At 40.0% G+C, this 248,236-nt stretch overlaps 11 protein-coding genes and 1 pseudogene across 21 annotated transcripts; 4 read left to right on the forward strand and 8 right to left on the reverse strand.

Annotated features, from left to right (window-relative positions):
• Positions 1-14,536: 14,536 nt before the first annotated feature.
• ppp4r3a (protein phosphatase 4 regulatory subunit 3A) lies at positions 14,537-33,715 on the reverse strand. Of its 5 annotated transcripts, none has more exons than XM_088325031.1 (15): positions 32,777-33,715; positions 31,476-31,531; positions 31,289-31,387; positions 29,607-30,224; positions 28,229-28,306; positions 28,036-28,152; positions 27,681-27,797; positions 26,627-26,758; positions 25,352-25,454; positions 25,124-25,282; positions 24,892-25,061; positions 21,341-21,480; positions 19,097-19,287; positions 17,647-17,858; positions 14,537-15,472 (listed from the first exon to the last, which is right to left on the reverse strand). In XM_088325031.1, exons 1-15 carry the CDS (start codon positions 32,916-32,918, stop codon positions 15,344-15,346), a joined length of 2,463 nt encoding a protein of 820 aa, XP_088181157.1. In that variant the 5' UTR covers positions 32,919-33,715; the 3' UTR covers positions 14,537-15,343. The 5 variants fall into 5 exon arrangements, with proteins under 5 accessions (XP_088181157.1, XP_088181158.1, XP_088181156.1 ...); XM_088325032.1 differs by having other exon boundaries at positions 14,537-15,469; positions 21,341-21,483; XM_088325030.1 differs by having other exon boundaries at positions 21,341-21,483.
• Positions 33,716-35,740: 2,025 nt separating this feature from the next.
• On the reverse strand, positions 35,741-37,957 carry LOC148345990 (enhancer of rudimentary homolog). Its single transcript, XM_088324894.1, has 4 exons — positions 37,821-37,957; positions 37,535-37,622; positions 36,254-36,374; positions 35,741-36,177 (listed from the first exon to the last, which is right to left on the reverse strand). The coding sequence occupies exons 1-4, from the start codon at positions 37,821-37,823 to the stop codon at positions 36,075-36,077; spliced, it is 315 nt and encodes a 104-aa protein (XP_088181020.1). The 5' UTR covers positions 37,824-37,957; the 3' UTR covers positions 35,741-36,074.
• A 1,351-nt stretch (positions 37,958-39,308) lies between these two features.
• paplnb (papilin b, proteoglycan-like sulfated glycoprotein) lies at positions 39,309-52,306 on the reverse strand. Its single transcript, XM_088325263.1, has 13 exons — positions 52,251-52,306; positions 50,375-50,446; positions 50,098-50,207; positions 49,967-50,027; positions 47,493-47,595; positions 47,300-47,427; positions 46,456-46,764; positions 46,215-46,391; positions 42,922-43,072; positions 42,764-42,844; positions 41,090-41,240; positions 39,640-39,718; positions 39,309-39,577 (listed from the first exon to the last, which is right to left on the reverse strand). The coding sequence occupies exons 2-13, from the start codon at positions 50,429-50,431 to the stop codon at positions 39,362-39,364; spliced, it is 1,623 nt and encodes a 540-aa protein (XP_088181389.1). The 5' UTR covers positions 50,432-50,446; positions 52,251-52,306; the 3' UTR covers positions 39,309-39,361.
• On the reverse strand, positions 45,003-45,162 carry LOC148345992 (U2 spliceosomal RNA; annotated as a pseudogene).
• Positions 52,307-53,009: 703 nt separating the features above from the next.
• On the reverse strand, positions 53,010-102,287 carry LOC148345993 (uncharacterized). Of its 2 annotated transcripts, none has more exons than XM_088325027.1 (3): positions 102,171-102,287; positions 57,649-57,762; positions 53,010-54,329 (listed from the first exon to the last, which is right to left on the reverse strand). In XM_088325027.1, exon 3 carries the CDS (start codon positions 54,302-54,304, stop codon positions 53,924-53,926), a length of 381 nt encoding a protein of 126 aa, XP_088181153.1. In that variant the 5' UTR covers positions 54,305-54,329; positions 57,649-57,762; positions 102,171-102,287; the 3' UTR covers positions 53,010-53,923. The 2 variants fall into 2 exon arrangements, with proteins under 2 accessions (XP_088181153.1, XP_088181152.1); XM_088325026.1 differs by lacking the exon at positions 102,171-102,287 and adding an exon at positions 58,550-58,661.
• Positions 60,065-146,904, forward strand: LOC148345994 (pleckstrin homology domain-containing family G member 1). Of its 4 annotated transcripts, XM_088325025.1 has the most exons (18): positions 60,065-60,144; positions 81,911-81,999; positions 119,645-120,186; positions 125,409-125,509; positions 127,035-127,104; positions 135,557-135,603; positions 137,284-137,434; positions 137,540-137,671; positions 138,994-139,176; positions 139,251-139,346; positions 140,782-140,868; positions 142,234-142,267; positions 142,351-142,443; positions 142,503-142,564; positions 142,628-142,819; positions 142,909-143,028; positions 143,101-144,784; positions 144,858-146,904. In XM_088325025.1, exons 3-18 carry the CDS (start codon positions 119,788-119,790, stop codon positions 145,712-145,714), a joined length of 4,308 nt encoding a protein of 1,435 aa, XP_088181151.1. In that variant the 5' UTR covers positions 60,065-60,144; positions 81,911-81,999; positions 119,645-119,787; the 3' UTR covers positions 145,715-146,904. The 4 variants fall into 4 exon arrangements, with proteins under 4 accessions (XP_088181151.1, XP_088181150.1, XP_088181149.1 ...); XM_088325024.1 differs by lacking the exons at positions 60,065-60,144; positions 81,911-81,999 and adding an exon at positions 89,777-89,848; XM_088325023.1 differs by lacking the exons at positions 60,065-60,144; positions 81,911-81,999 and adding an exon at positions 94,183-94,375.
• Positions 146,905-147,990: 1,086 nt separating this feature from the next.
• tcp1 (t-complex 1) lies at positions 147,991-156,527 on the forward strand. The gene is made up of 12 exons (XM_088324848.1): positions 147,991-148,159; positions 149,973-150,058; positions 150,129-150,257; positions 151,415-151,512; positions 151,577-151,687; positions 151,760-151,941; positions 152,156-152,282; positions 154,009-154,184; positions 154,275-154,398; positions 155,687-155,879; positions 155,945-156,108; positions 156,194-156,527. Exons 1-12 carry the CDS (start codon positions 148,087-148,089, stop codon positions 156,405-156,407), a joined length of 1,677 nt encoding a protein of 558 aa, XP_088180974.1. The 5' UTR covers positions 147,991-148,086; the 3' UTR covers positions 156,408-156,527.
• An 830-nt stretch (positions 156,528-157,357) lies between these two features.
• acat2 (acetyl-CoA acetyltransferase 2) lies at positions 157,358-166,152 on the reverse strand. Its single transcript, XM_088324849.1, has 8 exons — positions 165,878-166,152; positions 163,732-163,866; positions 163,469-163,650; positions 161,877-161,994; positions 161,669-161,812; positions 159,745-159,867; positions 157,946-158,100; positions 157,358-157,752 (listed from the first exon to the last, which is right to left on the reverse strand). Exons 1-8 carry the CDS (start codon positions 165,924-165,926, stop codon positions 157,471-157,473), a joined length of 1,188 nt encoding a protein of 395 aa, XP_088180975.1. The 5' UTR covers positions 165,927-166,152; the 3' UTR covers positions 157,358-157,470.
• A 1,327-nt stretch (positions 166,153-167,479) lies between these two features.
• wtap (WT1 associated protein) lies at positions 167,480-177,377 on the reverse strand. Of its 2 annotated transcripts, none has more exons than XM_088324850.1 (8): positions 177,267-177,377; positions 174,759-174,796; positions 174,608-174,663; positions 173,658-173,716; positions 173,463-173,581; positions 172,464-172,642; positions 170,888-171,042; positions 167,480-169,414 (listed from the first exon to the last, which is right to left on the reverse strand). In XM_088324850.1, the coding sequence occupies exons 1-8, from the start codon at positions 177,280-177,282 to the stop codon at positions 168,870-168,872; spliced, it is 1,167 nt and encodes a 388-aa protein (XP_088180976.1). In that variant the 5' UTR covers positions 177,283-177,377; the 3' UTR covers positions 167,480-168,869. The 2 variants fall into 2 exon arrangements, with proteins under 2 accessions (XP_088180976.1, XP_088180977.1); XM_088324851.1 differs by lacking the exon at positions 177,267-177,377 and adding an exon at positions 175,208-175,392.
• Positions 177,378-177,766: 389 nt separating this feature from the next.
• sod2 (superoxide dismutase 2, mitochondrial) lies at positions 177,767-181,717 on the forward strand. Its single transcript, XM_088324852.1, has 5 exons — positions 177,767-177,933; positions 179,489-179,685; positions 179,745-179,861; positions 181,104-181,283; positions 181,346-181,717. The coding sequence occupies exons 1-5, from the start codon at positions 177,905-177,907 to the stop codon at positions 181,489-181,491; spliced, it is 669 nt and encodes a 222-aa protein (XP_088180978.1). The 5' UTR covers positions 177,767-177,904; the 3' UTR covers positions 181,492-181,717.
• A 689-nt stretch (positions 181,718-182,406) lies between these two features.
• Positions 182,407-193,562, reverse strand: LOC148345999 (mitochondrial basic amino acids transporter-like). The gene is made up of 4 exons (XM_088325465.1): positions 193,215-193,562; positions 187,114-187,157; positions 186,923-187,006; positions 182,407-185,802 (listed from the first exon to the last, which is right to left on the reverse strand). Exons 1-4 carry the CDS (start codon positions 193,240-193,242, stop codon positions 185,035-185,037), a joined length of 924 nt encoding a protein of 307 aa, XP_088181591.1. The 5' UTR covers positions 193,243-193,562; the 3' UTR covers positions 182,407-185,034.
• Positions 193,563-198,368: 4,806 nt separating this feature from the next.
• slc25a47a (solute carrier family 25 member 47a) lies at positions 198,369-204,415 on the forward strand. Of its 2 annotated transcripts, none has more exons than XM_088325424.1 (5): positions 198,369-198,515; positions 199,849-199,939; positions 200,037-200,108; positions 200,180-200,615; positions 201,755-204,415. In XM_088325424.1, exons 2-5 carry the CDS (start codon positions 199,907-199,909, stop codon positions 202,069-202,071), a joined length of 858 nt encoding a protein of 285 aa, XP_088181550.1. In that variant the 5' UTR covers positions 198,369-198,515; positions 199,849-199,906; the 3' UTR covers positions 202,072-204,415. The 2 variants fall into 2 exon arrangements, with proteins under 2 accessions (XP_088181550.1, XP_088181549.1); XM_088325423.1 differs by having other exon boundaries at positions 199,896-199,939.
• The last annotated feature ends 43,821 nt before the right edge of the window (positions 204,416-248,236 follow it).

Consider the following 248,236-nt stretch of genomic DNA (forward strand, 5'->3'; position numbering starts at 1 on the left):
TTGAAAGTAATCCAGTTAAAGTAACCCTACCCAACCCTGGTCGCGAGGCTTGCAGTGATGCTAAAGGGAGAAGCAAAAACATGCTAACCATGTAAATGAATCTTGCGTTTACGAATAAAATATGAAAATGTTATTTGATATTAGTCCCAAGCCTTACAGAGGTGATAAAGGTAAAAGCAAAACGTGATAATTATGGAAACTACCTATGAAAAACACTTTTTTTTCACATGTCCAAAAACCAAGTTTACTAAGCTTTATACGTCTCTAAGATGCAAGTCTGTTATTGATTGCCCTCTTGTAAAATGCTGGTCTGCAATTGGTTTGCGTCACAGCATGCGGAAATGCAAATATGCTATTTGGCTGAACTATCTCCCACAATACCTCCCTTTCCTTTTGTTAAGTTCAGAATGTTGTATGCTTTGTCAAGACTTTGCTACACAAAACCGTATTTTGTGCGATGTATTAGCCCTTACAGGGATGTTAAAACAAAAAGCAAAAACATGATAACCATGGAAAAGAAGCTGGTGATTATTAAGGAATACTATAGGCATGACAATCCTAGAAGTAGAAATTTTCAAATTAGTGTTGCATGTAGGCATGATAAAGTGAGAAAGAAAAAAAACATGATAACCATAAAAACAATCAGGGATTTGGAACACATTAGCTCGTTAGCTAGGTTTCTATTCCACGCTGTATGGCAATTTCACTTTACGATACCAGATATTATTTCTGTGTTTTTTATAACCTCTTTGTTTTTCCCTTCACCAGAGTCTTCGTGTTTTTCCTCATAGTTTCACCATTCGATATTTTCTGTCCACCTAACGGAGCTAGCCACTTTTCTTTTTCAGTTCTTGTCCAATCACACATCTAGATCTTGGCGGTTCCACTTCAAATGAATGCTTCATGCAGCTCCAGGGAAGACATAAAACCATAAATCTTTGCGCACGGTGTAGATTTATGGCAGGCCCCCCATGAATGGGCCGTACTTCCGACCCATTGGTGGGAAGGTTCAGTCTTTACCGCAGTGACATTTCCATTTCACGTGCTCACACCCGTGTTTCCTGCGCTCAGTCAAAATCACAATCTTGCTTGCACCAGGTCTCGATAACAAGTCCGGATCTGAACCCGCCTTTAGTGTTTTGGTCAGTTAGAACCAGTTTCTATTCAGACATATCCTCATCATGCAAATTGCAAAAAGAAAGGCACATGACGTAGCTTTCAAGCTAAAAGCAAACGAGCAGTCCGATAAAGAAGGAAACAGAGCGACTGCACGTAAACTTCACTTTGCGAGCGTGTTGCTAGCGTGTTTTTGAATAAGGGAGCGTGGGACGACGTTTATATGACAAAATCTCTTTCCCATACTGGGGAAGATGACTTTGATGACGTCAGTTATAAGGAGGAAGATGAGGACGGTTTACCGTGGTTTCTACAAGTACGGTATGTTTTTTTTATCAGAGCCGTTCACTGTGTTGTGAGCGTGTTGCTAGTAGCGTTTTGCTACCCTTCACAGGCACGGTTTGGGATGAAAGTTATAATATTATAATTAAAGCTTTGAAAACTCTCCCGGTGTACCGTCTTTCTTTGTAAATATGTGTAACCGATGTATAATATGTATTTGCACCTGTATATTTTTGTAATGTATTTATTTGAGACACTTATTCTGATATGTTTTGCGAATTAAAAAAGAGGGGCGGAGCAAACGCGGGCTGATGGGAAGTGGGGTAAAGGTGAGTGAAACCTTTTGTCGCGGCGGACAATAGTGGATATATATTTTTCCCACCCTTACCTTTGGAAATATAGACTTTTTTTCCTTGGATTAGTTTCAACGGGTACCCGGACGTTGCAGGTCTGCATCAAACCTTAAGTACCGGTATAATTTTCTGTTCATTTTGCCGGTTGTGGTTTTTGGACTGTGTACTTTATATACAGTTACAATCGCGGGACTCAAAGCCGAGTTTAAGCTAATATTGTGATTGTGTTACATGTTTTAATGTGGGCGCATGCGGCTTATATACAGGCTTGTGTAAGTACAAAATCGGTTTTCCTCCTAAAATGTGGTGGGTGCGGCTGATAATCAGGTGCGCTCTATAGTCCGGAATTTACGGTAGTTAGTACAGAGATCCCCTGGTTTCGGAGGTTAATAGGGGACCAAAAGAGAAAATCCACTAAGTACTGTGACACCATCTTTTTTTTAATATTTCTTTGCCCAATTTGTATTTAAAATGTTTTTTTTTTATCAGAGGAGTAAACCAGCTATAACTGACGTGCGAAGTAGCAAGGGGTCTCAGTATTCCAACATGTGATGTGTTGTCTTTCTTTTACGCTCTGTTCATTTAGATAAAGTTAGTGTTTCTCTTTCTTTTCACATTTTGTTTGGCTAGAACTACTTAGTCTCCCGACAAATCCCAAGTTGTCTTTCATTTTTGTTTTGTTCAACGAGAACTAGCTACTATGACAACATACCCCGCATCATCCCGACTTTAAAGTTTTGTACATTTTATCGTAGAGTTTCAACAGTATGTCGCGGGGATGTGTAATAAAGCCTGTATTAGCTTGGATTTCTTCGAATTGTGGAGATTCTAGTACTTTCTTGTTCTGTTTATGCAAACTATCTAATATTGATTCCTTTTCTGTGAATACTTCACACACAATTCAAGGGACCAGGTCCCAATTTGCTGAGGTCTCTCTAATCCATAGATCAAAAATGGGACCAGGTACCAATTTTGGGAAATTCCTATATTCCAGAGTTGATTCAAGGGACCAAGTCCCAGTTTGGAAGGTCTCTCTCCAGTTTCTTCTACTCCAGAGCCATTTCAAGGGACAGGGTTCCAGTCTTGCAGGTCCCTCCCCTCATTGGCTAATTCATAGGGCCAAATCCCTGTTTTGGAGGTTAAGTAACTCCCTGTTTTGGAGAGTCCTCTACTCCACAGCTAATTCAATAAACCAGGTCCCAGTTTTTTGGAGGTTCCTTTACTCCCCAGCTGATTTAAGGGATCAGGTCCCAGTTTATGGAGGTTACTCTCCTCAACAACTCATTTAAGGGACCAGGCTCAGGTTTTGGAGGTTTCTTTACACCACAGCCAAGTCAATGGGCCAGGTCACAGTTTTGGAAGGTCTCTCTGCTCATCAAGTCCTGGTTTTTGGCGGTCCGCCTTCTCCACAGCTGATTCAAGGGACCAGATACCAGTGTTTGTGGTTCCTTTAGTCCATACCTTATTTTAGGGACAAGATTCCAGGTTTTTAGAGGTGTTTTAATCAACTGTGATGGAGGAGAACACTTTAAGAACTGTGAGATTCTTCAATACGTGGTTTATGAAATAATACTTAGGGTTGAAGTCGGCAACTTAAGTTGAGAAATGGCTTTTACTTCTGTTGGTGTTCTCACCTCGTCCGTAATGTACACCAGATGGGACGAATGATGACTTTTTTCCTGCATTTTCACGGATGTCTTTGCGAACTCGAGGTCTCGGCCGCCGCGGGGTCCCTCTTCGGACATAGATTGATCACGCGACGGGGCTTGAAGCCCGAGGAACTCGGGCGGACACAGAGAAGACTTTGTGCTGGGGAAAAACTGGTCTTTGTCGGCCGTCGGGGTGGGCTGGTGTTGACATAACCTCAGACGGAATTCCGTAGCTTGTCCTTTATTTCCAATGCTAGCGGATTGCTAGCTAGCTAATTAAATTTGCTGTTGATTATTACTTATGCTGTAGCCATTAAATTTCTACTTCTAGCACTTTAATAACGATGTAACTATTGTCTCATCTCATTAGCCGTACCGCTTATCCTCATTAGGGTCGCGGGGGGGCTGGAGCCCATCCCAGCCATCTTCGGGCAGTGGGCAGGGGACACCCTGAACTGGTTGCCAGCCAATCGCAGGGCACACGGGGACAGACAACTCATTCGCTCATTCACACCTAGGGACAATTTGGACCGGCCAATTCACCTGAAATGCATGTTTTTGGAATGTGGGAGGAAACCGGAGTGCCCGGAGGAAACCCACGCAAGCACGGGGAGAACATACAAACTCCGCACAGAAAGTCTGGAGCTGGATTTGAACCCACGACAGGTTCCCATGACATGAACTGTGCCGCACAAGCGCTAAGTATTTTTAATGGTTTACAATTTTACCTTGCTAACTATGTTCATCGCATCCTCATTCTTTCATGTTTTGTTCGGGTAGTATGTGTTTCAACATTTTTTGCAGCGCTGTCATCTTTTATTCATTCAAATCCCTTTTTATCTTTCATATTTTGTTCAAGGGAGTGAGCGTCCCAACATATCCTGCTTTTCTTTATTTCTCTCTTTTTTAAAGTAAACGTGCGCAACACTGTTGGTATATAACTTGTGTCTGGTTTTTAATCATGATGTTAGCATTGATACATTCTTGCCTTTTTTTCTTACAAATATCCTTCCAGTCTGATGCCACGGCTGCTATGGATCCAAAACAAGTGTCAGATTTTCTTTTCACCGACCCAGTGTGGCGCAAAGGAAGCGCCACGTCTCTGCTGGCGACACCGCCGACTGGCAGACAGACAGTCGGGTGTCAGACCGGGACCGGGACTGGCAGACAGTCAGCCGGGTCGGATCGGGACTGGCAGACAGTCCGGCCGGGTCGTACCGGGACGGCTAGTCGCTTCTTGGCAAAGGCGGCGGCGAGGGAGAAGATCACACGATGGCAGCGGCCGAGGGAGCCTCTTTTGTCTCGTGACAACTAAAGGCATATGTGTGACATCTGAGCAATTTTAATTCATAAGATCTGGTGGAAGGCCATGATGCATTCGGGCGTAAATTGCTTTTTATAATGTAAAATAGACCAGGGTTTTTCAACCAGTATGCCGCAAGAAATTTACCCATTTTATTTTAAAAAAGCATTTAGTATTCAGTATCTTTGCAGAGTAAAAGTAACATTAATCCCGACCAGTAGGTGGTGAAAGAGAACCTTTTATTTTATCTGCTCTTCTCCCTGAGATTTGATCTGCAACCTCAGTGGAACTGTTTATATCTAGGCTTAAAACACATTTCTTTTCTAGAGCATATGAATAACCTAGATTTTATGTTGACAATATCTGTGTATTATTTGTTATTGCAACATCCATTGCAGCCCGGTCAACCTGTAAGGAGGATTACCTCACGTACGGTCCTTCGTTTTCCTCATGTTGAGGTTTTTGAGTTTTTCCTTGCCCTTGTGTAGGTTTTAGATGAGGGGATGGTGTCATAATGGTCTACGGTTTGCAATAATCTGGTCTGTGCAGCCCTTTGAGACTCTTTGCGATTAACGGCTATACAAATAAACATGACTTGACTTGTATATACTAAGTATCTGCTCATGAGGTAGTACGGTAGTTTTGTTTGATGAAGCTGGTTAAGATCACTGCAAAAAAATAAAAGTAAATATTGTACAAGTAATTTGACTGATTACAGTTTTAGTTTTATTTTACAGAAGAAAAAAACAAGGTTAAAAACGGGAACTGATTACTATCCATCCATCCATTTGCTGCACCGCTTATCCTCAGTAGGGTCGCGGGGGTGCCGGAGCCCATCCCAGCTATCTTCGGGCAGTGGGCAGGTGACACCCTGAACTGGTTGCCAGCCAGTCGCAGGGCACACAGAGGCAGACACTCGCTCATTAACACATAGGGACAATTCGAACCGGCCTATTAAGCAGGCATGTTTCTGGAATGTGGGAGGAAACCGGGGTGCCCAGAGGAAACCCACAAAATCACGGGGAGAACATGCAAACTCCACACAGGAGGTTCGATCTCATGACCTCAGAACTGTGCCGCACACACGCCGCCGTGCTGCCCAACTGATTACCAATTGTTTTTATTTTTATATGCCTGTACTAATTATCTCAGCCGGTATATACTGTAGATGGGTGCCGCCGGGCTGTACTCGCCCAAGACACACCACAGAAGTGGTCCCTCGACCACCCTGGCGGTTAAGGGGTCGGTGAACAGTGAACTAGCTATCTGCTCATGAGGTAGAACCGTATATTTAATAACTAAACTGCAAAAAAAGACTAAATCAAATAAAGTGAAAAATCTTACGGCTAATTTGGCTCATTCGAATTAATGGTTAAAGTTAGAACCGAGGGGAAAATGTTGTAAAAATAGAGGAAAAGAATGTATGAAATGCTATAATAGAACAAGACTTAAATGATCATATGATCAAACATTTTTTCTTATGTTACTAAAATGTTCCCAATTTCTTAAGTTTGAGCAGGTGAAACTTAAGGATAAAATTTGTTAGAATATGATCCTTCAATTTAAATTTTGCAAAATAAGAACAAGACAATAAGACCCTGTGTTTCCATTTATTATTGTATTATTTATTGTATTGTTCTCGTTTTTATTAGTTGGAACGGTTTAAACTGAGAGGGGGGAGTTAGGGAAAATAGGAAAAACCAGTTGACATTTTAGCAAAAACAAAATACTTAAAAGGGACACTGTGTAATATTTGACGACCAGATGTTTCAACCGAAAACATGAGCACCATTTATCTTTCAGTACTTTTTGCCCAGCTTATCACAATGTTTCTGTTATTTGGGGGTATTCTTAGCACAAATAAGGCAGATAATCGTGTGAGCTATAGGTGAGCGTGTATTACTTCATTCACAAAGAAAAAAATGTTTTTTTTCTTTGTGAATCAAGTTCTTTTTACCACTAGGAGGCCTTTCGTCATACACTATATCATTCTTCTCATTTGTCTATGCCGTTCTCAGTTAATTGCGTTTGTGCACTGTCGCTTTAAGAATTCTCTTTTCTCTCTGAAGTCAAAATGAGCACATTTGATCAAAAGCTGCAGCAGATTCGAAAGCACGCATTCCTATAGACAATTTAAATGACCCGTGAAAAAGGTTCTCTCGCAGGACAAGTCTGCCATCTAGCGGACAAGAGGCAAACTGCAGGGGGTTAGGATTCCGAGGAACCTATCTACACGTTTCTTGGGTTGTTGTGTTTTTACTACTTTAATACTTTTACGTCCTGTGAAAAACAACAATTAAGGAATTCAAACTTGAAAACTACAGGAGAGAGTGGAGCAGTGACTGTAGCATAGGGAAAAATAACTTTTAAAATGTGATCGTCTTACCTTTTGAATGACAGCAAGGATAAGGTCCTCCTTGTTTTTTTTTTTTCGTCTTTTAATTAGCATCTTATGCTTTAATCTAAAGTCCACTTTGTAAAACCTCTTCAATTTTGGGGATTAAATCCTCTTTTTTTAGATAAAACTTAAAACGCGTGACAAATTCTTCCAAATGGTTGTGCCCGAATTGTAGTTAGCTTGTCAATAATTACTTCTATTGATTGGCCCCGAAATCAAACTTACAAGTCTTGGGCTCACTAGTCAAGTCAAGTCAAGTGATTTTTATTTGTATAGCCCTAAATCACCAAGAGTCTCAAAGGGCTTCACAGATTATTACACAGACTATTTTTCAGCCGACGAGAAGAGTAGGTTATTCATATGCTATGGAGTAGAAGTGAGTTTTAAGTTTAGATTTAAACATTTCCACTGAGGTTGCAGATCAGATCTCAGGGGGAAGAGCATTCCACAGCACCGGTGCCCGGATGGAGAACGCTCTCGAACCAGCAGAACACTTCTTTGCTCTTGGGATCACCAGAAGACCGGCACCCTCAGATCGTGGGCTTCGGACCGGGACATAGGGGCAAATCAGATCCGAAAGATAAGAGGGAGCAAGTCCATGTATGATTTTGTATAATACTAAGAGAACCTAGAAATCACATCTAAGGCTAACTGGGAGCCAATGCAGGTTAGCCAAAATCGGTGTTATGTGATCATACTTTTACACATCTACCTGCACGGCAACCACGCTTCTGTTTTCTGTCTTTACGGCGCCGTTGTCGTCGTTTATTAGGAGGAATAGCTGTCCACAAGGATGCCGGATCTCTTTGAAGTTCGCTCGGTATATCACAGGCGGTATAAAAAGTGCCCGAAAAGTCGAAATTTAGACGCCCACCCAACCGAATAAGTTCGTCCCTGCTGTAAGTATTTTTGGCCACACATGTGTCCAAAAGTGAAAGCAAAAAAGACCAGAGAACCGCAATAAATAGAAGATTAGCTGGAGAGCAACTAGCCGCAGCATCCATGCGCGCCGCCATGTTATTCTACTACCGCCCCCTGTGTCGATAGATTCTCGGCGGTCTTAGTATTTGAATAGCAAATGTGAAATTTGAGCAATTTTGAAAAAGAAAATCGAAATATTATGGAAAAAAAAATAAAAACTTTAACACTAAATAAATATAAATGTAATATACTTTCAAATGTATATTCCCATGATGATCTGAAAACTTAACCACGGAGGATGAAATAAACTACAACGACACGTTAGGATTTAAAGATTTATACATTTTCTTGGCTTTACATTTTTAGTGTACCGGTAATTATTTGGTGCCCAGGAAAATCTCAGGAGAATTGTCATCTGAAATCGTCAAGTCTATTTGTGTAAGCCCTTAATCAAGTCTCAAGGGGCTGTAAGGAACACATACTATTATTACACCACCCCCTGATCTAAAACCTACATGAGGGCAAGGAAAAACTCAAAGCCTCAACCTTGAAAAGGGGACGCACATGAGGTAATCCCCCTTCCAGGATGACCAGGCCTCAATGGATGCTGCAACAAACAATAAACATACATCATCAACAAGAAATATAGGTTATTTATAAGCCATAGAATAGAAGTGTGTTTTAAGCCTATCCCCCTCGGATGGGTCTGGCCTTGATGCGGCGAGGGGGCTTGCGTGTTCCAGTGACCCTGGAGAGCGATACCGTCGGGAGCTTGCTCCTGGTAGGGTCACCCATGGCGGGCCGGTCTCCGGGGTAGGTTCCAGACAAACAAAGACCCCAGCGTGTCGGTACGCTGTGAGGTGGCAGCCCCACCAACCGACTATCCTGCGGAGGGCTAACAACTCACCCAGGAGAAACACACTTTGTTACGAAACTGACCAGAGAAAGAAGCCGGACTGACCAACACGGTAACGGACCCCAGCCTGCCCCCGACCAACGAGTACGGATCGATCTTCGTCATAAGACCCGTGTCGCCACCTGGAATGTCCAGACACTCCTTCGCCCCGGAGCTGCCACCCTGCTGTCCCGAGAGCTCTGTCGCTATAACATCACCATGGCAGGGCTCTGTGAAGTACGATGGCAAGGCAATGGTGAAACAACAGCTGGCAACCATTGCTACATCTGGAGTGGCCCCGAGAGTCGGACCGGCCTTTACGGTGTGGCTCTTGCCATTCCAAAAGCCCTCCGGAGGTCCCTCATCAGCTGGACACCAATAAGTGACAGACTACTGTCTGCTCGATTCCTCCACCATCACGGCAAGATGACAGTGATCGTCGCCTACGCCCCCACCGATGTCGCTGATGAGGATGCGAAGGACGCGTTCTTTGACCAACTCCACCAGGCTGTCAACCAAGCCCCACCACACGACGTCACCATCATCCTCACTGATGCCAACGCCACTCTATCCAGCATTGATCGGTCCCCCGGCTCACCTGTCGGCACCACCTTCGTTGACAGCACAACAAACGACAATGGCAACCGCCTCCTCCTCCTCTGCCACCAAAACAACCTTTGTGTTGCTGACACCTGGTTTCCCCGGAAATGCATCCATCACTGGACGTGGTACAGCCCAGATGGCAGAACCAGGAAGGGATTGGACCACATCCTGATATCACGACGCTGGAAGTCGTTTGTAACCAACTGCCGGGTGTTCAGAGGAGCACAGCTTGGCAACACAGACCATCGTCTGCTGGTGGCCCAGCTCAAGCTAAAGCTCCGAGCCAACCAGCACAAGACTCTGCCTCGCCCCGACTCCTCCCGACTCAGCGACCCCAACATCGCCAGAGACTTCAGTTGCTCCATCCGCCGCTCTCTTGATACCCTGGCTCCTGACAAGCTGACAGACTGGGCGGCCTTCAAGGAAAGTGTCCTCCAGTCTGCTCACAATGTCCTCGGACGCCCGCGATCCTCCCCGAGAAAGCCCTGGATATCAGAGAGGACACTAAACATCATAGACCAGCGGCGTGAGGCCCGACTCCGAGGCGACCTCACAGAGTATCGGAGACTGAATCGCCTGCGCAATGTGGCCATTGCTGAAGATAGGGAGAGGTTTTGGCAGGCAGAAGCCCAACAGCTTGAGTCCGCGGCCAACAACAACAACATGAGCCGCGTATTCAGTCTACTACGCCAAGCCCGTAGCGGCCCACACATAAAGACAGCCCTGGTAAAGGACTCAGACGGCAACCTCATCATGACAGAAGCCAACTGCCTCGAGCGCTGGAAGGAGCACTTTAGCCTCCTCTTGCAGCACAGCACCATCCCGGCTGATCCCACCCTCCTACGGGCTGCGAGCACAGCACCTCCTAACGACACCTGCTGCACAGACCCCGTAACACCCGAGGAAGTGAGAGCTGCTCTGAAGAAGCTGAACACCAAGAAAGCCCCCGGCATCTGTGCCATTACCGGCGAGATGCTCAAGGCCGGCGGTGATGGCATGGTGGAGTGGCTAACCCGCCTATTCAACCAGGTGTGGGAATCGGAGCAGCTGCCCACCGACTGGACCAGAGGAGTCATCTTGCCCTTCTGGAAATGCAAGGGCGACAGGCTTGTCTGTGGAAACCACAGAGGCATAACCTTACTCTCCATCCCGGGCAAGGTCTTTACCAGGATCTTGCTCAGCCGTGCCCTTCCAGCAATCAGAAGCTGCCGCCGTCCCCAGCAGGCTGGCTTTATGCCCAACCGCTCCACAACGGACCACATCTCTGCCGTCCGTTTGCTGATAGAAAAGACCCGTGAATTCCGTAAAGATCGCCATCTATATATCGGATTCATTGATCTGAAGGCCGCCTTTGACACCGTCTGCCACTCTTCACTGTGGAACATCCTCCAAGCTCTCAGAGCACCACCCAAGATCATAGCCCTGTTCAAGCTGCTCTACAGCAACACAGAGAGCTGTGTCCGTATCAACGGCATTGACTCCGACTGGTTTGCTATCTCCAGCGGCGTTCGCCAAGGCTGTGTGGCTGCTCCCGACCTTTTTAATTGCATCATCGACCATCTGATGTTCAGGGTTAGTGAGCGCATCCCCGGAGTGTCTTTCGGCAACTACCACCTGACTGACCTGGAGTATGCTGACGACACCATCATTCTCAGCACTTCCTACAGCCAGCTGAGAGACGCTCTGGGCATTTACAGCGAAGAGGCAGCGCGGCTTGGCCTGCAAGTGAGTTGGACGAAAACCAAGTTCATGTATGTCGGTGATGGACCAGATCCACCTCCCATCCAAATTGGTAGCGACATCGTAGAGCCTGTCAAGAGCTTTGTATATCTGGGGTCCATGGTGACAGACAATGGGGACCTAAAACCAGAGATTCTCCGCAGAAGAGCCCTGGCAGCATCTGCTCTGCAGTCTCTCTGGAAACCACTCTGGCGGCACCAGACCATCGCACGCAAGACGAAGCTCCGCATTTACAACCTCGCCGTACTCCCTATCCTGCTTTATGGCTCAGAAACATGGCCCCTGAACGACACCCTGGCCACAAGAATCGATGGTTTTGATAGCAGGGCTCTCAGAACCATCGAGAACATCAGGTGGCCCCAGCGAGTCTCCAATAAAGAGCTCAGAGCCCGCACGTGCCAGCCCCAAGCATCTTCCTTGGTCGCACAACGCCGCACCCGCTGGTTTGGCCATGTCCTTCGTCTACCACCAGACCATCCGACACGAGCCATTCTCCAGTTTGACCCAAAGGCCGCAGGCTGGAGACGACCACGAGGGAAACCCCGCACTCGATGGCTCGACGTCGTTGCGGGCGACCTCCAACAACACGGAGTTGCCGTAGAGGATGCAGAACAGCTGGCACAAGACCGCCAGCATTGGAAAAACCTGGTTCATCTGGTCGGCTCAACGCACAGGGACGGGACCCCCCGACCTTCGCTGGAGCAATAAGTAAGTAAGTAAGTTTAAGCCTATATTTATACAGTTCCGCTAATGTTGCAGATCGGATCTCAGAATGCAGAGCATTCGCTCTCAAACCTACGAATTTCTTCTTGGCTCTTGGGATCACTAGTAGACCATTATTTTCCGAGCGAAGGCTCCGAGCAGGGACATAGGGGGAAATTAAATCTGAAAGATATGAGGGGGCAAGTCCATGCTTAATTGTGTGTAATACCAACAAAACCTCTTGCCTCATTAGCGATGCTGCGGTGTCAAAGAGGATTTTGGGGGTATATTTATGCGCAGCCATGTCCTTAGTCTGAGAAATATTGTGTATTAGCAAAGTGAAGGGCTGCTTTATCGCACCAGGTCCAACAAGAAAACCCAAAGATTGGTACGGCGCCATAGAAGTGCTGCAGAATCCAGGACATTAACCTTCACCACGAAAAAGAGACACTGGAGGTTATAGGATTCTCTGGGTAGTGAAATGCAACAGTTTAACAGTTGGAAAATATTTTTGCATGATTCTTGTTGTGTTTAGATTAACAATTTTGTGTCTTGTGAAAAATAAAATGGATCCTGATCTTAAAACAAAGAGACACATGAGGCTGGCTACAAGACAATTTTTGGAGTGGACTCCAAGAGGCTAGGATTTGGAGATGTTTGTATTTTTTTAACGGTGGCATCCACTACATGCGGATGGATGCAACTGTTGCGTCCACTGTATATGGATGGATATAACTTTGATAGTCACTATAACTGGGTAAAAACTGTGGCATCCACTATATATAGTTTAATACAATTGCGGACCTACACTATATGTGGATGGATACAAGTGTTGCATCCATTATATATAGACTGTAGCAATTTCAACACTGAGGACTAGAGGTTATAGGACACCCTAAGGCCCCAATTTATAAAATTTGACCACTAGATGGCACTGTGTTGTTTGGTGCAAGCAAGGGCCAGTGCCTTAGAGCGCATCGTGGCGGAATCTTGCTGGACAAACATGGCGGGGACCTAAGTAGGGATTCAACTGTGTAAGAGAAGTAGACATTTCTCGACTTTTTTTAAAATAAAAGTTAACATTGGTATGATAGTTCATGTATTTTTGCCTAGTATTCAAATCAGTGTTTTGTTTTAACTAAAAAGCTGTTTGTACCACTAGGAGGCACTAAATATTACACACTGTCCCTCAAAGGAGTGAAATGTAACACACGTTTTTTTGTTTTTCATTTCAAGGTTCAAACGAGGGAACCTAATCTGAAAATTTTACCACAACAAGGAGACACTGGAGGTTACAGGACCCCTTAATGAATGAAATGCAATTTTGGAGAACATATTTGCACGTGTCTTGGCTAGTCTTTTTCAGTTAAATATCTTCTCGTGATCTGTGAAAAATAACTAAGGAGATATTCTGGTTTGAAAACTTAACAAGGAGACTCTGGAGGTGGTGTGACACAATGAGGCGTAAACTTCACTTTTGCAAAACATTTGCATGTTCCTTGGTTTGTCGTGTTAACTTTAATACATTAGTGTCCTTTAGAGCACAACAAAGATGAATCCTGATCTGAAACCTTAACACGGTGACACTGGAGGTTATAAGACCCCTTGAGAAATGCAACTTTGGAAATTATATTTGCATTTTTCTTGGCTTGTCATTCTTAGTTTGATACTTTATGGGTGTCCTGTGAAATATAACAAAGGGAACCGAATCTGAAAACCTCACGACAATGAAACATTGGAGGTTACAGGACCCCTTAAGAAGTGAATAGCATGTTTTAATTGTTAGTTCCAATTCTTTTTCATGTCCAATGAAAAACAAGTAGGAGAACCAGATCTGAAAAGTTCATGACAATGAACCACTGGAGGTTACAGGATCCCTTAAGAATTAAAATGCAACCCTTGCAGAGAAAATTTGCATGTGCCATCTTCAATTAATACTTACGTTTCTAGCGAAAAACAACAAATGGGATTGCTGTTCTGAAAACTTAACAAGGAGACACTGGAAGTTACAGGACCCTTTAAAAGGAACGAATTATTCGGAGAACATATTTCTTTCCTCATATTTTTTAGTTTTATACTTTTGTGTCCTGTAAAAACAAACAACAAAGGAGAATCTAAAAACTAAACAAGGAGACACTGGAGGTGACAGGACCCTTTAAGGAATGAATTATTTGGAGAACATATTTAATTTTTTCTTTCGTCTTTTGTAGTTTTATAATTTTGTTTCCTGTAAAAACAAACAACAAAGGTGAATCTAAACTCTAAACAAGGAGACACTGGAGGTTGCAGGACCCTTTAAGGAATGAAGTATTTGGAAAACATATTTGAATATTTCTTGGTTCGTCTCTTAGTTTTATACTTTTGTGTCCTGTAAAAACAAACAAAGGTGAATCCCGATCTAAAAACTAAACAAGGAGACACTGGAGGTTACAGGACCCTATAAGGAATGACATTTTTTGGAGAACATATTTGAATGTTTCCTGGCTTGCCTTTTTTAGTTTAATACTTTAGTGTCCTGTAAGAACAAACAAAGGTGAATCCCGATCTAAAAACTAAACAAGGAGACACTGGAGGTTACAGGACACCTTACAGAAAAGGTCATTTTAATGGTCCCAAGTATTCCGAACAACTAAGTGTACACTCATGTAAAAGGAAACAAAAAGAAGGAGCAGATATGACCCAAAAACTCCATCACATCTCCAAATCCACTCACTCTTTAATCAAGACGGGATTACAAATTTTTCTCCAAAAAATCTGCAGTTTCAAAGGGCAAAAATGGTAAAACTAGTTCGACCTACTGAGGTCTTTAAAAACCCGTTCAAGTGCCGCCGGGAACATCCTGAACGTTTAAAGGCAGGTCTCTTTTTTTTGTCGTCGAAAGAGTGGGATGCCGAGACGAGGAGGTGAAACGATCAAAGAATAAAACACCAATGACATCATCAAACTACGAGAAATACAGCTCGGGTCCTAGACGCTAAAAAAATAAAAATAAAGGACGAGGAGAGGAAGAACAGAACGAGAAAAGGAGGATTCTGGAGGGAGGCGGCGGCGGGGGTCTGAATTGGCTGAACCATTTGGCCAAATGTTGTCCTTCCCTGAGTGGGTGGTGGTGGGGGGGGGGTGTTCATCCAAGTGCCGCTCGCTCTTGGGGGGCTTCAGTCTATAAGTACATCGTTTTTTTTCCAATTTCATTTAAATGTGGTCATTTCCTCCGTAAGCCCCGCCCATCCATTTTCTCCTGATTGGCACTTGTATGGATCGGGCTGGTCGGAGGAAAAAAAGTATCCGTCCGTCTCCTCCCGGTGCCCACCGATGGAGCAGAGGGCGTGGCTTTTAAGTGGATCCTCGGCGTGGGTTGAAAACGTCCCGAGACTCGAGTCTTTAGGAGTTCAGTTTGGACTTTTTGGAGGGCGGCAGAGGCTCGTCTTTGCTCTCCCCTTCGTCCTCCTCCTCTTCGTCCTCGTCTTCGTCGTCATCCGGATAATCCACAAGTCCCACTAATCCTCCCTGCTGGAGGAAAAAGAAAGACCTGTTTAAAAGATTTGACTTTTGTGTCCAACTGTAGATTCACACTATTAATTGATGGATACAATTGTGGAATCAACTATATACCGATGAGTATGACTGAGAGTTTGGAACATTTATGAATGGATACAACTGTGGCGTTCGTTATACTCAGATAGTAAAGGTAAGATCTTAAGCCCGAACCCTGACACGACCTGAAATTGGGGACGGGCCTGAAATGTCAATCATCAGTTTAGGCTTCAAAAAAAATTTTTTTTTTTTTTAAAATTAATCCACGGGCTCCTCACTCGCTGTTTTTTTTCCCCACCGCGCTGCTCTCTCTCTTAATTGCGAGCCTTTTTCAAAATCCACCTCTCCACCCGATCTTCCCTCTAATGGATAGATACTGTTGCATTTATTACAAATGGATAGAGAAAACCATGGTATCCACTATATATGGATGGGTACATTGCGGATTTACACTATATTTGGATGGACACAACTCTGGACTTACACTATATATTGATGGGTAGAAATTTACACATACTATATATGGATAGATACAACTCTGGACATACACTATATACAGATGGATACAAATGTTGCATCCACTATTTATGAATTGATACAACTGTGGATTTACACAATATAAGGATACAGTAGTGGCATCCACTATATATGGCTGGATACAAAGGTGGCATCTACTATATATGGATGTATAAAACTGAAACACTCCCATATTCCAAAGACATGTATTTCAGGTGAATTGGCCGGTCCAAATTGTCCCTAGGTGTGACTGAGCGAGTGAGTTGTCTGTCCCCGTGTGCCCTGCGATTAGCTGGCAACCAGTTCAGGGTGTCCCCTGCCCACTGCCCGATGACTGCTGGGATGGGCTCCAGCACCCCCGCGACCCTACTGAGGATAAGCGGTGCAGCTAATGAGATGAGATGAGATGAGAAAACTGAAACATTCAGTATACATGGGTAGAGAGAACTGTGGCATTTACTATACACTACCTTTTAAAGCTTGGGGTCGCTTAGAAATTTCCATTGTTTGAGGAAAGCAACTTATGATGGAAAAAGCTTTTTTTCTTTCTCAATGTCTCGGATATACTTGAAACTCGTTTGATTAGTAAAAACAAATGTTATTTTTCATTTAAAACGCAAATAAGTTGGTGACTCAAAACTTGTCAACATTAGTCCATATGGATACATACAACTGTGGACTTACACTCTATACAGATAGATAAAACTGTTGCAACACATATATATGGTTGGATACAACTGCGGATATACACTATACTCGAAAATATTTAACTGTGTCATCCACTATATAGGGATGAATATAATTGTGGACCTACACTATATATGTTGGATACAAGAGTTGCATCCATTATATATATATAGACTAGCAATTTCAACACTGAGGCAGAAAATAAAATGGGAACGTCTTAGAGGAATCAACTAATACACATGGGGCTTTTAAAACAAGCATCATTCTTTCCTGTACAACAGGTCCCACAGTGTTTTGCAGCATCAAAATATATCATATACTGCATAAACAGATTGGATTATGCTATAATGTACATATAGTTCCTACTTTTGCGAAAATTCATTTATAACGGGTGGTTATGGAATGAATTAATTGAAACTTGAGGGATGGGCAAAACAGGGAAAGAAAAAAACATCTATTAATCAACTCTCCCTCCTAGGGCTTCATGATTAACCGAAATCTAATTGATATTGCGATGTGAGTGCGATTGTGTAATCACAAGACACTGCGTTTTTTTAATAAGGATTTATAGTCCCATGTCTGCAGTTTTTCTCTCTTTATTATTCGAGTGATGGAGTGTTTGGCCAACTAGAATTGTTACAGTTTGGGTTTTAACGTTAGAGGCAAGTCTTAGCAGAACGAGCCAACAAAGGTGAGGCAGCGTGAGCAAAACAGCACGCTATGCCACACACCCACCATGTCAGCAGACAGCAACCCTAACAAAGCTCCCCAGACGAGGGCAATGTTTCTTAAGGTTAAAGCATGTCACAAAGATTAAGTACTCACACAAAACTAAACCAGCACCGAAAAAGTGATTTACTTTTAAAATCTGAAATTGCAATACTGGTCTGAATAATCATTGTTAGGTCGTTTTTTCAAAAATCGTGCAGCCCAACCCCCCCTCCTACCTTTGTGGTTACAGCCGATGCGGCGCCCGGGCTTCTGGTACCCGAGCTCGGCGATTCGGGTGAGCCGGGAGAACCGGGGTTGAGCGAGGGGGACGGGGGAGGGCTGGACAAGCCGCTTTTCGTCGAGCCGGAGAAGGAAAGTTTGAAGCTGGGGCTCTGCCGGCCCGACAAACTCGACTTCGCCAGGACTTCCTTGTCATCGGAATCTTTCACTGTGGGAGGAGATGGCCACATTTTAATGGTAGCTTTTGGCAATAATTGCACGAAAAATAGTTGTATACAAGACAACAGAGGTGTGAAAAGCAAGCGCTAGTAACTATAGGTTCCCATCACCCGCTATACCAGAGGTTGGCAAATTACGGCCCATCAGGCTTTTTCAACCGGCCTGCCAAACGAAAATACTCAAATATGCTCATGACTTATAGTAAGGAAAGTACTACTAATGTTTTTTGTGCCAACTTTGTCCCTATTGTCTGTGTGTCTACATGAAAAATACTTAAACAGAAATACTACAAAAATGGGACAAAATGACTAAAAAACGTAATTTAAGATTTAATTCCTAAACACAGTGACCTACTGTAGTATTTTTCTTTCAAGTAATACTATATAAAAATTAAATTAAAAAAATAATACAGAAATATTACAAAAATATTAAACACATTCTTAAAATACTACTATGTAAATACTACATTCTACAGAAATACTACGAAATTTTACGACAGAATACTACAAAAATATGACAAAATTTCTAAGAAACGTAATGTAAGATTTAATTCCTTAAAACAGTGACCTACTGTAGTAATTTTCTTTCAAGAAATACTTTAGAAATACTTAAAATTGAAAAAAATATACTACTACAGTATTACTATAAAAATACTACAGAATTATAAAAATACTAAAGACATTCTTAAAATAATACTATGTAAATACTACATACTACAGAAATACTACGAAATTTTACGACAGAAAAACTACAAAAACACCAGAAAAATGTTACAAATATACTGTAACAATTCATCCATGGAAATACTACAAATATACTACAAAAATACTGTGTAGGAATACAACAAAATACGAACTGCAAAAATACTACAGAAATATAACTACAGTAATACTACAAAAATATAGCCTACTTCAAAAATATGACTGCGGAAATACGACAAAAATACCAAAAAATACAACTGCGGAAAAACTACAAAACAAAAACTATACAAAAACAAATCTAAAGCAATAGAACACATAGATGACTGCATGTGTATTTATTCATGAATGAAAAGATTGAGGATAGGTCTCAAGGATGGGCCCTTTGCCCCCTTTTTTTAACACAATACGGCCAGCGACTCTATATAGATGCACATCACTGCGCTAGAACTGTACTATCCCTTTGCGGTTCCCACAACAGGACAGATTCGTATACCGGGAGTTCTAATGTATGTGAAAATGAACTTGCATTTCTTCCTCTCCATAAACTTGCTTATGGGTTCCATGAGGTCCTCCTCGCTCTTCATCTTCTCCGAGGGACGCACCACGGCCTCGCCGTCCTCGATGTCCTCCTCGTCCGTGTTGAACCACATCTCCTCCTCGTCCTCTAGGGTGCGGGCGTCCCGGCGGAAGCGGTGGTTCCTCAGGATGGAGCGCATGCTAACAAAGGAGGATTTTACATGTTAAAAGTAAAATTGATGAATACTTCGAATGAACCCGCATTTCTTCCTTTCCAATATTCATAGATTTAACAGTACGGATATATAAATATATAAATATAATATGTGTATTTTCTTTTATCACACACTCAGAGTGAGTGATAGGCATAAGTTATGTGTGAATGTTGGGAAGAGTAAAGTGATGATGCGTTCACGTGATGGAGTGGGCATGGCGTTAGAAATAAGGTTGCATGGACAGGTGCTGGAAGAAGTTGAAAGCTTTAGGTACTTGAGTTGTAATATGGCTGCAGTTGGCATACCTGCCAACTTTTGAAAGTGAAAAAGCCTAGTCGCTCGGGTCCAGGTCCGGGGGGGTGCTGTTCATCTTAGAAATTCCCCATTTCACTTAACTGACTTCAGCACATATTTAAGCAATAAACAAACTAAAGCCTAAATCTCAATATATCATGCAAACAATTTCACTGGCACATTTCTAAGTGTCACTGCTCCAATGAATCAATCACTTCTCAAAGTGAAGCAAGGGACACCAGAGTCAATTGAACATGCGAGGCCAAAAGATTTTTATTCTCTGAAAAGCAGATAATAAGGGACTGAAAAGCCATAAACATGCGTGGGTTGATTACCTTTAGCAAAATTAATGATATCCAAATGTTCTACATGTTATGCAAGCTACAGCCTAATCATTAATTGTTCTCTATTGTGCATTGTTTTGATTTTTTCAACTGTTCTTTCGAATGGGTCACACTGTGGCACTTGTATCCAGATGATGTCATCATCATTTTCCAAGTCATCAGGCTGCCAAGCCCTTTGGTCGATAGACTTGCCCGGATACGCACACAGACTGGCAGTGCTGATATAGCCGTTGTTTGAAATGGTACTTTGTCTCCATCTTGCGGTGGAATGTTTTTAGGATTTTATTTTTTTTAAGAGAAAACCGTAGTTTCTGTGATGGCACCGTATCACTGTAGTGGGTTAAAGAAAACCGTACTCATTACGGCAAAACCGTAGTACTTGGCAGATATGAGTTGGTGGAATGGAGTGCGAGGTATTGCAGTGAATCGAGGAAGCAAGGTTTTGGATGCTCTGAGGAGAGTGATGAGCAACAAAAGTATGAGTATGGATGTTAAGAGGGGACCGTATGAGAGTGTGATTGTGTGTTGTATGGTGCAGAGACTTGGAGCCTGAATGCAGATTTGAGAAGGAAATTAAATGTTTTTGGGAAGAAGTGTTTGAGGAGTATGTTAGGAGTGACAAGATTGAATAGATTGAGAAATGAAATTGTGAGAGATAGAACTGGAGTAGTAGTGGGACAGAGCAAGGGTGTGGATAAGAGAGTACTCGGTTGGTTTGGAAACATGGAGAGAATTGATGAGGAGCGAATGTTGAAGAGGATCTACAGAGCAGAAGTAAACGGAAGGAGACCAAGAGGAAGGCCGCGATTGACATGAATGGATGGTGTTATGAGTGCACTGCAGGAAAGAGGTCTAAATATAGTGGAAGCTAGAGCTCTTGTTGGCGATAGGAATGAGTGGAGAGGTGTTGTGAAAAGATAGTGGGATGTTTAGACGTGTTCTAAGGGATGGGCAGGGCACCCGTATGATGCAGCAGGGGTAAACCAGTGAAAGCTGTCGGGCCCTACTGTTGAACAAGAGTGTGTTGTGTCACCCTGACCCGAGTGACATGGCCGCTTTCTGGTGTCCCGCTTCATCTGGAGGGACGAAAGCGTGACCAACTTGGGTGCCGAGGTGCTTAACTTGTTTGGGTGCTTGGGCATTTGGGTTGGCCATGGTCCAAATATTTTTGTGTGTTTTTTGCTGCTTTTTCCCTTGTTTTATTGTCTTTGTTTTTGTATGCGTTTGTCTTGCCGTCGAGGGATATGACCAGGGAGGATAGATAGATTTTATTTTGAAAGAGTTTCAAATCACAGCCGCAACTCGCATCATTGAACATCTCCAAGGTCGTTCTAAGAAAAAACAGTACATATTTCTCATCTTTGTATTTTTGATTTAACACAAAACGAGAAATTGTCCTACCTGTCTAGCTTGGGGTTGTCCTGCCGCTCGCGCTGCTGTTCATAGCGCAGCTTCAGTCCCTTGAACGTCTGGACGTAATCCACGTCCTCCAGGGCTTTCCAATAATTCTCAATTATGTGAGCGGTGAGCGACTTCACGTCCTCCTAGGAGCAATGGAAAGAGAGAAGAGGGGGAAGGGGATACAAACCAATTGGGAGGAAAGGGAGGGGAAGGGGGAACACCATACAAATTAGTTTGCGATTAAATTATTGCTATCGTAGAACCCTGGGATATAGCGACCACTTAACGACATTTCTACTCTACAGTGTGGCCTGTCTTCACAGCATTTTCCCTGTTTTACAATATCAACAACAAATTATTTTGAGTGCCTGAAAACTAATAAAACCAACTCTGGGATGTGCGTGCATATGACGAGTGCTGTCGCTAAGAAGCCTGTCTGTTATTGGTCAAAGTCAGATCATTCCGGTCCGCTATAAGTTTGCGCCACAGCATCATGAGAATGCAGATATGCTATCAGTCAAACTCACTCCCACAATGCCTTTTGCCCTCTTTGTTCCGTTCAGATGAAGTCGGTAAAACAATAATGTTGGTTTCCTACTGTATTCATTCGCTATGATGCCAAAGGGACAGGCAAAAACATGACAACCAAGGTAAGTGAGCTTGCCAGTATCAAAACACACAAAGAGGGCACACAAATTGCTGCACTAAGTTGCATGGACAGAACCAATCGATGATCGGGTCTATTATTAAAATAAAGTGGCGATTAAGGCAAAGAAATATTCCAAGGGCATGAGAACACTCGTAAGACCAGTTTTATTTCCAATTCCCCTTGGCCCTCCCTTTTTCCTTTATGCTTCCACCACGGAACTCTACTCGACCGGCTTAAGTCACGTCACACCAAAGCTAAATAAACTTTAATTTTTCCTTTACATGTATTTTTAATGTTATATGATCACAGGCACATTATTACATATATGTAGTCAGTGTCTGAAATATCGTCTTCCCGGATGCCCGGGGTGTGCATCTTTTACGTCGGGCGTACAACTTACACAATGTCTCTGCCCGGGTGGCAGACAACTTTTTCAAGAAAAAAAAAAATCTTTATTTTTTTCAAATCAAACGTTTGCTTTATTCCAATTCGTTAGGCAGTTTGCATACTCAGCAGCCAATCAGAAGCCTGCATCGGATAACTTGGTGCTTCCGGACTTTCTCGAGCGTTATAAAGTCGTGCATTTGCATATCATTTTCCAAAGTAGGTGCACAGAGAACACAAGAAAAACAGATAAGTGGTTAGGAATAAAGCCAAAACCTCAGCCCCAGAAGAAAAGTTCAAAAGAAGCTAATAAAACGTAAACGTACATTAAAAGCATCGTGGAAAGAGGAGTTCACGTGGCTTGCAGCAGCCGACGCAACGAAAAACATTGCATGAATGAAGATGAGTAAATACAGGTACATACTAATGGCAGATGGAAAACAGCGATGTCATATACATGCAATGAATGTTATAATTAGATCTATAATAAACTTAATTTTAAAGTGTTGTTCTGTTATATATTCTGATTATCAATCCTTAACACTTTGCAACAATGTTTTTTTTTTTTTTTTAAGATTAGTCGTCTTATTGCGTTTCAAGTTGTGAAAAATGGGGCAGGCAACTTTATGGCTTGGGCAGGCAACTTTTCAGAGTTGTCTGCCCTGGTGTCCGGTAACTTTTTGTCATGAGTTTCAGACACTGATGTAGTACTTACTATACAGGACTGTCTCAGAAAATTAGAATATTGTGATAAAGTTCTTTATTTTCTGTAATGCAATTAAAAAAACAAAAATGTCATACATTCTGGATTCATTACACATCAACTGAACTATTTCAAGCCTTTTATTATTTTAATATTGCTGAATTTGGCTTAGAGCTTAAGAAAACTCAAAAATCCTATCTCAAAATATTAGAATATCATGAAAAAGTATACAAGTAGGCTATTCAACTAATCACCTGAATCATCTAATTAACTCGAAACACCTTGCGAGGGTTTCCTGAGCCTTAAAAACACTCAGCTTGGTTCAGTAAACTAAATCACAAGTATGGCGAAGACTGCTGATCTGACTGCTGTCCAGAGGACCATCATTGATACCCTCCTGATGGAGGGTAAGACACAAAAAGAAATGTCTCAAAGAGCAGGCTGTTCACAGAGTGCAGTTTCAAAGCATATCCACAAAAAGTCTGTTGGCAGGGAAAAATGTGGCCGGAAACGCTGCACAACCAAGAGAGATGACCGCAGCCTTAACAAAATTGTGAAGAAGAGCCGCTTCCAGAATTTGGGGGAGCTTCAAAGACAGTGGGCTGAAGCTGGAGTCCAGGTATCAAAAGCCACAGTTCACAGACGTGTCCGGGAAATGGGCTACAATAGCCGTATTCCCATGGTCAAGCCACTTCTGAACTCAAGACAACGGAAGAAGCGTCTGACTTGGGCTATGGAGAAGAAGCACTGGACAGATGCAGAGTGGTCCAAAGTCCTCTTTTCAGACGAAAGCAAGTTTTGCATTTCATTTGGAAGTCAAGGCGCCAGAGTCTGGAGAAAGGCTGGAGAGGAGCAAAATCCAAGTTGCTTGAAATCCAGTGTGAAGTTCCCACAGTCAGCAATGGTTTGGGGAGCCATGTCAGCTGCTGGTGTTGGTCCACTGTGTTTCATCAAGTCCAGAGTAAATGCAACTGTGTACCAAGAGATTTTAGAGCACTACATGCTTCCATCTGCTGAAAAGCTCTATGGAGATGAGGATTTCATTTTCCAGCATGATCTGGCACCTGCCCACAGTGCCAAAACCACCAGTAACTGGTGCACTGACCATGGCATCACTGTCCTTGATTGGCCTGCTAATTCCCCTGTCCTGAACCCCATCGAGAATTTGTGGGGTATAGTTAAGAAGAAGATGAAAGACACCAGACCTACAAATGCAAATGAGCTGAAGGCCGCTATCGAAGCATCCTGGGCATCAATAACACCTCAGCAATGCCACAGGCTGATTGCCTCCATGCCACGCCGGATTGATGCAGTAATCCGTGCAAAAGGATTCCCAACCAAGTACTGAGTGCATCAATGGACATTTTCAAATGTTTGATTTAGTTTTGCTGTTATAAAATTATTTTTTTACTTGGTCTGAGGAAGTATTCTAATATTTTGAGATAAGATTTTTAAAATTTTTTCAGCTGTAAGCCAAAATCAGCAATATTCAAATAATAAAAGGCTTGAAATACTGTAGTTCAGTTGATGTGTAATGAATCCAGAATGTATGACATTTTTGTTTTTTTAATTGCATTACAGAAAATAAAGAACTTTATCACAATATTCTAATTTTCTGAGACAGTCCTGTATACTTTGGTAGTATTTTAATGTTCTTATCTGAGCTACCATGGGTTCGAAGTCAATTACCATCGGAGGTTTCTATCCCCCGCGGTACGTCAATTTCAATTAGCGATCGAACCTCAGAACCAAGTCGCATCCCGGGTGTGTACTGTACACCTCATTAAGGATCGCGATAAGAAACGAAACACTCACCACACGGACGTACTCAAACATCTCGATGATGGCCGAGTTCATGAGGTTATAGCGCGAGCCGTTCTTGAGGAAAGCCTTGACCACGGGCTCGAAAAGGAAATTCCTCATGATGTAGCGGTTGTAGAATTCATCTTTCAGGCCAATGATTCTCCGCATGAAGCGCAGGGCACCTGGCCGAGACGGAAAGGAATTCAGAGGCCGTCGAGGGCTAGGATTTAACGCGGGGACTCACATAGTGCCAAGAAAGCGTGCTGGGAGGCGGTGAGGACCAGAACCCTCCTGAGGATGTCCTTGTTGATGATGTAGTTCTTGATGTGGTAGGTGTGGTGCTCCACGCAGAACGTTAGCAGTTCTAGAATGAGGGCTAAGAGCTGCGACGTTTGGAAGTCGTCTGAGAGCAAAAGAAGATTGGTTGATGCGTTGTGAATTAGGCCCTCGCTCACACAAACATCCGACGTACCTTTACTCGGCTTCTCCTCGGTGGTGTTGGCCAGTAGGGGCGCTGACAGGACGTGCATACAGTGTTTGTAGAAAAAGCTCAGGAACTCCGTCTTTTCCGTTTTCTGCATCAGAATACATATTAGGTTATATTCAGGGATGCACTGAATTTTCGGCCGAAAACTAACCCAAAATCAAATTTTGGGTTCCGGTTGAAAGAAATCATGAAACGGGAGAAAAAAAAAAGAATGCTTTTAAAATTTGAGGTTGATATGACCTCAAGGTGAAGCGAGCTGTTCGCAGCTGGTTTTCATTCGCGGGTTGAGTTTGTACACGACGCTGCTCCTTTGTTTTGTGTTTTTTTCATTTTGGACACGAAAAGGAAGGAGAAGGAAGCTTTAACCAACAACACATTGTCTCACAAGCTCGTGTGACCATTTGCCTCCACGTTTATGTTAGCCACTGGCAAACTTTAGCTAATGTTTACATGCTAAAGCTAGAGAGAAAACTTGTTACAGTGGAGTAGTTCAAATTCGTAAACACGTACTCTGTGTATGACATTCCGTCTATTTATTCTTGGCTGGCACAAACTGTTTTCATTCACAGATAGTCGTACCTTCGCTAAAGTGTACAAGCTAACACTAAAAATCTAACTTAGTACAGTTCAGCAGTTTGACGTTTTAAATATGTACTTCGTGTGTGACATTCAGTTAGTTCTTCTTCTAAGCGGATTGGGCAGCGCAAAGCTATATCTGGCGAGAAAGTGTCTTTTTTTTAACTTTAGCTTATATGCAAGTTGGATTCATTTGGTGTATCATCATCATCAGTGCCCTCCTACTCCAGTTTTCTTGTCACTATTCACTCAGTCTGTTAAAAACTATAATGCCCAAAAATATGTTTTAGAAATAGGTACTGTAACAAGTCATTTATTTTTCAGGTATGACTTTAAAGTAGAATTAACTTGATCGTGTTTTGTTGCATTTTAGATCTGGAAGCAGTTTTACTTTCTTCTGTTGCCTGAAATAATTTATTTTAAAATACTTTTTTAAGTAGTTATACAAGGATGTAATAAATAAAATAATTAGCATCTACTAATGTGGACGCCATTTTCTGTTTTTTTTAGCTAGTCATTGCAAAAAAAGTATTATCAGAGGCCCCATTTTAGCTTTGGGGCCAAAATTTTCCATTCAGAGGCAACCCTATTGTATTATACATGACCCCTGGATTTAAAACCAGTTTTGTTAAACTTTTGCTGGGGTACGATGTCAAAACAGACAAAAATAAGAAATTAACTCACATTAGCGGTAGCCAGCATGTTTTCTGGGTCCACCAGAGTTCGGAGCAGACCCATCAGCTGCACGGCCCCTCCTAACTCGGGGTCGGTGTCACAGATCATGTGTTCTATGATGAGGTTTATCAGTAGGATGTCCTGGAAGATAGTAACAACACATTTGTTATTGGTTTGAATTGTATTACTTTGTTCTTCAAAGTAAAAACAATGATTTTATCACGATTTCATTTAAAGATGATTTTTCACTTTTTTTTTAATTTTTTTATTTTAAGTATAACATAATATTAAAAGCTGTTTTTTTTAAAAAAAAGTTCTAATATAAAGATTTTTTGTTAAAACAAGCATGGGATGAGACAAATTCAATAGGGATTAAATAAATGAACCGAGTCAAGTCATGTTTATTTGTGACGTTCTTATTTACAATGAGTCTCAAATGGCTGCACACCTACTACAGACCATTATGACACCATCCCCCAATCTAAAGCCTACATGAGGGCAAGGAAAAACTCAACCTCAAGATGAGGTAAATGAAGAAACCTTGAGAAAGGACTGCACGAGGTCATCCCCTTCCAAGATGACCAAGCTCCAAATAATACACAGATATTGTCAACGTGGAAAAATAGGTCATTCATAAGCTATAGAATAGAAATGTGTTTTCAGCCTAGATTTAAAAAGTTCCACTGAGGCTGCATATCGGACAGCCAAAATAAATGTACCAGTTCTTTTTTTAAATGAAGAAAACACATTTTGTCAAATGGACAATCTACAAATGCTGAAGTCCAGACCTATCCAGTCATTAAATAAGTCTTCAGATGTGTCCTATTTTGCTTTCCAGAGCCAATGAAATTACATGTTATGAATCCATAAGCCCAAAAACATGTTTGTCTTGATAATTCAAAATCAACTGCGTCTTCTTTTGCAATCATTAAAAATGTTTCTCTAATGCTAGCTGCTGCATTAGCCGCTAACAACAGTATCAATGTTAGGACAAATCAGCGTTGAATACCAGAAAGAATCAAGTGATAACTGATGTATTTTGCATTAGTCGGAGAAAACTCACGTCGTCGTTCTGCTGCGACTCCTGCATGACGAATTCCCGTACCATGGAGGGGTTGTACTCCACCAGGTAGGAGAAGATATCGGTGGCCGCCCCCCGCACCTGGACGTCATCCAATCCCTGCGTGACAAGCAAACGTTGCGTTGGCTTCATTAGTAAGAGGTCGACAAGAGCAATTCTGCTTCTTTGAACTGCTTCTACAAAATAATAAAAACCAAGTGGCTGCAGCTTCTTTTACAGTGGACAACCAGGATACAGCATCCCCACCATACAACAATTACACTTCACGGTGTGGAATACAATGTTTTTTTTTTGGCCCCTTCTTTACAGCTATTAGGAATTGAGTTTCACATCTCACCAGTATGACCTCCAGTGCGGGAAGAATCCCCATATTGGACAGCGTCTTGAAGAAGGCATCTCTGTTTTGAGGTTGTAATGTTTGTGAGAACGCGCAGAACTCTTTCAAGAAGTTCACCTGAACGGGAAAAATATATTTATACGTTGACCCGATCGTCTGCTCGCTGTGTACTCAAAACTAAATTCTATCCTACCAGTTCGTGTCTTTTGTCGTCGTCTGTAGCTTCGTCTGTCAGCTGTGCAAAGAGATCAGTCAGGAACTTCTCGTCGTCCTGTCGTAGAACAAAATCAAGTGGTGACTGTCGACAAAGAATTCATAAGAATCTATGGAAATGTGTTCAGTTTCAAAAAGTGGCTCAAATATGGATATACAAGAAATCTTACATACATATTTCCTAGATATAATTTTGTAAACTGACCTATTCATTTTGTGCAAAATGTTACCCTTTAAAAAGGTACGCTGTGTAATATTTGACAAATAGATGGCATGGTAATGTCTCATGCGCGCAAAAATGAGTGCCAAATGAGCACAGCTTAGCAGCAAGATGCAAGACAAATAAGTCGGCAATTACTAAGTTACTATGGATTGGAGTGTGAAAGAACTAGGACGATTTATAAAAACTAACAACAGTATAATGGTTCATGTATTTCTGCTTAACATTCAAATCAATGTTTTTTTACTGAAATAAGTTCCACTAAGAAGCACTAAATTTTACACACAGTCCCTATAAATTACAAGAAATTAATTGCATATTTGCATTCTCGTACCTGATTTGAGGAATACAAGGCCACAAGAGGGCAGCAACGACCCTCGTTTTTTATAATTGGCACTTAAAATGACCATTGCTTAAAATAATCATTTTAAAACAAAATAATGCAAAAATAAAAGACCTCGTTCGATGATTTACTCAGCAAAATTGTGTCATTGGTGCATTCTCCTGGTGCAAAGGTCACCAACGTGGTGCCTGCGGGAAACAGGTAGCCTCCTAAGAACACCCGAGTAGCCCACGTAAATTTTGGAAAATAGCTCACCAGACATTGTAATGTTCTAGGAAATTTGATTTAAAAATTACATGATGTTTAAATGGTTGACTAAGCCTATTTTAACCCTGTGTCCAATAATGACAGCCTGTGATAGCATAGTCATTTGAAAAAAAATTACCAAAATAGTAGCAATTTACACTAATCACCAACAAAAAGAATTGCTCACAGCTTCAAAAAGCTTGATGACCCTTGTTCTAGTGCGCTAGTGTCTTAACTTGCTTGTCCTTTAAGACTACCACACCACTAAAATAATCAACTTGTCCTGAACTTCACCCGGGGCAACAACGTTCAACTCGCAGTTTTTTTTTAAATCGCAAGTTTACACAACACTTCTCGGTCTCTATGGAGACAACCACTCACACTTTACACACAAAGTCACGTGGTGAGGAAAGAAAGACCAAACAACAGGAAAACGATTAGCAGACGATTGCCGTTTTCAAAAAATACACTGTAATCAATTAAAGTTTGTATGGATTTAAGAATGTATAGATGAATCCATTCCATAAATGAGCCCTAATCCGAGCTCACCTGAAGCATTCCCACAATCTCCACCTTGTTGAAGAAGATGAAGGAGTGCAAGGTGGACAGCATGTTCTCCTCAAAGACGGAGGGCGTGGGCAGAACCATGTCCTGGATGTACTGTACCCGGTACGTCTGATGAATCTTCTGCCGCAGTTCAGGGTCCGAAATGGGGATGACTTCCTTGAAACGAGCGGTCTTGGTGAGGAACTCGCGGTGCCTCCGAGGCTGTTGGAGCGCCGGGTCGTACTCCAGGCAGCCAATGACGTCCATGATGCACTCGTCCGAGAACATGACCTCGAAGAGCGCCGTGCGGTTGAGGAGGAAAATGCCTTTGATGATTTCGTACAGGTGGTGCAGTCCTTCGCGGTTCTCCAGGTCCTCGCACACGCGGAACACTTCCAGGAGCTTTCGAATGTAGCCCTCGTTCTCCACCGCCAGGGCCAGTTTCTCGCGCCGCAGCGCCGAAGGCAGCGAGGACGCCACCAGCTCGGCCAAGTCTTCCAGGCGGTTTAGCTCACAAGGTGGCAGCTCCAGGCCCGGCGACGACATGTCGTCAAAGCGCTCTTCTTCCAACTCGTCCACCACATCTTGGGTGATGTCCACAGATGGGTCCTTCCCTTGCACCTTAGATTACCAAAATAGAAATATATTGCCAAACCAAAACATGTAAAAAAGCCAAATCACATGCTAATGCAGCCTGAAAAGCAGTTAAAAATTGAATACAGTAGACACCTGGCATACGACGACCACGATGTACATAGGTTTCACTTTACGGTGTGGGGTAGGATCATTTTGAGGCCTCTCTTTACGGCCTTTTCTAATTAATCGACATCAACAGAAAATTATTTTGCATGCCCTAATCAAACTTAGCGGTCTTTATGCCTATGACGAGTTACGTCTGCAACATGGTCGTCTGTTTTGGTTCGAAATCATCCAAGATGCTGATATGTTATTGGTTTTTGTCACCACCGGCTGAACTACTTCCAAGAGTGCCTTTCACTTAATTCAGTTGTGGCTCTTGTGCGTTTCATAAAGACTTTGCTCATTCGAGATACAAACCTGTATTTTATTGTACTGAATTTATTTGCTACGAGTCCCAAGGCATGCATTGATACCCAGGGGAGAAGCAAAATCATGATAACCATCCGGACAAAGCTTGTGATTACCAAGAAGTACTAAGGCACATGCAGTGTTAAGATTCATGGCCGTAACCAATCGTTGATATGGACAATTATATACAATAAAAAGTTATTAAACAAGACCTTCTAACCCTAAGGGCATGACAAACCTAACAAGTGGATGTTTTGAAATCGGTTTCATCTTTTATCTGCCGTCAAGTCTCCCCTCTGCATCCACCTGCTACTCAACTTGACCACCTCAAATCACACCAAAGGTATATAATAATATTTATATATTTTGTTTTTTTTCCTTTACATATATTATACTATGTATATCCATGTTATTGGATCATATACACATATAACATATACAAGGGTTTTATTCTTATTTTTTTATCTAGGGTAGTAGAGTTTGGAATAGATTAGCTAAATACCATAGGTTCGCTTTACAATCCCCACCTAAGAACAGATTCATGCCGGATCCTGGGGGTCTACTGCATATACAAAGACATAATTGAAATAACAGCCAAATAAAGAAAGGTGGCAAACAAAAAGAGGAGTTTAGCAAACCTGGCAGATTTTCTCCCAGATCTCATCACAGCCGGCTTTCTCCTGGAAACTCAGAGCTAAATCGTAGTTTTCAGCCTCCGACCAAACGATAAGCGTGTCCTGACAAAAGAGGAAGGCAAAGCCTGCGTGTCAACATGAAAATAAAAATAGTTGCACAGCACTCGAGCTTCCCCAAAAATACACCAACCTGCTGTTTCTGGTACGCTGTGTTTGTGTTTATTTTGGACTCCAGCAGTAGAGAACCTTGAGGACGACAGCCAAAACAAATCAGAATCGCGTTGGCGGGAGGTACATAGTAACTAGAGCAAACTACTTTTTCATTTTTAACTGTAACATATCTAATGATGCTGCTTTCCTGGTAAAAATAGAATAAAGTTATAAGCAGTGACAGCCAACCTGATTGCCTTGAATGTTCTGGTAATTTTGAAATATGGATAAACTAAATTAAATGCGTGGGACAAAAAAAAACACTTGAAACACTTGAAAACATAACTTTCAGGTTACAGCATGCTAACATTTTAAATTGATACACAACTCTAAACATTAAATAAATGCATTACTTTCAGTTTGACTATTTTCTCAATGTAGAAATTGTATGTACTTGATGGCTGATATTGGCCAGTTGTCAATATTGGATTGTGACACCGTGACATTCAGGAGCCTGTATTCATATTTCTACTGTATATTTAAAACAAAGACTAACAGACTTTGTGACAGTCTCAGCCCTAAAGCTATCCCCATCCTAAACAACCCACAAAATTATATTGACAATATGTATAAAAAAATGTAGATTCATATTTTATTTATTCATTCTTATTCATGCAAAAAAATGCTGCTAATGTCATTGTACTATTTTTAGATACAACTTAAGCCAGTCTACAAAGCCTTTTAAATACTGACTATATTTCCTGAATTTGTATTTTACATACTCCAATATATATATTCTAACAATTTTGTGTACTTGACGGCTCTGGGGATTTCTGTGATTGCATAGTTCTCCTTAGACACAAGTCAACACCTATTTAAGTATTTCCTGTGACTACGCTTTGCAGAGTTGCAATAGCTGTCAAGGTGTGCACATGCATGCATACAAAAAGTTATTCACTGTTGCACGACCTTGTAAATATTGTATTTCTTCCACAAAGTTCCCTTTTATGTATTTCTTTGAAGTCGTACATGTGTATTCTTAAGTGTCACGTCAAATCTCGTTGAAAACAATGCACACTACGTTGTAATGTTTGTGAATGAAGACCATTCTATTTTGTTCTGGATGTAGGACAATTGTATATAGTATTTCACGACAATTTTGATAGGGAGCGGAAAGTATACTTACTCCAATATACATTTTGTGTACTTGGTGGCTCATGGGGAGTGTGGTGTAGGGTTAACTGTTATTGTATGACACGAGTCAGCATCTACTCAAGTAGTTCATGTAAATACTTCTTGCAGCGTTGCAACGGCATGCAACCAAAAAAATAAAAATCTCACCATCACTCTCAGCTCGCACCAGAAGAGACGTGCCTTTCAGTCGATCCACATAACTGGACGAGACATGCCCGGTACCGCGATCGTCCCATTGTCTGTCCTCGTTGAGGGTATAAACTTTGACACGTCGCCGAGTGTCCGTCATCCTGACAGGTGGTCGTTAAGTGGTCTCCCCCCTCCAACCCTTACTGGGCTGTTCCAGGGTAACCTTTTTCACCTTAGTGACGCCACAACGTCCCAGTCCACCTTTCGGAACCGGCCCAAACAATCGATCGCCACAGCGTTACTATATTAACACCGTATTTTAATGAACATATCATAAGCCACCACCAAAGAGTGGCGATCACAAGAAATGATAAATGCACATAGCGAAGGGGGTGATAGTTTGCGCAACACCGCGAATTATTAATATTAATCACATGTCAGTAGATGTGAGAACAAAAAAAAAGGCATCAATTTCCTCACTTAACACTTCGCCGTTGTTGTGCACACAAACGTTAGCAAACACCAAAGCTAACCAGTTCGCTCGCTTCCATATAATCCAAATTCGTTTCGTATCGTAACCGCGTACACGGTATAACAACCCGAAAGCATTATTATCATGACAATTGCATGACGAATATCGAATGAATTCCCATCGGGGATGATGTTTGTAAATACGACTCGAAATGCGCCAGCCGGCTAATGCTAGCTGCTATTCCTTCCCAAAGTGTTCCGCCATGTTCTGGCTCGGGGCCGCGGAGAGAAAACTCTCTCCTTCTTGGAGCGTGTACATCACCGAAAGGAGATTCGAATTAATAAATCGTGAGCGTTAAAGTATCCCGAAAGTTTGACTGCACACCGTGTTGCTATTTGTCATTCATTCCCGACGTATTGCACGGATATTTGCTAACAGTCCTCCGTAAGTATTCCGCCATCTTGGGCCCTAACAGGCTGTACGGGGTTTCCAGCACAGCAACAACAGGGCAGCCCGCCACATTTAAAGAGACAGTATATGACGGGAATTATTTTCTCGTGATTACGAATTGTCAAGGAATTACTCACTATTTTTGAGTAAGAATATTTAAAAATGAATGCTATAATTAGATTTTTGTAGAGGTTGGCGTCTTTTGGCAACTTCAGTCGAAGTGTTTGTTTGTTTTTTGGGATAGAGCCGTGATTGGGTGTTACCTGGGCAAATGTGGCAAAATGGCAGCGCCCTGAGGTGGATTTTATGGTGAGGTTTTCTTAAAGTGACAGTGTGTTTTATTTGACCACTTGATGTCACCGTGTGTCTCAGTGCAACTGAATACAAGTGCTAAAAAGTACAAGGAAGAATGCAAACTATGGAGACTGAAACAGTGACCAAAACGCATCATTATACAAATCGTTTTTGGTTACACATATTATAATGACGGCTACTTTTTAGGGGAGGCTCATGTTGTTTATGTCTTGGACTATAATTTAAAAGAAACATTTATGTGATGGTTCTTGTGTATTATTCCCCACACTCCATCATAATCGTCTATAAAGGATTTAAATAAGCAATTAGTTTTATATTATTCCATATTTGATCTATTAGCGTGTATATAGAGTGACCATGATATAGAACTAGTCTCACTAGAAAAAGACATTTCTCAATGTTTTGGGTCATTAGGACAATAAAGAGGAGGTATGTCTTTTTCACTTGACAGTGACTTTCTGTATCGTGATGATAAAAGTGCTCTTATTACACATGATATAGATACGATTAATTGATTATTAAGACCAGTGTTTTCTTCAAGCTGCACGCGTGCGCACTGCTCGCACATTCTCAGCGCACAAGAAAATCTAGCCAGCGCACAAAAATGAGGGCTCAAAATTACTAAGAAGCGACTTAAGTCAAAGTTACAGTGCATGAAGGTAAAAATACACGGGTTCCCCTGACGTTGTGTCCTAAATGCCGTATTTTGAAGTCTAGTCAAAGTAGAACGAAGTTAAGTAAAGTTAGTAGAGTTTGTCGAGAACCGGCTTCTTCGGCTCGGCTCACTAAAAGGATCCGGCTCTTTCGGGTCCTAAATGGCTCTTCAGGTTGTTTTTGCTTCTTTAATCCCAACATGACCAAATATTATGTAAAATTATGCATAAAATGACTTAAAGGAAGGGGGGAATAGAACAAAAAAGAAAAAAATGAAAAAGTAGTGAAAAGCTGAGAAAAAAGAAACAAAAGAGGAAAAAAGAAGGAAAAAAGCCAGAAAAAAATAAAAAGAAATTAGGAAAAAAGTAAATAGAAAACTAAAAGAAAACAGTAACAGCTAGGAAAAAAAAAACAAAATGAGTTTTTTTTAAAGGAATTAAAAAAAAGGGAAAAAGAAGAAAAAGTTTGTGTTGCATTCAAATAATTTCCAATTGTATCAAGTGAATCTTGTTGCCAACATTGCACTTCCACTAAAAAATGTGACTAAGTACAGTTCTGTATTTTACAACAGACTAAATAAGCCCCCAAAAATGTTAATATCATGCGACAAAATATATCAGGAAATAAAAAGAAATGGATATCTTGTGAAAGAATTGTAAGAACAAACGACATTTGTAGGCCGTACAACCTTGCAATAGTACATTAGTCAATTCATTCAAAAGAGAAATATTATTTTGCATTGCCGGAAACTCAACAAAATGTAACTTGATGTCAATTTTGGACATGTTTGATAATTAATTATCTTGCCACACTTGGGATTATGGTGGCTCACTGTTGTTTCAAGCGTTGCTCACCGACTTTGTGTGAACGCTCAGACCCGGGAAAATTAGAGGGAACATTGATTAAGACACTAGTAGGAAAACCCAAAAACGTGTAAGAGTGTGAAAAATGAGTTTGAACTTTCATTTTTATTACAACACGCAATTATTTTTCTGTTTTAACCATTGCTGTACTGTACTTGAAAGCAAAATTACTTAATAAATGTGGCGGGTAAGAATAATCGCAAATTTTAAAATGACCAAACATAAGAAAAGAATTAATAAATTTTAATCAAGAACAGATCAATACAAGAATGTTTACAACACGATTAGTGAACGAAGCAGGCGATTGTTTCTTTTTGAATTAAAAGTAGAATGGGTAAAAAAAAAAGATTAACAGCAACAACAAACAGTTAATATTTCATTAAAGTAACAGAGGAGCAAACTTGAATTTGCTCAGCTGTGGGTCCCAAATCTTGCAGCGATGCTAAAGGGAGAAGCAAATAAGACTTCAACAAAGAGGTCACAAAATATATGTCCTGAAGTAATCGAGACATCCTCTCGTGAATCGCCACTGATCTCCAAAAAGATTTGGAAGTCCGCTCTCTTATTTCCCTGCTTGGTGCGCTTGGCGTCTCAACAGGACGTAAATCTTCTCCTTGATCCAGTCTTTGTTGTTCGGCTGGTACGTTTGCGTGTCTGTTCTGTAACTTCACAAGTGAACGATACATTTATACTTATGTGTAGGGTGGAATAAAACACCCAGAAATTTATTATTAGACTTACACGAGACAGCTGAGGTCTGCCAACTCGTCTATGAAGTCAAAGAGCTGGCTGATGTCGTATGTGATAGACGGGCTGTTTGGATTCATTCTCTTGAGATGTTCTTCATACATTTTGCACACACCTGGAAGAATTTTGCAAGACACTCTTAAACAGTACACCCCGGGATACAGCAACTTTGCCGTACAACATTTTCATTCCACGGTGTGGAATACAATGCTTTTTTGGACCCTCGTCATGGTATTTTTTTCCCACCAACAAAAGATTATTTTGTGGTGTTGACAAATATAATAATAATAATAATAATAATTTCCTTTGTATTGTCATTCTTTGTAACAATGTACACAGAACGAAATGTCGATACACCTGACCCGTTGTAGCGAGTCGATGCAGCCGCAGCCAACAGAGGGCGCCGCCATTATACCAATTAGGTATGTCTCGGCCGAGGCGCGAACCAGCGACCTCCCAGTCTCAAAGCGGGCACACTACCATCTAGGCTACTGAGCTGGTAATATGACATATTAAGTCTGTTTACTGTTAGTTGACATCACATAAAATGCTGTTCTGCTATTGGTTTGCGTCACGTCATCATGAAAACGTCGATTTGCCATTAACTGAACTATCTCCCACAATGTCTCGCGTGCCTTGTGAAAACTTTGAGACAGGTGATACAATACTTTATTCTTTATCCTGTATTTATTCACTTTGGGTCCAAGGCTTGTAGCAATGCTAGACAGGGAAGCAAGAAACTTGATAACCATGGAAACAAAGCTTGCGATGATCAAGAAGTAAAAAGAAAGCACAGTGATCTCTATCATCTATAAGTGGCATGGCCGTAAACATTCAACGATCAGGACTGTTGATAAAAGGGGCGATTAGAGCGAGGAAATCTTTTTTTAAGGGCATGACAAGGGTAATTCGCCATCCCTTCACCCCTCTGCATCCACCCACTACCTCATTGTACCAGCTCAAGTCACATTACACCCCAGTTGATTTAGCCTTCTCGTGTATATCCATTTACAATGCTATTCCAACATATGCATGAACGTTACATATAGGTAGTACACCCTACAAACTATTTTGTTATTTTGATGTTTTTATAGAGGGCAAAATACCTTAACTACCATATACGGCATTTTCACTTTAAGATCCCCACCCATGGACGGATTCAAGACATATTTCAGGGAGCTATCACAATCCAAGTAAAAAAATTAATGATCGTCGATTGCAATTCTGCAGCAAGTTTGTTTCTTCCTACCAAGCAAGTTAAGAAAAGGTCCAAACCTTCCATGCATTCGTTCACCGACTCGAAATCGGCATAAGTCCGACCTTCGGGTCTCTTGGTGGGCTGAACCAAAAGAATAGTGTGCGACTGCGAAATAGAGCAAAGTCAATCACAGAGAGATGAATAACATAACGAAATAATTTTTACGAATTCTTTTCATGTTTACACAGCGTGTTGAACTAGGTTAGCTAGCTTGTTAGCTTAAAATAGCTAGCTTGTTAGCTTAGCACCGTACAGACTTCAATAAGTTTATGTGCTTGAAATATCAACGACGTATTTACTCACCATTTTCTCTATGAATATAAATTATTAAATTTTAAAGAAAAATCTGGTATTAGGCACAAGTATTTGCTTTACGAATTATTTTTGCTGTGATACCGTTTGAGCTAGAAAGGAAGTGATTTCCGGCGTAGATAACAAAATAAGAGTGTCCTCATAGGTTTTAACAATGCCGTAAAATACAAATACTTGTATTTGAATATTTTTGTGCAACTATTTATAAACTCACCATTTGTTTTAAAGTATCACTTATTAAGTTATGGGACAATTGCTTTACAAATGAATATCCTTTATACTGTTTACGCTAAAAAAGTGAGAGGAAGTGACTTTAAGATAATATTTCCGGTTGAAATTGAACGTGTCCGTGTCAAAATAAGAGTGTCAATCTACTGCGTTGTAACAAAAGTACGTATTTTAATGACCTTTTTGCAACTACTTATGTGCTTATCATATTATTTCCGGCCTAAATTATCTAATATATCAAAAATCTTGAATTAAACAGAAGTAATTGATTTGCAAACGCTGTTGTCTTTCTGTTTTCATTGAAATAGTGAAAAGAAGCGGTTTTGGTACATTTCCCGTGACAACAGAAAGTTTGGGTAACAAAATAAGAGTATGATGCTCATACGTTCTAGCAATAAAATCTACATAACTTGAAGTCAAGTCATGTTTATTTGTATAACCCTTAACCCTTGGGGGCGGCAGTAGCTCAGGAGGTAGAGCGATCAATTTAGGATTAAGGGATCCCAGTTCGAATCCCAGGTTGTTCATGTTACATGCCGAAGTGTCCTTGGGTAAGACACTGAACCCCCAATACCCCCAATAAGCAGGTTAGCGCCTTACATGGCTGCACAGATCACGGCCGCTATTGGGAAATGTGAAGCACAATGTGAAGCGCTTTGGGAAGTCATTGACTTGAAAAGCGCCATATAAATGCAGATCATTTCATTTCATTTCATTTCAATCAATAGGAGTCTCAAAAGGCTGCACAGACAACATATTATTGCAAACTGCAGACTGTTATTACACCATCCCCTGATCTAAAACATACATGAGTGCAAGGAAAAACTCGAAACCATAACATGAAGTAAATGTAGAAACTTTGAGAAGGGACCACACATGAGGTAATCCCCCTTTCGGGATGACCAGGCTACAATTTATGTTGCAATAACAAATAATACACAGATATTGTCAACATGAAATATAGGTCATTCATAAGCTATAGAATAGAAGTGTGTTTTAGGCCAAGATTTACAATTAAGTAACAGTATTTTTATCTTTAAAAGCTTGACTTGAACATAAAGGGATGACTTATGAGTAATTAAAATGGTAAAAACCCATGTGAGAAAGAATTACCACAGACGTTTCTTGTAGTCTTTTAATCCGAATAAACATGCTGCTTTATTATTTTTCTGTAACACAATTGACCAGCATGAACCACATATAGAACAACATCAAATTAAAAAAAGAAATGGAATAAAATTCGCCCTAAAGCCCTAAACAGCGCATGTACACACTGTCATGCATATTTTGCAAAATTTGCATGATTAATAAGTCGTCCCCGAGACTTCACATGTTCTCTGACACTCCCCAAGAGTAACATAGTTGTTAGAGTTGCCCTGGCAACCGCCAAACCAGAACTCAGTGCATCTCCTGGTGCCTTCGTTGTAATAGAAACGCCTGGACCAGGAATCGCAAGACCCCTCATCCCGAGGGAGGGAGCAGGAGCTCTGGGGAACCGGGGGAGTTGGATCTCTTGAGTGCTGCGTTAGAATCGATGGTTAGAATGAAGCGAATAGAAGCAAAAATGAAGGATCGTTCTTACCGATGTGGTTTGGTAATCAGAACATCCGGCTCTACCGAACCCAGTTGCCGCGGTTACCCCATCCAGACAGCATCCGTATCTTGAAATAGAAGGGATGTCTAGTAAGGATATTTGAGTACAGCAGACCCTCGGGATATGGAGACCCCGCCTTAGGATATTTTCACGTTACGATATGGAATCTGATGTTTTTTCAGCCCCCTCACTGTGGTATTTACCCCACCATACAGTATTAAATTTCTATCATTTTGTGTATCTAAAAACTTAAAAAAATACAACTTTGCGGTATTTGTGTGTATGACTGTAGAGTCTCCAAGACATATGTGTCAAATTCAGGGCTTGCAGGCCAAATGTGGTCCACCGCATCATTTCATGTGGCCCACGAGAGAACCACATGTGAAAAGCGTCAAACAATGACTTCCAGTCTTAAATATGTCCAATGAATGTTACCAAAGCCATTCGCCACTCGCAAAGCACCCACTGTAGCAGTAAAAAAAAACTTCAAAATATAATGTAGCCATTAATAACCCAACTCCTGGCAACAAAAGTGAGTACACCGCAAAAGCACTACACCCATATCTGTCCAAACAAAACACTGCTTGTGATTTTACCTCCAAAATACTATGTGACTTATGACTCTTACCAAGTCTCAGGTATGAATAAGGAGCAGGTGTGCCCAATTTGAAGTACACTCTGTCATACTAGTATCTGAAACTCCCAATATGGCACACCATGGCAAGGAACTCTCTGGGGACCTAAAAAATAATTGTGGCAATACATAAGGTTGCCCAAGGCTACATAATGATTGCCAACACCCTGAAGTTAAACTGCAGTACAGTGGCCAAGATTTGCCAGTGTTTTAAAAAATCAGGATGCACTCCCAACAGGGCTTGTTTTGGATGTCCAAAGAAGTCGAGTGAACGTGCTCGGCATCACATCCAAATTCTATCCAAGGTAGATAAGGCCAGGAGTGCTGTCAGCATTGCTGCAGAGATTGAAGAGGTTGAGGGGTCAGCCTGGAACTACTAAGACACTTTAGGATATTTCACTTTAGATTGTACTCACTTTTGTTGCAATGGGGTTTAGTTATTGACTGGTATATTTAGAGGTTTTTTTATGGTTAAAGTAAATATACACTGCTATAATATCTTTACACAGACTACCTTTTATTGTGTCAAAGCTATGTTTCTTAAGTGTTGTTCTACTAAACACTATAATGAAATCCCTGCAGAAATGTGAGGGGTGTACTCACTTTTGTGACATACTGCATGACTCGGCCAGGGATCTAACCTCTGGCCTTCCAGTCTCAGGGCGGACGCTCAACCGTTAGAGTTTTTCCTCAGCACAGGTTCCCAACCCCGGCTGTACATCAATCTCCCTTTGCGATCCCAACCTCAGAACTGATTCATGCCAGATCCCGGGGGTCTACTGTACTCGTGTTATTATAATGTACCTTGTGTTCACACAGTTATGCTGAGGGCAGCCTTCATGTCCCACCCCCGTGGCGGCAGTCCGGCCGTCGGGACAGCATCCATAGGAGGACCGGGCGCATTCGGGGTTATTTACTCTGGCCGTGTGATGGCTGTCGGTGCTCGGTCTGGGGGCTTGAAAAGAGAACGCAGACGTAGATATTTATCAGAGATGTGTGATAATATTTTATGATATGGGAAATAACAGGCAAATGGTGTCCGCCTCAATGTCGGCGGGATTTCAAATGAGTATTCCTTTCCAGGATCGTTACACATTCCACTGGCTGGGGTCTGACTGGATTTTTTTCTATTTTAAGTTCCTTGGATAAATGTGGACTTCGCAGAATCATCTACAAGAGCATTTACTTTCACAGCAGTACTAGAACTGGCTTCTCTTTCCTAGGTGCTGATTAGTGCAATTGGAATGAATCATAGATTTACGCTATATATGGATGTCTACAACTGTGCCGTTTCCGCAGAAAATACAACGGAAATGTCTTGGAGAAATCAACCAACTCAGTGAGTAAGCTGGAGTTTGCGCGAATCGTTTGTCTCTGTATTACACTTCCCACAGTGCTTTGCGGCACATAAATATCGAAGATGAGGAAAATTGTGCTCACAGAAGTACACGGATTAATTGTGTTACACTATTTTATATTTATTTATATACAGTCTTACCCTTGATCATTTTCAAAATTTTTCTTTACAAACCATTAATTAGTGGATTTTTTTTATGTAAACCTGTCGTATAGCATACAAACAACATGTTATTTGAGAAGTAAAATATAGTTTATAAGATTTATAAAAAAAATGTGCTATAATTTGACAAGAGTAAGTAGATATTGAAACTTGCCTTTTTTTCATTCTTCCCCTAAATCACATGTGCCAAAATAATGGCTTGCAGGCCAAATGTGGCACGCTACACAAGTTTATGTCCAGGAATAAATGGCTCAATACTGCCTTGACCAAAAACTACATCTCCCACAATGCCCGTCGATTCCAGCGATACTGACGACTCGGCGCCACTGCAATGTTTTCTTATAATTGCCAAGAGTGGAATTGAGAAATGATCTCAGAAGATTTAGTTACATTTACTTGATAACATGTAAGTGTAGCTAAATATTTTCTGGAATAACTGAGTAATGAATCCAGGAACATTTTAGATTAAGGAGTAATTACATTTATAAGTATGTTAAATACCCTTTCTTAAAACTAGGTATGTAAGTTACCAGTGTACCCCTAAAAATAGCCTTTATATATCAATACTACATGCATTAAATTAAATAAAACCACAAGGGTGTCTAAATTTGTATATATAAAGCTCACTTAAAGGGACAGTGTGACATATTTAGTGCGTTCTAGTGGTAAAAAAATAGAAATAAAAAAATAACATTGATGTGAATTATAGGCAAAAATTCACAAACTATCGTGTTATTTTCTATAAATGACCAGGAGTCACTGCCATGCTTGTTTAGCATCTTGCTGTTACGCTGTGCTCATCTGGCAGTGGTTTTCGTTCGCATAAGAAAATACAGTGCCATCTAGTGGTCGAATATTACATAATGTATCTTTAATACACGTGGCTATAGGACGGATTGACCGTGAAAGTGGACGAAATACTGCAATATATGGCAAGAAATAAAATAAAAACTACGCACTTGACGGAGCTGCAGGAACATAGCGTACAAAACCAGTCACGGAGCTGTCATACGTCCCTGGATTCTGTCGACTCGGGACCCCTGGATGAAAAAAAATATATATTTATGAGTATCTATATCAGCCTGGAAACAAAACAACAAACGGAAACTCTTCTGACTTTGAGGTTCGTGGCATGGCTGAGTGTTGCATCCCTCGATGGTGGCCGGCCTCCTGGAGACCCCGCATCGGACCACCGGGAAAGGTCTCATGTTCTCGTCATAACAGCCCACCTGTCTGTCCCGAACGCCTCCCCCGCAGCTTCGACTGCACTGAAGACACAACGGAAACTTTGTTGCACGGAATATGGAGCGACAAATGCCGGGGTGATAAAAAGTTAGATTTATATATGGGGAAAAAAGCCAGAATATAAAAAACAAAACAAAATTAAATGTAATTAAAAATCAAATAAAAAAGTCACTGTTATCTTGTAAAAACGTTAATAATAATTGACGAGTCAATACAAATTAATCTTAGTTAAGGAAACACACTGTACATGTGAACTGTACATAATAAGACCATTCTCTAATTTTGTCATGGCGACCAATTTCCGAGTTTTCCAGTTTTTGTCCCGTCTAGTTTGTCCTGTTTAATTTTGATATCCTGTTTCAATATCAATCCTGTCTGTCCCGTCCTGTCTGGTATCGACCCCATCTGTCCGATATCTGCTCGGGCAATTAGTATCGATATCGTCGGTCTCTGGCTTCCTGTCTTTCCACGCCAGACCGTTGCCTAACGTGCATGACTCCCCATTTCCCGTAAAATAAAAGCTTGTGTGAGAAACCTCACGCATTTGGGTCCTGATCCTGTTCCGGTTCTTGACAAATTTTAATAGTACATTCTTGTAATTCACTTATTGGAAAGCTGAGTGTTTAGCGAATCGGACCCATGGTGCAAAGGTTGAGTGTTCACGTCCCTCTACCGGCCTCCCCCTGTGCGGAGTTTGCATGTTCTCCCTGTGCCTGCGTGGGTTTCCTCCCACATTCCAAAAACGTGCATGGCAGTTTGATCAATGACTCCAAATTGTCATGAGGTGTAATTGAGCGTGTGAATTTTTGTTTGTACCCTGCAACTGATTTGGAACCAGTTCAGGGCATCCCCTGCCCACTGACTGTAGTCGGCTGGGGTGGGCTAGAGCGCCCCTCGCAACCCTGGTGAGGATAAGCGGTGCAGAGAGTGGGTGGATGGATTGTTTGTATTCATGATGAAATCGACTTTTACTTTTTATGTGATTTATAGTTTTTGATATATTCATTGGCGGTTTTGGTTTTCCATAGACTACCAAGAGTGCAAAATAATAACAAAAATATCCATCCATCCATCCATCCATCCATCTTTATAATATACTGCACATTGACAGTAAATGATATTAGGTGTCCTCCTGTTTCCAAGGTGAGAGACAGGACACGCCCAAGCCTTCATGGGGCCCTAAGCAAAATTAGAAATGGGGCCCCTTAATACTTGATCATTCCTATACCTACTAGAAGTCATTCCATGTTCTACTCCAGGGGTGGGAAACTGCTTTGAGTCAGGGGCCGCATGAGACATGTTATACTTATTTTTAAGAAGATTAGTGTCATCAAATTGGGTTTGAAACAACGATAATTAGAGCAAAATACTATATTAGGTCCCGGTTTGAAGCTCTATTTGTTATTTAGTTTTGAAGTATTACTGTAGGTTTTTTTAGTATTTCTGAAGTCAGATTTTTATTGAAGTTCTGTAGTTTTTTGTAGTGTTGCTGTAGTTTTATTTGTTTTACTATTTTGTCGTAATTCTAAGGTAATTTTCCAAAGTAGTATTTTTTTAGTATTTCTGTAGTACTTTTGTTGTATTTCGAAAGTAGTTTTTGTTGTATATTTTCATGGTATTTTTGTATTATTACAGAAGTTTTATGATTATAGTATTTTTGTAGTATTATTATTGTTTTTTGTAGTTTCGTACTATCTCTGTTGTATTTTGTAGTATTTCCATATAAGAATGTTTGTTGTTTATCTTTGATCTTTATCATTAGTATTTCCGTAGAAGTATTATTGATGGGGGGTTTTGGGGTTTTTAAGGGTTATTGATCTATCTTCGTTATTCATTATCCATTATCCGTTATCGGTCAGTTCATAATACGCTACAAAGCCTAGGAGCCGGGACACTTACTCTCAGCCAAAAGGCCAAGCTAAGGTCCTAGCCCTAAAGCCTTGCTGCGATCATTGCGAATGCACCGTTCCCGGAGGTACTGCAATACCGGGCCGATGCGTGGAGTGGACAGAGCAAGCTCATATTCCATCTCCGAAATGCAAAAATCAAAGAGGCCAAGCTAAGGACCTAGCATCAAAAGGCCAAGCAAGGCCAAGAAGGCCAAGCTAAGGACCTAGCATCAATTTTCAAAGCAGTATTTTGGTAGTATTTTTGTAGTGTTTCCGTAGTAGTAATTTTGGAGGAAATCATTCTGTCGTAGTGTTTTGTATTATGGTATTACTGTCGTAATACTTTTGTATACTATCTTTTTATTTTCAGAATGAAAGCAAGTCAAGTCATGTTTATTTGTGACACCCTTAATCACAAGGAGTCTCAAAGGGCTGCACAAACCACAGATTAGTGCAAACTACAGACTATTATGATACCATCCCCTGATATAAACCCTACATGAGGGCAAATAACTGGTCATCCTGAAAGGTGGAATACCACTTGTGGAGTTCCTTCTCAAGGTTTCTCTTTTTCCTCACGCTGAGGTTTTGAATTGTTCCTTGTCCGCATGTTGGTTTAAGATCAGGTAATTGTGTAATCGTAATACTGTGCAGTCCTTTGAGACATTTTTGTGATTAAAGGCTATATAAATAAATGTGACTCGACTTGACTATTATCACACCATCCCCTGATCTTAAACCTACATCAGGGCAGGGAAAAACTCAAAAACCTCAACGTGAGGAAAATGAAGAAACCTTGAGATTAAGTTCGCGTATGCCTTGAGCTCCAGTGAGAGATTCCTAAAATACTGAGCTGACTGTGAAAGTGTTGTTCTTTATTTCATCTCATTAGCTGCACCGCTTATCCTCAGTAGGGTCGCGGGGGTGCCGGAGCCCATCCCAGCAATCATCGGGCAGTGGGCAGGGGACACCCTGAACTGGTTGCCAGCCAATCGCAGGGCACACAGGGACAGACAACTCGCTCGCTCATTCACACCTAGGGACAATTTGGACCGGCCAATCCACCTGAAATGCATGTCTTTGGAATGTGGGAGGTAACCGGAATGCCTGGAGGAAACCCACGCAAGCACGGGGAGAACATACAAACTCGGCACAGGAAGTCCGGTAGGTGGATTCGAACCCACACAGGAGGTTCCCAAGACCTTAGAACTGTGCCGCACACGAACTAACCACTGTGCTGTTGTGCTTTATATATATCTAAAATTCTGATATCTACCAATCCGAAGGCCGTCACATGCCAGCTGACTTGGACCCGACAGGCCGGTCTCCTGCAGGCTTGGACGGAAGAAGGTCTGGCGAGGCCGGCGCAGGCGTGGTCGGCCAGACGCTCGCCGGCCGCCCCCTCGCAAAAGACCTCCCTGGTCTGCTGGCCTCCGCCGCACGTCACCGAGCACTGCGATACAAGACGGCGATATCAACGCACGGTATCTTTGTGGCTCATGGTAAACCGTACCGACCTGAGAGAAGGCGGTGACTCTATAACTGGCTTGGCAGGAGTGGGTGTTGCACGCCTGCTGGTGTTGGGGTCTCGGCAGCTGCTGCTCGATGCAAAAGTTTTCGTCCACCCAGCGGGGGTTCATAGGGTCCTGGTCCCAACACTCCACGGTGCGATATTGCATCCCCCCTCCGCAGGTCACGGAGCAGGCCCCGTAAGGGTGCACTTTGTATTCATAGGTTTGGGTTGGCCTCGGGGTAGTGACCATTTGAGTAGTGTAGTCAGGGTAGGTTGTGTCTTCCTGGCCCAAAATCATCCCTTGGCTTATTGCCTGGAAAATAAATCATACATTCATAAATCATTTTTGTTGTTTTTCTTTCTTTTATAAATAAATATGCTATCATCAGAGTTGGGTAGGGTTACTTTAACTGGATTACTTTCAATTACTTTTGGATTACTCCAATTCCAAATATGCTAATCAAAGACAAAAGAAACTAAATATGAATAAAATGACTAAATTTTGTGCAGGCTCGGGGAGTAACGGAATACATGGAACGGCAAAAATGATGTTGGCAAGCTGTTTGGATTTATTTTCATTTTGTTTCTGTCGCGTTTTATGTTAGTTTTGCCGGAGATCAAAGAGATCAAAGCCAGGAGAGAAAGCTTACCACGCGTTGTGAGTCATGATTTTATTCATATTTAGTTTCTTTTGTCTTTAATTAGCATATTTGGTATTGGAGTAATCCAAAAGTAATTGAAAGTAATCCAGTTAAAGTAACCCCACTCAACCCTGGCTATCATGTATGCACAATATAGTATGATTTTTAATTTGAGGAAAAAAAGTAAAAACAAATATAACTCCTTACCTTGCACTGGCCGTCCACACAGATGTCGCTTCTGCCCACGTGGCAAGGGGTCCCGTCCGCCACTTTGGGTCGATGGCGGTACACGGTGTTTTCTTCCCGGGTAACGCAGTTCAGCTCACACGGATTAGCTAAAGAAGAATATTTCCGTCATTCCGCGTGGGTGGCCATGTTATATATTTTGTATGTCTGGTACCTCCGTAGTATGGTACCCAAGTGTGATGTTTGCCCTGAACCACGATTCGGTCAAACTGGGAACACTGCTCCTCTCGGAAGTCTCGAGAGCCAACCGGGCAGTCCTAGGACAGAAGAAGTCAAGTATTTCAGTATTTGGAGATATTGTCACTTTAACTGTTGATTTAAAGCTGTAAATATGTTTTAAATCTTGATTTAAATCTTAAAATCTGGATTAATTAAAAAAAAGCCTTCGATCTGCATTCATTTTTGAGTTAAAGCTTTAAAGCTACTGTCGCTTTTGAGTTAAAGCATTAAATCTGCTATAACTCCTAATATAAAACTTTAAACCTGCTGTAACTTAAAAGAAAAGCCTCAGAGCTGCTTTCCCCTTGAGTTAAAGCTTTAAAACTGATATAATTCGTCGTATAAAGCTTACAATTTGTTATAAAATCCCCAGAGCTGTTTCACTCAAGTGTAAAGCTTTAAAGTTGATTTTACTATTGAGTTAAAACTTTAAATCTGCTGTAACTTAAAATAAAAGCATTAGAGCTGCATTCACTTTTGAGTTAAAGCTTTAAAGCTACTGTAACTTTTGAGTTTAAGCTTTAAATATGCTATAACTCCTGATTTGAAGCTTTAAATCTGCTATACCTTAAAAGAAAAGCTTTCGAGCTGCTTTACCCCTTGAGTTAAAGCTTTAAAACTTGTTTAATGCGTGGTATAAAGCTTTCAGTTTGCTATAAGATCCTTAGAGCTGTTTCACTCGAGAGCTAAAGCTTTCACTATGGAGTTAAAGCTTTAAATCTCCTCTTACTTAAGAGAAAAGCCTTAGAGCTGCTTTCCTTCTCGAGTTAAAGCTTTAAAACTGATTTAACTCGTGGTATAAAGCTTTCAATATGCTATAAAATCCTTAAAGCTGGTTCACTCTTGAGGTAAAGCGTTAAAGTTGCTTTTACTATTGAGTTAAAACTTCAAATATGCTTTCACAAAAAATTGAAAAACTAAAAACTGCATTTACTCTTGAGTTGGAAATATAACCGTGCTATAACTTAAAATAAAGGCCTTAAAAAGACTTGAAACTATTTAAGTTGTCATTCACACAACATTCGCTTAAACTCTTGTGTTAAAGCTTTAAAGCTTTTTTTAAACTAATGACTTAAAACTTTAATGGTGTTTCACTCTTTGACCAAGGCAGGTTTAAAGAATTACTCAGATTCAAGGCTTTAAAAATAGCAATTCGTATAATTGAGGCAAAGCTTTAAAGTGACTTAAACTTTGAATCTTGAGTTAAAGATTAAAAGCTCCTATTCTTGATTGAAGCCTTGAAGTGTCCTGAATTATCAAATTAATGCTCTATCGGCTCGTTACAACGGGTCAGGTGTATCGACATTTCGTTCTGTGTACATTGTTACAAAGAATGACAATACAAAGGAAATTATTATTATTATTATTATTAGAATTTTTTGTCCAAGCACATTTAAAACTAAACCTTTAAATCAAGTTAAACCTTTAAAGATTACTAAAATATTAAGTTAAAGCTTTAACTTTTCTTCCATAGCAAAACTAACCAGTTAAATAAAGTATTGAAGAGTCCTTAATTAATAAGTTAAAGTTTTACATGTGTCACATTATAAAAGTTAAAGCTTTAAGTCAATAAGTAAAGATTTGACTCAATAACATTGAAAAAGTAATGGCAGTTTTAGAAACTTAAACTCAAGAAATAAAGCAGCTTTGACCCAAAATATGAAGCTTGAGTTAACGTTTTAAAGGTTCCTTAATCGTCGAGTTAAAGATTTAACTTTTAAAATAAATAAAACGATGTATAGTTTGCAGCTTTTGCCATTTTGTCATGATTTTTAGTATTACATTTTTCAAAGGTTTATAGCTTTGTCACTGAGTTAACTCAGGGTTAAAGCTTTAACTTTTTTTGCCTTTGCAGATTTAAATCTTTAAAACATATCATAATTCAAACCAGAATTTATGTCTTGGATTTGCTTATTTTTATTTCCTAAATGTATTTTATTTATAAGTTAAAAAAAAAATCCATGATTAATTTTTTAAAGTTAATAAAAAGATTTATAGTTTGCTGCTTTGCCCAATTTGTCATGATTTTTATCATTCCATTTTTAAAAGGTTTGTAGCTTTGTCACTGAGTTAACTCATGGTTAAAGCTTTAACTTTTTTTCCCTTTGCTGTTTTAAATCTTTAAAACATATATTAACCTAAACCAGAATCACTATCTTGGATTTGCTTATCTTTATTTCCTAAATATATTTTATTTATAAGTTGTTGTTTTTTTAAAATTAATTTCTATGATTAATTTCAAAAAATAAATAAAAAGATTTATATTTTGCAGCTGTTGCCATTTTGTCATGATTTTTATTATTACATTTTTGAAAAGTTTATAGCTTTGTCACTGAGTTAACTCAGGGTTAAAGCTTTAACTTTTGACAACACTACCATATACATATAACCATTAAAATGAATATTTACATGCATGTTACAGATCTGGAAGGACTTTGATGACCCCTCGCAGTTGTGCCCCCCATCCGTCCTAAAAAATAGCACAAAACCAAATTAAGAAAAATATTCGGAAATTCTTCTTCTTTTGACCTTCATCCTACCTCAAGGTTATACATTTCCTAGTCCTCATCGCAACGCCGGTGCCGCACGAGCGGCTGCAGGGGCCGAAGGGGCCAAACTCCCCCCATCGGTCTTGAAGCGACTGCGGTTGCTTTAAGTGCAAACAGACAAGGAAAATATCAACGTATATGACCACATTCTGCTCCCAATATAACTCAAAGCACATAGTACACTTTCGCTGGCACGTCGGCTGTATATTTATTTTTCCGGGACATACTGTTCTGAAATATGTCAAACAATACCAGATGTGAGACCTACTGTATAGGCTGAGACCGCCAGGAGAAGGAGGAGCGCCAAAGACCTCAGTTTGGCCATTTTTTGCCAACGATGCTGCAAAAAATAGTTGATGTCAAAGAGAAATCATTGAAAAGGAAAGCCTTTGAGTTAAAGCTTTGAATTTGCTCAAACAAAAACCTTACAGCTGCTTCACCCATGATATTAAGGTTTACACCTGCTATAACTTAAAACACTAGGGGGATTTCACTCTTGAGTTAAAGCTTTAAAGCCTTAATCGTGCTATAACTCAAAACCCAATCCTCAAAGCTGGTTTCACTCTTGAGTTAAAGCTTTAAAGTTGCTTTTACTCTTGATTTATTGCTTTAAATCCACTATGCCGAAAAAGAAAAGCCCTACAGCTGCTTAAAGTCTTAGTTTAAAGCTTTAAATCTGAAGAAAAGCCATCGAGGTGTTTTCTATCTTGAGTTAAAGCTTTAAAGTTGTTTTGATTCTTGATTTAATGCTTTAAATCTTCTATAACTAAAATAAAAACCTTCTAGCTTTTTTTCAAACCAAAGTTAAAGCTTTACATTTGCTAAAAGGAAAGCCTTACAGCCTCTTCACCCATAATATTAAGCTTTTTACTTAAAATACTCGAGGAACTTTTCACTCTTGAGTTGAAGCTGTAATTCTTTAATTGTACTGTAACTCAAAAGAAAATCCTCTTTGCTCTTGAGTTAAAGTATTAAAGCTGTTTTAACCCTTAATTTAAAGCTTTAAATCTGCTATATCTTGAAAGAAATGCTTTCTACCTATTTTTGCTCTTGAGTTAAAGCTCTAAATCTGCTATTATCTTGAAAGAAAATGCTTTCTACTTATTTTTGCTCTTGAGTTAAAGCTGTAAATCTGCTTTAACTCTTTGTTTAAAGCTTTCAATTTTCTATTTTTTCAAAGAAAAAACATATTGGTGCTTTCCCTCAAGTTAAAGCTTCGAATCTGTTATCATTAAAATAAAATCAGTTTAGATACTTTCGTGCTTGAGTTAAAGCTTTAAAGCTGCTTTAACTCTCTATTTGAAGCTTTAAGACTGTTATAACAAAAAAAAAACCTTTAGAGGTGGTCTCGCAGTTGATTTAAAGCTTTAAAGCTGTTTTTACATTTGAGGTAAACGTTTAACTTTGCTTTACCATAAAATAGATGCTGATCACGGCATTAACTCTTGAGTTACAGCATTAACTCTACTATGACTTAAGAAAGCCTCAATACTGCTTTCATTCTTGAGTTAAAACTTTAAAGCTGCTTTAACTCTTTATTTGAATCTGCTTCTACTCTTGCTTTGAAGCTTTGGATTTAATTTAACATTTAAGTGAAACGCAAAATGCGGCATTAACTCTTGAGTTAAAGCTTTAACTCTGCTCTTACTAAAAAAAAGCCTTCAAGCAGCCTTCACTCATGACTTAAGGCTTTAAAGCTGATTTTACGTTTGAGTATAATATCTATACGCACATCATGCATGATTGGTGTTTTTGGTAGCTCAAAGTGGAATCAGTAATACCAAAAAGCAGCCATAGATCAGGGGTCACCAACATGGTGCCTGCGGGCACCAGGGTGCCCCTTTAATACAGCGGAGGTGCTCACGGACATGTTCTGAAAATTACTCACCAGTGCTGGGTCATTTTGATTTTATAGCAAAATTATTTTTAGTGGGTACTTGAGCCTTTGTTACCCTAACTCCAACAGCTGGTAATAACATAGTAATAACATTGTAATAACATCATAAGTTGTTATTTCAGAAATGCATATCAAATTGGGAACGTTGATTGTAACATAAAGTATCTCCCGGATTGAAAAAGTTTGGAGACCCCCGCCGCGAATGAATTGTCCCAATACTTTTGTCATCATAACGTCCTTATCTTACCTTCCTGGTAGAGAAAGCGAAAATTCTGGAGAACTGGTAGGCCTGCAGTCCAGATGTGTCCCAGGTCTTTCAGAAGCAGCGATGAGCATACTCAGCTTTTCTATACTCTGAAACCCCCCCACCCACAACATCCCCCCCATCCCAGCACTACACTACAGCCAATGAAATGTCAGAGTTCAAGCATACCTCTTTAAACCGCATCCAAGAGGATTTTATTGCAATGTGAGAAGACGAGTAGGTGGTTATTTGGATATTGTAAACGCCCTGGGTACGATGTGATTCCCTTCTGAGGGGAAAATTGCGACATGGCACTGATAGAAATTTATGGTATTTAGCTCCGAACCACTGGTACCAAAGATTAAAAACGTAAAAATAAATCATACAGTATATTAAGTACAACTTATGTAATGTATCTACATTTTATTAAATAACTTAAAAAACATACAATTTTTTAAAAAGTCATTTTATTTACCTTTTGTGTGACATCACTTGAACTGGTAGTGTGGAGTGGCGGGTGGATGCAGAGGATGGGAGACGGTGGATTAAAAATGAATCTGTAAGTCATTATTGAACCCAGTAAACTGTTTAATAATTACCAAAAATAGGACAAAAATAAATACATTTCTGTTGAACCTTACAAAAGGGCAGGGGCAGATGCTCAAGCAACACATGGTGTTTGTCTGTGCACGCTCGAAGTTCAATGGGATGATTGATGTATTTTAGTGCCCAAACCATGATATTTATTTTTTGTTTTTGTTGTGGGTTTTTTTTTACTACATGTTGCCGTAAGAGACTCTTTCTATCAAGACTTGGCACAACACCCTCCCCCAGAAGGGCGCCAACCAGGTGTGGAGCAAGACACACCTGAGCCCAGTCCCCACACACCTGTCCCTATTCACTCCAAGACTTTCTATTGGCTGCTCAGACGGTACACTAAGTCGGGTTAGAGCATTTCCGTTTCCGGTTCGACCTTTTTTCCGGATTTGGATAATGTCAGGTTTGATTTTGTTTGGACATGTCAATAGGTCTGTCACTGTGACACCTTTTCTTTTGTTTGTTACTTTGTTCCTTGAATATCTGTTCTGGTTTGGACGTTGACAGGTTTGATTTTGTTTGGATATTTCATTTGTTTTATGACCCCTTGTTTGTTTGTTACTTTGTTCCTTGAATATCTGCTCTGGTTTGGACGTTGACAGGTTTGATTTTGTTTGGACATTTTATTTGTTTTATGACCCCTTGTTTGTTTGTTACTTTGTTCCCTGTCTTGTTCATGATTAGGATCCATATTTCGACCACCCGGCTCAGTTCCAGCTCCCCTCTCTTGGATTTCAGTCACATTGATTGCTAAAGATGTCGAAGATACATTTTAAACCATCAGGCAATAAATGCATTAATTCATATTTAAATATATATAATACAGTACTGTACAACAGGGGTCTCAAACTCTTGGCCCATGGGCCGATTGTGGTCGAAGGGATGATTGTTGGAGGCCCTCGCCTTAATATAAAAATATGTAAATTATGGATTTGCTTATTACTGATTTATTAATTTTCATATAACTTCTTGTTTTCTTCATTTTAGATGCTATTTTGAGTAGAAAGAGTTTTAAAGCATAAATATCTTCACAGAAGCCCTCAGTCTTCATCCCCGAAATCCCCTAGCGTCCTTCAAAACTACTCCTTCATCTTGTCCAAGTCCTTCTCCGAGGTTTCAAAGGAGCTCTTGGTGAAGGTCAGGTTATCCATGGCCTCCATCATCTCCTGCATGTCGGCGGCGAGCCCCTTGTAGCTCTCCCTGAGCTCGTCCTGCTGCCGTTGGAGCTCCTCGGCCGCTTCCATAAGCTCCTGGGCCTGCTCGGCGACCTCGCTTCTCATACGCTCCACGTCCGACAACATTGTCTCCAAACTCTTGATGAACTCCTTCAAACTGGCCCCCGTCACCGTCAAGGTCTCCGGGAAGTCCTCCGCCAGGGAGTTGTCGGCCTCCCCTATGGGGAACTCGTACGAATTGGACGAGGTCCCCTCCACCACATCTGATTCAGAGTTTTTATCCATGGTTCTTGAACCTTGGGTTGAGTCGCTGAAAGAGAAAGATATTATTTAAAAGTCCGTGGGGATCCATCCTCAAACTACGGCACGCGGGTCGGATACGGCCTCCAGATTTGGTCCGGCCCCTGAACAATACCAGACAGCATTTTGACGTTGAGAACGCCAAAGTTACAACCAGTTCTATAGAAGATATATCAAAAGGCATTGGGTGTTATCTTGTTATCACATCATTTTTCGTCACTGTACCAGAGAGAAATGTTACACTGACAATAAATGTGTCATATACAATGCTTAGAATAGAATAGAATAGAATAGAATAGAATAGAATAGAATAGAATAGAATAGAATAGAATAGGAGAATTACTCTCCACTGTATTGGGCACACCCTGTTAGTCTCGGGTTAGACCCCCTTTTGTCTTCAGAACTACCTCAATTCTTCTTGGCACGGATTCAACAAGGTACCCGAAGTATTCCTAAGAGAATTTGGTCCATATTGACATGATCACACTGTTGGCGCACATTTGTGGGCTGCAAATCCATGATGCCAATCTACCGTTCCACCACATCCCAAAGATGCTCTAAGGGATTGAGATCTGGTGACTGTGGAAGCTATTTGAGTACAGTGAACTCATTGTCAAGTTCAAGAAACTAGTCTGAGATGATTCCAGCTTTATGAAAGTAGCCAGCAGAAGTTGGGTACATTGTGTGTCACGTCTGGCGCGGTTGCCATGGCGCCCAGTCGGTCCCAGCCGGGTGGCGCCGGATTCTGGCGCGGTTGCCGGGGCGCCCAACTGGCCTCGCCCATGGCTGAGACGCGTTGACTGATTGCTTCTTGGAGTACTTAAACGCGTTCCTTTGAGCTGTGCTTTGCCTGAGCGTTGGTTAAACTTGTTAAACCCTGTGAGAGTTTTGTGAACCTTCTGTGAGATTTCTGCAAGTTCTGTTTAACTCTGAGAAATGCCTAGTCTGTAAATTTGCCTGCGTTTGATCCTGTTTTGTTTTTGGTCTGATCCGTTTTTGGACAACTTTTCTCATCTCATCAGCTACACCGCTTATCCTCAGTAGGGTCGCGGCGGTGCTGAAGCCCATCCCAGCAATCATCCGGCAGTGGGCAGGGGACACCCTGAATTGGTTGCCAGCCAATCGCAGGGCACACGGGGACAGACGACTCACTCGCTCATTCACACCTAGGGACAATTTGGACTGGCCAATCCACCTGAAATGCATGTCTTTGGAATGTGGGAGGAAACCGGAGTGCCCGGAGGAAACCCACGCAAGCACGGGGAGAACATATAAACTCCGCACAGGAAGTCTGGAGCTGGCTTTGAACCCATGCCGGAGGTTCCCAAGACATGAACTGTGCCACACATGCGCTAACCACTGCGCCGCAGTGCTGCCGACAACTTTTCTTTTCCCAATAAATTGTTAGTACGTCTACGCGAATGGGCCCTTTTTTCCTGTTTCCCGCTCCGCCCTGTGACATTGTGGCCATTAAAGGTTGGACATGGTCAGCAACAATACTCAGGTAGGTTGTGACATTACAACGATGCTCAATTGTGACTAAGGGGCCGAAAAAGTGCCAAGAAAATATTCCCCATACCATAACACCACCGCCACCAGCCTAAACCGTTGATACAAATCAGGATGGATCCATGCCTTCATGTTCACGCCAAATTCTGACCCTATCATCCGAATGTCGCAGCAGAAATCGAGACTCGTTAGAAGAGGTAATGTTTTTCGAATTTTCTATCGTCAAACTTTGATGAGCTTGTGCAAATTGTAGCCTCAGTTTTCTGTTCTTAGCTGAAAGAAGCAGAAACCGACACGGTCATCTTCTGATGTCGCCCATCTTCCTCAAATCTGGATGTACTGTGCGATCAGAGATGATCTCCTGCCTACCTTGGTTGTAACAAGTGGTTATTTGAGTCACTGTTGCCTATCTATAAGCTCAAAACAGTCTGGCCATTCTCCTCTGACCTCCAGCATCAACAAGGCATTTCTGCCCACAGAACTGCCACTCACTGGATACTTTTTCTTTTTCAGACCATTCTCCTAAAATCCTAGAGATGGTTGTACAAGAAAATCCCAGTAGAACAGAAGATACTGAGATACTCAGACCAGCCCTTCTGGCACCAACAATCATGCCACGTTCCTACTCACTCAAATCATTTTTCTTCTCTATACTGATGCTCGGTTTGAACGCAGGCGATTGTCTTGACCATGTCCACACACCTAAATACACTGAGTTGCCGCCATGTGATTGGCTTTTTAGAAAATAAATGTAGTTGGTCAAGTAGTTGGAAAGTGTAATTTATGGTCATTTCAACATGTAAAACACAACAAAATTAACATTCATCTCTGGTACTGTGACTGAAAATAGTGTAATAATGAGATACAAATCTACTGCCTATTCGCTAGTCATCTATATTTCCGGTGGTCCAGTGCTCTGACAACTAAGCTGATCTTGGACCTGTTAAGATTGTGCACGGGACAACAGAAAGTTTATGTTCCATGGAAGAACCCACAGGGTGTTATTTGGTTTTTTATTTATTTTTTTAAATGGCGTTATTATTTATTTTCTGTTCTGTGAAGAATCAAGAGGCGTTATTTGATTCTGGCTTTCTGGAGAACAATACATTTTTACATTTTGGCACTCATTAAGTTGTCACACTTTTTATGTTATAAACTGAGAAGGGAAAAATGAAATGGCCCTTGCAGGAGATGTTTGGGGAAACCTGTCCTTCAAAGTGAAAATGATACTCTGGACTAATCTGCTATGTCAAGGTGTCCACTTCAAGACAGTTTAGCAACCACACAAAGCCAGTTTTACCCTTTTCCTCCTGAATATTTAAAACCCCAGTGTGTAAAAATACTTCATTTGTTTAAATGAAACTTTATGGATTTGTTTAATGAGCAATAATAATAATAATAATAATTTCCTTGTATTGTCATTCTGTGTAACAATGTACACAGAACGAAATGTCGATTGCACCTGACCCGTTGTAGCGAGCCGATGCAGCCGCAGCCAACAGAGGGCGCCGCCGACCACTTTTTAAGTCTTAGGAATGACTCGGCCGGGGCGCGAACCACCGACCTCCCAGTCTCAAAGCGGGCGCCTTACCATCTAGGCTACTGAGCTGGTACATGTGATGTCGATTTTTTTCCACAGTTTCCTTCTCTAGTCAATCATGTCCCACTCTCATAAACAATATTCATATATTAACTTTCCAAATATACATAATAGTATCTTTTCTTGTGTTTATTTATTTATTTATTTGGTTGTTTGTTTGTTTTTTTTTGCAAATTTGAGAAAAAAACAAAAATGAAATTAGTACTGCAAGGATACCTACCTTGTCAATGTCAAAAGAGATAAGGACTTCTGACTGGACTGGAAGTTTCTTATCTGGGCGAGACAACTTGAACGGTGAGATGACAGCCAAGGTCCTCAAAAATACGGCAAAAATCTGCAAGAAAACATTTCTGTATTCATCACAATACTTTGTCTTAAAATAAAAAAGAAATTAAAAAAGGAAGGGGCCAAAAATGCCCCAGAAAAAAAAAATAATAAAAAAATGGATTCAAGTCAAGTCCCATTTGTGTAGCCCTTACTCACAAAATGTCTCAAATAAAAATAACAATCAAAGTAAATATACATATAAATAACAAATTATATATATATATATATATAAACGGGTAAATACATTAAATGCAATACATTTAAAAAAATTGAATAATTCATATTTTTTTGCTGTGCATAATTAAAATGTTCATTTTTATGACGTGCACGTGATGAACTAACATATTTTTGAAATCAATCCATTGCTTCATTTTGCTGCAAAAAGAATCAAAACAATAACGAAATACCAATTACTTCTACTACTACTAGTAGTAATAACAATAAGAGTAATAACAACAATAATAATAATGGTGATAGTAATAATAATAAAGGAGCAATGATGCTAAAATAAATGATCATAGATCAGAAAGGCAGAGCTTGTACTTGAAAAAAAAATAGAAAACTAAAATAAAATGAATCAAAAATATAAAAAATTAAACAATATAAAATAAAAATAGATATTTTTAAAAAACGATGACATCATACATATTAAAAATAAAAAAATAATAACAAAAAATAAAAACGACACCACATTGCCTAACAATCGAGTAGAAAACAACTCATCAGTGCAGTAGGGAGCAGTACATAAAGCATCATGCGATAAAATAACTCAAATAAGGGAAAAAAAACATTACCTGTTCTGCTATGTGTGCGTTCCGACCACATTTCAGCATGTGGACTGAAGATAAGTGGATCCTTTTACAAGATACACACTTGAAATCTTTGCACCCACGCCCGTGCACAAACACTACACAAATGTGTCAATGTATACATACATTATATCTATATATTTGTATATAATTTGTGATATTTTAGTGCATTACTTAAATATGTATATCTTTTTCCAAAATATGTGCCACTATTTGATTACAGTTGGATTGTAAACTTGATAAGGTGTTTATTTTAATTATGATGATATTTTTAGATCCGTTGTATTTATTTTTTTACCTATACGTTTTGGCTTTCTGTATTTTTATTCTAAGACCCCCCAAAATATTTATAGGCCTCTTACCTTGTGGTTAGGCAAAAAGATGCTATACAGAGTAAGAAGCTTTCTCTCTTTCGTTTTTGTTTTCACACGAGAAAACCCAAAACAAAATCAAAACAAGTTTAGACGAATAGAATCATAACACTAAAAACGATTTTTAGCATTGGTGTTCTCCTTTGTTGTGAAATTTCTTATTCTTTTTAGACAAATATAAAACCCTTTCTATCGTAAGGAGAAAGCCCTCTTACCACACAACAGATACTGTATTCAACACGTTAAATAGAGCTTTCCCTTTCCTTGAAAATAAATAGATAAATGAATAAAGAGATAAATAGAGAAATAGAGAAATAGATGAATAGATGAATAGATGAATAGATGAATAGATGAATAGATGAATTGATAAATAGATAAATAGATGAATAAATAAATAGATAAATAAATAAATAAACAAATAAAATCCAAGACCTAAAATTATAAAAGAAAATTCTTACAAAAAAATCATATACATCTTTTTTTTTAGTTTGAAGAAAATATTGCAGTAGAGAAACGTATTTAGCGGCCATTTTGTAACTACCTCCATTTTCCACACGAGAGCAGTGTTGTAAAACTATCGTTAAATCCTTTTTGGTTTCCTTTTATTTAGTTTTTTTTACTATTCAGTTGACTGTTTTCGTCATAGTTACGAAACGCAGACTTGATATTCTTTGAAAGTTTGTTTTTTATCTTATGTTGTCGTTTGTATATTTGCGAACATTTTTATAATAATAATTTTTAATTTAATTTGGTTTTCTTTTTTAATAGACGGAATAGGTTTTTATTTCGAAATTTCCTTTTTTCTAAAATATTATTTTTGTATCATGATGTTTTAAGGAACAATGACTCCTGTCAATCAAACCACAGGAGTCGGAACGACAGGACCGAACGTCGTTTTTCAGCGAAAATTTGTTAAATAAATCAATGAAATTAAATATTTTTCTTAAAGCATTGATTTTAACATTTCCAATAGATTCTATACAACTGTTACTACTGTACATGTTTCCTATAACATGCATTTCCAAATATTGCCCATTACTTGACAACATGTTTTAATTCCAAAAGGGTCTTTTTATTGATTGCATTTTGGCCCAATTGGCTTTCCATACATATCAGCAGTATGGATTATTTTCTATTGAGGAAGGCCGGTCAAGCATGAGGAACAGGGGAGAAAAGCATCATTGTTGTGGATCCTGAAGAGTGTAATAGGTAAATATATACTTACTCATTTTGTTTTTGCTACTTTTATATTCAAGGAACAAAACTGACATCAAAATAAAACTACTTTCACAAAGAAACACTGAAAGTTAAGCTAAATTAAACTACCGTATTATGGGCTAACTTTTAAACTCATTCAAGCTAGGCTAATTAAAGTGAGATATAGATAACCAAAAATGTTGAATGTCGCTTCAAAATACTGGTAACTAGGGCTTAGTGCAATTTTAAGGTACAAAAACTGTTTAAAATTGTTTCATCTCATCAGCTACACCGCTTATCCTCAGCAGGGTCGCGGGGGGGCTGGAGCCCAGCCATCTCCGGGCAGTGGGCAGGGGACACCCTGAACAGGTTGCCAGCCAATCGCAGGGCACACGGGGACAGACAACTCACTTGCTCAATCACACCTAGGGACAATTTGGACCGGCCAAATCACCTGAAATGCATGTTTTTGTGGGAGGAGACCGGAGTGCCTAGAGGAAACCCACGCAAGCACGGGGAGAACATAAAACTCCGCACAGGAAGTCTGGAGCTGGATTTGAACCCACGCAGGAGGTTCCCAAGACTTGAACTGTGCCGCACATGCGCTAACCACTGCGCCGCCGTGCTGCCTTGTTTAAAATTGTTTTATTTGTTATTAACAATATATTAACATATGCTATCACGTTTAAATATTTTTTGGGGGTACATGTTTCTATTAGTATGAGGCTGTTTTAATGCAGTTCTACGGGGTCGGCTTACACACGCTGTATATGTGAGTTTATACAAGAGTTTTTGGGACAAGTCAAGTCATGTTTATTTGTATAGCCCTTTCATCACAAGGAGTCTCAAAGGGCTGCACAGATCACAGATTATTGCAAACTGCAGACTACACCATCCCCTGACTCAAAACCTACATGAGGGCAAGGAAAAACTCAAAAACCTTAACATGAGCAGTGTTCATTTTACCTCTGAAAAATAAACTCGCATGCTCAAAAATCTATGGGTCCCAACAGAGATCTATGGGTCCCCAAAATTTAGTGTGCTCCATGCCCTTACAAACTGTCGTATTTTCCCTTACAAAATACAAAAAAAATCTTCTTTTTTTTTCAAACATGTTTATTTATGTAGTTTAACATGTTATATTGTACATGTGTTTCCTTATACCATATATATTGTTAAAAAGCCGGTTCTCTGAAAAGAGACGGACTTTCACTACAGAACTCGAACTTGAGATCGGCGTGCAGACGAAAACTAACCGTGAGATCAAAACAACAATGGCGGATCTGCCTGACGTAAAGTTTGGAGTGCGGTAAATCTTTGTTAAAAAATGATAATGACAATTTCGTGTCAAAAAAGTTGCGTCCCGGGGACGCACGTTGATTTGACACAATGCGTCCCTAGCAAAAATAATGCGTCTAGGACTCAGGGACGCGGGCAAACGAGAATACTGCATGAGGTGAATGAAGAAACCTTGAGAAGGGACCGCACATGTAAGGCGTCCATTTCTCAAAATCCTGCACAACTTACCTTGTTATACTTTCAACTTCTCTTTGACCAATGTCAACATCTACAGTGAAGAGGAAATTCAAAGATGCTGGCCTTGATGGCAGCGTGGCAAAGAATAAGCCTCATTCTAGACTGTTCAACAAAAGCAAGAGATAAATATTGGGAAAAGAACACAGACTTTGGACAACTCATTTGATAAATAAAAGTGTGACTACTGCATGGAAAACAAGAATTTGGCGGGATGACCTCAAACTTTTGAACGGCAGTGTACATGTGAGTTTTTAATCAACATATTTTAAAGAGGGGCTTTTAGAAAGGCATACAACAGTTCCACAAGTGCTAACCAGAAAATAGATTTTTTTTTTAAATTAGATGTCAGATGAAGAGATATTTTGTGATCTCTGGAAGGGACAAGTGAAAGAACTTGATTAACTCGAACTCGATTATTATTATCTATGGTGATTATGTTTTTGCTTTAACCTTAAGCATCACTGAGAGCCTTGGACCCATCGCAAATAAATTCAGTTTCTGTGATTAACATGTTTTTGCTTTTCCCTTTAGCATCATTGTAAGCCTTGGACCCAGGGTGAATTAATACCATATATAAAATAAAGGTTTCTTTCAATTATCTTTTGTTCCTTTGGAACGTAATCCCCGCGGTTAAACCACTCTAGATCCATTTTTTTTTTGGTAGTTTTGAGCGCCAAACAACTCCTTTTATACCAGGATCACTTTCCTTCTGGTAAACTGGGTGGGATTCCGGCTCCCGTCCCTCGAGGGGACGAGTACAAATGCATGAATGGAAACAAAAGGACCTCCCTCGCTTCCAAGAATTTGTTTCTTTTCTTTGCACGCCGCCGCTGAAATAAACGATGACGTCTTAGTCGGAATCGTTAAGATTTGAATTAGTGTGACGAGAAACTTGGACGTCAATAAAGACTCATGAATCCGTCCAGGGCATATCAGGAACTGAAGGACTAGAGGTCAAATGTTAAAGCGGGGTAACGTATATTTTGTTGGAAATTACAAGGTCGTGAACATAACTTAAAGCATGGGATGAGTTTTGAATGAGAACAGATGTGCTACTGCCATAAACAAGGGAACACTCAATGTTGACCCTGTTTACTTCGTCTTGCTCAGGGTTGTCAAACTCATTTGAGTTTGGGGGCCACATGGCGGAGAAAAATCTCTCAAAGGTGCCGTTCTTGTATATTAAAGAGGAAGAGAGATTGAGAGAGAAGGGGGATGGGGAAGAGAGCAGGAGAGAGGACAAGAAAGAGAGGGAGAAAAAGAAAGACAGAGAGGGGGGAGCAGGGTAGAGGAAAAGAAAGAGGGGGAGAAAAAAGAAAGACAGAGAGCACGAAAAATAGAGAAAATAGAAAGAGGGAGAAAAGAGAGAGAAAGAGAAACAGAGAATGACAGAAAGAAAGAAAGTAACAGGGTAAGAAATATACACAAAGAAAAAGAGGGAGAAAAGGGCAAAAGAAATGGATATTGATAACAAAAAGAGAAAGAAGAGAAAATGACAAAGAGAAATAGAGTAGTAAAAGAGAGAGGAAGAAAGAGAGAGGCAGAGATATACCAAAAAACACAGAAAGGGAGAGATAAAGAGAAAGTGAGAGAAGAAAGAGAATAAATATAGTGAGAAAGAGAGAATAACTAGAGCAAGAGAAAGAAAGACTGAGAGAGAAAGGGACAGAGAGAGAGGGTAAGAAAGAGAAACAAAAATAGAGAGGGAGAAAGAAGGCGATGGAGAGAGAGAAAAAGCGAAGAGAGAAAGACTAAGAGAAAGCGAGAAAAAGGAGAGAATGAGAATGAGAAAGAAGAAAAAGAGGTAAAGAATGAAAGGAGAGAGAGAGAAAGAGAGAGAGAAATACATCTCCAGTTGCTTTGTGAATTGCTTTGGTAACATGCAGTGGACATATTTAAAACTGCAAGTCATTTTTTTATTGTGCTTTCCTCAGAGTTCTCTGGTGGGCCTGATCTGGCCCATGGGCTGCATCTTTGACACCCGGTCTTTCTCCTATTAGAGAATCCGGGTTGCCTTGTTTTGCTTTTTCTGTAATTTTCCCGTCCCAATTTCATTTTAAAGGACTGTTCAGGAGGTTTCCAGATGCCATGGGAAATCTTCGAGTCTCGTAGCTCATTAGTTGGCAGACTAATTGTGCGCTAACTTTAGCGACGCGCTAGCCTAATTCCATCTGTCTTCTGTCAGTCTGTTAGCTATGTGGCTAGAATGGAAACTTGGCATATTACTTTTATGGCAACGTTTTTCAAAGTAGAAGGTACAGTATTTGCGTATCACTACGCTAGTAAGCTTAAAAAGCAGTACAGATACTGTGTTTGCGACTGAGAACTAGCTAGTTTGTGTCAAAATGAGAGAACCTATTTGAGTTGATTTAATCGTATGGTATTTTTTAGCTATATTTATTTAAGATTAAGTAAATCTCAATTGAAGTTCAATTAGTTTTATTGAAACAAACCATAAGCTAGTTTAAGTTTCACTGATCAAATCAGCTAACTATAACACAGGGGTCTCCAACTTTTTTCAAGCTGAGAGCTACTAAAAGGCACCAATTTTATTTGCATTTCTAAAATAACAACTTACTTCTCACTATGTTGTTACTATGGTATTCCCAGGTAATTTATTGGAATTAGAAATAGAGAAAAAGAAAGAGAGAAAGAATGAAAAAGAGAAAGAGAAAGCGTGAGAAAAAACAGAAAAAGAAAAAGAGTATAAGAGAGAATCAGAATTAAGAAAAAAAGAAAGAGTGAAAGAAAGAGAGGGTAGTAACGAGAGAAAAAAAGAAAGAGTGAATTACAAAAGGGAGAATAAGAGAGAGATAAAGAAAAAAGACCAAAAAGGGAGAAAGAAAGGGAGAGAGAAAGAACAAGACAGAGAGAAAGATAAAGATGAAAAGAGAAAGGAGGAGATAAAGAAAGAAAGAAAAAGAAAAGGGAGAATGAGAGAGAAAAAAAAAGAAAAAGTAAGGGAGTGAGAAAGAACAAGACAGAGAGAAAGAGAGGGAGGAAATGAGGAAGGAGGATGAAAAAAGAAACAAAGAAAACAAGAGATAAAGAGAGCCAGAGAGAAAAAAGAACATAGAGTTAAATTGACTTAGTCGACCACTCAATAAATAATTTTACTAGAAAATCACAATGACCCAGCACTGGTGAGCTATTTTCAGAACAGTTTTCCGGGCACCTCAGCTATCCTCAAGGGGCACCACGTTGGAGACCCCTCCTATAACAGAAACTGTTGGTTTTGCTAATCTTATTTTCAAGAAACTTTGAAATAAAAATGTAACTATTCTCAAAAAGAAACACTGAATGTGAAGCTAAATTGAGATACCTGAGGCTAACTTTTCAACTAAATCAAGGTAGGTTAATTCAAGCTAACTATACCCAAAGCTAACTATGGTTAAAGCTGCCGGTTTTGCTGGTCCATTTTCTAGGAAGAAAATTGAAATTAAAGCTAAAGTATCTTCACAAAGAAACACTAAAAGTGAACCTAAGTTGAGCTACTAGAGCCTAACTTTTCAACTAAATCAAGGTAGTTTAATTTGAGCTAACTATACCCAAAGCTAACTATGGTTAAAGCTGCTGGTTTTGCTGGTCCATTTTCTAAGAAGAAAATTGAAATTAAAGCTAAGGTATCTTCACAAAGAAACACTTTAAGTGAAGCTAAGTTGAGCTACTAGAGGCTAACTTTTCAACTAAATCAAGGTAAATTAATTTAAGCTACTGTACCCAAAGCTAACTATAGTTAAAGCTGCTGGTTTTGCTGGTCCATTTTCTAGGTACAAAATTGAAATTAAAGCTAAAGTATCTTCACAAAGAAACACTTTAAGTGAAGCTAAGTTTAGCTACTAGAGGCTAACTTTTCAACTAAATCAAGGTAAGTTAATTTGAGCTAACAATACCCAAATCTAACTATGGTCAAAGTTTCTGGTTTTGCTGGTCCATTTTCTATGAACCAAATTGAAATTAAAGCTAAAGTATCTTCACAAAGAAACACTTTAAGTGAAGCTAAGTTGAGCTACTAGAGGTTAACTTTTCAACTAAATCAAGGTAGGTTAATTTAAGCTAACTATACCCAAAGCTAACTATGGTCAAAGCTGCTGGTTTTGCTGGTCCAATTTCAAGGAAGAAAATTGAAATTAAAGCTAAGGTATCTTCACAAAGAAACACTTTAAGTGAAGCTAAGTTGAGCTTCTAGAGCCTAACCTTTCAACTAAATCAAGGTAGGTTAATTTGAGCTAACTATACCCAAAGCTAACTATGGTCAAAGTTGCTGGTTTTTTTGGTCCAATTTCGAGGAACAAAATTGAAATTAAAGCTTACGTGTCTTCACAAAGAAACACTGAAAGTGAAGCAAAGTTGAGCTACCAGAGGCTAACTTTTAAAGTAAATCAAGGTAGGTTAATTCGAGCTAACTATACCCAAGCTAACTATGGTTAAAGCTGCTGGTTTTGCTAGTCCATTTTCTAGGAACAAAATTGAAATTAAAGCTAAGGTATCTTCACAAAGAAACACTTTAAGTGAAGCTAAGTTGAGCTTCTAGAGCCTAACCTTTCAACTAAATCAAGGTAGGTTAATTTGAGCTAACTATACCCAAAGCTAACTATGGTCAAAGTTGCTGGTTTTTCTGGTCCAATTTCGAGGAACAAAATTGAAATTAAAGCTTACGTGTCTTCACAAAGAAACACTGAAAGTGAAGCAAAGTTGAGCTACCAGAGGCTAACTTTTAAAGTAAATCAAGGTAGGTTAATTCGAGCTAACTACTCAAAGCTAACTGTGGTCAGAGATGCTGGTTTTGCTGGTCTATTTTCGAGGAACAAAATGGAAATTAAAGTTAAAGTATTTTCACAAAGAAAAACTGAAAGTGACGCGAAATGGAGGCTATCTTTTAAACCAACCTAAGGCGAATTCAAGTTAACTCAACACGTTTACGACCAGAAACGTCAAATCTTGCTCAAAGTACTCAAACTATTAAACTTGCCCGTTCACGTTTGAACTCCGTGAAAACGATTATAACTACCAATAACCCCCTTTCCCTGAAAACCGAGATGCCGACACGCTAACGCTAACAGACAGCTACGGTTTTGTTTTTCGGTACACGTCCTAAGGCAAAATCTTATCGCTGACGGGATTTTTGCCAGTTTCTCTTCACAATGAAGTCATCCCGCTTTGGGAAAACCGATACCGAGGACAAAAAAAAAAAGAAAAATCTTCCGACCCTCGAATCACTAGCGTTATTGTTCCCCGCAAAGTATAGCCGAGTTATAAATCACATTGAAAATTAACAATACCGTCCGGGGAACAAAGGCACGCACACAACTCCTACGACCATTGTGTATGTATCACCTTTTTCTCAGTGGAATAAGATTACGTCCCACGTGGGAAAGAAATATAAAGGGCCAGCGCGTGAATAATAGACGCGTTGCGCAGTTCCCAAGGGTTGCTTCATTATGACCTGTTTTTTTTTTTTTTTTGCATTCATGAAAGGCAAATAAATCGAGCACCTGTGGTTTTGTGTCTCTGTGATCGTCTTTTTATCCTGGCGGTGGTTTAAGTTACTGTTGCGGGGATCTTTGTGTCTTCTAAGATTGATGGTTGTCTCTGGGGGTGATTGCATGTCCTAGAGATCTTTTTTCTTGACTTAATTTATTTGGAGTGTGAGGTATTGCACAGAGTGAATCAAGGAAGCAAGGTTTTGGGTGCTCTGAGGAGAGTGATGAACAACAAGAGTATGAGTATGGATGTTAAGAGGGGACTGTATGAGAGTGTGATTGTGCCGACTGTGTTGTATGGTGCAGAGACTTGGAGCCTGAACGCAGATTTAAGAAGGAAGTTGAATGTTTTTGGGATGAAGTGTTTGAGGACTATGTTAGGAGTGACAAGATTGGATAGACTGAGAAATGAAATTGTGAGAGACAGAACTGGAGTCGTCGTGGAACTGAGCAAGCGTGTGGATAAGAGAGTACTCGGTTGGTTTGGACACATGGAGAGGATGGATGAGGAGCCAATGTTGAAGAGGATCTGCAGAGCAGAAGTCAATGGAAGGAGACCAAGAGGAAGGCCGCGATAGGTGTTATGAGTGCACTGCAGGAAAGAGGTCTAAATATAATGGAAGCTAGAGCTCTTGTTGGTGATAGAAAGGAGTGGAGAGGTGTTGTGAAAGGATAGTGGGATTGTGGATGCGTTCTTAAGGATGGGCTGGGCACCCGTATGATGCGGCAGGGGTAAACCAGTGAAAGCTGTTGGGCCCTGCTGTTGAACAAAAGAGTGTGTTGTGTCACCCTAACCCGAGTGACATGGCCGCTTTCTGGTGTCCCATTTCATCTGGAGGGACAAAAGCATGACCAACTTGGGTGCCAAGGTGCCTAACTTGTTTGGGCAATTGGGTTGGCCATGGTCCAAAAATGTTTGTGTTTTTTTTTTTGTGCTATTTATTTCCCTTTTATTTTCTTTGTTATTGTATGTGTGTTTCTTGCTGTCGGTCAGCCCTCTTGAGGGATATGACCAAGGTAGATAGATAGATAGATAGAATTTATTTGGATTTTACAAGTTTTCAAGGTTTTTATATTCTTTTACCTATTTGTTTCATTTTTGTCTTCTTTCCGCTATGTATTATTTATATTGTTTTTTTAAATATATCTTTTCATTTATAGAGTAATGCATTTTTAAACGAACCTATTTGACTTGTAATCTTTTCAAAATTGTACACATATACTTATGTATATATGTCCATTATCCACCATTATCTGCTCCGCTTATCCTCAGTAGGGTTGCGGGGGTGCTGGAGCCCATCCCAGCTATCTTGGGGCAGTGGGTAGGTTACACCCTGAACTGGTTGCCAGCCTGTGGCAGGGCACGCAGAGACAGACAACTCACTCGCTCATTTACTCCTAGGGACAATTTGGAGCGTCCAATTAACCTAACATGCATGTTTTTGAAATGTGGGAGGAAAGTGGGGTGCCCGCAGGAAACCCACGCAAGCACGGGGAGAACATGCAAACTCCATACAGGAAGGTTTGATCTCACGACCTCAGAACCGTGCTGCACACGCACTAACCACTGCACTGCCATATATATATATATATATATATATATATATATATATACAGGGTTGGGTAGGGTTACTTTAACTTGATTACTTTCAATTACTTTTGGATTACTCCAATACCAAATATGCTAATAAAAGACAAAAGTAAGTAAATATGAATAAAATTTATAAATTTTGTGCAGGCTTGGGGAGTAATTGAACAGATGGAACAGCAAAAATGATGTTGGCAAGCCGTTTGGATTTATTTTCATTTTCTTTCTGTCGCAATTTATGTCAGTTTTGCCGGAGATCAAAGAGATCAAAGCCAGGAGAGAAAGCTTACCACGTGTTGTGAGTCATCATTTTATCCATATTTAGTTTCTTTTGTCTTTTATTAGCATATTTGGTATTAGAGTAATCCAAAAGTAATTGAAAGTAATCAAGGTAAAGTAACCCTACCCAACCCTGTATATATATATATATATATATATATATATATATATATATATATATAAAATGTATATATATAAAATGTATATATATATATATATGTATGTATATACATACATACAGTGGAACCTCGGTTCTTGACCATAATCTGTTCCAGAACACTGTTCGAAAACCGATTTTTACGATCACCAAAATAGTTTTTTCCCATTAAAAGTAATGTAAAATCGTTTTAATCCGTTCCAACACCCTGAATGTTTACCTTGAACGTAAACATGAAGCTGACCCAGGCTAATCGTACGTTAGCGTAATCTTCTGTACGAAAGATTACGCTAACATGAGCGTGTAAAAATACAAAAATCTGGTCGTTTACACGTCATTTAGCACCCGGGTCCCCACAAAAAGTGACTAGCGCTTCATTGGAAAGGGAGCTCCATTCAAACACCCTGACTGTTTTACGTAAACAAAACTAACTGAGGCTAATCGTACGTTAGCGTTATCGTAATCTTCCGTACGAAAGATTACGCTAACATGAACGTGTAAAAATTAAAAAAAGGATTATGAATAGTATTTCTTACCTTTGTGGTGGACTTCGGGGAGAGAAAAATCATCAAAAGTTTTCCAACCTCTTCCAAAACTTGCGGCAGTTGCTTGCTTATAGCGCTAATTTCCTTAGCCGCATCACTCGATTTCACAGCCTCCTTATTCTTTACTATCGTACTGTTAATAGATTTAGCCATGCTGTATTCACTAGCAAGATCGGATATTCGTACACCTCTTTCATATTTAGCTATTATGTCATTCTTAAAGGCAATAGTTGTGCGAACAACTTGTCTTTTTTCACCTGTCCTGCTTGCACCGACCTTCTTAGGGGGCATAATTAGGGGCTAAAACACCCGTACTCCGCTCAGCATCACACCCTAGCGTACCGGCGTTCTAACTCCTATTTTTTGAACACAATTTTTTGAACAGCGAAGCAAGAATTTCTCAAAATTTTTGGTCGAACACCGATTTGTCCGAACTGAGAGGCGTTCGAAAACCGAGGTTCCACTGTATATATATATATATATATATATATATATATATATATATATATCCCATTCTTCTCCAGGCTTTGGGTAGGGTTCTGCTCCCCCACATGAAACAGATAGTACTGGTTCTCATGTTTACCTTTAGCAGACGAAGCCTCCCGATCTTTCTCAGATACAGCACCTTCATCATCTGGTCGCCGTTGTTTTTCGTCGTGAAGCGCTCTAAGCTTTGATGAATTGCTTTTATGGACATGCAAAAAACTAATGCAAAAACTTGCAAAGATGGCATCAATCTCAAGCACCTCTAAACATGTGTTTTAGGGTCTGGTGCACCTCAGGCCACCAGAGGGCGCCTATTCAGTTTGTAATTGGGACAGGTGTGTCAAATCATCCCATGTCTGTCCCTAATTAGCCTCATCCTTATAAGGAAATTTAGACAGGTGATTTTCATTTCCACCTTTGTTTTTCTCCATTACATTCCCCCAGTTCATCCCGCTTTATAGGGTTTGTTTTATGTTTTGTTTTTTTTCATAATCATACAATTTGTCTGTTGTTTTTGACTGTTTGTTATTTATACAATCATTTTTTGGTGCTTATTTTTATTGTACCATTTTTATTGTAGGATTTTGTTACATGTATTTACATATATATGCAGCATAGCTTTTCAATGTAACTATGTTTGTGATTTGAAGTTATACATTTAAAGTTTGTTTTACACCAGGTAGTTATTTATTAGACGTACCAGCCGATGACATTTAGTTACATTTACAAATGACATCAGGCCCTTTGAGGACAGCCGTCACGCTGATGTGGCCCTCGGTAAAAAGGAGTTGGACCCCCCCTGTTCTAGATTTTTAGACTTGCAAAAATGGTCTATTAAGTGTCGGCAGTACGGTCACCAGGTTCAAGCAGTGAATACAATTCCTAACTGTACTGTACGTCCTTTGTGCCGTTATCTGCCTTTAAGCTAAATGCCCGCTTCGCTAACCGGATTGGGTTTCAGATGAAGTGTGCTGTTTAAATAGGCCATCAGCCCGGACCCAAAACCTCCAAGACCCGTCCCTGCGGACCTGTAACAGAAGCCAGAATCTAGGACGCCCGCCCGGGAGAGACACCGGCTCGGAATACGATCCATGAAAAGAGTCATGAGCAGAAATTTTTAGGCATTTTGGTCAACATGTTTACCGGGTAAATTCGTATTAGCCCATGTGGCCTCCCTCTAGGAATGTGTTTGATGGAGCCTTGCGTTCCACAATTGTTCCCCGGTGTCCTTATTATTCAATTCAGAGTTTTCAAGCTTCGTTGCCCTCAGGGGATTTGACGGATGACGTGGACCCGGGCCTGTTGTTCTTTAGGGTGACCCAAATTCGAGGGCAGCCAGTCGGACGCCTCGATTGAAATCATCTAAGAGATGTTTACGTGCCTCAGTAGGTGCTGCTGTTATGGTTAGCGATCATGCTAATTGGTTTCGTCATCTTTTGTGGTTTTCGGGGTTCCCGGTTGGCCTGGTATACAAAATACTACTGTATTTTCCGGACTATAAGGCACGCTTAAAAAGCCCAAATTGGCCAGAAATTTGTAAGTATATACTGTGGAAATGTTAGAATTTCGAATGAATTCCAGTTTATGGGCTTCATTGACAAAACATATATCAATTAAGAGAATAGAGTGAGAATCTATTGGGCAGCACAGCGGCGCAGTTCTGAGGTCATAGGATCGAACCTTCCTGTGTGGAGTTTGCATGTTCTTCCCGTGCTCGTGTGGGTTTCCTCCAGGCACTCCGGTTTCCTCCCAAAAACATGCATGTCAGGTTAATTAGCCGGTCCAAATTGTCCCTAGGTGTGAATGAGCCAGTGAGTTGTCTGTCTCTGTGTACCCTGCAACCAGTTCAGGTTGTCCCCTGCCCACTGCCCGAAGACAGCTGGGATGGGCTCCGGCCCCCCCGCGACCCGACTGAGGATAAGCGGTGCAGATAATAAATGGATGCATGGAGAATCTATTCATGTATTTAACACATTTATTTATTTGTCTTCTGTTGATTTATGTTACAGGAAATACAAAGAACTAAATTCCAATTCATAGGTTTTATAACGAGAAGGAGCAAAGATGTGCAGTTTTTTTAGCTAGCTATCTGGCTATCTTATAAGATTCTAGCTAGCTTTCTACCCGTTTAGCTATTTAACTATCTTTTTACATTTAGCTAATACCTTAACTTTTTGCTAGATAACATGCTAAATTTTGGCCTACTCTCGAGTTAGCTATCTAGTTTTCAGTTATTTTGTTGGCTTTCTACTCTTTTAACTTGCTATTTAACCCCCTTTTAGTTTTTTTTAAACTCATTCAACTTTCCAGCCAACTATCAAGCTACTTTTTTAGCTATTTAGCAAACCATCTAGCTGCTATTTTAGAAATTCCTATTAAACTGGGTGCCCTTTCAGCTAATTCGTAGCAAAAAGTAGCTCACACTGGAAACAGGTTGGAGACCCTTGGTTTATATCACAATAACACAGTTTTTACTCACAGTGCCAGAAACGAATGTTAGAGAATGGAAAAAACAGTTGTCCCGAAAGGTACAAATCAGGGGTGCCAAACTCATTTAGCTTGAGGGCCTCATGGTAGAAAAAACATTTTCTTGGGGGCAGGACTTAAATAACTTAATTAATGACATAAAACTTGCCTTAGCTGGAGGAATGGGGGTCTTTTTGGAGGCGAACAATTCAATTATGATTCAGGGATGTAAGATTTAATTGATATCAATATTTGTGTTTAAATCAGTTATAGAAAGGAACTAAAACTTCTATAAACTTCTGCACATACACTTTAAATTTAACATTTTTGGAATGTCCCGTCTGTCCTGTCCTGTCCGGTATCCCACTCGTGTATCCAGTATCCGGTATCGATCCCATCTGTCCCGTCCTGTCCGGTATCTTACCCGTGCATCCTGTATCCGTTATCGATCCTGTCCGTCTGGTATCCTGCTCGTGTATCCATTATCCGGTATTAATCCCTTCTGTCCCGTCCTGTCCGGTATATTGATCGTGCACCCTGTATCCGGTATGGATCCTGTCTGTCCCATCCTGTCCGGTATCTTACTCGTGCATCCTGTATCAGTTATCGATCCCGTCTGTCAGGTATCCTGCTCGTGTACTCAGTATCCGGTATCGATCCTGTCTGTCCCGTCCTGTCCGGTATCTTGCTCGTGCATCCTGTATCAGATGTCTGTCCCGGCCTGTCCGGTATCTGCTTGTGTATCCTGTATCTGGTATTGATACGGTCTGTCCTGTCCGGTTTCGATCTTGTCTGCCCCTGGCTTCCTGTTTTCCCAAGCCTGACTTCTCTGTCTCACTTCTTCTGCCCAGCGATCGCCGGATCGCTGGCGTTTGTGTTCCCGTGCATGATTGCCCCGTTTCCATAAAATAAAGCTTGGTGTGAAAACGTTACGCGTTTGGGTCCACCGTCTGTTCGGGTTTCGACATGTCAGCTCTCTCTAGGTGAGGATCATCTTATGTCAAATAAATATTGTAATAATTTATCAACAGCCAAGTACTCTAAAAAAATGTATATGATCGGGAAAATATTTTTGCTTATTTTTTAAATAATGTTTAAAAAAAAAAAAAATTAACCACCAGGATAATATTAATAGTGCACATAGTCCTTTTAAAACTGCAAGTCATTGTCTTAGAGGCCACATATAATAATGTGGCAGGCCACATTTTGTCCGCCGGCCATGAGTTAGACTCGTGCGATGTAGTCAATGCCTTTATCTACCTCATGGTAACCTGCATTGATATTGTGCTGTTGATTCTGTTAGCAATGGAGAACAAATGTGATACCAATTAAAAACACGGACGTTTATTTCTGGAAATGTTTAAATGAAAATCCCAACAATCTGAACAACTTTCAAATCCGTTGCGAAATAAAACAGGAACGTGCACACAATTTGCAGTACAACTCCAATCATGCAGACATAAGGGGCTATTTATAACCCACTTCCTTTTATTTACCCGGCTCATTGTTCGGACCACATCTGTGGAGGGCCCAGGGCACAATGGCCAGTCCCGAGCTGACCACACACGCAAACCGCTGCAAATAACACAAAAAGACTCCGACAGGAGCCAGACACAAGCCGGCGTTTCAAAATATTTGCAGCTTTTGTCCAACCGCCCAGTGGCAAACTCCAAAAGCCCAAACCACCTGTTAGACATTCTTTCACTATGTCAGTTTAACAAGCTTGACACTTTCATAGCTGGAGGCTAACCTAGCAAGACTGTTGTTGACCTCTACATTCGAAACTAGAGCAAGACCAAAAAGTGACAGCAAGGCACCGTCACCAGGGGAAAATATTTCCCAATTCTGTAGACCCACCGGGATACAACAGTGTTCCCGTTTGCCTGCGTCCTAGACGCATCATTTTTGCTGGGGACGCATAGTCTCAAATCAACGTGCGTCCCTGGGACGCAACTTTTTGCCACAAAATTATCATTATGACCCGATTACTTTTTTTACTGCACTCCAAACTTTTCGTCAGGCATTTTCGTTTTGGTCTCGCGGTTCGAGTTTTTGCCTGCATGCCGGTCTCGGCCAACGAGATCTCGTTGTGCAGTGAAAGGAAGTCCGTCTTTTTTTAGAGAACCGGCTTTTTTTGCTCAACTCATTAAAAGGAGCCGGTTCTCAAACGGCTCACTTGCTTTGATGATTGATATTACAAATTATGTTGTATAAAGAAGTTAAGAAAAAAAGGAAGTATAAAATTAGAAAATAAAAAAAAGACAGGTTTGTGGTTATCCCATTAATCGGCATATTACCAACTATAATTTGATGCAGAAATTAATTAATAATTTGATGATTAAAACTGAATTAACATATAGATTTATATTATATATTTGTCGCCGATTTACGATTTCAACCTCGATAATACAAAATTTGAAGACCCATAGATCTCTGTTGGGACCCATAGATTTTTGAGCATGCGAGTCCCCGGGACCCATCACTTTTCAGAGGAAAAATGAACACTGATACAACATGAATCCATTCGGCGTAAAGTGAAATCGCCGTATAGCGAGGGATAGGAACCTATGGTAATGCGGATCTAATGCTTTCCGAAGTCCCGATAAATTGGGCAAAAACTTTAAAATAACACATTAGTTAGTACATAGAATATAGAATATACTTTTATTGTCATTGTTACAACATGGGTTGAACATGTTGTGACAACGAAATTGGGCGTGGCACTCCAGCGTCACATTTTACAGTTAGGATAAAAGAAAACAAAGAAGATAAAGGAACAAAGAAGATAAGGTTATAATTTACACAATATAAAGGGACAAAGAAGATAAGGTTATAATCTACAGAATATTTACACAAGAAATGTAGGCATGTAGGATGTTACATACAGTTTTGGGATCGTACTAGTGCAATATGCGTTTAGTGCAAAAATAGTCAACATTGTGCAAAAAATAGTCAACATTGTGCAAAGTGAGCATAGGCATGAATACAATTTTACATCTGTATGAGGTAGTGTGTTTGCAAGAGTTTCAGTTTTTGTGCGGTGTGTGTTAAGGGGCTCTGAGGAAGAAACTGTCTCTGAGTCTGTTTGTTTTTGTTTTGTGTGACCTGTAGCGCTTGCCAGAAGGCAGCAGGTCAAAGAGGTGGTGGCCGGGGTGAGAAAACTCCTTGATGATGTTTTCTGTTTTGCTGAGGTAGAGAGAAACCAACGATTCTCTGGGCTGTGGTGATGACCCTCTGAAGCGTGAGCTTTACCTATGTGTAATATACATGTATATCAGGGGTGTCAAACTTGTTTTCAACGAGGGCTACACCAGCAAAATGGCTGTCCTCAAAGGGCCTGATGTAACTCATGCATGGTACATTAAATCAGTGTATCTACTCCTGAATTTGAAATAACTGAATTTGTTAGGTATTCAGTCATAAGCATTACAGTTGAGCTAAAATTGTTTTCGTTACACACACATGTGTTGTAAACTAAATATAACGATATAATAAAACATTTTTAGGATAGTATTTTAAAATTCCACTATGGAAAACCTGCCATATCGCGGGTATCATTTTCAAAATGCATTGTGGGAAATGTAGTTCTAGGTCAAAGCACTCTTTTGTCCCATGCATTTTTGGACACCCAGACATTTTAAGCTCTCGCGGGCTACATAAATGCAGGCCACATTTGGCCCTAGGGCCATGGGTTTGACAGATCTGGTGAATATGATTAAACAACATTATCAATAATAATAATAATAATACATTTTATTTAAAAGGGCCTTTTAGGACACCCAAGATGACTGTACACAGAATATCAAACAACAATAAAACAAGAATAAAACAAACTAGACAGTTCCCGCGGCAATTGTAAGAGTTGTGATTGATCTGGAAGATGATCCCAGCATGTATATATAACCCCGGTTGTTAGCATTATGAGTTAGCATAAACTTTATAACTCAGAGAGATGTTTCTGTCATTTTTTACTTGGTTCTGTGGGGGGACCCCGCTACTCGATTTGCTAGCGGCGCACATAGCTGTTAGCATCCTCTCGCTAGCATGCACTCTTTGGAATTCACCATTTACCCATGGTTAAAGGTAATGTGGGTCGGGCCCCCTCAAGCCACCCTGGACAGTCCCTGATTACTATGACTACCCTCTGGAAAAGCCTTCGTTTCCATGACTACCCATAGAAATTAATGGGCCTATGTATTCCCGATGGGAGAATCTCAAAATACATTAGTCCGGATGGAGACTTTTTTTGTCTCTGGGGCCCCTCGGAGACTTGTATCGCTTATCCATATTGTCGCGCAGAACTCCCTGTTGGGCTGGAATTTTTGGTATATGAATCGTTGGGCTACTCCAAAAGCTCTGGGAGAAGTTTCCCGTCAAACTTCTTTGTCAGAAGATAGATATAATAATAAGATCTCGGGGGATTATATTAGTTGTGCTTGCTTCGCTTACAGCACTTGGCAATGTAGTCCTGCCTTGCTGAAGCAATCACAACTAATGAGCAATAATGAGAAATCCAAAACAAAGTACAGTTAAAAATAATATTACCTGTAATAGAAGAGTGACATGTGATTTATCTTTGGGGTGACTTGACTTAAGCTGGTCGAGTGCAGTAGCGGGTGGATGCAAAGGTGAGAAAGAGGCGACGACTTCAGATTAAAAATGTAAACGATTTTAAAACATCCATTTGCAGGGATGGACATTATTGACTTATTTTGCATATTTTTACGGTTGTACAACCTTGCGAGGGTAGCTACATGTGTGCCTTCTTGATATTTGCAAGCTTCATTGTCATGGTTATCATGTTGTTGCTCCTCGGTTAGCGTCACAGCAATCTTTGGCACCCATTGTAAATAAATACAGCACAGAAATACAGTATTGAATCGCAGAGTTGCAAAATTTTTATGAACGTCATTGCACTATTATTATAACTTAGGTCAGTCTCTAAGCACTACGTTAGAAATACTTTTTCCCATTTATCCTGGCAGTCTCTTTTTTCATAGTCCTCTCTAAAATGTATGTTGTGTTATATTTGACTGCTAGATGTCACTGTATTGTCAAATGCGAACAAAAACCATGAACAAATGAGCACTGTGTAGCAGCAAATTACCAACATGGCGGTGACAACACGGTATGGATTCCGCTCTTTTAAAAATGACAAATTTCTCGACCTCATCTCATCTCATTAGTTGTACCGCTTATCCTCATTAGGGTCGCGGGGGGGCTGGAGCCCATCCCAGCCATCTCCGGGCAGTGGGCAGGGGACACCCTGAACTGGTTGCCAGCCAATCGCAGGGCAAACGGGGACAGACAACTCACTCGCTCAGTCACACCTAGGGACAATTTGGACCGGCCAATCAACCTGACATGCATGTTTTTGGAATGTGGGAGGAAACCGGAGTGCCCGGAGGAAACCCACGCAAGCACGGGGAGAACATACAAACTCCGCACAGGAAGTCTGGAGCTGGATTTGAACCCACGACAGGTTCCTATGACATGAACTGTGCCGCACAAGCGCTAACCACTGTGCCGCCGTGCTGCCTCTATGAATATTTTTTTAAAACTTAACATAGGTATGATAGTTCATGCATTTTTGCCTATTCTTCAAATCAATTTAAAATAGTTTTTGTACCATTAAGAGGCACTATTTATTACACACTGTCCCTTTAAAGACTGTATTACATATTTACCCTGGAGTGCCGTGTCTTATCTTGTGGCATACAATGTTTTAACACCTTGTTATCAGTGACAACAAAGACAATTTAATTAAATTTGATTCAAAGCTCATAAGATTCTATGAGTAAAGTCATTGTGGGAGGGAGTTCAACCACTTACATGTGGGCAGTTTCATGTTGATTCAACGCGACCAATAGCAGACAGGATAAGAATATTTGGGAAAGCAAAATCATTTGTTGTGGATGTCATATAGTGGGAAAAAATGCTGTAATGGGGGGTCAAAAACATCCGATTCCAAACCGTATTTGCTGAAACACAAATATTGGTACTAGATCACCTCAGTATTGAGACACCAGGGTTGGGTAGGGTTACTTTAACTGGATTACTTTCAATTACTTTTGGATTATTCCAATACCAAATATGCTAATAAAAGACAAAAGAAACTAAATATGAATAAAATTATGACACTCAACACGTGGTAAGCGTTCTCTCTTGGCTTTGATCTCTTTGATATCCGGCAAAACTAACATAAATGCGACAGAATCAAAATGAAAATAAATCCAAACAGCTTGCCAACATCATTTTTGCCGTTCCATGTATTCCGTTACTCCTCAAGCCTGCACAAAATTTAGTAATTTGTTTCATATTAAGTTTCTTTTGTCTTTTATTAGCATATTTGGTATTGGAGTAATCCAAAAGTAATTGAAAGTAATCAAGTTAAAGTAACCCTACCCAACCTTGTGAGACACACATCACTTTATATTGTAAGTCTTCCTTTTGTGAAGATGTCTTTCAAAGGAACTTGACGCAACCTCAGGCATTAATCATCACGTGGAAAAGCTCTGTGGAGATAACAAGAAAAAATTACAAAATTAAAAATAGGCATTTATTTATACGGCGCCTAATCCCCCATGAAGCGCTTCCCTCTATTTCCGTTTGCGCCGTCGCTTCTATCTGGCCATTTACTCCAAGATATTTCCGATGAGGGAAAAGTGGGCCCGAAGGATAAACATTTCTGATTGTTATCGTCCCTGCATGTCCTCGGGCGAGACGTTGACGTCGGGAAATCGTAATGCAAGCGCAGGAAACCCGTAAGCTGTTTATTTTCACACAGCAACCCGACGGCGTTTAGCATATAACCACTCGGCCACAAATATGGGCCAGGATACGCATTCTTTGAGAAAGGACAGAATCCGGTAACACTAAATCAAGTTTGGCACTTATTGTGGTTTCAGATGAGTTGGGAGCAGGATTTTGAGTTTGATTATTTATGTTGTTTGTGCCTGAAAACAAATAGAGGGGTAGAAAAATGGAGTTTAAAATAAATGAGTGCAATTTTCTTGTTCCACTGGCGAGTGATTTGAAGTATTATTTTTCTTGTTTTACAATTGTTTAAGCAATTATTTGCTCATTTGAAAATTGATTTTCTTTTTTGAAGAATCATCAGACATTTTGAAATAAAATCAGGAAATATACTTCAAATTAAATTTTGCACATTTTTAAATTTTTTTTTACTAGGAAGCAACATAACACGGTAAAATAATTCTTTATCACATTTCTCCCCAGGAAAATAAGAAACTAAAAAAATGTAGTAAAATAATGATCTACCTAATGCAGTTTATTTTGTTTTTACCAGATTGTATTTTACATGAATGTTAATTAATATAAAAAGTACAATATTATAAAATAATATGTATAAAGTATTATAAACAGCACATAATACAAATACAATCATAACATAAAATCACTCTGAAACAATCATTTTATATCATGATATATATATATATATATATATATATATATATATATATATATATATATATATATATATATATATATTTAATCCCCTTATTCAATTAATTTCCACTACAGTTTATTTAACTCAGGGAAACATCATGCAGACTGGAAAAAATAGCTTACACTAATTTTAATGATTGATTAAATGTTTTAAAAGTCTTTTTTCATTATAATGTTTACCTGAATACGGCAACTTTACTAATAGACTTCATATCTTTTATATCAGGGACCCAAAGCTTATCTATACTTCTGCCGACACACAGTACTATTTTTAATTTAGTATTTTTACCTGCCTTAAACAGTGCATTTTGGACTATTATTTCAAGTAAAACAACATCGAGACACGTTTCGTCAATGTTCTCTGGTTGATTAATGGTAGTCAGCAAATACAGCTGCAGTAGATACTTTGTGTGTGGCGCCCGACAGTGGTGACATCCATTGGACGTATTTAAAACTGCTAGTTGGGTAGCTCACTCTCCTCACATGTGCCCCAAAGGGTGGCAACCTGAGGGAGGGAGTGGTTGGATAGCACCCACCTGTTCCCAATGAGTTTCCTGAGTTTTATTAATAAACACCGTTTTTGGAGTATGCCGGACTAATGTTCCGCAAGCGGCCTCAATGGGTTTGCAGATGTGCAACAAAAATAATTACTGTTTGCAGGCTCAGCACAGCCAGATAAACAGGTGGCTAGAAGTTGTGCCAAAGACTAGTGCTTCCCAAAAGCTCTCTTGGAATCCAACTGCCGCCCTTCATCCGACGCTCACGACCGACCCCCCGTCCGGCAGCAGGCAAGCAGGGGGGGTCCCGGCAAAAAAACGCTACCAAACAATAAAACAAAGGCATCATAGAGCGACTGCAGAGGGGGAAGGAGTGCTGAAAGTGAGAGGAACAGCTGCTGTGTGGGAGATTTGGATAAAAGCAGAGTTGGTGGTGGGGCAGTTAAGCGAAGCTCGGAGGGGGGGGAGATAAATTACTTTCATGTTTGTTGTCGGGGGCAAGCCCCCCCCCCCTGACCAAGCCATACTGACAAGACCACAAAGACGCTAAAGACCAAAGCTGATCTGTTTTCATACGAGACACCTAACTTGCTGGAATTTTGTCATTTTGTTTTTTTACCAGACAAAAAAACGTCTAAAAAAAACAACAGCCACAAAAACTTTATGAGTTTGCGTTAGCCCCCAAAAACCACTTGGGAAGGCTCCAAGCCATGACGGTTAGCCAAATGAGCGTCATCAAATGTTATGGAATAGACATAGCTATGTCCACATTTTGGAAAGGGGAAAAATATATATATATACATATATATAATATATATATATAATATACACATACATGACATAAGCATTGGAATAAATACCGTATTTATTCGTGTGCCTTTAAAATCAAATCAAAATTTATTTGTAAAACAAATTTCAGGCAACATACCAACATTTACTGTACAATAAGAAAAAAAATCCCCTATTTATTCCCCACCTAGCAACCTGGAATGTCAAATACAGACAGACACAATGGTTGAAATAGAATAAAAACTAAATGAATGATAATAAACAAGTTGCTGTCTTGGACTTTTCGGCCAATTTTACATATTACCTTTGTGTTTTTTAATTGATGTTCCCTATTCGTTGTGTATTGTTACCCAATGCGAAATCTATTGCTGCCAGGTGATCCTGGAAGGGAGGATTTACAACATGTGAAGCCCCTTCTCAAGATTGCTTATTTTACTCATGTTGAGATTTTTAGTTTTTCCTTGCCCGTATTTTGGTTTCAGATCCGGGGATGGTGTCAGTGTAACCTGTGCTTGTGTGTGATGAAGGGTTATACGAATAAATGTGGCAATGCACAGACTAACAATGTGAGGTAAGAAACCGTAAGCACTAAAACAATTAAACACAATTTTGAGTAAAGCTTGGCATGGCAAAGTAGGTCAGTTGCCCCCTGGAAGGAATTGAGACAGGCCAGCCGGAGATGAAAGAAGCCCTCACCGACTCAGTCCAAGTGGGCTGTAAAGAGACTTTTCTATCCATCAAAAAAATGTCAAAACCAACTAAAATAAGCTCAAAGTTTGGGTGTGCATTATACAAGAGGTCTATTACCGCATATGTGAAATGATAATGAGTCAAAAAATATCGCTGTCCACAATCGTAAAGGAGATCGATTGTTTTTTTTTGGTTCCCTAAGGTAACTTTTGTAACTTTTTAACTTTTTTTTCCCCCGGACCAAAATAAGAAAAAAAGCCACAAAAACCCACGTTAAGGCTCTAAGCCAGGGGTCTCCAATTTTTTTCAAGCTCCTTTATGTTCGCACAAAGGGGCACCCGGTTTGATAAGAATTTCTAAAATAGCAACTTAGCTAGATGTATTGTTAAAATAGCTAAAAACGTAGCTTGATAGTTAGCTAGAAAATAAACAGGTAAAAAACTACAAGGGAGATAGATAGATAGCTAGCTAAAAGAGTAAACAGACAAAAACTAGCTAGCTAGCTAGAAACAAGGCCAAAATTTAGCTTAATAACTAACAAAAAGATAAAATGTTGGCTGGATAGCTTACAAAAATGTTTAAATTCAGCTAGCTAGATAGCTTGCCAAATAGATAAAAGAGTAGGAAGATAGCTAGCTAAATAGGTAGCCAGATAGCTGGCTATAAAGAATGCACATTTTTTGCTCCTTATAAAACCCTAAAATTGGAAATTTGTTTGTTGTATTTCCTGTAAAATACATCAACAAAAAAGATGAATGAATACTTTGATTTATACACAAATAGCTCACCGGTGATTTCATTATTGTGATTTTCTAGGAGTTTTGATTCCTTTAATTAATTGCTTAAAAATAATTATCTATGTTTGAATAATATGTAGCCAATGACTTGGAATTTATTTATTTGAATTTATAATACATCAACTTTTAATATTATTACTTGGTTTAAAAAAAGGAAAACAAATGGATTAGATGTATCATGCAAATGATACCATGTATCGATATCAAACCTGTCAAGCATCCAAGACATGTATTCCCCTGCATTTTTCGGAGATCATTATTTTGTATCCTTTAGTAACTCAGATATCCAAATCACGACGGTATTTACGAAAATCAGTGCCAACCTCGAAAAGCGGCTGCTCGGCCCACGCAGCCAGCTGCAAGGAAAATCTTAGCCAAAAGTCAACGTTTGCCACCACATTCTCAAAAACATGTATTCGAGCGACTTCAGATGGCCTGCTCTCTAATTTAATGGGGCGGTTAAATAAATTCCCATGTTTCCCCACCGCCTGCTACGCATTGCAGTGTGATTTCAACAAATAGCTAACATCTAATGACTAAATTAGCTTTCAAAACGTTGAAGTGGTGTTAATTCTTTATTCTTTTTTGTCTCTCAGACATGTTTGTATGCATTAGAAAAGAACGATATAATATAGGATATAGAAAAATAGCTAAATACGGTCAGTTTTTAGCTACATTAGCGATAGCTAGGGTGTGATTTCGGCAAATATTCGAGCTCAGATTTCACGATGAAACTAGCTTTAAAGATGTTGAAGTTAACATTTTACCCATTTTGTATTGAAATTAGCTTTTAAGAGTTTAAAGTAAAGTTCATTCTTTAACCTTTTTGTCTCTTAGATATATCTGTAATCATTTAAGTCTTGGTAATGTTAGAATCCACACAGACAGAGGACCCAGATGCGTAACGTTTTCACACAAGCTTTATTTTACGGGAATGGGGCAGTCATGCGCGTGAACACAAACGCCAGGGATGTGACGATCGCTGGGCGGAAGAAGTGAGACAGAGAAGTCAGAGGCAGACGAGATTGAGGCCGGACAGAACAGATGGGATCGATACAGGACACACGGGTCGATACTGGACGGGACAGACGGGATCGATACCGGATACTGGGGCAAGATACGGGATCGATACCAGATACCTAAGACTGGAGCCAGATACCGAACAGGACGAGACCGTCAGGATCAGTACCGGATACTGGAGCAAGATACCGGACAGAACTAGACAGGCGGGATCGATATCGGATAATGGAGACTGGAGCAAGATACCGGACCGGAGGAGACAGACAGGATCAATACTGGTGGCTGGAGCAAGATACCGGACAGGATGAAACCGACGGGGTAGATACCGGAGACTGGTGCAAGATACCTGACAGGACGAGACAGGCGGGATCGAAATTGGGTACTGGAGACTGGAGCAAGATACCTGGGCAGGAGGAGACAAACGAGATCGATATCGGATACTGGAGACTGGAGCAAAATACCGGACAGGAGGAGACAGACGAGATCGATACCGGACAGGAGGAGACGGACGGGATCGATACCGAATACTGGAGTCGAGAGCAAGATACTGGACAGTACAAGACAGACGGGATCGATACACGAGCAGGATACCGGACAGAGTCAAAACACAAGTCTTGCAAGTGCAGAGGTTCGTTGACGGACTGACAAGGAGTGAATGAGAGCACTGAGTTTGAAACAGGAGGGAAGCCAATCAGGCAACGAGCTGCAGCTAGCTGGCCCCAAACAGCCATGTGAGGGCAGTGGGCAACCGTAACAGTTAAAATTTAAAACTAATAAAATCATTTTAATTTTAAGCCCTATTAGCATTACCTAAGAACAAGCAGTTGGCCAACCGGCTTGCCATTCGTTTCTACTCACACGCAGCAATATGATGATAAAATTAGCTTTTAAAAACTGAAATAAGATAATTATTTACTATTTTTGTCTTCCAGGCTTATTTGTATTCATTAAAGGCGTTGTTAAATCTGAAAATAAAAAAAATATATAACATATATATATATATATATATATATATATATATCTTCACTAGCATTAGCTAACAAAACGTTTGCCAATTGGAAATCTTTTAGTTTAAATCGATTGTCAACTTTAATGTTTAATGACATATCTTTTCTCTATATTGGATTTTATATGCAACTTATAGTTGTTTTTCTGTCTTTGTAGTGCATTTTATGAATGGTGCAACTTGTTCGATACTTCCTTTCATGTGTAGTAATTTAAAATGTATCCCTTGAAATAAGTATTGTTACTCAAATTCCAAAACTGGTGTTTATTTACCGGTTCATAGTTCTATAAGTAGGTCGTCTTTATATAGCCTTATATTTCTAGGTCAACTCTTCATATAGGTTTTCTTATCCCCAAGGGATGATCCATATAACCGTTGTCCCATTTGTTTGTATCGCAAACTGGCTGGTGGTGAATATTACTCAGCATTTCAAGGGGAAGTACCTCTCATTGGCAATACAAAAATATAACAAAGCACGTCTGAGCTGGTCTGTGAATTAGTCTGAATTAAAACAGGAAGTCAAGTCAAGTCAAGTCATTTTTATTTGTATAGCCCTAAATCACAAAGAGTCTCAAAGGGCTTCACAGATTGTTACACTATATTACACAAACTATTTTCAACCGACAAGAGGAGTAGGTTATTCGTATGCAATGGAGTAGAAGTGAGTTTTAAGTTTAGATTTAAACATTTCCACTGAGGTTGCAGATCGAATCTCAGGGGGAAGAGCATTCCACAGCACCGGTGCCCGGATGGAGAACGCTCTCGAACCAGCAGAAGACTTCTTTGCTCTCGGGATCATCAGAAGACCGGCACTCTCAGATCGTAGGCTTCGGACCGGGACATAGTGGCAGATCAGATCTAAAAGATAAGAGGGAGCAAGTCCATGTATGATTTTGTACAATACTAAGAGAACTTTGAAGTCACATCTTTGGCTAACTGGGAGCCAATGCAGGTTAGCCAAAATCGGCGTTATGTGATCGTACTTTTTTGTCCTGGTTAAGAGCCTCGCTGCGGCATTTTGTACTAGCTGAAGAGACTTGATTCTGGACTTCGGGAGACCGGAGAGTAGTGCATTGCAGTAATCGAGACGGGAGGTAACAAATGCATGAATTATTGTTTCCGCATCAGACTGAGACAGTATTGAACGGATTTTAGCAATGTTGCGAAGATGGAAGAAGGCAGTTCTAGTAATTTGCTTTACATGCATCTCAAAGGATAGATCAGGGTCAAATATGACACCTAAATTTTTAACTGAGTCACTCTGTGTGATGTGACATTTGTCAATGTTCACAGCAGTTTTTGAGAATAAGTCCCGGCATTTAGAAGGACCAATGACTAACATTTCAGTCTTTTCAGAGTTAAGACGCAAGAAATTGAGTGACATCCACTCTTTTATCTCAGTGAGACAGGCCTCCAAATTTCCACAGTTTAGTGTGGAAGATTCCTCCAACGGAAGATATAGTTGAGTGTCGTCTGCGTAGCAATGGAAGCTGATATTGTACTTGCGAATAATATCACCTAATGGAAGCATGTAAATGTTGAAAAGTAGGGGGCCGAGCACTGAACCCTGCGGAACACCGCAGGTAACATTAAAGGGCTCAGATGTCGTTTCACCATATTTAACACAGTGTGTCCTATCTGAGAGGTAGGATTTGAACCACGAGAGGACAGCTCCTGAGAGACCAATCCATTTTTCCAACCGTTCTAGTAGGATATTGTGGCGCACTGTGTCAAAAGCAGCACTAAGATCCAGCAGCAGCAAAAGTGATGAAGCGCCAGAATCCATTGACATTAGGAGATCATTTGTTACCTTGATCAGAGCTGTCTCAGTAGAGTGGTTAGCCCTGAATCCTGATTGCATGGATTCAAAAAGGTTATTCTCCGATATGAAAGCATTCAGCTGCTGTGCCACTACTCTTTCGAGTACTTTAGAGAGGAAAGGTAGGTTTGACACAGGTCTGTAATTACTTAATATTTCTGGATCAAGGTTGGGTCGTTTCAGTGTGGGTTTAATAACGGCGGACTTAAAAGCTGCTGGAACTACACCTGAGGAGAGTGATGTATTTATAATATTTAGAACTGAAGGCCCAAGGACGCTAAAAAGACTTTTAATAAGTGAACCTGGGAGCGGGTCGAACTGGCAAGTTGTCGGTTTGGCCGCATTCACCACTTGTTTGAGATCATCAAGTGACAGTTCACTAAAACCGGCCATTTTCCCAGGGCAGCCACCCTGTCGTGCATCTGTAAATTTCAGTCCTTTAATAGGTGTGGTACTAACAATATATTTTGCAATTTCTTCCTGTATGCATTGAATCTTCTTAGTGAAGAAGACCATTAAGTCCTGAGCAGAGTGTGTCGAACTGTCTGCGATAGGCTGTTGCCTTGTTTATCTGACAAAATACATCAAATAAATAGGATTATTGAGAAATAACATTTAACAAATAACATGCACCCTCCTAAATAACAAATACTGGAACTGAAATGTTTTTTATGATAATGAATATTATGTGCGAGGGTTACCTTTACACTATAAATTATATAACTGGATTGAAAACTATATAGATGTATTTTTTTGCCACTAGACTGCATTGGTGTGTCATATTGGAAAGGGAAACGGTGTATTTTTCCATTTCTAATTTAAAAACTGTTAATTTAGAAAGAGAAACATTCATTCGTGGACTAAATAGCATTGGTGTTTTGTTATTGGACATTGTTGTTGCATTCAACGCAATTACTTTTGTAACAAAGCAACTTGTGTAAATCAAAACTACTTTTCAGTACACACTAATACAAATAATAATATACAAAATGATGATAAAATTAAAGTTAAGTCGACGCATTGGTGATGAAAGTTGCATTAAACTTACTGATTACATTTTCGCACCTGGAGAGCGGCCCTAGCCACTAAGAGTTTGCGGCTAGCACTATTACACTGGTGACGCAACATTGATTATAAACGGTGTTAGCTTTTAGCTTTTGCTGGTAGCAGTGCTTATCATTTATTACCTGGTATTCACATAAAAAAAATGCACTTTTGTATCCATCCGTTTATAGTGTAAGTCTCCTGGCGGACAATGTAAGAGCACACCTTATAAGTTTTTGTGAAAATAGCTCACCGGTGATTTATCATTTTGATTCGAACTGGTAGACAGACTATTTCAACCTTACTTTTAATCATTACAACCTGGTAATGCCATAATAATACCTGTCCCTTTAATATGTCACAAAGTTTACTTTTGAACAAAAATGTGAAAGCCACAAATTATGCAACGTGTATTGTACAACGTGTTCGGAACAAAATAGCTTTTTCCCAGTGATTTAGGATCTAGTATCACTATTGTTACACATACGCTAGTGCTCGTCAAGGCAGACTCTCTGAAGAGCGGGATGACACTTTTCATGGAAAAACAACGGCGACCAGATGATGAAAGTGCTGTATTTAAGTCAGATCAGGAGGCTTCTCCTGCTACCAGTAACCATGAAAACCAGGCTTTTTCATGTGTGGGTGCAAAGTCCTACCCAAAAGCTTTAAAGTGTGTCTTGGACTGTACCTGCCCAAGACACACCAGAGGAAGTAGTACCTCTACAACTCTGATGGTTAAGGGATCCATGAGACACTTAAAAAAGGAGAGAAGACATCAATGGTTTTTGAACTTGCATGGAGGATAGGCAGGGAAGACAAACTTAAGATCAGAGGTTCCATCCTGATCTAAGGGCCTTCCCCTTGAGTTCTTTCTTATTCAGATCTGCCTAAAAGGGTGCATCCATTAAAGAACAGCAACATGATTTGCCGATAGTGACAATGATCCAAACAGTGCATAATAGTCAAAACAATGAACAATAAGGCGCAATAATAGTCAAAATAATGACGACTATACTATACTATGAAATCTTCTTTGCAGGTACCCAATATCAAAGACAGAATCAACGTAATTTAAAGACATTTGATGCTTATTAATCACCTAGAGATAATCCAGATTTAGCCATTCACACTATTAAAAAAAGTTGGTCTTAGCGGTGTTTGTGCGTCAGACAAACTGACCCTAACCACACCAAAATGCGTTTGCAGACTACTGACGCCGTTCTACCGTTTTTTTTCTGCGCGGTTCCAGACTTTTCGCAGATCCGAGAGATTATCTTCAAGGGTTCTCTTCCTTAAAGCCCGACGCTAAAAACATTTGTCGCGGAAACGGAGCAGAGCGATTTGACAGCTGCAAGATCACCATTCATCATTTGGCGTGCTCTTAAACTGGACTATAATTTGACGTACTATTAGCAAAGCGCCTCTCCCTGTAAGCACTTCTATCTGAGAGAAGAAATCTCACAGAATCTGAGACAAGAGGGCAGGAGATGAAATACTGATAGAGATTGTTGAGTCTTCAGTTATGTTCTGACGAGATTTCGAAAAGGAAAATAAGCATGCTGTAATGTGGGCCAAGAGAAAACATTTTCAACTACACAGCTTTAATTAGCTTTATGACAGAGAATAATCCACACAGCACGGAAAATCATGGAATACTCTCTTCCCAGTCCGGCTCGCAATACAGTAAGCGCCAACTGAGTCATGAAGGGCTATTCTCACCACATCGCTACACTACATATCCCTTAAAAACGAGGACAAACAGGCTCATAGAAAGTTTTGCCCCATGGCCCCCAGCACCCTGAAAAGCACACAACACTGTGAAAATAGAGTAAAAATATATCTTGCGAAAATGTAAAAAAAATGTCAAATAATAATCAATACATACATTTTTTTTGCGACACATAGAGAAGAAATGTATTTTTGCAATGGTTTTTTTGTCCTTGTTTAGGGTGGTGATGGCCCTTGGGAAGAAACCTTATTGGAGCCTGTCTGCCTTTTTGAGGGAGCTGAGGCGTCTCCCAAAAGCCAGCAGTTCAAAGATGTGGTGAGAGCAGTCCTTTATGACGTAAATCCCTCTGTTGCAGTATCACAAGCGAACTATGTCCTTCAGACTAGGCAGAGGGCAGCCCATGATTTTCTGGGCCGTGTTTATAACTGTCATAAAGCTAATCAAAGCTGTTAAAGCTCTAGTAGACGCTAAAGATCCTTTAAATTAAGGGCAGATAGACTCCGATAAAGTTTCTTTTTAAGGGCCATCACCACCCTAAACAAGCACACATGACTGTGAGAAAAAAACAAATATTTCCTAAAGTTTTGAAAAATGTCAAATAAAATTTGAGAAACAAAATATGAATACACATTGTTTAATACATAAGCACCATATAAAAATGTAAGTCTTGTCTGCCATGGAGAATAATCTGAGCCTATTGCTTGTTCACTTAAGGGATCTGAAGTGTCTGCCAGAGGGCAGCAGGTTAAATAGGTAGTAGCCAGGGTGAGAGGAGTCCCTAATAATGTTGCTGGCAATGTCCCCCAGAATGGGCAACAAGCAGCCAATGACTTTCAGGGCAGTGTTGATTACTCTGTAATGTTCTCCTGTATGCTGCCTTGCTCTAAGCATACCATGGTGCTGTATAATTACCTCGTTTCGGGCGATATAATGCTATGTGGTAGGCAAGGACTAGAGGTAAGATCGGGCCCAAAAAAAGCACCCGAGCCCGACGCAGGCCCGAGGGGTATTAAACCCGACCCGGACCGAGCCCGACTAATTAACTGGATTTGCTGGCCCGGCCCGAGGGGGCCCGAAATTACATATTTTATTTATAAGGAGGGGTGATTTATGATAACAAATTAAACTCTGCCTTTTGTTACAACATCTAGGCCTAAGTTAAATAAAACTGTATAAACATTTACATCTTTTATATTTCTGTGTCTGCACTGCAGATGTTACATTAAGCGACAATCTGTCATTGACGGTTTTTTTTTTTTGAGGTAGCGAAAACATTTAAGGGCGTCCGTCATTTTGACGACTTGATCATTGGGCCATAATCCACAGCAGCAGTTAGAGGTAAGATCGGGCCCAAAAAAAGCACCCGAGCCCGACGCAGGCCCGAGGGGTAATAAACCCGACCCGGACCGAGCCCGACTAATTAACTGGATTTGCTGGCCTGGCCCGAGGGGCCCGAAATTACATATTTTATTTATAAGGAGGGGTGATTTATGATAACAAATTAAACTCTGCCTTTTGTTACAACATCTAGGCCTAAGTTAAATAAAACTGTATAAACATTTACATCTTTTATATTTCTGTGTCTGCACTGCAGATGTCACATTAAGCGACAATCTGTCATTGACGGTTTTTTTTTCGAGGTAGCGAAAACATTTAAGGGCGTCCGTCATTTTGACGACTTGATCATTGGGCCATAATCCACAGCAGCAGTAGTAGTACGTCCTTAAGAGTCTTTGGGACGAATGATAATATAGATGTCTGACGTTCATTACTTTTGCCAGGACAGCTTTTTAAATGTCTGATCAGCGTCGAGGTCCCAGTCTTTTTGCTATCGTATGCGAGCAAATTGCCACATTGACACTCAGCGAAGCCAACGCAAGTCTGTGTATCATTTTCTACTATCAATTTGAAATTGCTCCACACTTGACTCTTACCAGAGTGCGTTTTCCTCGTCAGTTCTCCTCTTTTGAGTTTATCCTTAACTTCTTGTTGGTCCGACTCCATATCGGGGATACCAGGCCAAAATCACGCGAATTTGCGGAGGGGAAGATTATTAAGAGGACAGCATTCACGTCACGTCACGTGCACAGAGCATGCTCTGGCTCCGTTAAAAGCAATTACAGCTCCTTCTCCGTTTTATCCAAATTATTTATTTTATAACAAGTATTCCTTGGTCTAGTATCCATACATAGTTTAAGTATATATTTTTAATGAACATTTAACACATTATTAATTAATTTAAAAAAAAAAAAAAAAAAAAAAAAAAAAAAAAAGCAGGACCGAACCCGACCCGACCCGACCGTATGACTGACATTTCAGGCCCGACCCGGCCCGAAATTGCCTCGGGTTCGGGTTCGGGCTCGGGCCATAAATCTTAGCTCTAGCAAGGACTGATTAGAGGATAGAAGAGAGGCAGAGAAAAGGGGTTGGTGATTGAAAGGAAGGGAATTGGGAAAAAAGGGGCAAAACAGGGGGGCGCGTTACGCAGAGACAGACATCCGACGGGGGAGTCGGCGCTCCAGAGAGGAGCCGGTTCCCTTTGCTACTGTAAATAATAGCCCCTGCTTGAGTTGGAAGGCCTTCACGGCTCCTTTTGTGCGCCGTGACATCTTAGGTTCCCCAAAGATGGGAGAGCAGGGCTCAAGCTTGGCATGGGAACTGCCTGGTATTATGAATATGAGGGAAATTAAGCCCAGCTAGGTCAAAGGGAAGCTGCCAAACTTACACTCCTGCCTCTTTATCCCACTAAAACCCACACAGGCGGGAGACCAACTTAGAATTCACATAGCCGTTCTCACCCGTGGCTTTATTGAATTAGATTTCCAACAGGTCTGCCTTCAAACTGGTTCTCAAATCCGTATTATGTACTACAAAAAAACTGGTGGTATTCACAATATCAATGCAGTGGAACCACCAAGGGTGAAGGCAATTTGTTCCAGGACCAGTTCAAGGGTCAAATGATTAACTGCTGCCACGATTTTATTACTTTATCGCAAAGAACTCGTGACTCATGACGGGACACTCAACGGTGACAAGGATCGAACCAGAGAGGTCAACATTTCCTCCGCAGGATATCCGAGATGTCAGACGATACAGTCGACAAAATCAACCTCGGTGATGAGGTAGTCACTTGGTGTGATTCACCTGCCTAATGATTCGGCATCCTGTTTGATAGCTTCATTTGTAAACAACTAAATGACACATTCAGGAAATAGGGTGGAGCGGCCAGTTGATTGTTCTTCCTGTTGTTTTAAGGAACAGTTCGCAGCTTATGATTTGTGTCATTGGACACCCGGAGGACGTGTTGGTTGAAAACAGACCTTTTAGAGAAGGCATGACCAAGCTTTCACAAGATAAGGGGAATAAATTCAAATACAATATCGCTCAATCAGAAATAACTGTTCAACCAAGATAGCATCATTAATAGCCTCTTTTCATACAAAAGGGTAAAGTGGAATGTATAGATAGATAGTAAGGGTCTGTTGAAATATGGACAGTTTTTCATGTTATCAGAGAAAAGCAGCGATATGTTCGGTAGGATGCCAAAATCAGAAGGATCCGTTTTTTTTTTTACCAAGTTTTCGTAATTTTCTGCTTTTTATTTCATTTCAAAGTGTGAGAGGAAGTGGATAAGTACTAATGGTTGCTGATTGTTTTTTAGGTTTTGGTAGAAAAAAACAATAAGATCAATGTGATGCCAAAAATTTGCTCTTCAACCAAGATAGCATCATTTTCCACTTTTTCTTCTATGTAAAAATGTGAAGTGTATAAGTACTAAAGATCTTTTGAGTTGTTAACAGGGTTTCCAGGTTTTGGGAGAAGGTACAAAGGGTCTATGTATGTTTGCAAGTTTTTGCATGGTTTGGGATAACACCCTGCCCGTAACCTGAATCTCGTCTGTTTATGACGGTTACCCCAATTCCAGAATGCCAGAGTCTCTGGACTCTTAACTATGCGCTAAGGGAGTTGTCACTGATGCGTTTAAGAGGTCTTCCAGCAGTCAGGTTAACAAAGGTCAAGGTGTGACACCATCTGTAATTACACAGGGAACATGTGTGCTTTTGTTTATACTCGGGACAAATGTTAGGAGACGCTTTTTCCGGGTCAGCATAGGGGAGGAACCGCAGCTTCAGTTTCGGGGACTTTCCTCTGTCCGGCTCGGTTCACAAGGCAGAACAATGACCAAATGACTCTCCCAAGTAAACTCACTGCGATCACAAGCGTGTAAACACTTGATCCCAGCAGGATGCTCAGGAAACCTTCAAACTGGGTCGACCTGACCTTTCCCCCAAAACCAGTTCCAGTGGCACCATCGGTTTTTCATTGGTTTCTAATTGACCCTTCAGTTTGCAGAACCAGAGACCAGTTCAAAAGATCAGAAATCACTTTGGCAGCACGCCCTCCTTTCTTATCCTCTTCAAAATGACTCGGAGCTGTAAATCTAGATCACCCCCATCGCATTTTAGGTCAGCTGCCCACCCGAGTCTTTGCAGCCATCCCCTTAGGGAGGAGAGTGCGAAGGCCAGTTGGCAAGACGAAGTGAGAGGGGCCAATCTTGCGGCAGTAATTGGTCAGGAAATGGGCTGCTCGGATATGTTAGCTCCTCTCGAACCCCGCCTCTCCCTCCTTCCAGTCAGTGAGCAGTCAGTTTGGTCCCCGATCCATCCGTCCCCCTCCCTTGATTTTTCAGTAACTCGCGGTGTCTTTCTCAATTGGATCTGACCTCATCCAGGTGTCGCATTTTCAAGAATGGTACTCCTTCAAACATGGGATTTACGGGTAAGGGGGTAAAGGGCTCCCGGTGTCCGAATCGAGGCTAGTCCTGGGAGTGTTCACCCGGAGGTAAGTGTGGACTTGTCATTTTCTCTGGGGTTTGATTTCCGTCTTGCAGTACTAAGAGTGGTTTTCTAGTGGAAAATTGTTTCATTTAGTCGAGTCCAAGTCTAAATATAGTTCCTAACGGTATCAAAGCTTCCAAGAATGCAGTGAAGAACGACTTTGTGTAAGAAATTGACACTATAGTAGTCTTCAAGATATATACACAATAGCCTGTGTTGTAATAAAAACCCAGTAAGTTTGTTTTCTACCTCTGCCAGACAGAAGCAGGGTGGATGACTGGTTAGCATGTCACAGTTCAGAGGTTCTGGCTTTGATTACAGCTACTCGCCTCCCTGTGTGGAGTTTGGATGTTCTCTCTATGCACGATTGGGTTTTCTCTCACACTCCAATTCCTTCCTTGGTTATTGGTTGGACCAAATTGTCCCTAAGTATTAGTGAGTGTGTGATTGGTTCTAGGGTGTGACCAATCCAGGTTGTCCCCTTCCTACTTCCAGAAGATCGCTGGTATAGCCTCCAGCACCCCTGCAACCCTAGGAAAGACAAACGGCTTGAAAAAGAATGAAAAAGTAAAACGGAAATTAGAGCAGAGGTAGGCGAACTTCTTGATCATCATCAGGTTAAAAAAATTGGCAGAGGGGCCAGGCTAAGTAAAATATTGGCCTGGGGATGTACCAAATATAGGGTACAGAACTTTGTACGATTTGTTGGCCACTCAGTAGAATCATTAGATTTTTTTGTATCTACAGATACATAAATTTGATCAGATACACCGGCAATACAAAAGAAATAAATATTTTGCCGGCCTATCCAATCCTTATGTCAATAGACCATTTAATCAGGTTTTGAAACACTCAAAATTCAAATGAAGTAATATATTATGTCCCTTTTAAGCATTACATTTGATAGTATGCATTAAATAACTCGAAGAAGGGCTAGCTCAGTTTTTTTCTTGGCATGGAATTTGATATGTATCTTGGTAAATGCAATAAATGAATACATTTCAAGTACAAAAAACTGTAGCCAGCTATTTGACTTTCGGCCTTGAGCGCAGTACTCATGAATGCTTCCTGAACGACAGACTAAGGGACACGTTTTCTTTAATATGACCACCGTATATTAACATTTTCAGTTGGCTCGCAGGATATAAAAGCCTGGCAGGTAGTGGCCCGCTGGCCGTAGTTGGCCCTCCCCAGATTTAGAGTGCACAAGCGTCCCAATTTTAGTAAAGTGGGACATCAAGCAATTGGGACATGCACCAAAGGGGGTTTATTATTGAAAACAGAAGCCGACACCACGGTAGTTACTTTTAACGTAACATTCAAGCACTTTCCGTGGAAGAATTTGTTTTCTGTGATTAAACTTTATACATGGTTACTTTTGAATGCAAAAAAAAAGCCCCTCGCCCTTCTTCCCTGCTGGAATCCTTTTCCTGGAGCAGGACCCTCGTCCTGCATTTCTAATCTCGGGCCAAACACAGTTTCCTCGACGTATCCGCTACTGTATACACTCAATATTGCACACATTTTCCTGCTTTAAGCTACAATATACCCACAGGACCACCCTTGTGAGTTACAATAGCATTCATGTGCTGTTGTGTGCATTTTCCACACGATTGCCGGACATTCCTCTTCGGACTCTCCTTTTAACTGAAAATTCGTGGAGGTGGGCGGCAATACTCCCAAATTCCTGAACTTGTTTCGGCACTGAGAGGAGACCGCCTCAGGGAATACCGTCCGAGAATCTGAGAAAGGGGAAATCAATACTGGACGGGAGCGTTTAATGAATTCCTTAACCGATGAATCATATTAACTCTTCTTCCAAGAGTGGATCAGGTTTTGTTTAGTTCCACAAAGACCGTGAAAGATAGTGTTACGATTAGTGGATGCGAACCCAAGCGCGGACATAACGTACGGAGTTCATGACAAGAGTATATGTTTTTGCCTTTCCCTTTAGCATTACTGATAATCCTCGGATCCATAGTTGATGAATATGGGCAAGGTTGGGTAGGGTAACTTGATTACTTTCAATTACTTTTGGATTACCCCAATACCAAATATGCTAATAAAAGACAAAAGAAACTAAATATGAATAAAATTACTAAATTTTGTGCAGGCTCGGGGAATAACGGAATACATGGAACGGCAAAAATGATGTTGGCAAGCTGTTTGGATTTCTTTTCATTTTGTTTTTGTCGCATTTTATGTTAGAGATCAAAGAGATCAAAGCCAGGAGAGAAAGCTTACCACGTGTTGTGAGCCATAATTGTATTCATATTTAGTTTCTTTTGTCTTTTATTAGCATATTTGGTATTGGAGTAATCCAACAGTAATTGAAAGTAATCAAGTTAAAGTAACCCTACCCAACCCTGAATATGGGACAACAAACATAGGATCGTATTGCTTTCAAAAGCACACACGATGATGAACTGAATGAATAGAGAAAGGCATTGTGGGAGGGAGTACAGCCAATAGTATATCGGGATTGTCAGGATGCCATGACGCAAACTGATGGCAGATAAGCATCCTTACGAGACGAAACAATAGCAGACAGGCATCTAATAGACGTTACTTGCAAGAATACAGCAGAATTAGAAATTTACTTTTTTAGGCATACAAAATACTTTTTGTTTTCATTTAGTAAAATGACGTAAGGAGGGGTCGAAAAAACATCTTATTCATCACCAAAATGTGAAAACGGCGTAAGGCGGAGTCGCCAGTAGGGACCCTTAGCATTTAAATACAGTACAAATAATACTGCATGAACTGACTCAAGAAAAAAGCATTGTGGGAGGTAGTTCAGGTAATAGTTTGTCAGCATTATTTCAATGCTGTGATGCAAACCAATGGCAGAGCAGCATTTCATAGGATATCGACAGATGGCACACAAGCATGTTAGAGACGTATGAGCCACTTTTTGGTCATGTGAAATTATTTTTTTGTTTTTAAGTTTCAGTGAATATCATGTTTTTGCTTCACCCTTTAGCATCTCTGCAAGCCTTGGACCCATAGACCTCAATTACCGTTATAAGCACTAAAACTGGGTCTACACACACACAGTTGGCCCATTCAACTCTTTCTGTAGCGCACACACAGATTATTTATTTTCCAATGGCGTGGTAAACACGAGCCATAAAGCGTCCTCTTAGAAACGATGGGAGTGTGTGACGATACTACACATAAAAGAACGGATGCACAGAGAGCGCTGTGACTAATGACTTGGGATTGTGGGTGGTTGAGGGTCATTCATATACAGTTTCCCCCATTTGGAGACCCCTCACTGTGCTTGTCACAGGCGAGATGGATCATCCTAAGACACTCATCGTTTTGTAGTGTTTGAAACTCACAGGGCTCTTTTGTTGTCTTTAATTAATCAATCTTGTCATTGGGCGGAGTGCAGCCAATGATTATCTGTACTGTTTTGATGACTCTGTAAGGTTCTACTGTCTGCTGCCTTGCATTCAACAATTACAACGTAGTGTTCGTTGTTTACTTAAGATTAGACGTGGTATTCCAGAGTAAACATGTCCTCCAGACTGGGCAAACCAGCTGAGGATTTCCTGGGCTGTGTTGATGACTCTATGTAAGGTTATCTTGTCTGCAGCCATGTACTCAGCAAACTACAACGATTACAACGTAGTTTAAATTGCTTATTAGATAAGATGTGGCACTTCAGGATAAACATGTCCTCTAAACTGGGTAGAGAACTCCCAATGATTTTTCTGGGTTGTGATGTTTTGTCTCTCTGTAAGGTTCTAGTGTCTGCTGCTTTGCACCCAGCATACTGGAATGATTACAGTGTAGTGTACGTCGTTTACAACTTGATTAGACGTGGCATTCCGGGATAAACATGTCCTCCAGGCCAGGCAGAGTGCCGCTGATCATTTTCTGGGCTGTGTTGTTCCCTTTATATAAGGTTCACTGTCTGCTGCTGTGCACAAAGCATACCAGAACTATTACAAAATAGTGTATATATACATATATATATACATATATATACTGTATATATGTGTGTGTGTGTGTAAATGTATGTTTACAAATAGATTTGTCGTGACAAACAAGGATAAACGTCCTGCAGACTGGGCAGAAATCCGCTTATGATTTTCTGGCCTGTGTTGATTATTCTCCATAAGGTTCTCCTGTCTTTTGCCACGCATATAGCATACTACAGCGATTACAACTTAGTGTACATTGTTTACGACGAGACACACGTGGGACTCCAAGATAAACATGTTCTCCAGACTAGGAAAAGAGCTGCCGAGGATTTCCTGGGCCGCGTTGATGACTCTCAGTAAGGATCTTCTTTATGCTGTCGTTCACCCAGAATTACTACAACAATTATAACATAGTGTCCATTGTTTACAAGATTAAACGTGGTACCCCAAGATAAACATGTCCTCCAGACTGAGCAGAAAGCCACTGATGATTTCCTGGGCGGTGTTGAAGACTCTTTGTAAGATTCTTCTGTCTAGCGCCCTCGGCATACCACGTTTGTACATAGTTAAACATGCCCTTCAGACTGGGTAGGGAGCAGCCAATGATTTTTAACCAAAATCCACCCAAACTGTTGTAATACACTGAATGAGTGTTTTATACTTCAAGGTGTTCATCAATTAGACCCCTAATAGATGTTTTAGAACTCCCAGATTTTTACCGGCGGTATCGTTTTTGAACCTTCCACCAATTACTCGACCTTTGTTTACGTATTTAGGACAACATCCTCCAGGGATCGCACACAGGCCATCAGATAAGTGGAGTTTTTGTCAGTTTTCTGTCATCGACCGGTCGCGCTCCACCAAATGGGGGCGTTTGGACTCCGTGTTTACCAAAGTTCCAGTTGCTCATTACGCCTGGGGGGGAAGGCGTTTGGATTTCGCCTATAGCTTTAGGGTCTTCGCGGGTCACTGGACCCTAAGGTCATTCCACCGGGGTCGTGCTTCTTGGGGTCCCAGGAATAGTCGAGAGGGATTGATTTTTGTATCGGTAGGGAGCCGTGGGGGTGACCCCATGCTGCTGGGACTCTCCGTCCTTGTCAACACTTAGGCCTCGGACTTTTCTTCGCCTTAAAGGGACATAAGCTGCTTTTCTTCCTCTTGTTGTCAAGCTAATGCCGCTCGATGCATGATTGCTCGCAGTATGAGCTAGATAGCAGCCTATAATATCTAGATCAGACCAAGTCAAAATGATCTACCAACCTTAGGAAATGGAGATTCAAGAGCAGTCTAGCCTTCAAAATGGTGTCCCAATCTGTGGAATTCAATGTTCACAATATTTCCCAATGCACGCTTGAATATATCAAACATGTTTAATTAAAAATAAAAGATATGCAATACAATAGTCAAATTATAATAAGTGTCGACTCCATGACTCAATTAAAGTCAGGTTTTTTTCGTTGCCAATGTTTTTGTCCGATGATTGTGAGAAATAAGTGACACCGTATCGCTGTAGTGCAGATTGATTAATTGGTACTTAATCTTGGCAAATACAGTACATCCATTGGTGTTAATAATCAAACATACAATTAAATAGCACGATTCAGTTTCCTTTTTTCATACCGTTAAAGTAGTAAATGTAGTCATTTAATAAAAACCTTTTTAGTGCCTAAAATCTGCTGTGTTTATTGTAATTAGGCTAACTCAAGGGGGAAGGGTTCAACTATTCAATGATCATGACCTTTTCATGCAAAAAGTACCAGAGCGGTATCAATTGATACTTCCATGTATTTACCTGGATCGAATCAATAACAAAATTCCCAGTATCCCCCACCCCTAGCTTAAAATTCATAAAAAGATAGGGGTCAGGGGAGGGATTTCTTATGTGAAACCTTTTCCAAACCAACAGCTGCTTTTTGTTACTAACTAGCGCAAAGAGCACCGAGTTTGATAAAAATTTCTGAAATAGCAACTTGCTATTAAGATGGCTTGCTAAACAGCTAAAAATGTAGCATGATAATTGGCTAAAAAGGTTAACATGTCAAAAAACTGAAAGGGGGTTAAATAGCTAGTTAAAAGAGTAAAACTAAGTAGCCAAATAGAAAGCTAAAACGAGACAGCTAGCTAGAAAGGAGGCCCAATTTTCTAGCAAAAGGGTCAAATGTTAGCCAGATTGCATGCAAAAATATAAAAAGCTAGCTAGATAGCTTCCTAAATAGCAAAAAATATAGCAAAGATAGCTAGCTACAAAGCTAGCCAGATAGCTAGCAAGAAAAATGCACATTTTTTACACATTCGCTTTATTAAACCCATAAATTGGAATTCAGTTTGTTATATGTCCTGTAAAATTAATAAATAAAAACATGAATAAATGAATGGGTGTAATACATGAGGCAATTCTGATTCTGTTATAGTAAATGGTCTGCATTTATATAGCGCTTTTCAAGTCAATGAAGACCTCCCAAAGCGCTTTACAATGTGCTTCACACTTACCCATTCACACACACACCCACACACCAATAGGGAGTCAGCAGCCAAGCAAGGCGCCTACCTGTTTAATGGGGGTATTAGGGGTTCAGTGTCTTGCCCAAGGACATATTACACTGAGGAGACGGGAATCAAACCTGCGACCTCTTGATCCCAAGACGAGCGCTCTACCTCGTGAGCTATCAATTGCTTAAAAATAATGAGCAATACTTGGACAAACATTTTTTTATTTGGAATGTATTTACTTGGATTTTTAAAATAACAATTTATTGTGTTATCACTGTTAGTTCCAGGTTAATCATTAAAAATGCGTTAGACTCAGTCAACCAAGAAAAAAATGATTTGACTCAAAATTCACAATGACCCAACACTGCTGAGCTATTTTCAGAACAGGTCTGCGGGCACCCCAACTAACCTTGGGGTACCCTAGTGCCCGCGTGATCAAGGTTGGGGACCCCTGCTCAAGTGGTAGGTAACAGTCTTTACATTGAAATCACACAACACGGAGAGCATTCAATGGGGGGAAAGCGAGAGTTTAAAAATAATTAATATTTAGTGGGGGGGGGCGGACAACGCTCCGCTGTTAGCATCCATGAGTACTTCAGCAAACATAAGCACATTGCGTGTGTCGTCCTCTTCTGGGCATGCAGACAAGTTTTGGCGTTTACACAGGTGACAAAGTCGCATTTAGTAGGAAATGTAAACAATCTCACAAAAACATTGGATTTCACCCAAAAATTGGAACGGATTATTGATCTATGCAGTGTGGACCTAGCCTTAGATCTAATTAAACGGGGTCAGGGGTGGGCCTTAGAACAGGTTGGTATTACTTGTCCGAAGGCTTCTCTCCCTGTCCTCCTAAATAGTTTCAAATCCATTAATGTATTCTCTCCTTATTTTGAGTGTCTACTAAGCTCAAACTTAACACTTGAAGGGAAAAATGACCCATAAATGGGCAGCACAGCGGCGCAGTGGTTAGCGCGTGTGCGGCACAGTTCTAAGGTCTTGGAACCTACTGTGTGGGTTCAAATCCAGCTACCGGACTTCCTGTGCGGGGTTTGTATGTTCTCGCCGTGCTTGCGTGGGTTTCCTCCGGACACTCCGGTTTCTTCCCACATTCCAAAGACATGCATTTCATGTGGTTTCATGTCCAAATTGTCCTTAGGTGTGAATGAGCGAGTGAGTTGTCTGTCCCTGTGTGCCCTGCGATTGGCTGGCAACCAGTTCGAAGTGTCCCCTGCCCACTGCCCAATGATTGCTGGGATGAGCTCCGGCACCCCCGCGACCCTACTGAGGATAAGCGGTGCAGCTAATGAGATGAGAGATGAGATGACCCATAAATCAATTGGTTAATTGAAGACTGATTAGCTCAGGTGTACTCACCTGCTTGGTTAGGAACAAGTGTCCTCTGAGTCGTCGAATGACTCTTTTAACCTCATTTCTGTTCTCCCACACAGAGTTACCGTCGATTTAGGGAACTTGCAGAGAAAAAATGGGGGGGAAAACCTAATGGAGAACTCCTGTTCATTTTGTAGCTCGGTATTGCTGGGAAGGGAGGCGGAGTTTGGGGGAGGGAAAGGAGCAGAGGCCATTCAGAGACACACACCGCAACACTTTTAGACACACTCGTGAGCTCGGCGGCTGAAAAGCCAGGATGACGAGTCGAGCCGGGGCAAGATCCGCAGTAGCTGAGGAACAATGAGGGAATCTATGAAGGAAACTACGTGATGCACTAGGGAAGTCCTTGAGATCGTTCCACCATGCCGACTGGTGAGTAATATCATGCATGCATTTGCAGAACTGTTTCCGAATTTTGGGTTGGGTCTGTTTTTGAGGGTTTTTTTGGGGGGGTACATTGGTCCTCAGTTGACAGTTGTGCTCCACAGCGACGGCTCAAACACACGTTCTTGTGTTTGTTTTCTTAGAGGAGGAGTTGAAAGGAGACTTTTTGCTTTCTAGCAGGTTCAATTCCCCGCTGGGGAGGGCCGTTTTGGGCCTCAGGGAGGGGTTGGATTAATGATTTGATTCACCAGAGTGCAATCATTGCGTGCGGTCGACATTTGGGTTGGAGGATTTGAATTTGAAGGAATTGTTGCATCTGTGGCAAATACTAAAAGGTTACATCCGGAAAATCTGAAAAACTTTTGGAAGGGGTGTGGGAATCCGAAAACCAGAAAAGTAAAGTAAAATAAACTTAAAAAAACTTTTGCTGGGTGACTGTATCAGAAAACTCGGAAAAAGCAGATAAAATGCATTTGTAAAATACAGCAAGACAACAGTAAATTAAAAAAAAAAAAACGGTGGGGGGTGACTGAAATGTATATAAACAAAAAGTATTCAGAAAAAACTAAGTGGAGAAAAACAATATTAAAAAATATGTGAATCGAAAAAATAATCACAAAAGCTATAATACCAAAAAATCAAATATAAATAAAATAAAATATTCTGGCTGGGATGGGCTCCAGCCCCCCCGCGACCCTAATGAGGATAAGCGGTACGGTTAATGAGATGAGATTCTTAAAATAAATGGATGAACATAATCAGCAAAGCAATATAGAAAAATATTTAAATGTTATGAAGAAAAATCTGAAATAAATTGATAAAACAAGGGTAAAAGCACAATTTAAAAAATTCACAATCAAATCAATCAAAATATTACATAAAGTATAAATTACATTATTCTTATTTGTTATTTTGTAATTAGGGATCTAAAGCATACTAAAGAATGTAAAATTAATAATATCGAAATACTATGAAAATATAAAAAAGGATAAAATGACAACCTATTCAGCAAAATTTATAAAAATAAATGAAAAATATTAAAATTATTAGTGGATAAAAAAACTATATGTATAGAGTTGATCAAGAAAAATATTCAGAAATTAATCATGAAAATATTACAAACGCGAGAAAAATGAAAAAGTAATCAGAAAATACATGTAAAAGATTTATATCTTTTTTTCTGTAATTCACGTAACGGCAGCGTACTTCAATTATTTCAAAAATTAGGTTTCCATATATGGAAACAGGAGCAAAGACAAAACAAACAATTAAAATGATTTAAAATCTCTTATCTGCCTAAAATGTTGCTCCCACAATTTCATATTAAGCATGCTCAAAACTCAACAGAAAATTCACCAGACATCGTAATCTACTTAAATATTTCACGACACAATAAAGGTATTAAAAAAATGCTCGTAAACCCCAAAAAAGGACATAAGTAGCACCTAGGTGAAGTGATCTTGGCTCCCACCTATTTTTATACAGTACAGCAACAACGACCTCTAATTTCTACACATGGGGGGGATTAATAACGGAGGGGAAGGGATGGGGGGGCTGCTTTGAAACACATGGAGAGAATAAAAGGTTGAGAATGTTTCTTCTTTTTAAGCGTAGTCCTCAAACGCTTTTATGAGTCCAACGGCTTTCAACTCTGGGAGAGGGCGCTTCCTCTCACTGGGAGTGTTGGGATGCCATTCTGCAGCCTGTGACCCAAATTAGAGCCTATGTGGGGGGCAAAGGGGGTGTACAAATGGCTAAGCAAAAAAACAGGGGTTGTAATTACTGTTTGGGGCAAACTATTTGCTCCTGAGGTGATGGAGACAAAAGCGAGCCCACCCTCAAACTCGCTCTACCACCTATTAATGCTTCACCCACTTAAAGGTATTCCAAAGCAAAATATATATTTTTTCCAATTAGGTACGAAACGTGTAGCGTTCCTATCCAGAGTCATGCAAATATGTTGCAAAATATTTCAAATTGATGTGACCCATCTTGCTTCTTTCTTCTAGAGCAGGGGCGTCAAACTCATTCTAACTGGGAGCCACTTGCCAGAATAAAAATATCACAAGGGCCAGATTATTAGATTAAAGAATAGTTTAAAGAGAAAGGGAAAGAAATAGAGGGAGAAAAAGACGGAACATGGAGAGGGAGAGAGAGAATGAAGGAGAGAGAGTGAAATAGAGATCTCAAAAGAAAAAGTAGGAAAAAGGGAATGAAGGAAATTAGAAATAATCTGAAAAGAGAAAGAAACTACAAAAAGAGTAAAGAAACAGAAAGAGACTGATAGAAGGAGAGCAAGAGAAAGACAGTGAGAAAAAGAAAGACAAATATAGAGAAAACCAAATTGGAAAAAAGGGAAAGAACGAGAGAGAGGGTGAAAAGGAGAGTGATAAAAAAGAGTGGTAGAAAGAAAGACAATGAAAAAGAGCAAAAGGTGATAAAAAGAGTGGGAAAGGAAAAAAATACAGCTCCAATTGCTTTGTGAGTGGTGCATGGCTTTGGTGACATTTAAAACTGAAGCCCTTTTTTTCTCTTGTGCTTCTCAGCGTTGTCTCCCAGGCCAGACTAAAACCCTTGGCGGGCCTGATCCCTGCCTACGGGCCGCATGTTTGACACCTGTTTTCTAAAGCTGTGACGTCATTGAAGGAACGCAATACTTACAAAGTTACGAATCCCATTAACACAACATGCGAGGCCAGCTCCAAAACATTTGTAGTGAACTTAGTTGTAGAACTTGTAGTGTAGTTGCATACCACTTATTTTTGCCTGAAAGTAGGCAATAGGGGCTTTTCGTTTGTGTTTTTCGCCGCTTGAGTTGGCATAATTTTGTCCGGCTAGCTACCCGTTAGCTTCGGGGCTGCCGATGGCTTTTCTGTTTTGTTTGCTGCTGGATGGCGCTCGTTGGCTGCCTACTGTGTGTTGTTTGACCAGTTAGCCTGGCTTGTGTCTGGGTTTGTTTATTCCTGGCCGGTGTTCTGAAAATCCTTCCTCCCCATCGAGATGTCTTACCAATACCCAGCCTCGGCGTGTTTTTGGTCATGCGGCCTCCTCTCGTTGATGGGTTCTGGTTAGCCCCCGTTAGCTGCACATGGTGTTGCCTGACCGGCTAGCGAACTAGCCTGCTGTCTTTTTTGATTAAGTCCCAGACAGGTTCGTGTTTATCTCTTGCTATTTTTGTTCTTGGTTCCCTGTTGGCCTAGCTGTTCTCGGAATCTTTATGCTCGGCAAACTTTGCGTTTTTTGTTGCTCACTCATGGTAAGCCCCCGTTAGCTGTGTGTTATTTTTTCCAGTTAGCCCTGTTTTGTGCAGATCCCCCTTGGTTCTACCATTACTGCATGCTTAGGGTCCTGGTGTTCCTCCGATGACATCACAGACAAGACATGCTTCAAAATGCATTTTCTCAGAAAATAATTGGAATATAACGATAAAATATATAGACATTTTATGCGAAAACCATGAACTATTTCCTCACATTTTGAATGTTTAGGAATTCATGATTACGGTAATCCCTTATTTCTTTGCGGGGGTTGCAATCCAAAAACGTTCTGCGATAGTTAAAACCTGTGAAGTACAAATCTTGAATTATTACTCAAGAACAATTTCAAGTATTTGTTTTACAAATGAAAATAATGTAAGTTTTATTTACAAATAACTTTTGTACTGTCAAATTATGATTTAAAAAATATCCTTCCTGGTTTATTACACAGTTGTAAAGATTAAGGAACCGATCCGTTTTACACGATACTTTGCCTCCATCATGTGGACATGGAAAACTGGATATACCTTGCAGTTGTGTCCTACAGAAACTATATATTCTTTTATCAAACAGGCGCCAGAGAGGCACGAGGGCGCGCCACAAACCCACATGTGGCACCAGAGCATGTTTAGCAGGTGGAGAGGTCCAAGTTTGTTGGCCATAGAACGCATCTCCTCATGAAAATCAGCAAGTAGTGAAACCACCATACAGTAATTGATTTCCTATACCTTGCAGCACCCCTCCCCCGTCACACTACGCCAGACAAGAGCAAACGATCAGCGCAAGGGATCATTTCGGTCCCGACAAAAAAGGCGTGCACAAAAACGTCAGGTGGTACCTGGGACAAAATAAAAAGCGAAAGTCGACGAGCTGATTAGAGAGTTCATGAGTCATTCTTGACCTTTATCATTCGCGGTGAAGGATAAACGAAAACAACGCATGTAGCCGATTAAGGGTAAAAACTTGAAGCAGGTTTTTGGGTCACATGAGTTATTAATTATGGTTTTATTGCGAATAAAAGTTCATTTTTTCCAGATTTAATGAGCTCCAGAAGGGCTCAAAGTGAAAGAATGTGTTTTTGCAAATGGCAGACAGTTAAAAAATATAACATTTAAAAAAAATTCAAAATGAGGGAAAAAAATACCCCAAAATTAGACAAAATTATACACGGTTAACGGATTCTTAACCATGTGGGTCGTAGAGGCTGCATTTCGTGTAGTGTGTCTTGGATAAGTGCAGCCTGGCGTTACCTGTTCCTCTTGAGGCCAGTTTTTTAGGCAGGCGTTTATTCCCCCACATGAAACGGATAGTACCGGTTACCATTAGCAGGAAAAGCTTCCTGATCTGGCTCAGATACAGCACCTTCATCATCCGGTCGCTGTCGATTTTAATGGGATGAGCCTTATCTCCGCATCGACGGGCAGCGACGTAAATTATGATACCGGGGAAAACTATTTTGCTTTGGAATAATGAGTACCACATTGTACATTACACATTGCATTACTTGTTTGTGAGTTTTTCCTTGCCCTCATGTAGGTTTTAGATCAGGGGATGGGGTAATAATAGTCTGTGGTTTGCAATAACCTGTGCAACCCTTTGAGACTCTTTGTGATTAAGGGTGTCACAAATAAAAATGACTTGACTTGTGGCTTTCAAACTTTGACTGATGTCTAAATGTTTCTTTTTAGTTTATCTCTCTCACATTGGATATGCATTTACGATGAAAATTTCAGACCCCTCCATGATCTCTAAGTGGGAGAAATAGCAAAATAGCAGGGAGTTCAAATACTTATTTTCTTCACTAATATATATAGTGAATGCATACACAGAATATAAAAAGGCAATTCGTCTCCCAGTTAGCCGAAAGTAGAAACCGTTTTACAACTCGAAGCGCCAAAATATAACAGCCCCGCCCCCTGCCTTTCAAACCCCGCCTCCTGCCTCCGTCCTGTGAAATCCCAAGTGACAATTTAAGGTCCTTAGCGTCGGTCCGCATCAAGCCTGTGTCTTTATCACAGGACAAGAGGGAGGGGGGTGGGGTTTCTCTCTCGCTTTCTTTGCTTTTTTGCTTTTTTTTTTTCGTTGTTTCTTTTTTGAGTTTTTATTTTTTTGTTGCTTTTTTTTTCCCTTTCTCTATTTCACCCTTTTTCCATCTCTTTCCATGTTTCACTTTCTTTTTCATGTTTTTTCCCTTTTACTTATCCTTTTCATGTTTTCTTTTTATTAGTTTCTTTTTCCCTGGTCTCCCTTTTTTCCCCTTTTTTTCATTGTGTTTCTTTCTCGTTTTTTTGGTGCTTTTTTTCCTTTTGTTAATCCCTTCTTTTTCCATTTCATTCCATTTTTTTACTTTTTTCTTTTTACTTTCTCTTTTCCCGTTTTTTTTTCACTTTTACTTTTTTTTTTTCATGTTTTTCTTCTGTTGGTTTCTTTTTTCCCTTTCCCCTCCTTTTTTATCCAATTTTCTCTCATCCTTTCTGCCCTTGTTTTCCCTTTCCCCTTCTGTAATTTCTTTTTTCAATTTTCATTTACCTTTTTCCCTTCTTTCCTTGTTTCTCTTTTTCTTTATCACCCCCTCTCAACTATTCGTTTCTCCTTTCCTTTTCCTTTTTTTTCTGTAGTGAAATGAAGTGATCTGCATTTATATAGCGCTTTTCAAGTCAAGACTTCCCAAAGCGCTTTACAATGTGCTCCACATTTCCCAATAGCGGCCTTGCAGCCATGTAAGGCGCTAACCTGCTTATTGGGGGTATTAGGGGTTCAGTGTCTTACCCAAGGACACTTCGACATGTAACACGGAGGAGCCTGGAATCGAACCGCGATCACTTGGTCCCAAGATGAGCGCGCTACCTCCTGAGCCACTGCCGCCTCTTTTGTTCTTTCTTTCCTCCTTTTTCATTTTCTCAACTTTTCTTATTCCTTTTTTCCTCCCTTGTTTTCCCTTTTCCTCTTGAAAAATATTACTATGAAAATACTTCAAAAATACTTTCACAGAAATACTACCTTGAAAATATTTCTAGAGAAATATTACAAAAATACTCTTACAGTAATGCAAAATTACTACCACAATTACTACTACAGATATATTACAATATATATTCTACGAAAAGAAAACGACAGCAATACTAAAAAAATACTACTGTGGGAATAATACAAAAATACTTCAAAATAAGACTACAGCAATACTACAAACCCAAAAAATACCACAAAAGTACAACTACAGTAATACTACAAAATACTACTATGGAAATACTGCAGATACAACATGGAAATACTTCAAAAATACCACTATGGAAGAACTTCCAAAATACCTCTACAGTAAGACTATGATACCAAATTAATACTACAGAAATATTACGGCAGATATACTAAAATATAACTACTGTATTACTACACAAAACTACAGAAATACTACAAAAATCTGACTGCAGAAATACCACAAATTTACTTAAACAAATACAACTACGAGTAATACTACCGAAATAATGATAAAGTTTGGTCCTCAAAGCAGGCACCTAATATATTTGCTTCAATACCAATTTATTTAAAAACAAATATAACATGTACATTAAAGATATGTCTAAATCTCCAGGATCGGCCCCATGGCCACATTTTTAACCCAGTTGTATCTGTCCGTGTATAGTGTAAGTCCACTTTTTTTCTATCTTGGGTTATTTTTTTTTTCAGCTGCGTTCAGTACCATACCGTTAAAAGCAACATGCTAGCTTAGCGGTCAGTCGGTTGACAACCGATGTCGATTGCTACATTTCTAACTCGCACTTGCTAGCTCACTCGTGTTCATATGGGCACGCGTGTTTCTCGGTGGTCCTCGGCGTGTGTATTTTTACACAGTAAAGTATACGCTTGGTCCGACCCAGACGGAATGCCGACGGGCATCGCGGTATCGTATATACTTGTGCTAGCCGCAAACTGAGGTGTTACTTTAGCAACAACCTTTTTTTCTTTTTTTTGTGCTATTTTAATAATTTGGCGTGGCCGATTTTTTTTTTTCAGGTGGTAAGATACTCAACACAGATACTAGATACCGATACCACGACTACTTAGTGTAAAATGATTCCAAGAAAGGAATTAAAAAGCCATTTATTATTCTTCTAATTTCAAATCCCCAGTACCTGATTATAGAACAGCCACGAGAGGGTATCCGACTCTTGTATCGGTGGACGATACCATAAGTTAAGGCTTCTATTGCTTGCCAAAATTAAGCAGTTTGCTATTGTTACTCCTGAGAACATTTTATTATAAGCAATTTATTCTGTTATTTCAACTTCCAAGTCACTGATTCTTGACCACTACTAGAGGGAAACATACACTAGTATCGGTAGTCAAACCAAATAACGATACCATAAAAAAGGCTTGTATGGCTGGTGCAATTTTTTTTTTGTTTGTTTTTAAATCTAAGGATGTTTCAATACCTCTTTTTTTCAGATTGATATCAGTACTAGCACTCAAACCTTAGTTACCGATAGCGGGTGCTGATATCACGAGTTAGAAAATGAATTGATTTGAAGTTTTTGATGTTCTATTTCTTCAGATACTTACAAAATAAGAGATAAATAAGTTACTAATATATTTCTAATTAAAAATATTTTCTCAACTCTCTACACTGTTTTTAAAGGTAGATTGTGTAATACATGACCACTAGATGGCACTATTTTGTCTAATGTGAATGAAACACACACATAACATGATATAGAGAGGGATTGGATACATTACTGTATATTGTTTTACTGTTGACTTTTTTTTGTGAGCAAAATATTTCAAGTTTATTTTACAGTGCGATGTTAAACACAGTTTACTCTTTACTTTTGTTGAGTGAAAATACTTGAAGTACACTGGCATATGTCTACTTGAGCAGTTGTCTTTCTAGAGATTTTGATTTCTAACTTAGAGTGAAACTCACTCGATATTGTTTTACAGTTGACTTTTGTAAACAAAATTCGTGAAGTACACAGACATATGTCTACTTGACAAGTTGTCCCAGGTTGTGAGAGTTGGATTTAATTCATCATACTTCCTTTATATTGTTATACTGCTGATTGTTATATTATTATATTTTTTTCTTGATTCTCTTTGCTTTTGCTCCAATACACAAACTCCTGCAAGGAAAGAGTCTCAACTTGCACATTAGGGCCCTGTTTTAAGCACACAAATTGATATTTAATTTTGTAGCACTACTGTAGTTGTATTCATGTTGTATTTTTGTAGTATATCTGCAGTTTGAGTTTGGTAGTGTTTTTGTAGTATTACAGTTTTATATTTGTAGTATTGCTTCAGTAGTAACTTTGTAGTATTTCTGTAGTATTTTTATAGTATTTGCATTACAGAAAACACTTGTGGTTTAGTTTATCCATAAAATTGGTCATAGTGATACTGTTTTATTTTTATAGTATTTCAATCTTAATATTTCTGTAGTAGTATTTTTGTAGTATTAGTCATAGCATTGCTATTGATATATTTTGTATTGCGGTATTACTGTAGTGGCATATTAGTAGTATTTCTCGAATTATTTTTGAACAATGTCCATTGTAGTATTTTTGTTGTATTTTTGCATTACTTCTGTAGCAGTATATATATTTTTTTGTATCACTGCAGAGTACTATTGAAATATTTCTGGATAAATATTTTTTGTAATAGTATTTTTCTACTCTTGTAGTGGTATTTTTGTAATATTTCTGAAGTATTTACATTTTTGTAGTATTTCTATTGTAGTATTTTTGTCGTATTTCTTTGGTAGTTTTGTAATATTACTGCTGTTTTTTGTTGTAATACTTCTGTAGTAGCATGATCTTATTATGGTAAATGGTCTGCATTTATATAACGCTTTTCAAGTCACTAAAGACCTCCAAGGCGCTTTACAATGTGCTTCACACTTACCCATTCACACACACACTCACACACCGATAGCAGAGCCAGCCATGCAAGGCTCCGACCTGCATATCGGGGGCATTAAGGGTTCATTGTCTTGCCCAAGGACACTTCAACATTTTACTCGGGGGAGCCAGGAATCGAACCTGCGATCTCTCGGCCCCAAGCGCTCTCTCTTCTGAGCTACTGTAGTGTTTTTTTCGTCGTATTTTTTTTAATTTTCAGAATGAAAGCAAAGTGATACATGAGGTCCCTGTTTTTAGTTTTGTAGTCATTCTGTCATTTTGTCATTTTTGTAGTATTTTAGATAGAAAGTATTGTTGTTGTAGACACACAAAAGGGCAATGAGGACAAAGTATTATTCATATTTTGATTTCCCCCCCATTTGGCAGGCCAAAATAAATGCACGCTGCATGTGGCCCGCGGGCCATAGTTTGCTCACCTCCGATTTACACAGATCGGGTTAGAAATAATCGCCTGGTGTGTTCGTGCGCCGTTCTCCGGTATGTACACCAGCCAATTCACCAGGGAGACGTGCCGGGCGGGGCCCAAACAGCTAACTGGGAAGGTCGCAAGCAGGAAGAAAACAGAAATCGGCAAAGAGAAAGGCTAATGTAGAGGTGGAAAAACTATGGCTCCTGGGCCACATGCGGTCCGTCAGGCTTTTTCAAAACGCTCGCCGACAAAAATGATCAAAACTGAATCGCACATAGAATTCTGAATGAAGTACTACTCTTAGAAAATAAAGAAACAAATCTTGGTGCCAACATTTTCCCATTTGTCTACAACAAATATTATGATAGAAATACTACTAAGAAATATAACGAAAGTACAACAAAACCACATATCAAATTTAGTGCTTATAAAAAGGGATCCAATATATTGGTTTGCCTTCATTCTGAAAATGAAAAATATAGAAATACAAAAAAATGTAGACATACTAATCAAGTAATACTATCATTGAAAAAATACTACTACAGAAATTTTACAACAGAAATATTTCAAAAATATTACTATGAAAATACGTCTACAGAAATGCTACCATGAAAATACTTCAAAAATACTTCTACAGAAATATTAAAAAAAATACCCCTACTAATACTATGATACAAAATGTCTTATACAGAAATAATACGACAGAAATACTTCTAAAGTACAACTACAGCAATACTAAAACCATACTGTGGTAGTAATACAAAAATACTACAAAATGAAACTACAGCGATACTACAAAATTTAAAATACTGCAATACTACAGAAGTACCAGAAAAGTACAACTCCACAGTAATACTACAATGGAAATACTACAAATGCAACTTAAAAATACTTCTAAAGAAAAACTATCTTACAAAAATACTACTACAGAAATACAACTAAAATAGAACTACTGCATTACTACAAAATTACTGCAGAAATACTACAACAACCTGACTGCAGGAATACCACAAAAACACTTAAAAAAAAAACTAATTGTAATACTATCAAACCAAATAGTGAGCTGATATATTTGCTTTAATAGGGAGTGTTTCAATACCAATTTGATGAAATTAATTTATTTAAAAACAAATATTAAGAATTATAACATGTAGATGTGAATGTATATTTATTCATAAGTAAAAATATATTGCAACGGTCTCCCTTGGCCGCATTTCTAACACAGTTGTATCTATCCATGTATAGCGTAACTCCAGTTTTGTCTATCCTCAAGTCCAAATAATTGCCCACCCCTGGGCTAATGTGAGTGTCATTATGCTTTTTGAGTCAGCGTTATCTCCGTGGTAATAAACTAGAGCACATGCAATAGTTGGAGTGATAAGCTGCAGGTTGTTGTTATTTTTATGAACGGGCAAAGGAAACGGCCGGTTAGCTATTAATATCTCTATTAGGAACAAAGTAGGTCTTTGTGCTTTGTACAATCGTGCAAGACTTCGATAAATGAGAAAAAGATGTTCTGAAACGGTTCCACTTCAGTTGCCGATTGTTAAACTAGCTGACGTCATTTATGGACTTCTTGAAGCACTGATGTAACTGCTTGCCAATAAATGGTATCAGTAAGGCTTTTTAGATTGAAGTATCGATATGAATGATACTAAAGAAAGCATTGGTATTTTGGGGATATCGAGTACAAAGACGAATGATCCAGGCAAACTCCGCCTTGCTTGCTGGAAAAGATTTATTGGTTGATTTATCCAGGATATTTCTATTTTATTTTTTGATTGCAGTTGTACACATCTATATGTAGTGCAAGTCCACAGTTGTATCTATGCTTGTATGTTGTGAGCCCACAGTTGTATCTATGCTTGTATGTTGTGAGCCCACATTTATAGCAATCCATATGGGTGTCACGGTTGTATATACTTATATATAGTGTAAGTCCACAGTTGTATTTATTCATGTATAGTGTAAGTTCACAGTTGTGTGTATATATATCCATGTATAGTGTAAATCCACAGTTCTACATATCCATGTATAGCGCAAGTCCACAGTTGTGTATATATCCATGTATAGCGTTAGCCCACAGTTGTGTATATATCCATGTATAGCGTTAGCCCACAGTTGTGTATATATCAATGTATAGCATGAGTCCACAGTTGTGTATATATATCAATGTATAGCGTGAGTCCACAGTTGTGTATATATATCAATGTATAGCGTGAGTCCACATTTGTGTATATATACTGTTGGAGAAATTGGAGGTCCGATAATCGAGAGAAAAGTCTTCTCATATGTGGATAAGGATGGACAGGAGCCAGCCCCGTTCGGAGGGAGATGTCACTTTATTGATTCGTCAATGGAGATCTCAGAGAGCTGGGAATATGACAATGTATTTAAAGCTGGTAGTGACGATTAGGCTTCGATTGAGTACACCCCAAAAGGCGGTCCTGTATCACGTATCAAGTACAGAGCGTCCCGTCCCTTGCACGCTATCTTCAAGGAAACTTAATGTCTGCCAAGAGTATCTTCAAGGATGTCTACCCGACCTTTTCCCACTACTGTAAGCAAGTCTTTCTAAATTTCTACATGTATGCAAATCTATTCTACATATGCAAGTGTATTTACCACAACAATACATGTATAGCGTGAGTCCGCAGTTGTCGTCGTCGTCGTTGAGTCACTCAAGGCGCCTAAGGTAATCCATAGTAGCGCCAGACTCGCTCGTGGGAGGCTCCGTAGTTCTCCGAGGGAGAGAGGGCTGCGACTGTCCTGTGCCGCCAGGCCTGACTGGGTGCGACCCAAGCAAACCAAGCAGACGAATCCTCTTAAGTCCTTAGTACGTTCGGACAGGCCGGTGCATGATTTATGGAAGCCCCGTAGGCAGGTAATACAGGTGATTGGGGTGTGGTCGCAGCGAATGGTTCGAAAGCACCACTGGCATTTGGACTGGGGGCCAGGGTTGCTCTCGAAGTTGCCCGCCCTAAGAATAACAGAGAGAGGAGAGTAGAAGAGAGAGAAAGAGAGGGACAGATAGAAAGAGAGAAAGACAGACAGAGTAAAATGCAAAAAGGGGGAAAAGAGAGTGAGAGAGGTGGGGAGAGAGTAGGAAAGAGAGGGATAGAGAAAATGAGAGACAAGAGTGTAAAGGGGGAAGAGAGAAAAAGAGACAAAGAAGGAGAGAGGACCAAGAAAGAAAGAGAGCGAGTCTGAGTGGACTGAGTTGGATTCGTAAGGCTCCCCCGGGAGAGAGCCCTTCGCAGGACACCGCGGGAAGGTTCCTAGTCTTTGTCCTGCTCCGCAGTTGTGTATATATATATCCATGTATAGTGTGAGTCCGTGGTCACATTTAAAACATCAGCTCATTTTTCTCTTGCGCTTCTTGCAGTATTGTCTTTCTGGCCGTATTCAAACCCTTGACGCGTCTGACCCGGCCCGCGGGCCGCCTCTTTGACGCCTGCGCTCTAGACTCCCTAATCTCGTAATACTCAGTCTCGATTGGTATGGTCTGGATTGGTAGAATGAGCAGCCAACTCATTGAAAAACCCATCTAGAACATTTAGCCAAGATTCTAAAAATACCCCATACATTTTCCATAGCAACTTTAGTAGGCGATAATATGTCGGCAGTTCGACTATGAGCATATCCCTTGGCGCAGTGCTAGCTTGGGCAGTTGCTGTTATCACTCCAACCCGCGAAACTCTGTAGACCGGACCGACAGGAGAGACTGTTGCCAGCTGTCAGTGTACCAGAGAACCTTCCGTGTTACCTACTAGAAAGGTGGCCGAGCGTTTCTTTTGAGGTTGCGCTTGGTTTGCCGTTTCATGTTTCTTTTTCTTTTTTCTTTTTTAAGGCGAGTGTGTGATCTGGGTGGCTTTGATGTGAGAAGGCCTCAAAGACTCTGCAGGTAGAGGGGAAGTGCAAAGGGCGGAGTGTTAGCGGAATACCGGACTTGCAGGGTTTTAAGTGAGCGTCTGGTGTTCAGAAGGATGGCTGATTTGGTAGTAGTTAGTTTAGTGTAGGTGCTGGTTTTTGTGCTCTCTACTGGAGAGTTTCCCGGTAACTGCTTGGTAGTTATGTCTTTAATGAAAATCCTGTACAGCAGACCCCTGGGTTATGGTAGTCCAGCCTTAGGATGTGGATACGATTTTTTTTTTTTTTTTTTTTTTTTTTAGCCCCACGTTACATCATTTTCCCCACTGTTTCTACATACAATGTGGAATAGGCCATTTTTCGCCTCTTTTCCCACTATACAACATTTGATGTGAAATACAAAATGTTGACGTTCCCTTGTTACAGCATTTTCCCCACTATGCGCCATGTAATGTCAAATACTGTCACGGTTGCCATGGCGCCCAGTTGGTCCCAGCCGGGTTCTGACGCGGTTGCCCACGGCGCCCAATTGGCCCCGCCCATGGACACTGGCTGAGACGCGTTGACTGATTGCTCCTTGGGAGTACTTAAACGCGGTCCTTTGAGCCGTTAGTTGTCCGAGCGTCTGTGAAACTTCTGCAAGACTCCTGTTAAACTCTGTGAAATGCTTAGTTCGGTGAATTTGCCTGCGTTTGATTCAGTTTTATTTTTGGCCTGATTCGTTTGATTTTGAGCACTCTTTTGTTTGGATTTCTTCCTTCGAGCATCGGATCGCGGGTGCTGCCCTTCCTCTTTCTTTCAATGAAATTGTGAGAAAACGTTATGCCATTCGGTCTATTTTGTGTGCTGGTCGCGACATATACATAAGTATATTATATATCGCTTATGTAGGAATGTGTACGATGGTCGCGGAAGAGGATTGAAATCCAAACAAAAGAGTGGTCACAATCAAACAAATCAGGCCAAAAATAAAACAGGTTAAAACTCAGGCAAATTCACCGAACTAGGCATTTCACAGAGTTTAACAGGAGTCTTCCCGAAGTTTCACAGAAGTATCACAGTCGCTCAGACAACTAACGGCTCAAAGGACCGCGTTTAAGTACTCCCAAGGAGCAATCAGTCAACGCGTCTCAGCCAGTGTCCATGGGCGGGGCCAATTTGGCGCCGTGGCCACCGCGACAGAACCTGGCGCCACCCGGCTGGACCAACTGGGCGCCATGGCATCCGTGACAAGTACGACAATATTTAATCCTCTCATTACGGCATTTACCCCACCATACGACATATAATGTGAAAAACATTTTTCCCCCTATAGGACATACCATGTGGAATAAATATTTACGGCCCCTCATTGCAGCATTTTTCCCTTTTTATACAGATATGGCAGTTGATGTTTTTCGGGCCTTATGTTAAGGCATTTTCCGCACTAAACAATATACGATGTGGAAAACAGAAAACGAAATTTGTATGGCGTTTTCCCCACTTTAGGGCATACAATGTGGAATACGCCATTTCCCGTCCCCTCAATACCGCATTTTCCCTATGATACAACATGTATTGTCTATTCTGACGTTATTTCATCCCCTCATTACGGCATTTTCCCCACGATGTTAAATACCTTTTTTGGACCTTTGTCAGGGCATTTTCTGTACTATACAACATGCAATGTGAAAAACTAAATATCTACGGCCCCTCTTTACGGCATTTTACCCACTATATGACATTTGAAACCAAATACAACATTATTTCGTCCCATCGTTAAAGTATTATCCCCACTGTGCTGTCTCATCTCATTAGCTGTACCGCTTATCCTTATTAGGGTCGCAGGGGGGCTGGAGCCCATCCCAGCCATCTCCGGGCAGTGGGCAGGGAACACCCTGAAATGGTTGCCAGCCAATCGCAGGGCCCACTGTACTGTATTATCCCTATTTTCCCTACTATACAGTATACGGTTAAGAGACCAAATCTTCGGCCCCTTGAAACTGCATTTTTTTACCTTGTGGAATACGGCTTTTGTTCGTCCCCTCGTTACAGCCTTGTCCCTGCTTTACGACATCAACAACAAATTATTTTGCGTGCCCTAAAACTTACAAAGTTCAAACTTTGCAGTGTTCGTGCTTGCGACAAGGTGCTTGTCTGCTATTCGTCGACATCATATAAAATGCTGTTCTTCTATTAGTCTGCGCCACGGCATCGCGAAAATTCCGATATTTAATAAGCTAAAGTCCCTGCCCCAGTGCCTTTCTCTTCTCCTTTCTTTCAGTTAGAATCAAAATATGCTTTGTTAAGGCTTTCTGAATCTGCGATAAATCTGTGTTTAATAACTATGGGTCCCAAGACTCAGTGATGCTAAAGGGAGAAGCAAAAACACGATAACCCTTGAAACAGAGCTTGCGATTATCAACAAAGATAAATGCATTGTAACCTCTTGTTAATGAATACGGCCATAACTGATTGTGATTCCTATCGTATGAGAATTCTAGTAATCCCATCTCAATGTCTCCGTCCAGCCGTGCGAGGCTGTGAGTTAATTTGGCACCGTCTCTGTGAAATTGTCTGCCAACACAAACCTGCCTGTCCTTGTAATAAAGGCCCTTGGTTCATAGCCTTGGGGCTGGAGCTTAAATTTCGACTGTATCTACATGCATCTTTGTCCGAAATGCTCTGCATTCCTTTCAATGAATCTATTATCACTCCTGGCATGGTCGGCTGGTCCTGATGGATTCCTTCAGCGGAGTCTCAAGGCAAACGGGAATGGTTATTGCATTTTGTTTGGTGACCGAGGAATCGTGAGCATCTAAAGCAGTGGTCTCAAGCTCACTTGACTTTCCACCGTTTTCAAATATTGTTTAAAATTTCCTACACAAAATAAGGTTAAAAGCATTGAGGATCAAAATCAATCAATTTATTATAAATACAGACATTTAAAGGTACAGTATGTATTGGTGAGTGCATCCTAGTGGTAAAAATTGTCATTTGTTGAAAAAAAAAAACAAACCGCTGATTGCACTCGTACGGCTGCCATCCATAGTCCCCGATGCCATATTGCTGTTAGCTAGGACCAGCAGACGGCACTTTTGTCAGTGGGCTTGCCGTTTTGGCCCACTTCAAACGATATGCATGATGATAGCTGGGATCCATTATCCCCGGTTGACTATTTTCTACAACAGGGTCCCGCAGAGCACATTTTTTTTCCAGTCCAGAGTGTGCAATTGTGGCCTAAAATGAACAAATTTGTGTTGTCTCTGGTGCCTCTTTTTTTCCTTCCTTTCCAGCTAGAATTAACCCTACTGTTTCAGCCCCGATCCGTTATCCCCATCCGATTTTTGCTCCGAGCAAAGGCCTGAGGAGCAGATTTGAGTCATGTTGACTGCTTTTTTTTCCTTTCTTTCTGCCTAAAATTAATAGTACCCGTGCGGCTGCAATCCATTATCCCTGCTTGTTGTTGCTGCTGGCAGAGGCCAGCAGAGTTCAAAATTAGAGGGGCCTCTTGTTGGATTTTCGCATATCGAAGGGGAGGAGGGTTTCTGGTCCCCATTAACAGTGATAAACAAGTTATTAAAAACTTTATTTTTTTTGTGTGTTTTTAAACGCGTCACATTTATAACTGCTTCTTCTTTCGCTTTCCAGACGACTACCACTATCTGCCCGATGCCTTGCCACCTGTACCTGAAGTCCCGGACTCGGTCCTGAGCTCCAGTGACGTCCCCACCCGGTTCCTCCACAACCCGGCCTCCCGTTACGCCTCCTTGCGATACTGCTCTGCCCACAGCATGGACTCTTCTCACGATGGTACCGAAAGGCCCGTCAGCTACAGCTCCACCTCGTCCTCCGCCTCTTCCCGGGACAGTCACTGCTCGCTGGGCAGCCGATCCACCCTTGTCCACACCCCCAACTGTAACCCCTTGAACTCGGACCAGGAATCCGGGGCCATACGTCTTGAGTTGGTTCCTGCCCGGCAGCTGGGATGCGGAGAAGACGACCCTGGAGGGACAGAAACAGGAAGTCACAGGAAGGGCACCGAACAGAGGCCGACAGATCCCTCAGAACCGGACCCTGGTCTAGAGCGGGGTTTACAGGTGCAAGGACCCAGGACGTATGTGGACCGTGTCGTGCAGGAGATACTGGATACAGAGCGAACCTACGTCCAGGATCTCATGAGCATTGTGGAAGTAAGATACATATAACGTTTCTTTTAGTTCGTGTAGAGGGGGAGTCATATCAATCTTAGAACCCGAAGTGTCGATTGTCACCCGACACAAACCAAATAGAAGTACTTTCAGCCTGGTCATCCTGGTAGGGGGATTATTCCATGTGTGGCCCCTGCTCAAGGTTTCTTATTTTTGAATTTTTCCTTGGCCTCATGCAGGTTTCAGATCAGGGGATGTTGTAATTTGCCTGTGCAACCCTTTGAGACTCTGGGATTAAGGACTATACTAATAAACATAACTCGACGTTACCTAATTTCAAGATTTTAGTCAAATCAACTGAGGAGTTTGCAGTACCTAGGCAAAAACACTTGGTTCTTAACAAAAGGGGGGTTGGGCTAAAATTCAAATCCACAACCTTTTCAACTGTTACTCATTTGAACCTCACTCAGGTCAAGGCAGCTTTACTCCAAGGCAACAGCTGTATACGTTTTAGTCTTGTAAGGTGTTTGACTTTGGTCTTCTCATGAGTAAGGGACGGTTGGTCTTTAAAACAGCTGATAACGTCGAGCTTTTGTGTGTCTCGTCACACACGTGACACACAGACACACATACGGTTGTGTGTCAGAAACTCTCAACACAATAGTGTCACCTGTGCCGGCTTCAGGTTCACCTGAGTTACAGGACACCGCCTTCTTTGTGCTGCAGGAACAGTCGCACATTGACGACTCTGTGGTGAATGGGTCTTATTTGAGATTCTAAGAATTTTGTTTGGATAGAATTTTGTTTCTCCTTTTTCTTGCTATCACATGGTTTAGAGCACACGTGATGGATGTTTTTTGTTTCTGGTAACTAGCTTGATGTGATTAAATAGTTAGCCCTTCTACTTCCTTTGATATGTGAATTATCTAGTCTTCCCTGGTTTCAGCCCCTGTTTCTTAAGGAAGATCCCTCAAGATCCCTTAAAACAGAATTGATAGTTACGAATACCGACAGATACTAAACCTGGAATCGACTTTTGTGATACTTGTATGGACCAAAACTGGGACAAAGCAACAAAATGGTCACCAGGGAAACTCGGCTAAAAATTCAAGATTATCTCAGTTAATTTAACATTTTTGAGTAGAGAATAGGTTAGAATATAATAAAATAGACTGATTGAGTGAGCTGCCAATGCCTTCCAGACTGGGCAGAGAGCAGCCAATGATTCTCTGGGCTGTGTTTACAGTGATTAGTCACTGTAAGGTTATAGTGTCAGCTGACGTGCACCTACAGAACCCCAACAATCACATCATAGTGTGCATTGTCCACAACAAGATGAGAAATGGCACTCCAGGATAAAAAAATTCTCGAGACTAGGCAGAGAACAGCCGATAATTTCTTTGGGCTGTGAGTCTCTGTTTCCCCTGTCTACTGCCACCTAGCATAACACAACGTTTACTCCTATTTGTACATTGTTTACAACGAGATTAGATGTGGCACTCCAGGATAGACATGTTTTCCAGACTGGGTGAAGAACAGCTGATGATTTTTATGGGTGTGTTAATGTCTTTGTAAGGTTCTCCTGCCTGCAACCCGGCATACCACAACAATTTCTCTAATATATATTGTCCATAGCGAGATTAGGATAAATGTCCCTCAGACTGGGCAGCAAATATCCGATGATTGCGTTGTCTGTCTCTATGACTCACAGTAAGATTCTACTGTCCTTTGCCATGCACCCGGCATACCACAATGATTACACCGTAACGTACGTCCTCCACAACTAGATTAAACACAGCATTCCAGGATAGGTAAACCATCCAGACTGGGTAGAGAGGAGCCAATGATTTTCTGGGCTGTGTTAATACAAGGTTCTCCTGGGAGTATAATGTAAGATTTAAAACAGAATCCATCTGGATCTTGAATGAGTGTTTCTATACCTCAAAGTCTTGATCAGTTGGACGACTAGTAAATGTTTTACAACAGACTACACAGATAGCTAGGTATCCGACAATGTCTCCCAGACTGGGAACTGAGCAACTGATGATTTCCTCGGCTGTGTCGATGACTCTGTGTAAGCTTTGGGGTCGCATAATTTAAGGATTGAACCATCCATGGGGTTGCAAGATCTCGAATGAGCGTTTCAATACCTAAAAGTCTTGATCAGCAAGACCCCTGACAGATGTTTTACAATAGAGCTAGGTAGCTTGCAATGTCCTTCAGACTGGGCAGAGAATAGGTTATAATTTCCTAGGCTGTGTAGATGAGTCTCAGTAAGAATCTCCTGATTCTCATTCTGACTCTCCAGTTTTATAGACTGTCCAGTAGGTTTCATACTGTCGAAATCCAAACAGGAACCGCTAATTCCCAGGATGATTGAAAGCCTAGATCTCCAGGCCCGACAGTTCTGATTGATGGTCCCATTTCCCCTCGGTCCGTCTTCCTTCCCTTTGGTCCGTTTCAGACGCAGAAGTAGGGAGCGTGGACTGCTCGACAGGAGGCTAGGAAAAGGGATTTAGCTCTGAGATAAGAGCACCAGCGGCAAGTTAAGAAAACACAGAAGCGGGCTTAAGAGCAGTAGTTAATCACCCTGTACCGCCTGCAGACCGCCACCCGTCCTCGTATCGGACCACCCACCCTTGGACTAGAACTTTAAATGGTCGTGATGTAAGGATTATACTCATTCTTTTCTTTTCGGTGACCGTTCCAGTGAGGGCTGATTTATATCAGCGGCTTACAAACCCGACAGTTCACTGGAGCTTGCAATTATTTCGACCCCTCCGCCGTAATCCCCGAGTCCACGCCGCTTCCTGCTAGCAAAGACAGGATGAAGACAAATATTTACCCAGACTCCCACGGGCCTGGCGGTCTCAGCAGGGATTCAAAATCTCTCGTTTGAGTCTGTTGTTGTGTAAAAACAGTGTTTTTATTTTAAAGTTCTCGGTTAGCATATCCTGCTAATGTGCGGGTGCGTCGTTACTTTGTACGTTAAAATGAACTTCAAACGTCTCTGTACATTTTTTTCCTCACATTAAAATAATTACAGTTTAAATCAAAACCTCTTATGATTATCGGCAGCAACAAACAGGTGTGTGCTGTCCAACCACTCCCTCCAGGCTGGCGCCCTCTTGTGGGAGATGGGGTGCCAGATCCTGAAAGTCAACTTCAGGAATTGGTATTTTGATTATTGGCCACAACAAACAACTTTGACAACTAATGAAAAATGAAAACGGCTGCGAGAATTTCCCCCCATTGTTTACTAGCAAACCAAAGTATTCGTTCTCCTAAGGTAATTATTTTTTCAGTCATTTTTGTCCATTGTTTCAGGAAATATAGGGAGTTTTTATTCCCAGCTCGTCAGTTAGCATCTCTTGCTAATGTACTGTAATGTGTGAAACTGGAGTGTCATTCCCAATTTCGTTGTCACAATATGTTAACCCATTTTGTAACAATGACAATAAAGGTATATTCTATTCTATTCTGCTGTGGCACCATTGCTAACTTTTTTGTCCATTGTTTACAAAACTTTGGAGTTTTTATTTCAGGGGCTTCTGTTAGCATCCCTCGCTAATGTACTGTGGAGATGTATTCTTTCTCCTTTTCTATTGTTTTTTTCAGTTTTTTTTGCATTCATTCTGCTTTAACTGGTATATTTTCCAGTTTTTCCTATCATTTGTGTCTGTTTCCAAAAATACGGAAAAAGTTTTTATTTCAAGACCTTTACTTAGCATTTCTTGCTCATGCATTGTAGCGTTCAGCCACTACCACCAGTTTAGCGCCCTCTAGAGATGAATAGCATAACAGATCCTGACAGTGTAATTTAAGACTTGTTATGATGATTATTGGCAACAACTAACTACTTTGACAACTTTTCCTAACGCAAAATAAAAACAGCTGCGGGAAATTTTCCCCATTGTTTACTAGAATAAACCAAAGCATTCTTTCTGCTTTAACTGTCTTTTTTTACCGTTTTTTTTTTTCTTCATTGCTTCCGAAAATACGGAAAGGTTTTAGTCAATGGTTTTCTGTTAGCTAAAAATGAGGTCAAGATTTAGCTTGACAGGGTTGGGTAGGGTTACTTTAACTTGATTACTTTCAATGACTTTTGGATTACTCCAATACCAAATATGCTAACAAAAGAAACTAAATATGAATAAAATGACTACATTTTGTGCAGGCTTGGGGAGTAACGGAATACATGGAACGGCAAAAATAGTGTTCGCAAGCTGTTTGGATTTATTTTCATTTTGTTTCTGTCGCATTTTATGTTCGTTTTGCCGGAGATCAAAGCCAGGAGAGAAAGCTTACCACGTGTTGTGAGTCATAATTATATTCATATTTAGTTTCTTTTGTCTTTTATTAGCATATTTGGTATTGGAGTAATCCAAAAGTAATTGAATGTAATCCAAGTAAAGTAACCCTACCCAACCCTGTAGCTTGATAACTAGCTAAAAAGATCAGATTTTAGCTAGCATGCAAAAAAGTGTAAAAAGCTTGCTAGATGGCTTGCTAAATAGCTAAAAAAAAAGTGGGAAGAGATCTTGCTACAAAGCTAACAACGTAGCCAGATAGCTAGCTAAAAAAAATGCACATTATTTACTAATTCGCTTTATAAAAAAACCTATATGTTGGAATTAAGTTTGTAGTATTTCCTGTAAAATATATCAATAAAAAAAGTACTTTTTTATCAATGAAGCTTATAAACTGGAATTCATTTATTTGAATTTCTTAAATAACTGTCAGATTGTTTTTTTTTATGGATTTTTGTTTTATTGACTTTAAGTTGTGACTATAAAAATGCAACAGCTTCGTCCATCGATTTCCTTTCTAGCTCGACCTTTTACCCAAAACGTGAATTTTGCCATTTTATGGACGTGGCTCACTTTGAAAGTGGGACAAGTGAATGATTAACACCGAAAGTGGCGACTTTTATTGCCCGGAATTACAGATTAGCGATCAGGTGACATTGCATAATTGATTACCCGGCCTTGATTGGTTTCTCATGTTGTCTTAAACCAGTGGTTCTCAAATAATGGGATTGGGCCCCCTGGGGTGGCTCGAGGCTCTGTCAAGGAGGGTGCCTTTGACCTCGAAGGTTTTTTTAACTGTCCTAGAACAAAGTCCAGTTGCACCTTCACAACACTAGGAGGCAGTGGCACTCTCTTAGGGAGAGGTTTTCCTCTTCTTAGGGGGAGCATGTCAGAAAATAATCGAAGCCCTGCCTTAAACTAACCATTTTGAAATAAAATGTCTACGTTTTTTAGGACTACTTGGAGTGCATCACCAACCACGCCAGGTCCGGTTTGAGTTCCGAGGATCAAGGCTCGCTTTTTGGCAACATTCGGGACATCTATCACTTTAACAGGTAAGGTATTACAGCCTGGATGACAATATTTGTATTAAGTAATTAAAAAAAACAATAATAATTAAACATTGATTTACTTAAAGAAGAAACTGAAAGTATAGGCATTGATTATACAAATACAAAAAAAATCAGAAATAACCACTCTAAAAACAAATAAACAATACAAACAAGAAATTCAGTAAGAAATATAGTAATAATGTAAAAGAATGTCTACCTTTTTTATTTTTTAAAAATCGAAAACACAAATAAATGAAATTGACTACAAAATAAAATACAATTTTAAAACAAAATAAACAATAAAAATGAGTGTTATTAAAAACACGAAAAATAGATCTGTGAAAAAATGTTAGAATATTTTTTTAGTGGGCAAAACAAATAACTACAATTGAATAGAAAATAAACAATTCCAAGAGAAAATAGACAATAAAAACAAAAATTAATCGGTTTATAAATGCATAAATAAGAAAATCTAATCTGATTTTGAAATAGTTTACATATATAAATACAGAACACAATTGGAAATAGAGCAATATAATTTGAAAAAAACGACAATGTAAATTAATACATAGATAAATAAACAGCATAATAAATTTAAAAGAATAAAATAATCACAATTTGGTAAAAAGAAAAAAATACTAATTATAAATGTATGAGTAAAGAAAAAAGATTATTTCAAATAAATATTTCCAAACACAAATCTTGAAAAAATTGACAAATAAAAATACATTTCTAAAATTTGAAAACTATAAAAATGAAGAAAAAAAAACACATATATATATATATATATATATATATATATATATATATATATATATATAACATAACAAAGCAAATAAAATAATAATTACAAGATATGTCCGTAAAATGAAAAACATCTGTTTAAGAGTTGAGATTGAAAAAAATAAGTATAAAAAAGAAATTTGGAAATGGGTAAATAAGTAGTCGTAAACAACAACATAAATAAGCAAAATAAACAATACAAATCCAAACTAATAAATGAAAATTAATGGACAAAAATAATCATTGAAAATGGATACACATTAAAAATAAAATGTATCAAAAGAATAGAAAAGGATGTATGAGTAAAAATGAAATATTAAATCAATAAATGAACAAATACAAAATTGATTGAATAAAATTTAAAATAAAGAGATGTCTCTTTAAATATCAATGCTGGTCCAAGCCTAGCCATTGACCATCATGGTGGTCTTCGGACCCAAACCTCTTGTCTCTTCTTTTCCTTGCTGAGCGGTCATTTGTCAGCTGTCCTGCATAAAAAAGAAAAAAAAAAGAAAAATAGGCCGGTAAGCTCCAAAGCATTTAAAAGCCGTGACCTCATGCTTCAGACATGAGACAATGCATCCTGCAGCAGGCCTTTTTTTTTTTTAATTCAAGGAAGTTTTGTGAAAAGCCACTGCCCTTAGTCCCAATTTCTCTTGCTGGGGCTGTGCAGTGTGACGCAATAGTTGGGAAAATGGAGCACAAAGCGGCGTTTTATGATTCCGGAATGTGATATCGTTTGCAGGGATTTACTTCACGAACTGGAAAAGTGCAACGCCGACCCCGTGGCCATCGCCGAATGCTTCGTATCGAAGGTAAAAATGAATGGATACTTTAGTTTATGCAGAAGGATTGTCTAAATAATGCAGGAGGAAGACATTTTAAAGCTCCAATACGTGATTGACCACTAGATGGCACTGTGTTGTCTGGTTCGAGCGAGGGCCAGTGATGCGCGGCACAGGGTGGCGGCAGGATGCCGGAAAAACATGGCGCCGGCAGGGTTTCCATTGTGTAAAAGGAAAAAAAATGTACACTGTTATGTCATTTAATGTAATTTTGGCTGCTATAAAATCAATGTTTTTTTTAACCTGGATGAAAAGTTTTAGTTTTTTTTTATCAATAGGAAGAACTAAATATTACACACTGTCTCTTTAAAGAATGAAAAAAAAACACTCAAACACGTAATTTGATATTGCAGAGGATGAAGAAGACAGAGAACAACGTAAAATATGTGCCGTAAATTCCGGACTATAGAGCGCACCTGATTATAAGCCGCACCCACCACATTTTGAGGAAAATCGATTTTGTACTTACACAAGCCGCACCTGTATATAAGCCGCATGCGCCCATATTAATACATATGACACAATCACAAAATTAGCCCAACTTTGGAAATGTAATTAAATTGTGCTAATTTCCATTTGGATTTCTACAAATTTATAGTTTGTTTATAAATTATTTTGATTTGTTTTTTTTTGTTTTTTTTTTCAATTTTACGCAATATATTAATTATTATTTTTTATTTTATTTTAGATTGTTGGAATTTATTTATATTTTCCTGTTTGATTTTTTTTTCAAATGTGTTTGTGTATTATTAATTTATTTTTGATATATTTATTTTAATTGAAGTTTTGAAATTAATCTGTTTATATTTTCGTTTTTTAACCCTCATGTTGTTTTAGGAATTGTCACCAGTATCGCTTATTAGAAAAACTATCTATCTACCATGGTCATATCCCTCAAGAGGGGTGACCGACAGCAAGACAAACACATACAATAACAAATAAAATAAAATAGAAAATAAAATAAAAAATAGCAAAAAAACACACACAAAATTTTTTGGACCATGGCCAGCCCTATTGCCAAAACACCCCAACAAGTTAGGCACCTCGGCACCCAAGTTAGTCATGCTTTCGTCCCTCCAGATGAAAAGATGAAATTAGAAAAACTAATACTCCAAAAATCCAACTACAGTAATGCAACACAACTAATACTAAAATTCCGACTGCACAAATACTTCAAAATAGTTTTAAAAAAAACACAGTAATTCTACAAAATTAAATACAAATAGATAACAGGGACCTTATTTTTGTTTTAATGGTTTTGAATTAATAAAATATATATTTAAAGAAATTTAACATGAAGGTGTCTGCATGTATATTTCTTCATGGAAAAAAATGGATAGGTTTCCAGGGTTGGCCCCATTTTTGAACCCAATATGGCCCCTCACACCAGAAAATTGCCCACCCCTAGTTCAGTGCAGTTCATTACCTATTATCTCCCCCTCATGCAAACCTTCCTCTGCAAAAGTATGCTGTTAAAAATATCTTGCTTGTCGTGGCTTGTTTTGGCACCTGTGTTTGTCTCACACATGTAAACTTTTGGACAAAAAGCACACAACAGACGATTCAAGTCCATTCTATGGCTACAATTTCACTTGTTAAGCACTTGGGGGGGGTAGTTGTTGGGAATGTGAAGCTGGGTGCAACCCTCCCGTGGTTTAGTCAAGTCAAATCTTGTTTATTTGTATAGCTCTAATCACAAAGATTCTCGAAGGGCTGCACAGACCACAGATTATTGCAGACCAGACTAATATGACACCATCCCCTGATCTAAAACCTACATGAGGGCAAGGGAAAACTCAAAAACCTCAACATGAAGAAACCTTGAGACGGAACTGTACATAAAATAATCCCCCTTCCGGGATGACCAGGCTGCAATGGATGTTGCAATAACAAATAATAAACGGTTATTGTCAACATAAAATATAGGTTATTCATATGCTATAGAATAGAAGTGTGTTTTAAATTTAAATTAAAACATTTCCACTGAGGTTGCAGATCGAATCTCTGGGGGAAGAGCATTCCACAGCACCGGGGCCCGAATGGAGAACGCTCTCGAACCTGTGGATCGCTTCTTGGCTCTTGGGATCACTAGTAGACCGGCGTTTTCAGAGGGAAGGCTCTGGACCAGAACATAGGGGGAAATTAAATATGAGGGAGCAAGTCCATGCATGATTCTGTATACAGTGAGACCTCGGTTAGCGCGGTTAATGGGGACCAAAACCACCGCGATAAGGGAAAATCCACGGAGTAGCGGCGCACCTTAAAAAAACAAAACAACCCCCCCCCCCTTTTTTTTTTTTTACCTTTTTTTTAAATTATTATTTTTTAATAATTATGGGGACCAAAACCATCCGCTAAAAGTGAAAATCTGCGAAGTAGAGACGCCCCTTCCAAAAAAAAAAAAAAAAAAATCTCATCTCATTATCTGCACCGCTTATCCTTATTAGAGTCGCGGGGGGGGCTAGAGCCCATCTTAGCCATCTCCGGTCAGTGGGCAGGGGACACCCTGAACTGGTTGCCAGCCAATCGCAGCTGCAAATCACATTAGTTCTCGCAGCTAGCTGCGTTCTTCATCGACGCGCAAGCCGAGTGATCCACCGATAAGAGTCGTACAGCTGGGCGATTTTACGTCCGCCTGGGACGATAGGAGACAAATTCACGACGGGGTTTATACCTGCGCCGCACCGTGGGTGCCGTTCGGTTGCTCCCGCGAGCGAGCCCCTAACCCGCGGCGCGGGCACTTTCGGGCGCGATACGCACGACACCGCAACAAGCCGAGCTCCGGCCGACGGACGGGCGGCCGCGGGGGAAAGGGGTAGGGGGGACCTGTGGGGTTAGGGGAGGGTGAAGCGGAAGCCGCACCGAAACCGCACGCCGGGAAACGAGAACGGCGCGCCGTGCTAGGGTCGTCCGCCAAGGGGGATTCCCCCGTTACGGGGGTCCCGCGCACCTCCGCCGCCTTTCGCCCGCCGCGCGCGGACGGTCGCCTGTCGTCGCGCCGCGCTACTGGGGTCGGCGGACGAGCGGGCTCCCCCTAGTTGCGGGGGTAGCCCGATCACGCCCTTTTCTCGCGTCGCGCCATGTGACGCCGCGTCCGCCAAACTCGCTCCGTCGCGCGGCCCGGGAGTTCATGTTATCTGTACTCAGAACGCTTCGAATCAAGGTAAAAAAATACTTTGTTGTTTATCGCTAAAGCTAAAAGTTAATAGCGAGGCTTGTTCAAACGTTCCTCAGACGTGCCGTTACAATTACTCGCTTACTTAGCCAGTTCTTTTATTTGTTTATACTTTTATATGACTATGGCAACAGACCAAGTTAAGTTATTGCACCAGTTGTGTTAGCACTAATGCTAGCAACTTAATTTGTTCGTAGTTTTGTTTAAGAACTTTTTGTGTAAAAATTGTGTCAAGTTTATGGTGAGTTTTAGTTTTAACTGTTAATTCATGTTAACTGTACTCTAAACGCTCCGAATAAAGGTAAAATAAATACTTTGTTGTTTATCGCTAGTGCTAAAGCTAAAAGTTAATAGCGAGGCTTGTTCAAACATTCCTCAGACCTGGCGTAGTAATAACTAGCTGACTTAGCCGTTCATTTTATTTGCTCATACTTTTTGACGACTATGGCAACAGACCAAATCACTTCAAATGTTGTGTGTTTGCAGGGTTGCTGTAATAACTTTTTGGGACTACTTTTGTAACTTTATTTTTTTGCTAGTCATTTTTAATCGTACTTTAAAATTTTCTGAATTTGGATTTAACTGAATATTTCATGTCTAGGGTAATTTCTTTTAGCGCAAGTGCTAAAGCTAAGAGTAAGAGTTGTACAAACGTTTCCCAGACATACCATAATATTTACTAGCTTACTTGGCCGTTTCGTTTATTTGCCCATCCTTTTTGATGACTATGGCAACGGCCCAAATGTCTTTCAGTTACTGCACCGCTTGTGTTAGCGCTAATGCTAATGTTGGCGTAGACCAGGGGTAGGCAACCTATGGCTCAGGAGCCATATATGGCTCTTTTCATGAGTACATATGGCTCGGGAGCCATATATGGCTCTTTTCATGAGTACATATGGCTCCGAAATAAAATGTAACTATTGCACATCTCTCTGTGGCGTTCCAAAGTCAAGTGATTTCATCCAGATTTTGGTCCATATAAAGCCGAAGCAACTTAATGCAGAAGTTCGATAAGAAACCATTTAAACTGATAAATAAAAACGCTGGCAAACAACTTTGATTGGGTGAGCAGTAAAGGTGGGCGGATCCCTGCACACAGCGCAAGGCACTTCCTTCTCTCTCCCTCACTCAGTGCAGTCTACACCGAAAGTGAATGACGAAATGCTTATCGTTTACAGTAATTTGTGACATTTTTACAAAAGAACTTTGCATGCACATCGTTTTGAAACCGTTATTAAGCATAAATTTCATGCAAAAAAATTGCCTCAACACTCTTAACTTAAGGTGGAAGACAAATTGTATATGGCATATTTACATTGATTTGGGACACAGGATTTGGGATTACTATCATTTCATACATTTGATTAAATCATTAAATGACAAACAGCGAAAAAACATGTGCTGAAGAATTAGGTATTGTCTAGAGAGCAAGTTTGGCAGTTTTTTCAATTTTGTCTGAAAATATATGATGTGGCTCTTTCAATTTATTTTTAAAACATATTTTGCTTTTATGGCTCTTTGGGCCAAAAAGGTTCCTGACCCCTGGCGTAGACATTCCGTATCTGGCTGCGTGTTAAACTCCAGGGACCAGACCGAGTATTTGGACCAATAAAAAAAATAGAGCAGTTCAGTTGAGGACTTACTTATAGAGTTACCAAATAAGATAAAGCGGAGTGCTTTGGACCAATTGATCAGGAGACCGTTCTCCCACCAAAGGGGCATCGAAAATTGCTGAGCACAGTTTTTGTGGATTTGCAAAATACAACATGAAACTTTGACAGGCAACGAAACTCTCGTCCAAAGGGACCTTTGTTAAAACTGGACGCGGCTGTATTTTTGAATGCGTATGATAAGATAAGGGCTGACTCATTGGAAAACCATTGCTGGGAAAATACTGATATAAAAGGATATATTCAAACATCATATGTGGATAATGAAGAAAGATCGTGAGATTCTGATCTTCGGGTGAGGAGAATGTTGGTAAATTAGGAGGCTGGACATATTAGTTTTACCTGGTTATATCAGTATTATTTTCCCCCCATTTTATTAACACTCGACTTATTGAAACATGAATATTTTGTTTGTTTGTTTGTTTGTACATGATTCAACTGTTTGTTTGTTTGTACATGATTCAAATTGAATCTTTTCTTCCGGCGCCGTCACGAATGGCAGCCACTCCAGCAGCTCCCGTGTTATTTTTGATTGTTCTCGATTGTTCTCAGCTCAGGGATGCTGCTGGAAATGTGAATTTCCCTTCGGGGATGAACAAAGTATCTATCTATCTATCTATCTATCTATTCTGGAGACCACCGCTACACAAGTCATCAATCGAACGATCTTAGCAGTAGTCTGTCTGTCTGACATTTTGAAGCGAAATTCTTATACCTTTTTTGAGTTGTTGTATACGTCAACAGAAAACCGCAACTTCAGTTTTCTGTTACCTTGGTTTTCCGGTTTCTTGACATCAGGCTGAACTTTGTTCTTTTGCTTAAAGTTTCTGACATTAGTTTGAACTTGTAGTTTGCATTGAAAATATGCATTCATAATAAAAGCTTATATACTTCATTTACAATAGGTCTACAATTAACATAAGGTGGATTTATAACAACTGAATTAATAATGTGATTATCAAAGTAATAAGGTGATGATCAAATTATTAACTTATAAAGCTAGAAAACTCATGCAATATTGACAACATACTCGGTGACGTACTTTAGTAATCCAGTATTAGCTGCATGCTAGCATTTGAACTCTATCAGTTTCTGACCATGCTGAGCTGTAAAATTTGAAAGCATGTTTGCGACGTCATTTTATACTGTTGACATTTTTGGCTAACGCATCCCCGGGGGTTTTACAGGACGCTAACCGAGAACAGGAAACGCCGATTAGCATCGAAACAACGTCAACACAACATTTTTATTTTCGTACGTTCTTGTCGGCGACTCGTCGTCATTAACTCGAAGGCCTGGAAGAAGGATCTCCATGGGAAAAGAAACTAAATTGAAGAGCTGAGGTCTCCTCCTCCCCGTCTCCGCTAGTCGGCTACCGCAAACCGGACCGTAAACGCAACCAGATGTGTCCTCCCTGCAACTTTTTAAAAAAACATTTTTTAATGCTACGTGCACCCACGCAATCCTAATACTCTAGCTAAACTTGAGTATGTTGACCGCAGGAAAGTTTGGATGGAGTACTAATTTGTGCGGTAAGAACGTATGGGAAAATTTCGACGTATGTGCATACATGCTCTCACTGCTAACCGCGTTTTTTTTTGTTAACATCAATGCAAAAAACAGAAGTACTAATTATATCTAAACGTTTTATATATAACACAAATATGAACGGAGTTTCCTTTGTTGTTGACGTACCAAGGATGCAAAAGAAAAGTAAGGAAATGTTTTTAAAAAACAAGTAATATAATCATTTGTTAAATGATGTGAAATTATTTAAATTTTAATGTAGAAAATCGTTTCAAAACCAATATATTATTTTTAATGATTTAAATAGTCAAGGCAGGACATTCATAAGTACTAGAAAATATAAAGAATATAAAAATAAAGAAATGTTAGCAGAAAATATCATTCAACGTTTTCATTTTTTCTATGACATGAAAATTAATAATAATGTATTATAATTGATAAATACAGCTAAATTCTCCACAATCTGCAATTTCTTTGCCGATTGGGGTGATTTTCTATTTTAATAGAAATTTAAAGAAGAATGTTTTAATCTTTATTTTTCTAATGGTCCAATAAATTTTATTTTACTAAAACATTCTACAAATAAACACATTTTAATTACATATTATTTTGAATTGCATTTGAAATACCATCTCAAATATATATATATTTTTTAATTGTTTTTTTAATAGAAAATCATTTGTTACGGCATTTTTTATTAAAAAAAAAAGAAATGTAAACATATATATGAATCGTAAATTTTTATTTTTTTTAATATTTTGGTTAAACTAGAAAAACTAAACTAGAAGTACGATAATGATTTGTATTATTTTTATTTAAAACATACGAAAACTGACAGTACATATCTGATATTTTTTTTGGACTCTTTTATAATAATAATAATAATAATAATAAAACATTGCATTTAGAAGCGCCTTTGAGGACACCCAAGGTTGTTGTACACACAACAGTAAAACAAGTTTTGAGTCCGGATTGGAAGGTGGACAGGGTCACAGAATTTCGGAGGTCCGGTGGCAATGAGTTCCATAGCTGGGGGGCAGAGCGGCTGAAAGCTTAAATTTTATAGAAAAAAAAAACCTCAAATATAGAAGGAAAAAAAAACATTTTTTAAATTAAAAAATGACTGTTTAAAATACCAGACCAAATACATTTCGATTGTCTTTCATGTCTACTCTATAGCATATGAAAAACCTATATTTTATGTTGATAATGTGCGTATTATTTGCCCTCATGTAGGTTTTAAATCAGGGGATGTGTCATAATAAATGTGAATTTCCCTTCGGGGATGAACAAAGTATCTATCTATCTATCTATAATAGTCTGTAATAATAGTTTGCAATAGTCTTTGATCTGTGCAGCCCTTTGAGACTGTTTGTGACTAAGGGCTATACAAATAAACATGACTTGACATGTTTCTTTTAATAAGCTGTTTAATATATAACTATTTGTATCTATCTAAAAATACTTCCTCAAAGTATAAAGAAATAATAGTTTTTAATTCAACAAAAATGACAGTTGAAATACCATATTAGATATTTTTCACATTTTTTATTTTACTGGGTGAAAAAAGCTTAAAAAAAAAAAAATCATATTTCTGGTTTTATATATATTCAAACACCAAAATCCTCAACCAGACTACATTATTTAATCTTAAAAATATGACCTGCAGCCGACGGGCAAATAAAAATAAATGTAGAATATGAGATCATCGAATGAATGCCCCAAGAACTTTGACTTCAACATGAGTAAGACAGAAAAGCCTTTTTTCCAGAGTCTTGCCTCCTCGACAGGTTTTTGATGTTTCTGTTGGCGGCGTGCAAAAGGAAGGTCTCAATTAAGTGGGTGGAGAAGTTGAATTTAGGGGGGGGTTTAATCCCGGCTGATTTGAAAGCTTTTTGCACGTTGGAGGCCACACTTGCAGTTTTAAGTACAGGCTTGGTGGGTCAAATGACTCAGACGAATCCATAGACTTGAAATTATTTTATTAGTGAGTCTCCGTTGAATTGTAACTAAGGCCCTACCTCTAATTTGGTTCTATTTTGAATTTCAGAGTGAAGAGTTTCACATTTACACCCAGTACTGCACCAATTACCCAAGGTAAGACTGTAATAACTGCTTTATGGGTGTCAATAATGTGTGAGGATGTCAGGCACCTGCGACTTATTTTTGAAAGGAAATTAAGTCTCAATATGTATTTTGCAATATGTAGTTTTAATCATGGCATTCTGATTCATATTTTGTGTGCCAAATATTGATAAAGAATAGAAAACCTGTTTTTAATCCATCAATATTTTCTTTTTTGTTTAGTTTTTTTAAAGTATTTTTTTTAATTAAAGTGTAATTTTTGACAGATTTTTAGCTGTTTTTTTATGTAAATTAATTCAATTCATTTTCACCCAAAAGGTTTTTTATATTTTATTTCTTTATCGTCAATCTTTACTTTTCAATTAAAAAAAAAAAAAATTGTACAACCAGTTCAGGGTGTCCCCTGCCCACTGCCTGAAGATAGTTGGGATGGGCTCCAGCACCCCCGCGACCCTACTGAGGATAAGCGTAGCAGATAATGGATGGATTGTGTTTTTGGGGGAAAGACTTTTTCTAACATTATTATTTGACTATTTTTATTATTTTTTTCTAAATATAAAAAATAATTTATTTGCATCTAACGTTCTTTTTATATTATTTTTTTGTTTCATTTTTTTATTCAATTTAAAAAATGTAATTTTGCACCCATGTGTTTTTCCCATTATTTTTCTATTTAAATTTAAATGGATTTTCTTATATTCACTTTTGATATTTTTTATTTTTCATTCGAAGTGTTGAATAATTTGATTAAAAATGGAAATTTGTTTCTACAAATTGTATTAAAAATGATTTTTTTAAGGTTGCTTATAAATATTTTTTAATAAAAGAAATGTAATTTATTTGCAATTAAAGGGATTTTTTCACATTTTTTAATTGTATTTTTTTTAAGTATACTATATTATAAACATTTTCATTTTAGACCATGTATTTTTTTCAAAAGGCTTTACTTTATATTTTTTTTGTTTATTTTTAAAAAGAAATACACTTTCTGTTCCCAGAGGATTTTCTTTTTACACTTATTATTTTATTTTTGTATTCATTTTTTTAAATTAAAATATTTTTCCTTCTAAAAAAAATTTAATTAAAAAATATATATTTGTGCAATTGTTCAGCCAAGGGATTTTTTCTGCCCCCCAAAATTACTACTACTTATCTCATCTCATCTCATCTCATCAGCCGTACCGCTTATCCTCATTGGGGTCGCGGGGGGGCTGGAGCCCGTCCCAGCCATCTCCGGGCAGTGGGCAGGGGACACCCTGAACTGGTTCCCAGCCAATCGCAGGGCACACAGGGACAGACAACTCATTCGCTCATTCACACCTAGGGACAATTTGGACTGGCCAATTCACCTGAAATGCATGTTTTTGGAACGTGGGAGGAAACCGGAGTGCCCGGAGGAAACCCACGCAAGCACGGGGAGAACATACAAACTCCGCACAGGAAGTCTGGAGCTGGATTTGAACCCACGACAGGTTCCCATGACATGAACTGTGCCGCACAAGCGCTAACCACTGCGCCGCCGTGATGCCCACTACTACTTATGTTTTAATCTAAAAAAAAAAAAAATTGGATACATTTTTTTAAATACTTATTGATCTACAATTTTTTTACTGTAATACATTTTTACTTATAGCACCACCTGCCAAAAAGGCCCTGTTTCCCCAAATAACTATTTGTTTTGTGCTGGTGCAGGTCTGTGGCCGTGCTCACCGAATGCATGAGGAACAAAGCACTGGCCAAGTTTTTCCGCGAGCGCCAAGAATCCCTTCGCCACTCCTTGCCTCTTGGCTCCTACCTACTCAAGCCCGTGCAGAGGATCCTCAAGTACCATCTGCTGCTCCATGCAAGTCCACTCGGGATTTTTCCGGGTTTTTTTCTCTGATCGGCCCGCCAGACGCGGAGCCATGCGGTATCGAGGGCTAACATTGGCAGCGGGTTTGTTTTGCAGGAGATCGCCAACCGTATGGAGAAGGACACGGAAACGTACGAAGTGGTGCAGGAAGCCATCGAAACCATGCAGAGAGTGGCCTGGCACATCAACGACATGAAGCGCAAGCACGAGCACGCCGTCAGGTTGCAGGTACAGCACAAAAAACACCCCCAAAATTTAAAGCAGGGGGTCTCAAACTCGGGCCTGGAGGCCAAATGGGGCCCCAGCCTTGATGTGAAAGTCTAAAGCAGGGGTGGGCAAACTTTTTGAGTCGTGGGACGCATTGGCTTAAACATTTTTTTGAAAAATGTTGATTACATTTTTTGTATATAGCGATACAGTCTCGAATACAGACCTCAGCAATACCTGAGTCTAGCTCCTATGCTGTTAGACAGAGGAAAGAAAAGCTGCTGGACTTGATCTAGGTTTGAGGAGTGGTAATATTTATTTTGTTGAATATGTTTAATTTCGGGCAGCATGGTGGGGCACTGGTTAGGGGGTGTGCGGCACAGTTCTGAGGTCATGAGATCGAACCTTCCTGTGTGGAGTTTGCATGTTCTCATTGTGGGTTGTGTGGGTTTCCTCCGGGCACTTCGGTATCCTCCCACATTCCAAAAACATGCATGTTAGGTGAATTGGCCGGTCCAAATTGTCCCTAGGTGTGAATGAGCTTATTTGCGAATAAGCAAAGAAAACCACAATTCCAATGTTTTCCAGTTCAGGGTGTCCCAAATGCATGGGTGGTGAAGCACCTTTTCCGTTACTGATTCCATCTAGTGTTGAAACTTAGAAATGCAACAGAGTTGAGCTCAAGTGCCATGTGCGGGCCATATTCAACTATATTTTCAAAATTTGCTGTGGGTCAATAAAAACTGCCCCACGGGCCAACTGCGGCCCGCGGGCCGTAGTTTGGACATCCCTGGTCCAAAGGGTCACTTCTTAATCATGTTTACACCTCGAAACTATTTAAAGGTGGTATCCGTCACTTCAGATTTTTGTACTTGCTGATGCCATCTTCTGGCTGAAATCATCATTGCAGTCTCTGTCATGACCTTTTGTCACGCGTACAGTGACTTTTTTAGAAGCACTCAAATAAACCCTTTCTTTAAAATCTTTTTTTGTGTTTGGTTCATCACTTGAACTCTATTTGAAACAGTATTTTCTTACTTTCACTATTTTCATCCTAGAATCAAGGAAAACCACAAGCATGCGCGTGAAATCATTCTCCAGCTCCCATTCCTCCAATCTCCTTTCCCAAAGCTTGTGCATTAAAATAAACTCAAAATAGGTGCTGTGAAAAAAAATATAAAAGCTCTTTGAACTCTGTTTTGCATTACCACATACTTGATAGATAAATTATCTAATTTGTACGCACCCTACCCTTGAGATGAATTGTTATCTATATTTTGGGTAGTGTTGCCCAGGTTTTCCATTTGAAAGCTTTTGAAGCAAACTGTAACTTCTAACTCCAGGAAATCCAGAGCTTGCTGACCAACTGGAAGGGCCCGGACCTGATGGGCTACGGCGAGCTGGTCCTGGAAGGAACCTTTCGACTCCAGCGGGCCAAAAACGAGAGGACGCTCTTCCTCTTGGAAAAACTGCTTCTCATCACTAAGAAACGGGACGAAAGCTTCACCTACAAGGCTCACATACTGGTCTGTCCGCAACGGGAACTTGAACTCCGATTTTCCCGTCACCGCTGACCTTTCCCCCCTATTTATCCGTGCAGTGTTGCAACCTGATGCTGGTGGAGGTCATCCCCAAAGAGCCGCTGAGTTTTAGCGTCTTCCACTATAAGAATCCTAAGCTTCAGCACACCGTCCAGGTACCTTGTTCAAACTTGTCCTCTGACGCTAATAACGGCTATTTAGCGTGCATAACCTTCTGTTTAGCACTCGAGTGAAAATGTTAATAGCTGTTGTGTAAGACTGTTTCACAAGCTTTTTTTCAGATGAGGTTGACTTTGCTTTCATTGAATGTGAAAACACCCTGCCCCTTTAAAATGTAAACATATCCATACAGTATACTGTATATATCAAATGAGTGAAATTACAACAAACAAATTATAGTACAGTCCTTTTTTATATTACTTGCCAAGAAAGGCCCACAATGTCCATTGAAGATTTTTACAAATTATATTAAATATATAAACCAAAAACGGATAAAACCAAATATACATATATTAATTATTACTTATTATATATCTCATCTCATCTCATTAGCTGTACCGCTTATCCTTATTAGGGTCGCAGGGGGGCTGGAGCCCATCTCAGCCATCTCCGGGCAGTGGGCAGGGGACACCCTGAACTGGTTGCCAGCCAATCGCACGGCACACTGGGACAGACAACTTATTATATACGAATTATTTATTTATTACATTTGATTGTTTTCTTTTTGGGGGATTTAAAATGTCAAGAAAAGGGACATACTGCCGCTTTTAAAATGTGTACATTAAATTAATAAATATTAATGTCCTTTTGTGTCATTCAAATTGCCTAAAGTGGGACACGCTGTCAGTGGAATTATTTTTATAAAAGGTTTTCAATATATTAAAAACGTTATTTTAGAACATTTTCTATTGAATGTTTCAGATTACATAAAATTATCCAATTCAAACGTAGTATTGTAAATTAATGTATTTCTTATCATTTACAAAAGCAAATTTTATATCAGTGGAAAATATAAAATTATAAATATATAAGAAAAATAAGAAACTGTAAACACCCCAAAACTCCAGAAAATTGGGTGAGCAGTAGGAATGTGCAGAGCTATACACACAGCACGGGCACTGCTTCTTCCCTTAGCCCACTCCCATCTGCACCGAGGTTAAATATGTTTATTATCCTTGTGTTGACCATAATATCTTACTAGATTGGCTGGAAAAATTGTTTGGTATTTCAGGAACTAACCTCTCGTGGTAAAATCCTACCTCTTAGATATTACGCATTGTGTTAGATACGGTGATATGACCTCCAAGACTTTAAGTGTTACATGTGGCGTTCCCCAGGGCTCAGTACTTGGTCAACAGTACTTGGGTCAAAAAAGGTTCCGGGCCCCTGTCCTCGAGGATTGACATTTATATGTATATAGTCTGCATTATAATCTGTGAGTCATAATGATTTACCAACATTTCCGGGCACAAGCAGACTTCTTTTCTTTTTCTGGCTTTATCCCAAACACCTCAGCTTTTTTATTATTTTTTTTTTTTTCCCAAAGAGACGCTCGCTCTTATCTTGTGTACTGTTTGATGCCGCCCGCAGGCCAAGTCCCAGCAAGATAAGCGATTGTGGATCTTGCACCTCAAGAGACTCATACTTGAAAATCATCCTGCCAAAATCCCTGCTAAGGTAAAGGTGCCACTTCTCCATTTCCCAGTCTTTGCAATTCCTCTGTGTGCTTCCATAAGGTTGTGCCTTTAGTGCTACCTGTCGTCTAAAGTTCATTAGGAGGGAGCAAAATTGGCACAATAAACCAAATTTGACGTTGAATAATTAAATGGATGTGTCATTGTGTTATCCCATGTCAAGGTTAACGAGAAAAATAACGTAGAGGCCAATAGCGCTCCCTGTGGATCAATGCAGTTCTGCAGTTTATTTAACTGGCTTTGGTCAAGTGTCAAATTTTCAATAGACAGGGATCAGAATTTTCCGCGGATCCGCGGATTTCCGCTGTTTTTGAACCCCAAAGGCATTCCGACTTTTTCACTTTTTCTCTTGCGTAGCAAACAAATTCAAAATCCGACTGTCTCACTCTTTCCTTTATTGCTCTGGCGCATCCTGGCGGCCGTTAGAAAAGTTGGCCGCATTGTTGGGGGGGTCTGGGGGGGCTCCGCCCTGCTTTATTCCTGGACCCTGGCTATTTCAGCTGAAAATGAAAATCTCCATTCTGATCCCTGAATAGATGTCATAAACAATTTATTCTTCTTGTCCCTCTTCTTTTTCTCACTGCTCACTCTTCTTTTACTCCCTTCTCCCTTATATTCTCCTTCTCAAGTTCCTCCCTCATCTTCTTTCTCCATCTTTTTTCTCTCTGTTTGTTTTCCCCTTCTTTCTAATCTTTTAACTCTTCCTTATCATCCTTTTTCGTGTTCCCTCTTCATCTCCTTATCATGTTTCCTCTTTTGGATTTTTCTCCTTTTTCCTTTTTTTTCGCCTTTTTTCATATGAACCCATTTGCATTTAATTAGCATTGATTCATTAATGGCGTAATCATTATTATTTGTTTGATAAATAAAATCTTATTTTGTTACCCGTATGTTTTTAACATCGTTGTTAAAGTCCTTCATATATTTTTGTTACACTTTAAAACGTTTAGCTCAATTATTCAGCATGTATTACTTCATAATGTAATTATTATAAATTATTCAATACTACAATATTCAATTTATTTCTTACGCATTTATATTTTAATGTCTTTTCAGTCTTTCGTAATCTTCTATTGCATTTTTTTAGTTTTAAAATATTTATTTTGTGTTAATTTTGCATTATTTAACCTATCTATTCATACATTCATTCATTTATATATGCGCCACTTATCCTCAGTATTTTATGATTCATTACCCATACTAATTATGTGCAATGAGTTATTTATTTGACGAATCAAATATTAAACACATTTATTTTTTAATTACATGATTTCTTTTTTTTTCATTTAAAACATTTATTTTTGTAATACTGTCCATCCGTCTAACATTTTTATTTCACCCTACGTAGGCCAAACAAGCCATCCTCGAGATGGATGCGACTCGTAAGTAGCCTTTCATTTCATATTCATTACCACCCAGTTATACCGTAAAAATTAATGTTTGATATGTATTTATTTTTTTCAAGAACATCCTGGATTCCACTACAGTCCTAATAGTGACCAAAAGGACCCCTCGCAGACCAAGGAAGGCCCATCCCCACGCAGAGGACGCCGAAAAGGTGAGATTCTATTTAAGTAACTTTTACCAAAATGAAATCTTAAATATTTTTTTCAACAGAACCTCTTTCAAAATTACTGAAAAACGCCAAGCAAAATGCAGCCAACAACGATGGAGAAAAGGTTTGCAAAGATGAAGTCTAATATTTAACCAATGAAACCTTAATTTTCACTTTTTCCCCTCAGCGAACAAGTCTGGGTTCCAACCTGCTTTCGCCAGTTTCCCAGCTGGCCCTGGGGACCATTGGCCGAAGCCGCAGTCTCATCAACCAATCGCAGGAGTCCTTGGACCCCGCTGACCACTACGACCACAGCGATAGGGAGGAAGGGGAGGAGCCAAACCAGCGGGACGCTGACGATGAGGACGATAGCGTTCTGGTGAGATTGACTCATGCTTGGTGGAACTCGAACGCGGGCCGGTAATGTCTCGAGAGCAGCCAATGATTTTCTGGGCTGTGTTAATACAGGGCGGCGGAAAGAGGTTGCGAGTCCCAGGCAAAAGCAGTCGGAAAAGATTGAACCCTCAAGCGTCGGTGGACAGCATAGAACAGTGGAAAACTTTTAACATGAGCGCTTCAGACCTTCAGGTTTGGGAACATTCTAAAACAATTACTAGAGTTCATTGAGTCTTGTCTGAATCTTCTTGTCGGTTCATACAGAGAGCCAGGGAATCCCTGGTCAGGGACGGAAGCCACCACCCGCCACTCCGCCGGGCTGCTCGTGTCACAGAAGAACCTCCCGACTCCAGACTGGTTGTTACCGATAATGAGAATCCCGTTCGGAACATCTGGGCCGACCACCGTGCCCGAAGAGCCATGTTCCCCACCAGACAACGTAGCATGCGTCCCGATGACGACGAGGACATCTATCAGATGTTTGTCCCCACCGAACCCAGCGGGCTGGACACGGAGTTGCTGTCTGAGAGACCAGAGGCACCGTCGTCGCCAAAGACAGCGCGGCCTTGCAGTTGGCACGTGGAGAAGCTCCCTTCTGTCCAGGTTGAACCTCCGTCAGGGGACGTCAGGGCCCTCCGCAGGGCGAGCAGTGTCGGCGAAAGTGCCACGGAGGCTCGGAAACCTCCGGAGGACAACCAGGCCAGCTTGGAAGTGATTCATACCGAGTCATCCAGTAACGACATCTCTGGATCCTCATCGGCTGAGCAACTGACGACGGACGATATAGAAAACGTGTATGACAACATAAGCTATGAAGACCTCAAGATGATAGGCCTGATCCGAAGGGATTCAGACAAAAGGAAACCTTGTTCCATGAAACAAGAATTGAGCACACCAAATATTCCGGAAGTCTTAAGTGTATCAGAGCCTGTCGGTGCTTCCAAAGATTACAATCGATCTTCCACACATGAAGCAAGACCAGCTGAGGGTACAGATCTCAACATAGTCGAGGAGAATATCTATGACACAATTTGTTTCCGAGACCCTCCGTCAAAAGGGCATAACAATCCCGATCCTCAAAGAGACCCTCACCATGTTCCAATGGGAACCTCTGGTGAGTTTGTGTCACAGGAGAGCCTCCTTTATCTTGCCACATGTTCATCAGAACCAGAGTACTCCACATCTTCTGCTTCGTTGGTCTCCCAACAATCCCAGAGAGGAGATAAAACATCAGAGCCAGTTGATGAGCTGTGGAACGACCTGGAAAACTACATCAGGACCAACGAGAAGAAAGCAGACCGACTGCCTGCCGCCTTCCCTGTTGGCGCTGGCGAGCCAGCCAAAAGCAATCCAACAAAAATCCTAACACAGAGTCCAGCTGTCCATCTGCACAAACACCCTCCTGTGCTTTCATCGCAATCATTCAACATCCCGCTTATCAGTTCCCCAGAACTTCAAGGTGACGGAACCACCAAAGATGAAAGTGCGAGTCCTGTTTCTGCCTGGCAACCTCTACCAATCGTGCCAGAGCCTCAACCGGGTACAGTGAAGAGTATGCGGAACAGACTGGCCCGACTAAGCAGCGGTAGCTTCCGCCTCGAGGACGATGATCTAGTAGAACTTCCTTCAAAAATCCCTTCACCGAGAGAGAAAGAGATCAATAGTCTGTTTCCCCCGGGACAGGTGGCAAGTTTAGACTCGCCACTGGCCTCCTCCTCTCTGTTGCTGGGTGAGTCAGTGGATTTTCCCCTGGAGCTTATGGACAAAACCAAGAGCCGAGTCTTTTTGATGGCACGACAGTACAGCCAGAAGATCAAGAAAGCCAACCAGATGTTGCGCATGAGGAGCATGGATCCCGGAGACTCCTTCAGTCGAGCAAGAACTGAAAGAAGGCACAAAGACTTGGCGGCTATTTTGGAAGAGAAAAAGCAAGGAGGAGCTGCTATAGGTAATATGATTTACACAATGGGGTTAGATTTCCAGATTTGTAATCTCAAACTGTCTCTGAATTCTCACTCTAGGTGCGAGGATAGCCGAGTATTCGCAGCTTTACGACCAAGTCGTATTCAAGGACTCTTCTGCGACCCATCCAGGTCTCTCTTCTTCCCCGTCAATGCCCGAAACTTCTCTGGAGGAGGAGTGGCTCCACTCCACTTACAGCAACGGGGAACTCTCCAACTTTATGTCGTCCACCGTTGACTCCTCCAATCTGCAGCGCGGACTCGTGTCTTCCTGCTCCAGCCCGTCTCTCAAGACCACACCGAGCAGTCCGCCGTCTCAGAGGTGGAGCTCTTGCATATCGGCTCCTGTCGAGAGTGACGACCACATCTACAGCACTGTAAAAAGACATCCTCCGTCCTCCCCATCCAGGAACTCCCAGTCAGCCATTTCTCTAAACAGCCCAACGCAGAAAAATATCAAGGGACCAATCGATAGACTCCATGCTACCAGCTTGGCCCACACAGGTCGTCAGAGCAGCCTCCCCGAGAGGTCCACTCAAGCTGAATCGGACCTCACCTTACACGATGGCCAACACGTGGTGGTCCTGAACCGAGCATCGGCCCTCAGCATCCTCACCGCGACACAGAACTACTTAGCCAATTTCAAAGACGGCGGCGGCGGCGATGACGACGACGACGACTATGTGGAGATCCGCTCCGAGGACGAAGCACAACCGGGACAGGACCACCAAAACCGGACCCTCATCCATTCACGGAGTTTGCCCTGTACTCCCGTGCGCTCCGCCGAGACCCTGAAATCAATAGAGCACCAAAATCTGGAGAAATACCTCTGGAACGAAGCGCCGCAGAACCAGTCCAACATAGTTCAATCTCTGAGGGAAAAGTTGCAGTGTCTGAGCTCTAGTAGCTTCGCCTGAGCAACAAAAAAGGATCTTGCTGGATAATTACCTTCGGAATGAAGCGCCACAGACCCAACCCAACATTTTTCAATGTCATGGGGAAAACCCCTAGTGTTGGAGCTCTTGTAGCTTCGCCTGAGCGCCAAAAAGGGAACCTGCTGTCGAATTACCTTTTGGAATGAACCGCTACAGAACTAGCCAAACTTAGTTCAGTCTCTTAGGGAACTTCAAGAAATCCTGCTATGGTAACTACTTTAACAAGCTTGAAAAAGGGAATATAAGAAAAGAGTTCTGCAAAAGCCAAAACAGTTTTTTATTACCAAATGTAAATAATGAAAGAGGCTTTAAAGAGGTTGAAGAATGGCTAGCTTAGCATTAGCGGTCACTTATGTTTATGATTAGCAACCAGATCGGATGACCTTTTGAGGATCTGGTCTGCTGCGCTTTATTTCAGGCCACCTTTTCACCACCTAGCCAACTTAGCTAGCTTTCAAAATGTGCTCATAGCTTTTAAGCTAGCTTCACCGATTTCAACAACGCAAATAAGGCAGGAGTTTTTTCCCCAACTTGTCTCTATTATTAAGCTTTAAAACCATGAAACTCATCAATAAGAAATTTGGGTATTCATTTTCTGAACATCTTATTTACAACCAATCAGATTTCCGGACCATAATGCAACGGCTTTAAATAGAACTACTGATTTCAGAAAGAAGATGTTGATTAATCATTAAAAAGATTTTTAACAGCATTAACTACACACATTTATTTATTTTTTTAAAAATCCCTTAGATATTTTGCTACAAAGGGCAGGTTGTAAATGAAAGTATTTATTAAAAAGATTATTTTGAGGTTTGAGGCTGTTTGTTCGCCAAATTCAACTGTGAAATGGTCATTTTTTTTTTATTTCTGTTTGTCATTTTCTCACGCACTGCTTAATGCAAGTTCCAAAGTTTAAAAGCACATCACCCTTCAAAATAAAAGTTATATGAAGTATATTTGTGTTTACTTGTACACGTTTGTCTTCTGCTTCACTGGTGGGGATTATTAGTCTTCATTGACTCCTTTGGTTTTGTTTTTTTGCACTTCAACAATGTTGTAAAGATGTACATTTTTGAAACGTTTTTTCTTCTTGTATTGCTTTTTAAATTTTATTCTGTCATTGCTCAGCAATACGACTTATCGGAGATAATAAATTTCAATCTAAACTACTTGGGGGTTTTTTGTCATCATTTAACAAAGACAACACGGATAATCTGAAAATCGAATGCTTGTTTGCATGTTTTGAAATGATGGTAGAAGCAAAATGTTGACATATAAAAAAGGACCTGCACGATGAGGCAGGATTGCAGAGAAAGTAATAAAATATATTAGAATTTTCGATCAGTTATAATTTGTTTTTTAAATTGTAATGTTTGTCAGTGTTGTTGTTTTACTACCAGATAGCGCCCTGTCAAATTAAATGGTCTAACGACACGTTACAATATCGACGTTGCGAAACATTGTATGCAACGAGATTAGACACGGCACTCCCGGGTAGAGAAGAAAAAATTACAAGGAGTACATTTTTTATGGGATGTGTAGTTCATCCTCGTTTGATTATTTTTCGGGACATTTATTCAACAAACATCAAATTCATCCACAACAAATTCGGTAGGCTATTTTATAATCAAAATCAAACTTGATGTTTGTTTTTATTATTTTTAATTTAGTTTCGTTTTATAACCAGCAGGTGGCACCCTTTCAGAATACAAAACCGAAATTTGTTCTGTGAGATTTGCAGTTTATAGAATTTAGCTCGTATTTGTATTGCAAAATACACCAAATTCATCCAATTGATTACTACTTCTAAAAAATAATTTTACAATTTGTATAAAACGTCAAGCGTTTTTTGATAAATTTTTATAACCAGTAGATGACGCCCTCAAATCGTTCAAGAAGAAAAAACTTTAAGGGATATGTACCGGGAGTTCATACAATTTAGTACGTAAGAAGGATTAGACATGATTACTTTTCTTCAAGTCCCAAAAATAATGCTTTGAATTTATTCAGAATTCATATAAAACGTTTTAAGTTTTTAATGTTTAGTTTATTTTAATAACCAGCAGATAGCGCTCCGCCAGGTTACGAGAAGAAATGCAGGTTTTATGGGATTTGTAGTTGATACAACGCGCACGTAACACTAGATAAGAATTCATTTTCAAACCGTTTGTATAACAAACACCGAAAACACAATCAATTCTGGTTATTTTCTTCGAATGAACTTAAATGTTTGTGTCTTTATCGATCGGTTTGTACATCTCTTCTCGAAATTTCCGACGGAAACCCTGCTTACCCATAACCCTTTGCGCAGCGGCTTTCTTTCCTCTCGGCGGTGTGGTCAGCGATTCAATATGTCACTGCTGGAAGGTCCGTTAAATGTGCTCGGCCAGCGAACAACTGGCGAGTCTGTTCGCACACAAAATGGTAAGTTTACGCAGTTAACTACTTGAGGTTTTCTAATTTATTTAGTCTCCTTTAAATTAGGCCGGGTTTTTAATTTAGCGTGTAGCACGTGTGCTGAGCTAGCATGCTAGCGCTAGCTTAAAAGTCCCTGTCATGCTCGGGCGTTAATCGTAAAAAATGACATAAAAATACTCTATAGTTACATTTTCTTTTTATTTTATTCCCAATGTTTTACATACCCCCTTTTAACTATTCTAATGGATAAAATAAGCCTGTCTTGGTGTGAAATCGTGGTTGCCTTTGTGTTTCATTGCCCAATCAATCAAATTTTATTATTAAAATATTATTTATTTAGTGATGGACTTTTAAGTTGCTGTCCTTTTGAAATGTTCATTAAGAGCATGCCCGATTTTTGATTATCACAAATAACTGAAGTAGCTCCCGGGATACGTCATTAACCCGTTGTAGACTACAGACAATGCCGTTTGAACCCTAGATGACAATGGTCTGCAATTATATAGCTTACCCATTCACAAACACACTCACACACCGATAGCGGCAACAGCAGCCTGCATATCCTGGGCACTAGGGATTCATTCACCGTTTATCTGGTTTTCCAGAATGTTTTCGACTTGTTTAAGGGGCCCCCAACTTTTTAAGGGGACCACATACGTTTTTCGTTCTCTGGTAAAGGGCAGGGGTGAGTTGGTAATGGGGAAAGTGTGACGATGTAAATGTAAAAATGTATTTTTTACCAAAAAGCCACAATCAATTAACCACTCTGGATTCCTCACATAGTATAAGTCAGGAAATAAATAATAACAGATAAAAACATTACAAATGTTGCATTGTACGTACAATTGCGTATTATTAACATAATAAATGTATATAAAATGTTATCCATGTCAAATCGGTACGACGACTTGACCTTGTTGAGCTGAGTTGGGTAGATGCAGAGTCAAGGCGTTTTATATGCATAGCCCTTAGTGGCTAGAAAACAGGGGATTCAAATTCATGTTTTTAGATAACTTCTTGACTTATTTGCCTTCTTATTTCAAATAATTGTCCCAATTGTGTTATTTACGTCAATATTCCTAAGAGATGTAATGGTAAATGGTCTGCATTTACTAAGCACTTTTCAAGTCAATGAAGACCTCCCAAAGCGCCTTACAATGTGCTTCACACTTACCTATTCACACACACACTCACACACCAATAGCAGCCATGCAAGGCGCCGACCTGCTTATTGGGGGCATTAGGGATTCAGTGTCTTGCCCAAGGACACTGCGATATACAACACGGAGGAGCCGGGAATCGAACCTGTGATCTTTTGATCCCAAGACGAGCGCTCCACCTCTGTGTGCCTTTATTTCTTGATGATCGCAAGTGTCGTTTTCCTTATGTTTTTGCTTCTCCCTTTAGCATCACTTCAAGCCTGAATACAGCACAAAATACAGTATTGTATAGCTTACTCTCAAAGTCTTTACAAAGCACACTGAATTCTGATCGAAGAAGAAAGGGAACGTTGGAGCTTATTCTGCTTGTAACATAACGACATTTTCTTGACGCTGTGACGCAAACTATTAGCAGATGGACATTTTAAATGACGTTGACCACTAAATAAACGGGCATCACAGTGTTCAAAGTGCAATTTTAATGTTTTGGGTTATGCAAAATAAGTTAATGTTGTGTAGTGGGAAAATTATTTTAACAGTGGCTGAAAAACATCTTATTGCACACCGTGAAGTGAAAATGTTGCCAGGCAGAGTGCTGGGTTCCAGGGTTCTGCTGTATTAAGATATGTTCTTTAAGTATTTTTATTTTGTAATTTCAGTCATGGCTGCCGCATCCATCGCTAATATCGTCAAAAGCTCTCTTGGACCAGTGGGCCTCGACAAAATGCTGGTGGATGACATAGGGGTAAATTCTCTTCCACATATCATTGTTTTATCCTTTTCTTCATTGATTTATCGATCAAATGTTCCCGTAGGACGTGACCATCACTAACGACGGCGCCACCATCCTGAAGCTCTTGGAAGTGGAGCACCCTGCCGCCAAGGTCCTTTGCGAACTGGCCGACCTGCAGGACAAAGAAGTTGGGGACGGGACCACGTCTGTGGTGAGTTGAGAGGTTCTAGGTCGGAACCGGGTGGGGACAACCTTGTGACAATTCCTGTTTTTAGTACCACGTGTTTGCCTGATTCCGTGGCACTCGTGGCTATGCTAACAGGAGAGAGAAACTTCTGCCTGTGTCTGAAGAGGTTGAGCGGCTCAATTACCGCTGCCTCTAATGAAACGGCGGAAACACTTGAAATTTGTCAGAGGAGCCAGCCGGGAGTCAAAATTAATTGATTTGAAAGTCTCACCTGATACCTTAGCAATACATAAAGTCCTATTCAATTCCCTCTTATGCATTTATAAATAATTATACAAGATCTTTTATTGGATATTTGGTTTATTTATGATGGAACATTTAGTTATACTGTTATTGGTACACTCAAATTGAATCAAATTGTCGCTTTTATTTGGCACTTAATGTGACGATATGTGTTGAAAAACTCAACAAATAGGGGTTAGCTCGGACCTTTTTCCAAAATAAAATCTAGTGCATTTCTTGATAATTGAATGTGATAACCAACAAAGGGCATTCAATAATTGTCAAGAGAAATGTATATTTTTTGGGGTGGGGACAAACTGACATCTTATTCTAATATAGCGACAGCTGTTTTAAGGAAAAAAGAAAAAGGCAATTCTCAAAAGTAAAGGAAATTAATTATAACTAACCACCAGTGAATACCTGCTTGTATACACTGCGATTTTTGTAGTTTGTACAAATATGTGATTAATATAACATACACTCAACAATTGATCAAATTGTGAAGCAAGATTTCGTTTTGACATTAGTTTTGTTTCAACCGAAATAAAAAGATTCATTTTAAATTGTTCACCTTTCTTTCAATATGCTAAAATTGTGAGAATTTTCTTTTTTAAAAGGCGTGTACTGTATTTTTACAACTATACGGTTTGTTTTAAACTTTTATAACCGACATTGCAAGTCAATTTTATAGGCATTTTCTGTTACTGACAAAGACGATCTTGTATTTGAATCGAAAAGTTGTCTCATGACCCTTGTAAGGATAAGCGGTGCAGATGATCGATGGATTTAATTGACAAGTTGTGCCTCGTTGGCTAGTGTTGTTTAAACACCGACTGGAGATGAAGACGGGTAATGTAAGCATATTTGGAGGAATATTTAAGTGGGAATTTCGGATTTAGGTGATCCTGGCGGCAGAGTTGTTGAAGAGCGCCGACGAGCTGGTCAAGCAGAAGATACACCCCACCTCGGTCATCAGCGGTTACCGTCTGGCTTGCAAGTGAGATCAAAAGGTCGGTCCCTTAACGCCAGCTCGGCACCGACTGTTTCCCTTTCGCTTCCAGGGAGGCGGTCCGCTACATCAACGAGAACCTGACCATCGGAACCGAAGATCTGGGCCGGGAGTGCTTGATCAACGCGGCCAAGACCTCCATGTCCTCCAAGATCATCGGAGTGTATCCTTTTGTGGTTCGAGAGTTCGTCGAAGAAACGTTTTGGGGTTTGTCGCCTTGACGGAGGGTCCTCAGAGACGCAGACTTCTTCGCCAATATGGTGGTGGACGCCACCATGGCGGTCAAGTATACGGACGGCAAAGGAACGGCGAGGTACCCCATCAAGTCGGTCAACGTGCTGAAGGCGCACGGACGCAGCCAGAAAGAAAGTTTCTTGGTCAACGGCTACGCGCTCAACTGCACTGTGGGCTCGCAAGGTAAGCGGCAAGAAAGGTGGCACGGTCGTCCCATTTTATTTTATTTTTTTGCTGCCGTGACGCCGGCAGTGATACGCGTAGGATAAAGAGATTTGGTTTGGGGAGGACATTCACGGCGCTTTGTCGGCCGTGGGAACTCTCCCCTTGTCAGACAAATAAAACCTTAAGCCGTTTTCCAGAAGCTCAAACTGGAACACGTTATTTTTGTGGTCAGGCATGACGAAGCGCATCGTCAACGCTAAGATCGCGTGCCTGGATTTCAACCTGCAGAAGACAAAAATGAAGATGGGTGTCCAAGTTGTCATCAATGACCCGGAGAAGCTGGACCAGATTCGACAAAGGTTGCAAACATTTTTCTTGTCTAAATCTGTCTGATAAGGATTTGTTTAGTCGATCAAATAATATTTCAAATACAGACATTTACAGACTATTAGCTGCAATATAAGCACACGTTAAATTTTTTAAGTAATGTTTTGTGCGTAAGCCACACCTGCACAATGGAAACACTTCAGCCATCTGCTTGCTCTGTTGTCTACCCTGTCTTAAGTCACCTGCTTTTTCTGTATCTGAAATCCTGCCATCGATTCACCAATGCAAAGTATACGTATAGCGGTTCTTTCCTTCTTTATCAGCCAGCCCAGGTTCTTTAAAATTTTCTTTTGCATTTTCTATGGTCAGTTCATGCTAATTTTATACATAATCAAAGCATATTAAATGTTAAACCTTTCTTGTTCATTGTGAACTCTGCCTTCCTTAACAGCACCTGTCTTGCTCTTACCCTTTCTGCTCTGCAGCAGCTGTTTAAAAAAAATCCCCAGGAAGTTTGTTTTCTAACTGGCCTGAAAAATCTGTAAACGATAACTGTCCTAAAATATATGATAAATCCTTATAAAATGCCTCCTAAAGAAGGAAGAAAAGCAATCTGTGCCCTTATCCAAAGCAGATGTACTAGATTTGAGCCTATTTAAACCTGGTCTCTAACTACAACTTGTTAATTACATAGTAATAGAGTTTTTATAAATGCACACTAAACTAATAGCCAACTAGACAATTCCCGCGTCAATTGTAAGAGTTGTGATTGATCTGGAAGATGTTGATAGAGAACCGGTAGCGTTGAGTTGTTAGCATAAAGTTTTTAACTCAGATGTATTTGTAATTTTTAACTTGGTTCTGATGGAATATACTTGATTTCATACTATTTTTATTACTTATTCTCTATTTTTCTACTCTTTTATATGATTCTGTTTAAAAACGTGCATACTTTCAGTCTTTATTTTGAAGGGTACAGGAAACTCATCATGGTATGTTTTTACAACTGCTTGACTTCTTCTAAATAAAAACAATCGTCACTGGGCCACGAAGAGAAAGAGGAGTCATTCGAAGGAGTGGGTCCGTTTTTCTCCCCGCGGCTACTGGGGGCCTCCTGTTGATATCAAACCTGCATCTTCCTTGACTCTCATATCAGCCAAAGATTAATATCAAAAATTAATCTGTCACTAAGCTTCAGGCTCCTTATTAGGGTATTAAACATAATTAAGGGTTGGGGTTACAGCTAGAGTAAGGTTAATGTTGTGCATTTATATAGCGCTTTAAGTCATTGAAGACCTCCCCAAGCGCTGTACAATGTGCTACACACTTACCCATTCACACACGCAATTAAAGATGTAGTTTTAGGGTTAAGAGTTGGGATTTGAACTTCATGGTGGGGTTCTAAACTGAATGTAGTGTTCTAGAATATGTTTTGAAACTGGGTTAGATGTAGAGCTAAGGTTTGTGCTGCAAATTGGGATTTTAAACTGATTTTAGGCTTTACAAAATAGTAAGGGCTAGAGCTTTGGTTTGGAACTAAGGTCCCGTTTTTAATAGGCATTGGCTTTTTTTATTTGAATAGTTCTGGAAAAATAATGAAAATTTTGCTTAAAAAGTCCTTAAAGTGCTTGAATTTGGTTATGGGGAAAAAAAACCTGTTAATAGCCCCCCCAAAAAATTGTACCTCTTTAGAGATTTGTGTCACTCTTGTTATAGCGCCACCCACTGCCACTCAATCGTTATATATATATTCCACAGAGAGTCAGACATCACCAAGGAGCGTATCCAGAAGATCCTGGCGGCGGGCGCCAACGTGGTGTTGACCACCGGCGGCATCGACGACATGTGCCTGAAGTACTTTGTGGATGCGGGCGCCATGGCCGTCAGGCGGGTCCTCAAAAGGGATCTCAGGCACATCGCCAAGGCAACGGGCGGTAAGGGCGACGTTAGATTTTGACACCGGGATTAAAAAAAAAAAAAAGAAATCTAGATATCATGTTTTTTTTTTTTTGGTTCTTTATTAGCTGTCGTCTGCCCGTCTCTGACCAACCTGGAGGGGGAGGAGTCGTTCGAGGCCACCATGTTGGGGCAGGCAGAGGAGGTGGTGCAGGAACGCATCTGTGATGACGAGCTCATCCTTGTCAAGAAGTAAGCAATCGTAAAGTTAGCTAGTTAGGTAGTCATTGAAGCTAGTGGTGGGTATCAACTTGATCCAAGTAAATATACAGTTGTTAGTTTGCCCCCTTGTTTGACGTTCATGTTTTCCTCTCACTTAGCAATTTGGACTTATTGAACGTGGATCGGTATAAAAACTAAGCATTTTTTACATGGATTTGTTGAAGAGGACAACTTTAACATAACAAAATATGATGTATGACAGATTTTAATAAGTCTATCTAACAAAACTAAAATGTTTGACTTTTTTAACTACAGTGTAAACTAAGTATTATACAATAATTAGAAATTGTTTTACAGCGGGTTCTGAACAAAAGCCAATAGTCAAACTGAGGGGCAATGTCATGATAAGACTTACTGTATAAAAATGTCAACAAGGCAAATAACCCATTTAGTGCATAATGTGAAGCCAAAGTTAGTAATGCAAATAGTGTTAATTTACCCTCATTTGATTTGTTTCCATAGTGACAAAAGATTACCATGTTCAGGAACTGGTACACATTTAATTTCGGCAAAGGGAGCCTTTTAATGAGTTTATGTAAATTTGCGTTGTTACCACAGCAGCATACAGCTTTATTCTGCAATTTTTTACCTGGCATTTTCATTCTCTGTAGTTGAGAAAAAGCCTGTGCTGCACCTTTGGTTTGCCTCTGTCATTTCTATCCCTCGGTAGTGGTGAGTCTATGGATTTGAGCGGCTTCTGCCTGGCAGGCCAGGTACTGAGGTTAAAAGGCATTGAATACATCAGTAAAAAAAATTATTAGCATTAAAATGGCTAAAATCTGACTACATTAAATAAGTTCACACAAATATAATTCTTATTAATAAACTTCTGATTTAATTCTTGTAGCACCAGGTGATTATCAGAATGAAGCAAATGGTGATGGGTTTTTTTTTTTTTTTTGGAGCATTTAAATTTCTTGGGTTTACCCACAATTCACATAGCGACTGTAGACAGCTTTATTTTGGACCGAGTCTGAATTAAACCTAAGTCTTATAATTTTGGCCACGTTATTTGTACGAGGCACAATGTATTGCGTGCAAGAAATGTGACTTGAATTTGTTTTCAAAAGACTTGCCTTAAGCTGCAGGAACCCTGGGTAAGGAGTGGTGCTCAGTGTGTCAGGCAATAAGTTACTTAAGAGCGGCTGCTCGGTGAGGAAATTGGTTGAAGTATTAGATCCTAGGACGGTGGTATCGATAATGTCTATATTTGCACGTATTCCCTCACCCATAATCGATCGGCTTTGCGTCCACACAGCACCAAAGCTCGCACGTCCGCCTCCATCGTCCTGCGCGGCGCCAACGACTTCATGTGCGACGAGATGGAGCGCTCCCTCCACGACGCGCTCTGCGTGGTCCGAAGAGTGCTGGAGTCCAAGTCGGTGGTGCCCGGAGGTGGCGCCGTCGAGGCCGCGCTCTCCATCTACCTGGAGAACTATGCCACCAGCATGGTAAGGCGACGAGCGAGGCCTCGGAGGAGGAAGGGGTAAGTGACGTGTGGTTTCCGGGCGCTCAGGGTTCCCGAGAGCAGCTGGCCATCGCCGAGTTTGCCCGCTCGCTATTGGTCATCCCCAAGACGCTCGCCGTCAACGCGGCGCAGGACTCGACGGACCTGGTGGCCAAACTGAGGGCCTTCCACAACGAGGCGCAGGTCAATCCCGAACGCAAGAATCTCAAGTGGTGAGTCTCCTAGATCATCTACGCGGGGGGATTTAAGAGGAGGGGGGGCGTAATGTATATTTTCTCCTTTTGTCGCCGGGGTCAGGATCGGATTGGACCTCCTCAACGGCAAGCCGCGGGACAGTCGTCAGGCGGGCGTGTACGAGCCCACCGTGGTGAAGACCAAGAGTCTGAAGTTCGCCACGGAGGCGGCCATTACCATCCTGCGTATCGACGACCTCATCAAACTGTTCCCCGAGCCCAAAGAGGGAGGACAGTCCTACCAGGACGCCGTGCGCTCGGGATCGCTCGAGGGTTAGTCGGAAGGTGTGTCACCTTTGCACTTTGTCTGTTTACTGAGTCCCCGAATTTCCCCCTGCCCACACTCCTTTTCCTCTTTGCCACTTAATAAAAATGAAATGAAATGATTTGCGTTTAAATAGCGCTTTTCAAGTCATTGACTTCCCAAAGCGCTTTACATTGTGCTCCGCATTTCCCAATAGCGGCCTTGCAGCCATGTCAGGCACTAATCTGCTTATTGGGGTTATTAGGGGTTCAGTGTCTTACCCAAGGACACTTCGACATGTAACACGGACGAGCCGGGGTTCGAACTGGGATCCCTTCATCCCGAGACGAACGCTCTACCTCCTGAGCTAACTCATGGTTATCATCAAAAACCATTGATGTCATTCGTTTATCATTTCAACAGTGCTTTGCTATTTGGAATTTATTTACTAGCTTTAGGAAGGACATTTTGCCAAACTCGCAGGTATAAATGATCAACTATATACAGTTTGATAAACATTTTTTTAATATGGATTAAAAATCCAGTTTGACAATTTTAGCAGTGCAATTTTTAACTGTCTTCTAGCCCAGGGGTCTCTTATGTAGCACCCACAAGTGCAGTTATTGGTTTAACTTAAAATTGACATCAGTTTATATTTTAGAAAGTCATCAGGTCAAGGTTATATTCAAGCAATTAAAAGAATTGTATAGCTTAAAGCGTATCGTACATTTACTATTTTTCAAAACGCAGACTAGCAAAAATAAGCAGCTTTTTTTAAGTTTAACGAGCTTCCTGCATTTTTATTTATTAAGAGGTTAACTTTTTACTCTTGGCTAGCTCCCTTACATTTAAGCCATTGAGTTAAGTTGCTATTTCAGAAATTCCTATCAGAGTGCCTTTTGCGCTAACTAGTCACAAAAAGTAGCTTAATAAATGTTATAGGAGCCATTTAGTTTGCATTGATTAAAAAAAAAAACGTGAAAATGAGTCTAAATGCTGTTTACATTATGAAATGAGTAATTCATGTATGAATTATTTGAAGTGTCTTTGGGTTGCTGACCCCTGGACTAGTGATATTTGGCATGTGGAACAATTAATCAGATCCTCTCCAGGCACATGGCAACACCCATCCCGCCTCCGACGCAGAGTGCAGCCACGCCCCTTTTTCCCTCTGTCCTCTGAAGCGAGTACAGAAGAGTGACCAGGATCCTGCAGCCCGACATTCCGATGGGGTGCCCCAGGGAAATGGCGCCGCCGCTCACGTTCACTTTCTCCTCGTCGAGTCCCAGGTCTCGGACCACGGCCACGGCTTGAGCCGCGAAGGCCTCGTTGATTTCAAAGAGGTCCACTTGGTCCAGTTGCCAACCCGCCTTCTCCACCTAGGAAGAAGGTCGCGAAACACAAAATGTTAGTCATATTGGACCACACCGAAAATGTAAAGTTGATCTAATCCTTATGACAGGCTGTCAAACAAAAGGGAGAAAATAATAGTGAGCTCACAGCTGTCTGTTGCTAACCTCCCATTTAGGAAATCAATTCTATCAATTAGACCCCAAATCAAGATGTTCTTACGGCTTTCCTGATGGCGGGAATAGGCCCGGTCCCCATGACGGAGGGATCCACCCCAGCTTGGGCCCAAGACACGATCCGGGCCATGGCTTTTAAGCCCCGCCTCGACGCGTCCGATTGGCTCACGAGCACGACGGCCGCGGCGCCGTCGTTGATACCTGCAGACGTTTACAAACGAGGCATTAAAGCGACAATGTGTAAAAAAAGTACAGTAACGTTGCGGTAACACCAATGCCCTCTAATGGAGGAAAGCAACGGGGACATAATGCACTTAAACTGTTGAATAATTACTGATAAAACGATAATAGAATCTGCTATCAACCACGGCCGAGCCCTTGAAAATAGTTTAAAGGGACAGTGTAATAACATCAATTCAAATTGCCGCAGCTAGCAATAACGAGGCGAGCAGTGAACGATACAGATACAGCCATGTGGCTTATGGGCGTCGCTAGAGAAGTAAATGGTGGGGGGAATCCAAGATGAGCAGCTGGTTAGGCTAAAATAGCTGCGCTGTGTAAATAAAGCTTGCTCTAACAATAGTGGTGAGCCATTGCCTGCAGGCAAGTGGCTAGAAAATGAAACAAATGTAGAAGAGTCCTTAAACACGGTACTTGTGAAACGCTACATGCAGGAATTCGCTGTGGAGGCTAACATTAGCAGTTCATGGTGTTGTAGAAAATAAACTTGCATTTGTAGAATAGATTTGCATACATTTAGAAAGAAATGTAGAAAGACTTGCTTACAGTTAGGAGAAATGTTGTTTACATCTCGCGAAGGTGTCGAAGGACGAATTAGTATAAACAATCCTCCTCAAAGGAGGACAACAGATAACGGCAAAGGGCAAGGTGACATAAACTGGCATAAACTCAAACACTTCCAAATAAAGACGGAACCCTGGGCATGTACGCCAAACCGGGCACACGTGCTATGTTGAAAACTATAAAGACACACGCATATCTTTGATTGGCTGAGTCTCTTGTTGAAATTGTGTATCAATAAAAGAACTCCCTCTTATGTCATTTTGATTCCTGCATTTCTTTGAACACGTATAAGACTATTCAACAAATTGGTCTTATCTTCAACAATGGCAGGGTTTAGGCCTGCAACCAGCTCATGTTTATTTGTATAGCCCTTATTCAAAAAGGCTGCACAAACTACCATGACATGAGCTGGAGCAATAATAAACATTTCAGTTTTTCAGGGTTGAGGTGCAAGAAGTTAAGTGAGACCCATCTATTAGCTTGGTAAATTTCTAGTTTAATGGAAAGGTTGAGTGTCATCTGCATTGCAATAGAAATTTAAATGGTTCTTCCAAATAATATCACCTAACAGAAGCGTATAAATGCTGAAAAGAAAGAGACCAAGTACAGACCCCTGTGGAACACCACAGATAACACTAAAACGAGTGTAGAACTCATGAAAGCTAGTGCATATAAAGGAGGGAGGGAAAAAGAAGGCAAGAAAATAAAAACAATGAAGATGAGCGAGGTTTAAAAAGAATGGAAGAAAAAGATGCAGAGAGAGGGAAACAAAGAAAAAAGGGGGGGACAAAGAGGGAGAGAGTTTGTGTAGATAGATAGATAGATACTTTGTTCATCCCCGAAGGGAAATTCACATTTCCAGCAGCATCCCTGAGCTGAGAACAATCGAAAATAACACGGGAGCTGCTGGAGTGGCTGCCATTCGTGACGGCGCCGGAAGAAAAGATTCAATTTGAATCATGTACAAACAAACAAACAAACAAAATATTCATGTTTCAATAAGTGGAGTGTTAATAAAATTGGGGGAAAATAGTGCTTCACCTGAGGCATTGCCTGCAGTAACAGTGCCGCTGGCGTCTTTAAGGAAGCAAGGCCTGAGATTAGACATGCTCTCAAGATGGCTGCCATGCCGAGGGTACTCGTCCGCCTTCACTTCAACCGCCCCTGAAAACGTTAAATAGGATTGTATATATATTTTATTAATTATAAATATTTTCTCAAGACTTGCGTGTTTAGATTTTGATTAAATCACAAATCTATTTGTGGATGTGTGTAAAATCAAGTGATACGTGTAATAGCTAGCTTACATTTTCAGTTGCAGGAAGTTCTTCCCATTGTTTAGCACAGGGAAATGCTACCTCTATTTTGTGCATGTCATCCTTGGGTGCAACACGCTTCTTAGGACAACGTCCTACAAACTAAATCAACTGCTATTAATCACCGGGGAAGAGATGCAATGGCAGAGCAAAGCCACAGGAGGGCAGTTTTAGGCAAGGGGTGGCGTTTTTGCCATGACTCGTGACTTGCTGCGAAGGTGCGCAGAGACTGACATAGATGAGAAAAAAACAATAGAGGCACGGCTCAGGGGACGGTTCACCTTGAATTGAACAACCCTTAGGGATTCACTGTGCAACTAGATATGAAATCATTTGTTGGCGACCCATGTCTTCTCATTAACCCACATAATACAGGGATGTGATTTTTCCGCTAATTCGCGGAATTCCGCTTTTTTTATCTCCAAAAATAAAATTTTAAAATTTCCGGTGTTTTAATTGGTAAAAAAAAACGATTTCGTCTCGACAGCATGCCATTTGAGTGTTTCCGTAACTGAAATGAAACGTACTTGCGATTGGTTGAAGTCTCGTGTTGACCAATAAACGCGCTTGTTATAGGAGTGTGCCATTGTTCATTTCTCACACGTTTTTGCCGGGTGTTTAAAGAAAGATGTCCGTGATCGAACGCAAAGATGCTCCGCGAGCTAAAGAAATTGATAAGATTGTAAAAAACAAGTTTCGATGGGACTGGTTGGAGAAGGAATTATCTACGAATGTTGGAAAGAAGACTGTGACGAATTTGTTCAATGACTTTATTCGGAAGATCGATCGTGCCGGGAAAGCACTTTGCATTTGGTGTCATGATACCATCGACTATGGTGGGAGAGGTTTCAAAGCTCTTGAAAGTCACGCAAAGAGCAAAAAACACGTGAAAGAACTCCAGTCAAGAACGACAAATTATTCCATCGCTGGAAGTTTCGGTGCCCAAACGAAAACTCCAAAACTTTACGGCCTCCATCCCTTATTGACATCACAATCGGAAGCGGTAATAAAGAGACGTGATCCACCCCAACAACCTGTACCAGTTGCTGATAGAGTCGTGAATTTTGAGGTAGGTGGTAAACTTTTCAAATTTATTTGACAGTTTTCCCATTTTTTTCGAAAATATTATAACGTAATAAAAATGGCCATAAATATTTAACAATTACAATAATAGATTTTCATGTGTACATTACACCAACACTTTACTGTAGGGCCTATACTTATTGTACTTTTTACTGCCCTGGTCCTACCTGGTTTCCCCCCCCCCCCCCCCCCCAGCTAGCAATCACCCCCCCCCCCCCCCCCCCGCTAATTTTCAGATAATTTCACTTTGGTCAAATCACATCCCTGATAATAACTACCCTTATGTATATAGTGTATATTTATACATTTGTACAATTGATAATAAAATCTACTTTTATTTGTGTTAAATATGTGGCTTAGCAATGTTATGGTGGGGAAGGAGGCTTGGGGTCTCTCCTGGCCGGGGATTCATTTAGTTGACAATTTTGAAACAGACATGGCAACAATTTCAAGCATTTACAAGCACTTGGCTCAAAATGCTCAAGCACCTGTATGAACCCTGTAGCCTTTTTTTTTTACCCAGGAAAATATAAGAAATAGTGAACGTCTTAAATTTGGTCACCCACCTTTCCTGGCCGGAACCAGAACCGGGACCGTCTCGTGCAGGAAATGCCCCGCCTTCTGCGCCGCTTCCGTCTTGTTTTGCGAGCGAACGGCGAAGGCGTCCTGCGCCTCTCGGCTCACGTCCCATTTCTTGGCCACGTTTTCCGCTGCGGGGGGCGTGTTGAACGGGGGGTCAAGCAATATCGTGGCAGTCATCTCCAACGTGCGTACCTGTGACCCCCATGTGGTAGCCGTAGAAAGCGTCCGTCAAGCCGTCGGCCACCATGGAGTCCCGCAGGGCGGCGTCGCCCATTTTCAGTCCGGATCGCATGTGTACCACGTGTGGGGCCTTGAAGGTGATACCAAATTCTTAAACGTGCAAAATTCAAAGACATAAATTTCACAGGTATAATCCAATTCTTATTCGAGACGGGCTGTCTTGTTTCTGACATCCTGAGCTGTGAGGTCACCAGGAAATACATCAAATGTACCAAGATGTATTGTTTATATCCTGCTAATTTCATATACAGACTGACACAGGAACTCCTCGTGACAACTGGTGGGGGTCGCGGCCATAAATTCGTATGTAAATATATTTAAAAAAACGAGTGTCTCGGTCAGGGGTATCCAAACTTTTCTGCTTACCAGATTTGGTAAAAAAAAATCCTACTTGTCCTGGAAGCGGCAGCCCTCACAGCCATCTTTCCTTTTTTATTTACAGTCGCTATGCTGGAAATGTGGTGGGATATTATCCCACAGTAAGCCAAGGGCAAATTGATCCAAAGGGTTACTGTACTGCCATTTGGTGTAAGTGTTTTTTGTACTGGGGTGGAGGCCACATATGAATAATTTTATGACAGCAGCCGCACACAAGTTAAAATATGATCACAGGCCATAACTAGCCCACGGGACGGACCTTGAACCTCCGTGCCCTAGTTAATTTCTATCAAACAATTTTTTTTAATCAAATGAAACTCTTTCCTAACGCAAGAGCTCAGTGATGTTTGTGTAGCTCGGCGAGTTGGTTCGAGTGTAAAACTACTTTCACTCAACTGTTAAAACAAACTAGTTTACAAATTCAATGCCAAACATGAAATTATTTTCCCTAATCAGTCATCATAATATGTAATGTTAGGTTACTTAATGCAGGCTGAATGCTAAAGCGTGATACTAAAAAAACAAAAAGCTAGAAATTGGGAGTTGACCTTCTGTTACCGATCATGCCCAACTCAGAACAGAAAGATAGGATCCAGTCTCGGAGATACGATGAGTTTGACATCTCCGTACTGAAGTAAATCCCAAATACAGAAAATAAACGATGCACCCAGACAGATATTTTCACTGGAACATATTTTCCACCACAGTAAACAAATTCACTCCATCACTTTTTAGTATGACCCGTTCCCAATTGACAAGCTACCCACCCTTCATAATGAAAAATTGCAAAATGACCTCTATTAAAAAGGGGTAGAAACTGATCATTAGATCCAACACAGCTACAAAAGAAGGGTCTTGAACACAAACTACAAATTTGTGAGAAATTTTGTTCGCTACGATCGATTTCTGTTTCAGAGCTCGCCTCACATGTTGTGATAATGGGATTCGCCTATTGTAAGTGTCGTCCGTCAATGGTGTCACAGCTCGAGAGGAAACGAGCCAGACGGGTCAACTTTGAGGTTCAATTTCTCAAGTCCCTCTGCAATATGTTGGTATAATCGTGGGGAGGAACACGACACCATCTGTGCCCGATTGGAAAATCACTTTGGTCAAATCGTTTAGCGACCGTGGAGAAGTTTTGGAGAAAAACGATCCAAAATCCTGACCCTGCTCATGCTCTCCATGCCCCCCGCCACCACCACGGCGGCGTCGCCGGTCTTGATGGCCTGAGCCCCCAAGCACACGGCCTTCAGTCCCGATCCGCAAACCATCTGGCAGCTCCACGCCGGCACCGAATAGGGGACGCCGGCCCCCACGCTGGCCTGCCGCGCCGGGTTCTGCCCGTGTCCTTTTGCGACCGCGGGACAGAAAAAAATCAAATTGAGTTGTCCGTTTGTCTGCTTCTATTTATTGTTGTCCTTGGCAATACCTGCAGTAAGGACGTGGCCCATGATGACTTCAGACACATCTTCCGGGTTGAGGGAAGCCCGTTTCAGGACTTCCTTGATGACCGCGGAGCCCAGATCGTGCAGCGGAACCGTGGAAAGGGACCCGTTCAAGGACCCTTTGGAGTGTGGGGAATTTGACCATTAAACACCTCGATCGAGGAATAAACGACTCATGAAGGATTATTATTTTATATATACAAGAAATAAACATGATAGAGGAAAAAATACATTCATATGATATTTTTGATCACCACAGGGCATATTAACCCCCTAGTCCTAATCTTCGAAACCCTAGCCCCTAAAACTAACCCCTTACCCTAAACTCCCAACCTTGTAATTAAGGCCTGTACAAAAACTTGTGACTTTAAACACAGTAGACATTAGCCCTAACCTTAATATCTTACCCTACCTTTACCCCCTCGGCCCACCAATTCTTTAAATCCGACCCGCAAGACAACAGTGAGAGAAGTGCTAGAGAAAAATGAGCTGTAGTTTTAAATATTTCTACGGGATGTCACCCAAGCCAGTTAACACTTGCAAAAGAACTTTGGTAGAATTTCTCGATTTCTCTCTCACTTTCTTCTTTTTTATTTTTTTCTCCTCTCTCTTTTTTCTCTATTTCTCTCTCACTCTCCAACTATTTCTCGTTCTATTGTCTCTCTCTGTAACTTACGCTGTAATTTTCTTTCTTTCTATTTTTCTCTTTCTCACCCTCTCTTTCTCCCCCCTTTTTTGATCCCTCTCTCACCTCACTTTGTCTCTTTTCCCCTGCTCACTCTTCTACTTTCTCTGCTGTTTTGCTTCTCATTCTTTTTATCTTTCTCTTTATTCCCTTCTTTTTTCTTTATTTCTCTATTTCTCCACTCATATCTCAATTCTGCTCTTGTTCTCTCACTGTTACTCTGTCTCCCTTTTTCTCCTTATCTGTTTATAACTTACTCTTTCCTTGCTTCTTTCTCTCTTTTTCTCCCTCTCTCTTTTTCTAAACTTACTTGTCCGGCCCCTTTGAGGTTTTTTTTATAGCATTTGTGGCCCCCAGCTAAAACGAGTTTGACGTCCCTGCCCTAACCCTACACGACCCAAATCCACCCCTCAACACAAACACTAACCCACTAAACCCAACATACCCTTGCTCTTCACCCCAAATACCAACTATACCTTAACCTCTTAACAAAAACCACTTTCCAAGCATGACCTTTTGAATAGTTTTGCTTATTCATCCTGACATCTTTTTCATCTTGTTTTTTCCCTTTAAACACTTTTGGCATGTTTACCCTGTAGGTCCCAATTCTAACCCCTAGCCCTAGAAAGTGAGCTGTTCAAGACTCCTAAGAATGTGGGAAATGTGCTCATTAAACAACCAGGTCCAAAAAGGGGGGACAACTACATTGAAACATATAGGTTATTATTTCAATCATGCAATAAATAATGGCAATGAAATACAAAATTAAACTATTAAAGCTTCCTCGATTTCCATTCATGTTTGACATTATACATTTTGTTTATTAAATCAAGAACATGACAAATATTTGACATCGTACAAGAATCAGATCATGGCCCTATGAGCAACAGACCAATCACAGCCCTCGACCCAGGCCAGACCTTAAAGCGCAGCCAATAGGAACACCGCATGATCGAACGTCTCACAAATTGTATTTAATTCAACTATACTCAATTCAGTAGATATATTATATCAAAAGATTAGCATATGATTAATAAATTATCTTTAACATTTTTTAGTGAATTAATTCGAAAGAACGACAACTTTCGACATCGTACGAACGTAATATCATGAGCTTTTGAGCAACAGACCAATCACTGTCTTCGACCCAGACCACGCAGCCAATAGGAACACCGCATGATCGAACGTCACTATATTACTGATTGATTCCACGTTTACTCAATTGATGGGGGGAAATGACATTTGTTTAAAACCTGACACATGTAAAATAAGTTTAATGTCATATTTTTCGCAAAAGATTTTTTTATAGAATAAAACTCAAATCAAGAAAACGACGAAATAACGCGACATCCGTATTAACTTCACTAAACGGAAAATACTTCGCGTATAGTAATAAAATCGCCTTTTTATGAATGAAACAAGTGTTTAAAATGTATTAAACATACCAATTGGCGTCCTTGCCGCGGAAACGATGACAACAGGGTTATTATTCATGTCGAAACCTTGTTGCTCCTTTCCTGAACTGTCTCGTTGTGGACCTACTGGGGCGGATGTTGTTAATCGAGCGTAAAAAGTTGCGACAGCGCCACCGTGCGGTAAGGAGGTATTAATGCACGTTAATATGATCAAGCGGGATAAGGAGTTACAGCGCTTTCGTGTGTTGTGAAGGTGGTAGTGCTTGTTAAAGGGACGATGTGTATTATTTGAAGCAGTGGTTAGCAAACTACTGCCCAAGGGCCACATGCACCCAAACAAAAAAGGTCAAAATATAGTGACAATGTATGAAATAGTAATTAAAGTAATACTAAAAAACGTTTTTCAGGTGTACCAACTTTGACCCTAATTGTTCCCTTATGTGTCTACAATTAAAATACTACCACAGAAATACAGAAAAAATACGACAATATTACTACAAAACTGAATATCAAATGTAGTTACTTCCATTCTGAAAATAAAAATATTAGAATTAACACAAAAATACTAGTACAGTAATACTATTATACCAAAAAATTATACTAAGGAAATATTACAACTGAAATACTACTAAATACAACAGTAAGTACAGTAAGATTACACAAACTACTAAAGGATAAGACAAAAACAACATTATTTGGATTATATTAGTTCTACTCTGTAGAAATATTAAATACTCTAAAACATTACTATTAACAAAATACTACAGAAATACATCAAAAACACTCCCAATAGAATAACTTCAAACATTTTACAAAAATACTAACAAAACACCAACACAGTAATAGTACAATACAAAAATACCACCACACTAAAAGTAAAAAAACACAATATATTACGACATAATACCATAGAAGCAACTACAAAAATATGAAATACTAGAAATGCGACAAAAGATGCTACAAAAATAATATATATATATATATATATATATATATATATATATATATTTCTAAAATACAAAAATACTACAAACACAGAACAGATGTGCAGCAAAATTCTACTATGGCAATACTATAAAAATATTACGATAGAAATACTACAAATATAAAACTGCAAAAAAAACACTACAAAAATGTGTCTTCAGAAATACTACAAAAAACTACAATATTACTACAAAACTAAATATCAAATTTAGTACTGAAAACAGGGGCCTAATACATTATTTTGCTTTATTTGTGAGCAATTCAAAACAGATTTAATAAAACCAATCTATTTCTTACAAATATCAATATTTTAATGTTATCATAAATGTAAACATTTTTAACCCACAACTCCAAATAGTTGCTTTTCCCCTATTGGTTAAAAAATGTAATTAAAAAGAAAATAAGAAAGCGATATATATGACCATATAGACATGTATTTTTGGGCATAAGTAAAAAAGTGCGGTTTGGTTGATTTGAGCTTCAGTAGTTAGCATTCTTTTTTGTGCTTTTTAGCACTCGTTTTCAGTGATTGACCGATACAAAACCACACGCGTATTTTAGAAGTGAAAGTATATTTTATTGGAACAACAATGTCTATCAATCTATTAAGTGTCGTGTCAATGTATTGGGTAGTAACTCTTCACTTCCTTTGTATTAAAACTCTTTATTGGTATTTGATCAATACATGAAAAGGACTGTAGATTATGAACATCTCTTTAAAAACTACTCACAGAATCTTTTGAGTCATCCCAATTCAAATTGAAAAATAGAATCGGAAAAAAAAAACACGGCCGGCTGAGAACACGGATGCCGATTTGTGGAGTTGGGGGCGCGAATGCCAACGGTTGATTTGATTGGTCGCCAGGATGCAAAAATCAATGGCGACGAGTTTCGGTGTTCCCGAAGGTGTTTTACGACAAAAGCATGAGAAAAAAAGAAGGGCGTTACACTCTACGTATTTTTCATTTTTCATCTGTATAAAAAAAAAAAAAAAAAGCAATATTTGTTTTTAATGTGGCGAACGTTAGCGATCTGCAACCTTTTCTGTACCGCGTATTGTTTTTTTGTAGCCCGGCCCACTGACAAAATAAGGAATAACAATTATAATTACAATGATGAAAAGCCTAATTCCACCGTGTTATCACTAGATTACTAGGGCTCTAAATGACATGAGAAAAGGCATTGGATTTTGGCTCATCATCACTTTTTACTCACAGTATCGCATCGTCTTGCCTTATTCATTTTAAAGGCTCACGTGTTTGACAAATCTTTAACTTTGCTTTGCCCGATCTCTTTCCCATATTGCTCCATTATGGCACCACGTTGATCATTGTCGTAACAGAGCATTATGGGATTGAGTTCAGTCAAAAAAAATCACGTCGGTTGGATGGATCCCTTAACCATTATGGTCGTAGGGGCACGCATTCCTTTGATGTGTCTTGGGCAGGTACAGCATGGTTGTGCCCATCCCTCTCAAGGCCAATATATGTATTGTGTAGTATTTGCTGACAAAAAACAGTGCTAAATGAGCACAGCGTAGCAGCAAGATGACAAACATAGCGGCCACTAATAGGTATGGATTTTGCCGACCTATGAATATTTATAAAAGGTAACATTGGTATATTTTATGTATTTTTGCCTGTAATTGAAATCTTTTTTCTGGATCAAGTTTTTTTTTTTAATACCAGTCCGAAGCAATAAATCATACGCCCTGTCCCTTCAAGATTTAAGGGGCGAGACATTGGGTACTGCGAGTAAAAAGAGCGATGAGAAAATCGAATGCCTTTTCCTACATTTTCAACGGCAGTTTCACCGTCGCGATCCGGGTTCGATTCCCGCCGCATCCAAAGTCGAGCGCGTGTGATCGGCAGTATTTGACAAACGCTCGGCCGTCGCTCACATATACTAAATCGTTCAAATGCCGTTAATTTACCATTGTAATAAATCCCGGATTTCGAGAAGCATCGGGTAAAAAAAGAAAGGGCGGTACAGGCAAAAAGCAAAGGCTACCCTTTGTGTTCCCGACCACTGTTGTCGATTACAAAACGGCGGCTGAGTCCAGACCGTTTTGCGCGTGCCGTGAAGTCCTGGCTCCTTTGCCCACCTGGGCCTTCTCCTCGTGGGGGTCAGCGGTGGAGTCCGTGTCGTTGGAGTGTTGAGTCAATGAGGTCTCGCTGCCGGTGGGGGAGTCCACGCTCTCGTAGCCGGCACTCAGAGCCGGCGGCGCCCTAGCCCGCTCTGCGCCCTGCGCTCCCGACACTTCCTCAGAGTGATTGGAGAGTTTGGTCTCGGGACCGGACGCCGCCAAGTCGTCGTCGGCGCTGCCGATTTCGCGATACGGGACTCCTTTCTGGGAGGAAGATCCCTTGCTGGGTCCGTTGGACACCCTCCCGAAGTCTTTGGGGGCCGGGGGTGCGGCGGCCTGCTGGGGTTCGGTGGGCGGGGACGTCCTGCTGGGCCCCGGCCCCTGAGGCGGCTGGCTGAGTTGGTGGCGGGTGTCTTTGAGTTGCTGCTGCAGGACCAGAATGGTGCTCTGCATGCCCTCCACCTCCTCATCCAGCTGGATGATGAAGTCGTTCAGTTCTGAGGAGCATGGTCAACGAGCACGTTATAACGAAAACTGCAACGATTCGTCGATAATGTCGCCAAAAATCAATTAGTGAAGGAATTCCGTCGTTAAATATTGTCCGCAGACATGTTTTTACCTCAGACTGAGGCATACAGTCACATACACATGAACATTAGGTCGTATTATTAAAAAACAACATCTTTATATTTACAGACATACAAGTCAATGTGTCCACCCAACAGCTAAGGCTAGTATTTCAGCGGCTTGTTACATCGAAGATCTCATCCCATCTCATCTCATTAGCTGCACCGCTTATCCTCAGTTGGGTCGCAGGGGTGCTGCAATCATCAGGCAGTGGGCAGGGGCCACCCTGAACTGGTTGCCAGCCAATCGCAGGGCACACTGGGACAGACAACTCGCTTGCGCATTTACATCTAGGGACAATTTGGACAGGACAATCCACCTGAAAAGCATGTCTTTGGAATGTGGGAGGAAACCGGAGTGCCCGGAGGAAACCCACGCAAGCACGGGGAGAACATACAAACTCCGCACAGTAAGTCCAGTAGCTGGATTCGAACCCACACAGGAGGTTCCCAAGACCTTAGAACTGTGCCGCACACGCGCTAACCACTGCGCCGCCGTGCTGCCTTACATCGAAGATCAATTTATCAATTAAATCAAACTGAGGAAAGTCAAAAGAGCGCAAAAATGGTGGATGGATTGTCGTCAGGTCCGGGAAGACACAGACTCGGCATTGGGAGACAAAGCAATAGCTGCACCGCGGGTCCGATCTACATAACAACTCTCATCACTCTGTATATCACCAACGCCAGCTCCATTATCCATGAAACAGATGACCTGGAGTTAAAACTTGGAGGAAATCGCTACAGTCAGGACTGATGTATTTTAATCATCACAGAAGCCTGGCTCGAACGAGGATATCCGATGCTAGTATGCAGCTACCTAGCCCTTCTCTAAATTGCTTTGTGACAGAGAGAAGCCATCCAATTCTGTTGTACTTTTGTATAATGACAATAGACTACTCCACTGCGCAAGGGGACAGAATTCGATGTGCGACACTTAAAGCCTGTCTTTTTGTATCAAAATCTATGTTAAACAAGACTGTATAAACATTTACATCTTTCTTATTAGTGTGTCTGTGGAGGGTACGTTAACCGAATTCCAACATTTACAGATTTTTTTTTTTATAATGTTGACGGTTTGAGAGACAAAGATATTAATGACTAATGGATAATAAAAAAAAGTCAACAAGTGATAAGCCTGGCTACTTATGATTGACATTTTGGGCACAGTTCAAACTTCAGGCTTAAGCACCAAGTCTGACACATTCGGGTTTTTGCGGTGCTTTTCCCACCCCGCTTACACTGTGAGTAGACGGCTGGGTAAAATGTGGTCTTGACTACCGTCATGTTTTCCCCAGGTTGAACATTTTTGCAGGATTAAATGTGTTTTTTAACAGCACTCACCATCTTGGCTGCTCTTTAGTTCCTCACTGTACTTCTTCTGCAGCGCCAGCTCCGCCTCCAACTGGGCAATGCGCCCCTGCGACTGCTGCTTGCCCAATTCCTGGTTCTCCTGGATCAGCATCCGACACTTGGCCATCAGCTTCTTCCCTGTCTGGCTGCAAGGGAGACAAGGCTGACATCACGGGATGAACCAGGAGGACACATATCTGGCCAGAAGCAGACGCCATCAGCATTTAACAAAGAAAAATGTGAAGAGAAAATAGTTAGGAAACAATTCTATGTATTGGAAACGAGAAACACTCAGATGAAATGCCATGAAATGGAAAGTCCCTTCAGTACATTAAATCTTGGACATGATGCAATCCAGCTCGGTCCAATTGTCCACATAATCAAAACGCTCCCTCCTCCCTCTTTGTGAGGTCGTTGAATACAAAACAGCACAAACAAAAGAGCTGACAATAGTTAACAGTCCTGTGGAGTGTACAATCACAAACAATCAAAGACACTCAGGCCCTAAAAGTTGAACAATCCACGTTTGACTGTGAATCTCTTAGAAATCTTTGCTCAATAACAGCGTATAAAAAGATGTCATATGCTCTTCTGCTGGTATGAACAATGCATTATAACTTAAACATTTAAATTCATCTAGTAAAAATAAATGAGGTCAACGATGCTAAGACAGCCACCAATCACGCCTCACCTGTTCCCAGAGTTTGTTGGTGATTGGCTAGTACCCCATTAAGTAATGTCGTTTTTTTGTTGCCGTTGTTTTAAAAGATTACTCGAAATGCAGTGTCAAGTTGTGCATTGAACATAAAACTGATGATTAAAACCTTAGAGGCGCAGTCACTGGATCGTTTCGAGGGAGAAAAATGGTGAGTTTGCGAACGCGACACAGAAATAGAAGCAGCACATCATCAACTTTAACATCTCGACGTGTTTCCGGGTGGTAAGAAAACAAGTCACAAATGAAAAGAAACAGAAAACATGAGAAACACTACCATGAGTAGGCGGGGGCAGGGGTAGTTTGACCCACAAAGCAGGTGAGGACGTGGCTCCGCCCACAGTTCTAGTCTTAATTTTTTTTAACCTTCCAGTCGCTGAGACTTGGTGGTAACTAGACTGTCCCACAAGTCAGTACGGAATAACGCCAATTGTCTTTAAAGGCGTCCAATTACGCTTTTGCAGCCGGCCCCCCTCCCCATTTTAGCTGTTAACTGCCTGCTTTGAGCAGAGGAGTCTTTCCACGTGGTAAACCAAGTCTTCAGGAACAGTCCAGACTCCTTTCAGGCCTTTTGACGGCAGTGTTGGGGAGACGGGGACACAAGTGTCACCTGAAAAGATTGTCTTTTGCAGTTTTTTTTTTAGATAAAAGTTAAGAAAAGCAGCTGCCACAGTGCAGATCAAAACATTGTTTTGTTTGAGAGTTTGTGCGGTTTTAGTCAGTGTTCCCCCCCACCACGGCTCCTGCAGTGAGATTGAGGTTGGTGGGGGCGTGCAGAAGTCTTGACTTCTATTGGGGAGGTGGTGGTTGAGGAGGGGTGTTATTGTTTTTTTTTTTTTTGATTGTCGTTACCTATCAGGTGTAAATTTCCAGGCACTCAGTTCATTTTGGGCCTGCTCCAGTTTGTCTTTAGTCTGTTCCAGTTCGCCCTTCATTTTAAGGAAAAACAAGTTGATGGCTGGGTCCACCATGGATGAGCGCAGTTGGGCGGCGCTGGGCTGCTGGGCTTGCTTCAGGTACTGGATGTGCGTCTGGAGGGGACAAACAAAAGTTAGTGCCATAAAAAGGATATTCTATACTACTAAAACAATAGTATTTCATCCAAGGCAGTTCTTAAATTCTTTAAGTAAAAAAAAAAATGTGGGAGAGAAGCCAGGCCTCAGGTAAGAGGGGTTGATTGGATTTACTATATCTCCCGATAGTCTCGATCCAATACCTTGGTAATGCATGAAAAAAGATCCTATATTCTACTAAGTATCATATGATTAAATATACAAGCAGACATGTGAATTTTATATTTGTTTATTATTACACCGTTTCATAAGAATAGTTTTGAAAAACTCATAATGCAAGAACTAAATTATTTTGCATGAAATTTGACAAATATGTTTTATAAATGTAAAACACACAACAACGAAATTACTAATACAGAAAAATGCACAGTTCAAAGTATGACATGATTTGAAGGGGAAACTGGGGAGTGGCACCAAAATATATTTATATTTATTCATTTGAAGAACTATGTTTTTGTTTTGTTTATGTTCAGTGAATTAATAAGCTAATGGGTCATGGACAAAAATAAAAGAAGACTAAAAACAGTAATTGCGGCAAAATAACCTTCTGTCCTAAGATTTGCTTGAACCGTTTAAAAAGTCACGTGAAGGCTACAAACTCTGACCTTTAATAGAAATACTAGTTGAAACAAGGCTACATTAAAAAAAAGTTTGTGTTTTAGTGTCAGCGTGACTAATAATAATGTTTTGACCAGGCCCACAAAATAAAAACTACAAGCAAAACTTAAGTATAAAACATTGTTTCGCCTCATTGAAAGAATCAGAAACATATACGTACTGTGCACTCCTGCTCCTTGGTGGCAAGCCGCATGACCAAGATGTTCTCCCTGCGAGCAGAATCTTGCTGCTGCTGCTTGAGCTTTTCCTCAGATTCTTTCAGGCCCGTCACGTCGTTGGCTGCCGGTCCCAGAGAATAAAGCAAATGCATTAGGAGAAGGATACTCAACCACAAACAGAGCATATGTGTACTTACAACAAAGCTCTGCGTATTTGGCTTCCAGAACCTGGACGTAAGATTCATGCTGTTTCCACCTAATGACAGGGGGGGGAGAATTTGGTTGAGGTGATTAAATTGACAAGAGGGAGATCTCAAGACATATCTATTGTAGATTTTTCCGTTATCATTTAATCAGTTATGTGTTTGGCCAGCTAATAAACCAACCAATTTTGTTGTTTTGGGGAGTATTATCAATTTGCCATCTAACAGCAACAACACTGACCACAGCACAGAACACAAATGTGGGTTATGAAAAGGTAAGAAACATGTATTGGCTTATAACTACTGATTAGGATTTTAGAAAGACTAAGTTCATATCGCTTTTTGCAAGAAGATGATTACATGTAATGTTTTCTGTATCTCATAAAACAAATACGGAATACTCGGAGGATAAAATATTATATGTAAAGCAATATAACTTATACTGTGACACTGTTGAAGAAATTTAACTTTGTGTGTCTGATGTTGATCTTGACAGGCATTAAACCTTTAGAAACAGAGCTACTATTTCGCTACTGATGAGCACAAAGTAACCAGTTTGATATGCATTTTTGAATCGACTTGTTATTATTATGTAAACATTATATTAGTACAAGGTTTTCATTTTTTGAAGCCAGTACAACAAGCTCAGTCAACTACAATATTGTCCGTCTTTAATTAGGACACATACATCCATTATAGGCAACATTTTATGAATAACTTGGGGAAGAATTTATCATGTGCTCAAAGATACTGATCATGCCGCCGATTTCGCGAGCTCCACGTTGGTGACTGCTGATCTTTTATAACGACCCCAAAATGTCATAATGTTGGTGTATAGTGTACTAATTTCACAAACACGCGCACAGAGGTTTTACATCTATTTGTTATGATGACTTGTCAGTTTCTACAATGTTTACATGGGTTGAGTGTGTTTGAGTGTATACCGTGTACACAGCTCCTCTCGTGTCAAGGTCTTCATGTCAGATTCACTGAGGCGAACCTAGATGAAGAGACAAAAAAAATAACACATATTAGGAGTCATTTCAAGTGATTGATTTGGAGGGTCGATTGTTGCATTGGACAAAATAGGCTCACCTTTTTGGGTAAAGGCTCCTCGTTGGTCATTGTGAAATCTACAATGGGGAAGAGTAGGATTAGGTAATCAACTTATCACAGTAAAACTGCAGATTAATAGATCAAAGTTTTCTGGAGGTGGACTAGTAAAGACGAAGCAAGATAGCTAACACGAGCTAGCTATCTAAGTGCGACTGTTAAGCTAGTTAGCACGACACGCACTCCGAGCTAACCTTAGAGCTCGCCCGCTAACCTCGCTCAGCGTCGCCCTACCACGGGGTCCGACGAAAAGTCCTTAGACCGCGATAAAAAGATTAAATATTCGAACGTTATCAAAGCAGAGGTCGCCTGAATTTCGCATCCGTCTCGGCCTTCTTGTTCTCACAAAATGGCGGAAAAGGACCGACTCCCTCCCTTTCGCTCCTTTTCCTCACACGAAGCGAGGCCTTCTCCTCCCACACTTCACTTACCAGCTCCCGTTTGGGGCGTCGGTCTCCGGGTGACTGGGCTTAGGAAGAAATCGCAAAGACGAGGTTCTATTATATTTCTTAAGCGAGGAGCTCCGTGGGAGCGGGCGTCATCTTGTCGACAGAAGCGGAATGGAGCGAAGGGAGAAGCAAGGGGTTGCCGAGTCACACAAAGAGAGAAATGGAAAACACGAGGTGTCACTTCGTCACTGTTTGTTTGGTATCATGTGTGCACTGTTTTCCCCCCCTAATCAATTATAATCGTTTGCATGGTAACATTTCTGCACAATTAATACTATTTTCCGTCACAAATTTTTACCTTTGATCAGTGAATTTCACTTTACTACAGCATGGGACCAGAATCTCACATAGAAATGTGTGAGTAACGATATCAATAGTGCTGATACAGTAGACCCCGGGAAACGGTGGTCCCGTCTTACAACGTTTTCCCTTTACAGTGTAGAGGGAGTTTTTTTATTTCTGCACTGATCGACATCAACAACGATTTATTTTGTGTGCACAAGAGCTGGGTGGGTTGGAGTCAACGTCATTGTAGAAATGCGGATATGCTTCTGGCTGAACTACCTCCCATTTTTGCCTCTCTCACTTGTTAGTTTCATCCAGAATATCCTGTACTTTGTAAAAACATAGCGAGTTGGCGATAGAATATTGTATCTGTGGTACTGTATTTATTCGCTATTGATCCAAGGCTTGTCGTGGTGCTAAAGGGACAAGCAAGAAGTTGATAACCATGGAGACAAAGCCTGCGACTATTCAAAAATACGAAGAAGACACACGGATCGTGACCCTCATTCATGTCGTATCCCTGGGGTCTACTGTACTATCCTTTTCACGGTATCGGTACCCGAGATACCAGTAACGGCAGCCTTCTGGTGCCCATTTGACCATTAGGAACCTGAAATTTAAAAGTATGCGAAGTTGACGCTAAATTAATGAAAGGTATTTTGTAGTTTTCTCAAAAAATATTAGTCATTTTTGCAAAGGCAAGGAACTTTCAGAAGAAAAATAAAAACCTGTATTCACCCCCAAATGTGTTGGTGATATGTTTTTGTATTTACATTTATAAACACACATCCTTAAAGGGACAGTGTGTATTATCAAGTGCCTCCTGGTGGTAAAAAAATGTATTAAAAAAGTATACTGAGTTCACGTGCTTTTGCTTATTATTCAAATATCATATAAACATACATTTTTAAAATACTCTAGGTCTAGAAATTAGCATTTATTTTAGGGGACATGAGCCTCATCTAGTAGGAGCTGACATAAATGTCAGTCATCTTGCTGCTACAGGTACTCAAAAAGCTCAAGCAGGCTGGGCAAAGAAATGAGAAGTAAAATGGTGCGTTTTGGTCACTTTGTCTTCATGTTTTGAATTCTTCTTTGTGCATTGTAGCACTCGTTTTTCAGTTGCACTACACCCGGGGTCAGCAACAAGGGTCTCTGGATATATATAAATATGTTGCAGTACACCATAAAGCAACATGAAGTGGTCAAACAAATCACACTGTCCCTTTAATATAAGAGAATCTAGAGCAGGGGTGTCAAACTCATTTGAACTCGGTGGCCACGCGATAGAACAAACATTCTGTTGGGGGCCGAACTACTAGATTAAAGAGAAAGAAAAAGAGAGATAAAGAAATAAGAGAAAGAGGGAGGGACAAAGAAAGAAAAAGAGGGAGAGAGCGTGAGAAACAAAAGAGAAAAAGTCGTGAGAGAGGGGTAAAGAAAGAGGAAGAAAGCAATCAAAAGAGAAATAGAAAGACAGAAGGAGAAAAAAGAGAAAAGAAAGCGCTAAGGGTATGAAAAGAGAGAAAAGGAAAAAAGGAAGTTAGAGCAAAGGAGGTTAAAAGACACAGAGAGAGAAAGAGACAAAGAGCAACAACGGAAGAGAAAAAGAGAGACACATAGAGTGAAAGAGACAGAGGCAGAGTGGAAGAAAAGGGGTGGAGAGAGAGAGAGAGAGAGAGAGAGAGAGAGAGAGAGAGAGAGAGAGAGAGAGAGAGAGAAATAAATACAAGTACGGTGTCTTTGTTTGAGGCACCTGGCTTTGGTAACATCAAGTTGACATATTTCAACCTGCAGCTTGTTTCTCTCTTGCGCTTCTCTGAGTGCTGTCTCGCAGGCCGGATTCAATCGCTTAGCGGCCGCCTGTTTGACACTTGTGATCTAGAGGGTTTTTCAACGGTATTTCCGGGAAAGCGGCAACCATCTTCGTGTCTCGTATGATCTTTGATGTTCTGTCTGACGTCTTTACGTTTTTTTGTGATTATGTCCTTTAAATTATCGAAAATATTTTCAAAAAATATTGCACAACATATAAAGTTTTCTTTTCTATATTTTTGTTTAATAATCCTTTTAAAATCGATGACATTTTAAAATAATAATATAACAAAATAAAAGTGTGAGTCCCATATTTTGGAGTATAGAAACACCACAACAAATATTTCGCAAAAAATACCACAATGATATGATTTATAAACGCAATCAAGACATACAAATCTGAAAATGTTAATGATGCTTTTTCCTCCCAAAGGATTTCCGTGAACACCCCCGCTCGGCGACAATGGTACGCTCCATCGCGGCTGTCAAATTGAACTTGCCCACCAATTCGATTCAAGGGCAAGCTTTGAAACCCTACCAAACAGAACAGGTTCGATTCCCGTTTCGACTGTCATCAACATGCTCTGCAGAGTTGCTCAAATGCGCAGGTAAAGTCAACGGCAATGCATAAAACAGTGCCTAGCTTTATTGTGTCCACGAATTAGCCGTGCGCTCGGAAACTTCTTATGCAAAGCTAGCCTAGCACGCTAACAAACTGTTTGTTGCGCATTTAGTTATTATAGACTCGCGAAACAGATGATGATCTTGTATAATGTCCACAGTTAACTTTGTGCACCCATCAGAATCATTTTTTGACAAATATATTAAAATAAAATCCACAAAAGTGATTGTATTGATCATTATCAGGTACTTCCAAGTCAAAAAGCACATGGATGAGAAAAGGACTTCGCGTACATGCAATATTGCGTAGTGTTTTTTTTTTAAACCTCACCCCCCAAAAAATGTCAATATTGTTGACGTTACTTTTATAATCACAATAATCGTTGAGACAAGTTAACAGTCACCACCCGGGATCCGTTCTGGGGTGGGAATCGCAAATGGATATAGTGGGGGATAGATAGATGCTACCCCAGATATAAACATTAAAATATTATACAATAAGTAATACTTATGTGTAATATACATGTAAAGGAAAACATTTTTTATTCACCTTTGGTGGGTTAGCTGGTGAAGTGGAGAAGCAGGTGGATGCAGAGGGGAAGTAGACGGTGTAGTAAAGTTAAAACAGATTTAAAAACGTCCACTTGCGAGAGTTGTGATTCAATCAGATGATTTTAATTGCCTCCTTATTCGTAATAATTATCCAGATCGTCTTGGTTATAGCCATAGTCCTTAGCAAAGGTACCCATTTGTATGCTTTCTTCATATATTCACAGGCTTTATTTCCATGGTTATCATATTTTTGCTTCTCCCTTTAACATCACTGCTAGCCTTGGGGAATATACATCACGAATGCAGTACATTTAAATAGAGTATTGTATCAGCAACTCCCAACGTCTTTACAAAGCACACGAGATTCTGAACTGTGTGAAAAGAAAGGTATTGTGAGAAGTAATTCAGCCAATTGTATAGCTATATTTTCATGCTGGGCTGCAAACTAATAGTAGACCAGGATTTTATATGACGTCAACCAATAGCAGACAAGAATCTTCGAGACGTACCTCGTCTTTCGCACGATTGGCGCAAAGTTTGGTGTCATATAGTGGGGAAAAAAATCGTACTGGAGGGGTGGGGGTAGACTGTAATTTCAATCCAATTCAACACTGCTCCTCATGTCAAGTCATGTTTATTTGTATAGCCCTTAATCACAAAGAGTCTCAAAGGGTTGCACAGATCAAAGACTATTGCAAACTATAGACTATAATGACACCATCCCCTGATCCAAAACCTACATAAGGGCAAATGATGCACAGATATTGTCATTATAAACTATAGGTTATTCTTATGCTATATAATAGAAGTGTGTTTTAAGCTTAGATTTAAACATTTCCACGGAGGTTGCAGATCTAATCTCAGGGGGAAGAGCATTCCACAGCACCGGAGCCCCGAATGGAGAACGCTCTCGAACCTGCGGTTCTTTTGGCTCCTGGGATCACTAGTAGACCAACATTTTCAGAGCGAATGTGACAATTTTCCTTCCAGGTGCGCCGGCAGTTTGAGCCAAGCCGCTCAAGCGTGCAGACAGAAGCACACGCTTCCCGATCTCACGTACGACTACGGCGCACTAGAACCTCACATCAATGCCGAGATCATGCAACTGCACCACAGCAAGCACCACGCTACCTACGTCAACAACCTCAATGTGGCCGAGGAGAAGTACAAAGAGGCCCTGGCTAAAGGTAGATGACAGGTTGTGAATTTTGTCCGTGGAGAGGAAAAATATGGAAATGTTTTCTAGGGGATGTGACGGCACAGGTCGCCCTCCAGCCTGCTCTCAAGTTCAATGGAGGAGGTCACGTTAACCACACCATCTTCTGGACTAATCTTTCTCCCAATGGTGGGGGAGAGCCACAAGGTAACTTTAGAGGGTTAGCGTTACTTTTGATTAGGCAATGGAGGAGAAAAATAATCAATGCATTGGAAATAAATATTTAAGTAAGGAGTAGAATTTAAAAATTGCCTTGGGGGGCTTTCTAGTGAAGGCTGTTACGACCAGTTGAAAAAAGGCTTGACAAGAAAATTTTTAAAAATTCAACAGGTTTTTAAAATTTCCCCAAAACCATTAGAAGCCTTTTTAGTTATTTAAAAGTATATAAAAACGTTATTTGTATTTTTTTTCGTTTTTTATTTTGTTATTAAATATTGATTCTTTTATTTTTTTATATTTTTTTATTTTTTGGCAATTGTAACTTTTTTAGAAAGAGCTTTTTATAGCAACGGGTGTCTTCAGTTCAAAAATAAATAAATAAAAAACGTTAGAATCTACTGTATTAAAAATTGTACAATAAGCCCCCCCGGAAAAACGCCGTCAGAAGACATTTTTAATTATTTAAAAGTACTTAAAAACTTAATTGATATTTCTATTGTTTATTTAAATGACTTATTTTAAAATGTTTTTTATTTTTATTATTTTTTTAAATTATATTATCGCTTTATTTCTGCCAGTTTTAACTTTGGGTATGGACTTTTTATCAAAACAAAATTATTAGATAAACTGAAGGAATCAACTGCATGGGAATCTGTTTCTCCAATTCAGAATGTTTTTTTGTTGTTGTTGTTTTAATAAGTTAAAAGTATTTAAAAACAAAGTGTTTATATTTGAATGGTTTGAATTTATTATTATTTAAAAATGTTAAAAATGTTTTTGGGTCTATTTAATTTATTCATTTAAATACACACACAATTTTTTTAACTATTTGCCAGTTTTAACCCTTGAATGCAATTGTTTACTTTTTATCTATCTTTGGAAATGTATAAACGGCCTCTGTATAGTTTAAAAAACAGGTATTTTGTGAGTGTATTTTAAAATAAAAAAACACGCTCAAAATCCTTAAGATTATTAATTATTAAGATTATTTATACTGGCATAAACGCATGAATACATTCCTGCCATGAAAAGGGTGCATTAAGCAACAACAAAAAACATGAAGGAATATGGCCTCTAAATTGCTGATAATCTTTCCTGTGACTGAAAAGGAATATAAATTCTACCTCTCATAAGACTGCAAAATGGAAGAAAGTTATGGGAACCTATTAAAAAGACATACTTTCCTGCCCTCTACTGGTGAAACTCCTCACTGTTGCTTTTGTTCTTCAGGGGAGCTGATGGAAGCCATCAATCGGGACTTCGGCTCCTTCCAGAACATGAAGGAGAAGATGTCCGTTGCCTCTGTAGCGGTCCAGGGTTCTGGCTGGGGCTGGCTTGGCTACGACAAGCAGGCCGGGAAACTTGGCGTCGTCGCATGCGCCAACCAAGATCCTCTGCAAGGAACCACAGGTGAGCATCATGGTGTGCAAGGTCCTTTTCTGAAGAAACTCAAACTCTCTTACGAACCCAAGGCCTAATACCTCTCCTGGGCATCGACGTATGGGAGCACGCCTACTACCTGCAGTATAAGAACGTCCGCCCGGATTATGTGAAGGCCATCTGGAACGTCATCAACTGGGAGAACGTGAGCGAGCGTCTGCAGACTGCCAAGAAGTAGACACAGCTGCCTGGATGTAGATGGAAAATCGTTGCAGAGCATTTGGACAGATAATTATGGAATATCCTGCAAGTGACTTCAGCTTCTTGTCTATAAAGCGCACACAAAAAACAGACTTCATGTTGAAAACTGACCATACGTGACACTTTGCGGTTGTCATGAGTTTTATGTCAAGTTGCAGAGGAGTAATTATAATGTGCACTATAAATAAAAATAATTGCAGTTATTTGGATGTTTTTTTAATTATTATTTTTAAATATCCTGGTGCGTGACATTACTCAAGATGTTTTAGTGCCATTTTTATTGCTGAATAGGGTAATTCTTTTACATTTTTAGTGCAGAAAAAAATATCTTGCGTAACTTTTTTTAGTTTATACATTACAGCAGTTTAGTCACTAAGCTAGCATTAGCCTAGCAAAAGTTGACCCACGTCACGTTACTCATTCCGTCGTATCTCGCAACTACAGCCTACACTTGGCAATTAAACCAAGTTGAATCTCCAAGTAAATGAAATCAAAAAAATATGTTAATATTTAACTCATTAAATCAATTTAGAAAATAATCTAGCATTAGTGCTGTAAAAGTTGACTTCACGTCACGTTACTCCTCCCGTTGAATCTCGCGAGAACTACAGTTTACCAATATTTAAATTAATGAATTCCCATTTTAACCTCTTGATAACTTAGTGGAGAAAAAAAAGTTGATTTCATAAAATGTAACATATCACCTTTCAAATCAGTTTAGTAAATAAGCAAACAACGTTGTGGAAGTTGACGTTACTTCTCGTATCTTCTCGCGAGAACTACAGTATCTCCTTTACTCGTATTTACGTCATGCTAATATAATTTCTAGCAATCCATATCCTTTAATAAATTTTTTTAAAGCAACAGTGACAATTTCGAATAGAAACACACATTTGTTTCAATCATTTATTAACGCGATTGATAATTCCAACAAAATATACAGTACTGTATATCTAATCTCCCCACGAGGCAATACAATATCAAGCTGTACATTTGTGACATTCAAAGAACGCAAAAACGTATTTGTACACTAGCAAGAGTCTCCAAAGTGCATTTTCCGTTACCACGATTCAACTTAAAGCAACCAAAACCGCTACAGCTCAAATAAAGATAATATGGAGTTGTCATGATTTTTTTTCTTGTTTTTTTTTTTTAGCAAAATTGGTCTTAGAATAATATTAAATATGCATCTTACCACAATAATTGCTGGAGGATAAATGCAGACAATCCCTTTTTCTCAGCATTATTGTTTTTTTGTGAGTTTTTCACGTGTAAGAAAAAATCCAGAGGAAAAGAAATAAAATAGTGCATTTTGTAAGGTGATAAGTGCTTTGATACCAAATATAGAAAATGTCATTTGATGCTCAGCTGATTGCATAGTGCAACTTTTTCTTTTCTTATTCCAGCATTCAGGATTCTAGAAGCAGCACGGGATACAGTCATAATCATTTTAGTATTTTTTTCCAAAACCATAAATATGTTTCACTCAGATACATTCATGAGAAAAAAGATAAATATTTCACAAATATTCCAAGCTACTCAATTCCTTTTGGTCCCCCCAGATTCCGTTTTAAAAAACGGACATTAGTTCTATGTTTAATCGGATGAATACAAAATAGCTGCAACAATAATCAATCATTGAGATTTGTTGTTCCTGAGCAACAATGTGCTTTGTCCTCAGGAAGGCGGATACTTTTTTTAGGGCCACAGACAAAAATATAGATTATTCCAATGCAAGAGTTTGCACTGTTCAATACTTATAGAATTCTTAGACGATACCAGTCTGAGATTTGGGTTCTGGAACCACATTTTAACAGTTGAGGTATGTAAAATTATACTTGATTTTCGCCTCTCCCCAATTTTTCAGATTTGTATTTGTTTTGCCTTTATTATAATTACAATGTAAACATGAAAGGTAAAACAACAATAAATAAAATGACAAAAATATTTTTATATACTTTATCCATACATAAAAATATATAATCATTAAAGAAAACCTATGCACTATGTTGTTAAAAAAACGACATTACCCTATTTTAACTACTTATCATCCTTATAAAACTGCCAGAAAAATGATTTTTTTCACATGATAGCAATGATATATTAAATAATTTAATAAATTAATCATTACTATTTGTATATTTTTAAATTATATGATTGAAAGAAATAAACATTTTTCAGGAAAAACTACACATTGTAATATAAAAAAGATGCTTAAAAAGAATAAAGCAAAAAAAAAAAAAAAGTTATCCAGAATTAAATATTTTTTATGTATTATCTTTATTTTATTACTCAAGTAAAAGAGACAAAAATGGAGATATGTCTTCCTCACATGATAGTGACAATTTAATATTACACCATTTAATCAATCATATTTTAAATACATGTGGGAGATAAACCCAAACATATAATTATATGAGTTTGTTAATTTATGCCTTTTTAGATCAAGAACTTTGAAATATTGTTCTAAAATACACAATTACCCCCTCCTACAGTTTTTTTATATTAATCATTTAGCTCTTTCATATTTTTTGAATGTGGCCCCCCCCCAAAAAATAATTTACACGGATTAAAAAGGAACCCTTCATACATTATATATTTTTAGTCAACTCACAACAGTTTACAGATATTCGATATATGATATTGCAGGATGACCCTAAAATATATTCCAAGGTCAATCACATAGGACTTTTTGATAACCTTTAAAGGTAGATAGTGTAATATGTGACCTCTAAATGGCCCTGTATTGTCTAGTGCGGACAAAACACAGTTCCAAATGAGCAAAGCGTAGCAGCAAGATGCCAGTCAAACATGGCGGCGACTATTAGGTATGGATTGCGCTATGTAAAAGAAATACAGATTATTCAACCTCCATCCATTATCTGCACCGCTTATCCTCAGTAGGGTCGCGAGGGCGCTGCAGCCCATTCCAGCTATCTTCGGGCAGTGGCCAGGGGACACCCTGAACCGGTTGCCAGCTAGTCGCAGGGCACACAGAGACAGACAACTCACTCGCTCATTCACACCTAGGGACAATTTGGACAAGCCAATTAACCTGAAATGCATGTTTTTTGGAATGTGGGAGGAAACCGGAGTGCCCAGAGGAAACCCACGGGGAGAACATGCAAACTCCACACAGGAGGTTCGATCTCATGACCTCAGAACTGTGCCGCACACGTGCTAACCACTGTCCACCGTGCTGCCCATTCTTCAACCTATCAATATTTATAAATATTGACATTGGTAATGTAGTACCTGTAATTTTGTAATTTATTCAAATCAGTTTTTTTTAGCTGAATGGAGTTTTTTTTTGTACCACAAGGAGGCACTCAATATTACACACTGTCCCTTTACATGCTCATGTCCAATGCTACAGTTACATTTGACGACATTTTTCTCAAATACAGTATTGATTTTAAAGACCCTCACAAGAACCCGGTTTTGTTACTCGCCTGTCCCTAATATAAATACTCACAAAAATACAAGAATAAAGTCTTTCTGGGAAGACGTGGATCAGCTTTCACAGGCCGGAGGTCTGTCCTTGAGGGTGGGGTCCCGATTGCTGCGGTGCCGTTTCGCATTCGTTGCTGCCTTGCTCGTGCTTGCGAGCGTACATGAGCACCAGCGTGACGGTGGCGAAGGTGGCGGCGTTGACGGGGAAGGCGCGAAGCAGCGTGGAGGTCAAGCCCCTCGTGAACACCATGTAGCCCTCGCCGCGCACGCTCTGCCGGATGCAATCCGCGATCCCGGCGTAGCGGTTGACGCCGCCCACGCCGTCCGCCTGCAGCCGCGACTTGATCACATCTACCGGGTAGGTGGACAACCAGGAAGCGATACCAGCCATGCCTCCGGCGAACAGCAACTTGGGGATCATGAAGCGATCTTCGGGCTCGCAACCCAACTTCCGGGTAAGCACGTCGTAGGCCAGGAAGTACAATCCGAAGGCCGGCGTCTCCCGCACGAGAGTGGTCACCATCCCACGGTTGATGCCCCATACGCCCTCCCGGCGGTAGATGCGCACCAGGCAGTCCAAAGAGTTCTTGTAGGTCTTGCGGGTGGAGGATTTCTTCTCGCCCGAGCCTTGCATCTGCAAGCGGGTTTTGGCCAGCTCCATCGGGCAGCAGATGACGCTCTGGATGGCGCCCGCAGCTGCGCCCGCCAGGAACTGGTTGGTAGGCGTGTCCTTGCCCAGGTAGCGCATGGTGTTGCCCTGCACGCCGAATACGATCGCGTTGATGAAGGTCAGGCCCATCATAGGAGAACCGATGCCTTTGTACAAACCCAACATCTGTCGGAAAAGACGCTTTGATTAGGACTTAATTGACCTACCAACACCTAAACTCTCAGACTTAACAGGTCCAGATATAGGACACTACGTTTTAGAAGGGTCTGCCTTGGGAAAAGCCTGATCCCCCCTGTTTTCACCCTGTTCATGCTATACTTACAGAAAAATGCAAAGATGAGCATGAAATCACTCTCTACCACCCCTCCCTCATTTCCTGCTTCCTAATGTAATGATTAAAGTAAGATAAAAGCAGATAGGTGCACTGAAAAAAATTGTAAAAGCTCTTTGAACTAAGTTGGCCATTGTAACACATACATGATAGAGAAAATAGTCTACTTTCAACTTTGGTATATAATGAAATTAAAATGTTTTCTTTTTTTTTTAATTATGTTTTTCAATTAGTCTTTTGATTAACAAATTCATTTTTTTTCCTTATACCTAATTTGGAAAAGAATATATTAATTGAATGAGTAATTAAAAGGGATTTTTTCTCAAATGTCAATATTCTTTAAATAAAAACATCAGCGAATTTTTTCCCCCCCTCACACAATTAATCAAATTAAATTACATGTAAAAATTGAAGAAAAATCTTTTTAAAAGCTTATATCTATGTTTTACATATTTATTTATATTTTTAACATTTTTTTCAAATCCAAAATAAACATGTGTTATGCATTAAATAATTTTACAGGAGGAATGAATAAAATCTACATCACATAAAGTATAAAGAAAATAGCCCACAAATTGCTAAAATTAGTTTCAATTCAGTATTTTATGTCCATAAAAGTACATTCATTTAAATATTTGACATAACAAATGCAACACTAATGTAAAAATTGCAAACAAAAAATACACCTTTCTTTAAAAATAATATTAATATATATTAATGCCACAAAATTGCAAAAATGTAATCTTAATTTTCTTTTTTGGTTCATTATTATTTTGGAATATTAAGAGAGTATTTAATCCAAACACTGCCTCAAATATTTCTCTCTCTGAATGGAAAAATAGGGTTTCAGATTCTTTTGACAATCAATTAGTTGCTCAATAATAGTTTATAGACCGGAAATATTCATACAGAGCAAATGACATATTTTATGATGTAGGACAAGTTGGTACGTACGGATTCCTGGCGAATGATTGACTGGAAACAGTGAATGGTGCCACGGTAGACTGGTTTGTTAACATTCTGAACTTGAAGTCGGACCTGGTGGAAAAACACAAAAATGCGTTTATCAATTCACCAATGACTAACATTTCCTGTGTCAGTGACATTTTCATGGCAGTCAAAGTAATATATCGAGTTTCTCGTACCTTCACTGTGTCAAAAGGGTGACCGACAAGAACTCCAGCAGCACCTGAGGATAAAAGCGTAAAAAAACATATTGACTTATCCCAAAGTATGTCAATATAATTCAATACGATTATATTCAAAAATATCCCCAATTTTTCAAATAATTTTGCAAGGGAAAATTGCTGTTTTATTTCAAGCAACAATGCCAAATATTATGAATATTCATACAAGATATGGACCCATAACTATATAAATAATCACATGTATTCATTTATTGTTTTTTTTAATTAATAAATAAAATGTAAAACATTCAGTAAAATAAAACAAATATTTTAAGATAAACCATGTAGAATTATATTATTTCTAAAATTCAAAAAAATTGGAAAATAGTTTCTTTTCCTTCAATGATATATTTTTTTAAAAATTACAAATATTTTGGGGTAATTTCTTCTAACAACAACGACAAAACATAATTATAATAAATATATATAATAAATCTGATAGTATTCCTAAAAAATTAGGACCCCAAAATTTATGAACTATAATAGTCGATTTTTTGTAATATTTTTTCTTTTGAATCAGTAAAAGTAAATTCAATTGAGAACAAAGCATATAGAACTGGTTTATTCCAACATACATTAAAAATAATGCAAATATGTATATATTTTCAACAAGATTATGAAATAAATCAGATTTTTAAATAGAATGTTTGCAGAAAAAACATTTTTTTCCAAACACTTATTACACTTATTAAACATGTATTAATACTTCTATAAAAAGTTAAAAACCTCAACAATTTATATATCAACATCTTTTTGTAAAATAAATAAATCAAATAAACATTTGAAAAAAATGAAATAGAAAACTATATAGAAGTAGATTTATATCAACATACATTAAAAATAGTCCAAAACAATCTTCAAAAAATACTATAAAAGTGATTCGTCAAAAAAGATTGCAAAAAAGGTTTTTTTCAAGCACCAAATCATTTATGATTAATATTTATATAAATTTTTTCAGATTCCCTTTTAGTAAAATAAACCCAAAACAAAAGCAAAACATAAAATAAATATGTAAAAAAATGAATTTAAATGAAATTGAATCAAATAAAAATAAACTAATATATATATATATATATATATATATATATATATATATATATATATATAATGTGTAGAAGTTAAATTCAAAAATTGAATCAGTAAATTATAATAAAATTAAATCACGTTCAATTGATTTGAATAAATTCCATAAAATTTAATTCGATTCAATAAAAAAAAAATATCATTCAGTAAATTGCAAAATAATTCAATAAAGTTTAATTCAATAATGTGATTAGTATTTTTATTTAGTCATTTTCAAATCGAGAAAAACAATTCTCTTTGATAGTATGATAAGGATAGTGTTTTTCCCCATGATCATAAAGATAAGGTGTGTCAACTAATAGTTTATTTCAGCAATGACAACCAAGTTTGAGGTCACCTGATTTTCATTCTCTTTTAGTACGCAAGCGCCTTCACACCAAATCAAAATACACCAGTACATTCTATTCCCAAGGCACCTAATGGAAACTCAAGGAGACAAAAATCATCTTTTATTTATATAATTCACAATTTTTCATTGAATTTTACAAGTTTTTTTATACAAAAATAAAATAAAAATCCCACCTGTAAGGGAAATTATGGTCTATCTTGTATTCTATATTACTTTTATACATTTATATTTACTCAATAATTGTGCAGTTGCGTTTCCGAGTTGTTTTCCGGAGCGAGCGCCTCCAGAGTCAGGAGCGAGGGTTTCCTAGGCCAAAGGACCTTTGTTTCCACAGCTCTGGAGGCTCCCTATCTGTTAACAAAGAGGTGCACGGAACTCTTTTGACTAACCCAAACAACCCAAGAACAGGAGCATGAGCTTCCCAAGCCAAAGGTATCTACAATTTGGAGGCCACTGGTAATTTTCCCGAGACTCCAATATATGTGGGGGGAAAAAAAAACACTGTGACATATGCGATTCCTGCCTAAACCAATTAGAATGTGCTTACGTGCATGTGTTTTATTCTATCCTCCAATAGGAAATCCATGATATGGTATAAGAAAGAGGCTCACGCTTCAGTCTGTAGGATTATTTCATCGCAATCCAAGAACGCAATTTTGCCTTGTTTCAATATGCTTGCTTTTCTTTAAAAAACAAGCTTGATTGGAACTCAGAAATCTCTTATTTCACCTGGACATCGTTTAAACTTGACACCACCCCAAACAAACCAAACGACCAACAGGCAAAAGAACAGTTCATTATGTCGAAAAAAATAAAATAAACAATACACTAAACCAGGAGTATGGAGTTCCAGATTGTGGTTGTGGTTCAAAAGTTACCAAAGTCATTCCGTTTGATTTTTTTCCTGAATAAAACCCGAACCAATATGTGAATAAGACACAGCCCCTAAAAAAAGAAATAAAACTGTGATGATCCCAAAATGAAATCATGGTGCTCCAAATAGCCAGTGCCAGATCCCGGCTCTCAGTAGTAAACAAATGCCTGAAAGCCGATCCTGCTTGCTCACTCGACCTACTTTGAAACCGTCAAGGAAAAAAAAAACCGCCAGCCATTGACAGCATTTCAAATATTATTAGAGGGTGTGTGAATTCCAAACATGTTTTGCGAAAGTTAACTGACTAGCACATGCTGCGGCACCGTACAGTTGACAAAGCAGACTATTGGTCAGAGGAGGGGTGTGCGCACAGCCCGGCCTATCACGAGGGACTTGTGTCAACCCAACACAGCATCAGCTGATGGCTTCATTTTGTTCTTTTGCGCTCATATTGACCGGAACCACCCCAGACAAGGGTATAACCTTGATTAAATTTGATATGTTATTACTATTATAAATATCCATCCATTATCTGCACCGCTTATCCTCAGTAGGGTTGCGAGAGTGCTGGAGCCCATCCTAGTATTAAAAATATACACATATAGAAATAAAATGTATGAGAGTCGACTAATTTGCTGGATTTTCTCTTTTATTCGATCTACTTGAAGTGAATCTTCCATTCTTTCTTTAATATCAATAAGATTAAAAAAAATTGAATAACCGTAAAATCCGGACTATAGAGCACACCTGATTATAAGGCGCACCCACCTCTATTTAAGTGATTTGCCACTTATGTACTTACACGAGCCGACCTCTGTACAAGCCACGTGCGCACGCATTATAACTTGTGACACAATCAAAAGTTTAACTCAGACCAGGCTGTAAGTTACACGATTGTAACTGGTTTGGTTTGAACAAATTTATTGACACTAATAACAGAAAACAATGACAATCTCAACAGCAATTAAGCACATTAACAATATTATATTTCAATATGACGTTTAACAATAAACAGTACTCAATCTTAGAACCACAATCAGCATCATGAACGGAAAATGATACCCGTAATTAACGTATGATGCAGACTTGTAAAGTCCGGGTTGAAAGTAATCCAAGGAAACAAAGTGTATATTTCCAAAGTTAAGGGTGGGAAAAATATATATCCCCTATTGTCTGCTGCGACAACAGACAGATCTACCGGTAACTCAGCTTTACCCCACTTCCCATCAGCCCGCGTTTGCTCCGCCCCTTCTTTCTGATTCGCTCGTAGAACACATATAAGAATAAATCTCTAAAATAAATACATTGCAAAAATGTATAGTTGCAAATACATATTATACATGGTTACAGATATTTAGGAAGAAAGATGGTACACTGAGAGAGTTTTCAAAGCTTTAATAATAATAATAATATAACTTTCATCCCAAACCGTGCCTTTGAAAGGTACCAACACGCTAGTAGGATCACGCTCGCATTGGTGTCTGTCAAAAGAAAGCATCCCGTAATTGTGAAGTTCACAGTAGATCACCCTCAACTTCCTTCTCATAACTATTGCCATCAAGGCGTCTTCCTCATTATCAAAATATACCTTAACTTTACAAACAATGTATGGATAAACTTAGAGGTTGCAGTCCATCCTGGCGCACATATTTTACTGGTTATAATCTTACCTTTGATACTCCAACGCCGCTGGTGGCCGTTAGAAAAATTACATAAATTGGCAGCTTCACTAAATAATAATAATAATAATAATAATAATTTCCTTGTATTGTCATTCTGTGTAACAATGTACACAGAACGAAATGTCGATTGCACCTGACCCGTTGTAGCGAGTCGATGCAGCCGCAGCCAACAGAGGGCGCCGCCGACCACTTTTTAAGTCTTAGGAATGACTCGGCCGGGGCGCGAACCACCGACCTCCCAGTCTCAAAGCGGGAGCCTTACCATCTAGGCTACTGAGCTGGTATAAAATAAAATGTCGATTGCACCTGACCCGTTGTAGCGAGCCGATGCAGCCGCAGCCAACAGAGGGCGCTGCCGACCACTTTTTAAGTCTTAGGAATGACACGGCCGGGGCGCGAACCACCGACCTCCCAGTCTCAAAGCGGGCGCCTTACCATCTAGGCTACTGAGCCTACTAAGCCGCAGGGCTGAACATTTGGGAAAAAAGTAATGGCTTATAGTCCGGAATTTAAGATATCTATATTAATATAACTGATTTAAAATAAATTGTACTATCTTCCTTGCTCGAGCTGGGTATCGCTAATTTTCTGTCAGATTGGGTTCACTTTGACCTAATCCGATAAATATATTTTCAGAAAATCCTTGCTCCCATTTTAGAGGAGCTGCACGGAATTTGAAACTGTTTGTACTCGCTGCTGCCATCTCCTGGCTTCTGTCATCATTGCAGCCGTGCATTTCTCAGACATGCTTGTATAAACTCGTCTTTTTAAAAAATCTTTGTTGGGGTTTAGGTTGGTCGTTCGAAATGTACTCTAAGAAGCCTTTCATTCTTTTCACCATTTTCATACTACACTAACAAATGGAAACAAATAATACCTGCTGGGATGTCGCTCTCGGGCACTGTGTCCCACTTCTATTCCTTCTACCTAATGTGTTCTACCCCGAACAGCTTTGTGAAAAGTAAGATGAAAGTTGATCAGATCAGTGGAAAGTGAAGCATTAGGGCTCTTTGAATTAAGTTGAGCATTGTTAACACATACATAAGAGAAAATATTTTTCTTATTTTTCAACAACACCTCAAATGACCACCCTACCTACCGGTACTTGCTCCTTATACATTTTCCTAATACTTTATTTTGAAATGGAAATATTTGAATGCCATTGATCTATATTAAAATATGTTTTTAGAAAACCTATTTGCGTGGATTTTTTTTCGGGTATTTAAATATCCTTACCACATTTGTCTTATATTTCATCGATATTATTTCCGGGCAGCACAGCGGCGCAGTGGTTAGCGGGTGTGCAGCACAGTTCTGAGGTCATGAGATCGAACCTCCTGTGTGGAGTTTGCATGTTCTCCCCGTGCTTGCGTGGGTTTCCTCCGGGCACTCCGGTTTCCTCCCACATTACAAAAACGTGCATGTCAGGTTAATTGGCCGGTTCAAATTGTCCCTAGGTGTGAATGAGCGAGTGACTTGTCTGTCTCTGTGTTCCCTGCGACTGGCCGGCAACCAGTTCAGGGTGTCTCCTGCCCACTGCCTGGAGATGGCTGGGATGGGCTCCAGCGCCCCCGCGACCCTACTGAGGACAAGCGGTGCAGATAATGGATGGATGGATGGATATTGTTTCCCTATTACAACAAACTTAGTTTTTTTTCGTACCACTCACTTTCAGACATTCTGTTATGCATTGAAGTATAATTTACACGAGTACACAATGAAACGCCTTAAATATATACGAAAAATAGATCAATATCCGGGTATCTTCTTTACTGTATAGAATATAACAGGAGCCACTCTGCGCATGCGCTCCAAATGTAAACAAACAGAGGAGTGTAAAGGAGGCAATTGAACACTTCATTCAAATTCAAACCAGTCTTTCTGCTAAAGTGAGACCATAATTCAAGGATTAGCAGTGGTTTGTCCAACAAAATCCTTCACACCTTCCAGTGCGTATCTCTAACGGATTTTATTCGAAAAACCCCTACTCGTTTAAAAAGGTCGTAATCCGAGCACGAAGTTGCATCACTTTTGATTAAAAGAAAAATATTTGGAAACTAAAGCCACTTACCCCCAATGCAGCCAGCCACGAAATCCATCACTCGTCTCCTTGGATTGTAAATAATTGTCTTCCTTGAGTTAAAAAAACACTTATTCGTAGTTTCTTTTCTACGATAAATTCAATCTACTTCCTGGACGCTCGCGCGCAAAATGATAGCCCTCGTGACAGCGTTTCGACTAATTATAGCTAGCACCGCCGAATTTCCTCGCCTTTTAATTAATCCGGATGTCAATTCGAACCACTAATTTGTAACCTGTTCTTGTGTATAATCATTAAATTGTGGCGTGACCTTTTTTCGTCCCTCCCTAAGCGGGTTTGACAGCTCCTCAGTGTCCCCGCAGAGGTTGCCTTGGAGCAGGGAGCGTCACCGGAAGTAAACTCACCACGGGGGTAGGGGAGGGATTTGGCGGCGTTCTGACCAATCAGGGGGAGAGATTGCAGCCAACACCTGCTCATTTGATTGGCGGATGTACTGCTTGGGCTGTGATCGGGTGTCTGAATGTTATCACGAGGGTTGGGTAGGGTCACTTTAACTGGATTACTTTCAATTACTTTTGGATTACTCCAATACCAAATATGCTAATAAAAGACAAAAGAAACTAAATATGAATAAAATGACTACATTTTGTGCAGGCTTGGGGAGTAACAGAATACATGGAACGGCAAAAATGATGTTGGCAAGCTGTTTGGATTTATTTTCATTTCGATTCTGTCGCATTTTAAGTTAAAGTAACCCTACCCAATCCTGGTTGTCACTGACCAAAGAGTCTCGACTATCATACAAAGTCATATCACGTCCTTGCTTTCTTTACCTTTCTGTTTTTTTAATTGCTGTTAAAAGTGTCGATAATAACTCATATTGTTGGGATATAAAATAACGAAATTGTGTGTTTAACTGCGGTTAAAAATGTCGAAAAAGTTGTTAAAACGTCATATTGTCAGATATAACGAAATTGTGAATATGCTTAATTGCTGTTCAGATTGTTGAGAAAAATTGTTCAAACCTCAGATTGTTTATTTACTGTTAATAGTGTCAATAAAATTGTTTAAACCACAAACCTTTCTGTTTTTCTTTCTCTAACTTGCATCCTCTTTGTTTTTTCCTCTTTCAGCCTCTCTTTCTCTCCCCAACTTATCCACTTTCAATTTCCTCTCTATTATTTTTCTATTTTTCCTTTCTTACTAATTTACCTCTTTTTCTGCCTCTCTTTGCCTTTTCTTTTCTCCTTTATATTGCTTTCTACCATTTTTTCTCCGTCTCTTTCTAGGATATTTTCATACGCCTTTCCTTTCTGCTTTTATCGTCGCCGGCGACTTTAATCAGGCATGCTAAAGGACTGTACTTCCCAAATTCATTCAATTCGTGGACTGAGCAATTAGGGGAAAAAAAAACACTGGACCGTGTGTACAGTAAGATAAAACATCTGGTTGGATCCGGCCATCTCTGTCTGTCCCTCACCCCCTCATACACCCCCGTCCGGAGGAAAAAAAAGCCTATGCAACAAGGACAGTACAAACATCTTCTTTGTACCTTTATCTCTTTGTTTTCTTTGTCCTCACTGTAAAATGTGGGCTGGAGTCCAATTTCGTTGTCACAATATATTCAACCCATGTTGTAACAATGACAATAAAGGTATATTCTATTGTATTCTATTCTATATGTTTCCTTTTTTTACAATTATTTTATCATCTATTTTGCTCATTTCCCACTTTATTTGTCCTGTTCTGTTTCCCTCTCTTTAACTTCTGTAGCGTGTTTTCCTTTTTTATATTTGCTGCAGTGAGTCATCTTGCTCTTATTATTGATCTATTGCTGCACTTGCATTCTCCCTCTCAGTTACTTACCTTGCTTATTTCCTCTCTTATTTATGTTTTTTTTTCTTTTTTTCTTTTTTTATGTGTGACTCGACCTGAATATGTGGTTATTTTGTTCTTTTGTCATTTGTTCACTCCTTCTGTCACGTGGCGTGGTGGAGTGGAAGGGGTGACCGGACCAGAACGGAGGCAGGAAGGGAGAACTCATATGCGTTGACGATCATAAGTTTTATTTAACAAAATAAAAGTCGCCTAATACTCCGGGACCAAAACAGAACAATACAGAGTTCCTCCGGCACGAACTCAACAGGACAAGGCATAACAGACGGAAAATGTTTAAACCTAAAACAGGACAAGGCATAACAGACCTGGGATTGTGTAATGAGCCAGCGCCCGCCAAACCCAAAATCCAGCCTTAAATAGCAGACCAGCAATCAGCTGATCTGCTGCAGCTGAGTTCGGGGGCACGGCAGACTGGTAGCCATGGCGACCGTGACAGAGCCCCCCCTTTAAGGGACAGCTCCTGAGGTCCCCAAAAAAGGAAAAAATAAAAATAAAATACTACCTCACGCCCCGGAATGGTTCGACGCTCGGCAGGGTTGGGGGGGGGCCGGCAGGCAAACTGGACCGGCAAACACGAGGACAGACAGGGAATCAGAACCGGCAAACACAGAGGACAGACAGGGAATCAGAACCGGCAAACACAGAGGACAGACAGGGAATCAGAACCGGCAAACACAGAGGACAGACAGGGAATCAGAACCGGCAAACACAGAGGACAGTCAAAATTGGCAAAAACAGGCGAGAGTCAAAATCATGACCGGCAAAACAGGAGAGAGTCAAAATCAGAACCGGCAAAACAGGAGAGAGTCAAAATCAGAACCGGCAAAACAGGAGAGAGTCAAAATCAGAACCGGCAAAACAGGAGCAGCGGAGTCGGACTGGCAGGCAGCGGAGTCGGACTGGCAGGCAGCGGAGTCGGACTGGCAGGCAGCGGAGTCGGACTGGCAGACAGCGGAGTCGGAGTCGGCCCGGCAGGCAGCGGAGTCGGAGTCGGCCCGGCAGGCAGCGGGGTCGGAGTCGGCCCGGCAGGCAGCGGAGTCGGAGTCGGCCCGGCAGGCAGCGGAGTCGGAGTCGGCCCGGCAGGCAGCGGAGTCGGAGTCGGACTGGCACGCAGGGGAGACTGAATAGCAGGCAATCGGCACGGGAGTCGGGCAGGCAGGCATGAGAGTCGAACGGGCAGGCGTCAATTCCTCCCGGGACCCCATTCGAGGCACAGCAATGGCCACGACGGGCGGGGCCGTGGTTCGAACGGGCAGGGAGTCGAAGTCGGACTCAGTGGGCGCTTGCCAAGCTGCGTTCTCCAGGTCTCCCCAAATCGCGCTGGGATCGTTCGCTGAGTTCTTGTCGTGGCTGGCTCATTCTGTCACGTGGCGTGGTGGAGTGGAAGGGTTGACCGGACCAGAACGGAGGCAGGAGGCAGGAAGGGAGAACTCATATGCGTTGACGATCATAAGTTTTATTTAACAAAATAAAAGTCGCCCAATACTCCGGGACCAAAACAGAACAATACAGAGTTCCTCCGGCACGAACTCAACAGGACAAGGCATAACAGACGGAAAAGGTTTAAACCTAAAACAGGACAAGGCATAACAGACCTGGGATTGTGTAATGAGCCAGCGCCCGCCAAACCCAAAATCCAGCCTTAAATAGCAGACCAGCAATCAGCTGATCTGCTGCAGCTGAGTTCGGGGGCGCGGCAGACTGGTAGCCATGGCGACCGTGACACCTTCCCACTTTACTTATTTGTCATTCATTTTTCATCTCGTTTATCTTTCTTGGCGGTATATTTTTGGGATTGATGTTTCTTCTTTTCTGTTTATTTATTATTTATCCCCCACTTATTTGTACCCTCCTTCCCACTTTCATTCATTTATCCTTCTTGCACATTATTTATTTCTAATTGATGTTTCTTCTTTTCTGATTATTTATTTATTAATTATTACCCACCCATTTGTTCCCTCCTTCCCACTTCACTAATTTATCATTCATTTTTCATCTTGGTCATCCTTTTTTCACATTTTCTCTTTGATATTTCTTATTTTCTGTTTATTTATTATCCCCCACTCATTTGTTCCCTCCTTCCCAGTTTACTTAGTCCCCACTGTTGCATTTCAGTTGATTATCCTGTATTAAATTGTTTATTATTATGCATTTAAAATTTATTTAGTTATCACGTTTTTATTGATTGTCTTTATTTTTTTTAATGATTATTGTTGCACATCTGTCGTTTCAACATTCGCTTTTACCTTTATATTTACTTTTCTGCGGTTTCTTCCTCCTTGTATTTCACTATTATCTGTACGTATATTGATACACTCCATGTATATATCGTAGACATCTTTTCTCATCTTATCTCATTAGCTGCACCGCTTATCCTTAGTAGGGTCGCGGGGGTGCTGGAGCCCATCCCAGCAATCATCGGGCAGTGGGCAGGGGACACCCTGAACTGGTTGCCAGCCAATCGCAGGGCACACAGGGACAGACAACTCGCTCGCTCATTCACACTTAGGGACAATTTGGACCGGCCAATCCACCTGAAATGCATGTCTTTGGAATGTGGGAGGAAACCGGAGTGCACGGAGGAAACCCACGCAAGCATGGGGAGAAAATACAAACTCCGCACAGGAAGTCCGGTAGCTGGATTTGAACCCACACAGGAGGTTCCCAAGACCTTAGAACTGTGCCGCACTAACGCTAACCACTGCCCCGCCGTGCAGCGTTTAGACATCTTTTACTTCCATATTTATTTATATGTATTTTAGATCAATTTAGTTATCGCGTTTTTATTGATTATTTTTATTTTTTTAATGATTATTGTTGCACAACTGTCGTTTCAAAATTTGCTTTTATCTTTATATTTTTCTTTCTGCGGTTTCTTCCTCCTTGTATTCCACTATTATCTGTACGTATATTGATACACTCCATGTATACATCGTAGACATCTTTTACTTCCATATATTTATTTATATTATTTGTATTTATGTACCCGGCGGGCCTCGAACCTATGACGCTACCCCTTGCCCACCGAGCTGGTACATTTCACCGTGTTAGAAGGGTCACCTTCTGGCGTCCTAATTCCTCTGCCGTATGCCATTGGTAAGACATTTTGCTCGCGTCACACAGAACATTGCTCAAACTATTTTAAAATGTATTTAAACGTAATTCTAAGTTACTACATTTATTAGATTTCGATCGGCTGTCCTTTTTTTTCGCTTTTCAGAAAAACCCGGAAGTGACGCGTACAGGTCCCCTGTCACGTGACTCCACCCGGGTAATATGACGTAACAGTAAAACGCGCTTGCAAGGTTAGACAGACGCAAGGCGAGCCCGAAGAGGAATCAAGCATGGCAACGTTCCACAAATTCAACCAAAAAATGAGTTTGTTTGAATAAAAAATGCACGTCGCTGATTTTGTGTCCGGATCGCTAGCAGGTAAGGGAAATTACATTTGAAATGACAGGTCATGTTTAAGCATTGGCTTATGGGAAAGGTGGGTTGAATAACAACGAATGATTACTTAAGAAAAGGGTATTTACATGTTTTGTTACTCGGCTATATTCATCAAACAAGCAAACCAGGGAAACTGAATTATTTTACTTTTTAATTTGTTAGTTCGCCTCCGGGACCGTCGTCATATTATTTTATTATAATTATTTGGTCTTCAATTTTCACATCATAAATGGTTAATGTAATATTGTTTTGTTCGGTAAAATACTGAATAATTTGTTGGTTTATTGCATAAGTTTTCAAATGATAAAGGCTGACAGTAAATTGAATAGTTATTCTAATTCGTATTTACCTTTAATCATGTGAGATATGATTATAATTTGATTGAATAAAAGCTGGGAAAAAACGTGGAATAAAAATGCAGTTGAAGTAATCAATAGCTTCTTGTTGTACCCTAATGTATTTGTCTGACAATATTTGACCCGTTTGAGTTGACATTGTTTTAGCATTGCATTTGGGTAAAATAAATATGTTTTTGGAGCAAAAATTCTAGTCATCTCCCCCCCAAAAATCCGATTTTTTTTGTTTATTTGGCTGATAATGTTTTACATCTTTAAGACGTATTTACCTAAAAATATATATAATTTAAAAATTGATTTTCGACTATTTTTAAAGCAGATTAATAGAATAAATTTTTTAATACTTTTAAAATATTGATTTAAGGTAGGTAAGCTCTTTTTCCATATTCATTTTCTCATGATACAATATTTTTTGTCAAAACCTTCTAAAAATAAAAAAGGATACACAATATAATTTCCTGCCCAAAATCTTGTTCTGTTGACTGATGATTTTCATACACTTTACTTTATATACAATGTTTCTCATTTAACCAAATGTAAAAATATATTTTTTCAAAATTAAATAATGTTCTATTTCAAGTTTATTGAAAGTTTATAATACTGTAGCTTCAAAACAATATTTAAAAAAATGTATTTAAGCAGAATTACATTCTTACAGTTCTGTAATAATGGTAAATCGTCTGCATTTATATAGTGCTTTTGAAATCACTGAAAACTTCCCACTTTACAATGTGCTTCACGCTTACCCATTTACAACACACACACACACACACACCGACAGCAGCAAAATGACGTGTCATTTTGTTAATTTTATTTAAACACTTCAGGAAAATTAAAACATGATTTTTCCAGTTTTACTAGAAAAAGATAATGATAATATGATGACGTGAAAAAAGAAAAAGAATCCAAATTACCTGTATCTTTTCCGTTTGACTGCATTTTCCCGTTTTTTCCTCCAGACTCTGCTGTGTATGTGTCCTTGATTCTCCAAAGTTTTTTTTCTCAGGGGCCTGTGGCATGTTGGTGGGCTACCCACTGGACACTGTCAAGGTGAATGACTATATTAAAGGATGAAAATGGGATAATTTTGCAAAATATTTAATTTTTAATCAAGGAAAAACTCAAATCCCACTATTCCACTCCCCAGGTCCGGATCCAAACCCAAAAGCAGTTTACGGGAATATGGCAGTGTTTCGCCACCACGTTCTCTCAAGAAGGGGTGAGAATTGAGTAAATTAAGATAAGGGAAAAATATATATATTGCACGAGTTTTTATTGTGATGTCACCAGGCGCACGGCTTCTTCAAAGGCATGTCGTTGCCGATGGCGACCATCTGCGTGACGTCCTCGGTGGCGTTCGGGATGTACAGAAATTGCCTACAGCGCCTGAAGCAGGTGCGCGGCTCCGCCCACCTCCCCGAAACAAAACCCGAGATTTTCCTCTCCGGAATGGCGGGCGGAATCACGCAAATGATGATCATCGCGCCCGGCGATTTGGTGAAAGTCCGCCTCCAGTGTCAAAGGGAGTCGATGAGGAGGGGGACCAAGCCCAAGTATCGAGGTCCGGTTCATTGCCTCCTCAGTATCCTCAAGGAGGAGGGGCCACGGGGCCTGTACCGGGGAGCCTTACCGCTGGCGCTCAGAGATGGACCTGGTTTCGCCATGTACTTCCTGACCTATAACACCGTATGCGAGTGGCTGAAAGACAGAAGGACCGAGAAACCAGGTGATGATGGATTGAACCATTTTGGGGGTGGAGAATGGGTTATGATACCCATGATTTGTTATTTTGGTAGCTATGGAGCTCTTAGGCTCTTAACAGCAATACTGCATGCCCTCGTGTTTTTGCTGTAAATGGGGACCAAAACCCACCGCAATATGCGAAAAATCGTCTAGGTAGTCCCCGATTACTGATATGCACTCTGCCTACACCCACTCACTGCAATATTCTACCCGGGATATTGGAACGCGGCTGTTCATGTTAGGCTAAATAATGCTAAAAAAGAGCCACATTGCGCCACACAAATTTGCTGTCTAGGCCCCCACTCTCCTTGATCACAGTCGAGACAGTGCAGATCGTTTTAGGCAGGCCACAATGGCACGTTACCGGACAAAAGTCACTTCTCACAGTTCCCGCTCAGGCTTATGAGATTGGCACGAGTGCAGTTCATTTTAGGTGGAAATAGAGTAACATCAAGAAAAGAGCCACCAGGCCAGACAGCATTCTGCCGGCCCCGGCTGGCAGCAATAATCTACCAATGATAATGGATCGTGGACGCATGTGTGCTGTTCATTTTTGAGAAGGATATAAAATGAGCCGCCTTGCAAGACTCAAAATTACCCTCTTGGCCCCCACTTCCCGCAATCAATTGGAAATAATGGATTGATAATTAAGCTTTTCTGGCGGGCCACAATAGCACGCTTCAGCCATGTGAAACTCCCCAATAAGAGTAAGTTTTCTGCCGGCCCCAGCTTTAAGCAATAGTCGAACGGAGATACTGGATTGTGGCCACAAGGGTGCATTTTGTTTTAGGTGGGCCATAACGGCTGCCTACCAACAAAAGTCAAGTCATGTTTATTAGTATAGTCCTTAATCACAAGGAGTCTCAAAAGGACTGCACAGACCAGATTATTGCAAACTACAGACTATAATGATACCATCCCCTGATCTAAAACCTACACTAGGGAAAGGAAAAACTCAAAACCTCAACATGAGGTAAATGAAGAAACCTTGAAGCGAAAAAAAAATAAAATATAAAGGTAGCTATTATTGGTGGGTAGGGTTGGTATCAGGGAGATCGGTATTGGCCGTGTCTAATCAATTGTGAGGCGTCTTTGTTTCACTTCTCACATCGATCTTTGCAGCCTGGGGCGCCGTGATGTTGGCCGGGGGTTTCGCGGGCACAGTGGCCTGGTCCATAAGCACGCCCATGGACGTGATCAAGGCCCGCATGCAGATGGACGGCGCGCGTGCCACGCGGCAATACCGGGGGATTCTCCACTGCATCGCAGTTACTGCGCGTAATGAAGGCGTGGCCATCTTCTTCCGGAGTCTGGGCATCAACTGCTTGCGTGCCTTCCCAGTCAACATGGTGGTGTTCGTTACTTACGAGCTCTCCATCGGTTTCTTGAGGTCCAAGCTGGACGCCGCCAGTGGCCTTGGAATGACAACAAACGGTTGAGAGTTGAATCGGGGGTGGTCAAAGACAGACTATTCAGGCAAGAGAAATGTCTTGCATGAAGTCGAACCTAGCACTGATAATGAGACATCTTATTTTGGACTAACCAAAGGTCAAAGTTTTGCTCTCCTTGTGTCGGTATGGTACTCATTTTAGCAGCAGCTTTACGCTCAAGGTGCTAAATCAAGTTTAGCGTCTGACAAAATCTGCAATTTCAATGACAACCAGAAATCTTGTATTTTAAGGTGAATGCACTGCTCTGATTTCCTTTCCCTTTGTCTCTTCCGCTTTCCTTTCCCTACATTATTTTTTATCATATATATACAGTACAGTGGAACCTCGGTTTTCGAACGCTTCTCAGTTCGGAAAAATCGGTGTTCGACCAAAAATTTCGAGAAATTCTTGATTCGCTGTTCGGTCAAAAAATCGGATATCGAACGCTGGTACGCTAGGGTGCGATGCTGAGCGGCGTACGGGTGTTTTAGCCCCTAATTGTGCCTCCGAAGAAGGTCGGTGCAAGCAGGACAGGTGAAAAAAGACAAGTTGTTCGTCCGACTATTGCCTTTAAGAAAGACATAATGGCTAGATATGAAAGAGGTGTACAAATTTCCGATCTTACTAGTGAATACAACATGGCTAAGTCTACTATCAGTACGATAGTAAAGAATAAAGAGGCTGTAAAATCGAGTGATGCGGCTAAGGAAGTTAGCGCTATAAGCAAGCAACTGCCGCAAGTTTTGGAAGAGGTTGAAAAACTTTCGATGATTTTTCTCTCCCCACTGTCCACCACAAAGGTAAGAAATCCTATTTATAATTTTATTTTTACACGTTCATGTTAGCGTAATCTTTGGTACGGAAGATTACGCTAAAGCGAACGTACGATTAGCCTGGGTTAGCTTCATGTTTACGTTCATGGTAAACATTCAGGGTGTTGTAACGGATTTAAACGATTTTACATTACTTTTAATGGGAAAAACGATTTCGGTGATTGAACAAATCGGTTTTCGAACAGGGTTCTGGAACGGATTATGGTCGAGAACCGAGGTTCCACTGTATATATAATATATATATTTTTTTTTTCTAACTCACTTTTTCTTCTACTTCCTGCCCCTTCTTCCTTTTCTCTCTCTAGATTTATTTCCCTCCCAACCATTCTTTCTCCCTTTCATTCAGATATTTTCTAATTATCTTGCCTTATTTTTTCTGCTGCCCCTTCTCAAACTCACATCATATCTGGTGGTTTTTTTCTGTCGTTTTGACGCACTTCCTGTCAACTTATTAGGTTTCTCCCTCTACTTCCTCTTCTTCATTAACGTGCCTGTGACTTTCTTACTACCTATCCTTTTTTTAAATCAACAATCTTTTTTTATCCAGCTCCTGGCCTTACTGTGCAGAGTTTGTATGTTCTCCCTGTGCTTGCGTGGGTTTTCTCCGTGCACTCCGGTTTCCTCCCACATTCCAAAGACATGCATTTCAGGTGAATTGGCCGGTCCAAATTGTCCCTAGGTGTGACTGAGCGAGTGAGTTGTCTGTCCCTGTGTGCCCTGCAATTGGCTGGCAACCAGTTCAGGGTGTCCACTGCCCGATGATTGCTGGGATGGGCTCCAGTACCCCTGCGACCCTAATGAGGATAAGCGGTACGGCTGATGAGATGAGATCTTTTTTTACGCGTCTAACTTACAACTTTCTAATCTTTCAACTGTATCCTTATTTTCTCTATCCATTTTATCTATTTATTTGTTCCAACCTCTACTGCTCCTCGTTCCCACACACTTTATTTCCTCTTTGACACTTTTCTAATGTTTATTTTAATATTTATTCACATTTTGTCTTGCTTTCCTCTCACCATTACTTTTTCTCGGGCAATTCCTCTCTCCCTTCTTTTTCCAAACGTTTATTTATAGGTCACCGACCTCGTACGTTTTACTTGTCAAATTACACTGTCAAAACGGTGACCCTGTGGTTTGAGTATTCTTCTGCCGGATGCCATTGTGATGACGTCACACAGGACTTTCCTTAATTTAAATATATATTTTTTTTTCAATTTTAAAATTATTTAAAACTGCTTCAAAGTTACTACGATGGTCTTATCTCAATTAGCTGTGCCTTTCACGCTGTTTAGAAAACCCCCGGAGGTGATGCGTTCTGCTCCCTTGGTACGTGACTCTGCCTGGGTAATAAGACGTAAACGGCGAGGTCGACGAGTAATACGAAGTCACTACTAGTTTATTTATTTTTTGGGACATGCTTTGTGTTTTAAATGTATATAAAAGTGACTCAAACTGACTTTTAAAAAACGTTCTTTTTGGTTTTCAACCTTTAAAATAAACCCGAAAGTGGTGACCAATCAACGATCCGCTATTTGGCTCGGGTGCATCTCTACCGTCTGCTATTGGTCAGATTTTGTCTTCCTAATTCAAATGATAATGCAATGAATTTATTTTGACTAATACATTTATTTAAAATATACAAAGTGAAAATAATTGTTGTCTTTCAAATGCCCTTTGTTGTTTTTTCACCATTCCGACACACCCAGAAGTGATGACCATGTACACTTCTGCCGTCTGGATATCAAACCTTACGACACTGAGTGCCACAGAAGCTTAAAAGTTGATAATTGTGTATTTTTCAAACGGAACACTTTTCAATATTTTGAAAGAAAGACAGGAAGGAAATTAGAATTGAACAATGAAGCGCTTGAGTACTAAAGTGTGACCGTAGTTCAAATACAGGTAAACAAAGTATAGTATTTGGTGTCGTGAAGTTGGGTAAAATACTAAAAGCAATATTTTGTCAACTCAATATAACGACTTGATTCCCCAATTAAAAAAAAAAAAACACAGGCTAAATAAAAACCCATATGTGGCCTCTAGGTGGCGCTCCCGGACAGACACATGTGTTTCAAGCCTGGGAAGAACTCTGCAAAATGCACATTAATTAAAGCATATTGACCCAACTTTGTGCCTTGACAATAAAGTGGATTTATTCCGATTTTTATTGCCTCGTAAAAAACTTGTGTCTTATTATTGAAATGTGTCACCGCATATAGTCAATCATTTACAGACATTGTCTAAGTGGCGTTCTGATTTAAGAAATTTAAGAGGCCGCTGTTAGGATTTAGTATGGTTCTGTAAATTTCCACTGAATTATGTTTTTATCATTGCAATGTTTTTATCACATGATCATTGATTGATAGTCATCTCTGAATCTTTAATTACGTCCATCTTATTTTCCTACCTAGTCTTTCTTTATCTGCCACTTTTTTTCACTTTCCACTTTTTTATTTTACTTTCTTACATTTTCTCTTTTTTTTTCTCCGTAGCTTTTGCCTTTTGCATTATTTGTAGTTCTCGTGTTTTTCCCTTTACTTTTTTCCCTTTTCATTGTCTTTTCCTTTACTCTCAGTATTTCTTTTCTAGCACTCTTTTATTTTCCTTTCTTACAATCTGTCTTTTTGTCTCCTTCTCTTTACTTACAATATCTTTTAATTTTCCCACTTGTTCTCTTTTCCTCGTCTTTTAGTCTTGGTATTTCCTCAATCATTGGTTTTCTGCCTCTCTTTTTCTGCATTGTATCGATTTCTTACATTCACTCTCCGCAGTTTTTTTTTACACTATTTTTAATGCTTTGTCTATTTATGCTTTTCCTTCCCTTTGCTTTCTGTATATGTTTTATTTTCCTTTCTTCTATTCTGGTTTCCCTGTATATTTTCCTTTTTTGTTTTCTCCCCCACTTACTCTTTTTTCACTTTTCGTTTCAGCATTTTTTTCCACTAATATATTATCTTTTATTCTCGTTTTCCTCTTTCTTCTACTATTGTTACTTCTTATTTTGTCCCACTTTAACTTATTCTTCTGTTTTTTCATTTTTTAATTTATCTAGTGTTATAGCATTTATATCGACATTCTTTTTATGCACATATTTTCAACTGTTCTTACACTCACCATCTGCAGGTTTTTTTACACTATTTTTTTTAAATTTTATTTTATTATTATTTTTTTTAGACCTGCGAAGCTCTGAACCCGCGAACGTGGAACCACGAAGTAGCGACGGCCCTTCAAAAATGCTTGAAAAAAAATAAAAATAAAAAAAAATATATATATTATATATATATATATATATATATATATATATATATATATATATATATATATATATATATATATATACATGTATATATATTTTATTTCATTAACCCGCTCTGAACCTGCGAACGTCGAACCGCGAAGTAGCGAGGTCCCACTGTAGTTGTTAGCCTAACTTGTTAGCATGTAGCCGTGAGCATGTACCCATTAGCATGTACCGTAGTTGTTGGCCTAACTTGTTAGCATGTAGCCATGAGCATAACTCATTAGCATGTAGTCATGATCATGTAGCTTGTGTACACTTCTGCCGTTCTGCCATTGGTCCAACAATTTTTACGGAATTTAAATAATTCAATGTACGCGTTATGCCTCATGATTATATATGAAAGCGACACAAATTGAGAATTAAAAAAAACATTCTTTTATGGTTTTCAACATTTGAAATAAACCTGGAAGTAATGGCCAATCAACGATCCACTATTTGGCTTAGGTGCATCTCAGCCGTCTGCTATTGGTCAGACTTTTTACTTCCTAATTTAAATGTTAATGCAATGGATTTATCTTAATTTTTAAATGTATTTAAAATACACCAAGTGAAATGAATTGCCATTTTTCAAACGCCCCTTGTTTTTTTAACCATGCCAACGAACCCGGAAGTGATGACCAATCAACGATCCGCTATGTTACTGGTGTATATTTTTGCCGTCTGGATGTCAAACGTTGCCACAAAAGCTTAAAAGATGATAAATTTGTATTCTTCAAACGTAAACTTTTCAATATTTTGTAAAAAAAGGAACAATTTATTTATTTTATTTATTCTATGACACGGGCAAGGTTCGGACCTGTGACCTATTCTTCTGCCGTTATGCTCACGTCACTAAGGACTTCACCTAACCTCTAAAATAAAATCTATTTTAAGTGTATTCAAAATCATTTCAAACATACCTGTCAACCTGTACGTTTTTGCCGTACAAAGTACGTTTATTATGCATTTTAAGACGTGTACGACGTATAAGAAAATCTGTACGGAAAAACGCAAATTTGATGGGTACCATCCGGTAAACACCGGGTCACCGGCTATCACAAAACGGCAAATCTATCAAGTCAAACGAGTTCGCCGCGGTAGCCTCTATCTCGGTGTCGGGTTTTTTCATTGCAAACGAAGCGAGCGGTTCGATGCTACTGTGCGCATGCGTCTGCCGCCTGGGGATTTCCCATCATGCATCATTCCGAAAAAAAAACAGGTGTACGATTATTTTGTATTTTGTACGGGCATGGAGCCGTGGAGGTTGACAGGTATGAATCATTTCTAAGTCACCACTGAGAAGAATCAAATTCGATGCAGAAAACACGAAAAATTGCGTTTTGTGGGGAATTAAAGTGCATCGTCTTTTAATATTTATGTTTGCGTCAGATTTGTGCCCGCCAGAATGCAATAAACTCCCACGAGAACAAACCCACGTGCAATATTCTGTTGGCCCCCGTAAACGAAAACAACCATCAACTACTTTTAACGGTTGTTTAAAAAAAGAAGAAAGGAAAAGTTGTTTTTGAACACTAGCCTCGTAAATTGTGTTTATCCGTTTCTGGTGGTTCTCACGCATCAATTAGACCAACTTTTACAGCCTTCACGAGACGCTTTTCTTCCTCAACTGAGGAACTCGGTGAATTTTTTTTTTTCAAAGAATCTAAAATAAAAATAAATCCCTGAATGATGCCGTTTGTTGAGTGATTTTAATCAAAGCATGCGTATCGTTTTTGGCCACGAGCAACAAAGCGATTAAATCTAAAAAAACAAAACAAAACAAAAAACAGTGATTCTTCTGTAAATTTTCAACTATTAAATATTGGTTCAAAGTTTAGACGGCATAAATAATCAGGCGTTTATTTAAATGAGCGTTTATTTTGAAATATATAAAGTATCTTTAGTATGGGTGTAATTCTTTGCTTGATCACTAGATGTTGGTAGTGTATATGACAGAGAAGAAGAAATTCCGGAAGTCTGCAATAATGAATAGTATACCGTTATCCTTGATAATTTAGTTTTAAACGTCAAAGAAAATGACAAAAGTAAGTCAATTTTAAAATCTAGCTGTAGATGGATTGCTATTGATCCATAAATTTTCATTTGAGGGGGTTAATATTGATAGCAATATGGAAAAAAATAATGCTAATGCTAATGAGGGTGTCGTGAGCTAACCAGGGTAATGTTCTATTATCTACTACCTACTTATCTTGCAATATTTCTCAACCGGTTTTATTGGAAAAAATACATCATTATGAAGCTTCAACTTAACAAAAGAGTACACTTTTAAACTCCTGTTTATTATCAACAGTTTCACAACTGAAAATAAATAAAGACAATGGGGAAAAAAAAGTATGTTTTATACATTTTTAATTTTGCTTATCGTCTAGAATAGGGATCTCAAATTCATTTTAGCCCGGGGACCATAGGAAAAAAACCCTGATCAAAAAGAACTAAATAAATATATAAAAATATAAAGAACAAAAGAGAAAATGGAGAAAAGGAAACTGATGAAGAAAAAAAGGACAAAAATCCAAGAAAAAAACGTTTAAAAAGAAAGAAAGAGAATGAAAGAAAGAGACAGAAAGAAAGAAATAAGTAAAGTGAGAGAACGAGAGGAAGAAAGAAAGAGCAACTGAGAGAGAGAGAAAGAGAAAGAAAGAAGAAAAAAGACAAAGAGAAAACCAAAAAAGCATGAAATATTGAGGGAAAAAGAAATATAGAGAGAAAGGAAAAACATTTAAAAAAATAAATAAAAGGTAACAGAGGGAAGGAGACGGCGATAGAATGAGAAAGAGGGAGACAAAGAGAAGAAAGACAAAAAAAGGAGAGCGACAAAGACGTAAGAGACAAAGAGAAAGCGAGCAAAAATAAAATGAGTGAAAAAGATAGAGAAAGTAAGTGAGAAAGAGAAAAATACTGCTCCAGTTGCTTTGTGAGTGGCGCCCGTCTTTGTTGCCCGCCGGCTGCATGTTTGACACTCCTGGTCCACAATGTGCTGGCAGTGAAGTATGAAGGTAAAAAAGAAATGTCTTTTCTTCCCTTATGTTGTTTATACCCGTGCTATAATCAGTTAAAATTGAAAATAAATACAAAAAGTTCAGAAAACTACGGCCAAAAATTAGCTACAGAACAATGTCTGACCATAACTCTCACACTAGAAGCAAGGTTCGAAGGACCGAAAACTTGTGAAGAATGAAAATGGTTGATTATCACCCTTATACTGAAATAGTCTAAATGAAAATAAAAGGAAAATAATAAAAGAAAAAGGCGAAGAGAAAATTCCCCAACAAAGGGTCTTTTGTCCAAACCAGTTCTAAAAAGGAACTGCTATGATAAAGCCCAAGGCCACATCCGGCTACAAAACAAAACATGACTGAAAAAATAGGAGAAGCTGTATAAGTACGACTGAATGAATGAAGACCTTTTAAATGCAGACATTATACAAACGTGCCTCGATATCTGCAGTGACATGTTTGAATATTGCAACAAAGGAATAATGTGTTTTAATAAGTCCCAAAGACGACCTTACATTATACGGAAACAACCGCTATCTATAATTAATGTCAGCCAAATTAAATTTGGTGTCAGAAGTCGACGGGCATGTTGTAAATGAGTTCCTTGCCCTAGCGATGGATCTCACATCATAAACTCCGCATGGTTCCTAAAATGAAATAGGTTAGTTTGTGCACGTGTAGAGATACGTCTCTAAACTGCCTGTTTTCTATCGGTTGACGACATAAAAAATATTTTTTGCACCACAGGGTCAAGAAAATCCCGACAGGCTAGTTGTGATTATCAAGATATATGTATATTACACATAAGTTAGGATTTAACGGTAGATGTGTCATAATTACCAATTTGGAACACCTGCGGCGGCTTGATTGGCACCAACAGCCCGGACAAGCTGATTGGTGGCCACACCCTTCTTAAACCCCTCGCTTCAGTTCAGACTTTGTCAGATCGTTGCGAGCTGTTGTGTTTCACTCAGTGAGTGTTCCCGTCCGACTTCGTCCCTGTGAAAACTTCTGCCTGATCTCCGTTTTTACCCGTTTCTGGACCTGACTACGCCTGTTCTGCCTGCCCCTGTTACCTGACCCGTTTTGCTTTGTTTCCTGCCTGCCTCCGGCCTACGACCCAGATTACGAACTTGACATCGCCTCTGATCTCCAGCCCCGGCCAAACGACTTACCATTCCCGCCTGTCTTCGTCCGACACGGAAGTGTCACTCGCGCCTCGCTAGCTCCCGTTTTCTGTCAGTCCTCGGATCAAGCAAGCAAGCCTTACTCTCCCTCTCTTTTCAATAAAAACTGAGAAACGCATGCAATTGAGTCCTGTGTCCTGTGACAAGATGGACCCATGTGGGGGAGGCAGGAACTTCAGCCGGGAGGTTCTCAAAAAGAGGACGGTATTTATTCACAAGAATCAGGACCAAGGATACTAAACGACTAACAAAATGCACAAACAAAAAGCAAACTTCACAACAACTGAAACTGGAAATGGAAATTGTGAGGATCAAAGTAACAATACAAAAAAAACCCCAGAAACAAATCAATAAAATGACACCAGGAGGATGACAGGAGGACTCAAAATAACCAGACAAGTTTCCTGAACAAAAATGTCCTTTTAAAGCAGGGGTGTCAAACTCATTTTAACTCAGGGGCCACACGATAGAACAAACATTCTGTCGGGGGCCGGACTAGTAGATTAAAGAGAAAGAAAAAGAGAGATAAAGAAATAAATGAAAGAGGGAGGGAAAAGAAGAGAGAGGGCGGGACAAAGAATGAGAGAGAGGGAGAGAGCGTGAGAAACAAAAGAGATAAAAAGAGATGTTGTGAGAGAGGGCGAAAGAAAGCGAGAGGAAGAAAGAAATCCAAAGAGAAATAGAAAGACAGAAGGAGAGAAAAGAGAAAAGAAAGTGCAAAGGGTAGGAAGAGAGAAAGAGAAAAAAGGAAAAAATGAAGTTAGAGCAAAAGAAGTTCAAAAGACAGAAAGAGAAAGAGACACAGAGAGTGAAAGAGAGAGAGTGGGAGAAAAGGTGTGAAAATGAGAGAGAGAAAGAGAAAGAGAAAGAGAGAGAAAAAGAGAAAAAAAAAGGGAGAGAAAAAAAGAGTGTGAGAGAGACAGAGAGAGAGTGAGACAGAGAGAGAGAGAAAAAGAGAGAGACAGAGAGAGAGAGAAAAAGAGAGAGGGAAAGAGAGAAAAAGAGAAAGTGTCTTACCCAAGGACACTTTGACATGTAACACGGGGAAGCCGGGATTCGAACTGCGATCTCTTGAGAGAAAAAGAGAAAAAGAGAGAGAGAGAACGAGAGAGAGAATGAGAGAGAGAACGAGAGAGAGAGAAATAGATAAAGTACAGTGTCTTTGTGAGAGGCACCTGGCTTTGGCAACATTAAGTTGACATATTTCAACCTGGAAGCTTGTTTTTCTCTTGCGCTTCTCTGAGTGTTGTCTCGCGGGTCGTATTCAATCCCTTTGCGGGCCTGATCTGGCCCGCGGGCTGCCTGTTTGACACCTGTGTTTTAAAGGGATCAAGATGATTGGCTACTAGTGTGTTCAATTATCACACACCTGTGCCCAGTTTAAAACACCACTTGGGGCCATCTAGTGGTGGGAGGTGTGCCAGACCCTCACATAAGAAGCACTTTATACTATTTTGTTTTCGTTTAGGGTACGAATAAAATTATGACTCACAACACGTGGTGAGCTTTCTCTCCTGGCTTTGATCTCCGGAAAAACTAACATAAAATGCGACAGAAACAAAATGAAAATCAATCCAAACAGCTTGCCAACATCATTTTTGCCGTTCCATGTATTCCGTTACTCCCCACGCCTGCACAAAATTTAGTCATTTTATTCATGTTTAGTTTCTTTTGTCTTTTATTAGCATATTTGGTATTGGAGTCATCCAAAAGTCATTGAAAGTACACCAGTTAAAGTAACCCTACCCAACCCTGGGTTTAGAGCTATACCGCAATTTCCGATTGTGAACCCCCTCCCTCAGAATGGATTTATTTCCTATCCCGGGGTCTTTATGTTTTATTATGATTTGCCAAAAACAAAAATTGACGCGATATTTTAGCCGCAACTCCGTGAACAATGTAGATAAAAACCGCACGGTTTTATAGATTCAGTGGCTTTGTGAGAAATCATTAGCATCCACCGCAGCCTGCAGACATTACATCCTCACATAAAAACCATGCAGAAGGACCCAGCTGCAGGGAAGGAAAATAACCTGAAAACGCTGCCATATAAAAGGTTCTGTTGGAGCGTGAGAACAAGTTTACCGCATCAATCTTTCTCCCCGTCCACATGACATCCCCGCTTCGTCGGTTCTTCGGGTCTAGCAATCGGAGGCCCCCCGTTTTCACGCCGATTGCCGTCTGGGCTATTTTAGGAGGTCTGTTCTCTGGTGGCGGTGACGTGTGCTGCCGGGGGAAAACTAATTCGCCTGGGCCGTGGTGGAAGCAGGGGAGGGAATATGAGAGGATGGAGGAGAGGTTATAAGAATAGAATAGAATATACCTTTATTGTCATTGTTACAAAATGGGTTAACATATTGTGACAACGAAATTGGGCATGACGCTCCAGTTTCACACATTCACAGTGAGGTAAAAAACCCAAGAAGATAAAGGAACAAAGAAAATAAGGTTATAAAACAAGGAGGATAAGTGGCAAAATGATGCGTAGGGCGCGATCAAGCATGCAAGAGGAGAATTCATCAACAAGAGAAAGAATTAAGGATAATTTCTTCCTGACAAAGTATCGTACTTTTCAGACTATGAGGCGCACCCAAAAAAACAGAATAGAATAGAATATACCTTTATTGTCATTGTTACAATTTGGGTTGAACATATTGTGAAAACAAAATTTGACGTGGCACTCCAGTTTCACATTTAATAGTGAGGATGGAAGAAAACAAAGAAGATAAAGGAACAAAAAAGATAAGGTTATAATTTATACAATATAAAGGAACAAAGAAGATAAGGTTATAATTTACACAATATAAAGGAACAAAGAAGATAAGGTTATAATTTACACAATGTAAAGGAACAAAGAAGATAAAGGAACGAAGAAGATAAGGTTATAATTTATACAACATAAAGGAACAAAGAAGATAAAGGAACAAAGATAAGGTTATAATTTACACAATATAAAGGAACAAAGAAGATAAGGTTATAATTTACACAATGTAAAGGAACAAAGAAGATAAAGGAACAAAGAAGATAAGGTTATAATTTATACAATATAAAGGAACAAAGAAGATAAAGGAACGAAGAAGATAAGGTTATAATTTATACAACATAAAGGAACAAAGAAGATAAAGGAACAAAGATAAGGTTATAATTTACACAATATAAAGGAACAAAGAAGATAAGGTTATAATTTACACAATGTAAAGGAACAAAGAAGATAAAGGAACAAAGAAGATAAGGTTATAATTTATACAATATAAAGGAACAAAGAAGATAAAGGAACAAAGAAGATAAGGTTATAATTTATACAACATAAAGGAACAAAGAAGATAAAGGAACAAAGATAAGGTTATAATTTACACAATATAAAGGAACAAAGAAGATAAGGTTATAATTTACACAATGTAAAGGAACAAAGAAGATAAAGGAACAAAGAAGATAAGGTTATAATTTATACAACATAAAGGAACAAAGAAGATAAAGGAACAAAGATAAGGTTATAATTTACACAATATAAAGGAACAAAGAAGATAAGGTTATAATTTACACAATGTAAAGGAACAAAGAAGATAAAGGAACAAAGAAGATAAGGTTATAATTTATACAATATAAAGGAACAAAGAAGATAAAGGAACGAAGAAGATAAGGTTATAATTTATACAACATAAAGGAACAAAGAAGATAAAGGAACAAAGATAAGGTTATAATTTACACAATATAAAGGAACAAAGAAGATAAGGTTATAATTTACACAATGTAAAGGAACAAAGAAGATAAAGGAACAAAGAAGATAAGGTTATAATTTATACAATATAAAGGAACAAAGAAGATAAAGGAACGAAGAAGATAAGGTTATAATTTATACAACATAAAGGAACAAAGAAGATAAAGGAACAAAGATAAGGTTATAATTTACACAATATAAAGGAACAAAGAAGATAAGGTTATAATTTACACAATGTAAAGGAACAAAGAAAATAAAGGAACAAAGAAGATAAGGTTATAATTTATACAATATAAAGGAACAAAGAAGATAAAGGAACAAAGAAGATAAGGTTATAATTTATACAACATAAAGGAACAAAGAAGATAAAGGAACAAAGATAAGGTTATAATTTACACAATATAAAGGAACAAAGAAGATAAGGTTATAATTTACACAATGTAAAGGAACAAAGAAGATAAAGGAACAAAGAAGATAAGGTTATAATTTATACAATATAAAGGAACAAAGAAGATAAAGGAACAAAGAAGATAAGGTTATAATTTATACAACATAAAGGAACAAAGAAGATAAAGGAACAAAGATAAGGTTATAATTTACACAATATAAAGGAACAAAGAAGATAAGGTTATAATTTACACAATGTAAAGGAACAAAGAAGATAAAGGAACAAAGAAGATAAGGTTATAATTTATACAATATAAAGGAACAAAGAAGATAAAGGAACGAAGAAGATAAGGTTATAATTTATACAACATAAAGGAACAAAGAAGATAAAGGAACAAAGATAAGGTTATAATTTACACAATATAAAGGAACAAAGAAGATAAGGTTATAATTTACACAATGTAAAGGAACAAAGAAAATAAAGGAACAAAGAAGATAAGGTTATAATTTATACAATATAAAGGAACAAAGAAGATAAAGGAACAAAGAAGATAAGGTTATAATTTATACAACATAAAGGAACAAAGAAGATAAAGGAACAAAGATAAGGTTATAATTTACACAATATAAAGGAACAAAGAAGATAAGGTTATAATTTACACAATGTAAAGGAACAAAGAAGATAAAGGAACAAAGAAGATAAGGTTATAATTTATACAATATAAAGGTACAAAGAAGATAAAGGAACAAAGAAGATAAGGTTATAATTTATACAATATAAAGGAACAAAGAAGATAAAGGAACAGAGAAGATAAGGTTATAATTTACACAATATAAAGGAACAAAGAAGATAAAGGAAAAGAGAAGATAAGGTTATAATTTACACAATATTTACACAAGAAATGTGGGCATGTAGGATGTTACATACAGTTTTGGGATCGTATTAGAAATTGGCTAGAAATTCCCAAAATTCTTCCTAACACTGATTGTAACCCAGTGCACCTTATATACCGCAGAACACGGTGGATAATACTGGAAATGCATGCACTAATTATAGGTATGCGTTACCAAACAAGGTTTCACAATATTGTCTAGTTTTTTTAGTTTGATTTGATTTTATCCTCAGTTTGTACTCCAACTCTGAAGAGTTTTGGACACCCAAGGAACAATTCAGTATTTTTACCCTCGTCGTTTAAAAAAAAATAAACAATCAACAAGTAGGTGAAGGGGTTCCAGGTTTACAGTAATTGACAGAGATTTACAGTACCAGTAAGTTAACAGGGAGTTCTTACTTATCAGTTTGAAAACCTTAAACACAAGAGTGGAAAACTTACTGTGTCAAACAAAGTACAAATTGCTTCAGGTTATATATATATAAAAAAAAAAAACAATGAATAACTGTAATTACAGTAATCCCTCGGTTATCGCAGTTAATGGGGACCAAAACCACCCGCGAAAAGTGAAAATCCGCTAAGTAGCGACGCCCCTTCAAAAATGCTTAAAAAAAATAAATAAATAGATAGATAGATGTCTAGATAGATAGATGTCTAGATAGATAGATGTCTAGATGTCTAGATAGATAGATAGATATTTTTTAATTATTTTATTTTCTTCTTATTATTATTTTTTAGACCCGGTTAATGGGGACCAAAACCACCCGAGAAAAGTGAAAATCCGCGAAGTAGCGACGCCCCTTCAAAAATGCTTAAAAAAAACATTATTTTATTTCATTATTATTAGTTTTTAGACCCGCGAAGCTCTGAACCCGCGAACGTGGAACCGCGAAGTAGCGAGGTCCCACTGTACAAATAGCCACAAATGAAATAACGCAAGATCCAAATTTTAGCATCAGGTGTGCTCATTACAGACATCTCGGGTTTGAGATTGAACTAAACCTGAAGGCAAGTAACTAAAATAACCATTAAACATAAGCATCATCAATCTACTAAAATGTACATAAAAGTAATTCAATTGATAATATTTCAACAAAAGGCAAACTAATATCTGGCCTTAACTTTCAAGAATCTCAAATAATCTAAGCTATGTCATGTCAATAAAACTGCAAACCAAAGGTAAGTGAAATGTTTAGAATACTTAACTTAAATAACCGATTGAAAAAAAAAAAACCTGAATACACAATCAGGGATTAGAAGCTAAACAAAATCTCTTGATTTCTTCATTCGTCAACGAGGCAAGTATGTTAATAAAGTCAATCTCCCACTGGTGGCGTTTGACCGTCAATTTGATGATTTTGCTGTTCTATTCTTCAAGTTTTGCTTGACAAACCTTTGCTTGCATTGTCTCTCGAGCACATGTTGGGTTTGAATTCTATATATGGCTGTCTATCACGAAGTTCCTGTCACCTGACAGGAAGTTGGGAACTTTTGTTCAATGTTGTACTGACCCCTGCAGGTCCGGGTGAAGTGTTGTGAATGAAGCTATAGGGAATTTTCCTTGCTCAGTTAATTGACATGACCAGGGTTGGGTAGGGTTACTTTAACTTGATTACTTTCAATTACTTTTGGATTACTCCAATACCAAATATGCCGGAGATCAAAAAGATCAAAGCCAGGAGAGAAAGCTTACCATGTGTTGTGAGTCATAATTTTATTCATACAGTGGAACCTCAGTTTTCGAACGCCTCTCAGTTCGAACAAATCGGTTCTCGACCAAAAATTTCGAGAAATTCTTGCTTCGCTTTTCGTTCAAAAAATCGGAGTTCGAACGCCGGTACGCTAGGGGCGATGCTGAGCGGCGTACGGGTGTAGATTGCCCCCACCCCTCGTGAAGAACTGTTGTCACGTGAGCGTGCACTCGTTTTTAATATCGGTGAACGGAGTGTTTTAACCCCTAATTATGCCTCGCAAGAAGGTCAGTGCAAGCAGCAAAGTTGCTACAGGTGAAAAAAGAAGAGTAGTGCGTACAACTATTGCATTTAAGAAATAAATAATAGCAAAACATGAAGAAGATGTGCGAGTTTCCCTTCTTTCGAGGGAATAGAGCATTGCTTCTGCAGACCACCACAAAGGTAAGAAATCCTATTCATAAATCTTTTTTTTATCCTTTAACCGCTCACCACTTGTTGTGGAGACCCGGTGTTAGGTTCTCGTTTCCAACATTTATAATAAAACGCTCTGCAATATAGGACAAAGAGAATCGGTTCTTTATAATTAGTTACTTTATTAATCATCATATTGAGAGCCGCCGACATTCTGTTGTTAGACATCTTTTCGCTCGCTCTGCCCTGCTTGCTGCGCTCTGGCTCGGCTCGGCTCTGGCTCTGAGGATCTCCTCGAAAAACCTCCCTTCTAATATTCAGTTTTTGCCTTTGCTACGTAGAGTTGATTAGTCTTCTTTCGAAGGTCTGCTTTCCATCCAATGATGACAGGTGACCTTGGTCCTGGGAAACTCCTTTTTCCCAGGCTCTTTGGTGAAGAACAATCTTGAGTTATGGGATGCCAGGTCAGGATGTACTTGGTTGGTATGTGAGAACAAAAACACAGTCTGTACATAAAAAACAACTCATGGCCCTGGAGTTTAGTTTACGGGCTGAGAACTCTTCAAAATGGCTGAGAACACATATAACATATTAAATGTCAACTGTAGGATAAATACAACTCCATCACCCAGGTGCTAAATGAACTGTAAACGACCTGATTGTTTTTATTTTTTACACGTTCATGTTAGCGTAATCTTTCGTACGGAAGATTACGCTAACGCGAACGTACGATTAGCCTGGGTTAGCTTCATGTTTACTTTCATGGTAAACGTTCAGGGTTGTTGTAACGGATGATGGGAAAAACGATTTTCGGTGATCGACCAAATCGGTTTTCGAACAGGGTTCTGGAACGGATTATGGTCGAGAACCGAGGTTCCACTGTATTTAGTTTCTTTTGTCTTTTATTGGCATATTTGTTATTGGAGTAATCCAAAAGTAATTGAAAGTAATCAAGTTAAAGTAACCCTACCCAACCCTGGACATGACATATTACCGTCTACCGCTAGAGCAAAACTGAATTGGGTTTTGGTTTATTTAAGTATTGATTACAAAGTACTCTAATGTCTATTACTTTTGTTGCTGTTGTTTATCTCTTTGTATGAACATGTTAACGTCAGCGAGGAGAGAGGGGAAAGGTGGGAAAGTTCGTCTCTCCATTTGTAGCAAGAATGAATGTTAGCTGCGGCTAACAATAGCTCCTGTGGATGGTGTTTTTACTGCTTCTTGTTTGTTTATTAAATCGGCAATCAGACCTCATTAGCTACTGTGAGCCTCTTTGACTACACGTAGGGGCATTACAGTACTGGCATTTCTAATCTTCAATAGGCACAGGCATGGTAAAAAACACGGATAAACAAAATTATCAAAAAGAACTGGCGGAAAATTGAGATTGTTACTCACATTTTTAATCGATTATCCTCAGTACCTAAGCCTAAGCGCCTACAATCCATTTGCAAATTGTGGGGTTACACAAACTGTGGTCCCCATCAGCCATCTTTTGTTCCCACGCCACTCGCAGTCAATTCTAATCAAGTCATGTTTATTTCTATAGCCCTTTAATCATACATTATTACACCATCCCCTGATCTAAAACCTACATGTGGGCAAGGAAAAACTCAAAAATAAAGAAAACTTGAGAAGGGACCGCACATGAGGTAATCTTAATTTGAACGGCTGTCAGAACCGGAACAGGAGGAGCACCCAGATGCGTAACGTTTCTCACACAAGCTTTATTTTACGGGAAAGGGGCAGTCACAAACGCCAGTGATTCGGCGATCGCTGGGAGGAAGAAGTAAGGTAGAGGTGTGGCGTGGAACAATAGGAAGCCAGAGGCAGACGAGATCGATACGAGTTACACGAGCAGATAACGGATAGATGGGGTCGATACCGGACAGGACGGGACAGACAGGATTGATATCAGAGACAGGAGACAGATATCAAACAGGGCGAGATAGACGGGATCGATACCGGACAGGATACACAAGCAAGATACCGGACAGAGTCAAAACACACGTATTGCGGGTGCAGAGTTTCGTTGAGCACTAAATAGAAGGCAAGGTAAGGCAAGGCAAGTTTATTTGTATAGCACAATTCATACACAAGGCAATTCAAAGTGCTTTACAGAAATGGCAGAGAGACAGGTTAAAAACACACTACTACAGTTAAAACATAGAAGAAAAGACATAGAAAATTTCAAATGTGGTTTTTAAAATGCATTAAAACCACAGATAAAACATAATAAAATCAATGAATTAAAATAAAGTAAAAGTGCAGATAGAACCCTTTCAGTCGTATGCACAGTTGAACAAAGCTGTTTTCAGCCTGGACTTAAACACTGTCAGAGTAGACGCCTGTCTGACGTCATCAGGAAGACTATTTCAGAGTTTAGCTGCATGGAACTGAAATGCAGCTTCACCCTGTTTAGCCCTGGCTCTGGGCACCAGCAGAAGGCCTGTCCCTGAGGTTCTCAGGGTCCGAGGTGGTTCATATGGGACCAACATGTCACAGATGTACTTTGGTGCTAGACCATGAAGGGACTTATACACCAGTAGAGCTGTTTTGAAGTCTATTCTCTGAGCGACAGGAAGCCAGTGCAGAGACCTGAGCACAGGACTAATATGGTTGTACTTCCTGGTTCTAGTCAGGACCCGAGCAGCAGCGTTCTGGATATTCTGCAGCTGTCTTACAGCTCGTTTAGAAAGTCCAGTCAGAAGGCCGTTTCAGTAGTTTAACCTGCTAGAGATAAATGCATGAATAAGTCTCTCTAAGTCTGGTTTAGACATTTCATAAACCTTTGATTCTTGCAATGTTTTTGAGATGGTAAAAGGCTGATGATGTTATGGATTTAATGTGACTGTTAAAGTTTAGGTCTGAGTCCATTATTACCCCGAGATTTCTAACTTGATTTTTAGCTTTTAAACTAAGTGATTCCAGATGACTGATGACACTTTCTCTGGGTTTTTGTGGGCCAAAGACAATGACTTCAGTCTTGTCTGAGTTTAGTTGGCGAGAGTTGTTTTGCATCCACACAGTGATCTGTTGGAGGCAGTGACAGAGTGAGTTCACGGGCCCATGTTCACCCACTGTCAGCGAGATGTAAATCTGAGTGTCATCTGCATAGTTATGCTAGGACACGTTATTACTGCGTATTAACTGGCCCAGGGGCAGCATGTAAAGATTGAACAAGATGGGTCCCAGGATGGACCCCTGGGGGACCCCACAGGTCACAGCTAATTGGTCTGACACATAGTCTTTGATCTGAACAAAATACTTCCTGTCCTTGAGGTAGGACTGAAACCATTTCAGGGCCGGACCAGAGATGCCTACCCAGTCCTCTAACCTTTGCAACAAGATCACATGATCGACTGTGTCAAATGCAGCACTCAGATCCAGCAGGACTAAGACAGAGACTTTACCTGCATCAGTGTTCAGACGGATGTCGTTTTTCACCTTGATCAGAGTGAAGCCAATCAATCAAGGAGCCGTAGCTGGCGCCAAACGGGCGGGTCTAATTGGGGGCAATGGGCAACCGGGACATTAGCAGTCTCATGCTTTCCTCAATTACGTCCGCCTTACAACACACATAGGGTGCAGTGCACAAAAGGACTTTTACGTGCGCCCTCTGGTCATTAAAATACGGCACATGCATTTTATGAACTTCTTATCCAAGCACAATAGAACATCTACTACCTCATAAAACTGAAGCACAACAACAGGAAGAAAATCCGTCAAGAACATCCAAATAACTAGTAAAAATGGATCATTCCAACCGCTGAGTCTTAAAATCAGCCCCAAGGCATTCAATTCAAGACCAACCAGGCCTATCTCAAATAGTCTTTGGGCCTGGGAAAAGGAAAACAGTAGTCAACCGAATTTGAATTGAAAGCCTGTCAGAGAAAAGGGCCCATCGAGGCACTGCTCACGAATGTCCGTACCGAAACCGTCCTCACCAAAATGCCTTTGAAAGACAGTAGTTCAAACTTCAAGTTGGAAAAAAAAACCCACAGCGGATGCTAAAACTAGATCATTGCACTGAAGAGCTTTAATGAGAACAGCATCAGCAGCGGTACATGCATTTTACAGATCTAGAGAAAGCCTTTGACAGCCTACACACGAACACCCTATAGAGAATCCTCCACGCCTATGGAATACCAAATGAGCTAGAGCTCGTCATCAAGCGCTTTCATGTTCTTCGCGCCAGGCGGGGAAGGGCAACAATTCCAGGGATAAGGACCGTATAGGAGGAATGCTGATGTTGACGTTGTTCTCCAACACGGTTGAGGGATTGACGAGACCAACCGCTGAAAATCCGCCGCGTGAACGACGCTTCAAAAGACTGACAGTTTGGACTTTGCGCTCCCGTGTCTCTCGACATTAGAAAAAAAAACAAAGAGTCCAAGATCCGTCAGAAAAATCACAGGAGCCATGTCTTAGAACTGAGGATCTCTCGACAACAAAGGAGTTAACCGGTTCAAAGACTGAATGAGGATCAGGGAAAGACACGCTCAATCAAAGCGCTAAAACTGAATTGAAAATGTTTGAAAAGAACATCAATGTGGGACCTTTCTGTACTTTCAAACAATATAACCATGCCTACAATAATTAGCTATTACAGTATAGCTGAGGGATAGGACCGGTGTTCCCTCTAAGCTGGGCTCAAAATTACTAATTAAGAAGCGACTCAAGTCAAAGTTACAGTGCATGAAGGTGAAATACACGGGTTCCCCTGACGTTGTGTCCTAAATGCGTTATTTTGAAGTCGAGTCGAAGGAGAACGAAGTTGAGTAAAGTTAGTAGAGTTTGTCGGGGAACCGGCTTCTTCGGCTCGGCTCACTAAAAGGAACCGGCTCTTTCGGGTCCTAAACGGCTCTTCGGGTTGTTTTTGCTTCTTTAATCCCAACATGACCAAATATTATGTAAAATAATGCACAAAATGACTTAAATGAAGGGGGGAATAGAACAAAAAAGAAAAAAATACCGAAATGAAAAAGGAGTGAAAAGCTGAGAAAAAAAGAAACAAAAGGAAGAGAAAAAAGAAGGAAAAATTTAGAAAAAAAAGCCAGAAAAAAAGAAAAGAAAGTAATGTATGAAAAAAGTAGATAGAGAACAAAAAGAAAAAAGTAACAGCTTGGAAAAAATAAACACAATGAGATTTTTTTAAAAGGAATTTAAAAAAAGAATAGAAAAAAAACACGGAAAAAAAAAGAAAAAGTTTGTGTTGCATTCAAATAATTTCCAATTCTATCAAGTGAATCTAGTTGCCAACATTGTACTTCCACTCAAAAATGTGATTAAGTACAGTTCTGTATCTTACAACCGACTAAATAAGCCCCCCAAAATGTTAATATTATGCGACAAAATATATCAGGAAAAAAAAAGAAATGATTATCTTGTGAAATAATTGTAAGACGACGTAGGCCGTACAACCTTTGCAATAGTGCACGAGTAAATTCATTCAAAAGAGAAAAATAATTTAGCATTGCTGGAAACTCAGCAAAATGTAACTTGATGTCAAGTTTTGGACATGTTTGATAATTAATTATCTTGCCACACTTGGGATTATGGTGGCTCACTGTTGTTTCAAGCGCTGCTCACCGACTTTGTGTGAACGCTCAGACCCGTGGAAAATTACAGGGAACATTGGATAGGACATTAATCCGTTTTGAGGTGGGGATCACAAAGTGAAATTGCCAAATAGCGAGAAATAGGAACCTATGGATATTAGCTAACTGCCCCTTCCAAACTCCCGGTACTCCCAGATAGAAACATCAAAATAACACAATACTATCCTAAACACTGCTATTCGTAATATAAATACATATAGAAATAACATAGAGAGAGTAATCAACACAGCCCAGAAGATCTTTGTCAACTCTGCCCTGTCTGGAGGACATCGTTTGTCATGAACCAGAACAGGATCAGGACCCAAACGCGTGACGTTCTCACACGAGCCTTTTATTTTATCGGAAATGGGGAGTCATGCAGGTTAGGCAGCTGTCTGGCGTGAAATGATAAGAAGCCAGAGCCCGACGAGATCAATACCAATTGCCCGAGTTGCTATCGGACAGATGGGGTCGATACCGGACAGGACGGGACAGACAGGATAGATAATGAAACAGGATATCAAAAATAAACAGGACAAACTAGACGGGAACGAAAACTGGAGAGAATAATAAACAGGACAAAAATAGACTGGAACGAAACCTGAAACCGATATTAAACAGGACAAAAACAAATGGGCATATGTCAACAGGAAACAGGACTGAGTCAAAACTCACGTCTTACGGGGCAGAGGTTCGTTGACGGACTGACAAAGGAAAAATGAGAGCACTGAGCTTAAATAGACGGAAAGCCAATCTGTCAATGAGCCGCAGCTGGTGCCACATGGGCGGGGCCAATTGGGCGCCATGGCAACCGTGACTACGTTGGCTTGCGATAACCCAACTAAAAAACTCTTCTCACCCTAACCAGTACTTCTTTGACAGTAGCCCTCAGCGAAGGACAAACAAGCTCAGAGACAGTTTCTTCCCCAGGGCCATCACCACCCTAAACAATCACTCAAAACTGAAAAATATATCTCTTGCGACTTATTTGTTAATTTTTATTCCTGCTAAATGTTATTGCACTATTGTTACAATGCAGTATTTTTTCATTGCACTACTATTATTCATTAGGCCAGTACTTGTTATTATTTTTGCTTATTTTACTCAGTATTTACCCAGGAGTGCCATATCTATCTTTGCTTACAATGTTTCATAACGTTGTTATCAATGGCAATAAATACTATTTTAATTCAAACATGATAAATAGATATACAATACACATTAAAGGAAAAATACATTAGATTAAACCTTGGTGTGACGTAACTTAAGCTGCTTGAGTGGAGTAGCAAGTGGATGCAGAGGGAGAGGAGACGACGGATTATATTAAAACTGACTTTAAAGCTTCTATTTGGTATGATTGTCATGCCCCTTGAAGATGTCTTTACCTAAATTGCGCACTTTTTCATATTATTTGATAATCACAAGCTTTGTTTCCATGGTTATCATGCTTTTGCTTCTCCCAATAGTATCCCTGCAAGCCTTGGACCAATAGCAAATAAATACAATACAAATAATAAAATATTGTACTGTATTTACAAAGTGCGTAAGATTCTGAACTGACTGAAGAGACGGAATGGCATTGTGGGAGGTAGTTCAGCCTGTAGCATATCTGTATTTTCATGATGCAGAGACGCAAACAAATAGTAAAGTTGATTTTTCACCGTCAGATAGTGAGGAGGATTATAGTAAAAGTGACTTTAAAGCTTCCATTTGGTAGGACTGTCATGCCCCTTGAAGATGTTTTTACGTAAATTGCGTCCCTTTTCATATTTTTTGTTAATCGCAAGCTTTGTTTCCATGGTTATCATGCTTTTACTTCTCCCGATAGTATCCCTGCAAGCCTTGGACCCATAGCGAATAAATACAGTACAAAAAATGAAATATTGTACTGTATTTACAGAGTGCGCAAGATTCTGAACCGACTGAAGAGACAGAAAGGCATTGTGGGAGGTAGTTCAGCCTGTAGCATATCTGTATTTTCATGATGCAGAGACATATAGTGAGAAAAATGCTCTAAAGAGGGCCTGAAAAAGCATTTTATTTAACCCCTTAAAGTGAAAACGTTGTAAGGTGGAGATACTGTATCCCATGGGTCTACTGTACAAGAAAACATGAGTAGAATACTGTGCCTCTATTATGGACCTTTACAGACTAGAGAGAAGTCTTAGCTGGAATTTTTGTAGGTTCTGATGAGCTCAATTTGGTCGACTAAAGTCATCTAAATCCATCGATAAAAAGCAGAAGGAACCTCAATTCATCAGTAGGACATGCCCATGTTTGTGTTCGCTAGTGACCTAGCTCAAACTCCGGACGATTACAAAAGGCGAATACATACTTGGACAAGTCGTGCTCAATTAAGGTCTTCTCAAAGTGTACTTGTATGATTAGCCTGTCGCGACGCTCGGAGTTATACAAATTGGGTAAGTAGCGCTTAATAGGTGACCGTGTACATTCTGTATGTCTCGATGCTAGATTAGGGATTTACGCTCGATATGCAGGGTTTTAACCGCCTGTGTAGCTTGACCTCGAACCTTTGCTGCTTACACAGCAACCTGAGCCGTGTTTGTCAGCGTGTTAGTCGGTAGGGGGTTGGAATATTCAACACAACCGCCGTCGGACCCCTTAGAAAGCAGGGGAAAAACGATTACCCTAATATAATAAACCTCAGGATATGACATGAATCTCTTCTGCTGTGGGGATTGTAGTGTGAAATTGTCTTATGGAGTAGGAAGAAAATAGTATATAGGCAGAATAAATTATATGTAATGTATGCATATATGATTAAATAACAATACGCATTTTAAAATTTAAAAACGATAAAAATACTAAAATTTCATTTACTTTTGGTGTGACGTAGAGGTGTTATCAGGCCTAAATCCAGCCTGACCCGACCCGCGTAAAGGCCGAACCAGCCCGAGCCTGATTAATTAACTTGATTTGAGGGACCAAGCCTGAAGAAAACCTGATTTTTCATATTTATTTTTGTGAGTACCTGTCACAGTTGCCATTGTGCCCAATTGGCCCCGCCCGTGTAGTGCCAGCTGCGGCTCTTTAACAGATTGGCTTTCCGTCTTTTTAAGCTCAGTGCGCTTTCTCTTACTTTGTCTACTTCTGCCCCGCAAGACGTGGGTTTCGACACTGTTCCTGTTGGTATTTCCTGGCCGGTATTTTTCCCGTTTATTTAGTACTGTATAATTTCGGTTTCCAGTTTTGTTTCCGTCTATTTTTGTCGTGTTTATTATTTTCTCCAGTTTTCGTTCCCGTCTAGGTTCTCCTGTTTATTTTCGATATCCTGATTTTTTTATCTATCCTGTCTGTCCCGTCCTGTCCGGTATCGACTCCCTCTGTCCGATATCAACTCGGGCAATTGGAATCGATCTCGTCAGTCTCTGGATTCCTGTCTTCCCACGCCAGACCGGCTGCCAAAGTGCATGACTCCCCATTTCTCGTAAAATAAAAGGCTTGTGTGAGAACGCCCCGCAATTGGGTCCTGATCCTGTTCTGGTTCTGGTTTTTGACAGTACCGGACCTGGCTTCTGTCTCACTGACTTTTAAGTTACCCACGATCGCAGCGACGCTGGCTGTGCTGTTTGAGAGAGCGCTGAATCAAACGCGCAACACAAAGAAAAAGAAACAAAGGATAATGATGAAATGAAATGAAAATGAAATGATCTGCATTTATATAGCGCTTTTCAAGTCTTGCAGCCATGTAAGGCGCTAACCTGCTTATTGAGGGTATTAGGGGTTCAGTGTCTTACCCAAGGACACTTCGACAAGTAACATCGACGAGCCAGGATTCGAACTGGGATCCCTTTGATCCCAAGACGAGCGCTCTACCTCCTGAGCTACTGCCGATGGGTGGATATTTGTCTTAAAAGTCAGCAAGAGAAAAGCCTGGCCCGAACCCGAAAGTAATGCTTGACAATTACGATCTTACTTCTAGTGGGATGTGACTTGAGCTGGTCGAGTGGAGTAGCAGGTGAATGCAGGGGGGCGGGAGTGGTAATGTGTTTTAAAATGAAAACTGACTTTAAAACTTCCACACCTGAGGATTGTCTCGCCTTGAAGACTTGGTTGCTTTAATCACTACCGTATTCTTAATAATTTCCTCAATCGACAATTGTTCACTGTTATTTTCCTTAGCAAGGGTAATGCTCCATGTACCTTCTTGGTAATTATTTCCCATCCGAAGCTTTGTTTCCTTTATCATTTTGTTGCTTCTTCCTTTAGCATTGCTGCAAGTCATGGGACCCTTAGCCAGCCCTACCAAATACTTTGAACCCTCCATAGTGTACTATGCCAGTTTATAGCAAGTTATGAAAAATGAATTTTTTCATGACAACTACTAACATTGAGAATTGAAATTCAATCAATGTTCTTTTTTTATTTACAATGTTGATTGTTCCTTACTTAGAATGCATTAGACACTTGCAGTCACAGCAAGTTTGATGTGTGGTTTATGTTGTCTAAGAACCACTTTCAAGAAAGACATTGTTGGAGGAAGTTCAGCATATCAATAAATAACTATACAATTAAAGGAAAAAAATTGGAAGGGTTGAAATGCCCATTGAAGATTAGTTTTTGCTTTAATTGCCTCTATATTTTTAATGTTTAGTTCTGATCCTTGGTTGGGGTCATGCAAGTTAACAAGGGTAGCGTCCCTGACAATCGCATGGTTAGTTTCCATGGTTATCATGTTTTTGCATCTCTCTCTAGCATCTGGATTATTTTGCCGACTTGAGAAAGGTATGAGAGGTCAGGCAACAGCAAAATATGTCATAAACCAATCGCAGACCAGCATCTTATATGACGCCCACTAATACAGGCATCTTAGATGGTGTGATCATTAGATAATAAGAGGCACACCACTGACAGAGCCATACGCACGAAAAGTGTCAAGTTTACACAGTACAGTGGAACCTCGGTTCTCGACCATAATCCGTTCCAGAACCCTGTTCGAAAACCGATTTGGATGATCACCGAAAATCGTTTTTGCCATTAAAAGTAATGTAAAATCATTTTAATCCGTTCCAACACCCTAAACATGAAGCTAACCCAGGCTAATCGTACGTTCGCGATAGCGTAATCTTCCGTACAAAAGATTACGCTAACATGAACGTGTACAACTAAAAAAATCAGGTCGTTTACATGTCATTTAGCACCCGGGTCTCCACAAAAAGTGGTGAGCGGTTAAGGATAAAGAAAAGAATTATGAATAGGATTTCTTACCTTTGTGGTGCTCAGCAGAAGCCATGCTGTATGTATAGCAAGATCGGAAACTCGCACACCTTCTTCATATTTCGCTATTATTTCTTTCTTAAATGCAATAGTTGTACGCACTACCCTTCTTTTTTCACCTGTAGCAACTTTGCTGCTTGCACCGACCTTCTTCGGAGGCATAATTAGGGATTAAAACACTCCGTTCACGATATTAAAAACGAAAGCAAAAAGGAGTGCGCGCTCACGTGACAACAGTTTTTCACGAGGGATGGGGGCAATCTACACCCGTACGCCGCTCAGCATCGCCCCTAGCGTATCGACGTTCGAACTCCGATTTTTTGAACGAAAAGCGAAGCAAGAATTTCTCGAAATTTTTGGTCGAGAACCGATTTGTTCAAACTGAGAGGCGTTCGAAAAACTGAGGTTCCACTGTATATGTCTTTGAAGAATTGGTTGTTGATGTCGTATGCTGGAGAGTATGTAACCAGGGGCCGAAAAAGCATCATCATCGTCACGTGGAAAACATCGTAAACCCTGGACGCCTTTACCTGGGGGCCTGCTGCTGTGTTTCGTCTACTCCCAAGAACCCCCTTGTCTCAAGAGTACCGTATTTTCCGCACTAAAAGGCGCATCGGGTTATAGGGCGCACCCCCAAAAAATAGTTTTTGGTCCTTTATTTTCCATACATAAGGCGCACCGGATTATAAGGCGCTACAATGGGAACGTCGACAAAACAGTCAGATAGTTCAGTCAAACTTATTACCCCCTTAACATTCCCAAAGCTTGCAAAGAAGCAAATACGTGTCTCAGACATGTACGGAAACAGTGTCTGTACGATGTCACCAAACAAACATTTCTTAGTTTCCATTTTATTTTTTGCTGGCAACTGTGTGGACAGCAAGTAAGAATTTTATTGTGCAGGGGAACGGGGTTCTTTACTGTGCATATGACAATAAACACTTGGAATTGGGTTTAATTCACTCAACTCATCACAGAAACATCAAGATCGTTCTAAAACAAGATACCGGGAAAATATAAAGCCGCATAGCTCACCTAAGTTCTTTTGCAGCCATCACGTTCAATAATGATACGTAACCATGATCTTCTTACAACCGTGAGTGTAGTAAATCCATATCATCTCATCTCATTAGCCGTACCGCTTATCCTCATTAGTGTCGCGGGGGGGCGCTGGAGCCCATCCCAGCCATCTCCGGGCAGTGGCAGGGGACACCCTGAACTGGTTGCCAGCCAATCGCAGGGCACACAGGGACAGACAACTCATTAGTAGGGACAATTTGGACCGGCCAATTCACCTGAAATGCATGTTTTTGGAACGTGGGAGGAAACCGGAGTGCCCGGAGGAAACCCACGCAAGCACGGGGAGAACATACAAACTCTGCACAGGAAGTCTGGAGCTGGATTTGAACCCACGACAGGTTCCCATGAGATGAACTGTGCCGCACAAGCGCTAACCACTGCGCCGCCGTGATGCCCTGTAGTAAATCCAGGAGAGTCAAATATTTACAAATACAGAATAGTAAAACATGTTTTCTCTATGCCGTAGTGCAACCCAACGTGTGATTCACATTCATCTTTTTCGGCCAATTGCAGGCTTTGTTTCGCCCCTTTAGCCTATGCCAGCCTGTAAATGATAAAAAGGATCCCCCCCCTTTACCTCCGAATAACTTTAGCCAATAGTGACTGATTTAAATGATGATTGACACATTGGTTAGGAAATGAAACGCCGGTATATAAATCCCAGCATACACCGCGGACAACTTCGCCTTCGGGGGAAAATCTAGTCGCCGGCTGCTTGCTTTAGTTGCAAGACTCTGCGACTTAATATTGATCCATATATAAGGCGCACTGTATTATAAGGTCAGCTTTTGAAAAAAATAAAGGCTTTAGGTGCGCCTTATAGTGCGGAAAATACGGTACATTGTATTTCCTAACAAAAGAACCCTTGTGTCCGCCATCTTTTGTGCTTACCCTGGCAGAGCTTCAAACCCAGCGTTTGACGCCAACCCTCAACATCAAAATAATAGTCGGAACCTATCAAATCATCTGTGTTTTCGTTCTCGCCTTGAAGCTCAATTACGTATTTCGCAGTAATGCGCGACATCATTCCCATGGCTACGCTTTTTGTTCCCGCGTCATAGCTTTGTTTGCACGTACCGGCACACGTTATTATTGACAGGAGGTCGGGGACGTCCACAACAAACAAACCGTTCTCATGGATTGTGAAGCAATGGATGAGACATATGGGAAAAATAGCAGATAGGGTAAAGGTTGGAATTCCTTTGCGATTGTGTAACGACGCTCATCAGACCTTTGCTCTCGTATGTCTCTTGCGGACGAACGGTTGGTGGGGAATTCCAATTTGTAACCTATTAGAAACCTTCAAGGTGTCACAATATGGAGGTGGACCCATTAACTGAGGCGGGAGCGCTCGAAAAAACAACAAACAACAAAACCCGGGTACAAAGTAACAAACGACCAAAAGAAGTGTATGGAGGACCGATCCTGCCATATGTAGAAATGAATACTAACAAATATACGGATGAATGAACACATCCCGATTTGTGTGTGCGTGAGTGTGGTGAGTTTGTGTTTGTATCTGACTTATAGGTTCCGAATCAGCCAAACTGATATTCGTGACAATTAAAACAGTTGTTCTTTAGGCCTCCACGTGTGTCTTTAGCTATGCTTTGTGTCAAGGGATCCCCAATAAATACCACCAAAATCGATAAACTTCTGCTTCCGAGTGGTCTGCTTTAATGGGGTCTCTAACGGCCTCTGGTGGCCAGATTGGGTATTGCAGTTCCAGATCACCAACCACTCCAAGCAGGCAAATCTAATCTTCTATCGGTCTGTCAATAAAACACAATTTATTCTTATATTTATTCATTTAGTCGTTCATTTTGTAATTTTTTTATGTATTCATTTTGTATTTATTCTGTCGTGTATTTTGTCACAACAGAATGTTTTTCAAATGAGGGGGCGGGTCAAACTCGCTGAGCTTTTCACCTATTTGTTGAGCTAAATCGATCATCGCCTATCAACCAACAGGTGAAAAGCTCTCCTCAATTAAATCACCTTTTGTTGAAAAGAATATACGACAAAATACATGAAAAAATAGGTACTGAAATAATTAAATGAGAATTAAAAAAAATAAAAAATAAATAGAATTTATATATTTGTTACATGTTTTTTTATGTGTTTTTTTAATCTTTATTTATGTGGCAAAGATAATGACGCACCGGTGTTGAAGCCAAAATAATGAGATGCAGTTGTGGAGACAAATGAGGTGCAGGTGGGCACTCTCCAGCCACTCCCCTCAGGTCAACGCCTTCTAGGGAGGAAAACGATGTGCCAGATCCTCACAGAAAATGCCTCACCCATGACATATTTTTCGAAACTTTCGGACATGTGTTCAGCAGATATTCTCGCAGTAGAGTTCACATCAGGACTCAGGCGCAGTAGGCCCACCACCCCACCCCGAAACCACCCGCTAGTTAGCGTAGCAAAGAGTAAACAGGTCACCCGAGCGGGCGTTCCAGCTTGTACAAAAGGCCGGACGCAGCAGGCTGGCATCGTAGAACCAGCGGCGGTATTCTTTGAATATCAGCAAACAGTCGTAAACACTCCGAATGAAAACACTGCCCTACTTTAGGTCTTTTGTGGCAAAAGCGCCCCAACTGACAAAAGTATCTCCCCGTTGATGGCTCTGTGGGGTCATGAGAACAAACACAACGCTCCTTTCCCTTATTAATCCTTATTGTTAGAATCCTTCTGGAGATCTTTGCCACCCATTCTATGGATCTTCATCATCCGTCCTTTGTAAATTCAACATCCAGTTGTACTGTGCATCATCCAACACTACCCAGTATCACCTCCCCATCTTTTACTCTCATTTCATCCATTCTTATCCATGTTATAGAGATATGGCAACCCTGACTTACAACGTTTTCACTCTTAGGTTTGGAGTAGGTTGTTTTTCAGCGCCTCTTTGTTTTCTGTTAGGATCGGACACCGTTTGGAATGCAGCACAGATGTGTCCTGTCACCACACACCTGACATTTTGATTTGTTTGTTTTTTTTGTTTCGGTTGTAGATGAAAGGACCCATGTGGGGGAGGCAGGAACTGGAGGCAAGGGTTGCTCAAAAAGAAAGTCGTGTTCAATAACAAAACCAGGATGAAAGTAGCAACAAAAAGAAGCCACAAAGCAACTTACAAAATGTTCGATCAAGAAGCCAGAAACGAAACAAAACCTGACAAAGTTTAAATTTAAAACACCGATACTGTCATGATTGCCGATTGAGTGCAGCTGCGGCGGCTTAATTGGCGCCAACAGCCCGGACTGCTGATTGGCTGTCACTCTCTTTTTAAACCCCCGGCTTCCAAGGGGAAGCTGTCAGATCGTTGAGGACTGTTGCCTTCAGCTCAGTAAGCCTTTTCGTCCGACTCCGTTTATGCCCTGTGTTTTCCAGCCTGATCTTGGTTGCCGACCCGTTTCTGGATTTGACTACGTTCGTTCTGCCTGCCTGTTTCCTGACCTGTTTTGCCCCGTTACCTGCCTGCCTCCTGCTACCGACCTCGCTTACGAACTCAACACCGCCTTTGATCTCCAGTCCCGGCCAACGACTTGCTCTTCCTGCTTGTCTCCGATCCTCCTCGCCAGACACGAAAGTGTCACTTCCGCGTTCCCGCCACCTGCTACCCGTGTTCGTTGATCCGCGGATCGTGGAAGCAAGCTTTTCTCTCCCTCTTTTATCAATAAAAACTGAGAAAACGAGCGCTATTGGGTCCCGTCTTTGTTCCTGGTGTGTGACAAATACAGGAAATGGGGTAACGCAGGGAACAAAGACACCAGAAGCAAACCATCTATCCTGACATGAAGGTGGATATGAAAACGGCGATGAAAACCAGCATGACAATGGCAGACAAAATGAAGAAACGGCAATGACCCAACAAACCTGTGGTGTTCTTCTTCTTCTTCTTCTCAGGGTTTAACAGTGGTTGGCATCCATCTCTTTGGTGCATTACCGCCCCCTGTCACCACCATTCCCCTACTCAAATCCTGTAAGAAAGTCCCGCACTACTCAGAAAATGTAAAAGAATCCTCTCTTGAGGCCCACTGTTCGAGTCCAGCAATCGTTTCATAGAAAATTCCTTATTTGGTCATTCACTACCTAGCTCTAATTTCCTCTCCACACCTAGTGTCACTTGTTCCGATTACCCTCCAATCACACCTCTACCTTTTCACAATCTTAATATTTAGTTTCCTCGGCTCGGTGCTAGTTTGTTGCCTGTTGTCACGTCCTAAGCCTTCTGGTCACAGTCTTGTTGTTATCCCAGTGTACCGAACCCTTGCCTGCCCTTCTGGATCATGATTACCGCCTGCTGATTTCTTGGACTGCCACCGTTGCTACCTGCTGGATCACCGATCACTTCCCTGCTTCTTGGGCTATGATTGGTGCCTCCGATTGGTGCCTCAATACCTGATTCCTTCTGTTTCGAACCATGCCTGAAATAAAGGCCATAGCACTAATATGTTTCTGAATTGTGCTTCTCTACTCTCTGAGTGAGGCCCTGACAGAGTTCTGTCACAGCATCATGAAAATTCCTGAATGCTATTGGCTAACTAACTCCCACAATGCCTCACTGTCCCTTAATTCAGTTCAGAATCTCATGTGTTTTGTAAATAGTTTGTGAGTCGATTAAAATATACTGTACTTTTTTGTACTTTATTTATTCGCGATGGGTCCTAAGGCTTGCTCGAAACTAAAACATGATAACCATTGAAACGAAGCTTAAGGCACACAAATCACGACCTTAGTTGCATGGCCGTAACAAATTGACCTTCAGGACCGGAATGAAAAATTCTGCGTTTAAACCAGGGAAATCCAAGGGCATGACAATCCTTGCAAGTAGAAGCTCTAATATCTGTTTAATCTGTCCTGCGACCATTCTGCATCCACCCGCTATTCCATTTGACCACCCCAATTCACTTCACACAAAAATGAAATTAAATGCCCTTTTTCCTTAACATGTACATTTTTTATACTGTTATTTAATCCTGTACCCGTATATTACACATAAGTAGTACTTACTTTATACTGTATTTGTCAAGAAACGGGCCAGGAAGCAGGAAGTGTGAACTCAAAAGCGTAGACGATCTTTCACTTTAATTTAGGAAATAAAAGTTGTCCAACACACACGGACCAAAGACAAAACAAAACAGGCTTAAAGGCAATCAAAATTACAAACTAGGCATTTACTCAGAATAAACAGGTTTTCCTCAAGGTTAACCAATGGTCTGGCAACAGGCAGTCCCAAAAGGAGCGTTTAAGTACTCCACAAGCAATCAATTCAATGCGTCTCAGCCGGTGTCAAGGGGCGGGGCCAGCTGGGTGTCATGACGACCGTGCAGGACATGACAGTATTGTGGTTTTAACATTTTTATCATAGGTACTGGGGTTTCTATCCCCCGCTATATATATCTAATTTTGCGATCTCCACCACAGAAGAAATTTATTTCGGGGGTCTACTGTACAAAGTTTTACCGGGCAAGAAAAGGTCCCTTTTCAACGGTACCCACAATTCCGTCATCTAAATGTGGACCGGAAGGACCAAACACCTTGACTCACAGGAACCGCAGCACGTCGTAATTATAATAAGCCACCAAGAAAGCATCTAAGGAAAGAAATACCACTTCTTCTCCCGGTTACTCCATTTGCATCTCATTAAACAGCGTGCAAAATACCGTAAAATCCATCGTGAGGTCGTTAAGTCCAGGAACAACAATGCTGCAGGCTGTACATAGAGCATTGCACAAACCTCGGGTAGTAAAGACGTTTTTATTCAATCATTAAACCCGTTTAAAACCCCATTAATTATACAAAGCGGAAAAACAGTTTATCAGAGTCATTAAATCGGAACGAGTTAAGTTTAATAATTATCCTAGCGAGAGCTGATTACCTTGATTTATAAATCGCTAGCAGAACATTTGCTTAGCTAAGTACCTGGAATGCAAATATTTAGGTATAAACGCCATTACGTCTGTGAGAAATAACAAAACCGGGGAGATTGTTTGGGATTACTGCTAATCCGGCTCGTTAGTTGAAAAAAGGGAAGTGGGATTTAAGGCATTATAGGTTAGATGGGTCACTCATAATTTAAGGATTTGATTTATGCATTGGCTGAACCATTCAGTTTGATAGTGGACAAATATTAGCAGGGTTGGGTAGGGTTACTTAAACTGGATTACTTTCAATTACTTTTGGATTACTCCAATACCAAAACTAGATATGAATAAAATGACTAAATTTTGTGCAGGCTTGGGGAGTAACGGAATACATAGAACGGCAAAAATGATGTTGGCAAGCTGTATGGATTTATTTTCATTTTTTCTGTCGCATTTTATCTTAGTTTTGCCGGAGATCAAAGAGATCAAAGCCAGGAGAGAAAGCTCACCACGTGTTGTGAGTCATAATTGTATTCATATTTAGTTTCTTTTGTCTTTTATTAGAATATTTGGTATTGGAGTAATCCAAATGTAATTAAAAGTAATCCAGTTATAGTAACCCTACCTGACCCTGAATATTAATATCACATTCAACTTTGCTACGCAACGGTGAGAAATATACAGTGCCTTGCTCGCCCTCTCCCTCAAAGAACTTCAAATTTATGGATAAAGAAAACTCAAAACAGAACCAACAACATTTGAGACACACTCGTGAAAAGAAACCTAATGTATTCAACATTTTATTATGTGTTAACAAAAGCAAAAATGAAAAGCAAACGTTGCAAAACTATTGGCCCTTTTTGTACAGCATGGTGGCCATAAGTCTTTTTTGGGTATGGCTCTGTAAAATGTGCACATCTTGAAACATACTTGCCCATTCTTTCTTAAAAACAGCTCAAGTTCCTTAAGGCTTGACAGTGATCGTTTGTGCGCAGCATTTTTCAGATTTTTCCACAAATGCTCTCAAGGATTGAGTTCTGGACTTTGGCCTGGTCATTCTAACACCTTTATTTTGTTAGTTTTAAACCATTCCAATGTAGATTTCGTTTTATGTTTAGGGTCATTGTCCTGTTGGAATATGAATCTGTGCTCTATTCTCAGGTCTCTTGCAGACTCCAACAGGTTTTCTGCCAAAACCGCGCTTAATTTGGGTCCTTTTACTTTACTATCAACTCTAACCATCGTCTCAGTCTCTGTTGAAGAAAAGCAACGCCAGAGCATGATGCTGCCATCACCATGTTTGACAGTGAATATGGTGTTTTCAGGGTGATGTGCGGTGTTACTCTTACACCAAACATAAGGCTTTGCATTCAGCCTCAAAAGTTAAATTGATGTCTTATATGTCCAGAGCACTTTGTTTTTCTTTGGTACTGGCCCAAATTATAATAATAGTGTAATGAAAGAACAGTGCATTGTCACAAGAAAGCAATGAAGAGATGTGCAATAAAATTAGCGGCAACACATATGTCACACCCCAATCCATTACACAATTTGCCTCTACGTAAAAATAAATCAAAATCGGACAATTGTCTTTATCTGTTCCGCAATATAATTTTCAATGTTGGGTTTGAATTTAAACACGAACATTTTTCAAGTTTATAAACGTATCTCACGTTCCATTAGTTTTATTGTATTAAAACAATTAACTCATGATGTCTGAAAAGATGATTTATAATGGTTTTTTTTCAAACGACAGACAAAAAAAGTGAAAAAAAACAAAATAACAGAGACAAATTTAACATGCACTCAGATAAATAGAGAACAAACTCGTTCAAATAAATTTTGTACTTCATCTCTTGTCTAAAGACCCCTACTTAATGTCTTCCCAATAAAATAAAATTGTCACACATCCTGTACCTCGGGCGTGGCCTAATAAAACAGTTACCAAAACAACTCAACTCAAAACATTTGAATGTGGTAATAGAAAACGGCTGAACCGGACGAGCTCTCGCTAGCTTGGCGGAAAAGTACAAACTTTGCAAATAATTCATAAGGTGAATTCCACCAGGAAAAAAAAAAGAAAAGAAAACATTCTCATAGCATGATGCCGAACCAAACGCGAATGTTTCAATGAGTTATGGGAGCGTTTGTTGCGCCACGGGGCGAGGAAGGTGAGCCGAGGACAGGATATGAAAAGGACAAGAGCGCACAAGAAGACAGGATGCCAGGAACTCGCAGGAAACAAGGACAAACCAGACCTTGAGCCAAGATCTCTGAAACATGAATTATAATGAGATTCAAATGGGAAAAGGGAAACTAAAGTGAAATTAAGATCAAGGATTTCATAAATCCTGTTCTTATTATCACAGTAAGACATTGAAAATGACAACAAAGAGGCGCTAATCTTCACAAATTGAACCGTAGCTTGATGTGCACCCCCGGGTGGAACAGAAGAACATGAACGTTGGACAATTTTTTGGAATCATGGTATGTAAGTAGACAGGTACTAAAGATAAGTTAATAGACAGATAGTCTGGGTAGCTATTGTTGGTAACTCGGTCGGGATGTTCTGACAGTAGGGATGTGGAAATAATGTCAGTAAGTACTGTAAATTCCGGACTATAGAGTGCACCTGATCATAAGCCGCACCCACCACTTTTTGTGTAATTTGCCACTTTTGCACTCATACAAGCCGCTCCCTTGTATAAGCCGCGTGCGCACATATCAATACCAGCAACACAATTACAAGTATAACCCGGACCAGGCTGTAAGTCGCACAATTGCATCTACATAGATAGTACACAATTCTAGAACTACAATGATACCGGTAATTAACGTATGATGCAGACTGGTAAAGTTTGGGTCCCGTTGAAAGTAATCCAAGGAAACAAAATGTATATTTCCAAAGTTAAGGGTGGGAAAAATATATATCCACTATTGTCCGCTGCGACAACAGACAGATCTACCGGTAACTCAGCTTTACCACAATTCCCATCAGCCCGCGGTTGCTCCGCCCCTTCTTTTTGATTCGTCCGTAGAACAGAATAAATCTCTAAAATAAATACATTACAAAAATATACAGTTGCAAATACATATTATACATGGTTACACATATTTACGAAGAAAGACGGTACACCGAGAGAGTTTTCAAAGCTTTAATAATATTAATATAACTTTCATCCCAAACCGTGCCTTTGAAAGGTACCAACACGCTAGTAGGATCACGCTCGCAAAATATTAAACGTGCCTGTTATAAGAAAGCATCCCGTAATTGTAAAATTCACGGAAAATCGTCCTCAACTTCCTCCTCCTAACTATCGCCACCAATGGCGTCTTCCTCATTATCGGAATGTACTTTAACCTTGCAGACAATATATGCTTAAACATAGAGGTTGCAGTCTTTCTTGACGCACATATTCTACTGGATCTTAATCTTACCTTTTAAACTCCAGCGCCGTTGGTAGCCTTTAGAAAAATTCCATAAATTGGCCGCTTCACTGAATAAGCCGCAGGGCTGAACATTTGGGAAAAAAGTAGCAGCTTATAGTCCGGAATTTACGGTAGTTAGGAAAGTAGTTAGACAGGTAGCATAGGTAGGCACTGTCGGTTGGAACATAAGGCAAGAAGCTACAGTAGGGTTGTACTGTCCGTTGCACGGTAGGAAGATAGGTACTGTAAGTTAGTACTGCAAAGTATTCTGGGTTGGTCGGTAAGTAGGTTCGTAGTGTCGGTATGTAGGTGTGCATAAGTTAATAGACAGATAGTCTGGGTAGCTACTGTTTGTAACTCGGTCGGGATGTTCTGACGGTAGGTATGTGAAAATAATGTCAGTAAGTAGTTAGGAAGGTAGTTAGAGAGGTAGCATAGGTAGGCACTGTCGGTTGGAACATAGGGCAAGCAGCTACAGTGGGGTTGTACTGTCCGTTGCACGGTAGGAAGATAGGTACTGTAAGTTAGTACTGCAAAGTATTCTGGGTTGGTGGGTAAGTAGGTTCGAAGTGTCGGTATGAGGGTGCATGAGTTCCGTTGGTGTTTTAAGAAGTTAGGTTGGTAAGTTTGTTGGTTGGTCATTCAGTTGGTAAGTACTGTCAATAGGGGGGTTGGTAGATAGGTACTGTTTGTAAGTATTTTAGGAAGGTAGGTACTGTCGGTAGTGAAGGATTTTATACATTTGACTATAAAGGATTTTATACGATTGAATACAAATTACATTTAATGCAAAAGATATTCACTGACTGGGCTGTGGTGCGAGGTCAGGGCACCCTGGTGGAAAATGTTGTTTACAGGAACGGCAGGAACGGGACGTACGGCTGATAAGATAATCAGCACATCCAGACGCTGTTGACGCAGAAAGGCCCTGAAGACGTAGAAACGCTCTGTGTTGTTTTGAGTACCCCAGACATCAGGACGCTCTTCTACGAGATGGTGAAGCCCTTGGCGCGCCCATGGGAGGAGTCTGCACGCCATTATGCGGGGAGAAGATGGCCAATAGGAGAAAGTTAAAGTACTTGAGAAAAAGGATTCCCAGAGACTCTAACGTCACTAATTCGGCCGTTTTCGATGGAGTACACTTAGTTAAATTGTTAGGGAAATAAAATCTGCCCTTGTGTGAGAATGTCGGCTTTCCTGTTCATCTTTTCCCTCAAGAAACGAGCGCGCATAAATTGTTGGGCGAATGTAGGTTGTGTTTGGTTAATGGAGTCAGATAACTAATTCGAACAATTTGGTAAACGGTACATTTTGATAATAATTCCCAACAGTAGGTAGATAAGGAGGTAGGTAAACAGGTACTGTTGGTAAGTCTGTTAGAAAGATAGTTAGTCTTAGTTTGCATTGTTGGTTGTTCGGTTACTATGTAAGCAATGTCAATAGAGAGGTAGGTAGAAAGACTGTTGGTAAGTATTTTAGGAAGATAGGTAGTGAAGGATTTTTTATTTTATTTAATTGACTATAAGGGATTTAATATAATACAAATTACATTTGTTGAATGCAGTGGGGATTTTTCACAGGGAAGGCTTGGGGTCAGTGTGGCCTGGACAAGAATTATGTTTACAGAAAAACAAGAACAAGGACAAGGGGTGACGCGGGAAAAGGAGACAAGGTTTCTGATAAGCTTTCTTGTTGTGAGTCCTCTAGACGTGGCGGCGTCTTCCGGCGAGGAGGAGGTGACGTTGGCACCTGACCCACCCCATGGGGGCGTGGGGGGGGGGGTCTTTGTGACGCACCGGTCAGACATGGTGGGGAGTTCCTGGCCCACCCAGGGGAGGAGTCAGCACGCCCCACGGGAGTGGCCGATGCCCTGACGTGTCAAAAAGACGGAAGACGGAAAAACACAGATCGGAGAACGGGAGATGGGAGGCTCAACAAGACTACTTAGACTAATTTGATAATAATAATAAAAAAGAAAATAAATCTGCCCCCGTGTGGAGAAGCCTGTCTCTTGTCAATATGTTTCCCAAAAATTAAGAAATTTGTTAGGAGAATAACGTTTGTGTTTGGTCAATGGAGTCAGATAATTAATCCGAACCATTTGGTAAACGCTACATTTGTTGGAAATATACTTTTTCCCCTAACAGTAGGTAGGCAGGTGGGTCCTGCCGGTAAGCATTGTAAGTCAGTCGGTGAGTAAGTAACTACTGTTGGTAGTAAAGCAGACAACTACTCTACTGTTGTACTTTTTGTATTTAGGTGGATAGGTCCTGTTGGTAAGCATTTAGGAAGGTAAGTAGGTAGACAGGTACTTTAGGTAGGTACTGTTGGTAGGAAGCAGCTACTGTAGGGTTGTACTGTCAGTAGGTAGGCAGGTAGGTGGGATAAGTACAGTTGGTGAGTATTTTAGGAAGGAAACTAAGTCGGTCCTGTTGAAAGGTATTGTAGGTTGGTCGTCATACAGAAAAGTACTGTCTGACAGGAGGTACTGCAGGTAAGTACTGTTGAGGAGCAATGTTCCCTGTAATTTTCCACGGGTCTGAGCGTTCACACAAAGTCGGTGAGCAACGCTTGAAACAACAGTGAGCCACCATAATCCCAAGTGTGGCAAGATAATTAATTATCAAACATGTCCAAAACTTGACATCAAGTTACATTTTGCTGAGTGTCCGGCAATGCAAAATTATTTTTCTCTTTTGAATGAATTGACTCACGTACTATTGCAAAGGTTGTACGGCCGACAAACGTCGTTTGTTCTGACAATTCTTTCACAAGATATCCGTTTCTTTTTATTTCCTGACATATTTTGTCGCATAATATTAACATTTTGGGGGCTTATTTAGTCGGTTGTAAGATACAGAACTGTACTTAATCCCATTTTTTAGTGGAAGTACAATGTTGGCAACAAGATTCACTTGATGGAAATGGAAATTATTTGAATGCAACACAAACTTTTTCTTCTTTTTTCTGTGTTTTTTTCTACTTTTTTTAAATTCCTTTAAAAAAAATCTCATTCTGTTTATTTTTTCCGAGCTGTTACTTTTTTTCTTTTCGTTCTCTATTTACTTTTTTCCTACATTTCTTTTCTTTTTTTCTGGCTTTTTTCCAAATTTTTCCTTCTTTTTTTCTCTTCCTTTTGTTTATTTTTTCTCAGCTTACCAAAACTTTTTTCATTTTGGTATTTTTTTCTTTTTTGTTCTATTCCCCCCTTCCTTTAAGTCATTTTGTGCATAATTTGACATAATATTTGGTCATGTTGGGATTAAAGAAGCAAAAACAACCCGAAGAGCCGTTTAGGACCCGAAAGAGCCGGTTCCTTTTAGTGAGCCGAGCCGAACAAGCCGGTTCTCGACAAACTCTACCAACTTTACTCAACTTCGTTCTACTTCGACTCGACTTCAAAATACTGCATTTAGGACACAATGTCAGGGGAACCTGTGTATTTTTAGCTTCATGCACTGTAACCTTGACTTAAGTCGTTTCTTAATTAGTAAATTTGAGCCCTCATTTTTATGCGCTGGCTAGATTTTCTTGTGCGCTGAGAATGTGCGAGCAGTGCGCAATTGCGCGTGCGAGCAGTGCGCAATTGTGCACGCGCACAGCTTAGAGGGAACACTGTTGAGGAAGTAGATAGAACACTATAGGTAGTGTCGGTAGATGGGTACAGTGCAGGTATTTTGTGAGTTCAGATTCAGATTCAGATTCAGATCTACTTTATTGTCATTCTAGTACACGTGTATACAGAACGAAATGTCGATACATCTGACCCGCCCAGTTTCCTTGAATGTACAGATATAAGTAAAAGTTGTATTGTATTATGGCTACGTATAGTATTTTACCATAGTGCCGATAGTGCAAGAGGAGTAGCTAACCAGATGTGCAAAATGGGCAGTCAGGTTAACAAGTCAGGTAAACAGTAACATTAACACTGTAACAATAACGCTGTAAGTACAATAGTGCAGAGAGCAATTGTGCAAGGAGTGGCAAGCTATAAAGAACTGCCAGTAGTGCAAAAAGTCAAATTAGCAGCCGTTTCGATTTAGGTTAACTACCAGTATATGTTAGATTGACCATTTAACAGTCTAATGGCCAGGGGGACTAGACTACTGCGGAACTGCGGAGTTAGGTAAGTAAATGCATAAGTTCCAAGACAGCATTCATAAAAATGCCTAGGATGACAAGAAACAGATCATACGGTCATCCCGCACTACTCGGAAGCGAGACTTAACAGCTTCCAAAGAAATCTACCATTTGTCAGAATGACAGATTGCTGGAGGCCAAACTGTGACTGCGGGGTTTGGGGGTGGGGGGTCTGTAGAAACCAGGTGGTGCGCAAACACCGGGTCCGATGGCGCAACGTGAGGAAACACGTCCCCCTGAAAACCAGAACACGGGGCGCTTGTAAACATCACGGCGGTGAGAACGGAGTCAGTGTTGCAATGGCTCGACGTATGAGTCATTTTTTGAAAACACCTGCTGCCGTGCGCATCGGGAAAAGGACGAAACACTGGAGGGCAAATTTAGCATATGGCTCACCTTAGAATAGGAACTATTCAAGGTATTGAGTAAAAGATTGAAGAAAATAGTATTTGGCTTGTCACATAATAATTACACCTTCTTAAATGTCTCCAAACGGAAGAGCAGCTTCAGTGACAGACTGCTGTCACAGTCTTGTTCCACGGACAGACTGAGGAGATCATTTCTTCCTCATGCCATGAGGCTCTTTAACTCTACCCAGGAAGTAAAAAAACACATTAAACCACATCCACACATTTGCATATTACCCTATTTTTATTACAGTGTGTATTTTATTGAAGCACTATTTAAATACTCCACATCAACACGTAATATTGGGTATTTTTGTATTCTATGTCTTTTATTTTATTATTTTATTTGTCAACACAAGGATACTGCTGGAGCCCATCCCAGCCATCCTCAGGCAGTGGGCAGGGGACACCCTGAACTGGTTGCCAGCCAGTCGCTGGGCACACAGGGACAGACAATTCACATGCTCATTCACACCCAGTGACCGGCCAATTAACCTGACATGCATGTTTTTGGAATGTGGGAGGAAACCGGAGTGCCCGAAGGAAACCCACGCGAGCACAGGGAGAACATGCAAACTCCACACAGGAAGGTTCGATCTCATGACCTCAGATTTGTGCCCCACACGCTCTAACCACTGCCCCGCCGTGCTGCGCACATTATTCCTAGATTTGAAAACACAGGCAGACTGCTGCATATTCTTCTGCATTGTGTCAAATAGATCAAATAGACATGAATGTGGAAGCTGCGATGGAAAAAAGGGTAGGTAGGCAGGGTTGGGTAGGGTTACTTTAACCGGATTACTTTCAATGACTTTTAGATTACTCCAATACCAAATATGCTAATAAAAGACAAAAGAAACTAAATAGGAAAACAATGATGACTCACAACACGTGGTAAGCTTTCTTTCCTGGCTTTGATCTCTTTGATCTCCGGCAAAACTAGCATAAAATGCGACAGAAACAAAATGAAAATACATCCAATCAGCTTGCCAACATCATTTTTGCCGTTCCGTGTATTCCGTTACAATCCTGCACAAAATTTAGTAATTGTATTTATATTTAGTTTCTTTGGTCTTTTATTAGCATATTTGGTATTGGAGTAATCCAAAAGTAATTGAAAGTAATCCAGTTAAAGTAACCCTACCCAACCCTGTAGGTAGGTATGAATGTCTAAATATGCCTTTCTACATTCTGAACTAGGATTTTCAAAATCTAGCAGTTCTGCCTAATCCAAGTGTTCAGCTATCTGCTTGACCTTTGACCCGCTAACACGCAAGAAAATCACAGTGTCCGTTCCAAATGAGCAAAGTCCTGCGACAACAAAACACGGGTCACTTCAGGGTCCGATGAATCCAAACAAGCGTTATTTCGGCAGTTTTTGTTTTAAGCTCAAAGAAAGGCTATTGATAGTGAAGGATACAGTGGTTTGCAAAAGTTTTGGCCCCTGAAGAATTTGGGACCTATTGCAATATTTTGATAAAAATCTTTTCTAAGAGTCAACTACATGCGAGATACAATCGTGAAAATAAACTATATTTATTCGACGTTTTATAGTGTGCTAACAAAAAAAGTGGAGGTTGCAAAAATATTGGCCCCCATTGAGTTAATACTTATTACTTATATGATTACTGATGCGAGGCACCTGAGCTTGCTACTTTGGGGCCAACTGCTGATTGGCTCCCTGTCACTTTTTAAACCCCCGTCTTTCTGTCACCGGTTGTCAGTCCGTCTGCGAACCTCAGCTTACGCTAGGCAAGCCTTTCGACCCCGACTCTCTCCTGTTCTGGTTCCCGTATGTTTCCAGGCTCCGACACTTTTTCTGATTTTGGCCACAATTTTTGCTCCCCCGTCCCGGCTACTGGCCTGTTTTCTCCGCCATCGCTCGCCACGGAAACACCACTTCCGCGTCTGAGCAACCTGCTCGTCGCGACCAGCGATCTACGGATCGTGTGTACTATCCTTTCCCTTTTTCCCAATAAAAATAAGACAAATGCACGCAAGTGGGTCCTGTCTCCGTTCTGGTCCTGACACCTCCCTTTGCTCAGATCACAGATACCAGTTTTTTGGGGTATGTCTCTCCAACCTTTTTTAAGCTCAGGGCTAATTTGGGTACTTATTAGTGCAAAGAGCACCCCACTTTCATATACATTTCTCAGAAAGGAACTTGTGCTACTTACTTTGTTGTTATTACCAGAAAATAGAAAAAAAATGGGAAGAAAGCGAGAGAAAGAAAAAAAGGATAGAGAGAGAGAAAAATAGAAAAAAGAATGGGTAAGAGAAAGAAAGAGAGGGAACGATAAAAAAGGTTGCAACACGTTGGAGACCCCTGCTCTATAGAACTGAGGTCTGGACTTTGGCTTGGCCATTCTAACACCGTTAGTTTGAAACCAATCCTTTCTCGTTTTTGTTTTATGTTAAGGGTCATTGTCCTGTTGGAAGCCGAACCTGCGCCCCATTCATAGGTCTCTTGCAGACTCCCAACGGATTTTCTGCCAAATCGCCCTGGATTTGGGTCCATCTATCTTCCCTCTAACCATCTCCCTAACCCTGCTGAAGAAAAGCAACCCTAGAGCAGGATCCTACCAACACAATGTTTGACAGCGAGGATGGTGTTTTCAGGGTGATGCGCAGTATTCCTTTTACGCCAAGCGTTTTGCATTCAGCCCATAAAGTTCACTTTAGGCCTCATCAGACCAGAGCACATTTATAACACAAAGGTAATCAATCATCTATGTTCAAAATCTACTTTTAGAAAAAAACAAAAAAAACAACCATCACGTATCCAATAAAACCGAAAAACTTTTAATCTCCCGCAAAGAAATATCGCGCGGCGACCTAATTTATGCCGCATTTACTAAAATTGGAAAATGTCCAACGTTGCATTTAGGAGCCTTGGCAAATCGCCCGCCGCCACTCGGAAGAGTAATGGAGCTGCTGAGGGGGCAAAATCAGACCAGGGAAGAAGTCATTAACGTCGCGTTCAATCAAACCAGGAAAACTCCTTTGTTATCTTTAAGGAAGCTGGGAGATTCCACCACTTTGTTTAAAAAAAGTCCCAGTTTCTCTAAACGCAACACGACAATGCCTTCCATGCTGTGTTTTGGTCATGATAATGCGAAATTTAGGCCTCCATTGTACACTACATCCAAGATCAGCATCAAGGTCAATATGGACCTTGAACGCATCTCGTTTTTTCCTCCGAACTAAGGAGTTACTTCAAATTAGCTTATCAACTTGAATAGCGTTGAAATAAAACGCAGCAAAGTGGGCTTCTGAGATCAGTCACAAAAACAGTAAAGAGTGTTACCGTAAATTCCGGACTATAGAGCGCACCTGATTATAAGCCGCACCCATGACATTTTAGGGGGAAAACCGATTTTCTCCACACACAAGCCGCACCTGTATATAAGCCGCATGCACACACATCAAATAAACACGAAATTAATCCAAGCCGAACTTCAAGTCCCGCGATTGGAACTAAATGTCCTTCATTGAAGCACCCAGTTCAAAGATCACTGCTGCCCAGATGAACGTAAAACGATATAGGTACTTAAAATTTGTTGCAGACGTGCAGGTTCTGGGTGCCCGTTGGTAGTAATCCAAGGAAAAAAAGTGTATATTTCCAAAGGTAAGGGTGGGAAAAATATATGTCCATTATTGTCCGCCGTGTCCACAAAAACTCACCTTTACCGGTCCCCACTTTCCCATCTAAATCTTACCTCTCATACTCGTGTCAGGGCGGACCAGAACAGAGCAGGAGACCCCAGAGCGTTCGTTACAAGTCTTTTATTTGGGGAAGCGTACAGGGTTAGCGGGAGACGCGATGACCGTCGAACGTCAGCAGCAACACCGTGAAGACAACTTCGGGACACGTAGCCAATCGTAGCGTGGGACGGAAGCAGGTCGAGTTTACTGGGACTGGAGAGAAGATCGTAGCGTGGAACGGAAGCAGGTCGGATCGGAGGCAGGCAGAATCAGGTAAACAAGTCAAAAATACACAGGAAAATCAGGCGCGTCAAACGGGGTAAAAAGTAATCCTCCGACGAAGAGGTCTCCGCGTAGCGTGCTTAAAAAGGGAACATAAACCAATCAGGAAGCGCATTTCAGCGCGCCAGATGATTACCCCAGGTGGCTCCACTTGGGTAATCATGACAACTCGAGCGCCGCTGGCGGGCGTTAAAAAAATTACATAAATTGGCCGCATCTCTGAATAAGCCGCAGGGTTGAAAATTTGGGGGAAAAGTAGCGGCTTATAGTCCGGAATTTACGGTAATTGATTTACAGCCAATTTATTAGGTACAACCCCCTGTTTTATGAAGCCCAATGCTAGTAGCAAGTAGCGATGCTAATTTTTCTGATCTAGGTATAACGAAGGCATCGGAACTCTGCATAATACAATTTGGAGAGAAATGAATCCGTTTTATAAACAGGGTTGGGTAGGGTTACTTTAACTGGATTACTTTCAATGACTTTTGGATTACTCCAATACCAAATATGCTAATAAAAGACAAAAGAAATTAAATATGAATAAAATGACTACATTTTGTGCAGGCTTGGGGAGTAACGGAATACATGGAACGGCAAAAATGATGTTGGCAAGCTGTTTGGATTTATTTTCATTTTGTTTCTGTCGCATTTGATGTTCGTTTTGCCGGAGATCAAAGAGATCAAAGCCAGTAGAGAAAGCTTACCACGTGTTGTGAGTCATCATTGTATTCATATTTAGTTTCTTTTGTCTTTTATTAGCATATTTGGTATTGGAGTCATCCAAAAGTCATTGAAAGTAATCCAGTTCAAGTAACCCTACCTAAACCTGTTTATAAAATGTATGTAATCAACTAGTTCAATTCTATTCAAATAATTTATTAATTTAAAAAATCTCATTTTTTTACAATGTGTTTAAACTATTTGTAGTATTACCAAAATGATAAAAATATATTTAAAAAAATATATATTTTAATTCAAATTTTATTTGAGCAACTAA

The sequence above is a fragment of the Urocampus carinirostris genome, chromosome 20 (assembly GCF_059441175.1).
Source record: "Urocampus carinirostris isolate Australia breed hairy pipefish chromosome 20, RoL_Ucar_1.0, whole genome shotgun sequence".
Taxonomy (NCBI): domain Eukaryota; kingdom Metazoa; phylum Chordata; class Actinopteri; order Syngnathiformes; family Syngnathidae; genus Urocampus; species Urocampus carinirostris.

Excerpts from the sequence above, each read along its gene's own strand:
- LOC148345993 (XM_088325027.1), bottom strand. The coding sequence starts at position 54,304 with ATGGATAAAAACTCTGAATCAGATGTGGTGGAGGGGACCTCGTCCAAT.
- acat2 (XM_088324849.1), bottom strand. The coding sequence starts at position 165,926 with ATGAATAATAACCCTGTTGTCATCGTTTCCGCGGCAAGGACGCCAATT. Across the intron at positions 163,651-163,731 it reads GGGCCACGTCCTTACTGCAG|GACACGGGCAGAACCCGGCG; the intron begins GTATTGCCAAGG and ends CGGTCGCAAAAG. Across the intron at positions 157,753-157,945 it reads TTCCCGCCATCAGGAAAGCC|GTGGAGAAGGCGGGTTGGCA; the intron begins GTAAGAACATCT and ends CCTTCTTCCTAG.
- wtap (XM_088324850.1), bottom strand. Across the intron at positions 174,664-174,758 it reads AGGAGCCTTTACCCAAAAAG|GTTCGCCTCAGTGAATCTGA; the intron begins GTGAGCCTATTT and ends CTCTTCATCTAG. Across the intron at positions 169,415-170,887 it reads ACTAAAGAGCAGCCAAGATG|AACTGAACGACTTCATCATC; the intron begins GTGAGTGCTGTT and ends CATGCTCCTCAG.
- LOC148345999 (XM_088325465.1), bottom strand. The coding sequence starts at position 193,242 with ATGGATTTCGTGGCTGGCTGCATTGGGG. Across the intron at positions 187,158-193,214 it reads CGTGGCTGGCTGCATTGGGG|GTGCTGCTGGAGTTCTTGTC; the intron begins GTAAGTGGCTTT and ends TTTTATCCTCAG. Across the intron at positions 185,803-186,922 it reads CAATCATTCGCCAGGAATCC|ATGTTGGGTTTGTACAAAGG; the intron begins GTACGTACCAAC and ends CTTTTCCGACAG.
- sod2 (XM_088324852.1), top strand. The coding sequence starts at position 177,905 with ATGCTCTGCAGAGTTGCTCAAATGCGCAG. Across the intron at positions 179,686-179,744 it reads CAAAGAGGCCCTGGCTAAAG|GGGATGTGACGGCACAGGTC; the intron begins GTAGATGACAGG and ends AATGTTTTCTAG. Across the intron at positions 179,862-181,103 it reads TGGTGGGGGAGAGCCACAAG|GGGAGCTGATGGAAGCCATC; the intron begins GTAACTTTAGAG and ends TTTGTTCTTCAG.
- tcp1 (XM_088324848.1), top strand. The coding sequence starts at position 148,087 with ATGTCACTGCTGGAAGGTCCGTTAAATGTGCTCGGCCAGCGAACAACT. Across the intron at positions 152,283-154,008 it reads CTGGACCAGATTCGACAAAG|AGAGTCAGACATCACCAAGG; the intron begins GTTGCAAACATT and ends TATATTCCACAG. Across the intron at positions 155,880-155,944 it reads AGAACTATGCCACCAGCATG|GGTTCCCGAGAGCAGCTGGC; the intron begins GTAAGGCGACGA and ends CCGGGCGCTCAG.
- slc25a47a (XM_088325423.1), top strand. The coding sequence starts at position 198,479 with ATGCACGTCGCTGATTTTGTGTCCGGATCGCTAGCAG. Across the intron at positions 199,940-200,036 it reads ACCCACTGGACACTGTCAAG|GTCCGGATCCAAACCCAAAA; the intron begins GTGAATGACTAT and ends TCCACTCCCCAG. Across the intron at positions 200,616-201,754 it reads CAGAAGGACCGAGAAACCAG|CCTGGGGCGCCGTGATGTTG; the intron begins GTGATGATGGAT and ends CGATCTTTGCAG.
- LOC148345990 (XM_088324894.1), bottom strand. Across the intron at positions 36,375-37,534 it reads GGTGAACGAATGCATGGAAG|GTGTGTGCAAAATGTATGAA; the intron begins GTTTGGACCTTT and ends AAATTCTTCCAG. Across the intron at positions 36,178-36,253 it reads GCAGACCTCAGCTGTCTCGT|TTACAGAACAGACACGCAAA; the intron begins GTAAGTCTAATA and ends TCACTTGTGAAG.
- paplnb (XM_088325263.1), bottom strand. The coding sequence starts at position 50,431 with ATGGCCAAACTGAGGTCTTTGGCGCTCCTCCTTCTCCTGGCGGTCTCA. Across the intron at positions 47,596-49,966 it reads TCCAGATCTGTAACATGCAT|GACTGCCCGGTTGGCTCTCG; the intron begins GTAAATATTCAT and ends CTTCTGTCCTAG. Across the intron at positions 43,073-46,214 it reads ATGTGACGGCCTTCGGATTG|TGCAGTCGAAGCTGCGGGGG; the intron begins GTAGATATCAGA and ends TTGTGTCTTCAG.
- LOC148345994 (XM_088325022.1), top strand. Across the intron at positions 137,672-138,993 it reads AGCACGCCGTCAGGTTGCAG|GAAATCCAGAGCTTGCTGAC; the intron begins GTACAGCACAAA and ends TTCTAACTCCAG. Across the intron at positions 139,177-139,250 it reads CCTACAAGGCTCACATACTG|TGTTGCAACCTGATGCTGGT; the intron begins GTCTGTCCGCAA and ends TTATCCGTGCAG.
- ppp4r3a (XM_088325028.1), bottom strand. The coding sequence starts at position 32,918 with ATGACGGACACTCGGCGACGTGTCAAAGTTTATACCCTCAACGAGGAC. Across the intron at positions 31,532-32,776 it reads GGTGCGAGCTGAGAGTGATG|GTTCTCTACTGCTGGAGTCC; the intron begins GTGAGATTTTTA and ends GTCGTCCTCAAG. Across the intron at positions 26,759-27,680 it reads AGTCGCAGCAGAACGACGAC|GACATCCTACTGATAAACCT; the intron begins GTGAGTTTTCTC and ends ACTATCTTCCAG.